The 282,065-nt window shown below is 47.3% G+C and overlaps 11 protein-coding genes, 3 non-coding genes and 1 pseudogene across 39 annotated transcripts; 8 read left to right on the top strand and 7 right to left on the bottom strand.

The window, feature by feature from the left end:
• The first annotated feature begins 47,002 nt into the window (after positions 1 to 47,002).
• LOC129039035 (exosome complex component RRP43-like) lies at positions 47,003 to 47,968 on the top strand (annotated as a pseudogene).
• Positions 47,969 to 68,433: 20,465 nt separating this feature from the next.
• Positions 68,434 to 85,992, top strand: MRPS18A (mitochondrial ribosomal protein S18A). Its single transcript, XM_054493266.2, has 6 exons — positions 68,434 to 68,594; positions 75,116 to 75,147; positions 77,594 to 77,701; positions 80,609 to 80,732; positions 80,954 to 81,023; positions 84,330 to 85,992. The coding sequence occupies exons 1-6, from the start codon at positions 68,483 to 68,485 to the stop codon at positions 84,472 to 84,474; spliced, it is 591 nt and encodes a 196-aa protein (XP_054349241.2). The 5' UTR covers positions 68,434 to 68,482; the 3' UTR covers positions 84,475 to 85,992.
• Positions 85,230 to 113,132, bottom strand: RSPH9 (radial spoke head component 9). 3 transcript variants are annotated; one of them, XM_054493260.2, is made up of 6 exons: positions 111,539 to 113,132; positions 106,300 to 106,465; positions 101,042 to 101,171; positions 100,029 to 100,175; positions 89,719 to 89,815; positions 85,230 to 85,449 (listed from the first exon to the last, which is right to left on the bottom strand). In XM_054493260.2, the coding sequence occupies exons 1-6, from the start codon at positions 111,763 to 111,765 to the stop codon at positions 85,320 to 85,322; spliced, it is 897 nt and encodes a 298-aa protein (XP_054349235.1). In that variant the 5' UTR covers positions 111,766 to 113,132; the 3' UTR covers positions 85,230 to 85,319. The 3 variants fall into 3 exon arrangements, with proteins under 3 accessions (XP_054349235.1, XP_054349237.1, XP_054349238.1); XM_054493262.2 differs by lacking the exon at positions 89,719 to 89,815 and having other exon boundaries at positions 111,539 to 113,120; XM_054493263.2 differs by lacking the exons at positions 85,230 to 85,449; positions 89,719 to 89,815 and adding an exon at positions 95,169 to 96,778 and having other exon boundaries at positions 111,539 to 113,126.
• A 2,769-nt stretch (positions 113,133 to 115,901) lies between these two features.
• On the bottom strand, positions 115,902 to 127,040 carry MAD2L1BP (MAD2L1 binding protein). Of its 2 annotated transcripts, XM_054493265.2 has the most exons (4): positions 127,006 to 127,040; positions 123,500 to 123,621; positions 120,205 to 120,470; positions 115,902 to 116,825 (listed from the first exon to the last, which is right to left on the bottom strand). In XM_054493265.2, the coding sequence occupies exons 1-4, from the start codon at positions 127,023 to 127,025 to the stop codon at positions 116,313 to 116,315; spliced, it is 921 nt and encodes a 306-aa protein (XP_054349240.1). In that variant the 5' UTR covers positions 127,026 to 127,040; the 3' UTR covers positions 115,902 to 116,312. The 2 variants fall into 2 exon arrangements, with proteins under 2 accessions (XP_054349240.1, XP_054349239.1); XM_054493264.2 differs by lacking the exons at positions 123,500 to 123,621; positions 127,006 to 127,040 and adding an exon at positions 120,919 to 121,044.
• Positions 127,041 to 127,510: 470 nt separating this feature from the next.
• GTPBP2 (GTP binding protein 2) lies at positions 127,511 to 136,372 on the top strand. 2 transcript variants are annotated; one of them, XM_054493256.2, is made up of 12 exons: positions 127,511 to 127,816; positions 129,915 to 129,941; positions 130,446 to 130,630; positions 130,992 to 131,100; positions 131,296 to 131,493; positions 131,795 to 131,969; positions 132,128 to 132,347; positions 132,792 to 132,927; positions 133,065 to 133,123; positions 134,055 to 134,226; positions 134,692 to 134,856; positions 135,070 to 136,372. In XM_054493256.2, exons 1-12 carry the CDS (start codon positions 127,631 to 127,633, stop codon positions 135,244 to 135,246), a joined length of 1,809 nt encoding a protein of 602 aa, XP_054349231.1. In that variant the 5' UTR covers positions 127,511 to 127,630; the 3' UTR covers positions 135,247 to 136,372. The 2 variants fall into 2 exon arrangements, with proteins under 2 accessions (XP_054349231.1, XP_063523116.1); XM_063667046.1 differs by lacking the exon at positions 127,511 to 127,816 and adding an exon at positions 129,567 to 129,590.
• On the bottom strand, positions 136,343 to 178,259 carry POLH (DNA polymerase eta). 4 transcript variants are annotated; one of them, XM_054493253.2, is made up of 11 exons: positions 177,916 to 178,259; positions 172,590 to 172,730; positions 171,910 to 172,044; positions 167,567 to 167,784; positions 157,284 to 157,453; positions 153,906 to 154,009; positions 150,984 to 151,103; positions 150,258 to 150,381; positions 149,677 to 149,742; positions 144,322 to 144,491; positions 136,343 to 141,380 (listed from the first exon to the last, which is right to left on the bottom strand). In XM_054493253.2, exons 2-11 carry the CDS (start codon positions 172,724 to 172,726, stop codon positions 140,486 to 140,488), a joined length of 2,139 nt encoding a protein of 712 aa, XP_054349228.2. In that variant the 5' UTR covers positions 172,727 to 172,730; positions 177,916 to 178,259; the 3' UTR covers positions 136,343 to 140,485. The 4 variants fall into 4 exon arrangements, with proteins under 4 accessions (XP_054349228.2, XP_054349229.2, XP_063523115.1 ...); XM_063667044.1 differs by lacking the exon at positions 136,343 to 141,380 and adding an exon at positions 142,925 to 143,283 and having other exon boundaries at positions 177,916 to 178,214; XM_054493254.2 differs by lacking the exon at positions 149,677 to 149,742 and having other exon boundaries at positions 177,916 to 178,233.
• A 35-nt stretch (positions 178,260 to 178,294) lies between these two features.
• XPO5 (exportin 5) lies at positions 178,295 to 233,408 on the top strand. Of its 2 annotated transcripts, XM_054493245.2 has the most exons (32): positions 178,295 to 178,609; positions 181,123 to 181,244; positions 182,145 to 182,217; positions 183,740 to 183,877; positions 184,054 to 184,236; positions 185,998 to 186,024; positions 187,368 to 187,553; positions 189,001 to 189,077; positions 192,391 to 192,490; positions 193,858 to 193,941; positions 194,563 to 194,688; positions 196,281 to 196,371; positions 199,196 to 199,324; positions 201,661 to 201,791; positions 203,697 to 203,852; positions 205,202 to 205,243; positions 205,562 to 205,651; positions 206,856 to 207,055; positions 207,608 to 207,707; positions 208,560 to 208,741; positions 221,294 to 221,394; positions 223,998 to 224,094; positions 224,750 to 224,886; positions 226,780 to 226,877; positions 227,500 to 227,546; positions 227,974 to 228,071; positions 228,970 to 229,032; positions 229,810 to 229,892; positions 230,518 to 230,625; positions 230,764 to 230,901; positions 231,097 to 231,261; positions 231,729 to 233,408. In XM_054493245.2, the coding sequence occupies exons 1-32, from the start codon at positions 178,505 to 178,507 to the stop codon at positions 231,864 to 231,866; spliced, it is 3,615 nt and encodes a 1,204-aa protein (XP_054349220.1). In that variant the 5' UTR covers positions 178,295 to 178,504; the 3' UTR covers positions 231,867 to 233,408. The 2 variants fall into 2 exon arrangements, with proteins under 2 accessions (XP_054349220.1, XP_063523110.1); XM_063667040.1 differs by lacking the exon at positions 203,697 to 203,852 and having other exon boundaries at positions 178,305 to 178,609.
• Positions 210,208 to 217,220, top strand: LOC129039472 (small ribosomal subunit protein uS5-like). Its single transcript, XM_063667042.1, has one exon. The coding sequence runs from the start codon at positions 215,639 to 215,641 to the stop codon at positions 216,446 to 216,448; it is 810 nt and encodes a 269-aa protein (XP_063523112.1). The 5' UTR covers positions 210,208 to 215,638; the 3' UTR covers positions 216,449 to 217,220.
• On the bottom strand, positions 211,038 to 211,164 carry LOC129039771 (small Cajal body-specific RNA 15). Its single transcript, XR_008503472.1, has one exon. It is a non-coding gene; the product is annotated as a small Cajal body-specific RNA 15 (non-coding RNA).
• On the top strand, positions 213,091 to 213,152 carry LOC129039748 (U7 small nuclear RNA). The gene has a single exon (XR_008503451.1). It is a non-coding gene; the product is annotated as a U7 small nuclear RNA (small nuclear RNA).
• Positions 225,153 to 238,754, bottom strand: POLR1C (RNA polymerase I and III subunit C). Of its 2 annotated transcripts, none has more exons than XM_054493249.2 (9): positions 238,562 to 238,718; positions 238,363 to 238,434; positions 236,300 to 236,407; positions 235,902 to 236,034; positions 235,552 to 235,671; positions 235,310 to 235,462; positions 234,963 to 235,112; positions 234,691 to 234,807; positions 225,153 to 226,456 (listed from the first exon to the last, which is right to left on the bottom strand). In XM_054493249.2, the coding sequence occupies exons 1-9, from the start codon at positions 238,628 to 238,630 to the stop codon at positions 226,350 to 226,352; spliced, it is 1,029 nt and encodes a 342-aa protein (XP_054349224.2). In that variant the 5' UTR covers positions 238,631 to 238,718; the 3' UTR covers positions 225,153 to 226,349. The 2 variants fall into 2 exon arrangements, with proteins under 2 accessions (XP_054349224.2, XP_054349223.2); XM_054493248.2 differs by lacking the exon at positions 225,153 to 226,456 and adding an exon at positions 234,226 to 234,557 and having other exon boundaries at positions 238,562 to 238,754.
• A 33-nt stretch (positions 238,755 to 238,787) lies between these two features.
• Positions 238,788 to 243,930, top strand: YIPF3 (Yip1 domain family member 3). Of its 2 annotated transcripts, XM_054493246.2 has the most exons (9): positions 238,788 to 239,016; positions 239,648 to 239,854; positions 240,042 to 240,148; positions 242,124 to 242,169; positions 242,306 to 242,398; positions 242,558 to 242,689; positions 242,884 to 242,997; positions 243,194 to 243,317; positions 243,442 to 243,930. In XM_054493246.2, the coding sequence occupies exons 1-9, from the start codon at positions 238,936 to 238,938 to the stop codon at positions 243,588 to 243,590; spliced, it is 1,053 nt and encodes a 350-aa protein (XP_054349221.1). In that variant the 5' UTR covers positions 238,788 to 238,935; the 3' UTR covers positions 243,591 to 243,930. The 2 variants fall into 2 exon arrangements, with proteins under 2 accessions (XP_054349221.1, XP_054349222.1); XM_054493247.2 differs by lacking the exon at positions 242,558 to 242,689 and having other exon boundaries at positions 238,878 to 239,016.
• A 1,483-nt stretch (positions 243,931 to 245,413) lies between these two features.
• Positions 245,414 to 248,817, top strand: LRRC73 (leucine rich repeat containing 73). 2 transcript variants are annotated; one of them, XM_054493250.2, is made up of 6 exons: positions 245,414 to 246,269; positions 246,867 to 247,027; positions 247,366 to 247,488; positions 247,860 to 247,960; positions 248,108 to 248,330; positions 248,478 to 248,817. In XM_054493250.2, the coding sequence occupies exons 1-6, from the start codon at positions 245,998 to 246,000 to the stop codon at positions 248,546 to 248,548; spliced, it is 951 nt and encodes a 316-aa protein (XP_054349225.1). In that variant the 5' UTR covers positions 245,414 to 245,997; the 3' UTR covers positions 248,549 to 248,817. The 2 variants fall into 2 exon arrangements, with proteins under 2 accessions (XP_054349225.1, XP_063523111.1); XM_063667041.1 differs by lacking the exon at positions 247,366 to 247,488 and having other exon boundaries at positions 245,434 to 246,269.
• A 414-nt stretch (positions 248,818 to 249,231) lies between these two features.
• Positions 249,232 to 277,797, bottom strand: TJAP1 (tight junction associated protein 1). 15 transcript variants are annotated; one of them, XM_063666221.1, is made up of 12 exons: positions 277,717 to 277,795; positions 277,117 to 277,258; positions 276,631 to 276,690; positions 265,345 to 265,474; positions 257,418 to 257,515; positions 256,319 to 256,444; positions 254,654 to 254,682; positions 253,736 to 253,897; positions 253,429 to 253,495; positions 252,275 to 252,382; positions 252,077 to 252,160; positions 249,232 to 251,030 (listed from the first exon to the last, which is right to left on the bottom strand). In XM_063666221.1, the coding sequence occupies exons 6-12, from the start codon at positions 256,415 to 256,417 to the stop codon at positions 249,933 to 249,935; spliced, it is 1,647 nt and encodes a 548-aa protein (XP_063522291.1). In that variant the 5' UTR covers positions 256,418 to 256,444; positions 257,418 to 257,515; positions 265,345 to 265,474; positions 276,631 to 276,690; positions 277,117 to 277,258; positions 277,717 to 277,795; the 3' UTR covers positions 249,232 to 249,932. The 15 variants fall into 15 exon arrangements, with proteins under 15 accessions (XP_063522291.1, XP_054347988.2, XP_054347993.2 ...); XM_054492013.2 differs by having other exon boundaries at positions 256,319 to 256,441; XM_054492018.2 differs by lacking the exon at positions 265,345 to 265,474 and having other exon boundaries at positions 277,717 to 277,797.
• Positions 277,798 to 281,059: 3,262 nt separating this feature from the next.
• Positions 281,060 to 281,166, bottom strand: LOC129039682 (U6 spliceosomal RNA). The gene has a single exon (XR_008503402.1). It is a non-coding gene; the product is annotated as a U6 spliceosomal RNA (small nuclear RNA).
• Between the last annotated feature and the right edge of the window lie 899 nt (positions 281,167 to 282,065).

Raw genomic sequence — 282,065 nt, 5'->3', positions numbered from 1 at the left:
CATGCCCTCACTGACCTTATATTCTAATTAGAGATGGACAACCAACAGATAAATATATCATAAGTTCAAATTAATTATGTAGGCCAGGCATGGTGGCTCATCCCTGTAATTCCAACATTTTGGGAGGCCAAGGCAGGTGGATCACTTGAGGCCAGGAGTTCAAGACCAGCCTGGCCAACATGGTGAAACCCCATCTCTACTAAAAATATAAAAATTAGCCAGATGTGGTGGCGCACGCCTGTAGTCCCAGCTACTGGGGAGGCTGAGGCAAGAGGATTGCTTGAACCTGGGAGATGGAGATTGCAGTGAGCCAAGATCATGCCGCTGCACTCCAGCCTGGGTGACAGAGCAAGACTCCATCTCAATAAAGAAAAAACCACTCACATACACACACACACAAATGGACTATGTAATTTGTTGTTGTTGTTGTTGTTTGTTGATTGGTTTCAGACGGAGTCTCACTCTGTCACCCAGGCTGAAGTACAGTGGCGCGATCTTGGCTTACTGTAACCTCTGCCTCCCGGGTTCAAGTGATTCTCCTGTCTCAGCCTCCAGAGGAGCTGGGACTACAGGCACACGCCACCACGCCTGGCTAATTTTTGTATTTTTAGTAGAGATGGTATTTCACCATGTTGGCCAGGCTGGTCTTGAACTCCTGACCTCAAGTGATCTGCCCGCCTGAGCCTCCCAAAGTGCTGGGATTACAGGCATGAGCCACCGTGCCCGGCACTGACTATGTAATTTACTAAATAAATTTATTTTTTAAAAATAGTGTTGATAAATGCTATGCAGACAAATAAAGCAAGGTGAGGGGATAGAGACTGAGCAGGTTTTGGGGGAAGGGGCTGTTTCTGTTTTAGATGAGGTCAACAAAGGGCTCATTCTGAGTACAGATCTGAAGGAAATGAGGGGGAACGCCCGGAAATATCTAGGGAAAGGGCATTCCAGGCTGAGACAGAAGCAAGGGCAAATTCCCTGAAACCGGAACATGCTTGTCTTTTTGAGGAAAAGTAAGAATGTCTAAATGGCAAAGGAGAGAGGTAGCTAGGGGTCAAAACATGTAAAGCCTTATAGGCCACTGTAAAAACTTCATATTTAATTCTAAGTGTGGTAGGGAGAATTCTAAGATGACCCACCAAAATCCCCTGCTCCTTGGTTTGCCCCTATACACAATCCCAGGACTGTGAATATGATGGGTTTCACCCCCGCAGTTAGGTTGTTCCATGGCATAGGTGACTCTAAAAATGAGAGATTATCCATGGCCAGGCCTGGTGGCTCATGCCTGAATCACATGAGCTCAGGAGTTCAAGACCAGCCTGGACAACATAGTGGGACCCCCTCTCTACAAAAATTTTGAAAATTAGCCAGGTGTGGTGGTGCACATCTGTGGTCCTAGCTACTCAGGAGGATGAGGTAAGAGGATCACTTGAGCCCAGGAGTTCAAAGTTGCAGCAAGCCATGATCACACCACTGCACTCCATCCTGGGCAACCGAGTGAGACCTTGTCTCAACAACAACAAAAACAAAAAGAACTCAGTTCAGCTGACATTTTGATTTCAGCCTTGTGACACCCTGAGCGAAAAGCCCACTCACACTGTCCCTGACTTCTGACCTACAGAACTGTAGGCTAATCAATAGGTGTTATTTGGAGGTGCTAAGTTTGTGGTCATTTGTTGCACAGCAATAAAAAAGCTATTATGTTCAATATGAAGGGAAGTCATAGATACATAGACCTTTTCTTATCAGTTTGACTTTAATGTCACCCTAATTAGACAGTAAGCTCCCTAAAGGCAGAAACCAACAGTCTACATGTCTCCTGCACTAGACTGCGCCAGGCACCTAGTGGACACACAGGAAATATCCCACAAATAAGTAAAAAAATTGTTGATCAAAGGCGAGCTCTTTGGAAAACTTGCCTAGCCTCTTGTACTGACCACTTTGAAGGACTGCTGATATTTGTATAAGTTCTTTCAGAAAAATTGCATTCTGTGTATGCACAGCTTGCCTTCAGTCCTGCCTTGTTTGTGGTGGGGCATGGGGTAGGATGACCTCTCTTTAAATGCAGCATGTTGCACCAGAACTCACCTTCCGTTCAAACATGGCTCCAACAGACTTCCCTTTCTGTTGCCACCATCGTTTGGGGACCCAAGTTCTGAACCTTGGGCTGATGCTCAATTCCTCCTTCCCTTACCCTCTCCATAGTCAGAGTCCTGGAGATTGATTTTCCAAAATGCCTTTCTGTAAGTCCTAGCATCTGTGTTCCCACTGCCATCAGCCTATCTGAGGCCTCTCAGCTCTCACCTGCGTGATGGCAAAGGGCTCCCAGCAAGCTTCACCATCTCTTCTCCCCTGCGCTCAATCCACCTTGGTCACCACCACCTGGCTAATCTCCCTTAGATAACACTTGGTACATATAAGCCCTTCCTCTAAAACTTTCATAGGCTCATCATTGCACACTCAGGTGAGCGGGGTGCCCCATAGTGAGCTGTGAGCGTCTTGAGAGCAAGGGCCATGTGTTTAATATTTTTGAGGCATCATTGGTGTTCAACATCCATATGAGGCTGTTGATGGCAATGGTCATGACCATGAACATGAGAAGGATGTCTTTTCTTTTAGGTCAGAGAAGACAGCTGGTCTGTTAGTCTTCCAGGCTCTAAAGACTTAACCAGCAGCAGGGGAAAACTATGAAGTGTGTCCACTCTTCTCTTTAACCCTCTGCCCCCAACTCCTCCCCATCCCTGGGAATCTTGGCCAGCAAGCCTCCCACCCCTGTTACTCCATATCAATGTCAGCTGTCAGATCTTTTGTTCATGCTGAAGAGGTTTCCTTCCCAAGGGTGTTTGCAATTTCACAAGGAGATGACCGTAAAGGAGGCAAATATTAATGGTAGGGTTTCAAGTATCAGCTGCTGGGTGGAGTAAGATGTTTGGACAGGGATATAAAGCTTTGCTCCTGCACCCAAAAACATGTCCCCGCCCATGCAGCAGGACTGATGTTAATAAAAGCATAGCATTGAACACATGGACCCTCCCTCGACAGGTGGGGACAGAACGAGTCCACGCGGTAGGCAGGATCCAGAGTAGGCTGCTGAAAAGCTCCAGCCAAATGATGAAGAAGAAATTCAAGAGAAGTTGAATGCCCTATAGATCTTAGAAAAAAAAAGAACAGTTTAGAAGCACAGGGAAAATTGCTATGCCTTTGGTCTTTTTTTTTTTTTTTTTTTTGAGACCGAGTCTCACCATGTTGCCCAGGCTGGTCTCAAACTCCTGGGCTCAAATGATTCTCCCACCTTAGCCTCTCAAAGTGCTGGGATTACAGACGTGAGCCACCACACCCTGCCAACCTTTGGTCATTTTTATGTCCCCATCCTCAATACCAACTCTGAAGAGAGTGGACCCCTTTCCACAGGACCGGCCCACCCCCAGGTGTGGACCATAGGGAGGGAGAAGCAGCTTCCAGACTCAGGAGCCCCTCCATCTTCCTTTTGTTCTGTTCTCCCTGCTAAGTGCTGGAAGGGGATCTTTTGCACCCCTTTCCTCCCCTGAACAGTGGCTCACAGCTTCCTGGGCCCAGGGAGGGGAAGCCTGTGATGGGGGTGAGGGGGGACATGGAAAAGGAGGAAGGGAGGAAGTTGTGCCCAGCTTGGCGGGGGGCTGGCCCTCTGGCATCCTGGGGGAGTCATCCTCCTTAATTGCTTGAGTTCTACAGCTGTCATTGCTAACGAGAAATTAAAAAGCACCCTGACCCCTGCCCCAACTCCTGCCCTCAAGGCTCACAAGTGCTCCCTCAGCACGTTGCTCTCAGAAGAGCACGGGCAGCGGAAGATGCCGTGGAGACGTGGGGAAGCCTGGAGCTGACCGCTCCCAGCCCCCCAAGGGAGGGGACAGGATGCCTAATTAGGGGAATGGGAGTCAGTCCCAGGCCCAGCTTTGCCACTCCTCCGGCTACCGTCAAGCTCCACGTTCCTGGACGGCCCTGATTTTATACATCCTGCCTCGTAATCCCCGCAGCTCTTCTGGGACTTGTCAGACCTCAGGCCCAGATTTTGGGGGTTGGGAAACACGGTTCCTGGAACTGTAGATTGAAGATTTACACTGAGCTGCCCTGGGCCTAGCGAGCAATGATATAAAATGCAGAGAAATGAAGAGGGGATGGGGAAAAACACACAGCAAGAAGGATCTTAGTGTAGGGAGGAACTTCCCGGCTGTCTCACACCACACCCAGAGAGGACATCTCCTCTCTAAGGATAAGGAGTCTCTGCCTCACATGGCCCACCGCAGCCTATGTGGTCTGGCTCTTGCCTGCCTCTTCAGCCTCCTCTCCCCACCCCAGAACTCAAAGCCAGACACTAACTTTGCTCTCAGAAAGGACTTCTCAGCACCCATAGATTTCAGCCATCAGCACAGCTCCTTCCTGTCACTTACCTCCCCCTCCTGCCCCAGAGACCACTGAATTTTCACAAGCAAAACACTGTGTTCTAATACATTCCCTTCCCATTCTTCACATGTGCCCTCCTCCACACACACACACACACACACATACACACACACACACACATACACAGTTCTATACAGTACAGTGCTGCATTTACACGGTGGAGTCACGTACCCAAGTAGGGGACAATATCTCCCAACAGACCCTAGTTATTTGACTTTAAATTATAATGCTGTCATGAACATCTTTGCTCACATGTCAAGTGAATAATATTCCTGAATGCATTTGCTATTTTTCTTTCAAACTTATGTGGATACTGTGGAGATCAATAATATGTGATAATTTCAAATTATTTCTAACTTCACCGCAGTTTGTTGTCTTCATGCATTTTTCTCAGATAATGAATATCTGTTATATAATCACTGTCTTTTGGAGTTCTCTGAAGGTTTTGTTTTTGTTTTTGTTTTTTAGTCTTAAAATAGGGTTTTCCAGCTCAAAATGTTTGGGAATCACTACCTGAAATCAACCAGCCATTGCCACACACACACAGTCCCCGAATCAAGTTAGTATTCTGTTCTGGTAAATCTTGAGTAAGTCCATTTTTGCATAAGTCAGAGTTGTTTCAGGTGAGAAGATAAATGAAGCAGGTGTCCGCCTGGCAGCAATGTAAACAGAGGGAAGAGCATGGAGACTGGGTAGTGAGGGTGCCCCCAGCTCTCCTTGCCTGCAAACAAGGGTTACTTCAGAGCAAAGGAGCCCAATACACACACTTACACCCCATCAACCAGTGCACCCGGCAAAGCTGGTGGAAAAGCCTGACTCAGGCCGCGTTTACCTAAGTCACCCTTACGTAAGCATGCCTATAAAGATTTTGGAAGGTACAAGGAGAAAAGTAAATAGCTGGGATTATGGGTGTGAGTTTAACGTGGGGTGCCTGATATTGCAAGACTGCTTTAAAAATAATTTAGGTATACTCAAAATTAAACTTGGGCACAATGCTTATATGTGCCCAGCCCTGTGGAGGGGTTGTCAGATAATTAAGAGATGTTATGAGACGGCCCCTGCCTTAATGAAGCTTATGATCAAGTTGCAGAGAGGAGCTCCAGATTCTGCCAAAGCAGGCCTGCCATCTACCTCCCCTTCGGCTGGGCCAGGCTTGGCCACTGTTGGCTCACTCTTAACACCCTCCACTCCCTCACAGGTCCCATTGCCCCCTAGCCAAGCCCTCTCCTCATACTGTCCCTAGCTCATCCCCACAAAGGAGCGGCCTTCTTCATGTTTGGGGCATTCCTTTGCATGTCACTGATATTCACAGCTATGGCAATGTCAAAAGGCACTCTCTCCCGGGTTCCCCTCCCCCAGCTCCCTTTCATGCCTCCCCAGTATCTCTGGGGGACTCTGGTGTTTCTGACTCCTATTTCTCCCCAGCCCTCCCCTCAAAACACAACCCAGAGGAACTGCCACCACCATCTGCATGTTCTCAGCAATCAGTCCTCCCCCAGCGCCTGTCCCTGGAGCTGGGAGGGGGCAACTGCTGAGTCAGCCTATTCCTCACATTCCCTCCCTTCTCCCCTGCCGGCCAAATGCCACGGACCCTGCCTCTGAGTGACGGACCTCAGCTGAAAGGCTGCCCCTCTCCACCCTGACCCCAGCTCAAGACCGGCCTTCCTCCCTCACACCCCAGCAGGAGGCCCAGGAAGGAGGTCACACTGCCCACTCTCCACTGGAGCCCTGGCTGGACGTAGGGCTGGGGTGCCGCACCGCCCCATCTTCCTCCCTCATTCCAAGCTCCATCTCCCTAACCAGCCTCACTCAGAGGATCTGATCAGGAAAGGACAGGGAAGGTGATGGAAAACCAGAAGCAAACCCTTCCCACACAATACACACATACACACACACACGTGTGCACACACACAGCCAACTGGGCACCACACCAGGCACAGTCACCCCTCTAGCGCAACGTTGGGTCTGCAAAGGGAAGCCTGGGGGAGTCACAAGAAAGACTTCCAACCCCAGGGACCCCCAGTCTGAAAGGAGAGCTTGCCCTATCCTCAGAGAGCTCCTAGTAGGATGAAGGAGACCCCCAAAGAACTGTGGCCAAGGGAGGAAGGAGGCTGCTCTCTGTCACTCACATAAAAAGTAAACAAAGGCTCAGAAGGTCAAGGGCAAAGCTATGAGAGAGCCTGGAAAGGGAAAGAAGCATGGGACTAGCCAGCAGGTAAAACTGTCCACACAGGAAAGGAAGACCTCCTGGAAGAGGAGAGCTTGGGGGACAGAGAAGCTTTTTGGAGGCCCAGGAATAAGCAGGGGGAAGGCAAGTCAAGGCCCAGGATGGAAACAAGGCCTTCCTGGCACAGCCGGGCCTGGGGTGAGCACTGGTTAAGGAGTAGGAGCGGCAGGCCCCATTCCTGGCTGTGATGTTGCCTCCCAGGGTAGCAGAGGCCAGGGCCCTTCCCCTCTCAGGCCACAGATCCCTCCTCAGCACAATGTGGGACTCATATTTCATTTTTCACTGGGCCCACAAATTATGCAACCTGTCCTGCCCTCCAACTTGGAAAGCCTATTTTCCTCTCTGTATCTTCTGCTCTGGAGAAGCCCTAGTGGGAAAGCCTTAGCTCCCCATCCCGCAGGAACATAGGTGTGAGTTTAATTTGGGATTCCTGATATGGCAAGACTGCTTTTAAAATAATTTAAGCGTATTCAAAATTAAACTTGGGAAGAATGCCCATCTGTGTCTAGCCCTTGCTCCTGGAGGCTGTGTGCAGAGAGGAGACTGACCAGAATCTCAATGCACACAGGTCCCCAGCCTGACCCTTGGCAGCCCACGGCAGCCCACTGAGCCCATAAATGGCCTCATCTCTTGGAGAGCCCAGCAGGATCGTTTCACAACCATGTGTGCTCGACAGAGCCTGTTCTTGGAAAGCTGAGGACGGGACAGCTCAGTTCTGGGTGTTGGAGAGTCCTCGGCCCCTGGGGTCTCCATTTGAACCATAAACAACCGTGGGCCTGCTTGGGTAGCAGGGGGAGTGAGGACAAAGTTTGCCGGCGCTCTGCAGCTGGAGGGGAGCAAAGGGCCCCCTGCAAGAGCTTACCACACAGTGTTCCCCCTTCAGGGGGACACCCCAGTGTGATGAAGGACAGGCACACCATAGGTCCCCACTGGATGAGGCTGGGATTCAACGCAAGAGGCATGTGGTGTGGTGGTGGCGGGGGGACATTATAGCCCAGCAGGCTGAGAGGGTTCTGAGGGCAGGGCCACCCCAGCACCTGTCACGGTGCCTAGCTCCCCAATAGCACACCATACAAATTTGGGAGGTAAAATGCTATGAATTAAAGGTGAGGCGTCAGTATCCTAGTGCCAGATCACCTGTCCTTTTACAACTGGTAGCTGGCTATGTGAGATGGGACAGGTAGGCGGGAAAGAAGCCCAGACCACAGGAGGGAGCAATTTGCAGGATATACACTATATTCTGAGAGCACTAAGAAACAGGGCAGGAAAGCTGAGCGGAGGACAGATGTTTTCAAAGAAAGTTTTCTGGAGAAGGAGCTTGAGACCTGTTTTGAAAGAAAGGGAAAGAGAGGAATTTTGCACAGCACAGAACCAAGAGTGTCCTGGCAGAGGGAGCAGGCTCTACACAGGCCTAGAAGTGCCTGCGAAATAAAGATCCCTTCCCCTATTGTGGGTGAAATTGGGGATGGTGAGAGAAGGGGAGGAGCTGCCACATCTTCAGGCTGATCCCTGGAAAGAAGCCTCTGATGAGGGATCAGGGCCAATCCCCCTTTGATGTGCCAGTTCGAATAGCTGAGCCTGGATGCTCCTAACAGGCAGGGGCCAGGTGGGGGCTGCTGAAGGAGGGACTTAGCACAGTGACTGTCATGGTGCAGGTGTTCAATAAATGTCTTAATGAGTGGATTGATTGGATGATTGATTGATTGATTGACTCATAGGAGTAATAAGTCAGGGGCCTCACTTTTCTGGGGAACTGGCAAAGGCAGCCTTTGGGCTCAGGCCCCTTCTGATGCCTCCAAAGGTTATAGAGACACTGCAGACTTCACACATGGAACGGCACCTCCTCCAGGCTGCCTCCTCAGCTTTCCTGGCACCTCTGACTCTAGCCACTGGTGTCCTCAGACCTTAGCCTCTAGAACAATGAAAGATTCGGGAGCCGAAGGACTTTCATATACATATAAAGTCCTTGTACATATAATAGCAACAGCAATAATAGTTAACATTTAATGACAGTTTACTTTATACCAGGTACTGTGCCGATGGCTTTACATCATCTTTTACATCATACATTTATGCCTAATCTCAGAAACCTCGGTAAACACTTCTAAGTAAACACTACAAGATGCAGAACACTATGGACACTATGTGTCCAAGACAAATGTTGATAGAAATGTTTTTAACTTTATTTTGATTCTCTGACACACATTTTCCACATTTAACATCTGAAATCAGGATGTTCCCTGGGATCAATAACAAAAAGGCACTGTGTCAGAGTTTAATTAGCAGCGGTCTTCCTTCTTAGTGGTGTGTAATTTAATTGCGCGTCTCGCTTTTGATGAAATACAGTTGATTATGTATGAGGTTTAGGCAACTGACCACCTGCCCCTTTCAGCCAACCCTGGATGACATAGAGTGTGTGTTTCTCTGATTCCAGACGTGGTTTCTGGGGACAGACGCTGTGTCTTGGGAGGCTGTCTGTTAGCCTGGGAGGCTGTCTGTTTTCCCTTCCCAGAGCTCCCAACAGCCCCCAGCCCAGCATCCCCAACTCAGGAGGCCTGGTAGATATGGGGTGATAATGGTAGGCCTGGAAAACCTTGGGCCTCCCAACAAAGCCCTTTTTATGCAGCATAGAAGGGAAAGGCTTAGAGAAGCTGCTCTCAGCTTCTCTAAGGAATGGAGGAATGGAGGAATGGAGGTAAAAGGGAAGGAATGAGATTGCTCCACACTTCACTGGGAACTTCTGGACCAGTGGAAATAATGCAGGCCAGCACTTGGCCACAGGGACGAGGAGCCAATTACAAAAGCTTAGCAAACGCTGACCCCTGCCTCCTCCTGCACTTGCTATGCTTACCTGCCAAAATGTGCTCCCCTTGGCCTTTCCCTCTGCCCTCATGCTGGCCCAGGAGGGGAGGCAGGAGCAAGTGAGGAAGTGATCTGCTCCATTGGAGAGCAGAGGAAACTGAGGCCCCGAGGGCCCCTGGCCTGGATCCTGGGCCTTCATTGCTCCATTCCAGCAGAGGTGCCCTGAGCTGGGTGCCTGGGACTACCCTCTGAGGACCCCTCAGCAGGGAATTTCCGGGGTGGCAAGGGTGAAAGGAAGGGAGAAGTGTCTCTTGCCAGGGACTCTCCCACTTGGTCAGGACATTGCCACCACCTCCTCCTCCTATCCCTCTTTTCCCAGGACTCCTCCCCTCAGAAGCCTGTCTTCACCCTCCTCCATTTCCCAGAAGCTGTGTCCTGGGGCTCCAGTGGTCCCTAGACGCCCACCGACCACTGCTTTAGGAGCCTAGGCCCAGCCTGGTTGTACAGAAGGACAGAGACTATCACTTGTCCCCTCCCAGCCAGACCTGGGAGTGGAGGCCTCTGCATCTGCAGTGGGGGCTGGAGGATTAGAGTTTTTAATGAGGACCAAGACCAGGGTCTTAAGGGGTTAGAGAAGGGAGCTTTCATCCTGGCCTGGTGGGGGAGGGGAGGCTGGGGTCCCGTGCTAGGCTTCCCAAGCCCAGTCTTTGAGCACCTCCTCCCCACTCCACTGCCTTGGGAGGCCCACTGATGGATCCTGCTGGGGTGTAGGTGGGAGGCCCCTCCTGTCCATGCCCCATCAGGACGCTGCAGCCAGGGCCTCCCTGAGCCACATGCTCAGGATCCCACTCATAGCTGGGGGTCTGGGAGACAAAGCTGTCCCTCCTTCCTGTCTTACACCATGTGCCCCTGCAGGCAGATCTCAGAGGTATCTTACCCTCTCTCCTGACCATGGGGAGTAAGGAGTAGGTCAGTACCAACCTGGGGCTCCTATGCCCCCACCTAGTGAAAATGACCCATACCAATGCTAAGAACTGTGCAGGTATTAACTCACATAATTCCTCTATGGGGAACTGAGGCCCAAAGAGGCCAGTAACTGACAGTCACACCCAGAGAGTCTGACTCTAGAGCTTGTAAATGTCTAGTTCAGTTATCTCTCCAGGTCACATCTTGGATTTGAGGCCTTAATCCTGAGGTTGGAGCTGAGTGAGTGTCTCTGGGGGTGCAGTAGTACAGGAGCTGGGGGTTGACCCAGGAGTGGGGAGTCTCCACCTGGTATGGGCACAGAGCTGGTCCCCAACCTGCCAGGACTATCCCAGTTCCCACCTGGAGGACACAGGGCTGGCAGGGAGACATGTGTCTATTTGCTTGTGTCCCTCCCAGTGTGGTGGGATCACATTGTAGGTGGAGCTGCCCTTGGGGTTGTCAGCTGAGCCTGGGCTTCACCATCCCAGCCCACTCCACAGGGATGCAAGGAGACACCAGGTGGCAGGAAGGCAGTGTCTCCACAAGCCCAGAATCTCTCTGTGAACACTAACCTAGGCACAGAGCCAAGTGATAAGGGCCATATCTTCTCACCATCCTATCTCCTGCCCCCTGGCACAATGCCTGGCTATCGAAGACACTCAGTAACTGCTAAATGAATGACTGAGAAACATAAAGATCAATGGGGCACGGATCTGGCCTCCAAGAGGTGACACTCCAACAGGAGAGTCAGTCATGTAGACACTAACTGTAACACAAGGCAGAAAGAGTGCAGTAGGAACTCAGCTGAGGGAGAGATTAATTCCAGCTGTGGGACTAGGGAAGGCTTCCCGGAGGAGGCAGCATTTGAGCCATCTAATAATAATAGTGATGATGACGGTTTATACCTATTGGATGCTATGTGTCTGGCATACTTCTCAGTGCTTTGCATATATTAACACATTCATTCTTCATATTACCACCAGATATGGATACTAGTAATATATCCATTTTACAGATGAGAAAACTGAGGCCCAAAGCCACATAGCTGTAATAAATGAGCAGAGCCATAATTTGAGCCTGATTCTGGCACAGAGGCAGTTATAGGAGAGTCCTATACAAGGGAACGGCAAAAAGTACAGTTTGGCTGGATGAGGAGGTTGCAAACTGGCACCCCGTGGACCACATCCTGTCCTCAGACATGTTCTGTCTGGCCCACCTGCACTGGCCTGCACAGCGTCCTCAGAAAAGGTGCAGCCCATCACCACAGCCAGAAGGTAAACAATGGGCTGGGGGTGGGAGGATGGGCTTTGGAGTCTTAAATTCCAGAAATGCAACAACCATTGAGAAATTGAGTAGCATACCTCCTCCCATCGCCCCACCCTCATCCCCATCCTTTTCTGCCCCAGTCCACTTCCCTTGTCCCCAGTTACCTGTCCTGTTCCTGTTCCTGAAGACATTTAAGTTTGAGAACCTGGAGTCAAGCCCAGGGCACGGAAGGGAGCAGCAGCAGATAACCACGGGAAGGTACCTTGAGGTCTGAACACAAAGGGCCTTGAACACTGACCGGGTTAAAGAATAGGGGCTTCATGTCGGCAATAGCTCTGTACCTGCAGCCCCTCTAACCACCAGCAGTGTGGCAAGAAGGGCATGCATACACACACACACACACACACCATACTCACAGACACACCACAAACACACAGACACCCCCCCCCACACACACACAGGCACACACACACACAGACACCACACACACACCACAGACCCACACACAGACACCACACACACACACACACCATACTCACAGACACACCACACACACACAGACACACCCCCCACACACACACAGGCACACACACACACAGACACCACACACACACCACAGACCCACACACAGACACCACACACACACACACACCATACTCACAGACACACCACACACACACAGACACCCCCCCACACACACACACAGGCACACACACACAGACACCACACACACACCACAGACCCACACACAGACACCACACACACACAGACACACCATACTCACAGACACACCACACACACAGACACCCCCCCCACACACACAGGCACACACACACAGAGACACACACACACCGACACCACACACACACACAGACTCACACACACACAGACACCACACACACATGCAGACACCACACACAGGCGCGCACACACACACAGACTCACACACACACAGACACCACACACACATGCAGACACCACACACAGGTGCGCACACACACACAGACTCACACACACACAGACACCACACACACACACAGACACGCACACACACACAGACACCACACACACAGACACACAGGCAACACACACACACAAATACACACAGACACACACACAGACACCACACACACACCACAGACACACACAGACACCACACACCACACACACACCACACACACATACAGACACCACACATACACATAGATGCCATACATACAGACACACACAGAGACACACAGACACCATACACACACACACATACGCAGACACCACACACACACACAGACACCACACACACAGATACACACACAAAGACACATACAGGCACCACACACACACAGATGCCACACGCACAGACACACACACAGACACCACACACACACACAGACACCACACACACAGACACACACACACAGACACCACACACACAGACACCACATGCATGCACACACACACCACACACACACAGACACCACACATACACATAGATGCCACACATACAGACACACACAGAGACACACAGACACCATACTCACACACATACAGACACCACACACAGAGACGCCACACACACACACACACACAGACACGCACAGACGCAGACACACACAGACACCACACACACACCACACACACAGACACCACACACACACCACACACAGAGACACCACACACACAGACACACCACACACACAGACACACAGAGACACCACATGCACACAGACACACACATACAGACACCACACACACAGAGACACCACATACACACACACAGGCACCAAACGCACAGAGTCACACACACAGACACCACACACACACAGACACACACAGAGACACATACAGACACCACGCACACACAGACGCCACACACACACACACCACACGCAGACACACACAGACATACACACACACAGACACACACACAGAGACACCACACACACACACAGACACCACACACACAGACACACATACACAGAGACACATGTGGACACCACACACACACACACAGACACACACAGACACCACACACAGACACACACACAGACACCACACACACACACACACACACACACAGGGGCTGAGATGGTCTAAACTGGTGTCAGCTGGATCCTGAGTCTCAGGAGAAATCTGGCACATGTCGTCACAACCCCAGCCTCCCTCTCACATCCCCGCCACTCCCAAGCCCAGCCCGCAGTGGGACCAGCTGTGGCCACATCAGCCCCCCCTCAGCAGGCTCTCTCTCTCTTTTTTTTTTCTCTCTCTCTCTCCTTTACGCGGAAGGGAGTCCCAGAGCCAGTTCCCTTGCCCGGAGATGTTCCCAGCCCCAGGAGCTCCCAACCCCTTTGCAGGCTGGCTGGCCAGAGAGAGAATTCCGGACAAGATTTAGGCCTGGAATTTCCCTCCGAATGGGCGGTGTCGATCAGGTGAGCCAGGTTACTGGGCTGGGGGCTGAGTGGAAAAATTTGATCTGTCCCAGCCCCTTCTCCCGATGACTCAGGCCCACAGTGGCAGTGAGTCTGGGGAGGGAACAAGACAGGAACCCACAAAAAAATTTTCCCTTGTCTCTCTGTCTCTGTCACTGCCCAGCTCCCCTCCCCCATTAAACACACGCCCCACCTCACCACTCACTACAGCCACTGCCTGTACCTGGGCAACAGCCATGGAGCCCACACATCCCAGGCCCCTCCTAGCTCCCCTGGAGCAGGGCTGCTGGCCCACCACCACTCGGGCCTTCCCCACGCCAGGCAGCCTGGACGGAGAAACGTGTCCCTGATGAAGGCCAGGGTGCACACTGGGGTAGGGTTGCCAAGTGTTACAAATGAAAATACAGGACACCCATGGGCCCATGCAATATTTGAGGCATACTTATACTAAACATTTATTTGTTGCTTATTCTTTCTATGCAGAAGGGAGTCCCAGAGCTGAGGACTCTGAAATTCATATTTAACTGAGAAGCCTGTATTTTATCTGGCAACCTCTTGTGAGGGGCAGGGGTGGGGGTGGGGAATACCTAAGGCACCCTCTACACCCAGGATCACCCATTGTGCAAGACCTTCCTGTGCCCCCACCGTGTCACCCTGCAAGGCCTTTGGCCTCAGGGCCTCTCTCAGCCCTTCCAAGCCCTCAGGCACCAGACTCTCTGAAACGGAGAACCCTGGCACCCCAAACCAACACCAGACAGGGAGCCAGCAAGGATGTGGTGGAGGAATTTTTGGGGAGTGATTGTGCCTCAGGATACTCCATGCCCACAGCCTCCAGCTTCAGCTGGAAGGCCACGGCGGGGAAGGGGTCCCACAGCTCCAGGGGACCTCTTAGACACCCCTGTCTTCTACTCTCTTAAGTTTCTACCCAAATCTGCCCCTCACCCACAGTCTGGTTGAAAGTATGTCTCTTTCCCTCTCTTCTTTTGTACCCCACATCCCTCCCAAAACACTCTTGCCCATGACCTTGTAATATTCCCTATCTCAAAGCCCCAGGTGAGGGGCTTTGTTGAGAAAACAGGGAAGCAGGCAAGAATTGAGTTTCATCAGCCATTTCTTCCTTCACCAGATGAGCACCTCCCATGTGCAGGCACTCTGTTAGGCCCCAGGACAGCAGCACCCAAGGCGTCACAGTGCTCACATCCTGGTGGGAGGCAGAGGACTTTCACCTAGAAGTGAGGGAGGGGCTGAGGCAGATGAGAGAAGGACAAAGGGCCATAGCTGCCTTTGGACTTGCAGATGCACCTGGCCAGCCACTGAGTCTAGGCTGCGGCTGTGGACGGCTTCTCCCCCTCCTCCTGGGGTTTAAATTGGGGCTCTGTTGGCCCTAACTGTGGGCTGGCTGGCTCTAACAGTAAGCTCCCTGAGGGCAGGGCCACAGCCTGCCTGCCCTTGTGTCAGATGTTCTCTGGAGATTGAGGTGTTTTGACTCAGGATTGATTGACAATTGTCTTTGTGGCAGCAGCTGCCTCTGGCCTTGGGGTGAGGGAAGGGTAGAAGCTAAAGGACCATCTTGTCCCAGAGACCCACCCTCTCTTTCCTGGAGATTCCCACACCCACCTGCAGTGGAGAAGGCAGGGTGAGGACCCATTGTCCAGACAGAAAGACCAAATCCCAGTGACTCACCTAGAGTCATGCAGCTCATGGGGGAAGGGTAGAACCAGGAGAAGAACCTGGCAGGTTCAGAGCACCCCTCAGGGCTCCCACAGCCTCCCTACCTCCACCCACCTGCAGCCTTGTCTGGTGATGCTGTCTGTTTCAGGCAGCTCAGGCTGTTATAACCAAATACTACAGACTGGGTGGCTTACATAACGGATATTTATTTCCAGTAGTTCTGGAGGCTGGGAAGTCCAAGATCAAGGTGCTCGTCAATTTGGTTTCTGATGAGGATTCTCTCCTCTTCCCGTCTTGCAGACAGCTGCTTTCTCACTGCTTGCACATGAAGAGAGAGACAGAGAGAGAAAGAGACAGCCAGAAAACTCTCTGGTATCTTCTTATAGGGTCACTTATCCCACCATGGGGACCCCACCCTCGTGACTTCATCTAAACCCAATTACCTCCCAAAGGCCCATCTCCAAATACCATCACGCTGGAGTTTAGGGCTCCAACATATGAATTTGAGGGAATACAATTCAGTCCATGTCACTGGGCAAGAGGGAAGACTTTGAGACTGTGACCTTAGTAAGACTCTTTTACTCTTTCATGTAGATCAGTCATAAGTAAGGCTGGGTGCAGTGGCTCACATCTGTAATCCCAGCACTTTGGGAGGCCGAGGCCAGCAGATCACCCAAGGTCAGGAGTTCAAGACCAGCCTGGTCAACATGGTGAAACCCCACCTCTACTAAAAATACAAAAATTAGCTGGGTGTGGCGGCACACACCTGTAATCCCAGCTACTCAGGAAGCTGAGGCAGGAGAGTCATCGTTTGAACCTGGGAGGCAGAGGTTGCAGTGAGCTGAGATCATGCCACTGCATTCCAGCCTGGGCAAAAGAGTGAGACTCCATCTCAAAAGAAAGAATTGAGAGAGGGAAGAGAAGGGTTTCTCTGACCTTTGGGACCCTTGAAAAGGGCCAGGGCAGGGCACACCACAGTCTGGACCCCCTGATGCCTGGGTTCTGGGTATGGCTCAGCAGGCCTTCCCTGACCTGCTTCACTGGGAATCCTGACTTCTGACTCCATGCATCCTGCCCAGGTTGTTGCCTCCATATCTTTACACATCCTTCCCACACGTTAAGTTTGCCTTGAACAATCAGGTGCTGGCAAAAGTCAAATGTCAGGCTGGATGGTCCAGTGGGCAGAGCACTGAGCTGTGAACCAAGCAGAGACAATCTGGCCACTGCCAAACCAGGCACTCCCCCACACAATAGCCTCTGGTCTCTTGGTCAACAGCGAGAATTATGTTGTTGAAACAGAGGCTCCCTGAACCTGCTAGAAGTGAGGCTTCCCTCACTCCACCCCCAACCACCCCACCAGTAAACTTGGACGCTTCAGCAGGGAGAAACTGGGAGTGGGAGAGGAGAGAGAGTCTCCAAGCAGGCCCACAATATCAGAGCTCGAAGGAAGTATAGAGACCTACCAGACAGTAGACAGAGAGGGAAACTGAGGCTGTGGGGATAAAGGAAAGAAAAGGAGGCACCCAGAGCTCTGGGTTCTGGTCCTGGCTCAGCACTGTATGGCCCTGGGCTGGTACCTTTCCCTCTGTGTGCTCTGGGCCCCCTCCCAGGCTTGCTGTCCCAGGGTTCTAATTGAAGCACCTTGCCCGAGGAGCTCAGGCCCAATCAGTCAGCCGCAGGTGGACTCCTGATTTCCCCTCCAGGCCCCTGCCTTAGCCAGGTCCTGGGGAATTATGGCAGATGGGCTGGGGCAGGGGGAGTGGTGGGGAGAGGAGGAGGGGGAAGAGGTAGATGTCATGCCAGGGAGGGGCAGCAGGGAAGGGAAACTGAGTATGTCCCTGGCTTGCCCCAGCCTGTCCCTTACATCCGGGGAAGGGTGAGAGTGACTGTCAGCTGGGGAAGGGGGGCAAGAGGGGTAAGCTGGGGAAGGGCAGGGAACCCCCGTCTGGACTTGTTGGGGCAGCCGGATGTAGCTGTTTCCGGCTGATGAAAGGGCCCTGATTGATATGATAGCAGTGACTGACTCTAACCCCCAAATCAGAGTTCTTCCCATCCTCCCCAACTTGGGCACTCCCAAAGGCCCACTTTGGAGACAGGCAAAAGCCAGAGAGAAGGGAGAAGAGTGGGGCTTCTCCTGCCACTGGGGACAACACCCCAAGGACAGGGTGGAGGGAAGCTTGTCTAATCTTTCCCACTCCAGCCCAGCAGGGACCCGGGCCAACTGGAAGTGTGGAAGGAGGGGGATTGAGCCAGGATCAGAGGACAGGGCCAGGGAAGAGGTGCAAAGGCCTTGCTCCCTCCTCTCCCCGTGTTGGACATTCAAATATATATGTACAGCCCCAAGGATGGCAGGGAGGAGAGCAGGGAGTGTCACTGAGCATTCATTTTACAACCTGTCTAGCCATTTGCCTTTTGCCAGGGCCATATAATAATATAGCAAACATTGGTTGAATGTAGCAGGCATCCTTCTAAGTAAGACGTTTAGTGCATGACCTTGCTGACTCCTCCCCACAGCCCTACGAGGTAGGTGCCATCATCTCCCCTATTTTATGGATGAGGATATAGCAGCCCAGAGTGGTTAAAGAACTTAACCTTAGGGAGAGCGGAAATGTGAACCCAGACTACACTGCCTGGAGGGGGTTATCATGGGATAGAGGGACAGAGCCAACTTGTAAACAAATAATGACCTTACGAGCAGGAAGGGTTTCAAAAAGAGATGTGTGAGGTACAATGAGTCCCTGGAGGAGGGACACAGTGGACAGGGGTTGAAGGGGAAAAGGAGAACCAGGAGAGTCTTCTAGGACAATAAACATTTAAATTGGATTTGGGAGGTTATGAGGTGTTTCCTAGTTTAGGTTGTTTTATTTTCTTTTCCACTTTTTTTATTATGGTAAAATATGTATAACATAAATAGTCACCATTTTAACTATTTTAAGTGTACAATTTAGTGGCAGTTTTTAATTTTGATGAAGTCCAATTTATCTATATTTTTCCTTTGTTGCCTGTGTTTTTGGTGTCATACTAAAGAAACCATTGCCAAATCCAAGGCCTTGAAGATTTTCCCCTGTTTTGTTTCATTTGTAGAGATGAGGCCCCACTATACTGCCCAGGCTAGTCTCAAACTCCGGGCTCAAGCAGTCCTCCCACCTCGGCCTCCCAAAATGCTGGGGTGACAGGCATGAGCCACCGCACCTGGCTCAACTGTGTTTTTTTCTAAGAGTTTTACAGTTTTAGCTCTTAAATTTAGATATTTGATCCATATCATCTGCAAACAGAGATCACTTTATTTCTTTCTTTCCAATTTGGGTGCCTTTTATTTCTTGCCTAATTGCTCTGGCTAGAACTTCCTTTACTATGTTGAATAGAAGTGACAAAAGCAGGCATTCTTATCTTGTCCTGATTGTAGGGGAAAAGCTTTCAATCTTTTGCCATTGAATATGATGTTAGCTGTGGGTTTTTCATATACAACTTTTTCATGTTAAGGAAGTTCTATTCCTAGTTTATTAAGTGTTTTTAATCAAGAAATTTTTGTATTTTCTCGAACACTTTTTCTGCATCAACTGAAACAATTGTGTATGGTTCTTTTTTCCTTCATTCTGTTAATGTGGTACATTATATTGACTGATTTTTGTATGTTAAACCATCCTTATATTATGGGGATAAATCCCACTTGGTCATGGTGTGTAATCCTTTTAATATGCTGCTAAATTTGGTTTGCCAGTTTTTTGTTGAGGATGTTTGCATCTCTGTGCTTAAGGTATATTGGCCTATAGTTTTCTTGTGGTGTCTTTGTCTGGCTTGGTATCAGGATAATGTTGGCATCACAGAATGAGTTGGAAAAGATCCCTCCTCTTCAATGTTTTGGAAGAGTTTGAGAAGGATTGGTGTCAATTTTTCTTTACATGTTGGGTAGAATTCACCAGTGAAGACATCTAGTCCTGGACTCTTATTTGTTGGGAGGTTTTTGATTGCTGATTCAATCTCTTCACTTGTTATATCTCTATTCAAGTTTTCTATTTCCTTTTAAGTTGGTTTTGATAGTTCGTGTTTCTAGGAATTTGTCCATTTCATCTAAGTCATCTAATTGGTTGGTGTGTAATTGTTCATAGTATTATAATCCTTTCTATTTCTATAAAATCAGTAGTAAGGTCTCCACTTTCATGTCTGATTTTAGTAGCTTGAGTCTTCTCTGTTTTTCTTAGTCAATCTAGCTGAAGGTTTGTCAATTTTGTTGACCTTTCCAAAGAACCAATGTTTAGTTTTGTTTATTTTTTCTATTGTTTTTCTATTATCTATTTTGTTTATCTCTATTCTAATTTTTATTATTTTCTTCCTTCTGCTAGTTTTAGGGTTAGTTTGCTTTTCTTTTTCTAGTTCCTTAAGGTGTACAGTTAAGTTCCTGATTTGAGATTTTTCTTCTTTTCAATGTAGGCATTTACAGCCATAAATTTCTCTCTGAGTACTACTTTTGATGTACTCCATTAGTTTTGGTATGTTGTGTTTTCGTTTCGTTTTTCTCAAAGTGTTTTCTCATTTTCCTTGTGATTTCTTCTTGGACCCACTAGTTGTTTAAGAGTGTGTTGTTTGAATTCTACATAGTTCTAAAATTATTGTCTTCCTTCTGTTGTTGATTTCTAGTTGTATCCCTCTGTAATTGAAAATATATTATTCCAATCTTTTTAAACTTAATAAGATTTGTCTTGTGACCTAACATATGGTCCATCCTGGAGAATGTTCCACGCATACTTGAGAAGAATGCTTATTCTGCTGTTGTTGATTGAAGTGTTCTATATATTTCTGTTAGATATAACTGACTCATGGCACTGTTCAGTTGTCTATTTATTTATTGATTTTCTGTCTGATTGTTCTATCCATTATTGAAAGTGAGGTGTTGAAGTCTCCAAGTATTATTTTAGAACTGTCTATTTCTCCCTTTAATTATGTCCATTTTTGCTTCATATATTTTGGGTTTAGGTATGTATATGTTTTTAGGTATGTATATGTTTATAATTGTTATATCTTCTTGGTGGACTTTTTTGACTGAATATCTATTTTGTGTAGCAATAATATAGCTATCCCAGCTCTTTTTTGATTACTATTTATTTGCATTGGATATCTTTTTCCATCCTTTTACTTTCAATCACTTTATGCTCTTATATCTAAAATGAGTCTCTTGTAGACAGTATATCATTTTTTATTCAGTCTGCCAATCTCTGCCTTTTAATAAGAGAATTTTACTCATTTATATTTAATGTAATTACTGATAAAGAATGGTTTACTTCTTCCATTTAGTTATTTATTTTTCTGTATGCTTGTGTGTTTTTGTTCCCCAGTTCCTCCATTACTACCTTTTATGTATTTAGTTGGTTTTTTTCTAGTGTACCATTTTGATTCACTTCTCTTTCCTTTTTTGTATATTTTTTAGTCATTGTCTTAGTTACCTTGTGACTACAATTAACATCTTAACCTTATAACAACTTAATTTTAATAATACCAACTTAGTTTCAATAGTATACAAATGTTCTGCTCCTTTTTTACAATTTTTTTATTACTTATTTATTTATTTATTTATCTGACATGAAGTCTCACTCTGTCACCCAGGTTGGAGTGCAGTGTCACAATCTCAGCTCAATGCAACCTCCACCTTCCAAGTTCAAGTGATTCTTTTGCCTCAGCCTCCCTAGTAGCTGGGATTACAGGTACTCACCACTATGCTCAAATTTTTGTATTTTTAGTAGAGATGGGGTTTCACCATGTTGGCCAGGCTGGTCTCAAACTCCTGACCTCAAGTGATCCACCCACCTTGGCCTCCCAAAGTGCTGGGAATTCAGACATAAGCCACCATACCTAGCCTACTTATTTATTTTTTTTAAAGACAAGGTCTCACTCTGTCACCCAGGCTGGAGTGGTGGCACAATCACAGCTCACTGAGGCCTCAACCTCCTAGGCTCAAGAGATTCTCCCACCTCAGCCTCCCAAGTACGTAAGACTACAGGCATGCACCACCATGCCCAGCTAATTTTAAATTTGTTGTTGTTGTTGTTGTTGTTGAATGGGGTCTCACTATGTTATCCAGGCTGGTCTCAAACTCCTGGCCTCAACTGATCCTCATGCCTCAGCCTCCAAAGTGCTGAGATTACAGGCATGAGCTACCATGCCTGGCCTCTGCTCCTTTGCCTATCCATTCTTCCCCCTTTATATTATTATTGTTACAGATTACATCTTTATTCCTTGTGTGCCCATTAACGTAGATTTATAATTATTGTTTTACGCATTTGCCTTTTAAATCAGTTAACGACCTTATAATTGGCAAAGATTTCAAAGAAAGAGGTACAAGGTACGATGAGTCCTCGGAGGTGGGGCAGTGTGGGTGGGGACTGGGAGGGAAGTAGGAAACCAGGAGAGCCTTCCAGGAGAATAAACATTTGAATTGGAATTCAGTTTTGAAGAACAAAAAATTATTACGTAAAACTACTTATTCACAGGAAAAGATACCCAAAATATTTTACTCAGGACAAAAAGTAGGTTACCATATAGGATGAATTATCTCATGTTTGCAAATATGTATGTATTTATACATATTTAAAGATATATGTGTATATGTGCATAGAAAAACATTCATGATTTTAACCATAGTATTTTAACAGTGGTTATTTCCAGTTGTTGAAACATGGGAAGAAGAAACATTTCCTTTTTTTTCTAGTTTTTTCTACAGTGTTTGAATTATTTACAATGAGCGCTCTTCACTCTTATAACTGGGAAAAACAATAATGCCATTTTTGTTCTGAAGGGTAAAATGAATACGTGGGCATTTGCTATGGAGACAAAGTTGGAAAGAACCTGCTAGGCAGAGGGAACAGCACAGTTAAGAGCAAAGAAGAATGAAAAATAATACCCTATTACAGGAATTGCCAACCATGTGGCATGGCTGGAGGGCATTGGGGGTGACTGAAAAAGAGTTGTTTCCACGGGCCACATTACCAATGCCTTTCATCTCATAAAAAGAGTTTAGAGTTGGTTCTTGGCACAAGGGCAGGAGAGTAACAAGTTTTGATTTACATATTCAGCAAATTAGTTAATAGGGGTGGAGAGAAGCCCAGAGTCTGGGAGGCCAATGATTGAAGAAGGAGAAGGTGGGGCTGGAGCTGAGTCAAGGCTTAGAAGGTAGAAAAGAAAAATGGAAATAAGAGATAAGTGGAAGCCAAATTAGATAATAATTATCCCTGAGTGGGAAGTAAGTTTGTCTGTCTTACCAGGATTTCCAGGGTTGCAGCCCAGCCTGGCATATTAATGGCAGGAGGCCAGGTCTAGAGATGATCATGATCATGATCATGATGAAGATGATGATGATTCATGATGAGGAGGAGGAAATTTCCATTAAAAGATCCCGGTAGCCCTTTATAGCTTACAAAGTCCTCTGACTTCCATGTCCCAGAACATCAAAATGTTATGTTCCTATTCTGCAAATGAAGGTCTGAGGCCTGGAGAGGTGATAGAACCATGGCAAGACCCAAGCACAAAGCCCCTTCCCCTAGGCACACAGGTGGGCAGCCGCTGCTGTCCCCAGCAAGCCTGAGTGATGACTGTGTGTTCACTGGCTAGCTATGTGATCGTGGACGGACATTGCCCATCTCTGTGCCTCAGCTTCCTCTTTTATAAAATGAGAAAAAATACTTACTTCATGTGGTTGCTGAAAGGATGATATGACTGAAAACAAGTAAAGAGCTTGGAGCAGAACCTGGCACATAGTATGCGCTCAATATATATGAGCTCTTATTGTTTGTTTGTTCATTCGTTTGTTTGCTTTGAAACAAGGTCTCACTCTGTCACCCAGGCTGGAGTGCAGTGGCATGATCATGGCTCACTGTAGCCTCAACCTCCCTAGGCTCAGCTTCCTGAGTAACTGGGACTACAGGCACGTGCCACCACATCTGGCTAATTTTTCTATCTTTTGTAGAGACAGGATTTCACCATATTGCCCAGGTTGGTCTTATCTTAAACTCCTGGGCTCAAGCAATCCACCTGCCTCAGCCTCCCAAAGTGCTGGGATTACAGGTGTAAGCCACTGTACCTGGCAGGGCTCTTATTATTTTTTACAATTATTATTAGTCTTTGTACAATACCCCACACAGATCATCTGGAAAGAATGACTGGGAAACCAGGCTTTAAGCGTTCACCAGACCCCTTCCTTACTTTCAGACCCTGACTCATGGAGAAAGGACCAAGGCTGGAATCTTTGTCCCTGGTCTGGTTCATCAGCGCTCTGAGGTCCTTTGCAGCCCTCACCCTTTCCAATCATTTCCATACTCCTTTGTGCTCATGTGTGCATTCATTTATTCATTCATTCATTCATTCAGCAAACATATCATATTCTAGTCTGAGCCCATCCTAGGGTCTGGGACTACAAAGAAAATCATGGCCCGGGCCTTTCTTCCAAGGCCTCACTCACTCATTCATTCATCAAACACTTACTAGGGGCCTCCTCTGGGCCCACACCTACACATTCTGTTTCTATCTTCTCTTGCCTTTGGACATGAAATAATTATTCAACGAGTCATTTCCCAGAGATTATTTCGTTTCCAATCTTTTTCTCATGCTTTCCGCCCTGTGTACCCACTCTGTCCACACACCAAATCACACAGAGAAACCAAAACAGAAATCCAGAAAGAATAGTCTCCCACATCTCCTGTGGCTGAAGACTTTCCACTAGTTCCCGGAGTCTGGAAGGAAGAGCAACAGGAACCGAGTCCTCTGGAATTTTTTTCCATTCATTCATTCATTTATTCACTCAACAAACAGTTTACTGAGCACTGTATCTGTGCCACGCCCTGTGCTAGGAAGGTGGGGGTAACAGAAATGAATAATCACAGAGTGCACCCTCGAGGAGTCTCCATTCAGTGAGCCAGTGGCTCATTCTTTCCACAAATATTCACTGAGCTTCTCTAAAGCACCAGTTAAGCTTTGGGAATGTGAACAAGAAAGATGAAGGCCCTGCCCTCAAGGAGCTTGCTGTCTATGAGGCGATGTCTCGTGCTGTCTATGAGACAGACAATGGGCAAGCAAACATCAGTAGACCACTGTTTTTTCCAAGCAAGGCTCCGAAGAAAATAAAACAGGGTGATAAGACAGTGACTGAGGTTAGACAACACAAGTGAATTAAATTTGAGCAGGGCACTTGACTTCTCTGGGCTTCAGTTTCCTCAAGAAGAACAATCATATCCATCTCCACCATGGGAAGGAAATGAGTTAGTATATGTGAAGCCTAGAACATAGTGAGCACTATGTAAGTGTTATCAATTATTTATTTTTCCCAGGGCAGGGGAGGGTGGAATGGAGGAGTCTCACTCTGTCACCTAGGCTGGAGTGCAGTGGCATGATCAGGGCTCACTGCAGCCTTGACTGCCTGGGCTCAAGCAATCCTCCCACCTCAGCCTTCTGAGTAGCTGGGACTACAGGTGTGCTCCACGAAACTTGGCTAATTTGTTTACTTTTTGTAGAGATGGGGGTTTCATTATGTTGCCCAGGCTGGTCTCAAACTCCTGGACTCAAGCAATCCTCCCGCCTTGGCCTCCCAAAGTGCAACATTTGTTATTTTTAAGTAGATGCATAAACAGATCATCAAAACATTAGGTGGTTAGTGCAGAATAAAGCAATTTAGATCCAGGGCATCCTGGGAGCACTGGAGAGGAGCCCCAAGGTGCCAGGTAGAGCCCAGCCAGGGAAGAGAGTCAGGACACTGGACATAGATGCCCTCCTTGCATCACCTAACCCTGCATCCCTGGAACCCACTGGCCATCCCCAAAGATGTTGCCTTTCTGAAGTGCTGGAGCAAGTGGAGAGGGGCAGAAGAAATGCATGTGCCCCACCTCCCTGCAGACGAGAGGGGAGAGAGGGTACTCAGGTGGCCACAGGCAGGCAGAATAGGGCCTGCTTTCATGGGCCACCTCCTCCCAGGACCCTGGCTCTCCAAAGTGCCTGCCACTCTGTCTGGTGATAGAAATGCTGGGGGGTTGGGAGGAGGGTGGGTACCCTAACACTCAATCCACACGGAGCAGAATGAAGGGGGCAACTCTCCTTCATGGAGTTCTTTCCTAGACCCTAGAGTTCAAGAGTTCAGAACTCCTGTTCACAGGAGCACACTATCTTTCCACCACTCTCAGCGGGGAGTATTACTGCCCCCACCTCTTAGATGAGTACACGGAGGCTGAAGAGGGACACTGATCTTTCTCAGTCACTCAGTTCAGAAGTGGCAGCAGAAAGTCAGCATCTGGGCTGGCTGCAAAGTGGCCACTCTTCTTCTCCTTCCCCGTTCTGCTTCTCCCAATATGGGGTGCCCAGGAAAGCCTATTATGTAGGGAGGGCAGGGCTGTGAGACTCAGGGGAGGTGGGGGAGTGAGAGGCAGATATTGCTGTGCAAAATGACCTGGATCTGTGGTGAGGGCTCCAGGATTGTTGGAGAGAGCAGGGTACAGAACTGGGTAGGGGGGGCGGTTACAGCAAGGAAGAGATGGAACCACAGGGAGGAAGCCCCGCCTGCCCCCCACCCTCATCACAATAGGCACCCCGGCAAACAGGATGAGGAAGGGGCAAGGCCCCAACCCCTCCTCCACAGTATCACCTGGCCAGGCAGCCCCATTCCCAGCCCTGCGCCCACAGGGACCAGGATGTGGGCAACCAGGGATAGACAAGCCCTGACGTAGACAACTCTGCGACCCCCATGCCTGGCCTCCTTAGCCACAAGCCAAATACTCTTTGTGGTTTGGGCACCGGCCAAGCGCCCACACCCCAGCTCACGGGACCACAACTTCCCTGTTGCATCAGGTTACTGAGCGCGTGCACACGCCCCAGAGCCTGTTACACAACTGTGGTGCGCGCGCACAGCACCCACACACCCTGGGTGGCTCCACAGTCCCACAGAAGAAACCGCAGCCTTGCTTGGAGTGCACAGGGCCCTCTCCAGCCTCTTGGCATTGAGAGCTGGGGATGGGGGTTAGGGGAAGGAGGGTGCCTGGTCTGGGGCCAGGATCTGTGAGCTCCACCACTGGCTCATTGTGAAACACCAGTAAGTCATGGCCCCTCTCTGAGCCTGTTTCCCCACCTAGAAAGGAAGCTCACCTTCCACCCTGATGATCTACATACCCAATTGCCCTCCGCGCCCCTCAACACCCTCCAAACCACCACCACCGTCTCCCTTCCTCTAGGAATGTCAGCAAGAGAGGGAAGCAAGAATCTGCACAGAGAGGAGACGGAGGGGTGGATGAGACGACCTCTAAAAGGGCCCTTTCCTCATGGGGCTTCTCCCCAGTAGAAGTGGGTGTGCCTTGAGGGGAGCCCCATCATCACCCTTTCTTTAGGAAGGCCAAGGACAGTGGCCAGAGCTCTTTTGAGAAGGGACTAAGGAGCAGGAGGCGGGGGATGGGTAACTTTCTTCTTTGTAGTTTTTTCCCCCACTTTTCTACAACAGACATGTGTCAGACACTACTTGCAATGGGTGGAGGAGGGAGTGTGTTGGGAGAGCAAATGCTCTTGGGGAAGGTTAATGTATCAAGCATACCCCCTTTCCCACCCTTAAGCCAGCGTTTCCCTAACTATGTTGTGGCAAAAGGGCTCAAATAAGCACAGGAAACCTGAGTTAAACACAGTCTAACAGGTTTTCTTGACTGCAGGACTTCTCTGAGCCTCTAACATGCTAATCTGGGCCACAACCCTCGGAGAGGAGGGACAAACCAAGGAAACGCATTTAATCTCAGAGCTCTTTATAGGGGAACATCTCAAGATGCACTTACTAGGTACTGCTGGAACTCAGAGTCCGGTGGCACGCCAGGCCTGCACCCTATTGGTGAAGAGCCTCCATGGAGGAGAGACAGCCTAGGCCCGGGAGGACACCAAGGGCAGATGCCCTAGGCAGCCACCTCCCACTGTGTGAGTCCAATCCCAATCCCTCTGCCCAGAACTGGTCCAAGACCTGTATCCCAGTTATGAAGGCAGGTAGTAATGTGGGAGGGCCCATGGGTGGCCCTGCCGCTTCCCTGAAGTTACTTAGATCTGCAGTGACCCCTGCTGGCTCTAGCCAAAATCACCCCTCCCCTTACTCCTCACCTTCCTCCTTGCCAATCCCTGGCCCTCCAGCCTCTTCCCCATTAGCCTTGACCCAGCCCCATCAGGACCCACCGTGACCACACCCAAACACCAGATCCCTTACTCTTTCCTTCATGCCTGGGGTTGGAATCTGGCCAGGCTTTGACTGAGCAGCATGTTAGTGAGTTCTGAGGCCTGTGCTAGAGAGGCCCTGATGGCATGAGGAAGAGGGCTCCGAGGACAGCCTGACCCCTTATCAAGGGCACAGTCACCTGCATGGAAGTTCAAGACCACTATCATAACAGCAAACATTCATTGGCTTTCTCAGGAACAGAGCTGAATCCTTTATGTCGACTATTCCATTTAATTCTCATAAGAATTCTACAGGCACTGTTCCTGCATTGACCCAGTTTTCCAATGAGAAACTGAGGCTCAGAAGTTTAAAAATTACCAAATGGCAAAGCTCAGATTCAAATCTGGATTTCTGGATTTGAGCCCACCCATTCCTTCCCCGTGCTATTTTGCTGTTCTTGCTTCTGCCCGCCTCAATCCACCTACAGTGTTCAAGTGTAGTTTTTTCTGCCCAGTACCCATGGTTTTGGGGAAGATGACTCAAGTGGCCTTGCCTCGTGTCCTCCAAGCATGGCCTTGTGAGCAGACCTAGCCAGTCATTATACCCTTCCCCCTAGTCAACGGGAACACAGATTGGGTTTTCATCCCCCGGACCCATTCTTTCTTCGGATAATAGCCTCTTGATTTCCTCTGGGCAGTCCCTACACTCTCAGTAAAAGTGGCTCGGATGGAAATGACTCCATCTCCCTATCTCCGTGGGAAGATTCGGACCACTCAAGCACAGGAAAAAAAAAAAAAAAAAGTCCTATCCATAGTGATTGGTTCAGGAAGGACATATGACCAAACCAGGCGCATCAGAGTCAATCCTGGAATTTTACTGGAGCCACTGGGAAGAAGAATGGCTTTCTGCTCTCTCCGAAGTTACTAAACGGGTACGTATATTCCAAGAGTTTCCAGGAGTACTGCCTAAGGAGAACATGCGCGAGAAGGAAGCCCACACGGAGGAGAGCAGAGACCAAGCCCTGCAGACGTTGCCCGGGCTGTGCCAAAGACAGACTCACCCCTGGACTCTTCAGTGATATAAGCCAATAAATTACTTTTTTGTTGTTGTTTTTGTCCTAAGCAAGTATGAGTTGGGTTCCTGTCCTTTGAAACAAAGATCTATCGAAGCCTCCCCCCATTATTCCTCATTGTTAACAGCTGTGTTTCCTTCTTGCCTTTTTCTCCCATGCTTACACAGACATACTGGACACTTTCTAAATAAAAATTGACGCCACTGGCTACTCCCTTCTTCAAGATATACTCTTTCGCTTATTTTTGTAAAGCCTAGCTCCCGGTTTTCGGCTCTCTTCCTGCCCCTCTGAAGTCCTGTCCATCTTATTTTCCTTCACTGGCTCCTCTTTGTTTGCGAGTAACAGAAACCACCTCTGGCACTTATAAGAAAAAATAAAAAACAAAAGAACTAACTGGAAAAATATTAAGGAGCTAGGTCAGAGAATTGACTGGGAGTCCGGAGTACCTAACTTGGAAACCAGAAGGAAGTGACTTGGCTGAACTCCAAAGGCCCCTTCCATCCTAGTGTCAGGATGCTCAAGATGCCCAGACCCAAGAGTCTGACCAGCTGAGTTTAGGTCAGATGGCCGCCCCTCGGCTGCCCCATGGAAGTGAAAGGGAGGGCCTGGTGCAATGAGTCTCCAGGGATCCTTCCAACTCTAGAGTAGGAAAGCAGATCATTTGGTTTTTCACCCCACAAGATGGAGGAGAGACAATGCCCCAAAAGGAAAACTCAAAATGAAGGTGAACATGTTCCCAGCATTCTCAAGGTTGTGCCCTAGGCTTTTTCTCTTCTCTCCACTGCTCCCTGGGCTTTCTCATCCCTCTCTTTGATGGCTGCAGCTGCCACCAATATGCCTACAATGCCCAGGATAGACCTCTACCCCAGACCTGTCTCTTGAGTCCAGACCCATATATCCATGAGCCTCTCTACACGGATGGCTCACAGCCCCTTCAACTCAGTGCGTTCAAACTTAACTCTTCCTGGTCAGCAAACCTGCTCCTTCTTTGAGGTCCCTTAGCTTAGCAAATGCAACCGCCAGACACTCCACTGATCACAGCAGAACCTGGGATCCTTGAGTCATTCTTAATATCCCTCACCCTAGCAGTCTCAACTCTAGTACTCCCATCTTCACCTGGATAGTTCCTTGTGGCATAAATGTCTAGCCATCTCCCTTTCTTCTTTAGTAATAGGCCCATGGCTGCCCAAAATAAAGACAAATTCCCTGGCATCCTTTGCAGCTAGGAGAATCATGTGACTGAGCTCTGGCCAAAAGTCTGTGAGTAGAAATGGTGTGTCACCTACAAAGATGTGTTCTTAAAGGCAGGAGCATATCCTTTTCTTCTCTCTCACCTTTTTCCTTCCTGCTGACTGGACTGTGAACACAATGGCTGGAGCTGGAAAAGCCATTCTGGACTGAGATGTGAGAATGTGAGAATGGTGGAGCCACGGATTTAGCTAGAGGGAGCCTGGAACCTGTGATGACTATGGAGATTCTCCATCACCCCTGGACCACCCAGCTCTGGACTTCACTTGTGGAAGAAAATTAAACTTCTGTCTTGTTTAAACCACTCTTATTTGGGGGGTTTTTTTGTCACTTACAGCTGAAGCTAATCCTGACACATTGCTCTCATCCCCTTAAACTTCAGCTTAAATGTCACTTCCTCCGAGAAGTCTTCCTGGATCACACAGATTCAGGCAGGTCCAATTGTGATAAACTGTCATAGCATAGCAACTTATCCTGTACTTCCCTTCACCACTTCTCAGATTTGTACTGAAAATTTTTTTTTTTTTTTTTTTTTTTTTTTCTGAGACAGAGTCTCGCTCTGTCACACAGGCTGGAGTGCAGTGGCACAATCTTGGCTCACTGCAACCTCTGCCTCCTGGGTTCAAATGATTCTCCTGCCTCAGCCTCCCTAGTAGCTGGGACTACAGGCACGCGCCACCACACCTGGCTAATTTTTTGCATTTTTAGTAGAGATGGGGTTTCACCATGTTGGCCAGCCTGGTCTCGAACTCCTGACCTCGTGAGCCACCTGCCTCGGCCTCCCACAGTGCTGCAATTACAGGTGTGAGCCACCGCACCCAGCCTGAAATCATTTTTCACATAAAAATTGGTTTATTATCTTTCTCTCCAATGGAACACAATTTCCAAGAGGGCAGGAACTGAGGCTGCCTTTTTACTGCTGAAGTCCCAGTGTCTGGAATATGGTAGTCACTCAATAAACCTTGTTGGTGAATGAATGGATGAACTTAATATTTTAGATGAGATTATCCCCCATTTCACAGGTCAAGTTACTACAGTCACTTTTCATAGACATGAACCCGACCAGACCTACCACCTCAGACTCACCAGCTTCTGTAAGTGAGCCTCACTCCCCACATGGAAATTTGTCCTCCTCTACCTTCATCTCAGCTCTGTAGCTCTGTGCTCCTCTTTTTCTTAAAATTCTGGGATCATCTACTTACCAAACTCAAGTTGGCCTTAACAGACTCTAGGGTTCCAGCTCAGCAAACAGGCTATTGTCCTGCTTGAAGTCACCTCCAACAAGGGGAAAGATAGTACCCCCATCCTCTTTCCACTCAAGCAGCCTAGGTAGTCATCACCAAAAAGGGATCTCAGGACCAGGCGCACTCCTCCCAGGGCCTGCTGGCTCCAGCTCCCACTCTTGCTGCCTGCTCTGTTGCCCCCAGACCTTCCCTGGTCTTTGGGCCCTGAAGAATCCCTCCCCTGCCCTCTGCCCTCTGCCCTCTGCCCTCTGCCTTTGATGATCTTCTAAGTGGTGAAGCATGGAGGGCAGGGAATGTGGGATGGGTTAGGGTTAATTCCCACTAGGCTGTGAGCACCTGAGGGCAGGAATCAAGCTTTTTCCATCCCTGTCTTCCTACACCTGGCACAGTGCCTGGCACATAGTAGGCTCAGAAAATGTGGCTGGATAAAAAGCAAGGCCATCTAAGGTATGGATAGGAGAGGAAGAAAGGGCTGCATGGGGTGAGGAGGACAATCAGAGATGCTTGCTGTCCACTGGGTGCTCTGAAAGGAGGGTAAAGGGGGTAAGGACCTGCCTACTCCTATCACCACTTGTGTGGGGAGGGCCCCAGTCAGGAGATGCCGGAGGAGTCCGGGGTTGGTGGGAACTGGATCCCGGCAGACCCTCTCCCCACCCCACGGCCAGGCAGGGATCTGTGGGTGGGTGAGCATGTTTGGCTGTTGTCTCTGATCTGTGCTGCTGCCGCTCCTCTTGATGGAGCACAATCAAAGAGGTGGCTGCCATGGGACCATGTGAGAGCTGTCCAGACACCTAGGGGTCCTCCAGGCCATTGGGTTCCACCCTCCAACTCCCATCTCCCCGCCATTCCCAGGGCCCAGGCTGGCCCCACAAACAGGAACAGCTCCAAGCTGGGGTAGTTCAGCTCCAGATGTCAGGCTGGGAGGGCTTTCAGGGATCCCTGGATCAGTCCAATGCTGGCACAGTGGGCAGATGGGGAAACTGGGGCTGGAGAGAGCAAGAATTTGCCCTCAGCCATAGAGCAAGGTTAGAGGCACAAGGCCCCAAGCCTCCTGGCTCCCATTTGTGTGCTGTTTGCCGTACCAGGTAGGGACCCTGGTGAAGAAGGGGTGGGCAGGTTTGGAGTGGGAACTCAAAAAAATCCACCCCACTCCACCCCAGAGTAAAGAGCATGAGCTCTGAAGCCAGAAGAGCTGGACACAAATTCTAGCTCCACCTCCCATCATTGTAACCTTCAGCAAATGTCTTTAGCTGTCTGTGCCTCCGTTTCCTTAACTGTGAAATACATATAACAGTGATTGTAATAACCTCATAGTGATATTGGGAGGACTAAATGAGTGGACACATATAAAGTGCCTGGACAGGGCTCCACATGTAGTAAATGCTCAGTAAACACTAGCTGTCACTATCTTATGGTCCTCAAAAGGTCTCCGTGTCCTGTCGAAGTCCAAAGTCTTTCCTAAGCCAGCAAAAGGCCTTCCCCCAGGAATGATTGTAGTGAGAGGTGGCTCAGCCACAGCCATTTCCCGGGATGTGGGTGGAAGCCGGGGCCCTTCCCCAGTGCTCTCACTGACTCCACCCTCCGATCTCCTGTCTCAGGGACTCAGTGGCCGCTTGGCCCCTCCAGTCGCCAGCCTGTCTGCCGGGCTCTCACGCCTGATGCAGAGATAAACACACCCCACGATAGTATTGTTTCCCATTTCCCGCAGCTCTCAAGTGAGATCTTAGAGGGTGGGATTAGCTGGGCATTTGGGCAATTTAGGGGTTTGGAAGGGTTGAGAGAGGCTGTTCCCAGAGCTGGCCAGTCCCCAGTCTCTAAAGGTAGTGGAGGTGGCCAGGTGTGCAGGGAAGGGGTGAGGGGAGCGGCTGGGGCCCGAGTCTCTGGAACATTCTGCCACCATCTCCCTACACCGCACACAGGCATATTGAGCCTAACAAGGAGGAAGAGTGGAGAAATAGGACGCCCTTCTCCACAGTCAATTCTCTCCCTACACCCAGATCAGAGCCTCTGGCCCCTGTATTCCCTCAGGTGGCTGATCCAACTAGCAAGATGTCACCAGGGAATGGGAAACCCAGAGCCCTTGGCAGAGAGAGCCTGCAGCGCCCAGAACCCAGGCCCGGGGCAAGCTGGGCAGGCCAGAGGGAGGGCAGTCTGGGGAGATGGAGTGTCCAGGCTCGTGCTTACTTCATCGTTATGGGTAGAGTCAGCCAAGGGAGAGAGGCCTTCCTCTCCTAGCCAGGGCGCGCCCCTTCTTTCCACCCCACTCCCCAGTACTCCCAGTACAGCCACTCTCATGACCTCATTGCCACGGCCAGGCCAGGCCAGGCAGGTGGCCAGGAGCCAGGGACCCGCCAAAATCCACATCCCCCAGAGACCGTCGTGAGCCAGGCAGGGGCAGGATGTGTTGCTAGAATAGCCTCCACCCACCCAAACCAACGCCCGCGAAGACAGCCTGTCCTACCAAGTGTTTACTCCAGCCAGGCAGACTCACCTCCCTCTCAACAAGGCTGAACCTAGGGCAGTCCTTCACTATGGACCCTGCCTGTCAGCCAGACACATCCCAACTCCTCCTCCTCCCCTGCTAAATCCTGCTCTGCTGTCCGGTCCTTCCCTGAGTGACTTACCTGCTTCTCACCTCTCCACCATTTTGCAGTGATGGTAGTGGGGGTGGAGGGGTAGAGGGGTTGTGATGGAGATGGTGACATGGACACAGAAGTACTGGTCGTGACAGCCATTATAGCAGTTTCAGGGTGGTGATGGTAACAGTGAAGGGGATGATGGCGAAGGTGATGGTGGTGGTGATGGAGGTGGCAATGATGGAGACAGTGATGGTGGTGGAGGGAGTGATGTGATTGTCATAGTGGGAATGAGGTGAGTAGGGATGCCTCTGTAGGGCGCAGGAGCATGAAGAGACTGTTAGCCATGTCACTGAGGCCTACAGGAACATCGTGATGAGTCGAGATTTTCCAGGGCATCCGGCACAGCAGGCCCCCAGAGCAGTGGGGGTAATGGCCTCTTCCCCAGTTTCCCAGTAGAGCATCATTATGTTCCCCTCTCGGACTCCTGGAGACCCCTCCCACTTGAAGCAAGTGTCATCTGCCCTGGAATCTACTGAGGCCACCCTTGAAAGAAGGTGGACAGAGGCCAGGCTTGGGAGACAGAGGCTCCTGGGTTGGAATCCTAACTAAATAGAGTTCACTTGGGTCTGAACCTCACTGTAAAATGGGAACCATAATCCTCTGTGGCAGGGTCATTGTGAGGATAGAGATAAATATCTTTAAAAGTGCCTGGCACAGAATAGTGGCAAGATAAATGGTCAATATTTTGTATGCTGTTTTCCAAGGCTTTCTTATGAAGCCTCCATCTACCCACTCCCCCCACCCCAACCCTCCTCCATGTGCCTCCCTGTCTTCATTTTCTAGAGCTGCCATAACAAATGACCACAAACTTGGTGGCTTAAAACAACAGAAATTTATTTTCTCACAGTTCTGGAGGCCAGAAGTCTGAAATTGAGATGCCAGCAGGGCCAAGTTCCTGTCCAGCTTCTGGTGGCTCAAAGCATTCCTTGGCTGTGGGCTCCGGTCTCTGACACCACCTTCACATGGGTCTTCACACGGCTGTCCCCACCACGTCTCTCAGTGTTTTTATTTGTTTCTTAGAAGGACGCTTTCACTGGATTTGGGGCCCACATTAATCCAGCATGATCTCATCTCAATCCTCACCTTCATTACCTCTGCAAAGATCCTATCTCCAAATAAGGTCACATGCTCAGGTTCCAGGTGGGCATAAACTTTGGGGGTCTCTATTCAATCCACTACATTCCCCCAACCTCAGAGTGAGCCAAACTTAATTCCCCAGACTCCCTATTACCTGGCACAGCCATGGCCCCTGCCCAAGCCTGCTTTCAGACCCCCACCCCTCCACCCCTGCACGTCTCAGATCCTGTGGCCCTGCGCCTGGGCTCCCCAGTGCCATTCGTGCATGCCTGTGTGCATGTGCACAGATGCCTCCTTCACTTGGCGGTGAGAAAGGGGGATTCTAGGCTTCAGCAGGAGCCTGCAGGGGCCTCTCTGCTCGGAAATGCTTCTTCCTCTCCCCCTGGCAGCTGTTTGGCTTGGCGGGGGCCCATCTGGCAGGCTCAGCAGCCAAGGAGCCCTAGGGGGCAGTGGGAGGGAATGGTGAGGGGCAGGCAGCTCCGTAGTCCTCAGGCCCAGGCCCTGGGAGCTGGGCCAATGGCGGGCCTCCCTGCTGGCTGGCTCCAGCCCTTCACTCTTGGTTCTCCTCCTCCCTGGTCTCCCATCCTCCCCATCCCGTAAAGGGGAATTCTGGAGACCCTCCACCACCCTGCACTAGCCAAGGAGAAGACGTGCAGAAGGGGAGCAGCAACTGGCAAAGCAAGAAACACACCCAGGGAAAGGGCAGTCAGTGGCTCCTGAGGATCCGCTCATGGGGGTTCTGGATACTCTTTGAGGGCACCCTAGGACAACCTGGACTTCTCCCAACCTCTGATATTCTGTCCTCTGCTCCTTCCATGTTCCTGAAATTTCCTGTCCCTGGTGTCCCCTCTAGGGCACTTGCCTTCTTCTAGGGCCCCTCTGAACCCCCAAGCTGTTGCCTGCTTTTCTGGGTCAGGCCTCTCTTCAGTAAGCAGGACAGAAAATGATGCCCTCAGCCCCTAGCAGGTCCTACAACCTCTGTCTGCTGATGGGAAAATGGTAAAAAAAAAAAAAAAAAAAAAAAAAAAACCATACACACACACATAGGGAGGGGCACAGGATAATGAGCCTGGGCTTTAGGGTTCATTTGGCCTGGGTTCAAGTTGCAACCCTGCACTTGACACCTGTGTGATCCTGGACAGGTAACTTAGCCTCTCTGAACCTTGATGTGGCCATAAAAAGTAAGACTACTCATAACTAACTTCCAGGGTTGCAAGGATAAAATTGCATAGCCTCTGAAATAAGGTAGGTATTCTCTAAATGACAACAACTTCCTACGTGCCAGGCACTGCATTAAGCACTTTGCATAGATTATCTCATTTAATACTAATAATAACTTTATGAAATAGAAACTATTTCATGGCTAAGGAAGCTGAGCAGTTTGCTTTGGGTCCCAGAACTGGTGAGAGGTTGAGCTGAGATTTGATTCTAAGCACTGTGAATCCAAACCCTGCACTCGAAACTACCATGCTCTGTTGCCTGTACTACTGGCAGTGTAGACATGGTAGACGGTATTAGTATTAATACCACAGAGAGCAGCTGGGCTGCAAGGGTTTTCCCGGGGCCCCTGCAGGTGCAGCTTGGAGGTCAACCTTACCCTGCACACAGATTTGCATGCAGCTTGAAAGTCGGGATCTGCCTGGCTGCCTTAGTAATTCTGGAGTCCTGGACACGAGGGCCAACCCATCCCAGTCACAGGAGACCACTGAAACTGAAGCTCCCAAGGCTCTCGTGCCTTGGCACATCTGGAAGCTATTAGCCTCCTTTCTACCACTTACCCCCTCAGCCCCGCCCCCCAGCCAGCTGTTCACAGTGGCTAATTCTGGGAAGTGCCCCTCAGCCAGTGGCTGCCTGCAGGGGATGGGGGAGGGGGGTTCCTCACCAACACATCCACGGGGTGGAGGGGAGGTGGGCAGGCAGCAGAGGGTTAATCTGAGTAACCACAGCTGCTGGTCTCCTCCCCCAACCCACAGATAGCTAGCCAGTGGGGTTACTGCTGGTTGAGTAATGAGGAGGGAAGAGAGAGGGAGGAGGCAGGGGTGAGTGTGGAGGGAGACCAAGGAGCAGAGACTGAGAAAATGTTTCTGCTGGCAAAGATCTTTAAAAGGTCATCTGATATTGTCCATCCCCCTGTTTCCTGGGGGTCACGGTGACCTCATGGTGTAGTGGAAAGAGGGCAGTCTTTGTAGTTGAGCAAAGCTGGGTCACAATCCTGACTCCGTCGCTGTCAGTCTGTACAACTTTGAGCAAGGTCCTTACCCTCTCCAGGCCTAAGCAGCCTCATTTGTGCAATGGGAGAACAGCACCCCTCTGGCAAGGCTGCCAAGAGAGTTCTGGGAGATACAGTCTGGTCCGTGCCCAGAAGCTTTCGCTCCCTCATCTCTAAGAGCGGCAAGAAGCTTGGAGAGAGGTCTTCCCTTGGCTCCACTACCTGCCCCACTTTCTGGGATCTCACTGTCTAGATCCTAAATCCAGCACACCCATCTTACTGTGAGGCCTGCTCTCAAAGCCATGCCCTGCCTAGAGCCTTGACTTGCCCTCTTCTCTGCCCGGCGCTGCCCTCCTCACTTTCTAAACTTGCTGAAGACCCCCACCGCCGGCACTGACAGCTCCCACTGGCTCCAATTGTCCCAAACCTCCCTCCACCCCTTAGTACCTGTGTCATTCAGGAGGTTATCTGACATCTCTGAACTCAGTTATCCTGCGGGTTAAATGTCGCTGCTGCAAAAATGCCTCCTTATATACTACTGCATGTAATCTTCATAGCAATTCTTGAAAATAAGATTTAACCACAATTTTGTATATCGAGAGGGAAGAACAGATGCTAACTTTTTTTGTTGCTTTTCAGATTTGAGACAGGATGTCGCTCTGTCACCAAGGCTGGAGTGCAGTGGTGCAATCTGCTCACTGCAACCTTCACCTCCTGGGCTCAAACAATCCTCCCATCTCAGCCTTCCAAGTAGCTGGGATTACAGGTGCATGCCACCACACTTGACTTTTTTTTTTTTTTTGAGGTGAAGTTTCATTCTTGTTGCCTAGGCTAGAGTGCAGGGGTATAATCTTGGCTCACTGCAACCTCCGCCTCCCAGGTTCAAGTGATTCTCCTGACTCAGCCTCCCGAATAGCTGGGATTGCAGGCACCCACCATCACGTCCAGCTAATTTTTGTATTTTTAGTAGAGGCGGGGTTCCACCATGTTGGCCAGGCTGGTCTTGAACTCCTGACCTCAGGTGATCCACCCATCCCAACCTCCCAAAGTGCTGGGATTATAGGCATGAGCCGTGGCACCTGGCCGATGCTAACATTTATTAAAGACTTGCTGCACACTGAGCCATGGACTGGGCCTGAGAGAAAAGCTGAGGAAATCCTGGATTTTCCCCTTAGAAGACTTTACTACTTGAAGAATTTTAACAAATGAAGAACTGGTTAGTATCTCCTACTGGTACTACTGCAAAGGGCCTGTGTCCCCAGGCAACCAGACAGCCTCCCCCTCATTATCCTGGCTGGGACACAGAGAACAGCTGCTGAGCCCTAACCCAAGGGGCTGTTCCGTCACCTGCAATTGGGTGGCCCCTACACCCCCTTTCACAAGTCATTCCCCTTCCTGTTGCCCGATAAGCTCTAGTCCCTCTGGAGCAATGAAATCACATCCCACATGCTCCTAGCCTCCATTCTTAGCTTTTCCTCAAATCCACACCCACTTAACCCATTTGATGACTGATCTGCAGGAGCCAATCCAGGTTAGTTCTTTGCCGTTTTTTAACCACTGTTCACTGAGTGCTTCTTCTGTGCTAGGCACTGTCTACTATCTCTTTTGTTTGTTTGTTTTTGTTGTTGTTTTTTGTTTTTTTGAGACAGAGTCTTGCTCTGTCACCCAGGCTGGGGCGCAATGGTGCAATCTCAGCTCACTATAGCCTCTACCTCCCAGTTTCAAGTGATCCTCCTGCCTCAGCCCCCTGAGTAGCAGGGATTACAGGCGTGTGCCACAATGCCCAGCTAATTTTTGTATTTTTAGTAGAGACGGGATTTCGCCATGTTGGTCAGGCTGGTCTCAAACTTCTGACCTCAGGTGATCTGCCTGCTTCAGCCTCCCAAAGTGCTGGGATTACAGGCATGAGCCACCTGTCCAGCCTCTACTATCTCATTGAACACTATACACACACACACACACACACACACACACACACACACACACAGACACACACACAGTAACCCCAAAATGAGTATTATTATGTCAATCTTACAAATGAGGACACCAAGCCTCAGAAGCAGGCCCACCCCAAATCCTGCCCAGTCCTAGTCCACGGGAACAGCACCCACCTGCCTTGGGAAGGGCACAGCAGCAGCCCTGCTCAAGTGGTAAGTTCACCCAGATCAAAGGATTCCAGACTTGAATAGTCAGCCATCTAGGCATCAGCCCACCAGCCCATCTCAGACTCAACATGGCCAAAACCAAACCTCTGATCTTTTCCTTCAAACATGCTTCATCCACAGCTTCCCTATCTCTGCTAATAGCAACTCTATCCTTCCAACAGCTCAGGCCAGCAATCTTGGATCCGCCTTTGACACCTCTCCCTCTCACCTTCAACCATCAAGAAATCTTGTTGGCTCAACCCTTGAAATATATTCAGGACCCACCACTCCCAGCCACCTCCACCACTTGCACCAAGCTCCCAGCCCCTCTCTCCTGGACTACTTCAGTCTTCCTGCAGGTTTTCCTCCTGCCCTGGGACCCTACAGTCTACTCTCCACTTAGTAACCAGAGTTCTATTTGACTCTTTTTAAGCCAACCACATCCCTCCTCTGCCCAACCCACCCAAGTGACTCCCTTCCCACTCACAGGAAAAGCCAGGACCTCACAATGGCCTTCAGAACCACACCATCTGACCTCAGCCCCCTTCCTCTCCACCCCCTACTCTCCTCGGTCCCTCTGCTCCAGCCACACTGGCCTCAAACACTCAAGGCACGCTCCTGCCTCATGGCCTTTGCTCCAGCTGTTTTCTTTGCCTTGAATGCTCTTCCCCCAAATATCCTCATGGCTCACTCCCTCATATCCCTTTAGCTTTTGATCCTAAATCTCTCTACCATTACCAAACTATTTATTTCTGTAACCACACTTCCCTTGACACTGTCTTCTCTCCTTATCTTACTCAACTCTTATTTTCCAAAGCCTTTATCAGCCTCTAATATACCCTATAATTTACTTATTTTTATGCGTTCCTCTTTATCTCCTCTCTCACCCACTAGAATGTCAAATCTATGTGGGCAGGCAAATCTGTGTTGTTCATTGCGGTATCCCACATACCTGGAATTATGCTTGACACATAGTAGGTGTTTAATAAACATTTTTTGAAAGAATGAGGCAACTGAGCTGGTATGTACCCTGAGGATGCATTTGGGAAAGCACAAGTGAATTCGTTCTTTCACTAAACATTTTTGGAGGGCTCTTTTCTGTGTCAGGCCCCGCACTGAGCCCAGGAGAATGATTAGGAGTAGATGTGGTCCCTTCTCCCCAGACTCGTCAGCCAAAAGAGGACACAAGCACCACCTCCAGCAAGGGATGAGGGGCCAGCCAACTTAATGCAGTCATCACTGAGCACACAGCATATGGGAGGCCCCTTGCTGAGAGATCATTTTTGCCTTGCCCTTAAAATAGGTTTCATATTTGAAAACGCCTACACAGCCATATCTCCTGGGACCCTTACCATCACCTCGCAGACATTAGTCTCCCTCCCTTCCTCCTCCTTTCCTTCTACCCTCCCTTCCTCCCTCCCTCCATTTCTTCTCTCCTTTCTTCTTTTCTTTCAGAAAACTTACTGGACACCTGCTCCATTCACAGCCCAGCAAGGTGGAGGTTATAAGGTACCAATATGGCTGGGTGAGATGGCTCATGCCTGTAATCCCAGCACTTTGGGAGGCCAAGGCAGGCAGATCACCCGAGGTCAGGAGTTCGAGACCAGCCTGGCCAACATGGTGAAACACTGTCTCTACTAAATATACAAAAATTAGCCAGGCGTGGTGGTGGGTAACTATAATCCCAGCTACTTGGGAGGCTGGGGCAGGAGAGTCATTTAGAACCTGGGAGGCGGGGGTTGCAGTGAGCCAAGATCACACCACTGCCTCCAGCCTGGGCAACAAAAGTGAAACGCTACCTAAAAAAAAAAAAAAAAAAAAAAGGACCAATGTGGTTCCAGAGTCCAAGGGGATTAAACTGCAGCCTTGATTTCAATAACAAAACCAAGCTGTTAGATAAGGAACAGAGTGAGCTTTAGGCCCAGAGAGCAGGCAGGCTGAATCAAAGATACAGGGAGCTCTTGTGGAGAAAGTACGGAGATCTGAGCCAGAACTTTTTTTTTTTTTAAGGGAATTTTCAGATATTCCAAAGTAGAAAAGAGGAAGGAAAAGGACACCAGGTGGAAGGACCGGTTTGAACAAAGGCTTGGAGAGAATGAACCCAGCATGAAGGGCACCAATCTTGTTGGAATAGGAAGGTCATTTGAAGGGTGATGGGATGCAAGGAGCACCTGCAAGTGACAAGTGTGAAGGTCAACAGCTGGACCTCGCATCTGTACTGGACACAGGGACAACAGGCAGTGTAGCAAGCACTGGCTCTGGACTCACATAGACCTGGGTTCAAATCCTGGCCAAGTCCTTTGGGCAAGTCACTTTCTCTTGGCCTTGGATTTCTCACCTCTAAAAGAGTGAAAATAATCCCCAGCTCACAGAGTGTTTGGGAGGATTAAATGAGATGATATATATGAAAAGCTCTTGCATCGTACCTCATAGACGTTCTTTTCCTAATGTTTACTGATTCTGAGAAAATGAAGGCAGTGGGTGTGAACTACTCATTCAAGTGGTTTAGTCACGGAAGGAGGGAAACATATTGCACAATGTCCAGAAAGTGCAGACCAGGGTCAAGGGAGGCTCTTTCTAAGTTGAGGAGACCTGTGGGTGTTTGAAAGCTGAGCAGACTGGATGCTGCCAAAAGATGGTCTGGTGAGGAAAATGCTCTAAAACGGATTGTGTAGCAGTTGCACAAGTCTGTGAATACACTAAAACCACTGAATTGTACACTTTCAGTGGGTGAGTTGGGAGATATGTGAATTATATCTCAATAAACCTGTTTAAAAATAAAAAAGACAGCCTGGATAAACTAAAAGTTCCTTTGGGAGTCAGGAAGGAGAGGGGGAAGAGGGGAAGGAGGGGGAGGAGGGGGAGGAGGGAGACTCAGGTGAGGGCCAGAGAATAGAGGATGATGTAGCTTTCATCCAAGACACAGAATGGTAGGCTGGTGGCCTCACTCATTGGTCCCACAAACTTGATGAGTGCCTACTACGTGCCAGGCCCTGTGCCAAAAAGACTGAGATGCCCTAAAGTTGCCCACAGCTCCCAGGCCAGCCCAATATGAGCAGAGCTATGCAGAGCTATGGGCAGTAAAGAGTGTGGGAAGTGGCCACGCACAGTGGTAATCCCAGCACTTTGGGAGGCCAAGGTGGGCAGATCACCTGAGGTCAGGAGTTCAAGACCAGCTTGGCCAACATGAAAAAACCTCATCTCTACAAAAATACAAATATTAGCAGGGTGTGGTAGTGCATGCCTATAGTCCCAGCTGCTCAGGAGGCTGAGGCAGGAGAATCACTTGAACCTGGGAGGCAGAAGTTGCAGTGAGCCGAGATCACACTACTGCACTCCAGCCTGGGCCACAGAGCAAGACTCTGTGTCAAAAAAAAAAAAAAAAAAAGCGAGCATGGTGGCTCACGCCTGTAATCCCAGCACTTTGGGAGGCCGAGGCGGGCGGATCTCCTGAGGTCAGGAGTTTGAGACCAGCCTGGCCAACATGATGAAACCCTGTCTCTACTAAAAATACAAAAATTAGCCGGGCATGGTGGCGGCCACCTGTAATCCCAGCTACTCGGGAGGCTGAGGCAGGAGAATCACTCAAACCCGGGAGGCGGAAGTTGCAGTGAGCCAAGATCACGCCATTGCACTCCAGCCTGTGGGACAAGAGAGAGACTCCGTCTCAAAAAAAAAAAAAAAAAAGTGTGGTGAGCACCCAGGCAGGAAGGGAGGAGCTGCCACCCTGCTCCATCCCTGGGTCTTTACCTGTGCAGTGGGTGTGGCCTCTGGGTCTGAGACAGACCCACGGGGTGATCAGACCTGCAGCAAGAGTAGTTGAAAGTGCCCCATCCTTGGAAGAGGTTAGAAAGAGTCCTGAAGCCATCACTACCAAGTCTCTATCATTAGACCTCAGCAGGAGACGCTGAGAGCATTAATGGAGTCCTCATTGTGTACACAGTTCTCCCCTGCGTGTGGTTTCTTTGTGTTTCTTGAGTAAATGCTCCCCCTGCTGCCCCAAAAACACTGTGGGTGGGCCCTGCTTATCTGGTAAAGTGAAGCTGCTGATGACAGGTGGGGAGAGAGGAAATAATGGGCCTGGAGACAGGGCAAGGAGCCAGTTCAGGCCACAAAAACACCACTGAGGGGACAAACCACAGTTGGAGAGAGCACTGAGAGAGTCAACATCAGGGGGCTGCAAGACACATCCCCGACCCACCTGTAATATCAGAGGGTCTGCATGTCTGCAGGCACCAGGCTGCCCCACCACTCTTCTGGAGGAATCACAGCCATTCTCTTCATCCCCAGAGCCACACCCCTGCTGACTCCTGCCCCTGCCTTGCTGCGGCCCCTCCAAGCCCATCAGGCAAACTGAGGCAGTGTGTTGGAGGGAGGACCTAAAGGGGTCCTGGGTTCTAGCCCTGGCTCTGCCACCAATGAGCTGAGTGACATCCCCCTGGGCTCAGTCTCCTCAGCAGTGTAGAGAGGTGGAATGCGTGAGGGGTAAGAGCATAGGCCCCAGACAGGCTCCTGGGGTTTCAGTCCCAGCGCTTTGCGTACCGGCTTTGTGAACCTGGCTGTATCTTCTTTGCATCTCAGTTTCTTCAAATAGTGTGAGGATTAAATGAGTTAATAGACAAAAAGCACTTGGTGGGCTTCATCCCTGGGATGCAAGGCTGGTTCAATATACGCAAATCAATAAATGTAATCCAGCATATAAGCAGAACCAAAGACAAAAACCACATGATTATCTCAATAGATGCAGAAAAGGCCTTTGACAAAATTCAGCAACCCTTCATGCTAGAAACTCTCAATAAATTAGGTATTGATGGGACGTATCTCAAAATAATAAGAGCTGTCTATGACAAACCCACAGCCAATATCATACTGAATGGGCAAAACCTGGAAGCATTCCCTTTGAAAACTGGCACAAGACATGGATGCCCTCTCTCACCACTCTTATTCAACGTAGTGTTGTTGGAAGTTCTGGCCAGGGCAATTAGGCAGGAGAAGGAAATAAAGGGTATTCAATTAGGAAAAGAGGAAGTCAAATTGTCCCTGTTTGCAGATGACGTGATTGCATATCTAGAAAACCCCATTGTCTCAGCCCAAAATCTCCTTAAGCTGATAAGCAACTTCAGCAAAGTCTCAAGATACAAAATCAATGTAAAAAAATCACAAGCATTCTTATACACCAATAACAGACAGAGAGCCAAATCATGAGTGAACTCCCATTCACAATTGCTTCAAAGAGAATAAAATACTTAGGAATCCAACTTACAAGGGACGTGAAGGACCTCTTCAAGGAGAACTACAAACCACTGCTCAAGGAAATAAAAGAGGATACAAACAAATGGAAGAACACTCCATGCTCATGGGTAGGAAGAATCAATATCGTGAAAATGGCCATACTGCCCAAGGTAATTTATAGATTCAATGCCATCCCCATCAAGCTACCAATGACTTTCTTCACAGAATTGGAAAAAACTACTTTAAAGTTCATGTGGAACCAAAAAAGAGCCCGCATCGCCAAGTCAATCCTAAGCCAAAAGAACAAAGCTGGAGGCATCACGCTACCTGACTTCAAACTAGACTACAAGGCTACAGTAACCAAAACAGCATGGTACTGTTACCAAAACAGAGATATAGATCAATGGAACAGAACAGAGCCCTCAGAAATAACGCCACGTATCTACAACTATCTGATCTTTGACAAACCTGAGAAAAACAAGCAATGGGGAAACGATTCCCTATTTAATAAATGGTGCTGGGAAAACTGGCTAGCCATATGTAGAAAGCTGAAACTGGATCCCTTCCTTACACCTTATACAAAAATTAATTCAAGATGGATTAAAGACTTAAACGTTAGACCTAAAACCATAAAAACCCTAGAAGAAAACCTATGCATTACCATTCAGGACATAGGCATGGGCAAGGACTTCATGTCTAAAACACCAAAAGCAATGGCAACAAAAGCCAAAATTAACAAATGGGATCTAATTAAACTCAAGAGCTTCTGCACAGCAAAAGAAACTACCATCAGAGTGAACAGGCAACCTACAAAATTGGAGAAAATTTTCGCAACATACTCATCTGACAAAGGGCTAATATCCAGAATCTACAATGAACTCAAACAAATTTGCAAGAAAAAAACAAACAGCCCCATCAAAAAGTGGGCAAAGGATATGAACAGACACTTCTCAAAAGAAGACATTTATGCAGCCAAAAGACACATGAAAAAATGCTCATCATCACTGGCCATCAGAGAAATGCAAATCAAAACCACAATGAGATACCATCTCACACCAGTTAGAATGGCAATCATTAAAAAGTCAGGAAACAACAGGTGCTGGAGAGGATGTGGAGAAATAGGAACACTTTTACACTGTTGGTGGGACTGTAAACTAGTTCAACCATTGTGGAAGTCAGTGTGGCGATTCCTCAGGGATCTAGAACTAGAAATACCATTTGACCCAGGCATCCCATTACTGGGTATATACCCAAAGGACTATAAATCATGCTGCTATAAAGACACATGCACAGATATGTTTATTGTGGCACTATTCACAATAGCAAAGACTTGGAACCAACCCAAATGTCCAACAATGATAGACTGGATTAAGAAAATGTGGCATATATACACCATGGAATACTATGCAGCCATAAAAAAGGATGAGTTCATGTCCTTTGTAGGGACATGGATGAAATTGGAAATCATCATTCTCAGTAAACTATCGCAAGGACAAAAAACCAAACACCACATGTTCTCACTCATAGATGGGAATTGAACAATGAGAACACATGGACACAGGAAGGGGAACATCACACTCTGGGGACTGTTGTGGGGTGGGGGGAGGGGGGAGGGATAGCTTTAGGAGAAATACCTAATGTAAATGACGAGTTAATGGGTGCAGCACACCAGCACGGCACATGTATACATATGTAACTAACCTGCACATTGTGCACATGTACCCTAGAACTTAAAGTATAATAATAATTTTAAAAAAGAAAAGAAAAGAAAGGAAAAAAAAGCACTTGGAATGCTACAGAGCATGCAAGGCTCAATAAATTCTAACTCTGTATTATTATGACTGTAAGGAGGAGCACTCGGTGGTCTCCGAGGCCCCTTCCGGCTGTGGCATTCTATGACCTTGAATTCTGCCTGTACTATCATCTTTGTCTGAATTTCTCATTAGGCACCACATGTTGCCATTATTTGAGCAACCCAGGCATCTCCAATCTGGATGACTTCTTGACCTTGGGCCTCCTTGACTTACCCTTTCCTGTAACACCCAGTAGGAAGGCTGGTGCCCCCACCCACAGACTGTGGAAGGTGCCAAGCCCTTCTCAGCACCTCTGAGGGCTAAACCTGGGGGTTCTCCCAAGCCTTTCCTTACGGAAGCCCTCTGCTTTATGGCAATCTGCCCCTAAGCCCACATCTATGCGTCAGACTTTCCTGAAGGTTCACTGTATGGTGGGAAACTGCAGCACAGAGCAGGAAGCAAATTCAACACCAAGGTGAAACAACAGGAGTCCAGGTGAATAAACCCTTGTGCATCTACATAGTGGAACACCGTGCAGCTGTAAAAAATCACAATAATGAGGGGACAGGTGGCACTGGGAAGACGGTAGCTGGGTTCAAAACCACGGAACCTCTGGTATATTACAGATTTCTGAAAGAGATCTGCCTTCCTGATGAAAGAGAACTTGGTGAATTCAGAACCACAACTGTCAACACAGGTTCAATTAGTACTGCAGTCGGTTCTCCTTTAGTGAAGCTGGGAAATACTACAGAAATGTGTAAGGTTAAAGCAGAGTTTACAGCACCATCCACAGATGCTTCCATAAAGGATCTGTGGCTCCCACTGGGGCTCTGCCACCCTTGTGTTCCATTGAGATTTCAGTCTGGACCTCCTGGAGAAGAGACCCAAGCTGCTAGCCAGATCACTGAAGATATCACTGAAAATTCACAGATAATTCAGAAAGGGAATTTAAGCATTTCTCCAGGAAGGCGTGCTTGAATTCTATGCTATGATCCATTTGCCTCTCTCATTTGCCTATTATGGAAACATTTTGGATGCCTGCACATTTGCTTTGTAAGCAGCTTTTTAAAATGTACAGTTGCCTGAAGTTGCTAGAAAGAGACTATTTTAGCAGAAGTTAAGAAGAGAAGTTATTTGAATACTAGAACTTACCCAGCTGCAACTTCCTTTGCCATGTTTGATGACACTTTGCTCATAGCTGACCTGACTGGAGAGGAGGAACATCTGGCAACTGGAATCTTAATAACAGTAATGGAAGAGGAAGCAGGCTCTGGTGTCCTCACCAAGCAGGTAAAAGTGGGCTGACTGGAGCTAGACTCCAGGACTAGATGAACCGAGCTGTTACAAGACACAAAGAAATTTAAAATGCAATGGATGGAGTAAATAGTATGAAACCCGAAGAAATGACCACCACATTTTCAAAGCAGATTTGTAAAAATTGTATTTGTTACACTGTGCACAAAACTTTTATACTATTAGCTGGGCGTGATGGTGCACACCTGTAGTCCCAGCTACTCAGGAGGCTGGGGCAGAAGGGTTGCCTGAGCCCAGGAGGCAGAGGTTGCAGTAAGCCAAGATCTGTACTCAGACACTGTCTCAAAAAAAAAAAAAGAAAATTTTATACTCAATAAATATCAAACTACATTCTTCTGAAATATAGTTCTAGTATTTCTAGATGTTTCTAGTATTTATGGTCACTTCACACATGTGTTATGTACAGTGAAACCATTTTTTTTTTCCTTTTCTTTCTGAGGCAGGGTCTCGCTCTGTCACCCAGGCTGGGGAGCAATGGCTTAGGCAAACCAACCCTAGTATGTTAAACCATTTCCCTGTTATTATTTAAAAACCATAGGATTGTGCTTCTCTATAAAGTGTGTACATTTAGCAGTGTAAAATACTGACACATTAAAAAACAAAAACAGAGGCCGGGTGCAGTGGCTCATGCCTGTAATCCCAGCACTTTGGGATGCCGAGGCAGGCAGATCACCTGCGGTCAGGAGTTTGAGACCAATCTGGCCAACATGGTGAAACCTCATCTCTACTAAAAGCACAAAAATTAGCCAGGCGTGGTGGTAGTGCACCTGTAATCCCAGCTACTCAGGAGGCTGAGGCAGCAGAATTACTTGAACCCGGGAGGCGGAAAAGGTTGCAGTGAGCTGAGATCATGCCATTGCACTCCAGCCTGGATGACAGAGCAAGAATCCATCTCAAAAAAAAACAAAAACAAAACAAAAAAAACAGAAAAAATAACGAGGAAGCTCTTGCTGCTCATGGTATGCTCACTAAGTAAATACAGTGCTAAGCAAATGCTGAGTAAATACAAAGCTAGGTGCAGAATACTGTGAATGGCATATTTACCAAAGAAAGGGGGAGGGTGTGGGAGTGGGGGAAGTGAAAACATGTTGATATACATTTGCTGCGTATACCTAGAATATCTCTGGGAAACCACATAAGAATCTGGTGAGGGGAGAAGGGGAGGGAGACTTTTCATTATATATACTTTCACACTCTTAAAATTTTAAAAGGCCGGGTGCGGTGGCTCATGCCTGTAATCCCAGCACTTTGGGAGGCCGAGGTGGGTGGATCACGAGGTCAGGAGTTCGAGACCAGCCTGACCAACATAGTGAAACCCTGCTTCTACTAAAAATACAAAAAGTAGCCGGGCGTGGTGGTGCATGCCTGTAATCCCAGCTACTCAGGAGGCTGAAGCAGGAGAATCGCTTGAACCCGGGAGGCAGAGGTTGGAGTGAGCCGAGATCATGCCACTGCACTCCAGCCTGGGCAACAGAGTGAGACTCCATCTCAAAAAAAAAAAAAAAAAAAAAAATTAAAATATGAAAATATACCACTACAAACAAAAATACTTTTTAAAAATCAAGATGAGGTTTAATTCTGCCTGGAGATTTATTTGATGGTCGTCCTCAGCCACTGGCCCTCTTCCGAGGGCCCCGTCTCCACTCCTCTCTGGCCAGTTGTCTCAGAGATAGATGCCAGCTTCCTCATATCTTATGCAAAATTATCACTGTCTTGACTTCATCTTCACATAGTCAAGCCATGCCTTTTTCGCACAAAGGGCCCATTGCTGTGATTTCCCTACAAAAGAATCATTTCCCCAAGAGGAACCATGCCATGTCCCTAGAAAGCAGAGTGACAGTATCCTCTGTATTAAACAGCCCTGAAGTATTTCTGCCAGGTCTGTTTCCATGCTTGCCTCTTCCAGCCTGGATTGTGGGTCTTGAGAGTAAAAACCTGTTTTATGCATCTCTAGGTCCCCGGCTTCACAGGTGGTTCCAAATGCACCGCATCCCTTCTTCAACACCTGGCACAGCATGGTTCACACAGAGGACCCCTAGTAAATGTTTACCAGGTTGAGTCGCTTTGGTGAGGTGTGTGGACATGGAGAGATAAGACAGAGGGTGGAAGCTGGCCCAGATCTGGAGCAGAGCCAGAGGTAATTAATAAAAACAGCTCACATTTATTGAGCATTTTACTACTTGCCAGACGCTCCTTTCAATGCCTTTCTGCATTAGCTCATATAATCTTCACAACAACCCTACCAAGCAAGTTCTATTATTATCCCCATTGTACAGATGAGGAAACTGAGGCAGAGAGCAACTAAGAAACAGTATGTTGTTCAAATACTGTCATGTTTTATGGGTCCCGTGATGTATCTGTGGCTAGGAAGTAGTTTTCTAGAACGTGGCCTTAAATTAGACTCACTTGGGGATCTTCTAAAACTCTTGATGCTCAGGCCACAAACTACACCAATTAAATCAGCATCTCTGGAGGATGAAATTGTCAATGGTAGTTTTTAAAGCTCCCCGAAAGATTACAAAGCGCAACTGAATTTGGGAACTAGGGATCTGGGCCAAATCCTTTATAATTAACGCACATGGAGATGTCACGGCGCAGAGAGAAGTGATTGCATAGGGGCACACAGGAGGGCAGTGGCTGAACCTCTGTCCTCCAGTGCCCAAGGTAGGTCTTCATCTGCACCCCCAGCCCCTTCGTCCATGTTGCCGTAGGCACTGAGCTGGCAGGCTGCTAGGCCCACATGGATCTTAGAGGTCTTGGCTCAAAGCTGGCTTGGAGGAAGATCCCCAGGACAGGCTAACAGATCCCCCTCATCCCAACGTGCCCCCATTCAAGCAGCTCCACAGGCTGGATGCCTTAGGGCAGAGCCCAACCTGGAAATTCTCCAGGCTTGGACACCACCCTGGATTTAACCAGAGCTCAGGGAGACTCAGGATGGGTGGGGCTTGGGGCAAAACACCACGGGAGTTGTGCCACAGTCACAGGCAAAAAAGCTGGGGCAGGCCCAGAGGCTAATTTCCCTGACCCCGCCCTGTGGGGGCCTGTGTACTCCCCTCCTCCTCTCCCCACCCTCTGATGACGCACTGACCCCTGCCCTCCCCCTCAGTTCCCTCACCCCTGATTGGGAGGTGACGGAAATTCATTTCTGGCGGCCCGAGGGCCGTCAGCAACTTGTTTTCATTCTAGGGTCTGGCTGGTCCAGATAGGTCCATCCGGGCCCTATGTCACACAGGGGACACACACACACACACACACACACACACACACACTCACACACCCCAAACAGAACCTCTGGAGGAAAAGCAGGGAGGCACTCCAGGGGTTCTGAGTCACGGGATTCAGGGCATTCGTAGCCAAATGCCACTCTTGGGAAAGCGGTGGAGCAGTTCACAAGGGAAGTCGAAGAGGCTGGACCGGGAACCAGTTCTCCTGTAGGCTTCCTCCCCTCTCCTCTAGCCCAGTGGTTCTCAACACTGGCTGCACATAGAACCATTTAAGGAGCTTTTGAAAAATGCTGCTGCCTGGGCTCCAGCCCTGAGAGAGTTCAATTCAACTGTTCTGTTTAACTCCGGGGAGAGGCCAGGGCATCATCTTTTAATTCCCTGGTTGATGCTGATGAGCAGCCAGGAATGAGAGCCCTCGCTGATGGAATCATCCAGGCAGGATGGATTCACTCCCAATCTCACTGGGCAGATGGTCAGGGGAAGAGTCTGCCCTTTCTGTTGGAGAGGGGAGGGAGGTGTTGCAGGCAATACACCCCAAGACCTCATCTTCGTGTCCATCATCAACACAATGCAGTAAAAGGGTGGTTAAAGAACAGGAACAGGTGCTAATTCTGGCTCTCCCCTTTCGTCACCTTGAACAAATTACTTGGCTTGTCAGAGCCTCAATTTCGTCATTCATAAAATGGAGAGAATAGTTGCCACCTAGGAGGTACTTGTGACAATGAAGTGATTACGTCTACACAGTCCTGAGCACATAATAAGCAATCAATAAAAAGTAGGCTTTAATAATAAAAAAAGAAAGCCAGTTTGTACACCTATGTTCATAGCAGCTTATTCACAACAGCTAAAAGGCAGAAGCAACCCAAGTGCACATAAGCAAAATGTGGTTCGTACATGCAATGGAATATAACCATAAAAAGGAAGGGAATGGCCAGGCGCAGTGGCTCACACCTGTAATCCCAGCATTTTGGGAGGCCAAGTTGGGTGGATCACTTGAGCTCAGGAATTTGAGACCAGCCTGGGCAACATGGTGAAACACCATCTCTACAAAAAAATACAAAAAGTAACCGGGAATGGTGGCACATGCCTGTAGTCCCAGCTATTTGGGGGGCTGAGGCAGGAGGATCACTTGAAACCGGGAGGTGGAGGCGACAGTGAGCAAGATCATGCCACTGCACTCCATCCAGCCTGGGGGACAAAGTGAGACCCTGCCTCAGAAAAAAAAAAAAAAAAAAAAAAAGAAGGGAATTCTGACACTTGCTGCAACATGGATGAACCTGAGGACATCATGCTAAGTGAAATAAACCAGTCACAAAAAGACAAATACTGTGTGATTCCACTTATATGAGGCACCTAGAGTCATCAAATCCAGAGACAAAGTGAAAGGGTGGTGCCAGAGAAAAGGGAAGAAGAGGGAATGGGGAATTCGTGTAAATTAATGCAGAGTTTCAGTTTTATAAGATGAACAGAATTCTGGAGATAGAAGGTGGGGATGGTTGCCCAACAATATGAATTTTGTTTTGTTTTGTTTGGTTGTTTTTTTGAGATGAAGCCTCACTGTGTCACCCAGACTGAAGTGCAGTGGCGCGATCTCGGCTCGCTGCAACCTCTGCCTCCCGGGTTCAAGCAATTCTCCTGCCTCAGTCTCCTGAGTAGCTGGGATTACAGGCACCCGCCACCACGCCCGGCTAATTTTTTTTTTTTTTTAAGACGGATTCTTGCTCTGTTGCCAGGCTGGAGTGCAGTGGTGCAATCTTGGCTAACTGCAACCTCCGCCTCCTGGGTTCAAGCAATTCTCCAGCCTCAGCCTCCTGAGTAGCTGGGATTACAGGCACATGCCACCACGCCCAGCTAATTTTTGTATTTTTAGTAGAGACGGAGTTTCACCATGTTGGCCAGGATGGTCTCAATCTCTTGACCTTGCGATCCTCCCGCCTCGGTCTCTCAAAGTGCTGGAATTAAAGGCATGAGCTACTGCACCCAGCCAATTTTTTGTATTTTTAGTGGAGACAGGATTTCACCATGTTGGTCAGGCTGGTCACGAACTCCTGACCTCAGGTGATCCACCCACCTTGGCCTCCCAAAGTGCTGGGATTACAGGCGTGAGCCACGGCGCCCAGCCATAGGAATGTATTTAATACTACTAGAGCTATACACTTAAAAATGGTTAAGATGGGCTGGGTGCGGTGGCTCATGCCTGTAATCCCAGCACCTTGGGAGGCCGAGGCGGGCAGATCACCTGAGGTCGGGAGTTCAAGCCCAGCCTGACTACCATAGAGAAACCCCATCTCTACTAAAAATACAAAAAATTAGCCAGGCGTGGTGGTGCATGCCTGTAATCCCGGCTACTTGGGAGGCTGAGTTAGGAGAATCGCTTGAACCCGGGAGACGGAGGTTGCAGTGAGCCAAGATTGTGCCATTGCACTCCAGCCTAGATAACAAGAGTGAAACTCCATCCCAAAAAAAAAAAAAAAAAAAAAAAAAAAAAAAAGTTAAGGTGGTAAAATTTATGCATATTTTACCACAATTTTTAAGTTGGAGAAAGAAATAAAATAAATAAAAGACAAAATTAGCAATCCAGCTGCCCTGAGTGACTCTGTACTCCTAGAAAAGAGTGGACATATGGCCCTGGCTTCAGGCCTCCCCTTCTGAGATAGATACCGGGAGACAGATGCTCAATGAATGAACTCAGGATTTATACTGATAATAAACAGGAAGTAATAGATCGGTTTAAATATTTACAGGGTGTGCAGGCTTCAGGGAAAGGACATTACCAGGGAGGGGAGCGGGGGGTCAGACAGAAGACACAAAGAGAATGTAAATGTTAGTGGAACATGGGGCTGAAGCCACCCAGACGTGTCTTTCAAGCGCACTCAGGAAGAGAGGGACAACTGCAGGAGGGGAAAACCCCTGCCCAGGCCCAGGGAGTCTGCCAGAAGCCTGGGCCACCCCATTCCTTCCTTCCAGGGGAGATCCTTGTTTACCTTGCGAGGCTGGAAGATAATGTAATCAAATTATGACTCATTATTCTAAATGACTGTCTCCAGTGGAGAAGGCAGGCAGGGAGGCCGGGAAGGGGATACAAGTTGTTTTCCAGGACTTTGTTTGCTCATTCTCCAGCTCCCTCTGTCCCCAAGCCCTTTCCTCTCTTTCGGCCTCCCCGTCCTGGCCTTTCCCTCCCTCTTTCCCCACTCTGCTCTTTCCCCACCATCTGCTCCTTGGGCATACCCAGGGTTGAGGGAGCAGAGCAGGTTCTTCTCAGTCTCGGCAGGTGACAATGAATAGGACAACAAGAATATCCTGCCCCCCAAGAAACCCCTTCCTCCCAACCAGAGAGCAAATGCAATATCTCTATTTGGGATTGAAGTCAGGTCATTTGATTGAATAGGACTCTGTCTCTGACTTGCTGGGTCACTTTGGGCAAGTCACTTGTCCTCTCTGGAGCTAGTGCGAGTAGGGGGGTTCATTCCAGAAAAAGGAACCCCCTCTGCCTGCCCTTTCCTGCCTTCCAGAACTGGTGTAAGAATGAGGGGCCATCCCACCCATCAGAGACCCTCAGATCTCAGAGACTCAGGGGCCTGAGGCAGATGAAATACACAGGTTTTCAGCAACATTCCATCACCTCAGACACACCCCTGGTATCTAAGGTGATGGAATGGCCCTGAGCCCTGGACCCCGACAGAGATCTGGGGACCAACCTAGCCTGGAAGCAGTGTGCTGGATACCTACCTAATGGTCCATGTTCCCCCATCCCCCTCCCTGCCTTCATTCAAACGTGCATGCAGTTTCTGAGAGGAAGGCAGCAGGGCACAAGTCCCTTTAAAAGGTCAGATAGGAAAAAAAAAAAGGGCAAAGAAACATTCTCTCTCTCCCTCCGTTCTGGCCAGCTGCCTCCCAATGACCCAGTAGGAGTAAGCAGAGAGGCCGGCTCCACTTCCTCCCCCGGGTTCTCACGTTCCATGACCTGGCAGCTCCTAGTGACAAATGCATCAGAAAATCTTCTCTGGATAGCTGCTCATAGAGCTAAAAAAAAAAAAAAAAAAAAAAGTCTTCTCTGGGGTCAAAAGGAAACTGTAAGCAAAGGGGAAAACATGGCATTTTTCCAAATATCGAGTTATGACAGCTCTCTCTCTCTCACACACACACACACAAACACACACATGCACACACAAGCTGTCTGTGGAGCACATACCACATGGCATGAGTACACATGTCCCAGGAAAAATCTAGTTTATATTATTTTAATATGAACACCCTCAACTTTAATAAATTCACCCTGAAACCATCAGATCCAAAGTTCACTCAGAGGTTTCCTCAAGTCATGAACAGTATTAATGAAGGAGTGTTGTGACTGCCCCCTCCTGCCTGCCCTGCAGCCTTCTCATGCCCTGCACCCCCTGCCACCCCCACCTAAGCACAGTCTTCCTGGAGGGCCACAGTGGCGCTGACAGCAATGGCAGGGGCAGGGTGAGAAAGGGAGGAGAAAGCTGCATTCCCCTGGCTCCCACCTCCCACTCTGTGCCTGCCCAGCCCCAGGGATGGAGACGCTAAGAAAGTACTTTAGCTCTCCAGTGACAGAATCCTAAAGTTGGAAGCCGGCTCACAGCCTCCTTTACCCAGCCTTTCACTCTACACTGAGGTCACTCTAGCCCAGAGCAGTCGGGATGAGCCCGAGGTGCCACTGCCCATCAGAGACAGACCCAGTGCGAGAAGCAGGTCCCCTACCCTCCTCATCAGCAGGGACTCCCCAGGCCTCTTCAGCCATCTCCTTTCTCCCTCTCCTGCCACCACTCTGTGATGCTTCTGTCCCCCCATGCCTTCCCAGGATTTCGAGGAAAACCATTCTGAGCAGTAGCATTTACCAGGGGCCTGTGCCAGCTGATTCCTAAGATGGTCTCCCTCTCACCTACATGCCTGTCCCTGGCCTGGGACCCAAGTGATCTCCTGGCCTTCTGGTGATGCCCACAGCACCCTCCAGGTGGGGCTGGGAATTCATGGGAGGACCTGGGGATTTCCTCAGGATTCAGATCAGGCCTTTTGATGGAGCTCCTACCAATCCTACTGCCAGATCAGGGCCCACCTTCAGCCCATCCCACCGGCTGACTCCCAGGATACCATTTCTTGCAAGAACAGAAACTGAAGCTCAGCGAGGTGAATGGACTGGCCCAATCTGACCCAGCTGGTCAGCAACAACTCTAGGGCCTCCAGGCCCTCCACTTCCATATGCCTGTCCAGAATAAAGGCTATTCCCAGAAGCCCTGGCAGCTCAGCATAGCCATATAAATAAGTTCTGGCAAATGGATATAAGTCATAGTGGGTACAACTTCTAGGAGGCGTCTTTAAAGGATGGCAGGTTGGTTCTCCTTTCCACTCTATGGAGGATATAGGCATGATGGCTGGAGCTAAAACAAGCATTTAGGACTATGAGGGGGCAGAGCAACAAGCTGGAAGGAGTGTGGATCTCTGACTACTTCCAGAGTCTTTTGCCATCCATTTAAGCCACTGCTATTTTGCATTTTCTGTCATGTGTAGCTGAGCTAACTCCTAACTAACACAGTGCTGAACACATTAGTTTTCCTTCCCAGCACTTTCCCTTTTCCCCTTCTTTGGAAAAACGCCCCTTCTTTTTTCTTTCCTGCACTTTCTCCATATAGGTCAATTGGAGCCTGCCATTCCTAGTGTCTCAACCTCTGTCTCCAGGCCAGAAGCCACTGGCAGCCTCATGGGGAAATAATAATGAGTGAATGAAGTGAAAATGCAGAGAGAGAAAAGGAGACGAAGAGCCTGAAGGTGCTGGCAGCTCTGGCTGCAGTTGCCCTGAAGCCCCACTGAACTCTGCCCATCCTGGGTTGGTTGTAAGAGATGGTAAATGCCCTTCTACAAGCTGGGTGACTGTTACAACCCAGAATGACCTGGCCAATGTGGAAGAGCATGTAATCAAGCAGCCAGAGATAGAAACAGACCAGCTCCGGGGTGACAAGAAGGAAAGAATGTGCAGAGAGATCAGATGGAGTCCTGACAAAGAAGGCGAGACTCAGGCCAAGTCTGAAAGAAGCAGGGGCTTTGACTGGCAGATGAGTAAGGGAGGGAAGGAAAATGAGCACGAAGGGGGTTCTCAGGGTCCGTGTGGGAGAGGAGGGGAGAAAAAGTGGGAAAAGTAGGGAATGCAACATCTCGAAAGGCCCCATATATTAAGTTCAGGAGCTAGGACTTTAGTCACTTTGATCAGCAGGTCTCAGACTTTAGTCTTCTAGGAGAGGCATTCCCTAAAAATACAAATTCAGAGCCCCACTATTAGAGGTTCTGATTCATTACCTTTGGGGAGAAGACCAAGACTGCACCAGAAGTAAGCCTTATAAAGGCCAATGGTAGGCAGTGAGAAGCCACTGAGCAGGAAAGTGACAAAGGGTGTTAAGAAAAATTAGACTGAGGCCAGGTGCGGTGGCTCATGCATGTAATCCCAGCACTTTGGGAGGCCGAGGAGGGCGGATCGCCTGAGTCAGGAGTTTGAGACCAGCCTGACCAACATGGTGAAACCCCATCTCTACTAAAAATACAAAAATTAGCCGGGCATGGTGGCACACACCTGTAATCCCAGTTCCTCAGGAGGCTGAGGCACGAGAATCGCTTGAAACTGGGAGGTGGAGTTTGCAGTAAGCCGAGATCGTGCCACTGCACTCCAGCCTGGATGACAGAGCAAGACTCAGTCTCAAAAAAAAAAAAAAAAAAAAAAAGGAAAGAAAGAGAGAAAGAAAGAAAGAAAAGAAAAGAAAAGAAAAGTTAAACCGTAGCAGTAGAGCAGATTGGAGGTGGGAAGCCTGAAGGCAATGGGAAAACCAAGGTACTATAGAAGGTGGTGGGAACTAAAACAGCAAGGAAGGGGGGAAATTATGAGGTAACTTCGAAATTTATGAAATGTGGGAAAACTGTGAAAATTGAGGGGAGGGCAGTTGATGCTGACTCTGTGAGTGACGAGGAGACCAACATCAGGAATGGCATTTATTAGGAAGGTGATGATGGCCGGCCGGGCACAGTGGCTTACGCCTGTAATCCCAGCACTTTGGGAAGCCAAGGCGGGCGGATCACGAAGTCAGGAGTTCGAGACCAGCTTGGCCAATATGGTGAAACCCCACCTCTACTAAAAATACAAAAAAATTAGCCAGGCGTGGTGGCGCATGCCTGTGGTCCCAGCTGCTCGGAAGGCTGAGGCAGAAGAATCACTTGAACCTGGGAGGTGGGGGTTGCAGTGATCTGAGATCCCGCCGCTTCACTCCAGCCTGGGCGACAGAGAGAGACTCCATCTCAAACAAAAAAAAAAAAAAAAAAGGAAGGTTGCAATGCCCTTACCTAGACACTGTGCATTTAAGCTCCTTCAGAAGAACCAGACAGAAACTTCTGTAGGCAGTTGGATACTAAAGGCTAGAGCTCAAAAGAATATTGCTGTGGCTTTGGGGCTTATTGGCTTTGAGGGGATTGCTGAGGATAAAAGCGGGTGAGACCTGAAGAACAGCAGAGCAGGGAGGAGGCTACACACTGAACTCGCGCCACTCTAGGGACCAATGATGGGCCTGTTTATGGAAGCAGAATTCTAGAACCAGATGGGACTCTTCACAGATGGAGAAACTGAAGCCCAGAGAACATGAGTATCTGATTGCATATTTCCAGTTGGTTAGGGGACAGCCTGATTTTCCGTCTGCAGTGCTTTCCTCCTGCTTCTGTATCATTTTTTACTTTTTTTGAGACAAGATCTCACTCTGTCACCCAGGCTGGGGTGCAGTGGCATGATCTCGGCTCACTGCAACCTCCACCTCCCAAGTTCAAGCAATTCTCCCGCCTCAGCCTCCCAAGCAGCTGGGACTACAGGTGTGCACCACCACACCTGGCTAATTTTTGCATTTTTAGTAGAGATGAGGTTTCACCATGTTGGCCAGGCTGGTCTAGAACTCCTGGCCTCAAGTGATCCACCTACCTCAGCCTCCCAAACTGCTGGGATTACAGGTGTGAGCCACTGCACCCAGCCCTGTATCTTTTTTTAAATTTTAATTTAAATTTTTTTAGAGATAGGGTCTCACGCCGGCTAGAGTACAGTGGCACATTCATAGCTCGCTGTAGGCTTGAACTGCTAGCCTCAATCGATCCTCCCACCTTGGCCTGCCAAAGTGCTGGGATTACAGGCATGAGCCACCTCACCCGGGCTTGCTTTTATCTATTTCTTCATAGGGGAAGAAACAGACGACACACAGGAATGTACACAGGAGACAGTGTCTCCCCAGGGCACCATTTTGTGCATGTTAGCAAAAATAGCCAATAGTTCCAAAGTGTCCTAAGAAGCTAAAATCTTTTCCTTACACACAAAAAACTGTATGTGGACACCAGGAGAAAGGAATTGGGTGCATCTCTTCGCATAACAAGGACATCGCGGCCTTTTCGGAAAGGGCATCTGGCATTCTGCAAAAATGTCTGGGTAGGGTTTGCTTACATTGGGAGAGACCTGAGCTGAGCAGGCCTCACTGGCCCCAATCACAGCCTGAAACTCTCACTTGGATTGGATCCTGGCTCGTGCCTGGGAGTGCACCCAAATGCCACAGCAGGCCTCCTCCCCTGGGGCAGGCAGTTTTGGTTGGGGCCTTCTTCCTCTGGCCTCAGTTTCCCAGAAGGCTTTGGGATCTGAAGTTCCCTAACTCTACCTCTCACCATCCACTTCTTTTTTGTGTTTTCCCTCCTTATCCATATTAGGGCAGCTGCATAGCCTAATGCTGCAGCATAGAAATGAATCAGGTTTGCTTTATAATTAATCGGTTATACAGTACATTTAAGTTTTATATGCTTTTCCTGGATGTGTGTCTTATTTCACAATGAAAAAGTTAAAATTTTAAATTAAAAAAAAGAGAGAGCAAGTAAATTCTAGGGCAACCATCGAGTTTACAAAATGTTTCTTTGTCAGACAAGAGCTTTCACCCCTGGAGTGTTGACTAGTGCACGTCATCGTTTGTTTATAAAAGGCACATAGTAGCTCCTCAATTGATACTCATTGGCAAAATGAATGATGAACAAATATGTGGATAGAATGAATAACTTGGGCAGAGTAAAAGTCCTCGTGAAAAGACAAACAGCACTGAAAAAGCAATGGAAAGTGTTGAATTAGCAGAGACTCTAGACACACCCCTATTGTTTCCAGGCCTATTGCGTCAAGCAGGACACACCTGTAGAGCAGCCACCACCAGGCAAGGGGTTCTTTGTCCAAGGACTCCCCACCCCACCCCCGCTCATACCTGTTTGGGAGGCAGGAGCTCTAACAGAAGGGAACTGCCCTTTTTAAAGGTCATAGGAAACAGAGGTGTGTCACCAGGCCAGCCCAAAGCGGCCAGGCCCAGGCCGTTCCCATTGCAGTTCTCTCCCCAGCTTAAGGTGCTGTCCCTTCCTTCATCTGAACAGAGCCCTTGAGGCGGAGGAGGGCAGCGGCTGCAGATGAAACCAGACCCTTCTTGGGAGACTCAAGCCTCAGTTCCTGGCCTAGGCAGGGCAGGCCACATGTTGTTATGGTTGAGTCGACCAGATGGGAATCAGCAGGGGGTTTGTAAGGAAACTGCATTAATTAGGAAAAAGCAAACATGACTGTCACTCCAGTCTGCCAGCCCCTTCCTCTGATTTCCCTTGCAATTCCCCCAGCCCCACGTGGTCTCCATCAGATCATCTCTCCCTTCACCTTCCCACCCCTTTCCGTTGCCTGTGCTCCTTCAAGGCTCACATCTGCGCTGCTCTTGGCTCTGACCCCTCTTCCTGGGTGAGGTGGGAGGAAGGCTGGAAGAGCACATCCATCCACAGCTGGGACCAGAACCTCCCCATCCCTGAAGCCACAGATGGGCTGACCTAACTCCTTCCTGGGCTCTGGCCTGAGCCTCACTGTCCTGTTAGCCAGCAGCACATCACTCGACCAGATCATCCCTGCTGCGAATTTAAGTTTTCCTTGGCAAAATGAACATTTCTGGGTTCATCTCCTGTGGGTTTCCCTGAACATCTTCATTGAGAAGGTTTACTTGGGATGTAAGTTTATCTCCAGAATTAAGACAGAATCCAGGACAAGGTGTGGAGGAAGAAGGGCGGTCTCCTTGGGAAATGGGGTAGAACCAAGGGGGCTGGGCTCCTCCAAAGAAGAGGTGATAGAAGAAATAAAGAGAGGTTCAGAAATAAAGAGAGGTTCCTCAGCCTCCCTTCTCTCATATATGTGTATACAGTGTCATTGCTGCTCTTCGATTTCCAGGATTGCCACTGCAGCTGGAAATAGTTCTCATGCATGAGAATGACTCTGTCAACAACCCTAGAGACTTAGGCTCAGAAAAAGACCCTTACTTTGTTTGGGTGGCAGCTAACCATCTGCAGCTCCCAGACAAGGGCCCTGACCCCCTTTTATTCCACAGCACTGTTGTACTTACAAAAAGAATCCACAGCATACTCAACTAGGGAGAAGGGAATAAAAGACTCACTGATTGAATAGAACATACTGTTTTTGGAGTAGGAAGCTAGATATTAGAAAAAATTTTGGGCCAGGTGCAGTGGCTCACGCCTGTAATCCTAGCACTTTGGGAGGCCAAGGCGGGTGGATCACCTGAGGTCAGGAGTTCAACAGCAGCCTGGCCAACATGGTGAAACCCCGTCTCTACTAAAAATACAAAAAATTAGGCAAGCCTGGTGGCGGGCATCTGTAATCCCAGCTACTCGGGAGGCTGAGGCTGAGGCAGGAGAATTGCTTGAACCCCGGAAGCAGAGGTTGCAGTAAGCTGAGATCGCACCACTGCACTCCAGCCTGGGCGACAGAGTGAGACTCTGTCTCAAAAAAAAAAAAAAAAGAAAGAAAGAAAGAAAATATTTTGAATTGAAAGCAAGCTAAAAGCAGCCAGGCACAGTGGCTCATGCCTGTAATCCCAGCATTTTGGGAGCCCAAGGCGGGCAGATCACCTGAGGTCAGGAGTTCAAGACCAGCCTGGCCAACATGGTGAAACCCCGTCTCTACTAAAAATACAAAAATTAGCCGGGCATGGTGGCAGGCACCTGTAATCCCAGCTACTCGGGAGGCTGAGGCAGGAGAATCGCTTGAACCCAGGAGGCGGAGGTTGCAGTGAGCTGAGATTGCACCATTGCACTCCAGCCTGGGGGACAAGAGTGAGACATCGTCTCAAAAAAAAAAAAAAAAAAGCAAGCTAAAGCTTAGCAATTGGAGATTGGAGATTGCACTTCCAGACAGTGAAATAGTACATAGCCATTAAAAATAGTGCCAAAGTATGCCTGTAGTCCCAGCTACTCAGGAGGCTGAGGCAGGAGGATTGTTTGAGCCCAGGGGGTTGAAGCTGCAGTGAGCCATGTTCAAGCCACTGCACTCTAGCCTGGGTGACAGAGCAAAACTCCATCTCTGAAAAAATAAACAAATAAAGATATATATATATATATATATATGTATATATATGTGTGTATATATATGTGTGTATATATATGTGTGTGTGTGTGTATATATATATGGTGCCAAATGACAGAAAAAGAGACGACTGGAACTAAATAGAGATTCCAGAAAACAGACCAGATGAAATGCAGTGGGGAAAGTGTGAAATTTTTAATTAGTCGGGCATGGTGGCGGGCACCTGTAATCCCAGCTGCTCGGGAGGCTGAGGCAGGAGAATCGTTTGAACCCAGGAGGTGGAGGTTGCAGTGAGCGGAAGTCACACCATTGCACTCCAACCTGGGCAACAAGAGCAAAACTTCGTCCCAAAAAAAAAAAAAAAAAAAAAAAGGAAAAGTGTGAAAATTTTAAATGGTGCTAGGTCAGTTAGATATTGAAACTATAGGGGAAAAATTAATCTTAATCCCAGTTTCAGACCACATAACAAAACAATTCCAGATGACTCAAAGATCTAAACGTGAAAAGTAAACAATAAAGTTTTTAGAAAAAAAGACAGAAGAACATCTTCATGACCTTGAAGAGGACAAAAATTATTATTTATTTTTTACTTTTTTTAGAGACACCTTCTTACTCCATCACCCAGGCTGAAGTGCAGTGGCGTCATCATAGCTCACTGTAACCTCAAACACTTGGGCTCAAGTGACCCTCCCCACCTTAGCCTTCCAAGTAACCTGGACTGCATGCATGTACCCAGCTAATTTTTTTTTTTAATAAGGTCTCACTCCCATTGCCCAGGCCGCTGGAGTGCAGTGGCACAATCATGGCTCACTGCAGCCTTGACTTCCCGGGCTCAGGTGATTCTCCCACCTCAGCCTCTTAAGTAGCTGAGACTACAAGCACGTACCACCGTGCCTGGCTAATTTTTTTGTGTATTTTCAGTAGAGATGGGGTTTCACCTATTGCCCAGGCTGGTCTCAAACTTCTGGGCTCAAGCAATCGTCCTGCCTCAACTTCTCAAAGTGTTGAGATTACAGGCATGAGCCACCATGCCCAGCCAGAAAAAGAATTGAAAAGGAAACAAAAAGCATCAACCATAAAAGAAAAAAACTGATAAATTGCACTATATTAAAATTTTTAAAATACTCCTCATAAAAAGAAAAAAAAAACTACAGGAGAATGAAAAGGCAACCCACAGAGAGGGAGATGACATTTGAAGTACATATATTCAAGAAAGGATAAGTATCCAGAATATATAAAGAATTACAAATCAATAAGAAAAAGACAGGCCAGGAGCTGTAGCTCATGCCTGTAATCCCAGCACTTTGGGAGGCTGATGCAGGAGGATCACTTGAGGGGAGGAGTTCAAGACCAGACTGGGCAATATAGTGAGACCCTGTCTCCACAAAAAAATTAAAAACAAGCTGGGTATCAGGCTGGGCATGGTGGCTCTTGCCTATAATCCTAGCACTTTGGGAGGCCGAGGTAGACAGATCACCAGAGGTCAGGAGTTCGAGACCAGCCAGGCCAATATGGTGAAACCCCCGTCTCTACTAAAAACATAAAAATTAGCTGGGCGTGGTGGCGGGAGCTTGTAATCCCAGCTACTCAGGAGGCTGAGGCAGGAGAATTGCTTGAACCCAAGAAGCAGAGGTTGCAGTGAACCGAGATCATGCCACTCCACTCCAGCCTGGGCAACAGAGCTAGACTCCATCTCAAAAAAAAAAAAATTAGTTGGGTATCATAGTGTATGCCTATAGTCCGAGCTCCTCAGGAGGCTGAGGCTGGAGGATCACTTGAGCCTGAGAGGTCAAGCCTGCAGAAAGCCACGAATGTGCCACTGCACTACAGCCTGGGTGACAGGGAAGTCCTGTCTTTAAATAAATAAATAAATAGAAAAAAGAAAAGCAAAACACAGGCAACCCAACATAACATGAGCCAAAATATTAAACACACATTTTACAAAAGAGATGTCTAAATGGCCTATATTGCTATATAAACTGCGTGCTTGAAATTTATTGGCTAGGTGTGGTGGCTTATGCCTGTAATCTCAACACTTTGGAAGGCCGAGGCAGGTGAATAATTTGAGGTCAGGAGATCCATACCAGCCTGTCCAACATGGTGAGACTCTGTCTGTACTAAAAACACAAAAATTAGCTGGGCATGGTGGGGTGCACCCGTAATCCCAGCTACTTGGGAGGCTGAGGCAGAAGAATCACTTGAACCCGGGGAGCGGAGGTTGCAGTGAGCCAAGATCGCACCATTGCACTCCAGCCTGGGGGACAGAGTGAGACTCCATCTCAAAAATAAATAAATAAATAAATATAAATAAATGGTCTATAAACATATGAAAAGTTACTCATCTTCATTAAGCATCAGAGAAATGTAAGATAAATACATGGTGAGATCCTACTACACGCCAACCAGAATGGCAAGATTAAAAGTACCAAAAAAAAATCAAATATTGACAAGGTGTGGAGCAATTAGAACTGTCACACACAGTTGATACCAGAGTAAACTGGTACAATCATTATGGAAAATTGTTTGACAGTATCTAGCCTGGCCTTCGGGCCAGACATGGTGACTCGTGCCTGTAATCTCAGCACTTTGGGAGGCTGAGACAGGCAGATTGCTTGAGCCCAGGAGTTCAAGACCAGCCTGGGTAACATGGGAAAACCCCACCTCTACAAAAAATACAGAAAATTAGCCAGGCATAGTGTCGTGTGCCTGTAGTCCCAGCTACTCAGGAGGCTGAGATGGGAGAATCACCCGTGCCCAAGAAGTCTGGTCTACCATGAGCCATGATCACGCCACTGCACTCCAGCCTGGGTGACAGAGCAAGACTCTGTCTCAAAAAAAAATTAAATTTAATTTAAAAAGGCTTTTGTAAAAACTGTCAAGGCAATATCTTCTACTAAAGCTGAGCATAGGCATACCCTGCAACCTAACAGTTCTACTGCTAGATAGGCCCCAAAGAAGTTTATTCTTGTGTTCACCAAGAGTCACGTAGAAGAATGTTACAGCACTATTTGTAGTAGTCCCAAGTGGAAAGTATCTAAATTCTATCAACAGAAAAAAAAAGTGATTTTTAAAAATATGGTATATTCACAGTGGTATATTATATAAAGGTCAAATGCAGGGAAAAGTAATGTATCGTGCTAAAAGTCAGGATAATGATTACCCTTGAGGGGTAGTGTCTGGAAGGGGACACAATGGGGTGTTCTAGAGTGCCAGTCATGTTCTGCTTGAACATGCCACTCTACTCCAGTACGGGTAGTGTGTTCCCTTTGCAAAAATTCATCAAGCAGTACACTGATGATTTGTGTGTTTTGTTGTTTTTTTGTTTGTTTGTTTTGTTTTGTTTTGTTTTTTGAGACAGAGTCTCACTCTGTTGCCCAGGCTGGAGTGCAATGGCACGATCTCGGCTCACTGCAACCTCCCCCTGCAGGGTTCAGGTGATTCTTCTGCCTCAGCCTCCTGAGGAACTGAGATTACAGGAGCCGACCACGCCCAGCTAATTTTTGTATTTTTAGTAGAGATGAGGTTTCACCATGTTGGCCAGGCTGGTCTCGAACTCCTGACCTTAAGTGATCCACCTGCCTTGGCCTCCCAAAGTGCTGGGATTATGGGCGTGAGCCACTGTACCCAGCCTGTGTATTTTTCTTACATAGGTAATACTTTAAAAGATGTGTTGTTGTTTTTTAAAGCTAGTCTCCTGATCCAAACCTGGTCTCACGGAATTGTAGGGACTAATCATAAATGGATTCAGAAAAATAAGATATTACAAGGCAAAGAATATCCACAGTATTATTTCATCTTGCTAAATGTAAACAATGCATATCTCTGGATTTTAGATGACATTTATTTTCTTTTTACTTTATTTATTGTTTCATTTTTCTACAATGATCACATGTTACCTGTCATAGTTTTTTTTAAAATAAAATTTGGTTATGATAAGTTAAGATAAGATAATGAGAAGAGGGTTGGCACTCGAATGCTTTAGCTCACTGTGTTCAAAGCAAGCCCTGGGTGGGGCTCTGTTGCTGCCCTTGTCTCTACTGGATTCCTGGAAGTTGGAAATGGGTGAAGAAACAGGGGATGTGGTACAAACACAAAAGGTCATCTATACATCTATAAGCTCAAGGTCATCTCTACAGAAAAAACTTGGAAGCTATAAGGAGAGTCAAAGCTTTCTTGATCCTGGCTGGGACACCTAGACCTATACCCCACTAAGACCCTCTGCTTCACTCCTAATCCATGTGTCAGTCTCTACCACCTTGATTGACTTTTAAGTTTCCCCTTCACCGGTTTACCTTTGCTAAATGAGATGTTTTAATGTACCCCAATGCTGCATTTCTCCTGTTCTCCCTGTCTATAGTGATGTTACTCACACTTTCCATACAGCAGCTGCTCTGCATCCTCCTAGCCTATTAGGGTGACGGTCCCAAATGGATGATGGGCTCCTCTCCCACTCATCAGAAAACATGCTATGTCATTTAATAAGCCTGATTTTCCCATCTATGAATCAGAGAAGGATAGGAAGAACTGAGTTGTGAATGATTTTCCTTTCCTATGGAGCTCCAGAGGAACATCCTATACGTCCCACAAATCTAAAAGAGGAAAAACTGGGCAGTTGTATTTTCTCTTTGGTACCGTAAGCTTCCTTACAACACAAGTGAGTCCAACTTATGAAAACAGTCCTCTCCATAACTGCTCTATTAACTAGCTTATGTTTATTGAGCCCTTTTGTTTTGTTTTGTTTTGTTTTTGAGACGGAGTTTCACTCTTGTCGCCCAGGCTGGAGTGCAATGGTGCAATCTTGGCTCACTGCAACCTCCGCCTCCTGGGTTCAAGCGATTCTCCTGCCTCAGCCTCCCAAGTGTTTGGGATTACAGGTGCCCACCACCACACCTACCTAATTTTTGTATTTTTAGTAGAGACAGGGTTTCACCATGTTGGTCAGGCTGGTCTTGAACTCCTGACCTCGGGTAATCCACCCACCTCAGCCTCCCAAAGTGCTGGGATTACAGACATGAGGCACCACACCCGGCCGATCACTTATGTTTTATCACATCTAATCTTCCGGGTCTAGTCCTCCCCTAGGCCCTATAAAATAGATTCTACTCATTCATTCAACAAGTATATATTGTACTCTTATTATGTGTCAGGAACTATTCTAAGTGCTGGAGATGTGCGAGTCAACAGAAAACAATGTTCCTGACTTCATGGAGCTTACAGTCTAGTGAGAAGACACATACAAAACAAACATAAAACTGAAATTGTCCTAAGCACTAAGATGGAGAGGCATCTGGTGCTGAGAATGGGCAGTCAAGCAAAACTGTGGAAATAAGGTTTGAGGTGAGCTCTAAGAAATAAGTAGAAGCTAACTAGACAGCTAAAGAGCAGACAAAGGAAATAGCTTGTACCAAGGCCCTGGGGCTAGAGAGAGGTCTAAGTATATGCAAATCAAAGATCAGTGTGGCAGTGGTCAGGGAAGAAGGCGGTATCAATTCCATCCCAGGTCTGCCTGATATCCGATACTCCAGAGCCAGAGTTCCTAACCATTTCAGCCTCTCCTGTAGAGGTCTAGCCCCAGTCACAGAAGCTGAAAGTCCACAGCTGACGTGCAGTGAAGAGAAAGCTTTAAAGACATAGGTAGGGGTGTTGCGTGCGATTTTCCTAAGGAAGACTTCCAGGAAACGAATGCAACCTTGAAGACTTGCAGGCATTGGCAGACAGGAGCTAGAAGACCTCCCCTAGATCCTTAACACGAAATGTAGGCTTGACGCAGAAGCCTCTCTTCTTATCCCAAAGCGGACAGGTGAGAGAAACGAAGTGACAGGAGGAAGCGAACTACAACCCCGCCCCGCCGTTCCTGCCCCGCCACTGCGGCGGCAGGCGCTACGTTCCGGAAGCGGAAATGGACGAGAGGTCAGGGTAGGTTTTTCAAGATGGCGGCCCTCAAGGCTCTGGTGTCCGGCTGTGGGCGGTTTTTCCGTGGGCTCCTAGCGGGCCCGGCAGCGACCAGCTGGTCTCGGCTTCCAGCTCGCGGGTTCAGGGAAGGTGAGTCATGCGTCCCAGCAACCTCCTGAAATTGAGAAGAGCGGCAGAGACTGCTTCCGCCAGCCCCGGTGCTCCCCTTCCTCCCTTTCCTTCGTGCGATTCTGAAACTTTGGAGGTACCGGCTCCCCAGGCGTGCTTAAAAGCCCCTTCCAGACCCTGGTGCCTTATCTTGATCTCCTGCCCCTTGTGAGTATCCTCACGAGGCGGAGGAGGACGGAGAGAAAAGCTTGCTTACTTAGCAGTAGCAGAAAAGAAACCTGTCCCAGGGCTCAGAAAAGTTTTCGGAAAGGGTTTGCATGTTAATTCTTCCTTCCGTGTTCTCCGAATCGCAGTCTCTTTTATTAAAGAGTCTCTGGATCACGAAGGAAGGCCATCTGGGTACCCTCCCAGAGCCTCCCTTTCCACTTTCTCTTCTCAAAATTCTGTGATCTGATGGCGGCTTTCTCTGCCCGGGCCGCTAGTCTCCCTGAGAGGGGGAGGCCAAAGTGGAAAGGCCATTGAATAGCTGAGACATAGGCAAATGTAGGATGGTAGTTCAGCTTTTCATTAATCTTAATCTGGGAAAGCGGCCTGATTCGAGCATCAACTGAGAGTTTACTGAATGCCAGGTGCTATGCTTCAAGCTGTGAAGGAATTCTGGAGACAGAAAATACAGCCCTTTTTCTGAAAAGCTTAGGTTCTAATGAGATTATGTATATACACACTCCAATAAATGCAAGTTAGCCTTTTACGTGACGAAGTACAGGAAGACTCAGTTATTGGAAACAGCAAACCCAGTTGGAAGTTTTCATAAAGAGGATGTGTCTTGAGCAGGCTCACAAAAGGATGGAATCTGGCGGAGAGTGAAACGGTCTTTTAGGACATAGCCTTCCTTTGTGTACTCCTGGAAGCAGGAAAGGATGAGTGATGTGCAAAAGAAGAGATGTGGGGTTTTTTGAGGATCTGGCATAGTATTGGGCAGCATATCCTTTAACGAAAGCTGAGAAGTATCCAGTGGAAAAGAGTGATCATTGTTGTCAGAGGGAGCAGAAAAGTCTAAAAAGAAGAGCCTAATGAAGGGGCCATTGGATTTGTCTCAGAAGAGGTCTCTTTGTAGCTTTCAAACAGCAATTTCAATAGAGTGGCAAACAAGGAATCCAGTTTGGAGAAATGAAAGAGATAGTTGATGAAGAGATGGAAATAGCAGGTATGTTTGAAGAATTTAGCCCTAAGGGAAGTGGAGCATTTGCTAGGAAAAAAAGTCTGGATATTGCCTGATTAACTTATCCATTAGTAGACCCATTAATAAAGACACTAAAGAAATCATGCAGATGATAGAGAGGACTTGGATGTTTCATTTGTTCCCATGCTGCAAAATAGGCATACCTCCATACCATTTTGGGGAGTCTACCAAGTGTCAAACACTATTGGCTACAATTTGCATATTCTTATGAAATTCAAAGTTGAGGCAGATTTTGCTATGCTTCCAGAAAAAAAGGCAAGAGGAATCGTTTTGTTTTAACAACAAATATTTGAAGTTAGACTTAAAGAATTTTTTCCATTGGAGAGTTTGTGAAATGATGGACTCTAAGTCAGGTACAGTGGTACATATCTTTAATCCCAGCACTTTGGGAGGGCAAGGTAGGAGGATCACTTGGGCCCAGAAATTGGAGTCTAACCTGGGCGACGTAGTGAGAACCCCCACCTCTTTAAAAAAAGGATGGACTGTAAGTCAAATGGGTCTCTGAAGTCCTGCATCTAAATGTTAGGTTGAATTAATGTGATTCTACATGAAGGCACTACCATATTCTATATTCTTAAGAATCACCTGTCTTCAAAGCTTGTAAATGAAAACATTTTCTTTTGCTATTCTATCCATTATTTGTAAGGCATAAAGTATTATACATATAGCTACTTTTGAGTAGTCTCAGCTGGTATATGTGACACCCAAACAATATTGTACACATAGAATTTAAAGTTGTGGGAAAGAAGCTGGTTCTCTTGCTGAAAATATTCAAGCATCCTACTTTTCAAAGTATCAGATAATAATACATAATTTTAGTCAGCTCATGAGGACTGAGCAGCAATTTTCCTGTCTATGAAGAATTTCAGTCTAAAACAGTGATTTTCAACTGGAGGGCAATTTTGTCCCCCAGGAACAATTGGCCATGTCTGCAGACATTTTTGGTTGTCACAACTGGTACTACTGGCATCTGGGGGGTAGAGGCGAGGGATGCTGCTAAACATAATGCACAGGTCAGTTCCCCACAACAAAGAAATGGCAGTCCTGCTGCTGTTGAGAAAGCCTGGTTTAAAGTTTGACCAGAGAGATACACAAAGCCAAACAAAGATTATTATGGAAAAAGCAAGACTGAAGGAGGACGAAAATAGAAATTGTGACTTACTGTGCCTGCTTCAAATACTGTGCTAGGTTTTCCACATATATTTATTCAGTCTTCTCAAAAACACCTTAAAGGTGGATATTAACTGTCCTCATTTTTATAAATGAGGAAATGCAGTTCCAAGGGGTTGAATAGCTTGCCCAGCATCACATGTCTAATAAGTGATGGAGTTGGAAGTAGAGCCAGCCCTCTTCCCTCTCCACCAGTAACATCACCTTCGTATTCCATGGCAGGGCCTCCCTTATTGTTCCCTCCTTCCCTGAAAGCTCTTAGCAGTTAACTTGCCAAAGACCATTTAGTGCCTTTATGGTTGGCACTGCCAGATTTAGCAAAGACTGTGTTGGATCTCATTCCTCCCTTATCCCTCTTAGAGCCCTTGTGAAGGAAATGTATTTAAAATAAAAAAAAAAAAACATATTATTATATAAATTAAGACATGATCTGTCAGACAGTTAGAGAAAGGTATATCGAAGTGAGTAAAGGCCAAAGGGAATTTGCTTCATCTCTTTCACAGTTAGTTAAGAAGGCCTTCTGGAAGACCTAACATTTCAGACAAGGATATGCCTGGCAGGTTGGGCAGTCCCATATAAAAGCTTTGAGAGAGGAGTGAGTTGGAGTCTTTAAAGAATTCAGGGGACATAGTCCAGAGTAACCTGCTAGTGGGAAGAAATTTTTGTGCAGCAGTAAGACGACTCATTCTGAACATAGGGCAGAGGGACATTCCCTCAGGGGTCCAAGGGAAAGAAAGCGGGAGGTGATGAGGGAACCAGAAACTTTAATGGTAGAGTTAAAGATGAACTGGAGGAAGCAGGGCTTGAGGCAGGAAGGTGTTTGCGAAAAGTTGTCAGTGGCCAGAAATGCAAGCACACATCCCAAACATGGCACTCCTCTCCCTGACCCTACGTAAGACTATTAGGGCTACTGCCCAGCCATCAGTTACTCCAGTCTTTCCTACTCTGCTTGGGCCCTGGTTTCTACAGATCCTCTCCAAGAGGGACCTTGGTCTCTGGGCACTTCAGCAGTGCCCTGCACTCCTCATCTTTTTTCACTTCCTCTTTTACTAAGCAGTTGGGTCTTTACGTGGCTGCAGTTCACTCTGTCTGTTCACGTGGCCATCAACGTTTTTTGCATTTTCCGTGTTTGTTGTTGTTGTTGTTGTTGTTGTTGTTTAAGAGACAAGGTCTTGCTGTGTTGCCCAGGCTGGCCTCTAACTCCTTAGCTCAGGTGATCCTCCTGAGTAGCTGAGACTATAGGTGTCACCCCGTCTCCTCCTTTTGCATTCACTGCAATCTCACCACAATGCCATTTGTTCCACACTATTATAATTCAGTTATCTTGGACTCCATCCTAGGCAAGTATTTACTGAAGTACTCAAAGGACCTCTTTACGAGGCATGGACTTTATTATAGTCAAGTTCCCATACAGAGTTTAGTTCTTTTCCTCCTCTAGGGCAAAGACTGTGGCTCCTATTTTACTGTAATTCTCCACAGTAGGTAGAATGAAGCTGTATAGTCCATAAGTGTCCAGCAAATGTGTTGCCTCACTGGGGACAGATTATTTCATGTGTATGAGAAGTGCTTATCTGGAAAGATTTTGACCCTTAGTTCTAGTTTAGAAAACTGCTTCATCTCTTCCCTTAGCTTACTTGATACTGCCATATCTCAGAACACAAGGGTGATTCCATCTTTTTCTAAAAAAGTTTTCTGTTAGTGCCTAAATCTCTCGGTCCAGCTTTTCTTAGCCACCCCCACTTCTCTTGAATAGGGAGGCAGCCAGGAACAAAATGGATCAGGTTTTGTTTGGTTTTGACACGTTTTTGTATGCACGCTGTAAATCAATACTAGTTTGATTCCTATCTCCTCTTTCCAGGGGTTTAAAATCTACTAAGGGCCTCAAGGACCAGGTTCCAACAGGGCCTTCTCCCACTGCACTAAGACACCACCCTGATCAATGTCAGTTCAATGTGAGTTCTCAGGTCATTCCTTCTGGTTTGACAAATTCTCTCTGTTAGATAAGCATCTGCCTATTGTTTTACCCACTGGCTTCTAGTAAGATGATTCGCTGGCTCACAGTTGCTGTGTGGAGGGGGAGCTTGTGAACAGTGGAGCTTGCCATGGGCTTTGATCTGTTTTCCAGGGGCCAGTGGGATGACTTCAGGATTTGGTACTTTGCCGGGAGTGATGTGTGTTTTGTTAGACTTGTTTACCTCATGGTTAGGACCCAAGTGCCTCCATCAAGCAGGGAACCACATGTTTATCCACTTGTGTTTCAGGGCATTGTTCTTCTGCTGACTCCAGTGGTACCAGAACGTGTCTCTCCTTTTGTTTCCTCTGGGGATTCTTAGAAACTTTCCCCACTACTTGTTGCTCAGATTAGGTTGTCTCTCAACTTGGTTTTTGCAAATTTGCAAAGTTGCAGGGTGCCTGGAACCCCTACTGGACTGGGGAAGTGCCCTCCTCCTACCTCCCTTCATTTCTCTCCATCCTCCGTTTGTAGGTTGATTCTGCAGATTGACGTATTGCAGTGACCTTCCCTCTGCAGCTGTGCTGGCTTCCAGACTGAGGACCACATTGAGTCTCACCCAAATCCCATTCTTGGGTTGGTCTGTGTTCTGTACAAGTAGATCCGTGTGTGGGGTGACGCATTTTCTTTTACATGGAAAAAGCTAGGTTGTCTTTGAATTGATTAGTAACTACAGTGTTCTCTGGAGAAAGCCTCAGGGCTTTTCTAGCCATTGTTATTCCTTTGTATGTCTGGAGTTGGACACTGAGAGGCTCTCAGGTTGGTTGTTTTGGAGCAGTGAGTCTTTATGAATGGGTTGCCCAGAAGACAAATGAGGGACAATTCCAAGCTGTCTGTATCCAATTAGGTGTTGGTCACAGAGCTCAGTGATCACAGATGCTGCCATGGCCTCTGGTTGGGTTACAATTGCCTTTTTCCTTAGATGGTCCCTTCTGTTTTTATTGGTGTTTGTTTGTTTCTTTGAGATGGGGTCTCGCTCTGTCCCTCAGGCTGGAATGCAGTGGCATGATCATGGCTCACTGCAGCCTCAACCTCCTGGGCTCAAGCAGTCCTCCCACATCACCTTCCCAAGTAGCTGGATTACAAGTGCATGCCACCATGCCTGGCTAATTTAGTGATTTTTGTAGGATTTTGCCACATTGCACAGGCTGGTCTCTTAACTCCTGAGCTCAAGTATTTCTTCCCGCCTCAGCCTCCCAAAGTGCTGGGATTACAGGCGTGAGCCACTGTACCCGGTCTGGCTTCTATCTTTCTAAACAAACTGTGTCAACACGGGAGTATCTCCAAGAACTATTTGATTATATTAGCTGAATGTGGGCTATTGGCTCATTCTGCATCTTGGTTAGGTAAGATAGGAAATGTATTCAGCCTGACAGATGTGTGCAACTGATTGTCTTGCCTTCAGATTCTCTTCTGACTGCCTCACCTAAATAGGCAAAGCACTGAGGGTGTCCCTCTCTGTTTGGAATGGCAATACTTGAAATTCTTCTTGGACCCAGTATCTTCATGCTCCTTATTCCTACCTCGTCCATCAACACTCTCCAGTATAGATAATAAAATGCAACCCTGCAGGGAGAAGAGGATTTCACTCAAGACTCTCAGGATGTGTTCTAGGAGTGAACTTGTCTTTTTGCTCATTCACTGGGGTGCCACTGGAATAGTGTTAGTTCAGTGCTATATCTTACATTGTAAACTCTTCAGAGCAGAAACCATTCTTATCTGATTCTCTTTGTGCATACTTTTGAAGGTCTTTTAGATACCACTACCCCACCCTCTTTTATTGCTAGCCACTGTAGGACAGGATCTGACCAATTCCTTTGGATAGAACCAAGATAAATCTTTGCATAGAAAGGCAAAAACAGTGCGGAACTCCTTAATCCCATACCAGAGAGGTGATGCTACCTGGGCATCCTGGGCTTGCCCCCACCCTGCCTCAAGGGCATAGAGCCTTGGCATTAGTGGGGTGAACCCTGCGTGCTTTCTGTTCCAGGTGGAGACCATGAGCGAGTACAGATGGAAGGCTGCTTTTTTCCAAATGTGTAGAATTTGAGCTGTTATTTGAAACTCTCTGTTCCTTATTAAATGGCTGACCTAATTTTTCCCCCTTTATCTCTGTAGTGGTGGAGATCCAAGAAGGGAAGACAACTATAGTAAGTATCGTTGAGTTGGCCACGTATAACCTCTTTAACACTTGGAGCTGCCTGGCCGCTCCTCTGAGGGAGGGAGGGGCCCAAACTGGACGCCCAGCTCCAGGATCAGCTCCCTAAGTGACCATAAATCCCACAGCCTACTGTTTTTCAAGCTGTGTGCTATAGTGTGGTTAATCAGGAACAGTTGCTGTGCCTGGGCTGAGGTATCTGCTATTTGATTAAAGTGGCCTTTGCTGATAAGCTCTTTGGCGGGTGTTGAATCAGTTTCCCAAAGGGGAAACTAAGGCATTGTTGCACGCCTAGAGAGCCAGAGTAAGTTGACCCAGAGCCAAGAGCCTGGACCTCAGTTCCTTTCTTTTCTGCCTAGAATGACTAAACTGTTCCTTAAATGATGTATTTAAAAAGTGACATTCTCCCGGCCCTGGCCTCACTAGCTGGCGCCCTGGCTTGTCTGTTGGTAAGAAAGTTGGAACAATACTTCATCTACCCACTCCCCCCTTTCCCTCCCTGGGCCCATCCCACCTCCCTTCCTTGGGGAGTCATGGGGCCTAGATTATCCTATAATCCTTAAAAGACAACAACGTTGTTTTCACATGGCCTTCTATGCCTCCAAGAAATCCTCAGTCACTGCACAGAGCTCCCAGAGGCCTCTGTAACTTCCATGTCAACCAGAGATTTAACCCTTTAGGTAGCCAGCCAAGCTCAATCCTCCCCAGGGCAGTCTTATTCCCAGGACAAGTCCACTGGGTCTCCCCCTAGAATGCTTCCTCTGCCTTTCCACTACTTAGCCTCAAAACAGTTCTTTTTAGGGGACCCCCCCGCAATCCCCTTAGGGTACCTTTTAGGCTCCTTGATTCAAAGCCAAAACAAGCATTCACTCTATAAACTCCATGCTGGAGGAGAGAAATACATCTGACTTTTGAGTATAAAGAGCGTTTTTCATGTGGGGCATGAGTCTGCTGTTTGTAGAATAGATGTGGAGGCATTGTAGCCTCTGAGAGCCCTCAGGGGAGGGAAGAGCCCATCCATGCCTTTAGCGGCATGGCCATGGCTGACTGGATATTATTCTCTCCCCTAGGAAATAAGATCAGACACCTACCTCACTAGATTCTGGAGGTTAAGTGAACTAATATATGTGAACCATTCTTAGCACTGAGTCACACATATAATGGGGAGTCAATAAATGTTAGCTCTCCCCACCCCCCAACCCCCAACCCACTGCAACCTACCTCCCAAGGCCTACCATGTACTTGCGAATTTTCTCTAACATCTCAGTTTCTGGCATAGTTATGATTGCCATGGCAGAAGGAGGGTAGCAGTGCCCTGCACAGCCAAGTAGTACTTCCAGCCCCTTTCCCCTGTGCCACTTCTCCCCCGGGAAACAGTGTTGCTTCCCTCCCAAAGCCTCTCAGACCCGTCCCAGCCTCACTCTCATAACCCACAGCCTCAGTCAGCCAGGCTTTCTAAACTCCCCTCTTGCAATTGGAGCTAATTCCCAGATCGTTGGTTTATTGCGCTTAGTAATTCCAAGGCTGTATCACAGGATACGGCAGTGATAGGGAGGTCATTTCACACTTGGCCTCAGCAGGGTTTAAAAGGTGGCATCCAAAATGATAAAAGCAAGGAGCATGACAGGGAAATGTATCCTCCCATCTGTATTGTGTTAGTTTTTTCTTTCTTTCTTTTGTAAAGAGAGAAGGAGTGCACACATATCTGCTTATATGGCACAGCCCAGGTTTTTTCAGCCTTGCTATTCCTGGCATTTGGGGCTGAGTAAGTCTTTGTTGTGAGGGCTGTCCTGTGCAGTGGAGGATGGTTAGAACATCCCTGCTAGATGCAGTAGCACTCCCTCCCCCAGTCGTGACAATTAAAAATGCCTCCAGACATTGCCAGATGTCCCCTGGGGAGCAAAATCACCTCTGGTTGAGACCCATTGGCATAGCCTTAGCTCTGTAAGATAAAGCTGGGAACTGCAGTTTCCCGCTAGGAGGACATGTGGGATGGGAGGGAGGCTTTCTTTGGACTCTATATCCCTGTGCCACTTAAAACTTTTTACCATGTGCATGTATTACTTTCCCCCAAAAGCCAGGGAGGGGAAAAAGTATAGTGTTCTGGTGCCTTTGTTTTTTCTTTTGAGGAAGGAAAGGTAGCATTCAATTGATACAGCAAACCCCTCTCTCCCTCTTGCCACTGGTATTAAGTTCAGATGGTTTCCATTACCCCTTTAGGCCACCAAACCACATCCCTGTAGCTATCTCAAGGCCTAGCATACAGCAACTACAGAATAAAAACCACAGTTCAGGCAGAAAAACCTCTTAGCTACTCCCACAAGAACCCCCAAGGTAAACTTTCACCAGCATTCCCATCATTTTGGGGTTTGTGCAAAGATAATGTGGCTCCATGCAGGCCCTGTCTCTCACACTGGCTCACTTTCTCTGTCTCCTAGATTGAAGGCCGTATCACAGCAACTCCCAAGGAGAGTCCAAATCCTCCTAACCCCTCTGGCCAGTGCCCCATCTGCCGTTGGAACCTGAAGCACAAGTATAACTATGACGTGAGTCTGGGTACAGAGACACTCGGTTCTGTGTGTCATGAAGTTCTCAGATTCCCTGGTTAACTGGAGCAGCATGCCCCCGCTGTAGCTACTGCTGCATTTCATGGAACCACCAGAGATGGGAGCATTTTGTCCAGTTGTTCTCAACCCTGGCTGCACATTAGAATCACCTGGGGAACTTTAAAAAATAATGATGCATGGGCTCCACCAGGTCCTCCCAAGCCACTTCATAGATGTGGTCTCATTCACCGCAGCTCTCCCTCTGAAGAAGACCGATCACCATCTTTGGTAGCCTAGGAGACTGAGGTCACGGTGTGGAATCAGCCTCGGGGGGTGGGGCCTGAGCATTTTTTCAATGCTCTCCCGTGGTTCTAATGTGCAACCAGGGTTGAGAGCCGCTGATTGGGTTTGTGGTCTGGTTGTGCCTCAGACCACTAGGGCCCTTAACTCAGCTCGCAGGGGTTGTACTCTTGTGGGATGGAATCATGATCTGGGTTTGGCTTTCCTCTTTTATGATGAGGGTGTATTTGAACAGGCTCTTGGTTCTCACTGTGATCTGGGAACACGTTACCTTGTCGTTCTGTATTGGAGCTATAAAGATACCTGATTGCTCAAGCTCTTCTAGTGCAGTCATTTCCAGGGAAAAAAGACAGTAGTGAATAATAACAACAGCTAACATTGAGTGCATACTCTGTCGGGCACCGAGTACTTACCTGTTTTAATTCACTTAGTTTTCACAATAACCCTATGAAGTATGTACTAGTTTCATCCTCATTTTACAGACGAGGAAATTTGAGACATGGAGAAGTTTGTGAACTTGCCTCAGATCCCCCAGCCAGTATCAGAGCTGGGATACAAACTCCAGGGATGAAAGCCCAGGCAGATCCTGTGCTCCTAATAACTACACTACCTCCTCCCCAGAGATGGGGAGGGTGTGGGTCTAAGGACACAGCCCTGGAGAAATCCTGACTTGTTCTTCAGAGCTCTCACAGGTGACATGAAGCACCCTATTTTTGGGTTTCAGGTGATTCAGGCTCTGGGCCAGTTTGACCTGCAGGTTGTCCCTGTGCCCCTTTGTGGAATAGGATGGCTAAAAGCAGAGATCCTGGTCAGGTGATAAGAGCAGGAGAAGCCACATGCCCGTGGGATCTGAACAGAGTGACCCAACTAATCTCGTGGGCTGGAAGCCTTGGCTTGAGGCCACCCTGAGGGGTTGGGGGGGTTCTTTCTGTCCTGGGGCCCTTCTCCTGATGGCCGCCTGGAGTAACAGAAAGCAGGCACACAGGCAAGGGGCAGTGTTCCCAGCCGCTCACCATGCGGAAGTTAGTGGGGTTGTGGGCATCCTTGGAACCTCAGCTGCTGATAGAAAAGCAAACCCCACACCCGCCCAACCACCGTAGGGCACTCTTCCTACCAGCCTTTTCCAGGAAACATACTTGGCTCTCTCCAGCAGAAGAAATCTAATCCCGTCTGATGTAAAGGCTAAAGTTGTTTTTCCTCTTACCCCTTTCCACTCAGAGCACCATTAGCCTGAGCTGCACAAAGCTGTTAGCTTGCTTGGCAGCCTATGGTGGAGGGCTGGGGCCTCCAGCCCAATTGATTAGCCCTGGATTAATCCAATCCAAGTTCTTTTCATCAGATTCTGAAAAGTACAGGGGTGGGAATTGAAGGCCTGGGTCCCTCAGGAACTGTCCAGTGATTAAAACAAATCTGCGGTTATGCAGCAAGGTGCCTGCCAGGGCAGCAAGTTGGTTTCTGGAACTTGACTGCTAAGATTGGCATGCCAGGCCCTTGCAGGGAGGGGAATCGTGAGTTTTCTTTAACCTCTTAAGCCATTCTATGACAGCGGGGTCTTGCTATGTTGCTCAGGCTGGTCTCGAACTCCTGGGCTCAAGCAGTCTGGGAATTGTAACATTTTAGACCTGGCAGGGAGGTGGTCCCTTGTCTTGATTCTGGCTCTGTTTATCTGTTCCTTTGACCTGTCCCAAGCAGCCTGGTGGGCATGTGATGGTCTGAAGGAAGCCCAAGAATCCATTCAGATCTGGTCACAGGGGGCCTAGATCATGTGAGATTAAACTTCACAACCCTGGTTCCCTCCTCCTTGGCTTTTATGCCTTCCTCGCACTTCAGAGGGAATGGCAGGAGGTGGAGGGGCTGTTTGCATATACTCTGGCTTGTGGTATATAGACTTTAAGGTCTAAAATGTTACAGGTTTTTCCTCTTGTGTGGAAACATATGGCATGTCTCCTAACCCTACCTGAGCAGACATTTTGTCCAAGAAAGATGCTTCAGGTACATAAAAGATTGGTGACACTTCTTGAAGAGTTTCTGTTCTCTAACCTAGTCTATCAGAAGATGATCTCACGAGGCTGGGTGTAGGGGTGCACACCTGCAATCCCAGAACTCTGGGAGGCAGAGGCGGGCAGATTGCTTGAGCCCGGGAGTTCAAAACCAGCCTGGGCAACATAGCGAGACCCTATCTCTATAAAAATTAGCCAGGCGTGGTGGCACACACCTGTAGTCCCAGCTACTCAGGAGGCTGAGGTGGGAGGATCACTTGAGCAAGAGATTGAGAGGCAGAGATTGCAGTGACCCAAGATTGCGCCACTGCACTCCAGCCTGGGTAACAGAGTGAGCCCTTGCCTCAAAAAAAAAAAAAAAAAAAATCTCATAGAGAAGCTGGGAGCTGTTGGGGTTGGTAATGGGGTACAGAAAATCTTACTAAGTTGGGATTAACCTTTGTTGGGTGAAGGTAGCAGACCCATGTGCAAAGCTCTGTGTGGAGGAAGTGATCTCAGCCAGGTTCCCAGGAGACATCAGCTCCCCCTGTAGACCATGAAGCCCTAGCTTCCCAGCATCAAAAGCAAGCCCAGCTGACCCTCATCCCCTATTTTCGGTTTCCACTAGGATGTTCTGCTGCTTAGCCAGTTCATCCGGCCTCATGGAGGCATGCTGCCCCGAAAGATCACAGGCCTATGCCAGGAAGAACACCGCAAGATCGAGGAGTGTGTGAAGATGGCCCACCGAGCAGGTAGAAGGCCCTGGGGACCAAGAGGGGCAGAGGGCTGCAGGCACTCTCTCCCTACCCAGCTGCCCCATGTTTCAGCCCCTCCTGGAAGAAAAGTGGATATCCAGAGTGTTAATTATACTCACCACCCAATGCCAACCTTCCCGCTCCCTTGGGCTTTCCCTCTGACCCCCTCAGAGCTGCAGAGGGAGCTGCAAACACTATCCCCTCTTCCCCCCACTCAGGTCTATTACCAAATCACAGGCCTCGGCTTCCTGAAGGAGTTGTTCCGAAGAGCAAACCGCAGCTCAACCGGTAAGCAAGCCTGGGTGTGAACAACCTGAGCGTTCTGCGTTCAGGAAAGCTAGGGTGCACCTTGGCTGTCTGTTCCATTCCCTGCCAGCTTAAGCATCCACCCCCATCAGTCCACCCCTGCTGCAGTCTTTGCTTCTTCCGTGGCCTTCTTTGCCAACCTCAGCCTCTTTCCTCCCCTGTAGGGCCCTTAGCAAAGGGGCAAGGAGGGTAGAGGCCTGCTGATTGGGCATTAGAATGTGCTAATCCCCCGTTTATGACATCACACTGGGTTGCTATGGGGATGTCAGTACTACTACAAACTTTCAGTATCCTAGCTCTCTCCAGCGCTGGGGTTATTAGAGGACAGAAGGCCTTAGAAATGGGAGGGCCTCCTGGGTTAGTGCCACCAAATACAGCTGTGCAGGTCCCACACTGGACAACTTCAGGGCAACATCCATGTAGACTAGGTCACAAATAGTGCTCCCCAGAGTTGTACAGTTAACAACCTACACAGCACCATGTGGCAGCCTAGGAGGCCCTGAGTTCATATAGAGAAGGAGAGGATGGCCTGCAGCCCTTGGAATCACTTTGTCTGCCTTCTAGTCTAAGCAGGACCCTGTAGAGTGGAAGCAGATTCTTGTCTAACATTCAAGCAGCTGTCCCATTGCAAGTTCCCTTCTTCCCTCCTCTCTGGCAGCAGCACACTCACATAGTCTTAGATCTCTAGTATCCCCTTGTTGAGAGTAGAGCCAGGTCTGTAGAATTGATTTGAGGGGGTTCTTCTTCTCCGTACCAATGGCCCTTTCCTCCTGTCCAGCTGGTGGTTCCCAGACTGGAATGAGGAACATATTAGGTTGGTGCAGAAGTAATTGCAGTTTTTGTCCTTTTTTAATAGAATTGCTCTCTGTAAGGTATCAAAGATGACTGACGCAAAGCAAACACCTCAGCCCCCGGCAGACCTCCGAGGCTGATCCCCACCAGAACTCAGGCATGGAGGGTAGGGGGCTGCAGGGGGTGTGGGATGTGGGAATGCAGGGCTTCTTCCTGGTACCCTGCCTCTCTGTCCCTGGAGGCTAAGTCAGAGCTGGACCTTTACCAGCACCATGCCAGCACCCTGGCTGTGTGCCCATCTCTACCTGCACCCCCCACATTGCTAGCTCAGCCATCTGCCAGCAGCTCTTGGGGAGCAGGACATGCTAACCTCTTCCTGTGTCTCCTAACTATGCTATGGACCATTTGGGGGTTGAGCCCACCCCCTCTGGCTTTTTAAGAGACAGCAGCAGGCCTGAGGACACAATCCATCCTGCCTCAGGCCTTTGAAGCTAGGCCAGGCGCCCTCCCATACATCCGGCATCCTTTAACGTGACACAGGATTGATGATGTGTGGGGGCTTGTCAGTTGCAAAAGGCCACCCTGAGCGGGAGGGGGAGTTCAGGCTACGAAGGAAATGGATTCCCTTGCAGGGGAGTCTCGTTTAATGCTGCCATGCATGGACCCAGGCTCTGCTGGGGCCTGGTGGAGCCATGCTTTGTCTGCTGCTGTATCACTCCTGCTGCCCCTTCAGGAGAGGTAGGAAGGGACTGGTTTAGGAAAGAGACTTGGTTCTTGCTAGAGCTGGGGTGTTCCCAAAGAGCTGGCTGGAGGCCACCCAGCCCACCCCCTGCCAGCTGGCCACTCCATGTGGCACGGGCATCAAGCCCAAGGCCAGCTAAAGCCCAGCTTCCCTCTCCAAGGCATGAGAGAAAGAACAGCTTTAGGGCAGTAGCTCTGGAGAACCTTTCCAGCTTTTCCTCTGCATCCCCAAATCTCAATGAGCACCCTTCTGGGGAGCCTGCTCCCATACCCCATCTCTTCATGTACCCCTCTGAAGCCTGGGGGAAGCCAGCAAAGGGGCCATCCCTGGTCTCCTCCCTTTACCTTACTCTTCTGTCACCCAGCACCACCAACCATAGAAAAAGCAGTCCCCTCACACCTGTAATCCCAGCACTTTGGGAGGCCGAGTCAGGCGGATCACTTGAGGTCAGGAGTTCAAGACCAGCCTGGCCAACATGGGGAAACCACGTCTCTACTAAAAATACAAAAATTAGCCACACGTTTTGGCGGGTGCCTGTAATCCAAGCTACTCCAGAGGCTGAGGCAGGAGAATTGCTTAAACCCAGGAGGCGGAAGTTGCAGTGAGCCAAGATCGCGCCACTGCACTCCAGCTTGGGCGACAGAGCAAGACTTCGTCTCAAAGAAAAAAAAGCAGTCCCTATAACTAGCCTCCTTCACAGTCATCACCCTGGCTGGTGCAGTGACAATTCCGGGAGACAGACAGAAGGCCCTCCCCTCCCTGCCCAGCACACACTTGGAGTGCAGGCCAGCACCTCCCGCAGCTTCCCCTCAACGCAGGGCTGGCAGCAGAAGACCAAGGTCCAGCGGAGCTCAGTTGAACTGCGTAAATCAGCAATCATTTTTTCACTTCTTTTATCTTAAGAGTTTTTAGCTAAGGTTATTGAGTTTTTAAATAAAAAAGCTTTTTCTTTGACGGTCTCTAGAGACAGCTGGGTTGAGCCCCAGCCTAGAATGGAGGCAGGGGAGGATTCCTGTCCTTTGTCATGGCTGAGCTTTCAGAATGAAGGATGGGCCTTTCTGGACAGGATCCAAGTTTTATTCTGGACAGAGTAAAACCCAATCCCAGCCGGCATGAGCCACTTTTCTGGGAACTATCAGTGCCCTGGCCATCCCCAAAGGAGGCCAAAGGTCCATGGGCGGCAGCCATCTTTTCCCCACCCCCCTCCTATTTACAGGAATCTTCCTAGGCTAGGGCTGCGCCCACAGGCCCTTACCCCTTGATTCCCATCACAGGTTGGGTGAGGGGCAGGGGTCTTACACCGGTTATGGTACCCTGGGGAGTTCCCTGAAGGCTGGGGTAGCTGAGTGAGCCAAATGGGGAAGAGCAATGGGTTCCTCCAGACCCTTACATCAGCTCTTCTCGCCCCATGGCTGAGGCCAGAGAGGAATGATCTGCTCTTCAGGCAGCCTCTTCTCCGCCTTTTCCTCAGCAAACACACACCAACATTGACAGTTACAAAGATCAAGGGAGCTTGTGGCCCTGGGCTGCCTGACCCTGGCCACACAGGCTTGTGGCAGCAAGAGCCAAGCCCATCTGTTTACAGGACGCTCAGCAGTTACTCCCAGGAAAATCCCTGAACTTCAGGAAAGGGAAACTGGTGAAAGGATTTACTTGCCCAACCGTGGCCTGGCCTGAGGAGGTAGTGCTCCACTCTCCCAGTTCCAGCTTGGGCCCCCAGCCCTCACAGGCACCTCTTTGTTCTCCTTCCACAGGTACCTGACGCGTTGGGCTCCTGGCTCCATCAAGCCCATCTACAAAAAAGGCCCCCGCTGGAACAGGGTGCGCATGCCCGTGGGGTCACCCCTTCTGAGGGATAATGTCTGCTACTCAGGAACACCTTGGAAGCTGTATCACTGACAGAGAGCAGTGCTTCCAGAGTTCCTCCTGCACCTGTGCTGGGGAGTAGGAGGCCCACTCACAAGCCCTCGGCCACAACTATACTCCTGTCCCACCCCACCACAATGGCCTGGTCCCTCCGACATGGATGGACAGGGGACAGTGGGACTAACTTCAGTACCCTTGGCCTGCGCAGTAGCAATGCTGGGAGCTAGAGGCAGGCAGGGCAGTTGGGTCCCTTGCCAGCTGCTGTGGGGCTTAGGCCATGCTCAGCGCTGGGGACAAGAGTTTTGCCCAATGCAGTGTCATCAACTGGGTTCGGGGCTTACCCACTGGGTGTGTGCTCACTGCTTGGGAAGTGCAGGGGTCCTGGGCACATTTCCAGCTGGGTGCTGAGCACTGAGTCACTCATCTCTTGTGATGGGGCCAATGAGTCAATTGAAAGGAATTCGTGGGCCAAACAGGTCCCATCCTCTTGATGACAGCTGTGAGCTCCTTACTGTGGGAGAGCTGCAAGGAGCCAAGGTGGGCTACCTGACACACTTGCTGCTCTCATGTGAATCCAAGAAACTGCGTTCCTCAAAGGGGCCCTGGTTGTCACCTTCTCCCACAGCCATTTCCACCCATCATTGTCTAGTATCTCTTTCATTAGCATATTCCAACCCTCTGCCACTTGGTTTAGAGATGAGTTCCCTGGCTCAGTGGGCCTTGCAGAATCCAGAACCAGACGGAGGTGGAGATAAGAAGATAGGACAGAACAGGCAGGCCAAGTTCACTGAAGCTTAAGAAAATCATGTTTAGACACTGTTTAAAAAAATCCAGGCTGGCTCCCATTCTATAGCATGAAGGGCAAGTCCATGTTCTTCTCACCAGTGCCCACGTAGATGTAGCCATAGGTCTTGGTGCGGGGAGCATGGTAGAAGGTGAGGCCCGGCCAGAGCAGGCTGCGCAGCACCACCAGGGCATTGCCCCTCTCCATCTGGATACTCCAGGACCCTGAGATGAGACAGGCAGGAGGTGAGGCCTGGTGCTGCTGGAGCCAGAGCTCTGCCCTTCGTGCTGTGGCCCCTGGCTCCTTGGGCGGCCAGGCCCAGGTGCTAAGGTTCCACTGGGGAAAGACCATTTAATTCTCCAGATGCTTTACTCCCTGATTGCCTTTTAGCCATTATTCTTTTCGTTTTAAGAGACATGGTCTCACTCTGTCGCCCAGGCTGGAATGCAGTGGCGCAATCACAACTCACTGCAGCCTTGACTCCTGGGCTCAAGCAATCCTCCCCTTGGCCTCCAGAGTAGCTGGGACCAGGGGCATGCACCACCATACCCAGCTAACTTTTTTGATTTTTTGTAGAGATGGGGCCTCACTGTGTTGCCCAGGCTGGTCTCAAACTCCTGGGCTCAGGCGATCCTCCCACTTTGGCCTCCCAAAGTGCTGGGATTACAGATGTGAGCCACCACGCCCAGCCCTTTTAGCCATCTCACTGCTCATTAAAGCCACTTTCAGAGGGAGGGCAAAGGAAATGAAAAGAGGTGAAACTCAAACCAGTCTGTTTTGTTCCTGTCAGCAAGTCTAGCTAAAGGTTGAGTGGGGGAGGAGGCTGAATCCAATCCACAGGCAGAGGGGAGTTGGGCTGGGCCAAGGGAGACACCAGCTCCTCCCACACTATACCCAGTGCAGTCACCAGTTCTAGTGTGGTTTGCCACTACTTGCCATTTTGCTCTGTCTTCCCCATTTCCTGAAGCCTCTCCTGAGTTGGATTAGATCAGACCAGGAAGGCTCAAATAGAAGTTTGGGCAGTTCAGGCCTCCTAGCTCAATGGCCCTTTCTGGCAGCTGGTAGACTGGGAGCCATCCTTGGTGGGAGGGGACTTGGGCTGCCCCTAATGAGCCTTTGCCCTAGGTTCTGCCCTGGTTTTTGCCTCCCCACACAGGAGCAGCACAGCTCAGGGCTGAGTCGTGCAGCCATGAGGACTTGGCTGGAAGGGCCTGATTCAGCTCCAGAACCGAGGGAGGGAGACACAGTGTGGGAGGAAGGAGCCTGGGAAAATCGCCTCTGGATGCAGATCTGGGGCTTCTATTCCCCTGCGCACTGAGGCCTCTCCCGGCCCAGCCACAGCCCTGCTCCAGGCCCTGCCAGAAAGGCAAATGCTTTGAAAGTTTTGGTGTTGGACCAACCAGCCATGCGCTGAGAGCTGCTCTGAGGCCTTTATCAGCTGCCAGCTTAGCCCGGCTGCTTGGCTCCTGCTGCCCCAGCTTCCCACGGGCCACCTCCAACCATGGTTCACCCTAGTCACTCCACACCCTGCAGCCTCACAACTCAGTCCCCACCCACTGGGGGCCACCCTGCATCCAAGAAACCTGATTGCCAGGAACCCCTGACCCTCATGGCAGCTCAGCCTTACTCAGGGTGCAGCCGCCTGCCCAGGTCAAAACCAAAGTTTTCTGGGCGTATATAGTTTGGCTGTCGCTGGTCCTGCTTAGGGAGAAGCCAATCGCAAAGCTCACTTTAGCACTGTGCAGTGGCCAGCACCAAGTGCCATCGCCCATGCAAAGGATGAAGTCAGCCCCCTCCAGCCCACACAGTGCCTTCTGGACAACATCAAGAAGAAAGTAGTGTCCCTGTGTTAGCGGGGCCCCAGCTGGAACACTGCCCCTGAGAAGGAGTATTTCCCCTGACTCTTAAAACTTTTCTCTGGGTGCTTGAGGTCCTCTGCCTCTCAGACCTGCCCTCAGAGTTCGAGAGTCCCTAGCCTGGTACTTTCCTGGTCATGCATCTCCAGAAAACAGATTGTTTAGGATTGATGAGGGGGTCCAACAGGACAAAGTGTTCCAACTCCACTGCTTCAGCCCTGGACAAGAAGCACAGACCCAGGGAGATCCGATTCCCTCCCTTGGTCACCCCACCAGCCTAGAGTATCGTCAGGGACCAGGCTCCATAAAGACACAGTCCCTCAGCCCCTTGAACTAAGACCAGACTGCCTCATCTGTATCTGCCTACTGAGGGAGAGCAGCTTGCAGCCTGCCTGGGCCAGGTGCTGCCCTGGAGAAAATGGAATCCTGGAGTCCTCCAACCTAGACCCTTCTCAGTTCATTGTTGCCAGCACCTTGGCATGCCTGGGCAAGGGCTTGGTCCTGCCCTGCCCTGCCCTCACACCAGCCTGCCTGCCTAGGCTTTGGCCACCTCTTGCCTCCAGTAGATAATGCAGGGGGTGGGGGACAGTGTTCTTGGACGAAGTGGCCTAGGCCTATCAGCTGGGGCTCCTACCCAGAGAGCAAGGAGAAACTGGCAGGGGAGCTAGGGAAATACAGTGCCCCCGCCTGGCAGGGGGCAATGCTGCGCAGGCGGGAGGGTGCTGGTGGAGTACGGTAGCGGCATGTGGGGCCAGCCAGAAAACAGCACTGCCTCCCTCCCTCGCATTCCTGTCACACTCCTGTCCTCTCATCGTCCCTGGCTCAGCTGGTCGCCCGGGAAACACACAGACTCAACGTGCCAGGAGTCACGTAGCATCTACCTGAAGAGCCAAGCACTTGCTGTCACCTTCACCCACTTTCTTACTGCAACTGCTGAACAGGCTGAGCCCAGCCAGCTGCTGTCACCGCCTCCAGGACTCGGGGAAAAGCCCCCTGCAGACTTGGTGCTGCAGGTTCACAGCCCCCGCTCTCTCTTCTCTCCCCAAATCCCTCCTGCCCCCTAGCAGCCACTCTTCTCCAGAAGCTGTGTTTTGAGGATGTGATGGGTACAGGTTGGTAAATCAGGAGGGGGCTTCCTGGGTTTCCTGGGCCCACAGGGTCTCACCCACCTTGCTAGTATGGAAACCTCAGGCTAGGGCGTACTTACTCTAATTACATTCTTCTGCCATCCTGGAAGAAAGGCAGCTCTGGGATTAAGATCGAGGGACAGTAGGCCAGGCTGGGAACCAGGGCTGTCCAGGGGCAACAGATGGCTCAAACCCTCTCAGATGAGCACCAACAAAATTTTTGTCACACAAAAAAATAAATGGCCATGGGTTCCCAGTGGGAGAGGCACCCCCATCCCCTACAAGGGCCACAAGAATCATATACCCCCTAGAGGCCTGAGGAGGGAGAAACCCCTGGCTGCCAGACCCCTATCAAATAGAGTAGTAGAGTCAGGCCCCGTGGCCCAGAAGGCTGAACACTTGTCAGCCAGGCTTACAAGGAGCTGGGGCAGGAAGAGCCACCTGCACACATCCCGAAGGGAAGGCTGACCCTGGGCACCATGTTGCCCCCCGCACCCATGCCCGCCTCACTCGCCCCCTTCCCGGTCCTCAACCACCACCAGCAGCAGCTTTCAAAGGCTGCTTTCCAGGTTGAAAGCCAGGCAGGCAGGCGCGTTGCTGCCCTCTGCTGCCTGAACTGAGCATTGCTGCTGAGAAATTGCTTGGGAAGGAGCCCCAGTCTGTGTGCACCTGGCAATTCTGAGACCTCTGCACCAGCCCAGAGTGGAGCAAGGAGAGGAGCAGTGCCCTCCAGCCCTCCTCCTTTACCTCCCAGGACACCCATGCTTGCAAGGCACCTTCTAGTTTACATTTCCCTTTCCCATCCCAAACCTCTGAGGCAAGGGAGGTGTCTGTCTTATTCCAAGGGCATCACAGGTGCCTGTTGTAGCTGCTCAGTGGCTATTTGCTGATATAGTGGATGTTCAGGGAGCATCGAATGGCAAGATATTACCTAGGAATCTAGGCTCCTGACCAGGCGTGGTGGCTCACGCCTGTAATCCCGGCACTTTGGGAGGCTGAGGTGGGCAGATCACCTGAGGTCAGGAGTTCGAGAGCAGCCTGGCCAACATGGTGAAACCTCATCTCTGCTAAAAATACAAAAATTAGGCGTGGTGACATGCGCCTGTAATCCCAGCTACTTGGGAGGCTGAGGCAGGAGAATTGCTTGAACCCAGGAGGCAGAGGTTGTAGTGAGCTGAGGTTGCAGCGAGACTCTGTCTCAAATATATATATATATATATATATATATATATATATATATATATATATATATATATAGCCTCCTGACCCACGGCTGCATCTATGCCACCTGGCTGCAGCCCAAGGTCAGAGAACTCTTAGTCATTACCCTGGATCCGGCAGGAGGATGGTCCTGCCACCCCAGAACCAGCTACCCACTCCCATGGAACTTTGCAGATCCCTGGACACAGCATGACAACTCATGAGGACAACAGCTCTCCCACTCCTCTCTTCAGCCGAGGTGTCTCTTGTCACTTTGGCCAAGGGACAAGATGTGGAGTCGTTGGCCTACCTCATGGACACAGAGCAGGAGTCCCAGGAACAGGGCCAACCAAAACCACACCTGCTCAGAAGCCACATGAAGTCACCCTGAACAACTGCCTCAGACCCTGAAAGGAAACAGTTATCCTAACTGGCCAGAAAACAGCTGCCAAATCCCATCCCTCCAGCCAGTCCTGGTGTCCCAGGGAACTCTTCCTTGGGATTTTGGCCCCAATTAGCAGCCCAGCCCAGCTGCTGCCTGCCTGGCAGGGGAGCCTCCAAGCAGCTCAGACTGCTCTTTTCCTAGCAGATAAGGAAGGGGACTGGGGAGGAAAATCAGAGCTGTCTGCTCTCCTGTGACCATCCACACTTCCACTCCATCGCCTTGACCCTCATCAAACCATCATGAGAAAAAAGGTGGGCCTAGGCTGGGCACGGTGGCTTATGCCTGTAATCCCAGCACTTTGGAAGGCTGAGGTGGGTGGTCCCTTGAGCTGAGTTGTTCAAGACCAGCCTGGGCAATACGGTGAAACCTCATCTCTACAAAAAATACAAAAACTAGCCAGGCATGGTGGTCCACGCCTGTAGTCCCAGCTACTCGGGAGGCTGAGGCAGGAGGATCACTTAAGCCTGGGAGGCGGAGGTTGCAGTGAGCCAAGATGGTCCCAGTGGCCACTGCACTCCAGCCAGGGCAACAGAGTGAGACCCTGTCAAATGAGAACGAAAGAGAGAGAGAGAAAAAGAAAGAAAGAAGAAAAAGAAAGCAGGGAGGAAAGAAAAAGAAAGAAGAAAGGGAAGGAAGGAAGGAAAGAAGGAGGGAAAGAGAGAGAGAAAGAAAAAGAAAGAGAAAGAAAAACAAACTGGTAGTAGTGGCTCTGGGAGGAAGGACCTGAAGAGTATGGGGAGGTTTCCCAAGGTAAGGCCGGGAGCATTCCTCCCCTGAGGCCCACATGCACAGGAAATGCCAGGAGTCCTCAGCTTCCAAGGTTCCAGCTCATAAAGCAACATGGTGGGGTGGACTGGGAAGTAAAGCCAGCAGCTGATCCTGCAGCCCTGAGGTCACCATCAGGGCAGGATGCCTAGGGCCTTGGGTCACTGCAGCTCACCCACCTGCCAGGCCCAGATGCCACACCTCCCATAGGCCTGATGAATTCACTTGCCAACTGGACACATCAGAGTGGCTCACCAGGCTGGAGTGCAATGGTGGCCAATCACAAGTAACCTCAAACTCCTGAGCTCAAGCAATTCTGCCACCTTGGCCTCCCAAAGCACTGGAATTATAGGCATGGGCCACCTTGCCCAGCCCCAACCCCAGCAGCCTTTAGGAAGACTCCAAAGCTCCACATTTTACTTCTCCTGTTGCAAGGAAAGACAGCTGCCTCCAGGGTCCCCCTTACCCGAGACAGCGGTGGGCAGATAGGGCTGACGGTGTTCCCTTAGGAAGACTTTGCTGGGCCCCACCCCATCTAGCTGGCTTTGGTCTTGGCTGCAGAAGCTCTATCACCCTCTTCACCCCTCTTGCTGCACAGTGGATGAGGCTCCGGGGCGAAGCAGCACTACTGCACCAGCCCCTCTCACCCAGCACAAAGGAGAGTCTCATCTTCTGATTCTGGAGCATCCAGCTGCAGGTAAGAAGGCTGCAGAGGGCTTCCCAGACACACCCTGAATCAGGGGACAGGGCTGCTGCCCTCAGATTAGGGGAATGAAGAGGACTTCTGCAGGCCTACCCCTCAGCCCCTGGCTCTGAGGTTCCATCACCACCGCCGTTCCAGGCTCCCTTTGTCAATGAGGGATGTACAGCCCCCTCAGGCTCCTGACAAGTCTGGGAGCAGAGATGGAGGAGATGAGGGGAGTCTGAGAAGTGTGTCTGATGGGCGAGAAATGCCCCAACCCCTATAGACCCTCTTCATATCCCCCTACTTGTCCAGGAGACCCTACTATCTGTCACTACAACACTGGCCCTGCTCAGAGTAGCTTGACTCAGATGTTCCTGTATGATGGAAGCCCAAATGGCCACTCCTTGGTGGCAGCTCCTACCCACTCAGAACCATTGCCTGGCCCCTGGGGCACTGCAGTAGCCCTGAAATGGCCTCATGATTCCTGGCTTGCCTTGCCCTGTCTCGCTCCACCTGTGTACCACTGCCTTATTGTCACAGACCTGCTCACAAGCCACCAGCAGCTTCTACTGCCTTGGCCTTCTAGGCCCTCCTAGGCCTGCCCCAACTCATCTCTAAGGACTTTCTGCCACTAAAAAAATTAATAATAAGGCCAGGTGCGGTGGCTCACGCCTGTAGTCCCAGCTCCTCAGGAGGCTGAGACATTAGAATCACCTGAATCCGGGAGGCAGAGGTTGCAGTGAGCTGAGATTGCGCAATTGCACTCCAGCCTGGGCGAGAAACTCCGTCTCAAATAAATAAACTCCATCTCAAAATCATCATCATCATCATCACAGGCTTACTTTGATATATTGCTCTTCACAAACACTGCAGTTTTTATAAATTGAAGGTTTGCATGTGTAAAGCCAGTATATCAGTGCCATTTTTCCAACAGCATGCGCTCACTTTGTATCTCTGTGTCACATTTTGGTAGTTTTCAGAATTTTTCAAACTTTTTTTTTTTTTTTTTTTTCCTGAGACAGAGTCTCACTCTGTCACCCAGGCTGGAGTGCAGTGGCGTGATCTCAGCTCACTGCCACCTCTGCCTCCAAGGTTCAAGTGATTCTCGTGTCTCAGCCTCCTGAGTATCTGGGACTACAGGTGTGCACACTATACCTGGCTAATTTTTGTATTTTTAGTATAGATGGGGTTTCACTATGTTGGCCAGACTGGTCTCGAACTCCTGGCCTCTAGTGATCTGACCGCCTTGGCCTCCCAAAGTGCTGGAATTACAGGCATGAGCCACCACACTCAGCCCTTTTTTTTTTTTTTTTTTTTATTATGTATGTTATGGTGTTCTGTGATCAGTGATCTTTGATGTTACTATCATATTGTTTTGGGGCACCACGAACTACATCCATTTACGATGGCAAACTTAATTGATAAATGTGTGTCTTCTGACTTCTCCCAGCCCTCTTCCTCTCCTCAGGCTGCCCTATTCCCTGAGACACAACAATCGTGAAATTAGGCCAATTAATAACTCTACAGAGGCTGGGCGCGTTGGTTCATTCCTGTAATCCCAGTACTCTGGGAGGCTGAGGGAGGTGGATCACCTGAGGTCAGGAGTTTGAGACCAGCCTGGCCAACATGGTGAAACTCTGTCTCTACTAAAAATATAAAAATTAGCTGGGCATGATGGCACATGCCTATAATCCCAGCTACTCAGGAGGGTGAGGCAGAAGAATCGCTTGAACCCGGGAGGCAGAGGTTATAGTGAGCTGAGATCGTGCCATTGCACTCCAGCCTGGGCAATAGAGTGAGACTCTGTCTCAAAAAAAATAAATAAATAAAATAACTCTACAATAGCCTCTAAGTGTTAAGTGAAAGGAAGAATCTCACGCCTCTCACTTTAAATCAAAAGCTAGAAATGACTAAGTTTAGTAAGGAAGACATGTCAAAAGCTGAGATAGAGCCAGGCATGGTGGCTCATCCTTGTAATCCCAGCACTTTAGGAGGCTGAGGCAGGAGGACTGTTTGAGTGTAGGAGTTCAAAACCAGCCCTAGCAACACAGCGAGACCCCATCCCTACAAAAAAAAAAAAAGCCAGGTATGGTGCACACACCTATTGTGTGTGCTGTTGCACTCCTCAAGAGGTTGAGGCAGGAGGATTGCTTGAGCCCAGGAGTGAGTTCAAAGTTACAGTGAGTTATGATCATGCCACTGCACTCCAGCCTGGGTGATGAAGCAAGACCCTGTCTCTAAAACCAAAAATAAAAAAAATTGAGATAGGCTGAAAGATAGGCCTCTTATACCAAACAGCTAAGCTGTGAATGCAAATAAAAGTCCTTGAAGGAAATTAAAAGTACAACTCCAGTGAACATACAAATGATAAGAAAGTGAAACAGCTGGCCAGGTGTGGTGGCTCACGCCTGTAATCCCAGCATTTTGGGAGGCCCAGGCGGGCGGATCACAAGGTCAGGAGATCAAGACCATCCTGGCTAACACGGTGAAACCCCGTCTCTACTAAAAAATACAAAAAATTAGCTGGGCGTGGTGGCGGGCGCCTGTAGTCCCAGCTACTCGGGAGGCTGAGGCAGGAGAATAATGTGAACCCAGGAGGTGGAGCTTGCAGTGAGCCGAGATCGGGCCACTGCACTCCAGCCTGGGCAACAGAGCGAGACTCCATCTCAAAAAAAAAAAAAAGAAAGAAAGAAAGTGAAACAGCCTTCTTGCTGATATGTAGAAAGTTTGAGTGGTCTAGATAGGAAATCAAACTGGCCACAACCTTCTCCTAAGCCAAAGCCTAATCCAGAGCAAGGCCCTAACTCTCTTCAATTCTAGGAAGGCTGAGAGGTGAGGAAGCTACAGAAGAAATGTTGGAAGCTAACAAAGGTTAGTTCATTGACTGGGCATGGTTGCTCATGCCTGTAATCCTAGCACTTTGGGAGACTGAGGCAGAAGGATGGCTTGAACCAAGGGGTTGGGGCCAGCCTGGGCACCATAGGGAGACCCTGTCTCTACAAGAAATAAGCCAGGCATGGTGGCACACACCTGTAGTCCCAACTACTCAGGAGGCTGAGGTGGGAAGATCACTTGAGCCTGGGAAGTCGAGGCTACAGTGAAGCATGATCACGCTGTTGCACTCTGGCCTGTGCAACAGAGTGAGACTGTCTCAATCAATCAATCAATCAATCAATGTTAGTTCATGAGATTTAAGGCAAGAAGCTGTCCCTATCACATAAAAGTACAAAGTGGAGTGGCAACTGCTAATGTAGAAGCTGCAGCAAGTTAACCAGAAGACCTGGCTAAGATCACTGATTAAGGTGGCTACACTAAACAATAGATTTTTAATGGAGATGAAACAGCCTCCTATTGAAAGAATATGCCATGTAGGACTTTCTCTTTTTTTTTTTTTTTTTTTTTTGAGACAGAGTCTCGCTCTGTCACCCAGGCTGGAATGCAGTGGCACAATCTTGTCTCACTGCAACCTCTGCCTCCCGGGTTCAAGCAATTCTCCTGCCTCAGCCTCCCAAATAGCTGGGATTACAGGTGCAGGCCACCATGCCCGGCTAATTTTTGTATTTTTAGTAGAGATGGGGTTTCACCATGTTGGCCAGGCTGCTCTCAAACTCCTGACCTCAGGTGATCCACCCACCTTGGCCTCCCAAAGTGTTGAGATGACAGGCATGAGCCACCGCGCCCAGCCAAATATCTAGGACTTTCATAGCTAAAGAGAAGTCAATGCCTGGCATTAAAGCTTCAAAGAACAGGCTGACTCTCTTCTTAGGGGCTTATACAGCTGGTGACTTTAAGTTGAAGCCAATGCTCATTTACCATTTTGAAAATCCTAGGGTCCTTAAGAATTATGCTAAATCTAGTCTGCCTGTGCTCTATAGATGGAACAACAAACCCTGGATGACAGCATGTCTGTTTACAGCATGGTTTACTGAATACTTTAAGCCCACTTTTGAGACCTACTGCTCAGAGAAAAGGATGGCTTTCAAATCACTACTGCTCATTGACAATGCACCTGATGGAGATGTACAACGAGATTAATGTTGTGCTCTGATGGAGATGTACAAGAGCTCTGATGGAGATGTACAACGAGATTAATGTTGTTTTCCTGCCTGCTAACACAACGTCCATCCTGCAGCCATGAATCAAGGTGTGACTTCACTTTTCAAGTCTTATTTTTAAAAGACATTTCATAAAGCTATAACTGCCATAGATAATGATTCCCCTGATGGATCTGGGCAAAGTAAATTTAAAACATTTTGGAAAACATTCATCATTTTAGATGACATTAAGAATATTCATGACTCGGCCAGGCACGGTGGTTCACACCTATAATCCCAGCACTTTGGGAGGCCAAGACGGGCGGATCACCAGGTCAGGAGATTGAGACCACCCTGGCTAACACGGTAAAACCCCGTCTCTACTAAAAGTACAAAAAATTAGCTGGGCGTGGTGATGGGCACCTGTAGTCCCAGCTACTCGGGAGGCTGAGTCAGAAGAATCGCTTGAACCTGGGAGGTGGAGGTTGCAGTGAGCTGAGATCATGCCACTGTACTCCAGCCTGTGTGACAGAGTGAGACTCTGTCTCAAAAAATAAATAAATAAATAAATAAGTATGCATGACTCATGGGAGGAGGTCAAAATGTCAACATTAACAGGAGTTTGGGAGAAGTTGATTCCAACCCTCATGGATGATATTGACAGGTTCAAGACTTCGGTGGAGGGCCAAGCACAGTTCTCACACCTGTAATCGCAACATTTTGGGAGGCTGAGGTGGGCAGATCACTTGAGGTCAGGAGTTCAAGACCAGCCTGGCCAACATGGTGAACTCATCTCTACTGAAAATATAAAAAATAGCCAGGCATCGTGGCACATGCCTGTAATCCAGCTACTTAGGAGGCTGAGGCAGGAAAATCACTTGAACCCTGGAGGTGGGGGTTGCAGTGAGCTGAGATCACACCACTGCACTCCAGCCTGGGCAAAAGAGCAAGACTCTATCTCAAAAAAAAAAAAAAAAAAAAAAAAAAAGAGGCCAGGCTGGGCACGGTGGCTCATGCCTGTAATCCAACATTTTGGGAAGCCAAGGTGGGCAGATCACCTGAGGTCATGATTTCAAGAGCAGCCTGGACAACTTGGTGAAACCCTATCTCTACTAAAAATATTTTTAAAATTAGCCAGGCATGGTGGCAGGCACCTGTAATCCCAGCTACTCAGGAGGCTGAGGCAGGAGAATGGTGTGAACCCAGGAGGCGGAGCTTGCAGTGAGCCGAGATCGCGCCACTGTACTCCAGCCTGGGTGGCAGAGCGAGACTCCATCTCAAAAAAAAAAAAAAAAAAGCCGGGCATGGTGGCGGGTGCTTGTAATCCCAGCTATTCAGTAAGCTGAGGCAGGATAATTGCTTGAACCCAGAAGGTGGAAGTTGCAGTGAGCCGAGATCACGCCATTGCACTCCAGGCTGGGTTACAAGAGCGAGACTCCATCTAAAAAAAAAAAAAAAGACTTCAGTGGAGGAAGTAACTGCAGATGTGGTGGAAGAAGAAAAAGAACTAGAATTCAGAAGTGGAGCCTGAAGATGTGACTGAATTGCTGCAACCTCATGATAAAACTTGAATGGATGAGGGGTTGCTTCTTACAGATGAGCAAAGAAAGTGGTTTCTTAAGATGGAACCCACTCCTAGTGAAGATGCTGTGAACATTGTTGAAATCAGAACAACAAAGGATTAAGAATATTACCTAAGCCAGGTTTGGTGGCTCACACCTGTAATCCCAGCACTTTGGGAGGCCGAGGCAGGCAGATCACGAGGTCAAGAAATCAAGACCATCCTGGCCAATGTGGTGAAACCCCATCTCTACTAAAAATACAAAAATTAGCTGGGCATGTCCAGGCATGGTGGCTCACGCCTGTAATCCCAGCACTTTGGAAGGTCGAGGTGGGCGGATCATAAGGTCAGGAGATCTAGACCATCCTGGCTAACACGGTGAAACCCCTTCTACTAAAAATACAAAAACAAAAATTAGCCAGGCATGGTGGCGGGTGCCTGTAGTCCCAGCTACTCAGGAGGCTGAGGTGGGAAAATGGCATGAACCCGGGAGGTGGAGCTTGCAGTGAGCCGAGGTCGCGCCACTGCACTCCAGCCCAGGTGATGGAGCAAGACTGTCTCAAAAAAAAAAAAAATTAGCTGGGCATGGTGGTGTGCACCTGTAGTCCCAGCTACTCAGGAGGCTAAGGCAGGAGAATCACTTGAACCCGGGAGGTGGGGGTTGCAGTGAGCCACTGCACTCCAGCCTGGCAACAGAGCGAGACTCAGTCTTAAAAAAAAAAAAAAGAATATTATCTAAACTTAATTGATAAAGTAGTAGCAGGGTTTGAAAGGATTAATTCCAATGCTGAAAGAAATTCTACTGTGGGTAAAAATGCTATCAAACAGCATTGCATGCTAGATAAATCTTTTGTGAAAGGAAGAGTCCGGGCCGGGCGCGGTGGTTCAAGCCTGTAATTCCAGCACTTTGGGAGGCTGAGGCGGGCGGATCACGAGGTCAGGAGATCGAGACCATCCTGGCTAACATGGTGAAACCCCGTCTCTACCAAAAATACAAAAAATTAGATGGGGGCAGTGGCGGGCGCCTGTAGTCCCAGCTACTCAGGAGGCTGAGGCATGAGAATGGCATGAACCAGGGAGGCAGAGCTTGCCGTGAGCCGAGATAGCACCACTGCAGTCCAGCCTGAGCGAAAGAGCGAGACTCCGTCTCAAAAAAAAAAAAAAAAGAAAGAAAGGAAGAGTCCATTGATGTGGCAAGGTTCGTTGTTGTCTTATTTTAGAAAATTGCCATAGCCACCCCAGCCTTCAGCAATCACCACCCTGACCAGTCAGCAACCATTGACATCAAGGCAAGACCCTCCACCAGCAAAAAGATTATGATTCGCTGAAGGGTCAGGTGATCGTTAGTATTGTTATGAAATAAAGAATTTTTAATTGTTTTTAACATTTTTAGACACAATGCTATTGCATACTTAACAAACTATAGTATAGTATAAACACAACTTTTCAAAAAATGTGTGACTCACTTTATTGCGGTGTTCACTTTATTGTGGTGGTCAGGAACCAAACTTGAAATATCTCTGAGGTATGTTCATTTTCTTTTTTTTTTTTTTTTTTGAGACGGAGTTTTGCGCTGTCACCCCAGGCTGGAGTGCAGTGGCGCAATCTCAGCTCACTGCAACCTCTGCCTCCCAGATTCAAGCAATTCTCCCTACCTCAGCCTCCCGAGTAGCTGGGTTTACAAGCGCGCGCTACCATACCCAGCTAATTTTTCTTTTTTAGTAGAGACAGGGTTTTGCCATGTTGGCCAGGCTGGTCTCGAACTCCTGATCTCCAATGATCTGCCCACCTTGGCCTCCCAAAGTGCTGGGATTACAGGCGTGAGCCACCATGCCCGGCTGGTGTGTTCATTTTCATTTGAGTCCTTACTATGTGTTAGGCACTGTTATAAGCATTTTGTGCATGAGTTAACTCATTTAATTCTTGCATCCAAATACTCACCAGGCCTGACCCTGCTTAGCTTCCAAGATCAGAAAAGACTAGGCACGTTCAGGGTGGTATAGGAGTAGTCCATTTAATTCTCATAACTCAATGAGGTAGAAAATATCAATTCTCCCCTTTTTAGAAATGAGGAAACTGAGGCACAGGGAAATGGAGGGATTTGCATGAAGTCACACAGCTAGTAAGTGGCCAATTCAGGATTCCAACCCAGCCTGTCTGATTCCACAGCCCTTGTTGTCCCCATCCCCATCCTGAGATACCCCCCAGTTGGGTCACTTGCTGCTCTTCAGAAGTGTTTCCCCCTAGAGGTGTGGGTGACTATTGTCCTGTGGTTCCTATTGTCATTTAAACTATTGTTTACTTAACAATCCAGTTCATGCCAGAACCGTGGAGTCTAACACTTTAACACTTACTGTGTCCTTGGGTTTAACTCTCTGAGCCCCTGTTTCTTCATCGGTAAAATGGGGATAAAAATAATAGGCTGGCTGTGAAGATTAAAATGAGATAAGGCATGGCAAGAGCTGAGTACGGTGCCTGACACATGATAAGCAGTGTCACATTTCATGAGTTAGTTGTTATTGTTGTCATTATCATTGCCATCATCATCATTAGATCCCTCTCATTCTCAGGAACACCCAACAAGGGAAGAGACAGAAGTGGGGCGCTGAGTCTGTGACTTGGGCGTGGCCCCGGCCCCCAGTGGCCTAGAGCCTGGAACCTGAATTGGGTCATAGCATCGGAGGACATGCTCTTCTCTACTGGAGATGCTCAAGGGAAGGAAATGGGGTCAGCACCACCAGCTATGTGCCAAGCATTATATCCAGTCCCTAAATCCCAGAATCCCAAAAGTAACAGTTGAGATGTAAGTATGGCTAGTATTTTCAGGGATATTTGGGAGAAGATTCCCAACCTGCCTCCATTCAAGATTGCTACAAAAATCAAGAGACATTGAGATACCTCCTCTCTGTGAAAGCATATGGAAAACAATCCTACCTTTTGTAATTCAAGAACATTCATCAGTGTGTACTATAAGCTGGGCCCTGGGGAAGCTCCACCCTCAAAAACCCATGGTGAACCACCAGTTCCCACTAGGCCCTTGGTTCCAGTCTCAGAGGAAAATGGCAGGTGGCATGGCCCACTGCTGTGGCCTGAGGACAGATCCCATGGCCTCGAGGTAATGGACTATTACCTTTGGGAATGTCATGCTCCAAGGAGTCCATGAAATCCAGGGAGGGGTCCAGGTCAGCCTTCTCAAGCAAGGTCTTATTCTTTAGCTCAACAGGCTCCCTGAAATGGAAGTAGGAGCTGAGCTTCTTGGCCTCAGACAAGGACAGTCCTAGAAAGAGGTGGCAGGCAGGAAAAGGATGGTTAGCCCAAAACCCTCCAGCCCCCTTTCTGTCTGCACTGGGACCACATGGTAGGGCTTACAAAAGACCCTGTCAACCACTGACAGAGAGCTGAAGGAAGGAAAGGGATTAGCATTCCCTCAGTCCAAACTCGGACCAGATCCTGCCATAAAGAGAGTCCAGCCAGGCACGATGGCTCATGCCTGTAATCCCAGCACTTTGGGAACCCGAGGCAGGCAGATCACCTGAGGTCGGGAGTTTGAGACGAGCCTGGCCAACAACCCCGTCTCTACTAAAAATACAAAAATTAGCCAGGCATGGTAGAGGGTGTCTGTAATCCCAGCTACTCGGGAGGCTGAGGCAGGAGAATTGCTTGAACCCAGGAGGCAGGGGTTGCAGTGAGCCAAGATCGTGCCACTGCACTCCAGCCTGGATGACAAGAGCAAAACTCCATCAAGAAAGAAATGAAGGGAGGGAGGGATGGAAGGAGGGAAAGGGGGGAAAGAAGGGAAAGAAGGGAAAGGAAGGAAGGAAGGATGGAAGGAAGAAAGGAAGGAAGTCCAAGGAGGAAGGACATAGGAAAAGGCAGGTAGCCCAGATCCATGTAAAGCCCTGGGACCAAGGGACTATATGCTCTCCCACTCCTCAAACTGAAGACAGTCAGGGGCCAGGAGATGGGGAGCCCATACCGACCACTGGTGCCAAGTCACTGGGCACACCCTCCCAGGTGATAAGGTCACAGCTACTCCTTCTCTGATAAAGTGTGTAAGTCCCCCTGCTGGACTCCCAGACATAGGTTCTACTGTGCTTGGGAAAAGATACTCCCAGCCCTTGAGAAGGGCCCCAGAGAACTCACCTTCAAAGGTCCGATTGACATGGGTGGGTCCAAAAGGGGTCTTGAAGAGGGCGCCTCGGGGGATGATGGCCACAGCCTTGTCAATCTGGTCAATGACAGACACCAAGCGGGTCTCTTCCTTGATCTGGACCTGAGGAGACAGGAGAGGAGCCCCCTTGCCAGGGCACTGTGCCCATCCACCCCTGGCGCAAGGTCCCTCTGCATGGCAATCTCACCTGCACCACCGCAGTGTAGTGGACACCAGAGCCACACAGATCACTCTGGGCAAGCCCTCACCTTCCTTCCTATCAAGATTTTCTTCCTTTTTATTTATTTTTTAATTTGTAATACATACAGGTGGTATGATATTCAAAACTACAGAAAAAAAAATCAGTCTTTCTCTCACCCCAGTCCCTGAGACCCTAGTTGCCCTCACTGGGGGCAACCACCATTGAAGTTTTCTCATGTACTCTTCCAGAGGCATACCATTCTATCAGCATATTTAAATGTTGCTTATTTTGCCTTTTTAAAATATAAAAGTAATCATGCTCACTGTAGAATATTTGAATAATATAGAAAGACATACCAAAGAGAATTAAAACCACTCATAATCCTACCTCCTAAAGATAATCACTGATAACATATTGGTATACTTTCTTCGTGTTTTGTTGTTGTTGTCGTTGTTGTTGTCATTTTGTTTTTGTTTTGAGACAGGGTCTCACTCTGTCATCCAGGCTGGAGGGCAGTGGCACAATCATGGCTCACTGCAGCCTCAACTTCCCAGGCTCAGATGATCCTCCCACTTCAGCCTCCTGAGTAGCTGGGAGTACAAGCACATGTCACCACACCTGGCTAATTTTTGTCTTTTTTTATTATTTTTATTTATTTATTTATTTATTTTTGAGACAGAGTCTTGCTCTGTCGCCCAGGCTAGAGTGCAGTGCAGTGATCTCAGCTCACTGCAATCTCTACCTCCTGGGTTCAAGAGATTCTCCTGCCTCAGCCTCCTGAGTAGCTGGGACTACAGGCGTGCACCACTGCACCCAGCTAATTTTTGTATTTTTAGTAGAGACAGAGTTTCACCATGTTGGCCAGGCTGGTCTTGAACTCCTGACCTCAGGTGATCCACCCACTTTGGCCTCCCAGACTGCTGGGATTACAGGCGTGCCCAGTCAATTTTTGTATTTTTGGTAGAGATGGGGTTTCTCCATGTTGCCCAGGCTGATCTCCAACTCCTGGGCCCAAGCAGTCTCCCTGCCTCAGCCTTCAAAGTGCTAGGATTATAGGGTGAGCCATGGCGCCCAGCCCTCTATGCATATATTTAAAACAAAATTAGAGTCACAGTTTATATTGTTTCATATCCTTCTCTTCAGTTTAACGTTATTTTGCAAGCATTTCCCCATATCATACCCTTTTTACACAGATGAAATTTAGTTACAATTACTATCTAGAGCAACTCTGAACAAAAGGATTTCATAGAGATTTTGTGGAAGAGCTCGACAGAGAATGCGTGTCAACAGAGGCCCCTAGAGAGTCACAGAGCCACCTATTTGCCATGGACGGCCTACCTGAATGGTTTACAAAAGAAAGGTAGAAACCAAGCTTTAATAAGTGCTGAGGCCAGGATCTTTAAATATGTCACCTCATTTAATCCACACAAGCCTGCAAAGTAAATACACTTATCTCAATTTTACAGAAAAATAATAATAAAACTGAGGCTAACGGCTGGGCGCGGTGGCTCATGCCTGTAATCCCAGCACTTTGGGAGGCCGAGGTGGGCAGATCACCTGAGGTCGGGAGTTTGAGACCAGCCTGACCAACATGGAGAAACCCTGTCTCTACTAAAAATACAAAATTAGCAGGGTGTGGTGGCACATGCCTGTAATCCCAGTTACTCAGGAGGCTGAGGCAGGAGAATCACTTGAACCCGGGAGGCGGAGGCTGCAGTGAGCCAAGATCACGCCATTGCACTCCAGCCTGGGCAACAAAAGCAAAACTCCGTCTCAAAACAAAAAAAAAACGGACTCAGGAAGATTAAGTCAATCAGGTAGGAGTGGGTGAGGATGCAGCTGAGGGTTCATAGACCTAGATTCAGACTTTCAGTATCACCCAGGTTCAAGTGCAACAGCTGTGCTTTGAATTCTGGGATTGTATTGTTTCAAAACTTAGGCTCTTTACTTGCTAACTTAGCAAGTCTATTTCCAGGAATTGACCTTCCCAGGAATTACATACAATGGAAATTATGTCTATATGGTCTTTTTTTTTTTTTTTGAGACAGAGTCTCACTCTGTCACCCAGGCTGGAGTGCAATGACACGATCTTGGCTCACTGCAACCTCCGCCTCCCGGGTTCAAGCCATTCTCCTGCCTCAGCCTCCCGAGTAGCTAGGATTACAGGCACCACTGTGCCTGGCTAATTTTTTGTATTTTTAGTAGAGACGGAGTTTCACTATGTTGGCCATGCTGGTCTCAAACTCCTGACCTCGTGATCCGCCCACCTTGGGCTCCCAAAGTTCTGGGATTACAGGCGTGAGCCACCGTGCCCAGCTATATGGTCATTTATTATGGTACTGTTTGTTAGAACTAAAACTTGGAAAGCAGCTGGATGAAATGGCTCATGCCTGTAAATCCCAGCACTTTGGGAGGCTGAGGTGGGAGGATTGCTTGAAACCAGGAGTTAAGACCAGCCTGGGCAACATAGCAAGACCCCACCTCTACAAAAAAATACAAAAATTAGCCAGGTATGGTGGTATGCACCTGTAGTCCCAGCTACTTGAGAGGCTGAGGCTGGAGGATCACTTAAGTCCAGGGGATGGAGGCTGCAGTGAGCCAAGATGGTGCCACTGCACCCCAACCTGGGTGACAGAGCGAGACTGTCTCAAAAACAAATAAAAATAAAATAAAACTTCGAAACCTACATTTTCATAAATAAGACACTGGGAAAATTATGGTACATTCCCACAATGGTGAAAAAAACAAAAACAAAAAAAAATGGAAGTTGGGCATGGTGGCTCATGCCTGTAATCCCAGCACTTTGGGAGGCCGAGGTGGGCAGGTCACCTGAGGTCGGGAGTTCAAGACCAGCCTGGCCAATATGGTGAAACCCCGTCTCTACTAAAATTATAAAAATTAGCCAGGCGTGGTGCCAGGTGCCTGTAATCCCAGCTACTTGGGAGACTGAGGCAGGAGAATCGCTTGAACCCGGGAGGCAGAGGTTGCAGTGAGCCAAGATCATACTACTGCACTCCAGCCTGGGTGTGACATCGAGACTCCATCTCAAAAAAAAAAAAAAAAATGGGAAGGCTCTTTAAGACACTGATATAGAAAGATCTCCAAAATATATCGTTAGGTGAAAAAAAGCAAGGTTCAGAATCATGTGTATAACATGCTGCCATTTTTTTTTCTTTTTTTTTTGAGACAGAGTCTCACTCTGTCGCCCAGGCTGGAGTGCAGTGGCCCGATCTCAGCTCACTGCAAGCTCTGCCTCCCAGGTTCATGCCATTCTCCTGCCTCAGCCTCCCAAGTAGCTGGGACTATAGGTGCCCGCCACCACGCCTGGCTAATTTTTTGTATTTTTAGTAGATACAGGGTTTCACCGTGTTAGCCAGGATGGTCTCAATCTCCTGACCTCGTGATCCACCCGCCTCAGCCTCCCAAAGTGCTGGGATTACAGGCATGAGCCACTGTGCCTGGCCAATGCCCAGGGGATTTTTTAAAAGGCAGATACTTGATGCTGGGGCCCAAGATCCTACATTTCTAACTCTTAGGACATGGTGAAGCTTCTGATCCAGACTCTACTTGGAGCAGAAAAATTTAGACACACACATACACATATGTACACACACATGCACATGCAAAATAGTTAACGTCAGACCGGGCGCGGTGGCTCACGCCTGTAATCCCAGTACTTTGGGAGACTGAAGCGGTTGGATCACCTGAGGTCAGGAGTTCGAGACCAGCCTGGCCAACATGGTAAAACCCCATCACTACTAAAAATACAAAAATTAGCTGGGTGTGGCGTCAAGCACCTGTAATCCCAGCTACTCGGGAGGCTGAGGCAGGAGAATTGCTTGAACCCAGGAGGCGAAGGTTGCAGTGAGCTGAGATGGCGCCACTGCACTTCAGCCTAAGCAACAAAGCAAGACTCCGTTTCAAAAAAAAAAGAAAGAGAGAGAGAGAGAGTTAATGTCCCCTAAATAGAGGACCTGTGTGACTGGTGGACAGAGATGGGAGGAAACTTTACTATATTCCTTTTTGTACCTTTGAATTTTGAACATGCGGATTTATTATTTTGTGAAATGAAAACTGATACTAAAATATAAGAGCCTGTGTACATTCCCTGACCCCAGAGTACAGCACAGAGCACCCCCTCTTCCCAGTCCCCACCCCAGAGCCCACCCACTGCCTTTATCCAGTTGCTTAGGAGGTAGCTGTGTGTGGCCTTGGGCACATCACTTAACCTCTCTAAACGGTAGGAGAATGTCCTCTTCTCTACCACCTGGAAAGTAACTCCACAAGATTACTTAGGTTGCTTAGGAGGTAGCTGTGTGGCCTTGGTCACATCACTTAACCTCTCTGAACTGGTAGGAGAATGTCCTCTTCTCTACCACCTGGAAACCAACTCCATAGGGTTTTAAGGATGAAACGAGGTGATACAGGCACAGTAGCACATTGCCTAGCACACCCAGGTACTCAATAACCAATGTGTCACAAAGGTAATAATAACATTAGTCGTCAGGGATGGTGGCTCATGCCTGCACTCCTAGCTACTTGGGAGGCTGAGGCGGAAGGATTATTTGAGCCCAGGAGTTTGAGACCAGCCTGGGTAACATAGTGAGATTCCTGTCTCAAAACAAAAAAAAAAAGAGATAATGATCGTACTTGTTGCCATAATTTCTTTTTTTTTTTTTTTTTTTGAGACAGAGTCTCACTCTGTTGCCCAGGCTGGAGTGCAGTGGCGCAATCTCAGCTCACTGCAAGCTCACCTCCCGGGTTCACGCCATTCTCCTGCCTCAGCCTCCCAAGTAGCTGGGACTACAGGTGCCCGCCACCACGCCCAGCTAATTTTTTGTATTTGTAGTACAGACAGAGTTTCACTGTGTTAGCCAGGATGGTCTCAATCTCCTGACCTCATGATCCTCCCGCCTCAGCCTCTCAAAGTGCTGAGATTACAGGCGTGAGCCACCGCGCCTGGCCTGTTGCCATAATTTCTATTGGGCTGGGTTTTGGATGAGCCCAGGCTCTCTTTTAGGCCCTCCTCCTGCTCTCCTCTTCACTCACCACTACTTCTTCTTCAAAGACCTTTTCACCTTCATTCACCTTCTGCAGCTCAGTGTGTTCATATTCGTATGATGGGTCCCCCATGAAGCGGCCCTTCACCACAGACGACTGCGCCACCATCTCCTCTGTAGCAGGGGGCAAGAGGCTCCACTCTGTGCAGTTCAGGCTGTTAACAATATTCACATCACCCCTGGATTCCAACTCCCCTGCTCACCCACTATTCCTATTATCTTCCCTTCTGTCTAGTGGGTTAGGCCCAGGAAAAGCTGTTGAAATGGCCACCTTTCCTCCTAGTGCTGTCGTGAGACTGTTAGAAGCCCCAGGTGCTGACTGGGCACGGTGACTCACGCCTGTAATCCCAGCACCTTGGGAGGCTGAGGTGAGCGGATCACTTGAGGTCAGGAGTTCGAGACCAGCCTGGCCAACATGGTGAAACCCTGTCTCTACTAAAAATACAAAAATTAGCGGGGCATGGTGGCACATGCCTGTAGTCCCAGCTACTCAGGAGGCTGAGGCAGGAGAATCACTTGAACCAGGGAGGTGGAGGTTGCAGTGAGCCAAGATTGCTCCAGCCTGGGTGACAGAGCAAGACTCTGTCTAAAAGAAGCCCCAAGTGCCAATGGTGAACCCACCCCTCATATGTGATAAGCAAATTCAATTTCATTCATTCCATGTATGTTGAAATTAAATGAGACTCTTCCTAGATATCCGGACTATGAAATTCCAGATGAGTTTCTGGTAGCTGAACTTTCCTCAATTGTGTGGACCCATGTTTTGGTGGGCCCTAAATTCGTGCTCAGCCTTCCCACTGAGTCAACAGCACAACCATTTCCTCCCATTTCTCAGGAATGCCCAGCCTATGCTCAAGGACTTCTCCTTTGAGGCCTTCGGGAGCACTCACCAGGCCCACCTGGTTCCTTCTTTCTCATTTCCTTCTGCTGGGAGAGGAGGTCCTTCCCACTCCTCTCAAATATACCCTGGGCCTAGGTCCCCAGCCTGGTCTCTGCTCATCCTCCTGCCCTTCACTCTCCACCAGTTCCCCCTCAACATAAAAACGTCTCAGCTGACCAGGTGTGGTGGCTCACACTTGTACTCCCAGTACTTTGGGAGGCTGAGGTGAGCAGATCACACGAGACCAGCCTGGCCAACATGGTGAAACCCTGTCTCTACTAAAAATACAAAAAAATTAGCCAGGCCTGGTGGCGGGCGCCTATAATCCCAGCTACTCAGGAGGCTAAGGCAGGAGAATCGTTCAAACCCAGGAGGCAGAGGTTGCAGGGAGCCGAAATCACGCCATTGCAATCCAGCCTGCGCAACAAGAGCAAAACTCCGTCTCAAAAAAAACAAAAACAAAAACAAAAACAAAACAAAACAAAACAAAAAAATGCTCAGCCTACTAAAATAGCAGCCCTCCAAATCCATGTCCTTCTAGAAAATGCTGTTCCTGTCCTTCCCTCCCTCTTTCCCAACTTTCACCAATAATCTCAGAACAACAATTGCCCTGTGGGGGCCTTTCCTCCCCTTCCTTTTCACTCTTCAGCCCACTGTGCCATGATTTCTGCCCCCACCACTTCAAGAAACTGCTTGGGAGAAGGCCATCCTTAACACCTAACGGCCAAGAAATGCATCTCCAGTTCTATTTCCTCTGACATCTCCCTTCCCCCTCCTCCAGGGCCTTAAGTATTTCCAGGGACCTATTCTCACCCCTCTTTTCTTTTTGCAGTCTTACCCACCTGCCTTCCAGACCCCCAGCTACTGCCTAGTCTGTATCCAGAATCCAACCACTTCCACAGCTCCCATCTTGGCCCAAGCCACCATCCCCTACTGTCTAGATATTGCCATAGACTCCTAACTAGTCTCCCTGCCTCCACATCTATTCCCCCTTTGGACTAGTCCCCACCCAACTGTTCACATCTAAGCCGTCATGTCACTCCTCTGCAGAACCTTCCAATGGCTTCCAATTAAGCCAAGTCTTACAATGCCCCACAAGGCCCTGCATGATTGTTTCCTACTCCTCACCTCTCTGACCTTGTGTCCTACAACACTCCCCTCACTCATTCTTCTCTAGCTACACTAGTCTCCATGGGGTTCCACAAACACACTAAGCACTAAGCACACACTTGCCTCAGGGCATTTGTACTTGCCTAGAATTCTCTTCCCTCAGATATTTACATAGCTCACTCTCTCAGTCACTTCAGGTGTCTTCTCAAATGTGACCTTATCAAAGAGGCTATCCCTGACCAAACTATTTAAAATAGTACCCCATCTTGTATTCTTTTTTTTTTGAGACGGAGTTTCGCTCTTGTTGCCCAGGCTGGAGTGCAATGGTGCAATCTCAGCTCACCGCAACCTCCACCTCCCGGGTTCAAGCGATTCTCCTGCCTCAGCCTCCCAAGTAGCTGGGATCACAGGCTTGCAACACCACACCTGGCTAATTTTGTATTTTTAGTGGAGATGGGGTTTCTCCATGTTGGTCAGGCTGGTCTCGAACTCCCGACCTCAGGTGATCTACCTGCCTCTGCCTCCCAAAGTGCTGGGATTACAGGCATGAGCCACCGTGCCCGGCCCATCCTGTATTCTCTATCCCCATTAGCTTTTAACATCATCTGACATGTAATAGATGTGTGTGTTCAACTATTGTCTATCTTTCCTTCCCTTTGTCTATCTTTCCTTCCCTGCCCCCTAAATACACACTACAATGTAAGCTCCATAAAGCCAAGGATTTCATTTACCACTGAACTCCTGGTGCCTAAATCAATGCCTAGCACATGGTAGCACATAGTAGGTGCTCAGCAGATGCTTATAGAATAAAATAAAATGAATCCCAAATCTCTATCTTCAGTTCAACTTTTTCTTCTGTATTCTACATCTGTACTTTAATATACCTTCTTAACACCTTGTAACTCAGGCACCTCACACCAAATTCACTATGTCTTCCCTAGTCCTGCCCCTGAATTCTCTCCTACTGAGTGGTGCTAGCACTTAACTTACTCAGCTGCCTAAGCTAGGAGGGGTCAGCCTTAACCTCTCCTTTATAACCATCCTTATTCAATGAGTTACATGTCCTGACAATTCTAGCATTTAAATCTTTCCAACCCATCAACTCCTCTGCATTCCCTCGGATACCTCTTCCTTTCAGGCCTCATTCATATGGACACTACAATGGACTCCTAACCACAGTGCTCACACTTTCAGGCCATTTTGCCCACTCTGGTCTGAGCAGGCTCTTCTTGCAAGCCCCTCAGTAGCTCCTCATGGCCTATGAACAAAGTTCCATATCCTTTTGCCTCTAGAACCAGTTCTATACAACATCATACTACCGTTCTCCCAAACACTCTGAGCCTTCCCCAGCCAACAAGTTTGTCTAACTGTTCACTAAATAAATAGGCCGTTGCTGGCCTATTTATTTTTAAAGTTTGTTTGTTTATTTATTTATTTATTTATTTTGAGACAGGGTCTCGCTCTGTCACCCAGGCTGGAGCGCAGCTTTGAACTCTCGGGCTCAATCCTCCCACCTCAGCCTACCAAGTAGCTGGGACTACAGGTGCGTACCACCATGCCCTGCAAATTTTCCTTTTTTTTTTTTCTTTTTTGTTTTTGAGACGGAGTCTCACTCTGTCACCCAGGCTGGAGTGCAGTGGCATGATGTTGGCTCACTGCAACCTCCGCTTCTCGGATTCAAGTGATTCTCCTGCCTCAGCCTCCCGAGTAGCTAGGACTACAGGCGCCCGCCACCACGCCGGTCTAATTTTTCGTATTTTCAGTAGCGTTTCACCACGTTAGCCAGGATGGTCTCAATCTCCTGACCTCCTGATCTGCCCGCCTCGGCCTCCCAAAGTGCTGGGATTAAAGGCGTGAGCCACCACACCCTGCCTTTTTTTTTTTTTTTTTTTTTTGGAGTGATGAGGTTTTGTTATATTGCCCAGGCTGGCCGAATGGACTGCTTTATAAGGTAGTAAGCTTCCCTTTAGTCAAAAAGAGGCTGGCCGGGCGTGGTGGCTCATGCCTGTAATCCCAGCACTTTGGGAGGCCGAGGCGGGTGAATTACTTGAGGCCAGGAGTTCGAGACTAGCCTAACCAACATAGTGAAACCCTGTCTCTACTAAAATTACAAAAATAAGAATAAATAAATAATTGCCAAGCGCGGTGGCGCATGCCTGTAATCCCAGCACTTTGGGAGGCTGAGGCGGGTGGATCACGAGGTCAGGAGATCGAGACCATCCTGGCTAACACGGTGAAACCCCGTCTCTACTACAAATACAAAAAAAAATTAACCGGGCATGGTGGCGGGCGCCTGTAGTCCCAGCCACTTGGGAGGCTGAGGCAGGAGAATGGCGTGAACCCAGGAGGCGGAGCTTGCGGTGAGCCGAGATCGCGCCACTGCACTCCAGCCTGGGCGACAGAGCGAGTCTCCGTCTAAAAAAAAATAATAATAATAATAATAATAATAAATAAATAATTAGCCAGGTGTGGTGGCGCGTGCCTGTAATCCCAGCTATTTGGGAGGCTGAGGCAGGAGAATCGCTTGAATCCGGGAGGCGGAGGTTGCAGTGAACCAAGATAGCGACACTGCACTCCAGCCTGGGTGACAGAGCAAGACTCTGTCTCAAAACAAAAATAAATAAATAAATAGCTGGATGGTCCTGTATGGTAGTGACCAGGGAATTTTCCCCAGCTCTCTCCCCATTCCGCATTCGTTCTCTACTTCCAAAAGCGCCTCCAGCTGCAGAGCAGATACCTCTACCAAAGAGCACCACCCTCTCCCTCGGGCGTCTGACCCTTCTCCAAACTGAGCCTTCTCCAAACTGAGCCAGGCCCAGCACTTGGCTGGAACCTGGCTTCTTCTCCAGGTCCGCATTTTCCAGAAACCTTCCCACTGCTTCACCTGGTTCTTGGCCCTGTCTGTCTTATAAATCCATCCGCATCTAAGTTTCTCTTGGCCTCCTCAGGCGGACAACACGCTCTCGCAAGGCCCCGCCCTCCGGGACATGCCTCGCCCCCTCAGGCTCCGCCCTAGCCTCAGATTCCGAGACATCCCCATCCCCGCCCTTTCCCTCAACCACCTCTTGACCGTCCCCAGGCCCGCCCCCAGGCTCTTCCCCATTCCACTCATCTCAGATCCTGCCCACACCTCCCTTGGCCCCATGGGCCCCGCCCCTTTCAATTGCTACGACCCGCCCACCCCGCCCTGACTCCAGGTAGCCACCCTCTGGGGAGCCCGCCCCGGGGGCCTCCTCACCTATAGAGCGTCTTGCGTGGTGCGAGCTGGTCCTCACTCAGGCCCTGCGCGATGTAGTAATCGGCGACGAGGCCAAGGATGCGGCCCCAGAAGAGAACCCGATCATAGCGGTAGTCGCGCTTAACCAGCATAAGAGACGTGAGCAGCGAGGCCCGACGGTCCGGGCTGAGGCCCTGCCCACTGCCGGACGCCAGCTCCAGAGACAGCAGGAGGCTGTCGGCGTCCATCAGGCCAGCGGCTCTGCTCAACGCCCGTCGAGTTGCTAGGAGAAGCCGCCTCCATGGAGACCTGAAGCTCCGCCCCTCCGCCTAGCTGGACGCTGGGTTCCACCCACCCCACCGCCTACCGCTCAGCCCTCCTCCCCACGGAGGCCTGGGCAAGCATTGTCCCCCTCCCTCATCCTTTCCAGAGTTTGGGACGGGATGTCTTCAGTTGTCACGGCCACAGCATGGCTTCCCCTACAGTTAGGCTACAGTGTGGGGTTGGAGGTCCCAACCCAGCCTTTTTCCATAGATATTTGGCCTTCCCTGAGCCCTTTCACATAGTCGACATTTAGAGTCTTCACTGTATATGCACCTGGGGTCTGGAAAGAAAATAATATAAAACCCCAAAACTGACACTAATTGTACTATTTCACCCCAGTCATGTCACTTCTTGACCTCAGAATGATCTGTGAAGAATTAGAGATTCCTCCTGGCTCTAATTAAGATTCTGTCAACCCCACTACCTCCACCCACACCCCACCCCAAGCCAGGTCTTACAGAATGAGGTCCATCCATTCTCTTCCATCTTCACCAGCTGTCTTCTTTATCTACCCTTTCCATAGAAGTATTCTAAGTGACAAATGAAAATCTAGGCAATGGGGGCAAGGTATAGGGTAACACCTTGGGAAAGGAGGGTGAGGAGAGAGATACAAAAAGGTGGACTTTTATAGACTACACTTTCTCATCAACTACCACCTTTCTCATCAACTACCAACTACCACCAACTGTTGTTTTTAGATCCAAATGGTAGCAAGAGATGAAAGACCAGAACCTCTCTGCAACTGGAGCTTCACTCCTTGGGCTAGATCACTTCTCCACATTCACTTCTTGAGTCCCCAGCCAAGGACAAACATAAACAGGTTCCTCAGCAAGCTTGTTGCCACAGGAGATGGGCTTTATTGTTAATGTTGCTAATTGATATTTTCATTTCTGGATTCCTTTGAAGAGCACTCAGGAAATCAGAATGACCTGGGCCCCAGCTGATAAATAAGTGTCTAAATTACCCAGATAATTACTTTTTTGATTGTCTGGGCATTGTTGGTTTTTGGGGGTTGAGACAGGGTCTTACTTTGTCACCCAGACTGGAGTGTAGTGGTGTGTGATCTCAGCTCACTGCAGCCTTGACCTCCTGGGCTCAAGTGATCTTCCCACCTCAGCCCCCCAGGTAGCTGGGACTACAGGTGCCTGCCACCACACCCAATTTTTTTTTATTTTTAGTAGAGACGGGGTTTTGCCACGTTGGCCAGGCTGATGTTGAACTCCTGAGCTCAAGTGATCCACCCACCTCAGCCTCCCAAACTGCTGGGATTACAGGTGTGAACCACCACACCCAGCCTTAGGCATTGTTTAGGAAGGCATTGTTATGAGATCAGCCTGACCAACAAGGTGAAACCTCATCTCTACTAAAAATACAAAACAGCCGGGCTTGGTGGCGCACAGCTGTAATCCCAGCTACTCGGTAATCCCAGCTACTCGGGAGGCTGGGGCAGGAGAATCACTTGAACCTGGGAGGCAGAGATTGCAGTGAGCCAAGATCATGCTACTGCACTGCAGCCTGGGCAACGGAGCGAGCCTGTCTCAAAAAATACAACTAACTAACTAAATAAATAAAATTAGTATTTGAGGGAGTTGATTTGGCTTAATGTGTTATCTCAAAACAATTTATGGCTCTCTTGTTCACAACCACCCCCACTCCCTTTAGGCAGACCTCTCAGTCTTTCCTTTCCCTGAGCGGGAGATACGGCTCAATCTCTCTTCTATAATAGCATTAAACAGAAAAACAGTAAAAATTCTGGCTGGCAGTAAGGGAGGAGACCACCCCTCATATCGTCTTATGCCCAATTTCTGCCTCCAAAGAAAGAAGTAAAAACTAAAAGGGAGAAATGAAATCCACGGGCAAACAGCCCGGCACCATGCCCTGGGCCTGGTAGTTAAAGATCGACCCCTGACCTAATAGGTTATCTATAGATTACAGACATTGTATAGAAAAGCACTGTGAAAATCCCTATCTTGTTTTGTTCCGATCTAATTACTGGTACATGCAGCCCCCAGTCACGAACCCCCTGCTTGCTCAATCAATCACGACCCTCTCACGCACCCCCTTAGAGTTGTGAGCCCTTAAAAGGGACAGGAATTGCTCACTCGGGGAGCTTGGCTCTTGAGACAGGAGTCTTGCCGACACTCCCGGCCGAATAAACTGCTTCCTTCTGTAACTCGGTGTCTGAGGGGTTTTGTCTGCGGCTTGTCCTGCTACAGCAGAATATGCTTCAAGTGGTCATAGCACAGAAAAGAGCCCAGGCATTTTGCTTTCACTGATTTCATACTTAGCACCTATTGCAGGCTCCATGGCAGACATCAGAATCTGAAGCCAGAGAGAATCTCACAGCTTCCTGATGCTAATACCTTTGGCAAGGCAAATCCTGGCTAAATATTTCAGAGTAAAACCACATAGGATGTGCAGTAGTGTAGGCGAATCCAAGTTTCACCACTTAGGCAAGCTGCTCAATCTCCCCTGGCCTCATCTATAAAATGGGGACAATAATTCATGCACTGCAAAGTTGTTAGGGTTAGATAATGTAAGTGCTTAAAACAGTAGATATACTTTAAAAATAGTATATTTTAGGTGTACATATATGTATCTTATACTATGTACATATGTGTGAGTATGTATGTACCTTTTTTTTTTTTTTTTTTGAGACAGAGTCTCACTCTGTAACCCAGGCTGGAGTGCAGTGGCACGATCTCAGCTCACTGTAACCTCTGCCTCCTGGGTTCAAGTGATTCTCCTGCCTCAGCCTCCCGAGTAGCTGGGATTACAAGCGCCCACGACCACGCCTGGCTAATTGTTTTTCTTTTTTCTTTTTTTTTTTGAGACAGGGTCTCACTCTGTTGCCCAAGCTGGAGTGCAGTGGCGTGATCTCGGCTCACTGCAACCTCTGCCTGCAGGGTTCAAGCAATTCTCCTGCCTCAGCCTCCCCAAGTAGCTGGATTACAGGCACTCGCCACTAAGCCCGGCTCATTTTTGTATATTTAGTAGATCCACCCACCTCCGCCTCCCAAAGTGCTGGGATGCCAGGCATGAGCTACCGTGCCCAGCCTTTTTTTGTGTATTTTTAGTAGAGACGGGGTTTCACCATGTTGGCCAGACTGGTCTCCCTCCTGACCTCAGGCGATCTGCCCACCTTGGCCTCCCAAAGTGCTGGGATTACAGGCATGAGTCACCCACCTGGACTATACATACCATTTATATATTATACATACACATGCATATACCTATCCTCAACATCAGCAAGGTGTGGATTCTGTCTTCAACTTGCTTCCAAAAACTGCGGTGTTTGGCCGGGCACAGTGGCTCCTCCCCTCTCACTATTCAGCACACACTTGCTCAGAGTTTACTACAAACCAAGCACCTAGCCAGACTATTTCCCAAAATCACTGCTCTCATTCAATGGCCTGCTAAGCTAAGTTCCTTACCACAATCTTCCCACATAAAGGTGACCTCTGCTTTGGGGGATACAAAAGTTAAGCATCACAAAAATCTGTATGTGATAAGAAAAGCACATTGGCTAAAAGATAGCTAATGAGGACTCTGGTCCTAACTCTGCTATCCAACTACATATGCACTTGGCCAAGTCACTTAATTTCCTAGACTAGCCTGGGGCTGAAGAAGAGAAAAAATCATTAGTAAAAAAATCCTAAGGCCAGGCACGGTGGCCCACACCCGTAATCCCAGCACTTTGGGAGGCCAAGGCAGGTGGATCACTTGAGGGCAGGAGTTCGAGACCAGCCTGGCCAACATGATGAAACTCCATCTCTACTAAAAATACAAAAATTAGCTGGGCGTGGTGGTGGGCACCTGCAATCTCAGCTACTTGAGAGGCTAAGACAGGAGAATTCCTTGAACCTGGGAGGTGGAGGTTGCAGTGACCAAGACTGTGCCACTGCACTCCAGCCTGGGCTATACAGCGAGACTCCATCTCAAAAAAGAAAAAAGAAAAAAAAAAAAATTCGAGAAGCCCTGAAGCAGAAGAGGCCAAGGAGAAAGACAAAATAGCCTAAAACCTGACAAGTTATTTTAAGTCAAAACAGTTTCAGGAAAATATAATAAGAACCTATTTATTTTATATTTAAGTTCATAAGTCATATCCACATTATGTTCCTGGTAAAAATTCTGAAAGGACACAGCAAAGAGCAGAAAGGGACACCTCCATAGAGTGTCTATGGACCCATCTTTGCTTTCCAACCCCTAATAGAAATGCCTGACCCAGCACCCTCTGGGAAAATCAACCTTTGATTCAAAGAGATGTTGTTCAGCAATGATTACAGTCACAGTCACAGCCACATGCCATCAGCCTATCAGAAAATCTGAGGAGGGAAGGCAGACAACCAGAAGAACAATTGCTTCCTCTCTCAACAGGAAGCAACTCTAGCTCCAAACTAGATGGGTGATTCAGCACCACATGGAGAAAGATAATTCAGCCATTGTGTTTTTAGGATTAAGAAGCACTCATTCACTCGCGGAAGCCTTTAAGTGTCACTGGTGTCTGGAACCAAATGTAGTCTTCCCAAGCCATGGTTCGGATGGAAGGTCTGCCACATGACAGGGTCACAGTCAGTTTGTGGCCCTGGCTGGGCACTCGATAGTTGAGCTTGGGTCGAAACCAATCTTCTCCACAGTCGCGGTGTCCCTGTGCCATGACGATGGTGCCCATGAGTGGAGGAGCCTGAAGCTCGCTAAAGGCATCAGCCATGAATATGGCTCGGAAGAGACGGCGCAAACAAGCTGCTGTGCTCAGGCTCTGGTCCACGCTGTAGGGGGCCAGCAGAGACAAGTCGAGTTCATAGAACTCCTTGGGGCTTAGGGCATTGCCCCCAAGGAGAATCAGCACTCGCGGTACTAGTGTCCGCGCAAAGAAGTCCTCTAGGTGGCTGAGGACACTCTCCAGTTCTGCCAGGGCTTGTTGGCATTTCCTGCTGCTCACCTCAGTGTTGGCCCGAGGTTTCTTCTTCAGTATCTCCTCTGCCTATGAGGACAAAGAATGGTGGGAGAGAAGAACAAGGCAGGAGGAAGCTAATGGTCTTTGGAAAGAACCCTGCTGGGATGTGTACATAGACTTACAGGACTTAATTTCTAGCTCAATGAACCGCCACAGCCAAAACACTGTGTTTTATCAGAGGGTATTATACTGAAAAGGAAAATATATTATTTGTACAAAACCATAATTCTCCCACATTTAGAACAGCAAACACAGTATTCTGAAGGTGGAGCGTATCCAGATATAAGCAACTAAAATAGAAATTTGGTGACATGACAAAGTGACAACAAATTTTCGCTGTATGGGGAGTGATAACAGGAATGAGGATTATTTGGTCTAATAAACATGACTTTGAACTTGTTCTTCCACTTAAACATAGTAAACTGAACACATGCTTATTTGCGCTTCCACCTGAAATACTACAAAATGAGAGAAAAGAAATTAAGAAACAAATGAAGGAAAGAAGAGGAAAGACTGAGAAAGAAAACTCCCAAGAGGAAATAACTGGAGACTACACAACACTAGCCAAATGCAAACACAGAAGTTTTGGAAGACAGAAGATGAAGAGTTGGCTGGGCGCAGTGGCTTACGCCTGTAATCCCAGCACTTTGAGAGGCCAAGGTGGGCGGATCACAAGGTCAGGAGATCAAGACCATCCTAGCTAACACGGTGAAACCCTGTCTCTACTAAAAATACAAAAAATTAGCCAAGCATGGTGGTGGATGCCTGTAGTCCCAGCTACTAGGGAGGCTGAGGCAGGAGAATAGCCTGAACCCGGGAGGCAGAGGTTGCCGTGAGCTGAGATCACGCCACTGCACTCCAGCCTGGGCAACAGAGTGAGACTCTGTCTCAAAAAAAAAAGAAGATGAAGAGTTAAGAGTTCAAGAGAGCTGAATACCAAGTGCTGACACAAGGTACCCCCAAGGGATGCAAACTGATCCACACAGCAGAACCCCAGAAAGGTTTAGGAAGTAGTGATATAGGCACCACAGAGGCAAGAGTGAATATAGGGGAAATGAATGAAAATCTATGTGAAGACGCTTAGATCATCTGCCAAATTTCTCCCCCATCCAGAGGGAAGACTTTCCAATCCCCACAAAGAGATCACCAGGTTCCCACCTAATCTCCTTATAGTGAAAGTGAAATCTATCAGCTCATAAGGCCCAGGCATGCACATAGAGCTTGCAATGATTTATTCTTTTTTTTTTTTTTTTTTTTTTTTTTTTTGAGACAGAGTTTCGCTCTTTTGCCCAGGCTGGAGTACAGTGGCGCAATCTCGGCTCACTGCAACCTCCGCCTCCCGGGTTCACACCATTCTCCTGCCTCAGCCTCCTGAGTAGCTGGGACTACAGGCGCCCGCCACCACGCGGCGCCTATATTTTTAGTAGAGACAGGGTTTCACCATGTTAGCCAGGATAGTCTCGATCTCCTGACCTCGTGATTCGCCTGCCTCAGCCTCCCAAAGTGCTGGGATTACAGGCGTGAGCCACCGTGCCCAGCCAATTTATTCTGAAATATTCACCAGACACAGAATAAAACCCTCCAACATGAAAGTCAAAGTCCAGAACAAAACAAATGGGGAATGGATTCTAGAAGAAACTGAGATGCTGCAAGGAACAAAGAAAAACTTAAAAATTCAATAATTAATATCCTCAGGCAAAAGAAGTTAATGGCCTGGCGCAGTGGCTCACACCTGTAATCCCAACAACACTTTGGGAGGCTGAGGCAGGTGGACAACCTGAGGCCAAGAGTTCAAGACCAGCCTGGCCAACATGGTGAAACTCCGTCTCTACTAAAAATACAAAAATTAGCCAGGTGGGCCAGGAGCGGTGGCTCACGCCTGTAATCCCAGCACTTTGGGAGGCCAAGGCGGGCGGATCACTTGAGGTCAGGAGTTTGAGAGCAGCCTAGCCAACACTGCGACACCCTGTCTCTACTAAAAATACAAAATTTAACTGGGTGTGGTGGTGCATGCCTGTAATCCCAGCTACTTGGGAGGCTGAGGCAGGAGAATCACTTGAACCCAAAGTGGAGGTTGCAGTGAGCCGAGATCGCTCCACTGCACTCCAGCCTGGGCCACAAGAGTGAGACTCCTTCTCAAAAACAGAAACAAACAGGCGGAGCGCGGTGGCTCATGCCTGTAATCCCAACAACACTTTGGGAGGCTGAGGCAGGTGGATAACCTGAGGCCAGGAGTTAGAGACCAGCCTGGCCAACATGGTGAAACCCCGTCTATACTAAAAATACAAAAATTAGCTGGACATGGTGGCCCATGCCTATAATCCCAGGTAGTCGGGAGGCTGAGACAGGAGAAGCGCTTGAACCTGGGAGGCAGAGGTTGCAGTGAGCCAAGATGGCACCACTGCACTCCAGCCTGGGTGACAGAGTGAAACTCCCTATCAAAAACAAACAAACAAACAAAAATTAGCTGGGTGTGGTGGTGCATGCCTGTAATCCCAGCTACTGGGGAGGCTGAGGCAGGAGAATCACTTGAACCTGGGAGACTGGGGTTGCAGTGAGCTGCAATAGTGCCACTGTCCTCCAGCCTGGGTGACAAGGCAAGACTCCGTCTCAAAAAAAAAAAAAACGAAGAAAAAAGAAGTCCATACAGAAATTAAACAACAGGATGCTATTAAAAAGAAACGTGCAGGCCAGGCGCGGTAGTTCACGCCTGTAACCCCAGCACTTTGGGAGAGGCCAAGGCGGGCAGATCACTAGAAGTCAGGAGTTCAAGACCAGCCTGGCCAACATGGTGAAACCCCGTCTCTACCAAAAATACAAAAATAAGCCGGGCATGGTGACACGTGCCTGTAATCCTAGCTACTGGAAAGGCTGAGGCATGAGAATCACTTGAACCTGGGACGTGGAAGCTGCAGTGAGCCAAGATCACGCCATTGCATTCCAGCCTGGGCGACAAGAGAGAGACTCTGTCTCAAAACATAAAATAAATGAATTAATTAAAATACAAAAATTAGCTGGGTGTGGTGGCAGGAGCCTGTAATGCTAGCTACTCGGGAGGCTGAGGCAGGAGAATCGCTTGAACCTGGGAGGTGGAGGTTGCAGTGAGCCGAGATCTCGCCACTGCACTCTAGCCTGGGCAACAGAGCAAGACTCTGTCTCAAAAGAAAAAAATGCAAAGAGCCAGTTCATGAAGTCCAAATGCAACACGTGTTTCAGAAAGAAAGAACAGGTGAAAAAGCCAGAAGGGTTAGGCTACCAAAGACTAGAGTGGGGAGAAAGTGACTGAAGCCCTGGAAGCTGCTTATTCTCTCAGGCTTTGAAGATTTCTTAGACCCCCTTTCTACCTGCCTCCCATCTAAGAGCCACAAAGTCTCCCCACCAACTTGCTCCCAAAGCTTGTGCCTACCTGGGGAGAAGGTTTTCGGTAAAAGTGCTTAAGCTGTTCATAGGGCAGAGGGAGTTGCTGGCGTTGGTACATGATATGCTTTAGAAGTTCACAAGTAAACTGACAGCAGCCTTCCTGGCTCACAGGCCCAGGAAACACCACCGGTACCATGCAGTCTCCTGGGCAAAAGGACTCCGAAGCGTTGAGAGGTTCCTGCGTAGAGCTTGTCTCAAGTAGTTCTATCTGGGAGGCGTGTGTTTCTTCGGACTTCTCATACCACTCCAGATCTGGTAGATGAAAAGAGGGACAAGAGAGAAAAATTAAAAACCTAAAAGCCAGTCAGTCTTCTCATTCCCTGTGGCCACCAAACCAGCCATCCTGAGAAAGCAGGCACTCCGACATACGCCCATATCCTCCGCAGCCTACGTATGGGCCATGGCAGGGAGAGATTCCTGATCCCTGTTGCCTGAGGAGATTTAATTGACTGCAAGGATTTCGGAGGGCTCCCCGCTCAGAAAGCTGCGGGACTTGATCTGGGGAAATGAGTCAAAAGTGTAGTCAAGCAGGGTCCAGTGCGACCCAGGGCGATGGAGTCACAGCCAGAGCCGTGTAGGACACCCGGAAGACAGGGAAGACGGGCTAGGGAGAGGACCAGGGGATAAATGAATGGAGGGCGCGGCGGTAGGGAAGAAACAGGTCCCCAAGGCTCCCCAAACTCTGGACCCCACGCCTTACCAGGGACTGCGGCTGAGGACAGAACCTCCGCCTCCGGCGCCGCCATCACGACCTCCCCCGCGCTACTCCTTGCGGTTAGAATAAAGGTCTCGCGGGGCATCATGGGAAGCCTGCACCTCCACTTCCGGCTCAGTTGGGTCGGAAAAAAGGCGCGGCGCCGCCGCAGTGTGGGGGAGGCTAAGTGGAGTTGGGATTTGAACCCTGCGTTCCTCCTTTAACACCCTGGCAAATGTACGCCTAACCCTTGCCCAGCAGGGAACCCAGGAGTTCTCAGCCACTGAGCGCTGCTTTCCAAAAGACACCAGCCGTCTTGTATCTATTCACTACTCACTGCGCACCTACTTCGCGCCAGGCCCTGTCCTAGGTGCTGGAGACTCAGCGGAGAACAAGCCAGGCGCGGGCCCCGTGCTCAAGGGGTTCACTGCCTGTAGATACTATACAATGTGATGAATTATATAGAAGAGTGTACACGGGGTGTGGAAGTGAAAAACAAGGGTGCCTGACCCACAGAGGGTAGGGGCTGGGAAGGAGTGGTCCCAGAAGAAATGTGTGAAGCTGTGACCTGTAGGATAAGTCAGAAAGGTAAAGAGGAGGGCCTAGTGCTCCTGGAGACCTTGAGACAAGAGCATACTCTGTACAAGGAATGAAAAGAGTTCATATTTAAAGAGTTAAGGCTGTAGTGAACAACAGGAGCCAGATCGTGGCAGGACCGTATAAGCCACGTGAGAGTTTGGACTTGATCCTGTAGGCAGATGGGGAAGCTCTGAAATGTTTAAGTAGGAGAGTGGCATGATTAAATTTACATCTTATAAATTTAATCTCTACCCTGGCTGCAGGATAGAGATTGGATTACAGAGAGGATAAGAGAGGAGGCAGGGATACCAGTTAGAGGTAGTGCAATTACCCGAGTACTTGATGAAAGCAGCCTAACCTAGCGTAGTCACAGTGGGGTGGAGGTAATTGGGTAAACTCGAGATATTTAGGAGGTCCAGTGAACATAACTTGGGGATTGATTTACTAGGAGGAGGAATAGAAATAGACTGACAAGAGGCCAGGCGCAGTGGCTCACGTCTGTAATCCTAGCACTTTGGGAGGCCAAGGCAGGTGGATCACGAGGTCAGGAGTTTGAGACCAGCCTGGCCAACATGGTGAAACCGTGTCTCTACTAAAAATACAAAATTTAGCCGGGCATGGTGGCATGCGCCTGTAATCCCAGCTACTCAGGAGGCTGAGGCAGGAGAATTGCTTGAAGCCGGGAGGCGGAGGTTGCAGTGAGCTGAGCTCGCACCACTACACTCCAGCCTAGGTGACAGAGTGAGACTCCATCTCAAAAAAAAAAAAAACAAAGAAAGAGACTGACAAGAAAACAAGCAGGTTTCTGACTTCAGCAACTGTATGGCCAGTTGTACCATCCAATGACAGAGGGAAGCAGGGTGCCAAGGCCAGGAGTTCAATACCAGCCAGGACAAGATTGGGGACCCTGTTTCTGCAAAATTAAAATTTTTTTTTTAAAGTTAGCCAGGTGGGGTGGTGCACATCTGTAGTCCTGGCTATTCAGGAGGCTGAGGCAGAGGATGCTTGAGTCCAGGAGTTCGACACTTACAGTGAGCTATGATCATGCCACTGCACTTCAGCCTGGGCAGCAGAGTGAGATCATGACTCAAAAAAAAAAAAAAAGAAAAAAAAAAGGATGGAGGAAACACTAAAATAGGAAATAGGACCAAGTTTGTTGGGATGGGAGGTGAGTAGGAGAAAAGATGAGTTCAGCTTTTCACAGATTGAATTTGACATCTCCATAGGACAATGAATAGAGACATTTAGGAATGCCATTTGGAATAAAGGTATGTATTTAAGAGCCATCAGCATGCAGGTGAATAAGATCACCCAGGGAGAGTGTAGAATGAGAATGGGCTAGGATATTGAAGACACTAATGTTTAGGGGATGACCAGAGAGACAGAAGCTATGGAGAAGACTAAAGAGTACCCACAGAAGGATAAAGAAAAATAGACAAATGGCTGGGCAAGGTGGCTCATGCCTGTACTCCCAGCAGTTTGGGAGGCTTAGGTGGGAGGATTGCTTGAGCCTGGGAGATTGAGGCTACAGTGAGCTGTGATCGCACCACTGCCCTACAGCCTGGGTGACAGAGGGAGACCCTGCCTCCAAAACCAAAATAGACAAGTGGGGCCAGGCATGGTGGCTCATGCCTGTGATCCCAGCTCTTTGGGAATTCAAGGCAAGGGGAGTGCATCAATCCAGAAGTTTGAGACCAGTCTGGGCAACATAATGAGACCTTGTCCCTACCAATAAATAAATAAATAAATAAATAAATAAAATAAGTGTCAGGTCACGGAGGCCAAGAAAAGGGTGTGTTTCAGGAAGTAGGGACCAGAGGTCAAAACATACTATAAAAGTACAACGATTAGAGGCCAGGCACAGTGGCTCATGCCTGTAATCCCAGCACTTTGGGAGGCCGAGGTGCGCGGATCACCTAAGGTCAGGAGTTTGAGACCAGCCTGACCAACATGGAGAAACCCCGTGTCTACTAAAAATACAAAATTAGCCAGATGTGCTGGTGCATGCCTATAATCTCAGCTACTTGGGAGGTTGAGGCAGGAGAATCCCTTGAACCTGGGAGGCGGAAGTTGTGGTGAGCTGAGGTCACGCCATTGTGCTCCAGCCTGGGTGACAGAGTGAGACTCCGCCTGAAAAAAAAAAAAAAAAAAGTACAATGATTAAAATACTGGGTCTGACTGGGCATGGTGGCTCACGCCTATAATTCCAGCATTTTGGGAGGCCGAGATGGGAGAATGGCTTAAGGGCAGAGGGATTGCTTGAGTCCAGAAGTTTTTTGTTGTTGTTGTTTGTTTGTTTTTAGATGGGGTTTTGCTCTTGTTGCCCAGGCTGGAGTGCAATGGCGTGATCTTGGCTCACTGCAACCTCTGCCCCCAAGGTTCAAACAATTCTCCTGCCTCAGCCTCCCAAGTAGCTGGGATTACAGGTGCCCACCACCACACCCAGCTAATTTTTTGTATTTTTAGTAGAGATGGGGTTTCACTATGTTGGCCAAGCTGGTCTTGAACTCCTGTCCTTAGGTGATCCACCCGCCTCGGCCTCCCAAAGTGCTGGGATTACAGGAGTGAGCCACCGCACCCAGCTGAGTCCAGAAGTTTAAGAGCAGTCTGGGCAACATAGTGAGATCTTGTCTCTATTAAAAAAAAAAAAAAAAAAAAGACAAGTGTCAGGTCATGGAGGCCAAGAAAAGGATGTGTTTCAGGAAGTGGGGACCAGAGGTCAAAACATACTATAAAAGTACAATGATTAAAATACTGGGTCTGGCTGGGCATAGTGGCTCACGCCTGTAATCCCAGCATTTTTGGGGAGGCCAAGATGGGAGAACTGCTTGAGTCCAGGAGTTCAAGACCGGCCTGAGCAACACGGCAAACCCCTTCTTTACAAAAAATACAAAACTTAGCCAGGCATGGTGGCATGCCCCTGTAGTCCCAGCTACCTGGGGGGCTGAAGTGGAAGAATCACTCTCTGGGGTTGGAGGTTGCAGTGAGTCAAGATTGTGCCATTGCACTCTAGCCTGGGTGACAGAAGGAGACCCTACCTCAAAAAAGAAAAAAAAGTCGATCAATCATTTTCTCTCTTCCTCCTCCTCGCCACCCTTAAAAAATAAATAGGGCCGGGTGCGGTGGCTCACACCTGTAATCCCAGCACTTTGGGAGGCTGAGGCAGGCGGATCAACTGAGGTTGGGAGTTCAAGTCCAGCCTGACCAACACGGAGAAACCCCCGTCTCTACTAAAAACACAAAATTAGCCGGGTGTGGTGGCACATGCCTGTAATCCCAGCTACTCAGAAGGCTGAGGCAGGAGAATCGCTTGAACCCGGGAGGCAGAGGTTGCCGTGAGCCGAGATCGTGCCATTGCACTCCAGCCTGGGCAACAAGAGCGAAACTCCATCAAAAAACAAACAAACAACAACAACAAAAAAAAAACTTCTGGACTCAAGCAATCCCTCTGCCCTTAAGCAATTCTCCCATCTCGGCCTCCCAAAATGCTGGGATTAAATAAATAATAAATAAATAAAATAAAATAGTAGGTCAGGTGAGGTGTGGCAGCTCATGCCTGTAATCACAGCACTTTGGGAACCCAAGGCAAGAGGACTGCTTGAGCCCAAGAGTTCAACACCAGCCTAGGAAACATAGGGGGACCCCATCTCTACAAACAATAAAAACAAAAATTAGCTGGGCGTGGTGGCTCACACCTGTAGTTCCAGCTACTCCAGAGGCTGAGGTGGGAGGATCTGCTTGAGCAGGGGAGGTTGAGGCTGCAATGAGCTGTGATCACACCACTGTACTCCAGCCTGAGTGACAGAGGGAGACCTTGTCTCAAAAAATAAATAAATAAAAATAAAAATAATCCATGTATATGAAGGGACACATGTTATCAGACAAGTGCAGCAGGCTCTGGTTATCAAGAGGGCCCAGGGCGGGTCATGGTGAGAATGTTGGGAGAATGGTCTTATCTCTTCCTTCAAATTCCCATCCTTCTTGAGATCTCTCACTGAGTTCTCTAGTCTCTGTCTCTAAGCAGCAGTTTCCCTAGTAGGCCTGTGCCCCTGGCTAGGGTTGACTTCTACGGCATAACCTTTCTTTCAGTGACACAGGACTAAGAAAAGTCACATGTGCTTTCAACCACTGAAGACCCACATAATTGGCCTACAGTCAGCTAGGCCCTTTTGCAGATTTTGGTCTCTCTGCTCTCACTGCTTTGGGAAATTATGCTATGTGGACAGCGTGATCAGTAAACCTGCCTCCCTCCTTGTGGTCCTGGGAGGAAGCCATGGACTCTACCAAGTCTGAACCCCTGAAGGGATCACCAGAGGTAAGTCATTGTTGCTGCTTCCAGTTTTCCAAGGACAACTGAGGTCTGGAGAGAAGAGTTGCTTAATTTCTTTTTCTTTCTTTCTTTTTTTTTTTTTTGAGACGAAGTCTCGTTCTGTCACCCAGGCTGGAGTGCAGTGGCATGATCTCAGTTTCTCCTGCCTCAGTCTCCCGAGCAGCTGGGACCACAGATGTGCACCACCATGCCGGGCTAATTTTTTTTTTTTTTTAGTTGGAGTCTCGCTCTGTTGCCCAGGTTGGAGTGCAATGGCGTGATCTCGGGTCACTGCAACCTCCGCCTCCCGGGTTCAAGCGATTCTCCTGCCTCAGCCTCGCGAGCAGCTGGGATTACAGGCATGCGCCACCACGCCCAGCTAATTTTTGTATTTTTTAGTAGAGACGGGGTTTCGCTATGTTGGCCAGGCTTGTCTCGAACACCTGACTTCAGGTGATCCGCACACCTTGGCCTCCCAAAGTGCTGTGATTTACAGGCGTGAGCCACCGCACCCGGCCGAGTTGTTTAATTTCTTGATCGTGTATGAGCACCTCGCAGTTCGAGAAGAGGGGAGAAGTGGACACACTGAGTGGTGTGAGTCATGAGACAGCCATGAGGCTGTGAATTGAGCCCTAGCGTCCTGACTTGCAGCTCAGCAACATAACTGCTTTTCCATCCTGCCTTTCTGTGTTCTGTGCACTGGCTTATGTCGCTGAATGTGTGTACTCTGTAGAGTGCAACAGCACTAAAGAGCAGGAGATTGCTTCACAAGAAAGTCAAAAGTCAAAAATCCCCTGTGGCCCTAGGCCAAGTTTCTATTCCCGGCCACTGCCCCGCCCTCGTGGTGGTTGGTGTAACCCGAGCCCTAGCCCCGCCCGAAGTAGGGGCTAGGCCCCTCCTACAGTCTTGGCCGTTTAAAACCAAACTCAGTTCTTCCCGATTGGTTCTGCTTCAAAACAAAGGGGAGGAGGAATACTCGCTTTGGGTATGCTTGCAGCCTTCGGGGGAGCAAGCTGGTTTACGGGTTCGGGTCTCGTGTCGGGGCCACCGCGGTGCCTCTGGCTATTAAAACCAGCCCCTGGACGGTGCCAGCCTGGTAATAAAGCAGTGACTACTATGTAAAGGTAGCATAATCATCCCAACAATAACAGCCGTAATTTGGCTAATCACCATCCGCCTCCGCCCTGGCGTTCGCCCTGACTCACCCCAGCGGCACGCGGGCCATTGGGGAAGAAACTGAGGCAGAGGCGGAGCCAGCAGGCTGGGGGGACCAGTAGCCTCAGTTCTGCAGCTCTCGAGGTCCAAAATCTGTTGTCTAGGATCCGCGCTGAAGGGCCAAATCCCGGAGCGCCCACAAAGCTCGATTCTGATGTAAGCTCTTCTACGCTGGTGTCCTCGCGTCCCCACCCCAGGCCTCGAGGCTCTAAACTCCCTCCAAGTCCTAGAAAAAGACCAGGGCGCGAGGACTGGAAGCCAGACTACTGCTCCCTTAAGCCTTTGCGCGCCAAGGCGCGCTCCTTCCCCACGCCTCCGACTACTCCCGCGGCCAGTTGCGCCGCGATGCCTCCTGGGAGTTGTAGGGCGGCGACGTGTCATTTTGAGCGAATTCCCGGGCCTGGGGACTCTATATCCCGTGGTGCCCCGCGGCTGTTTCTGACGCGACCCGGAGGCCAGGGAGGTGGGAGGCGTGGCTTGTGCAGAGCCCCACCCCACTCTGCTCCGGCCGGCCGGACACGGCAGTGGCAGTGAGGGCGGCGGCGGCGGCGGTGGCGGCGGTGGCGGTGGTCGGGGGAGGGGAGGGGCCGGGCGGAGGGCTGGCAGCAGCGGCGGATGGACTCGCGGGTATCGGAGCTGTTCGGCGGCTGCTGCCGGCCCGGAGGGGGCCCGGCCGTGGGCGGAACCCTGAAGGCTAGGGGGGCCGGCAGCAGCAGCGGCTGCGGGGGCCCAAAGGGAAAGAAGAAGAACGGAAGGAACAGAGGGGGCAAAGCCAACAACCCCCCGTACCTGCCCCCCGAGGTGAGCACCTGAGAAGTGGTGGAGCGGGAAGAAGCCACTCTTTCCGGCCCAGGACTCTAGGGAGGCGGGACCCAGAGAATTAATCCCCCCTTCCGGTGTCGAGACCCCAGGGAGGAGGGGCAGGGGAGGAGAACACCTCTTTCAGGTCCCGGGACCCCAGAGAGGAAGGGCAGAGACTGGATTCTCAGGTGACAGGACCTCAGGGAGGAAGAGTGGAGAGGGAGGACTCCTCCTTCTGATCTAGATTACCCGAGGAGAGAAGTAGAGAAAGGGGATCCCAGGAAGAACACACCAACCAATTGCGTGTGCCGCCATAGGGGAAGAGAGACTGCATCCTGGGACGAGAGGCAGACAGAGTAACCACCACTTCTTCTAAACTTGTTCCACAGGGAGAAGGGGAGTACCTGGGAAAAGAGCAATATGTTCCACACAGGCACACACAGTACTCGGGAAAAGAGCAGTATGTTCACTACACACACACACACACACACACACACACACACAGCCTAAGCCAGAGCAGTATGTTCACTACACACACACACACACACACACACACACACACACACACACAGCCTAAGCCAGTGGTTATCAAACTTTGGCATGTATCGAATCACCCGGATTGCTGGCCCCCAACTCCCGGCCAATTTTATTTTTGTATTATTTATTTATTTATTTATTTTTGAGACGGAGCCTCTGTTGCCCAGGCTGGAGTGCTGTAGGGCTATCTCAGCTCACTGCAACCTCGGCCTCCCGGGTTCTCAAGCGATTCTCCTGCTGCAGCCTCCCGAGTAGCTGGGATTACAGGTGCCCGCCACCACGCCCAGATAATTTTTGTATTTTTAGTAGAGATGGGGTTTCACCATGTTGGCCAGGCTGGTCTCAAACTCCTGACCTCAGGTGATCCACCCGCCTTGGCCTCCCAAAGTGCTGGGATTGCAGGCGTGAGCCTCCGTGCCCAGTCTAGAATTTCTGATTCTTTCTTACTAGTGAGGATGGGCCTGAGAATTTGCATTTCTTACAAGTTCCCGTGTGATACTAATGTTGCTGGTCCCAGGACCTCACTTTGGGAACCACTGGTCTGGGCCCTAGACTATCATTCTTGTACCACATTTTTTGAAGCCACCCATCCCCAGAAAAATGATTAAAAGGTTTTTGGAAGGTTTTTATTGATGGGGAAAAAAAAAATCTCCTTAACACACCATGAGGTGGAGATTATGAGTGAAGACCTGTTAGGGCCTGGGAGCCAGAGAGCCTTGAAGGGATGGAATGATGACAGGAAGGGAAGAGGAAAAAATAAAATATCCAGAGAGGGGGGTAGAAAAATGCAGACTGGCCAAACAGGCAAATCCCACATCCCTTTGTACCTGGGAGGGGAAGGCTCAGGTAACAGGGTGCTTCTGTGCTGTCCTACCCACTGGAGCTGGAAGAGACGGGTGGATTCAGGATTTCACCTCCACTGAGGTTAGGGAGCAAGAGGTAAAGGCCATAGTGAGTCTGTCCGCTTCATTACATTTTCTGAGTTTTTCTGTTCCTCTCAGCCCCAGCTTTGGAGCTCTTCTCCTCTCTCACCTAGATCTTCTTGGTCATCAGGCTTGTAGTGACCATTGCTGAGCTCACCCTTTGGCTCTGATCCAGAACCTCTTGCAGCCTCTTACTCTAGATGACATCAGCTGAAAGGGGCAGGCAGGGAGGAAATGGTGTTTCCTAGACCAGTGACAAAGAAAGGTTTTAACAGCCTGGGCACAGAGGAGACATAGACTTCTGGGAAAAGCAGGTTTGAGGCCCTGGAGGTGGGGAGGAGGGGATGATCTTGCATCTAGGAAGAACGTGCTGCCAGTGATCAAAGAATGGATTGATTCAGTGTTCTGTTCCTGGCTTAAATGGGTGACTCCTTGTGTCCTTATAGGCCTTCCCCAGGCCATGCTGGGGCTGAATGGAGGATCTTGTCTGCCACTGACCTTTGACAGGCACTTGCCTAAGCAAGTGCCAATGGGGTTTCCTGCTTTCTCAAGTTAGCTACCTGGACCCAGTGGGAATTGAGGGGAAGTAGGGATTGGGTCTGGACAGTGTATGGTAACTGCTCACTGTTTCTTTTCAGGCTGAAGATGGAAACATTGAATATAAAGTGAGTCCTAGGCTGGGGAAAAGCAGGGGCTGGGGTAGGTTGTCCTTGCCAGTGTGGGATAATTTTTTTTCTTTCTTTCTTTTTTTGAGATGAAGTTTTGCTCTTGTTGCCTAGGCTGAAGTGCAGTAGCGTGATCTCAGATTCTCCTGCCTCAGCCTCCCAAGTAGCTGGGATTACAGGCATGCGCCACCACGCCCGGCTTATTTTGTATTTTTAGTAGAGATGAGGTTTCTCCATGTTGGTCAGGCTGGTCTCAAACTCCTGACCTCTGGTGATCCACCAGCATGGGATAAGTTCTCTGAGAGCCTTCCAACTTCATAGTCTATAGCAATTTAAGGATATGGTTCAGATTAAGGGCTCTGTACCTCGTTCTGTTGGAGGGGGTCAGGTATGAGTTTAAGTGGAAAGGGAAAGTCCTGGTCCTTGCAGCAGGACAGGTGGGGACCATGTACGTTTGGGAGGAGCACCTCTGATTTCACCTTATGATACCCCACTTGCCCTAAGTTGAAGCTGGTGAATCCATCCCAGTACCGCTTTGAGCACCTGGTGACACAAATGAAGTGGCGGCTCCAGGAGGGACGTGGTGAGGCCGTCTACCAGATTGGGGTAGAGGACAATGGGCTGCTGGTGGGGCTGGCTGAGGAGGAAATGCGAGCTTCGCTCAAGACCCTGCATCGGATGGCAGAGAAGTATGCTTCCCCTTCCCCACCAGTTCTCCTTTACCTGACTTGGGGGGACCCATGCATACCCAGTTACCTAGGGCCTGAGGGGCCAAGGTGGGACTTTCCTTCTCTTGACAAAGGGCTGAAGTGGGGAGGGTTAGTGTTTTGGTCCCCTCCTCACCGGACCTAGGCTGTTTTGCTCCTTAAATTAAGATACGTGTATTTGTTTTAAAGGGAACTGTGAATGAGGAATAGATTGGAGGGTGGTAGGAAGTGCACTAAGGTATTGGGAGCTCTGTGAGAGGTGCAGGAAGTCTGTAGGTCCAGAGCAAGCCTGGAATAGGAGAAGGACAGGTGAGATATGGCAGCTGTGGCCTTGCTGTGACAGGGTTGGGGCAGACATCACTGTTCTTCGAGAGCGAGAAGTGGATTATGATAGCGACATGCCCCGGAAGATCACCGAGGTGCTAGTACGAAAGGTCCCTGACAACCAACAGGTGAGCACACACCCATCCCTGTCTCTCATGTCCACACTGTGGAAGGGCCCTGTGGTGGCAGGCTGTCTCCTGGCCTGGGATCGTGGGGGCTTCCAGTTCATCACTTGCTCCCTAGGGAGCGTCACTGCCCTTGACCCAGTCTTCAGTGAGAGGATTGAGGGATTGGAGTCCTTATCTCTGGCAATTCATCCACAGTTCCTAGACCTCCGTGTGGCTGTCCTGGGGAATGTGGACTCAGGGAAGTCAACTCTGCTTGGAGTCCTGACCCAGGGAGAGCTGGACAATGGGCGGGGCCGGGCTCGGCTCAACCTTTTCCGTCACCTGCATGAGATTCAGTCTGGCCGAACCTCCAGCATCAGCTTCGAGATCCTGGGCTTTAACAGCAAGGGAGAGGTGCATGGGATCAATGGGACCCAATGGGGCCAGACTCTGAGGATGGGACGGTAGTAGTGAAGGACATAGGATGGGGGTAGAGTGTAGAGACTTTTTGAAATAGTATAGATGAATGCCCTGAGGGAACTGTGAACAAGCTCTGTCCCTCTTAGGAAATCAATGGGGGAATCAACTAAATTAAATAAAAAATGGGGTCAGGATTAAGAGGCAGGGTCACCCAGGGAATGGTTTAGGTCCTGGCAACTCTGAAGGGGTTGGAAGGGCTGGCAGGAGGCACTAAGAGCCCTGGGCCCTGGGCCAGGTGGTGAATTACAGCGACTCACGGACAGCAGAAGAGATCTGTGAGAGCAGCTCCAAGATGATCACCTTCATCGACCTGGCAGGCCACCATAAGTACCTACACACCACCATCTTTGGCCTAACATCATACTGCCCCGACTGCGCCCTGCTCCTCGTCAGTGCCAACACTGGGATTGGTACGAGGCATTAGGGCAGGGACAGGGCTGAAGGGGGGTGCTGACTCTCCTACCCTGGGCCTCAAATCTTGGAGACAGACCAATGCTCCTCTTCTTCCCTCTCCTCCCTTCTGCATTCTCACTCTTCTCTCCTGCTGCTTGCTGTCCTTCTGAGGCAGCTGGCACCACAAGGGAACATCTAGGGCTGGCCCTGGCCCTGAAAGTGCCCTTCTTCGTCGTGGTCAGCAAGATCGACCTGTGTGCCAAGACCACAGTGGAGAGGACAGTACGCCAGCTGGAGCGGGTCCTCAAGCAGCCTGGCTGCCATAAGGTCCCCATGCTGGTCACCTCTGAGGATGATGCCGTCACTGCTGCCCAGCAGTTTGCTCAGTCACCCAAGTAAGCCCACCTTACTCTAAAGCCCTGATCCACTAGGAAGGCTGCCACAGAGCCCAGGGCCCAGGAGCATGATATCCCACTCCTCCAGGGCCAGACCAATTCTGGCTTAGTTCTGTGGGTGTTTCAGCTTGGGATTGTGGAGGGGCATCTTGCTAAAGGGCTTGACCCTCCCCCCGAGCCAACCTGGAGCATTGCTGATGCCTGGGACCATGGGGATGAAGTGCTATACCAGGCGTTTGCTGTTTCCCTTGGGCTCTGGGATGGGCTTTTTGTGTGACATTGCTCAACTGGCTCACAAGAAGGCCCAGAGTTCCTGAGCCATTTGCAGACAGGAGAGAGGGGCCCCCAGCCAAGAACAAAGCTCACCTTTCCATGTATGGGGCTCTGGCCTCTGCCTCCTGTTTGGACTGTCTTCATCTGTCCATTCCATGCCTCCCTCTACAGTGTCACCCCCATCTTCACATTGTCCAGTGTGTCTGGAGAGAGTCTGGACCTCCTCAAAGTCTTTCTGAATATTCTGCCGCCACTCACCAACAGCAAAGAGCAGGAGGAGCTCATGCAGCAGCTGACGGAGTTCCAGGTAGTTGACTGACCAAACAGCTAATAGGCTGGGGAACAGGGAGGGGCTGCTTCAGACCAAACCCAGAGTCTGTTTACAGATTTTGGACCCACCAGCCCTACTTGGCAGGCCATTGATAGCGTTTTCTTTGGCTTCAGGTAGATGAAATCTACACAGTACCAGAGGTGGGGACTGTTGTTGGAGGAACACTTTCCAGGTGAATTGTCTTGCTTGCTACCCTCCCCTCTCAACCCTCAAAGACATCCTGGCCCAAAGGAGGAGACCCTGGAATTGAACGGAACCCATTTAAAGGACATGCTTATTTGCAGATTAGGCTTTCACTATCAGAAGAGCTGGAGAACGGTGGTAGTCTGTTGGCTTTGGAAGGAAGAAACAGTATTGCTGCCTATTGGGAATCTCCAGGCCCCTGAGAGAGAAGTGTGGGTCTTGGGCTCCAGGAAGAAAATTAGAGTGTATTCAACTGACTTCATCTCACATAGAGAAATGAGAGACGTCACTTAAGACTCTTCTTTTCTTTCTTTCTTTTTTTTTTTTTTTTTTTTTGAGACAGAGTCTCACTCTGTCGCCCCAGGCTGGAGTGCAGTGGCGCAATCTTGGCTCACTGCAACCTCCGCCTCCTGGGTTCCAGCAATTCTCCTGCCTCAGCCTCGAGTAGCTGGAATTACAGGTACCTGCCACCATGCCCGGCTAATTTTTGTTAGTAGAGACGGGGTCGTCACCACGTTGGCCAGGCTGGTCTTGAACTCCTGACCTCAAGTGATCCACCCGCCTCGGCCTCCCCAAGTACTAGGATTACAGGTGTGAGCCACCGCGCCTGGCCTAAGACTCTGCAAAGCAGAGAATGAAACCCAAGGGGATAACTTGCTCCTTCAGCGATTAGGTGTTCAGTGTTTTTAAACCAGCAAGTGCCTCTCTGACCACCATCACTGCTGGCCTTTTCTGAAATTAGTCTTCTGATTCTGAACTCTGGCAGTGAGCCCCGCTACATCCAAGTCAGAATTTAGGGTTCTTCTTCCCCACTTGAGGGACTCAACCCTAGAAGGGAAGGAATACTCTGGGTGATCCTAATAGAGAAGTAGGTATGGGGACCTTGGCTGATACTGTGCCACCTGCCCTCTGGGCTGCAGTGGGATTTGCCGTGAGGGGGACCAGCTGGTGGTGGGCCCCACGGATGATGGCTGCTTCCTGGAGCTGAGAGTATGCAGCATCCAGCGCAACCGCTCTGCCTGTCGTGTGCTGCGAGCTGGTCAGGCTGCTACATTGGCGCTTGGGGACTTTGACCGTGCACTGCTTCGAAAGGTGAGGTGGGTGCATGGGTTGGGGAGGGAACGCTAAGAGAAGTGCCTAGGAGACTGGCTACTGAATGAGCACCTATCTAAGGTGCTTCAGAGAAACTCAGAGGAAACACACTCTCTGACCCAAGAAGCTTCTGGTCTAGCTACATAGACTATAAAAACAGCTTAGCGTACTCATGAGGTACAGATAACTAAATATGAATCACCATGTTACACTGTTTTTAGTAAACACTATTTTTAGTGTTCAGGACCCTAAAAATGTGAAGCGTTAGATGGGCTAGAGGACGTAGGAGGTAGATAGAGACTCATTCCCTCTGAGAGTTTTGATTATTGTCTTTTGAGGTCTTTGTGTTTAGAGTTGTGTAGAGGAAGAGGAAATTCAGGAGCTATAAAGGGTGTGGGGTGGCTGGGGAGGGAGAGTCTGATGTTAGAGCTGCTCTTCCTGGGCCTGGGGTCTGTTCCTCCCCAGGGCATGGTGATGGTGAGCCCGGAGATGAATCCTACCATCTGCTCGGTGTTTGAGGCAGAGATAGTCTTACTGTTCCATGCCACCACCTTCCGACGAGGATTCCAGGTGACAGTACATGTGGGCAACGTACGTCAGACGGCAGTGGTGGAAAAGATCCATGCCAAGGTGAGAGGGACCTGGCCTTCCATTTCTCCAGAGGTCAGAAAAGAGGGAGGCCTGCCCCAGACTGGCAGAGAACTCCTTGATCCCACAATGGGAATAAAACCCCACTTAGGGTGGGTAGCGGCCTGATAGGCCTCTGGAGGGTGGGAGAGCTACAGCTGGCAGAGAATGGGACAGAAGGCACTGGTCAGGGGAGTGACCGCTTATCTGCTGCAGGACAAACTGCGGACAGGCGAGAAGGCAGTGGTACGTTTCCGCTTCCTGAAACACCCAGAGTACCTGAAGGTGGGCGCCAAACTGCTGTTCCGGGAGGGTGTCACCAAGGGCATCGGCCATGTCACTGATGTACAAGCCATTACAGCAGGAGAAGCCCAGGCCAACATGGGCTTCTGAATCCTTCAGGCAGGGACAGTTCTATTGCTGTCCCTACAATATATAAGGTGACTTCCGGCCCTGCTGCCCCGCCATTGGCGGCTCTGTGTGTTAATAGGCTAGGGAGAGAGGGGTGCTGTTTGCCACTTGCTCCCTGCCAACTTTCTGGAGAGGTGCCAAACTTGGTGTGGCCAGGAAAGGGCCATCCTGAGGGAGAAGACAGGATTCAGGGCAGTGCTCAGAAGCTGTGTGCTCACCTGGTTGGCTCATCAAACCTGGCAACCCTGTGGCCTGTCTGCTGGAGCTGACTGGATCCACTTATCAATTCCTCGGCCCCACTACTAAGACTGGGCATGTTTTGCTGGTGTGGTCTCTGCACTTCAGGAATTGTCACAACAGGGGGTAGCCCTCAAAAGCCCTCCTTTTTCTATACCTCTTCTCAAGGCCATGTAAGTTGCCCATCTCTACCTGGCTGTGGACAAAAGGTTATCTGCTCTTGGCCATCTGGTGGTGGTGGCGGCTCAGAGTCTGAAGAAATGGCACAGGGACAGTGAATGGTAGTGTTCCCACCCTGTGCAGAGGCCTTAGGCCTCTTCCGCAGCTTTATCTCCCTTTCCTTCACTCAAGGGCCATTTCCCCAGTCCCTATCTATCTCCCCCACCCCCTCCCGGCTTATAGGCCCCACAGGTGCTATTTGTTGTGCTGGCCCAGGCGTGGGGCTACCAAGCAAAGGCTTGGCATATACCAAAGGCCAGCTGCATGCCCATCAGTCTGGTCTTTTTCCTCTGCGGTCATGTTGGCTTTTATGCTGGATCAAATGTTTTACTTTCCCAGACTGGTGGCATCTGAGTTCCCCATCCTACCACTCTCACCCCACTTTCCTGCCCCACCTAAACCCTCTTGTTTTAGTAATTTGTAGTGACTGTTCCCTTCCCTCTGTTGCAGGGAACCAGGAGGAAAGGGAAAGATGTTGCCATATTTCCTACTCTTAAGGCATGGACTCTCCTTTCCCTTTGTTAGTGTCCTGGGTTCCCATGGACTCAGGGATTTGTTGGCTGAGGTTTCTCTGCGCATATATATATTTATACATATGTATATATATTTAAATACACGTATATATTGTACAGAATAAAAATGTTTTATTGAATACACTGTGCTTATGTGTTAGCTACAGGCTCAGCTTCCTTCCAGGGCTAGATACCTCTCCAGGATTAGAGACAAGTGAAACCCCAACATTGCTGAGCCCTGAATGTGGAAAGAGCCCAGCTGGTATCTTGTTCACCGTTGTTTTTCTCTCCTTCACGTAGATTCAGAGTTCCAGTATTGTAACCAAGTATTGTGGCCTATTTTCCGTAGTTCAAGTGAGCAGAGTACTGAGGCCTTTCACGTGAAATAGGTAGCTACCCTGTATTTGAAGAGTTGGCCACTTGCTAGTGGTCAGAATAGTAAGGAGCCCACTTCTGTGCCCTGGCAGAGATACAGTGCCAGCTACTTAAAGAAGAGTAGAATTTAGAGACAAAAGGTAATCTGGTCCTATACTTTTCAAGTTTACATAGCCTAAATTACTCTTGGAACAATGAGGGCCACTTGACCAAACCTTAGTCCCTGTTCCTGTTTCCATGTTCATACTACTTGATTTTGACATTTTATGGGTAAATAAGCGCCAAAGTCAACTGTAAATAGAAACTGCATTTTGAGGAGACACTGGAAAAGAAATGTGTGACCCAAAGTCCTATGCGGCATTCTGCCTCTAGAGTATTAAAGTGATAGCTTTCCTACCACTCAGGCTCAGTTTTATAAAATATAACTGGTTTAACTTGCTACTAACAAGCCTGTAGTAGAACAACTTCCTCCTGTATTAGGGGCTAAGCTGTTTACTTCCTCTCTATAGCTGCTGATAGAGATGAAAGCTTTGTCCACAGTTTACTTATCTTTTGCCTGTATTGTAAAGGAAATTTTGGAAAATCACATTTCAGTACTTAATAAGACATCTCCAGGAACTAGTGAGCCTCTCTGCAACATTAATGGAACATTTAGGGGGATAAAAAGTATATAAGGCAGACTCCCAAGGAGTTTATACATGTTTATGATCCCAATTATGGTAATCAGATCTAAAATTCTTCACTATATACATTCATCCAATGAATATCAGCGCCTATTAGGTGCAAAGCACTATGAAGAATCCTTGCCTTTAAGAAGCTACATATCTAGTTAGGGGGAAAAGGCCATGTATACAGTGAATGTAGTCTTTTTTTTTTTTTTTTTTTAAACAGGGTCTCAGACTGTCACCCAGGCTGGCGTGCAGTGGCACAATCATGGCTTATTGCAGCCCCGAACTCCCAGATTCAGGTGATCCTCCCACCTCAGCCTCCTGAGTAGGTAGGACTACAGGCATAAGCCACCATCTTTGTATTTTTTGTAAAGACTGTTTTGCCATGTGGCTTAGGCCGGTTTTGAACTCTAGGGCTCCAGTATTCCACCCACCTCAGCCTCCCAAAGTGTTAGGATTTAGACATCAGCCACCATGACTGGCTAAATATTGTCTTTTATTAGATATTCAAGTATCATAAAAGCAGAAAATATTTTTGAAGAAAAAAATTTCCCGGTAGATCTAGTGGTTTTCAAATCTTCCCCACCTCTTCAAACTAAATATAGAACCCCCCCTCTCAATTTATAAATAAGATAAAATGTAGAAGTTGGGGCCGGCCCGGTGGCTCACGCCTGTAATCCCAGCACTTTGGGAGGCCAAGGCAGGTGGATCACTTGAGATCAAGAGTTCAAGACCAGCCTGGCCAACACGGCGAAACCCCGTCTCTACTAAAAATACAAAAATTAGCCAGGCGTGATGGTGCATGCCTGTAATCCCAGCTACTCAGGAGGCTGATGCAGGAGAATCGCTTGAACCCAGGAGGCGGAGGTTGCAGTGAGCAGAGATTGTGCCATTGCATTCCAGCCTGGGTGACAAGAGGGAAACTCCATCACAAAAAAATGAAAAAGAAGTTTGGGTATATGTATGGGAGGGATGTGTACACCATTCTCTGGGCCCACTTCACCCAGTGCCACCTACTTCAGTTCATCTTCTTCAGTTGGGTTCCCTGTGTAATTCAAGTTTCCCCATAACAGAAAAGCCAAAAGAGCTGACTTTTCACACACAAGAATGGAGAATAAGAATACAGTACTATGGGCTGGGCGTGGTGGCTCATGCCTGTAATCCCAGCACTTTGGGAGGCCGAAGCAGGTGGATCACGAGGTCGAGATCGAGACCAGCCTGGCCAACATGGTGAAACCCTGTCTCTACTAAAAATACAAAAATTATCTGGGCATGGTGGTGCGCGCTTGTAGTCCCAGCTATTCGGGAAGCTGAGGCAGGAGAACTGCTTGAACCTGAGAGGCGGAGGTTGCAGTGAGCCGAGATTGCGCCACTGCACTCCAGCCTGGCTACACAGCGAGACTCCATCTCAAAAAAAAAAAAAAAAATACATTAGTATAAACATGGACAAGTGCAAAAAGCTACATAACAAATTTTAAACCCTAAGCTAAATATTTACACTCAGTGGGAAAGATGAACAAGCCAGTAACCCTAATGGCTGAAGCACTTACCTCTTAAATTTGTACTTAAGGGCTTAAGAAAATGTCCTCTACACACCTGGTCATTAGTATCTTTCAGATCAGCACTTCTGAAACCTTAAGATACACATTGGGATTTTTTTTATTTTAGAGACAGGGTTTCACTGTTAGCCAGGATGGTCTCGATCTCCTGACCTCGTGATTCGCCCGCCTCGGCCTCCCAAAGTGCTGGGATTACAGGCGTGAGCCACCGCGCCCGGCCGAGAGAAGTTTTTCTTAAAATCCCTTTTTTTTTCGGGGGCCAGGGTTGGTGGCTAACATCTGTAATCCCAGCAACTTTGGGAGGTCGAGGTGGGCGGATCATGAGGTCAAGCAATCGAGACCATCCTGGCCAACATGGTGAAACCTCATCTCTATTAAAAATACAAAAATTAGCTGAGCGTGGTAGTGTGCGCCTGTAGTCCCAGCTACTTGGGAGGCTGAGGCAGGAGACTCGCTTGAACCTGGGAGGTGGAGGTTGTGGTGAGCTGAGACCGCACCACTGCATTCTAGCCTGACGACAGATGGAGACTCCATCTCAAAAAAAAAAAAAACCCCCCCCTTTTTTTTTTAACTATGCAAGTCTCATTACATTTAAAATCCTTTTTTAAACTTGGTCCCTTTTCTGTGCCAACTTTGTTTGTTTTTGTTCTTGTTTTTGTTTGAGATGGTCTTGCTCCATTGTCCAGGCTGGAGTGCGGTGGCGCGATCTCAGCTCACTCCAACCTCTGCCTCCCAGGTTCAAGTGATTCTCCTGCCTCAGCCTCCTGAGTAGCTGGGATTACAGGCGTGCGCTACCACGCCTGGCTAATTTTTTTGTAATTTTAGTAGAGATGGGGTTTCACCATATTGGTCAGGCTGGTCTGAAACTCCTGACCTCGTGATCCGCCCGCCTTGGCCTCCCAAAGTGCTGGCATTACAGGCATGAGCCTATTTTTTATTTTTTGAGATGAAGTCTCGCTGTTGCCCAGGCTGGAGCGCAGTAGCATGATCTCAGCTCGGTGCAACCTCCACCTCCACGGTTAAAGCAATTCTTCTGCCTCAGCCTCTAAGTAGCTCGGATCACAGGTGCCCGGAACATGCCTGGCTAATTTTTCTATTTTTAGTAGAGACAGGGTTTTGCCATGTTGGCCAGGCTGGTCTCGAACTCCTGACCTCAGGTGATCTGTCTGCCTCGGCCTCCCAAAGTATTGGGATTACAGGCGTGAGCCATTGTACCCAGCCAAGTTACATAATTTGAATACATTGTTATTAATCTGCAATAATCTGTAAGGTATTATCTCCATTTTACAGATAAGAAAGTGAAGAAAATGACTTGTTCAAGGCCCTCATTGCAATAAGCAGAGCTAAGTTTGCAACCAGGTCTCTTAGACTCCAAGGCCCACACACTTTTTACTTTATGACATTGCCTCCCTAAATGCTAAAGATTAAAAACTCAGTGGTAGGATGAATTTTTACATCTCTGTCAGCAGTGGGATTAGAATCCATGCCTGTGAAGAGATGGAACTGTAACTCAGCACCTAAATGGATTATTTTTTGTATTAAAAATTTCATAATTCCCTTTCTCAGGGAAATCTGTAAAGATAAAATATTAAAGATAAAGATCTGTAAAGATAAAAAATATTAAATCCTACAGGCAAGCCTCAGGGCAGCACTAATGTGTTAATGGCTTAAAAAATGATTCCAATGTTTGCATGCCCTCAGGCCTGGGGCGTTTATTAGTGCAGGCCAAAGAGCTCTTGGGATTTCTTTTGCCTTGATGAGATATGGCAGAAACAACCTGGGGGTTTGAAGAGTGGGGCTGCAAAAAGGATTTCTGCAACTTCAGTGCAAAATGATAGTCCATGTGTTCTGGCATATCCCATACCGGTACCAGGGAGCCACACTTCTCACAGGGCACTTGGTCCTCAGCAGCTAGAAGACTTGGAGTTGGGGTTGCTTTCTGAGTCACCTCCAGCGCAGATTTGGAAGCTGAAGAGGCATGCATGCTTTGGCTGTTGTGGGCCAAATCCATCTCTGCAGGAGTTGCTTTAGAAGATTCTTCTAGCTTCAACACCCCTTCACAAACAGGGACACACCCTGGATACTCTGTTGGTAAAGAGTTCGGTAATGCCTTACAGTTGGACCATGGGTTTTGTGGGGGGAAAGAAACTGAAGAATTATTAAGCTGTTTCTGCTTTAGAAGCAGACTTTTCTGCTTAAAGAAGGGCTCAGTTCCTGTGTGACTGGTTTGAAAAGGTAATGAGGGCTTGGATGGTGAATTGCTCATGGGAGCCTGAGTGGGAGCAGTAAGAGATGAAAGTGAAGCTTCTTTAACTTTCTGCCTTTCTGCAGCTTTTTGGAAGAATGATTCCAGAGACGTGGTTGCTTTCTTAGTGGCTGTCACCGCTGGGCCACTTCCCTGGGTCTTAGCTTCTAAGCTGGTAACTGGCACCTTTGGCAGAGAACTTGGGTCACTGCTCAAGAAGCTGGTGATGTCTGTACAAGATGAAGGGGCAGAGGCAGAAAATTTTGTAGCACAGAGGAAAAGCATTGTGAGAGGAGGAGACCTATACAGAAAGTAAAGAAATAAGATTAGCAATTTAGAAGATTAAAATAGTGACCTATTGCTAATTCCATGAATTGTATCTGTTTTATTTCACCATAGGACAGATTTAATCCATAGATGACTAGGATTCTGGTTCTGCCACAGAAATTATTCTTTACTGCAGTGGTTCTCAAATGTTAATGTGTATCAGAGATTAACAGACCTGGGATGACAGAGAATTTAATTTCCTAGATGATGCTGATGTTATGTCTTGAGAACCACTAATTTAGTAACCACTCACCTCCCGACAGCTAGAGATTATTGTTTTTTATAAGGTACCGCTGGAAAGCTGCTGTAATTCAGGGTTGGGGCAAGAAATTTTATTCAGGACAACAAAATGCTTTAGAATATTTAGACTAGAAAGACTTGAAAAAATCCTCTTAGCCATTATCCCGTTTTTAAACAGGGCACTACCTAACCCTGACTGACTTACCACTCTGGAATTTCTAGAGAATGAAATTCCACAACTGCTTTTCGTTACTAGTCCCAATTTCAGAAATATTTTAAGAAATTCTTGTGATAGCCGGGAGCGGTGGCTCACGCCTGTAATCCTAGCACTTTGGGAGGACAAGGCGGGTGGGTCATGAGGTCAGGAGTATGAGACCAGCCTGACCAACATGGTGAAACCCCATCTCTACTAAAATACAAAAATTAGCTGGGTGTGGTGGCACACGCCTGTAACCCAGCTACTTGGGAGGCTAAGGCAGAAGAGTTGCTTGAACCTGGGAGGCAGAGGTTGCAGTGAGCGGAGATCGTGCCACTGCACTCCAGCCTGGGTGACAGAGCCAGACTCCCTCTCACAAAAAAAAAAAAAAAAAAAAAAAAAAAACCAGAAATTTTTGTCATAAAGTTCCTCATTGTGTCTAATCACTCAAATTTTCCCATGAGCTGAATTTCAGAAGATAAAATATGCTTTTATGTACAGATTAGTCCTTCAATGAGGTAAAGGGTAAATGTCATTTTAAAGTTATTATTAAAGTATCGGCCGGGCGCAGTGGCTCACGCCTGTAATCCCAGCACTTTGGGAGGCCGAGGTGGGTGAAACACCTGAGGTCAGGAATTTGAGACCAGCCTGGCCAACATGGAGAAACCCTGTCTCTACTAAAAGTACAAAACTTAGCCGGGCGTGGTGGCGGGCACCTGTAATCCTAGCTGCTCAGGAGGCTGAAGCAGGAGAATCGCTTGAACCCGGGAGGCAGGGGTTGCAGTGAGCCAAGATTGCGCCACTACAGCCTGGGTGACAAGAGTGAGATTCCGTCTCAAAAAAAAAAAAAAAAAGGTATCCCAATATCCTCAGGTTTCATGCTTTGGGACAGTCTTATAATCAGATAAGTTTGATGCGTCCCTGCATCACAGAGTTTCACACGGTTGGTGAGTAGTATTTGTTATAGTTTGTCAATTTATAACTTTTCAAATAAGGTTTCATGTGTACATTAGTACCACGGTTGTTATTTGGTTTTGTAAAACTTCAACATTTGAAAATAAATATATCAGGAAGTATTAAGTAAATTATTCTCAGAACAAAGACTTTATTTATTTATTTATTTATTGTTGTTGTTTTTGTTGTTGGAGACGGAATTTCGCTCTTGTTTCCCAGGCTGGAGTGCAGTGGCGCGATCTCGGCTCACTGCAACCTTCACCTCCTAGGTTCAAGCAATTCTCCTGCCTCAGCCTCCCAAGTAGCTGGGATTACAGGCACCCGCCACCATGCCTGGCTAATTTTTGTATTTTTAGTAGAGACAGGGTTTCACCATGTTGGCTGGGCTGGTCTTGAACTCCTGACCTCAGGTGATCTGCCTGCCTCGGCCTCCGAAAGTGCTGGGATTACAGCCGTGAGCCACCGCGCCCGGCCCTATGAACAAAGACTAAGAGACTCCACCATATAGGTCTGCACATATAATTGTACTGCCAATATACTTAGATAAGTAATAAGTGATTAACTAAACTTTGATTTTATTTTGTATAATCTTCAATATACATCTGTAAGTGAGCAACCGACTTACCTTTCTCTCATAATTATATTTCTATTGTGAATTTGGAATACTTTAAAAAAATGTAAGGGCTTTATTAAATATGTAATTAAAGGATTCCAATCCTGAAAATCATTAATATCTGGACAGAAAATGAAGATGCTCCAAAAAGAGGCTTATATTTCATGACCAACAGAAGTGAAGTTTACTAATGAATATGACATTTGGTATAATAGCAGTGGAGCTTGTAACTGAGTTGGGGTGTCAGATAGAGAATATCAGTGAACACAGGTCACCTTTATAATCAAGAAAGATGCTTTTAAGATAGAACAATCAAGTAGTTTGAAGTTCCCAAATGTATCCTTAAAATTGGAGCTCTGTTCTCCAAGTGCAACTGGTCATTTCCCTGACCAAGCCAATACAGGGTAAGGGTCTAACCTTCTCCTGGGAACTGGAATGTATCAGCTATCGGCAAAAGATCTGTGCTGAGCTGTCTTGTTTCTGAGGTTGGTACTGTATTTTCTCCCAGAGTAACAGGTACTGGTAGTCTGAGTCAGAGTCTATCCCAGATGGAAGAGCTCAGATTCCTAATACTTGTAGAGCTAAGACAGAGATTCCTACGACTTGTAGAACTGAGACAGACCTCAGGTGACTCACCCACCTCGGCCTCCCAAAGTGCTGGGATTACAGGCGTGAGCCACTGCGCCCGGCCGATACTTTAATAATAACTTTAAAATGACATTTACCCTTTACCTCATTGAAGGACTAATCTGTACATAAAAGCATATTTTATCTTCTGAAATTCAGCTCATGTGAAAATTTGAGTGATTAGACACAATGAGGAACTTTATGACAAAAATTATGTCTTGTAGAGCTAAGACAGAGCTCAGAATCATCATCTATTCTGAGAAGATGAGCTAGAAAAGAACTCACCATTCTGTCTGGATTCCAGAAGTATTACAGTTCTTGATGACAGTAAATGCATCATGGCTCATCTTGTGAGCATCATAGCGGGTAAGGGCACAGCAGCGGCGCAGGCTGCTGAGGCGTTTGTCTCCTTGTACACGAATGCTCACAACCAGCTGGGTGGCTACCCTGTCATTCTGTGGGTGGGAAAGGATGGAGACCAGAAATAAAGTTATGAGAAGCATCTGAATTCTAGGTACTGAACTGCAGGAGAGGAAATTACAAAGAACCAGGGTGACAATGGTTTGGAAATAGTAGTTTAAAAGTCAAGAATAAAGGTAAACTGAGTTCTGCAAAGAGTAAAGATAAAATATGAAAAAGAGAAAGAGGCCAGGCATGGTGGCTCACGCCTGTAATCCCAGCACCTTGGGAGGCTGAGGCAGGTGGAGCACCTGAAGTCAGGAGTTCGAGACTAGCCTGGCAAACATGGCGAAATCCCATCTCTACTGAAAAATACAAAAAACTAGCCAGTCATGGTGGCAGGCACCTGTAATCCCAGCTACTCAGGAGGCTGAGACAGGAGAATTGCTTGAACCTGGGAGGCAGAGGTTGCAGTGAGCCAAGATGGTGCCACTGCACTCCAGCCTGGACGACAGAGCAAGACTCTGTCTCAAAAAAAAAAAAAAAAAGAATCTATATGCAACAGAATGCATTTTCTGAATAGAAATCTGATTACATGGTTCCACAAAAAAGTGTTAATGCTATTTCTGCGTGTACAAAGTAACTGAAGAAGACATAATTTGGATTATGGAACATCGGAGTATCCTAGGATGTTTTGACAGATGATGGGAACAGGACAGAACAAATGAGAATGGGACTCCCCTAAATGTTTTTCATGGTGTATAAGCAGGACAATTATAACAAATATCTACAATACTAGATACTATTTTGTGACTGAAGGAAGGTTTCAGGTAAGTAATTGTCTGAAAGCAAAGTGGAACTAGCCTTCAAGTTATATCTTTTTTTCTGCCCTGGGGCTCTTATGGTAAACAAACATTCGCCACCAATTCCAGAAGTTTCTACCAACACCTTTTTACAGCTTATCTAGAGAAGATACCATGTAGTGAGCCTGCCTTGAGAAAGCAAGATCATGACTCACTTTTCAGTGAAGTCTGAAGTATTTGAATACTGTAATCTCAGCAAACTGAGACATAATGGTCAAGAGGCAGAAATGTAAAAAGGTGAAAATTCTACATAAGGGACCCCTATCAAAAGATGCTAGTGAGAAGAAGTACCCCTAAGGCAAACAAGCTAAGAGCAGGAACTACTTTTTGGATAAAAAATACATTTGTACGGATTTATATAACTTGAGGGAATACAAATTGGCAATTACCAAGGAGTCCTTGTTGACTAAAATTATTCAACTATAACTGCATGCCTAGACAGTGCCTAGAGATGCAGGAGAGAACAAAATAAAGTCCAGGTCCTCATGGATCCTATGTTGTAGTAGGAACTATAGATAATAAAAAATAGACATGTAACAGAAATGACCACAGAGATGAGTGCTATGAAGAAAAGCAGAATAAGGCAGAGAGTGATGGAGGCTGCTGCTGTGATAGGGTAACTAGGGAGGACCTCCTGGAGAAGGTAAAACATGCACAGAGATTTGAATAAATCAAGGAAGCAAATATTAAGAATATATGAACAAAGAGTCTCCAGGGCAAAGAAACGGGAAGTGCTAAAGTAAGAGCTTACTTAGTGTGTTAGATAAAGGGAAGGAGGCCAATGAAGTGGAGACTAGAATAAGTGAGGGGAAGATAAGAGATGGGGTCAGAGAAGTAGCAAGAAATTAGATTATATTTGGCTTTATAGAATTACTTTAAAAAAATTCCTTAATATGCCTTAAGTGTGAAGGGAAACCACTGGAATGTTTTAAACAGTGAAGTGATAGGATCTGCTATGTCCTGAATTATTTTTGGCATAAAGTCCTTTGAAGCTTAAAGATAGATTTTCAGGGATCCCCACTGGATACAAAGTGGGAAGAAAAGGCTAGGCACAGTGGCTCATGCCTGTACTCCCAGCACTGTGGGAGGCTAAGGCAGGAGGATTACTTGAGCCCAGGAGGTTGAGGCTACAAGGCTGCAGTGAGCTAAGGTTGTGTTACTGTGTTCCAGCATGGATGACAGCCAAGACCCTGTCTCTTAGGAAAAAAAAGTGGAAAGAAAGGCCCCAGGGACTTATAGAGAGATGAGAAACCAGTGCCACCTAGTGGGCAAAAGCTGAAAAGGGCGATAACGCAACTGGATCAAATCCCTCTTTATGATGCCTACCAAAGGAACAAACATTTACCACCTATTCCAGCTAAAAAGGAGCAAACAAGCAGTTTTGGACTATCTTGACATGTACAGTTGACTTGTAGAACTCCAAGACATTTCAAAAGAAGAGGATGCATCAAACAATACCGTTAGGAAAGTGAGAAGAAAACCCGTAGAATGGGAGAAAATATTTGCAAATCACGTATCTGACAAGGGACATGTTAAAACTCAATAATAAAGAGACAACCCAATTTAAAAAAGGGAAGAGGATTTTTGTTTTTTCTTTTTATTTTTGAGATGGAGCTCTGCTCTTGTCGCCCATGCTGGAGTGCAATGGTGCAATCTCGGCTCACTGCAACGTCCACCTCCAGGTTCAAGCGATTCTCTTGCCTCAGCCTCCTGCATAGTTGGGATTACAGGTGCCCGCCACCACGCCCAGCTAATTTTTGTATTTTTAGTAGAGACAGGGTTTCACCATGTTGGCCAGGCTAGCCTCGAACTCCTGACCTCAGGTGATCCGCCCACCTCAGCCTCCAAAAATTTGAGCCACCATGCCCAGCCCAGGAAGAGGATTTCAACAAACATTTCCCCAAAGATATGCAAATGTCCAACAAGCACATGAAAAGATTATCAGAGAATGTAAGTCAAACCATAATGAGATACCATTTCACACCCACTAGAACGGCTAAAATTTAAAAAGTCAGTAACAAGGATGTGGAAAAATTGGAACCCTCTTACATTGATGGTAGGGATGTGAAATGGTGTAGCCACTGTGGAAAACAGTCTGGCGATTCCTCAAAATGCTAAACTTAGAGTTACCATATGACCCAGAAATTATACTCCAAGGTATATGCTGAAAAGAAAACAGGTGTCTACATAAAAACTTGTAGATGAATGTTCATATCAACATTATTCATAATAGCCAAAAGTGGAAATATACTCAAATGTCTATTCACTAATAAGTAGATAAGCAAAATATGGTATATATTAATACAATAGAATATTATTTGGCCATAAAAAGGTGTCAGTCCTGGCCAGGTGCAGTGGCTCACGCCTGTAATCCCAGCACTTTGGGATGCCGAGGCAGGAGGATCACAAGGTCATGACATCGAGACCACCCTGGCCAACATGGTGAAACCCTATCTCTACTAAAAATACAAAAATTAGCTGGGCATGGTGGTGCGTGCCTATAGTCCCAGCTACTCGGGAGGCTAAGACAGCAGAATCACTTGAACTCGAGAGGCGGAGGTTGCAGTGAGCCGAGACTGCACTACTGCACTCCACCCTGGTGACAGAGCGAGACTCTGTCTCAAAAAAAAAATGACTAAGTACTGATACATGCTACAATACGGCTGAACCTTGAAAACATGTTAAGTGAAAGACTTCAAGCCAGTCACAAAAGACCACATATTTTCACAAAAGACCACATTTATATGAAATGTCCAGAACAGTAAGCAGTATAGTGGTTGCCTAGGGCTGGAGGATAGCTGGGAGAGAAATGGGGAGTGACTGGTAATGGGCACAGCATTTCTTTTGGGGTGATAAAAATGCTCTAAAATGATTGTAGAATAGTTGTAGAACTCTGCAATATACTAAAACCACTGAATTATTTTAAATGGGTGAATTTTATGGTGTGTAAAGTATACGTCAATAAAGCTATTTAAAAAGGAGAGAAACTGCTGGGTGTGGTGGCTCATGCCTGTAATCCCAACACTTTGGGATGCCAAGATGGGCAGATCGCCTGAGGTCAGGAGTTCGAGATCAGCCCAGCCAACATGGTGAAACCCCATCTCTACTAAAAATAAAAAAATTAGCTGAGTGTGGTGGTGGGCACCTGTAATCCCAGTTACTCGGGAGACTGAGACAGGAGAATCGCTTGAACTTGGGAGGCAGAGGTTGCAGTGAGCCAAAGTTGTTCCACTGCACTCCAGCCTGGGCAATAGAGCGAAACTCAGTCTCAAGAAAAAAAGGAGAGAAACTAATCGTCAGATGTCTTTAACATTAGAAAGAAAAATGTACAATGCTCAGAATTTCTTTTTTAAGTCAAATATACAGAGATAGAGAATAAAACAGTGGTTACCTGGGACGGGAGAGGGGAGGAGGAAATGGGGAGATGTAAGTAAAAGGATATAAAGTAGCAGACGAGGGTGAACAAGTCTATTGAGCTAATGTACAAGTGAGGACTATAGTTAATAAAATTCTATTAGAGATTTTAAGTAGATTTTAACTACTTTTTTTTTTTACAAAAAAGTATGTGAAATGATAGATATGTTAATTTGCTACACTATAGTAACCATTTTACTATATGTTTCCCATAGCATCATGTTGTAAACATCAAATATACACAATAAAATGTGCTTAAAACTGCCACTACTGGCTGGGCGTGGTGGCTTATGTCTGTAATCCCAACACTTTGGGAGGCTGAGGTGGGCGGATCACCTGAGGTGAGGCATTCAAGACCAGCCTGGCCAATATGGTAGAACCCTGTCTCTACTGAAAATACAAAAAAAAAAATTAGCCGCATGTAGTGGTGTGTGCCTGTAATCCTAGCTACTTGGGAGGGTCAGGCAGGAGAATCACTTGAACCTGGAGGCGAAGGTTGCAGTGAGCCAAGATCATGCCACTGCACTCCAGCCTGGGCAACAAGAGGGAAAACTCTATGTCTCAAAAAAAGAAAAAAAAAAAAAAAAAAAAAAAGATTTCTTAAAATTTCCTCGGCTGGAGTTCAAGACCAGCCTGAGCAACCTAGCAAGACCCTGTCTCTACAAAAAATAAAAAAATTTAGCCAGTTGTAGTGGCATGCACCTGTAGTCCCAGCTACTCAGGAGGCTGAGTGAACAGGAGAGCTTGAGCCTAGGAGGTCGAGGTTGCAGTGAGCCATGATTGTGCCAGTGTACTCAGCCTGGGAGACAGAGTGAGACCATGTCTCAAAAAAAAGAAAAAAAAAGAAAACGGATATTTCCTATGCTAATACTTTTTTCTGTCTTTGTTCCTGCTCCATAAGGTAAAGAGCAGCTGATATGTAAATTGCAAAGCCCACCCCAGGAATAAAGAAAGAAAATCTTACATCATTTCGGTCTTTAGTCAGTCTCTCCTCTAGTTCCTGGGCTAACTGCAACAGCCACCATTGTACCTAAAAAAGTACTGAGACTTTAATCTTTCATTTAAACACTCGAAGTCTATTAAGAACTAGATGATGTTATTTGTTCTTTTTTTTTTCCTAAACAGAACTGTGCACCAAAGACTCCCCATAATCAAAGGATCACCAGATCATAGAAATGTTCCCAGTCCTTCTGTCCTGCCCTAGCTCAAGCCTTTCATTTTCTTTTCCTGCTTGTTTGCCATCAGGTAACTTTCAAGCATGTTCCAGCTCTGAGAAAAAGACAAGACCCAAACTTGAAGCATAATATCCTAGGCTTTCCAAGTCTCCATCTACTAAACAAATGAGAAATTCCATTTTATTTCGATGGAAGAAAGAGAAAAAAGTAATAATCATAAACTAGTCAATTTTCAACCCAAGGAGAGAACATCTGTTTTCTTCATACTTTATAAAGGTCTCCTCTAACCTATTAAACCTTCCACAGCTACCAAAACCTACCCACTGACCCCTTTAAAAGAGGTAATGTTCTGTCAAGAATGCCTGCTTACCTGTTCCCGAGTAGCAAGAGCAGTTTTTCCTGGGAAGTTCTTACTACAGCCAATGGTTTTGGGTAGTTGCCTGGGTTTAACTGGATCATGTTCAATCCCTCGGCACATGGCATACAGCCAAGACCTAGTAAGACCAGCAAAAAACGTTAAGGTGAAATTAAATGATTATTCTTGTTAAAACAAAACCAAATAACTATATTATATTGCCCTTTTATCTTTTTCATGAAAAAGGAAAACCTTGTCCAAAATTTAGTGTACCGGACCTCTGACAAAACCCCTGCCCTTCTCAGTGAATTCCAGTGCAATATATGGACAATGAGAACACTGGTTCTGTTTTCTAAAGCCAAGTTATCATTTGTATTTTTGGAAAAATGCCAAGCAAGCCACTGATTCATATCCCAAAGTGTGTGTGTGCTTGCTAGGGCATTAAACACAAGGATTTTAAGAGAATATAGCATCTCAGCATGCATGAATGATGTAATTAGTATATACTCAGGCATCAAAGTAACAAATCTTATCTATCAACCACCTAGGTACATGGAAAAAACTACTCTAGACTGATGGGCCATAGTGACCCAAGATTTTAAAGCAAGAAGAACCAGTGAAATTATCTCAAGAAACAAATGTTAACCTAAAGATAGGTCTAGATTTCACTAGATGCTTTTGTCTATATTTGAATGTAGCATCTCCATAAAGCTTATGATAAAAAAAATATGAATCACTTACCCATTCTTCTCCCCAAAATGACTCTGGAGCTGGGATTCAGTGAACTGGGTCAGTTCACCCATGTATTCTATCCCTAGGATCTCAATGACAGAGGCCCCTAGCTTTCCTCCAAGACTACGGCTGATAACAAAGGAGACAAAGAATTGATAGGTCACATCATAAATATCTAATTAGCAGCAAACATAAGATATTCTACTTTGTAAGTAGCTCTCCAAAAGGTTCAGGACAAATGAGAGCATATATTCCGGGAATTCAGTTACTCTGGGAGTTAGAATTTGAGAAGAAGATTAACAATAACATAACCAAAAGGTTAAAGTCCTTGATTATCAAGTAAACTGTATATAAAACTTTCAATTGTACAACACCTGCTGTCCTGTTTGGGGATTAAAATCCCAAACACAAAATAAATCCCTTCCATGGCTGAAACTTTACTTAAGAATATATAATCTGGCCGGGCACAATGGCTCACACCTATAATCTCAGCACTTTGGGAGGCCAAGGCGGGAAGATTGCTTGAGTCCAGGAGATTGAGACCAGCCTGGGCAACAAAGTAAGACCCCAACTCTACAAAAAAAATTAAGGCCGGGTGCAGTGGCTCACTCCTGTAGTCCCAGCACTTACTGGAGGCCGAAGCAAGTGGATCACCTGAGCCCAGGAGTTTGAGAACAGTCTGAACAAGATGGCGAAACCCTGTCTCTACAAAAAAATTAGTCAGGTGTGGTAGTATGCAGCTGTAGTCCCAGCTACTTGGGAGGCTGAGGTGGGAGGATCACTTGAGCCCAGGAGGCAGAGGTTACAGTGAGCCAAGATTGTGTCACTGTACTCCAGCAAATTAACTGGGCATGGTGGCATGTGCCTGTGGTCCCAGCTACTTGGGAGGCTGAGGCAGGAGGGTTGCTGGAGCCCAGGAGGTTAAGGCTGCAATGAGCTCTTAACTGTGCCACTGCACTCCAGCCTGGGAGACAGAGCAAGACTCTGTCTCCAAAAAAAAAAAAAAAAAAAAAAAAGAATACATAACCTAAATATAAACAGTCAGCTGGGCACAGTGGCTCATGCCTGTAATCCTGGCACTTTGGGAGGCCAAGGCAGGTGGATAATTGGAGGCCAGGAGTTTGAGACCAGCCTGACCAAAATAGTGAAACCTCGTCTCTCCTAAAAATACAAAAATTAGTTGGGCGTGGTGGCATGCAGCTGTGGTCCCAGCTACTCGGGAGGCTAAGGCAGGAGAATCGCTTGAACCCAGGAGGTGGAGGCTACAGTGAGCCAAGATCGTGCCACTGCACTCCAGCCTGGGCAACAGAGCGAGACTCGTCTCAAAAAAAAAAAAAAGTCAAAATTCTTTTTAGCCCAGCCTTTGAGGCTCCCTGTAATCTGTCTTTAAACCATCTTTTCAGTCTATTTCCATTATCTTCCTCAATATGGTGCAGCTAAACTACTTTAGGTCCCATTCACTGAAAATATCTCATACTTTCCCCTTTGTGCTAAAAAGTTCTCCAAATCAGTACTGCTTTGCTGTTTTTGTCTGACTCTCCAAATTGTACCAATTCTCAAAACAAAATCCCATGCCTTTTTATAAATCCATCTCCAAATACTCCCTTCTTTTGTGAAGTTTGTTCTACTGCACAATTCACTTATCAATTATGCAGTCTTATGACAGCACTGTTACTATTGCTTTTTACCTTGTCCTTTCTACAATATTATAAGTCCTTGTCAAGGCCACACAACTGGTAGGCACAACCTGTTCATTTGACTTGGCTTCTTCTCTAATGCCTACTTTGAGAGCTGAAATTCAGCAGCCCTGAACACCTTGATTTGCTATTAGAGGAAAGAAAAGAAGTAAAATTCCTATTTGTTACTTAAACAGACTTGAATAAAAAAGTCTAGAGGGAAGTTAAACATATAGCTAAAACTTGGTTTATTTATTATTTTTATTTTTTTATATATTTTTAAGATGGAGTCTCTTGCTCTTGTCACCCAGGCTGGAGTGCAAGGGCGCCATTTTGGCTCACTGCAACCTCCTCTGCCTCCTGGGTTCAGGTGATTCTCCTGCCTCAGCCTCCCGAGTAGCTAGGATTACAGGCACCCGCCACCACACTCAGCTAATTTTTGTATTTTTAGTAGAGGCAGGGTTTCACCATGTTGGCCAGGCTGGTCTCGGAACTCCTGACTTCAGGTGATCCACCCACCTTGGCCTCCCAAAGTGCTGGGATTACAGGCGTGAGCCACCGCACCCGGCCTATTTATTTATTTTTTATAGAGATGGGGTCTCACTATGTTGCTTAGACTGGTTTTGACCTCCTGGGCTCAAGCGATCCACCCACCCTGGCCTAACAAAAGTGCTGGGACTATAGGTGTGAGCCACCACACCTGGCTCATTTTTTTTAAATTCAGGATTAAGTATCTGCCACAGATAACCCAGAATTGAAGGTTCAATAAAAGTCTCAGCGTGGCTGGACGCAGTGGCTCACGCCTGTAATCCCAACACTTTGGGAGGCTGAGGAGGGCAAATCACCTGAGGTCCAGAGTTTGAGATCTGCCTGGCCAACATGGTGAAACCCTGTCTCTACTAAAATTACAAAAATTAGCCAGGCGTGGTGGTGGGCACCTGTAATTCCAGCTACTCAGGAGCCTGAGACAGGAGAATTGCTTGAACCCGGTAGGTGGAGGTTGCAGGGAGCTGACACCGTGCCATTGCACTCTAGCGTGGGCAACAAGAGTGAAACTCTGTCTCAAAAAATAAATAAATAAATAAAAATAAGAGTCTCAGCATGTGTTTCAAAATGTTCTGTGTTGTTTTCCTTCTAACTGCCTGGTACCTATTTCCCCTGGCTCCAGTCCTTAATTAGTAACACAAGAAACTATAACCAGAGACTTTCCACACATGGATAGAAGTGAAATTTAATGTGCTGCCTGAATACTTACATTTTGCGAATGGGCATTTGGCTGAAGAGCTGTGGGACTGACCCATGTGAAACCAGGGTTTGGCGGTTGGGCTTGTTTAGTCCACAGGCCAGTTTTGCCAGGACCTGGAAGCATGCAAAGTATAAAAACCTCGTTACTGTCAACCCACCAAAGTTGGTGAATATAAACATACACATAACATACACACACACACAGAGCTTAATAGCTGTAACTAATGGTTTCTACATTAAAAACAAAAATAAAACCAGAAATTCAAGACATCTCTAAAACTTGGTATCCCACAACATCCCCAGTGGGAAACATGACGCAATATCATTATCCTCACTGTTCTTCCCACATCTCTCCCATTCTCAGTTTTCCTCTAGTCATTTTTTCCTTCCCATCTATTCCTACTTCAAGAGGTTTGAAAAGTAGAAACTGCAGGAGAGCTAAATGACGAGTTAATGGGTGTAGCACACCAGCATGGCACATGTATACATATGTAACTAACCTGCACATTGTGCACATGTACCCTAAAACTTAAAGTATAATAATAATAAAATAAAATAAAAAAAAAGAAACTGCAGGAGAAAAGCAAGATGCATTTCTCAGTGTGTCTATATAAAAATGCTGAAACATACTTGTTTTACCCTATCCCATTTACATTTCTTGATTAATAGTTGGTCCATTTTGAATCCCCAATTTAACACAAATTATCATAATTTAGTATCTGTTATAGAGATTGGGCTCAAAACCATCCTCCAAATAACAAACACCTTCTTATAAATAACACTTAAAAAATGAAAAAGCTTAAATCCTTGAGAACTCTTTTTTGTTTTTCTTTTTTTTTTTTTGAGACAGTCTCGCTCTGTCACCAGGCTGGAGGGCAGTGGCGTGATCTTGGCTCACTGCAACCTCCCCCACACCGGGTTCACACGATTCTCCTGCCTCAGCCTTCCAAGTAGCTGGAACTACAGGTGTGCGCCACCACGTCCAGCTAATTTTTGTATTTTTGGTAGATATGGGGTTTCACCATGTTGGCCAGGATGGCCTCGAGATCTCTCGGCCCACCTCAGCCTCCCAAGAGAACTCTTTTTTTTTTTTTTTTTTTTGAGACAGAGTTTCACTGTTGTTGCCCAGCCTGGAGTACAATGGCACAATCTCAGCTCATTGCAACCTCCACCTCCTGGGTTCAAGTAATTCTGCCTCAGCCTCCTGAGTAGCTGGGATTACAGGCATGAGCCACCATGCCCAGCTAATTTTGTATTTTTAGTAGAGATGGAATTTCTCCATGTTGGTCAGGCTGGTCTCAAACTCCCAACCTCAGGTGATCCACCAGCCTCAGGATCCCAAAGTGCTGGGATTACAAGCATGAGCCACCGCACTCAGCCAAGAGAAATCTTTTCTAAGAGTAAAAGCACTTCAATGGTATCATTTTGCAAATTATAAAAATACAATTTTTAATTTTTTAATATAATTTAAAAATTATATTTTTATAATTAAGTTTTAAAATATAAAATTATTAAATTCATTAGAGATTCATTAAGAACTTCTACTAGGCAACATTTAGTCTGGTTTAAATTACACTGAAGTTATTGTTTCCTTTCCCTTCATCCAACCAGGAAAAAAAAAAAAAAAAACACCAAAAAAATTCAGATGGGTAGTTTGGCAACTTTCCTTGTATTGAAGGGAGGAGGAGAAGGTATCAACCAGGGATAACCAGCCACTGCCCAGTTACTGAGCTTTGGTCAGAAGGGGATGAAAATCCTGGGCTCTTGCTATACTTTATTCATAATTAATCAGAAAACCAGTTATTCTGCTCCTGGATTGTTGAGAATTGTCTGTGTACCCTAAATTAAAATAGTGGTCTAAATTAATAAAATTGTATTATTCCTTTTATTGCTCTTATAAGAAAACAGGGAATAGGCAAAAGCATAAAATAGCCAGGCAATTCCACATAACAAGATAATACAAAAATATTCAGCAAGTGGCCGGGTGCGGTGGCTCATGCCTGTAATCCCAGCACTTTGGGAGGCCGAGGTGGGTGAATCACTTGAGGTCAGGAGTTCCAGACCAGCCTGGCCAATATGGTGAAACCCTGTCTCCAGTAAAAATATAAAAATTAGCCGGGCATGGTGGTGTGCACCTGTAATCCCAGCTACTCGGGAGGCTGAGGCAGGAGAATCACCTGAACCCGGGAGGCGGAGGCTGCAGTGAGCTGAGGTCGGGCCACTGAACTCCACCTGGGGCAGGGCGAGACTCCATCTCAAAAAAAAAAAAAAAATTCAGCAAGTGAAAATAAAAGAAACACATTAATGTATGTAAGTTCAAAGACTAGCCTCCTTTTTTCTACAAACAGTTCAGTCATTAAGGAAATACTGTCATCTCTCAATATCTGCAGGGGATTGGTTCTAAGACCCCCAGTGGATACCAAAACCCCAAGTCCCATATATAAAATGCTCAAGTCCCATAATATAAAATGGTGTAGTATTTGCATATAACCTTTTTATATCCTTCTGTATACTTTAAATCATCTCTAATTTCTTATAACACCTATAACGTACAATGTAAATGCTATATAAATTGTTCTTATAGTGTATTGGTTTTTCTTTTCTTTTCTTTTTTTTGAGATGGAGTCTTTGCTCTGTCGCCCAGGCTGGAGTGCAGTGGCACAATCTTGGCTCACTGGAACCTCCACCTCCCAGGTTAAAGCAATTCTCCTGTCTCAGCCTCCCAAGTAGCTGGGACTACAGGTACATGCCACCACGTCCGGCTAATTTTTTTTTTTTTTTGTATTTTTAGTAGATATGGTGTTTTACCATATTGGTCAGGCTGGTCTCGAACTCCTGACCTCAGGTGATCCACCTGCCTCAGCTTCCCAAAGTGCTGGGACTACAGGCGTGAGCCCCCATGCCCGGCCTTCAGCTTGCTTCTTAGGAAAGTACATATTTAATGTCCATTTCCATGTTAAAGAATTACTTATGCTTTGATTTGGGCCTCAACATGAATTTTAAACAGAAATCCATTCAAAGTATATGTGTAACAACTTTTTTTTTTCTTTTTGGAGACAGTCTCACTGTCACCCAAGCTGAAGTACAGTAGTATGATTTCGGCTCACTGCAGCTTCAACCTCCTGGACTTAGCTGATCCTCCCACCTCAGCCTCCTGAGTAGCTGGGACTGTAGGTGCACACCACCACGCCTGGCTAATTTTTTGTAGAGACTGGGTTTCAACATGTTCCCCAGGCTGCTCTTCAACTCCTGGGCTCACGCGATCCACCCACATAGGCGTGCGCAACTGCACCCAGCCTATGTGTAATAATTTCAATGTCCCACTGTCCCTACTGTATTTGACTAAGGATATCAATATTTCTCTTTGAAATCTACTATTAGCCTTCACCTTATTGTGTGAAATTCCAGCTGAACACTGAAAACCAGTCTCCCTCTCTATGGCTGCTCTCATTTCCTCCACAATCACTGCTCCCACGGTGAGCTGCAGGTCTGGAGAGGTGAGGTTATCAATCTGAAGAGAATTGAGCCATTGAAATAAGCCTTGTTTTCGCATCCCCTCTGAAATGAATTAAGAAGTCACATTTAGACATTTAAAAAAATTATTTATTTAATTGTGCTATCTAATGTAGAAATGCTTAGATTACAGGTATTTAGACACATAAGTTATCACAAAAAAATGGCAGCCAGTTTAGAAAACTAATTATAAGAGAGATCAATTTCTCCTTCAGAGTGTTCCCGCAGCTTAGCTTCAGCATAGGCTGAATTTTACAGTGCTAATGTACAATAAATATTTTGTACTAATATCATCTTTCATGAGCAATGATTTTAAAACACATTTTTGGCCAGGCACGGTGGCTCACGCCTGTAATCCCAGCACTTTGGGAGACCAAGGCGGGTGGATCACCTGAGGTCAGGAGTTCAAGACCAGCCTGGCCAACATGGCAAAACCCCGTCTCTACTAAAAATACAAAATTAGCTGGGCGTGGTGGTGCAGGCCTGTAACCACAGCTACTCGGGATGCTGAGGCATGAGATTCATTTGAACCCAGGAGGCGGAGGTTGCAGTGAGCCGAGACTGTGCCACTGCACTCCAGCCTGGGCGACAAAGCAAGACTTCATCTCAAAAAAATAAATAAATAAATAAATAAATAAATAAATAAAATGTAAACACATTTATCTCCCCAGTTCTCTTGAATTTTCTTTCTCCTACTATATTTAACCACTTGAACATCTTCTCCAAGAATATTTTTTTCAATTAGAAAATATTCAGAATTAACTCAAGCTTCAATATAAGCTTTAACATTTATATGTTTTTAGAGGTGGATTCCAGCTGAGTAACTTAAAATCCACTCCGAGGCACTAGATTTATTCCCTTGATAAGCTGTTTTAAGTTAGATGTTGCTTGGGACTTACGACCTTGAAAATATCTTACTCTGAGTACATACAAATCTTTATCTCTATCCCCAAATGTGCACTCTAATCCCTTAGCTCTACCTCCCTACAGAACTTTTCCTGACTCCCTACAGACGAACTTTTCTTGAATTTTTAATTACGGTTTCCAACTAAACACAACTAAAATCAAACTTTGTCTTCCTTCTCAAATGTTCTTTCCCAACCAACTCCCTATTTCTATTAAGGGCTTAAAATCCACATTAATACTGGCTTATTTTCTCTCTCATTCCTCATTATGCAGCCATTTAGTCAACAAAGCCTACTTTAAAATATTTCACATATCCATTGCAACCCACCACCCTGTTTTATTCAGGTTTCCTTTATTCTTTTTTTTTTTTTTTTTTTTGAGATGAAGTCTCACTCTGTCACCCAGGCTGGAGTGCAGTGGCATGATCTCGCCTCACTGCAAGCTCTGCCTGCCGGGTTCACACCATTCTCCTGCCTCAGCCTCCCGAGTAGCTGGGACTACAGGCGCCCGCCACCACGCCCGGCTAATTTTTTGTATTTTTAGTAGAGATGGGGTTTCACCGTGTCAGCCAGAATGGTCTCGATCTCCTGACCTCATGATCTGCCCGCCTTGGCTTCCCAAAGTGCTGGGATTACAGGCCTGAGCCACCGCACCTGGCAAGCTCTTACTCCTTAACTCTGTTCTTCTTTCCTTTGCTTAAACACATCTATACTTTAGGGCTTATGGCAAGTTTATCTATCATGAAGTCCTCTCCTTCAACTATTCTAGCTAGCTTTCTAGTACCACATTAAAGTCCTTTCCTTTTACCTGTAACAGGAAGTAGACATAATTGTTTTATTTTTTGAGACAGAGTCATACTCTGTCATCCAGGTTGGAGTGCAGTGGCATGATCTTGGCTCACTAATATATACTAGTATACATTATTTTAAATGAAGGATGTTTTAATACTATTCATTGTTCTTAATATGTGCAAGCCTTGGTGTTTCAGGAAAATAGGTAATTAAAAAAAAAAAGAAAAATACATGCAAGCCATCGTGCGAGGAACTTTATTTTATTTATTTATTTATTTATTTTTGAGACAGAGTCTCACTCTGTTGCCCAGGCTGGAGTGCAGTGGAGCGATCTCGGCTCACCACAAGCTTTGCCTCCTGGGTCCACGCCATTCTCCTGCCTCAGCCTCCCGAGTAGCTGGGACTACAGTCGCCTACAACCACGCCCGGCTAATTTTTTTGTATTTTTTTTAGTAGGGACGGGGTTTCACCATGTTAGCAAGGATGGTCTTGATCTCCTGACCTCGCGATCCGCCTGCCTCGGCCTCCCAAAGTGCTGGGATTATAGGCATGAGCCACTGCGCCCAGCCGAAGAACTTTACTTTAAAAAACTATCTTTTGGGCCGTGTGCAGTGGTTCACATCTATAATCTCAGCACTTTGGGAGGCCAAGGCAGGCAGATCACGAGGTCAGGAGTTTGAGACCAGCCTGACCACCATGATGAAACCTCGTCTCTACTAAAAATACAAATACAAAAATTAGCCAGGCGTGGTGGTGCACACCTGTAATCCCAGCTACTCAGGAGGCTGAGACAGGAGAATCACTTGAACCTGGGAGGCAGAGGTTGCAGTGAGCTGAGCGACACTCCACCTCAAAAAAGAAAAAAAAACTAAAAAAAAACCCTGTCTTTTGGCAGGGCAATCTCTGCCTCCTGAGCTCAAGCGATCCTCCTACCCTGGCCTCCCAAGTAGCTAGGACTACAGGCAGATGCCACCAAGGATGGTCTCAAACTCCTGGACTCAAGCAACGCCCCCCATATGCCCCCCACCTCCCCAGCCTTGGCCTCACAAAGTGATGGGATTACAGGCGTGAGCCACCATGTATGGCCATAAGAAGTAGAGCATAATTGTTAAAAGAACATTCTGCAGTCAAGCAGGGTTCAAATATTGGCTTCATAACCTACTGACCATGTGACTTTGGACAAGTCACATAATTCTCTAAGCTTCAATTTCCTTGTCTACAAACTGCACTTCATATAGCTGTTATGAGGATTAAAAGATAGTTTATTATTATTATTATTTTTTTTTTTTGAGACAGAGTTGCTCTGTTGCCCAGGCAAGAGTGCAGCTCACTGCAACCTCCACCTCCCAGGTTCAAGCAATTATCCTGCCTCAGCCTCCCGAGTAGCTGGGACTACAGCTGTGCACCTCCAGGCCCAGCTAATTATTGTATTTTTAGTAGAGATGGGGTTTCACCATGTTGGCCAGGCTGGTCTTGAACTCCTGACCTCAAGGGCTCCCAAAGTGCTGGGATTACAGGCATGAGCCACTGTGCCCGGCCAAAAGGTAGTTTTTAAAAATAAAGTTCCTCAGCACAGTGGCTTGCGCATTGTTTTTCTTTAATTATCTGTTTTCCTGAAACACCAAGGCTTGCAGATATTAAGAACAATAAATACTATTAAAACATCCATCATTTAAAACAATTTATACTAGTATATATTAGCTTTGGGAAACAAAAATATGAATAATTTACTGTAATTGTATGACTTTCTGGACCTTTTTAAACAGTTAGAGCTAAATTTTCTCTGCTTTAGATTTTTTTCAACATTGCTTTCCTGGATTGGGTAATGTTGCAATCCTGTGGCAATGTAGATTTTTAAATTTAATCCTTTATCTGTATTAACTGAACAGGATCATAGAAGATAAGCGGAATTCCCTTATGTCCCTACAATGCTTTTTACCTTTTCTCTAGTTGATAAGAAAAATCTATAACATTTTAGTTTTTCTTCAATACCATGAAATGGACTGCAGGAAATAGTTCAGGTAGTTCTGGTATTAAATGCCCATGAAAGCTGAGAAAAAATTTTTCTTTCTTTTTTTCTTTTTTTGCAACGGAGTTTCACTCTGTTGCTAGGCTGGAGTGCAGTGGCGCAATCTCAGCTCACTGCAACCTCTGTCTCCAGGGTTCAAGTAATTCTCCTGCCTTACCCTCCCGAGAAGCTAGGATTATAGGCATGCGCCACCACACCCAGCTAATTTTTGTATTTTTAGTAGAGACAGGGTCTCACCATGTTGGCCAGGATGGTCTCAATCTCATGACGTCGTGATTCGCCCGCCCTGGCCTCTCAAAGTGCTGGGATTACAGGCGTGAGCCACCGTGCCCAGCCAAGAGTTTTTCTTGTTGAATTATCCTGGCACCTTTGTGGAAATGAATTGCCACCACACACACCCTGGCCTGAAAAGTGGAGATCTACTTGTATACTTTCTATTCTATACCATTGATCTATGTATTTTCTCACACCAATACCAAACTTCCCTAGTTACAAATTTATAGTTAAATCTTGAAATCAGGTAGTATGTCTTCCAACTCAGTTCTTTTTCAAACTTGTTTGGCTATTCCACATTCTTTGCATTTCCATACAAATTTTAGAATCAGTTTGTCAATTTCTGCGGGATTTTGGAAGGGATTGCAATGAATCTCTACGTCGATTTGGGGAGAATCGAGCACTAGTAAGATTTAGTCTTTTGATACATGAAGATAGTATAATCTTTCCATTGAATTTTATAATCTTTAATAATAATTATATGATCATTATAAGATAAAGCCAGACACAGTGGCACATGCCGATAGTTCCAGCTACTTGAAAGGCTCAAGTGGGAGGATCACTTGAGCCCATGAGTTCATGGGTAACATGGGCAACACAGTGAGACCCCATCTCAAAAATAATTATTATAAAACTGTTTTGTAAGGCCAGGTGCGGTGGCTCACGCCTATAATCCTGGCACTTTGGGACACTGAAGTGGGAAGATTGCTTGAGGCCAGGAACTCAAGACCAGCCTGGGCAACATAGTGAGACCATGTCTCTGTGTTTTAAAATAATAAAGAAATGAATTAAGAGAAAACAAAGGGAAAAGAAAAGGTCCTTGGCTAACAAACCAGTTACAAAATGGCAATGATGGGGAAGTTTTCACCTTGGCTATTTCTGAGAAGTACTTTAAGTAAATCTTACTACTTAAACTTTACACACAAATAACTATTTTAGAAAATACAAGGCCGGGCGCGGTGGCTCACGCCTGTAATCCCAGCACTTTGGGAGACCAAGGCGGGCAGATCACGAGGTAAGGAGATCGAGATCATGCTGGCTAACACGGTAAAACCCCACCTCTACTAAAAAAAAATACAAAAAAATTAGCCGGGTGTGGTGGAGGGTGCCTGTAGTCCCAGCTACTCGGGAGGCTGAGGCAGGAGAATGGTGTGAACCTGGGAGGTGCAGCTTGCAGTGAGCCGAGATTGCGCCACTGCACTCCAGCCTGGGCGACAGAGCGAGACTCAGTCTCCAAAAAAAAAAAAAAAAAAAAAAAAACAAAGTTGCAAATGCAGGAGGGCTGAGCATGATTGCTAGCTCTTAATCCATTAAGAGGCAAGATGGAAAAATTGATGGAAAGCTCAGTATCAACGTATTACAAATACCTGGCCTCTTTTCTTAGATTTGAAATATATTGTATCCATGAAAAATGATTTCTGGAAGGTTATATCCACTTAGATCACCTAATTTCTGTTACCAGGTTTTTGTGGCTGCACACATCAAAGATTCAGGAATATGATATGAAATATTTCCTAGACATTGCACTGTTCTGAACATTACATATAATAAGATGCTGGCACTGCATCTGGGAGCTTAATATTTAAGTTGGACACACTAATGCAATAGACACAAGACATACAGAAATAGACTTCTCTATAAACATGGGCATTTTTAATAAAAAAAAAGTACATAGGTAAGAAAAATAAGTATAGAAGAAAGAGGAACACGTCCATCTGAGTTAACATTCAACTACCAATGAAGGTATATACCATCTTCAGCCAGAGATAATAGAATGCTTCAACAATGCTCTGCAGCAAAAACCAACATAATGTGTAAGACTAGTTCTAATTCTGAGGTATGTGGATTTCAGAGGGTTTGTGAATCTCCTGAAAACTGCATGCAAAATTGTCTTATGTATAGATACAAATTTTTCGGAGGCAAGCAAGGGTCTATAGCTTTCAACAAATTTTTAAGAGTATGTAATTCTCAAAAAAACTTTAAAGAGTCACAAATTCAAGGCATTATAAAACCAATTCCAAATATTAAAAAAAAAAAAAAATCAGGCTAGGTGCACCGGCTCATGCCTGTAATCCCAGCACTTTGGGAGGCCAAGGCAGATGGATCACTTGATGCCAGGAGTTTGAGACCAGCCTGACCAACATGGCGAAACCCCGTCTCTACTAAAAATACAAAACTTAGCCAGCATGGTGGCATATGCCTATAATCCCAGCTACTCAGGAGGTTGAGGCATGAGAATCACTTGAACCCTGGAGGTGGAGGCTGCAGTGTGCCAAGATCTCACAACTGCATTCCAGCCTGGGTGACACCAAAAAATCAGTGTTGCACGTGGAAACTGAAAAAAAAGAACGTTATGTAATAAGATGTGGTACAGAAAGGTAAGACCAAAGAACCCCTTTCTTATTATGATAATTAAATTTCTGACTCTGGTCCCAGAATAATAAAATATCAAATATCAAAAGCTTATGTACCATGATTTTGCTTCCTCTATAAGTGGCACATCTTTATTGTCCATTATATTTTGTCCAAAGAACTAAAGGATCTGCAGCCTCTAGCTTCACATACTTTGCATTATCAGGATCAGAAAATAAAATAATTCCTTAAGTCACAAGCTTCCCTGGGCAGTTTTACTACTACCCTTCTGCACAACACATTAAAGGCATATCATACAATTGTTCAGCAGCAAAAGCAAAGTTTACATATTACATCTTTTTTTTTCTTTCTTTCTTTTTTGACAGAGTCTTGCTCTGTTGCCGCCCAGGCTGGAGTACAGTGGAGCGATCTCGGCTCACGCACTCTCCGCCTCCTGGGCTCAAGTGATTCTCCTGTCTCAGCCTCCCAAGTAGCTGGGGTTACAGGCACCTGCCACCGTGCCCGGCTAATTTTTGTATTTTTAGTAGAGATGGGGTTTCGCCATGTTGGCCAGACTGGTCTTGAACTCCTGACCTCAGGTGATTCACCTGCCTTGGCCTCCCAAAGTGCTGGGATTACAGGTGTGAGCCACTGCACCCAGCCAAAACATGAAACTTATGCAGAATTATTTGCTCTGGGGGGATACAACTGAATTCCACTTTCATAATATTCAATTAAAAAAATATTCAATTAAAAAAATTTTTTAAATATTCAATTAAAAAAAACCTCATTCTGGCAGAGGTTGCAGTGAGCCGAGATTGCACCACTGCACTCCAGCCTGGGTGATAGAGTGGCTCCGTCTCAAAGAAAAACAAAAACAAAAACAAAAAAAAACCCCTCATTCTTATGCAAATTCTTAGACCTGGAATCTAGGACTATCATAATCTAACATTATCACAAAAGCAAGTTTTTTTTTTTTTTTTTAAGATAGAGTCTTGCTCTGTTGCCAAGGTGGGAGTGCAGTGGTACGATCTCAGCTCACTGCAACCTCCTCCTTCCGGGTTTAAGGAATTCTCTGCTTCAGCCTCCTGACTAGCTGGGATTACAGGCACATGCCACCATGCCCAGCTAGTTTTTTTTTGTATTTTCAGTAAAGACGAAGTTTCACCATCTTGGCCAGGCTGGTCTTGAACTCCTGACCTCATGATCCACCCGCCTCGGCCTCCCAAAGTGCTTGGATTACAGGTGTGAGCCACCGCGCCCAGCCACAAAAGCAAGTTTTTATTGTCCTAATTCTATTCAAATCTAAGAAAAAAAAATTAACCTTCAAGTACATGTTATTAAAACACTTCATACAGATTATATCACAAACTTTTTTCAGATAAAGTAAATAAAAATGAATTTATTTTAAAAAAAAACCATTTATCATTTCCCAACACATCAATAACCAAGTAGAAAATGAAAAAAACATATAAAAGCCTGGGCAACATAGTAAGACCCTGTTTCTACAAAAAATTTAAAAATTAGCCAGGCATGATGGCACATACCTGTAGTTCTAGCTACTCTGGAGGCTGAGGTGGGAGGACTGTTTGAGCCCAGGAGTTCAAGGCTGTAGTGAGCCATAATTACACACCTGTGAATAGCGACTGATAGCCACTGCACTCCAGCCTGGGCAACATAGTGAGACTTCCATCTCAAAAAAAAAAAAAAAAGACACTGAACTAATAATTAGGATGGGATATACAAGGAACTCTTGCAAATCAAAAAATAAATAATTTTACCATTTTTCCATGGAAAAATGGACAAAGATTATAAATAAGTAAATCACAGAAGCAGAAACTCAGCTGGCTTACAAGTGTATGAAGAGATCTTCAATATCAATTAGTAATCAGAGAAATGTAAATTAAAGCAAAACAAACAAACATTATACTGGCAAATATTTTTAAACATTAGATGATACCAGTTGTTGTTGAGAATATGGGGGAAACAGGAACTTTTCTGTACTGCTAGGGGGAATGTAAACTGTTACAGCAGGACATTAGAAGCAACCAATGAATTCGTCACTAGGGAAAATGGTCTGTTACCATGGTGGATCCATATCATGGATTACACTGCAAGTAACAGCCATCGAAGCTATCAATTACAAATAAATACAGCCACATGGACACATCTCTAAGGTCACTATTGAAGGAAAATTAAGAAAAAGAATGAAGGCCGGGCGCGGTGGCTCATGCCTGTAATCCCAGCACTTTGGGAGTCCAATGCAGGTGGATCACAAGGTCAGGAGATCGAGACCATCTAGGCTAACACGGTGAAACCCTGTCTCTACTGAAAACACAAAAAAATTAGCCGGGCGCAGTGGCGGGCACCTGTAATCCCAGCTACTCAGGAGGCTGAGGCAGGAGAATGGCGTGAACCCGGGAGGCGGACCTTGCAGCAAGCTGAGATCGCGCCACTGCAGTCCCGCCTGGGCAAAAGAGCGAGACTCCGTCTCAAAAAAAAAAAAAAAGAGAAAAAGAGTAAGATCTATAATAGCACAAAATCATCTTGTAATTAAAAAGCACATATACAAAGCAATAATGGGTAACTTATAAAGATATAGGCCAGGTACAGTGGCTTACGCCTGTAATCCCAGCACTTTGGGAGGCCAAGGCAGGTGGATCATTTGAGGTCAGGAGTTTGAGACCTGCCTGGCCAATATAGTGAAACCCCGTCTCTACGAAAAATACAAAAATTAGCAGCGCGTGGTGGATACATGCCTGTAATCCCAGCTACTCGGGAGGCTGGGGCAGGAGAACTGCTTGAACCCTGGAGGCGGAGGTTGCAGTGAGCTGAGATTGTGCCACTGCACTCCAGCCAGGGCGACAGAGTGACGCTCCATCTCAAAATAAAGAAATAAAGGAATGAAATGAAATGAAAAGGAAAGAAAGAAAGAAAGAAAGAAAAAGGAAGGAAGGAAGGAAAGACAGACATCTAAGATATATCAGTGGGTACAAGAGGGTGGGTGGGGTACAGAGGGAGTGGGAAAATCACTATAAAGGGTAAAAGTAGCAAAATACAATGAGAAGGGCCTTGTGCAGCCCATATGTAATAATGTGTTAAGAAGTGATTAGAAATTTTGAATCACTCAACTCCCTATACCTGAGGTCCCCCTTTAAAAAGCTCACCCTTCTTATATATGAAGAAACCAAGACAGTAAGTTACAATAATATAAATTAAGCTACCAATGACAAAGTGCTCAGTCAGCCTTCTATTGATTTTTTTCTTTTTTGAGATGGAGTCTCCCTCTGTAGCCTAGGCTGGAGTGCAGTGGCGAGATCTCAGCTCACCACAACCTCCACCTCCTGGGTCCTGGTTCAAGCAATTCTCCTGCCTCAGCCTCCCAAGTAGCTGGGATTACAGGCACGCGCCACCATGCCCAGCTAATTTTTGTATTTTTAGTAGAGATGGGGTTTCACCATGCTGGCCAGGTTGGTCTTGAACTCCTGACCTCATGATCCACCCACCTCGGCCTCCCAAAGTGCTGGGATTACAAGCGTGAACCACCGCGCCAGGTCTCTGCCTTCTATTGATAACACTAACCTGCCCTAGTTATATCTAAAGAGAAATTTACTTTCATACAGATTTCACAGCTTGTCAACAGCCATATACCTGGAAAGATAAGAAAATTTGTATATCCTTCATCCTTGTGATTCATTCAGGCTGTAGTTTAAGTTTCCTTTCAATTATTCCAAGGAGAATCAGCATGACCAAGCAAAGTAGGTTCCAAAGGCAGGAAGCAGAAGCAATATGATGCTATGGAAGTACCTTTCTGAACAGTCTCTTCTGCCGTTGTAGGGCCCTGGGGCAACCCTTCAATGTAAGTGCTTGGCAACAAGTCTGCTGAGATAGGCTGACCTTGTAGCTTTTGTAGTCTCTCTTGTACAGCACTGGTCAGATCTACATAAGCCTCATCAATGCTGGCACGTTCAATCACAGCAAAACGAGACATTATCTCCATCACTTCAACACTGGCTTCCCGGTACCTAAGAAGTATAAGAATCATTCATGCAGGCAATAAACAGAGGCAACCTTGAGATTGTCTGCTCCACTCCCACCTTGCCATAATGAACAATAATACACAAAATCAAGAGACATATGGCCTAACAGAGACTAGACAATAGTAACTGAAAGGGTCAACGGGCAGGCAGATGGTCAATAATAGAAGCATGGAAAAGGAAGAACCACGGAGGCAAACATTTTTAGCACAATGCCAGAACTACCAAGGCAGAAAGCATTCAGACTATGAACACGTCTATATGACAAGGAACTCTCTAAAAAATAAAGAAATGCCTCAGATTTGTGTATTACTGTGATTACCTATTCCTTTTATTTTCATATATCCACCAAGAAATCTTCTGCTTCTAATTTTGTCTTCAAAAAAAAAAAGGGTAATTTACATGCAACACTGCACTGATCTGTGAACCAGAGTATATGGTCTTCCCCAGGATAGTATTTCTCACCATAAATTAACAAACTGGCATATGGATTTTATACTTCAGTCAACGGTGAGTTTGGTTAACATGTGAACTGGTCATCACCACATACACACACATGCCTTAACCAACCATTTATGGATATACTAATATTCAAATTATCAAGTTGAAGATAAGCACCTAGAATGTGGTGATGTGTCTGGGCAGGCAGACAACCTTCCTCAGGGTATACATACCAATCTCACCATATGTCTTCTATTCAAACTTTAATAAGCAGCTCTTCTGGATCTATACCTAGTTTTCTATGACAATATACAGATATTTTCTTTTTTTTCTTTTTTTTTTTTTCGAGATGAAGTCTTGCTCTTGTCTCCCAGGCTGGAGTGCAATAGTGGCATCTCGCCTCACTGCAACCTCCACCTCCCGGGTTCAAGCGATTTTCCTGCCTCGGCCTCCCGAGTAGCTGGGATTACAGGCGCCTGCCACCACGCCCGGTGAATTTTTTTGTATTTTTAGTAGAGACGGGGTTTCACCATGTTGGCCAGGCTGATCTCGAATTCCTGACCTCAGGTGATCCTCCCGCCTCAGCCTCCCCAAGTGCTGGGATTACAGGCGTGAGCCACCACATCCGGCCAATATACAGATATTTGCTTTGCTTTGGTTTGGACCTGCTTTGTAGTGTCCAGTTCTTTGTTCCTATTGATTATATTTACTATAAAAATGAAAACATTGGTACCTCTTCACCAAGACACCCATAAAAACTAATATAATTATCGTTCTAAAACATTCTCAAATTAGAGAATTACAGAAATACTTAACTTTTTTTTTAAATCATTATTTGAGCTAGGAAGAGGATAGGCCTCAAAGAAAATAAAGAGCAAGACCAGGCGCAGCGGTTCACACCTGTAATCCCAGCACTTTGGGAGGCAGAGGTGGGTGGATCACCTGAGGTCAAGAGTTCGAGACCAGCCTGACCAACATGGAGAAATCCCATTTCTACTAAAAATACAAAATTAGCTGGCATGGTGGCACATGACTGTAATCCCAGCTACTCGGGAGGCTGAGGCAGGAGAATCACTTGAACCCAAGAGGTGGAGGTTGTGGTGAGCCGAGATTGCACCACTGCACCCTAGCCTGGGCAACAAGAGTAAAACTCCATCCCCCACCCACAAAAAATAAAAATAAAAAAAAAGAAAAGAAAGAGCAATATACTCACACACACAGCCAGAAAAGGATACTTGTAATATTGTGAAATATATATTCAGTCTTCATCCCAGTTTCCTGACATACAACTCCAAAAATCCTTGGAATCGCCTAAGTTTTGTCTTTTTGTATGCTACTGTTGACTAATAGCTTCAGGATAGGGCAGGTCACCAAAAAGACCATGGCATAATTAGAGGGTTGGGACTTTTGGCCCCACCCCTTCAACTTCTGGGGAGGGGAGAGGAGGAGAGGTGCTGCAGGTCAAGTTGATCACCCATAGCCAATGGTTTAATCAGTCATGAGTACACAACGGAGCCTCCCTAAAAACCCAAGAGGACAGGGTCTGGAGAGATTCCAAATAGCTGTAATAGTAGAGATTCCTGGAGGGTGGCTCACCCAGGGAGGGCATGAAAGCTCCACACCCCTTCTCACACGCCTTGCTCTATATATCTCTTCATCTTCATCTTTTTTTTGACAGGATCTCACTGTTGCCCAGGCTGGATACAGTGGTTTGATCATGACTCTCTGCAACCACAATCTCCTGGGCTCAAGCAATCCTCCCACCTCAGCTTCCCGAGTAGCTGGGACTAGAGCTGCACAACACCATGTCTAGCTAATTTTTTTATGTTTTTTTGTTTGTTTGTTTGTTTGTTTAATTTTGGTAGAGACGAGGTCTTACTATGTTGCCCAGGCTGGTCTCAAAGCAATCTTCCTGTCTCAGCCTCCCAAAGTGCTAGGATTACAGGCGTGAGCCACCATGCCCAACCTATCTGTATCCTTCGTAATATCTTTTATAATAAACCAATAAACATAAGTAAGTGTTCTCCTGAGTTCTGTGAGTCACTTCAGCAAATTAATCAAATCCGAAGAGGGGGTTGCGGGAACCCCAACTTAAAGCCAGCTGTTCAGACATTCTAAAGGCCTGGACTTGTGATGGAAAGGAAGGAGGGGGTGTTCTTGTGGTATTGAGCCCTCAACATGTGGAATCTGATGCCATCTCCAGGTAGACAGTGTTGGAATTGACTGGGAGGACATGCAGCTGGTGTCTGCTGATTGGTGTGTGGGGAAATACTTCCACACCTTTGGTCACAGATGTCTTCTGTGTTGATTGTTCTTGTGGTGTGAGGAGAGGAAAACCATAGTTTGAGTTTTTCTAAAACAATACTCTATTTCAGTGCTTCCTCACAGCCTCTTGAGCAAATCACTGCAAGGTATTTTTAAGAGTATTTGGAAAACTTAATCTTCAGTCAAGTCTATCTTCTTTTCTAGCAATAATTCCAATGTGGGTCTGGCTATGCCACTCTACCTTTAGACTTCTAATTCACAGAATTAGAATTAGAATTCAGAAGTATGTCAGGTCCTGAGTCAAAGCATGATTCCTATACCACAACACATAGTATAGTGTACCTTGAGAACACAGATACTAGAATCTTAAAAAAACAGATGTGAATCCTCAGTCTTTTACTTAGCTGTCTGAACTTTTTTCTTTCTTGAGACAGGGTCTCACTCTGTCACCCAGACTGGAGTGCAGCGGTGTGATCTGGGCCCACTGCAACCTCTGCCTCCCAGGCTCAAGCAATCCTCTCACCTCAGCTTTCCGAGTAGCCGGGACTGCAAGTGTGTGCCACCATACCTGGCTAATTTTTGTATTTTCTGTTAGAGACGGGGTTTCCCCATGTTGCCCAGGCTGGTCTCCTGGACTCAAGTGATCTGCCCGCCTCAGCCTCCCTAAATGCTAGGATTACAGGCACGAGCCACTATCCCCAGCCTAACTTAAATTATTTAACTTCTCTGAATTTGATTCCTCATCTGTGAAGGGGGAGTAATATTAGTACCTACCTTATAACAATGTCAGATTAAATAGAGATATTGCCTATAGAGAGCTTAACACTGTGTCTGGCATGTGATAATATGTTCAATACATATTAGCTGTTAGGATTAAAGGCTGGGGTTTGTGCCTACCTCTGACTTAGCTATGCTGATATATATCCCCCATTCCAAGGCAAAACTTCTAATATTTGCGGAGAGATAGCTTAATCTAAAAACAAAGAAATCTCCCTTGATATTGTTCAATTATAGCAACTAATTCCTGATATTGTGCTAGAATGTCAGTTTGACTCAGCCTTTCCTGGAAAAATTCTCAGTTTCACAGTCAATTTTTCAAATGCTTTAGATTTTTGGACGAAGAACATGGGAATTGGTATTAGGTCTTAATTTAACAACCAATTTTGAACAATTAAGGAACTGAATAGGTATCAAAGGCAGCAACTCTTATATGGTATAATGGTTTTGAACTGTCCCCAAAACACAATATTAAAATCTGTTTTTCATTTCACAGAGACAAGATGGCTAACCAAAAAGAATTTTTTCAGGTGTTATTTACATGGAACAAATTCAAAACACCAGTTCCTAGCCTCATGGAGTATTATTTTTGACTCCTTTATGTTTCCTTAAATAATGTTTTTTTCTTACTTGGTGAGGTTAGCTTTCCCACGGGACTCACGAACTTGTGCCAGTAGAAGATCTGGACATAACTTCTTAGCATCATCTGCCCACATACTTCTAGTGACCCCAAATGCACGAGCTTCATAACTCACTGCAATTATTCTAAGGTTAGAAAAAAAAGGAAACAGAAAACATATTATATGATCACAAGCAAAAACAAGTAACATTTAACACAAGTAATCTATAAACATATTAGAAACTTTTTGACCACAGATGCCATCATTCAATCCAAAACGAAGCAGTTCAGAAATCTCAAAAGTAGGGCCAGGCACAGTGGCTCATGCTGGCAATTCCTGTACTTTGGGAGGCCAAGGCAGAAGGACTGCTTGAGGCCAGGTGTTCAAGACCTGCCTGGGCAATATAGTGAGCCCTGCCCCCCCAACCAATCCCCATCTCTACCCACTCCCCAAAAAATAAAATCAGCTTGGCATGGTGGGGCGCTCCTGTAGTTCTAACTACTTGGGAGACTTGAAGAGGGATGATCACTTGAGCCCAGGTCAAAGCTGCTGTGAGCTGATGGTGCCACTGCACTCTGGATGGGACAATAGAGAAAGGCCCTGTCACCACCACCACCACCACAACAAAGGACCTGCCACAGTGCCACTGTGTTACCATTGAATAGTTGTGACAATAACAATGATACATACCCGCCACCCTTCCATGATTTGTACTGTACAACTGCACAAGGTTTATTCCTCAAATGAGGATTTTGCCGCTGCTCCACTTGAACAAAAAAACAGTCCATGTCCACGAGAGCAACCACTCGATCCTGTCCAGTAGCCATTTTTCTGTAACATGACATTTTATGTACAGTTAGAAAAACACCTCATACAAAATGCCAGGGAAAACTGTAATTCCATTCTTTCACTGATGAGTTACCATGAGCATGGGAGCATGGAAACTAACAAGAACGAAACAGGCATTTAAATATACACGTTGAGTATCCCTTATCTGAAATGGCTGGGATCCAAAGTGCTTGAGATTTTGCATTTTTTTCAAATTTTGCAATATTTGCATTATAATCACCAGTTAAGCATCCGTAATCCAAAAATCCTAAACCTACAACGCTCTAATAAACATTTCCTTTGAATGCTGTGTTGGTGCAAAAAATTTTTTGGATTTTGGAAGATTTCAAATTTCAGATTAGGGATACTCTGAGTGGAAAAAACAGTTTTTAAGATTCTTCACTCAACAACAATCAACAAGGTAGACTTCTGTGACCAAATGTGAGGATTTCTCCCCACCAACAAACAAGCAATCAATTCTGCAGCAGACACCAAGTGGGTATCCTCCAATTCGAGTCTGACATTATCTACCTAGAGAAAGCGTCAGATCTCACAGGTTGATGGCTCAGTCCCACAAGACTGCCCCCTACTTCTGATGCCAATCACAAGCCACAGGTTGTTTTACCTGTGCTTCTAACTGACTGGATATAAATTGGGAATCTCATGAGCCCCTCTTTTGGTTCAGTTAATTTGCCAGAGTGGCTCACAGAACTCAGGGAATCAAATTTACTAGTTTATTATAAAGGATATACAGATGAAGAGATACACATGGCAAGGCATGCCCTCCCTGGGAACACCACTCTCCAGGAACCTCCTTTTGTTCCTATCCAGAAGCTCTTCGAACCCTCTCCTCTTGGGCCTTTTATGGAGACTTCATTGGATAGGCATGACTGACACCCGTGTAGAAATGTGACTGGACAAAAAAGATATGATCTAATACTGATAGACTGGGGAAACCCAGCAAGGCCTGTCCAGATTCTTCCTGGCCTCTCTGGGTAGCATTCCTTCCTCCAGGGTATGGGGTAGGAACTCTTCTGAAATGAAAGTCTTATGACCCATAACCAGAAAGGCAGGGGAAGATTAGAGTCCTGCTTTGGGCAGGTTAAAGGAGTGTAGGAGAAGGTCAGAGAGAGATTCTGTTTTCTGAGGCTTGCTTCAAGAGCTCCAATATTATAACGAAAGCTAGGGGAGTTATGAGCTAGGAACCATGGACAAAAACTAACATACATATATCACAATATCACAGATACTCAATCTGTACTGCTGGCATAAGAATAAATTAGTACAATTTTATGAAGGCAATAGGTATTAAAAGCTTTAAAAATATTTATCCTTAAAAGAACTGACCACAAAATATAAACATAGCCAATTGGCACATAAAAATAGGCTCACCATCATTAGTCACGGGGAAATGGAAATTAAAATGCACATCACCAGGGGAAGAGAACCAATACTGAATCTAGTTGACAGACAAATCTCAAGTATAAATTCAGAGAAAAGAGAAGGAGAAAATAATATATAACATCATAGCATTCATGAAAAATGTCAACCTTTTACCCTGAAATACTTTTAGACTTACAGAAAATTGCAAAAATGGTAGAGTTCTCCTACTCCCAGTTTCCTGATGTTAACATCTTAACACAATTATCAAAATTTAAAAATGAACATTGGTATATTATTAACTACATACTTTACTCCCCCCCCCCCCCATCTGTGGCATTTCCTCGGTTGTTCCTTGTTTTTCATGACCATGACACTTTTTTTTTTTTTTTTTTTTTGAGACAAAGTCTCGCTGTTGCTCCCCAGGCTGGAGTGCAATGGCTTTATCTCGGCTCACTGCAACCTCCGCCTCCTGGGCGCAAGCAACTCTTCTGCCTCAGCCTCCCGATTAGCTGGGATTACAGGCACCTGCCACCATGCCAGCTAATTTTTGTATTTTTAGTAGAGACAGGGTTTCACTGTGTTGGCGAGGCTGGTCTCGAACTCCTGACCTCAGGTGATCCGCCTGCCTCGGCCTCCCAAAGTGCTGGGATTACAGGTGTAAGCCACCGCGCCCGCCGACCATGACACCTTTAAAGAGTATTAGTCAGTTTTTTTTTGTCACCCAGGCTGGAATGCAGCGGAGCAATCTTGGCCCACTGCAAGCTTTGCCTCCCGGGTTCATGCCATTCTCCTGCCTCAGTCTCCCAAGTAGCTGGGACCACAGGCGTCCACCACCACGCCCGGCTAATTTTTTTTTTTGTATTTTTAGTAGAGATGGGGTTTCACCTTCTCAGCCAAGATGGTCTCGATCTCCTGACCTCGTGATCCGCACGCCTCGGCCTCCCAAAGTGCTGGGATTACAGACGTGAGCCACCTCGCCCAGCCTAGTCAGTTATTTTGAGAATGTCTCTTAATTTGGGTTTGTCTGATGTTTTCTCATGATTAAGATTATGCATTTTGGGCAAGAATATAATGGCAGTGATGAGGGGGGTGAAATACATTCTGTCAATATATCTTATTACCTATTTAACCATGATCAGTGAAATGTTTTTTGCCACATTTGTCATTATAAGGTTACTATTTTTCCTTTTGTAACTTAAAAATATCAAAGATACTTTCAGACGGCAAACATCCTGTTTTCTCTTCAACCTTTCAATCACTAAGCACCCATCAGTGGCTCGTGCCTGTAACAATTACTTTGTAACATTCTGTGATTTTTCTACTACTCATGTAAATTTCTTAAACACAAGAGAAAACTCAATCTAACAGATAAACATAGAAAAAGGTATGAATGGTAGCTTGGAAGAATAAACCTTACATGCTTGAGAGTGGATGCTGACTATTATTTAACATTTTTAGTAATCTAGAAGAAGAAATATAAAGCAGTGGCTCCCAAAATTTGCTATATATTAAAATCACCTGGGAATCTTTACGTTTCTTTTTTTGTTTTTTTGAGACGGAGTCTTGCTCTGTCGCCCAGGCTGGAGTGCAGTGGCACAATCTCGGTTCACTGCAACCTCCCTGTCCCGGGTTCACGCCATTCTCCTGCCTCAGCCTCCCGAGTAGCTGGGATTACACACGTGCGCACCACCCTGCCTGGCTTTTTTGTATTTTGAGTAAAGATGGGGTTTTGCCATGTTGGCCAGGCTGCTTTAAATACTATTGATATTTGACTTCCACAACTATATATACTAACTTAATTGGTATGGGTATGACCTGGGCATGAGTTTTTTTGTTGTTGTTGTTTTTGAGATAGAGTTTCGCTCTCGTTGCGCAGGCTGGAGTGCAATGGCACAGTCTCGGCTCACTGCAACCTCCGCCTCCCGGGTTCAAGCGATTCCCGTGCCTCAGCCTCCCAGGTAGCTGGGACTACAGGCGCACGCCACCACGCCCAGCTAATTTTTGTATTTCGAGTAGAGACAGGGTTTCACCATGTTGGCCAGGCTAGTCTCTAACTCCTGACCTTAGGCGATCCACCCACCTCAGCCTCCCAAAGTGCTGGGATTACAGGCCTGAGTCACCACGCTCGGCCTAGCATGGGGATTTTTTTTTTTTTTCTAGACAGTCTGGGTCTGTCACCCAGGCTGGAGTGTAGTGGTGAGATCTCAGCTCACTGCAACCTCCACCTCCCGGATTCAAGCGATTCCTCTGCCTCAGCCTCCCCATTAGCTGGAACTACAGGCGCGTGCCACCCCGCCCGGCTACTTTTTTGTATTTTTAGTAGAGACGGGGTTTCACCGTGTTAGCCAGGATGGTCTGGATCTCCTGACCTCGTGATCCGCCCGCCTCAGCCTCCCAAAGTGCTGGGATTACAGGCGTGTGCCACCGCGCCCGGCCGGGGATTTTTAAAAGCTCTCCAGGTAATTCCAATATGCAGCAGTTTGAGAGACAAGACCTAAATAAGACAATCGAAACACCAGCAATCCATGATTTAAATACGAGAAACACAGGTTATACAGTTGAGTGAGCACCCAACTGTATTCTAAAAAAAGTTTTTCAAAAACTAACATTCACCTTGAAAAAAAAACGTGTCTTACAACTGCAAAGCAGGAAGGTGAGTGGAAAGAAAAATAATTAAAATCAGAGCAGTCAAAGCATTAATTCCTTATAAATTCCAGTCGACCACGCCTAAAACAGGCAGAATGTGATACTTTAAACATTTACAAGTTAAAACCATAACATGCCAGAAATCCCTCTACTTTGAAGTGGCTTTTCAGTAGTATTGGAACAGATTGAGCCAACAAATAGTATTGTCACACACACAAAAAAAACACAGGCTAAGCACCATATTAGATCCAAATACCAGAAGTGGAGCAGGAATAGGAAGCAGTGATTTATGTTCAGCACACAATTTACTAAGCACACAATCACAAAAACAGACATGCAGACTTTAACAGATAATAAAGCTGTTGAGGTTTTCCGTTTATGTATTTACTCGAGAAAGCAAGAGCTTTATTTATTTATTTTTGAGACGGAGTTTCGCTCTGTCGCCCAGGCTGCAGTGCAAAGGCGCGATCTCGGCTCACTGAACCTCCGCCTCCCGGGATCAACCGATTCTCCCACCTCAGCCTCCCGAGTAGCTGGGATTACAGGCGCTCGCCGCCACGCCTGTATAAAAATACTAAAAATGCAAACATAATTTTTGTATTTTTAGTAGAGACGGGGTTTCACCATGTTGGTGAGGCTGGTCTCAAACTCCTGAACCTCAGGTGATCCACCCGCCTCGGCCTCCCAAAGTGCTGGGATTACAGGCGTGAGCCACCGCGCCCGGCCAAGAGCTTTATAAAGATGGAAAATGAAGAAGACTTTCTGCCCAAGCCATGCTTTTGGATAAGGATTACACTACTTTGAAATCTTATATATAGCACTTGGCCAATTATCAAAACTGCACAAACCTTCACTGATTGCAATTATTCCCTTTAAACATCTCGAGTTACCCCAATCCGCACAAAACAAGTTTAGTGCCCACCAGGTAATAATACATCCAGGAAAATAATTCCAAGAGAGAGGTTTAAGAACTACAGGGAAAAACATACTTTTTTCTACAAGAAAAATCTTAGAGGACAGTACCAGGGCCTTATCCCTGTTAGCATGATTTATATTTCACGTAACGTTGGTCCAGTCACTGCTACATTATAAAACCAATAGTCAAGGAAACATAGAAAGTCTGAACACAGTGACAGCGAACAGTTCTAAATTTTCTTACCAAGGTAACAAACACCTGGCAAAACTGCCAGCAGCGGTTGCCGAAAATGCTAGGTTCGGTGCCCACTGGAAGGAAAATGGAAGGGCTCTTGAATATCTTTTCGCCTTTCTGGGAGCGGTCCAGTGAGTTTCGAGCGAGATTTATTCCCTGTGACAACGGAGAAACCGAGAAGGGATCGTAAAGGATCCTGCCCGGGCAAGCGATCCCAGCAGGAATCAGCCAAGTGCGGCGCGCCCAGCAACGAAGCCGCCAGACTGAGGTCTGACAGCGCGCCCGCTGCGAAGGGCCGTTGACGCGGCTGCGCACCGCGGCCCTTCCGCCTCCCGCCCCGCCCACCTAGGCTCAACCTTCACACGGGAGCCGCCACTTCCGCGGGCGCCTGCGCAGTGGCGGGCCGGGCGCGTGCGCAGCGCCGGCTTCTTCCCAGCGAGAGCTACTGCTCACGCTCCTCCTCCAGCTTCCCACCCCCGCCTGCCCGCCGCAGTCCGGTACCAACGGGTGGTCTCGCCGAGGGAGCTGTCGTGCCTCGTGGTCCCGGGACTGCAGTGGTGTGCGCTCTCGGCGCGTGGCGTTAGGCGTGGCACTAGGCATGGCGATGGATCAAGTAAACGCGTTGTGCGAGCAGCTGGTGAAAGCGGTGACGGTCATGATGGACCCCAACTCCACCCAGCGCTACCGGCTGGAAGCTCTCAAGGTAGCTGGGGTCCTGGCGTCCTGGGCCGGTCCCGACACCCTCTCCCAGCTCCGGCGCCGCCTGTAACTGGGGTAGTCTCCCGCCCACGCGGCTCCTGGACCTCCTTTCCCAACTCCCCGGGACCTTCTCCTCGCGGCCCTCCGCGCCTCTCCCAAACCCCCGCCTTCTCTACTCGCCGCTCCTGTCCTTTGCCTGGGACACTCCGGTCCCTAGCTGCTTCTCATCTCGCCGCAGCTTCCCACAGCCCTCTCCTCCCCCGTTCCTCGCTTCTGTGCACTCTTGTCCGCGACACGACCCTCGCCCATTTTCATTCCCCAAGCCCGACATCTCCTCGCCTTCCCGAGGCGCACGTGTAGATCCCGCCCCCAACGCCAGCTTCATTCTTTATGGTCTACCCTGCACTAAACGTTTTCCTGCTGGCCCACTCACCTGACCCGAACTGACCGAGCTCCAGCCCCTCTAGTACCCTTATGCTTATATCCTTTAACATCTCTCGCTAACTTTCGTTTGTGGCTTGGACATTTCCCGGGGAAATTCTCGCACCCCTACTTCTCCCATGTTTTTGAGTGTAATATTTTTAGGCTATTTTGCGCAAAGATAACTTCTACCACTTACTTTGCATTTTAACAAGGGCACTTTGGTTTCCTGAAAGTAGTTTGCTTGAGACCCGAATGCTCTGCTCTTGGGACTGACTTATGCTGCAGTTTGGGGGTGCTAATACAATTCAAGCTTACTTGCCCATAAAACAACGTGTGTGGGCTGTGAGAAATGGCCATTTAGGAGAAAATACTTGTGCTGTACATTTTTAAAGTGATGTTAACTTCAAAAAAGAGAGTGACCACCACTTGGAGGAAATGTTACAATATGTAGATGTATGCCAAAGGGTTTGGAATCAGAAACAATTGGGTTCTATTAGTTTGGTTTTTATTATTAATATTTAAAATAGACACAAAAGTGGAGAGAATACGACAGTGATTCTGCATGTTCCTGTCACCTAAATTCAGCAATTAAAGATTTTACCGCATTTACTTTTTCCACCGCCTATCCTCTCTCCCTGCCTCGAAGGTTTTTAGAAGAAACCCTAGAAATTGTTATTTCACCCCTATGTACATCAGGGGGATGTCTCTAACAAATAATTTCTTATTCCTTTGTGTCCATTTTTTTCCAACACTAGTAGGGCTACTGTTGGCCGTAGCATGGAAAAAATCTGGAAACATCACGCTGGAAGGAATGTTTATCAGTTCTTTATTCATAATATACGTGTAATATATATACATAAAATAGAGTGAACACCCCTTGGAGGAAATGTTATATATATATAACATTTTATGTGTTTTATATTTTTATTTTTATATTAAATATATATTTTAAAAGCAACTGTGCTTGGAGATCCATATAATATTGATCTAGGTTTTGCGACTTTAAACATATAGCTTAGGTTGGAGTTTCTTTTTGACATAGGGTCTCACTCTGGTTGTCCAGGCTGGCGTGCAGTGGTGAGATCTCCGCTCACTCCAGCCTTGATTTCCCGAGCTCAAGTGATTCTCCTACCACTTCAGCCTCATGAGTAGCTGGGATTACAGGCACCTGCCACCATGCCCCGCTAATTTTAAAAAATATTTTTAATAGGCCGGGCGCAGTGGCTCACGCCTGTAATCCCAGCACTTTGGGAGGCCAAGGCAGGTGGATCACCTGAGGTCAGGAGTTCAAGACCAGCCTGGTCAACATGATGAAACCCCGTTTCTACTAAAAATACAAAAATTAGCTGGGTGTGGTGGCGTGAACTTGTAGTCTCAGCTACTTGGGCTCGGGAGGCCGGGGCAGGAGAACTGCTTGAACCTGGAAGGCAGAGGTTGCAGTGAGCTGAGATCATGCCATTGCACTCCAGTCTGGGTGACAGAGTGAGATTCCGTCTCAAAAAAAAAAAAAAAAAAAAAATTATATATATATATATACATATTTATTTATATATTTATATATATTTATGTATATATTTATTTATATATTTTTTATATATATATATATTTATTTATATATATATTTATATATATTTATATATATATTTATTTATATATATATTTATATATATATTTATTTATATATATATTTATATATATATTTATTTATATATATTTATATATTTATATATATATTTATATATATATTTATATATATATTTATATATATTTATATATATATATTTATATATATATTTATATATATATATTTATATATATTTATATATATATTTATATATATATTTATATATATATTTATATATATTTATATATATATTTATATATATATTTATATATATATATATTTAGTAGAGATGGGGTTTCGCCATGTTGCCTAGGCTAGTCTCGAACTCCTAGACTCAAGTAGTCCTCCCATCTCAGCCTCCCAGTGTGCGAGCCACCGCACCCGGCCTGGTTGGAGTTTCTTAAGATGAAATTCTTTTAGTCCCTATTCTCTCACCCCTCGAAAGGAAACACTAACTTTTTTTCTTTCAGTTTTGTGAAGAGTTTAAAGAAAAGTGTCCTATCTGTGTCCCCTGTGGCTTGAGGTTGGCTGAGAAAACACAAATTGCCATCGTCAGACATTTTGGCCTTCAGATCCTGGAACACGTTGTCAAGTAAGGAGCTCTTGGACATTACCACTGAAGTCTGAGAGAACAGATCTTTATATCTTATATAACCTATAGAGATGCTGTTTAGGTGAGTAGAGAAGAGCAATCTCCAAGAAGAAAGGAGTGATCCCGTAGATGTTATCAGAACCTCACAGGAGCTCTCATTCAAGATTTAACCTTTCTTTTCTTCAGTTTCTTCATCCATGTAAAGTGTGTGGTACATATTACCCATTCAACAAATATTACCTGCCATTTAGCCGGTACTTACTGAGCTCTGACTATATGCCAGTAGCCCTCGAAGCCTTTTTAGAGTAATGCAATGTATAGGTGGTCAGTGAATCTCTGATTAGGCACTGTGGCTTTTTTCTCTCTCTCTTTCTGAGTTTGTGTGCCTTCTCTGGGTGGTACATCCAAAGCAGGATTATATGAGAATAACTGAAAACCCCTCCTAACTTGATTGTCCTACCCTCAACACCTATCAGAAGAGGTAGCCTTTAAGACTTAGCCATAGTTTTTCCGGAATTGTTTTGTAAGCCAGCACAGAAAATGAGTGATGTCAAAATTGCATTTTCTGAAAAGCAAGTACATTGTTGCAGCTGACCTAGATGTATATTCACTTTTGGCCCATCAATAAAATCATGAGGAAAAGCTGATGTGTGGTACAAATCTTGTGCGGATTCCAGTTAATGGACCACTGCATATATAAAACCTTTTCCCAAGAATTTTTCTGTTAGTATTTTGGTTAAATGTAGATCATTTTTGCCCATTTGTTGACGGGTACAAAATCCAAAGTATAATTTCTTAATGAAATCTCCAGTGTAATCAGATGTAGAAATCCATGCTATTCTCTTGTAAAGACAAGACTTCTAAAGTGATTCTGTTGACTTTATGCATTTTGGTGGCCAGGTTTCGGTGGAACGGCATGTCTCGATTGGAGAAGGTGTATCTGAAGAACAGTGTCATGGAGCTGATTGCAAATGTAAGGAATGGGTGGTTGGGAGACATGTTTCCAAGGTAGTTTAGGCAAAGCATGACTTCTTCAATAGAGAGTTTGTGTAAAAATTCACTGGTTCTAAATAGGTCAGACAGCACAAGAAATCATAATTCAGGCCAGGCACAGTGACTCACACCTGTAATTCCAGCGCTTTGGGAAGCCGAGGTAGGAGGATCACCTGCATCTAAGAATTCGAGAGCAGCTTAGGCAATGCAGTGAGACCCCATCTCTACCAAAAATACAAAAATTGGCTGAGCGTGGTGGCGCATGCCTGTGGCCCAGCTACTCAGGAGGCTGAGGTGGGAGGACTGTCTGAGCCCAGGAGATCCAGGCTGCAGTGAGCCGTGATGGTGCCATGGCACTCCAGCCTGTGCAACAGAGCAAGACCCTATCTCAAAAACAAAACAAAACAAAAACCAGAAAGCATAATTCAGCATATGTCTCTTACTAGGTTTAATTAATCATGCTTATGTATTGACTTCTATTTTTTAAATTATAAAGACAGGGCAGAGGAGATTAAATATTTTCAACAAATCAATAAGATTCTTAGATCTAAATTAGACTGAAACACTGTCTATTTCATTTTCTTTTATTCCAAACAACTACTATGTGATACTAATGATGAAAAACGTGCAGAATTTTAAGTATGCAGAATGAATTTGTTTCAAGTATTAGAATATGACTTTTTTTTTTTTTTTGGAGACAGGGTCTCTGTTGCTCTGGCTGGATTGCGTTAGCATGATCATGCAGCCTCGAACTCCTGGGCTCAAGTGATCTTCTCGCCTTAGCCTACCAAGTAGCTGGGATTATAGGCATGTGGTACCATGCCCAGCTAATTTTGTTTTTGTTTTTAGAGAGGCAGGGTCTCACTGTGTTTCCCAGGCTATTCTGGTCTCAAACCCCTGGCCTCAAGCAATCCTCCCACCCACCTTGGCTTTCCAAAATGCTGAGATTACAGGTGTGATGACTGGATGACTGTCTCTTTAAACACAAAACAGAATATGACTTTAAACATGTTCAAAATTGTAGCCTATTTTCTTTCTTGGTTTTTTTAAATAAAAGACATGAGAGATGGGATCTTCTAATACTTCTGCGTCTTCTAGTATTAGAACTATTGGTAAAATATTCATTTGCCCCTTCGTGCCCTTCCATTTTATCAGCTACTCACTATACTCCTTATTTCTATACTTTTCCTCCCTGGCCTTCTGCAAACTGAAACAATCAATATGAGAATCTTTTCATTTTGTAAAGAATAGTGATGTCATCCTAGCTCTCTATATGACAGCCTTTTTATTAGGTGATGCAACCCTCACTTAAGCTTTAAGTGGAAGAGTGATTAGCGAGAATGCAGGACAAGTGACTTAGGCATGAAGAACAGGTTCATTTGTTCTGTTTGGTTTAAAAGTAGGCCTGCTGATAAATTTTGTACAACTCTGCAGCCCAGCTTTTTTCTGGAATTCTGGAATCCAGTCTTGCATATCTCTTAATATCTCTTGTTCTTTTTCAGGGAACATTGAACATTTTGGAAGAGGAGAACCATATTAAAGATGCTCTGTCTCGAATTGTAGTGGAAATGATCAAGCGAGAGTGGCCACAGCATTGGCCTGACATGCTAATAGAATTGGACACTCTTTCCAAACAAGGGGTATGAAACACAGCTATATCAGTTTGGTATACTTTTCCTTGGAACAAACTTCAGGGTTTGTTGTTTGATTTTGTTTGTGGTTTTTTTTTTTTTTTTGGCAACAGAAAATAGCCTTCGGATATACATAAAATGAAAAGATATTTTAGTTTTTAACTAGCTTATTTCTATTGGTGTAGGAAACACAGACAGAATTGGTGATGTTTATCCTTTTGCGACTGGCAGAGGATGTAGTGACTTTTCAGACACTTCCCCCTCAAAGAAGAAGGGACATCCAGCAAACATTAACCCAGAACATGGAAAGGATCTTCAGTTTTCTGCTTAACACACTTCAAGAAAATGTAAACAAGTATCAGCAAGTGGTAAGGGATACCGCTACCTATAAATTTCTGTTTTCCAATATGAGTGTTTTTGCTTAATCTTACAGTAATGAACTAGGGTGTCTAGGTCAGCAAAATGAAAGCCTATTTTATAAGCAAAAAAATAAAAAACTAGGAAATGACAGTAAAACTGGAGCTCATTTTCTTTCTTTTTTTTTTTTTTTTTTTTGAGATGGAGGCTCGCTCTGTCGCCCAGGCTGGAGTGCAGTGGCGTGATCTCGGCTCACTGCAACCTCTGCCTCCCAGGTTCAAGCGATTCTCCTGCCTCAGCCTCCCAAGTAGCTGGGACTACAGGTGCCCGCCACCACACCCGGCTAATTTTTTGTATTTCTAGTAGAGACGGGGTTTCACCGTGTTAGCCAGGATGGTCTCGATCTGACCTCATGATCTGCCCGCCTCCCAGAGTGCTGGGATTATAGGCGTGAGCCACGGCGCCTGGCCTTTTTTTTTTTAAAAAGAGATAGGGATCTCGGCTTACTGCAGCCTCCACCTCCTGGGATTACAGGCATGTGCCACCACACCTGGCTAATTTTTGTATTTTTAGTAGAGATGGAGTTTTGCTGTGTTAGCAAGGCTAGTCTCAAACTCCTGACCTCAGGTGGTCTACCCACCTTGCTCTCCCAAAGTGCTGAGATTATAGGTGTGAGCCACTGAGCCCAGCCCTAGGTGTTATTCTTAATTTTATTTTCAGAAGTTCCTTAGGAAAATACTAATTTTTTTTTTTTTTTTTTTTTGGAGAGGGAGTCTCACTGTGTCACCCATGCTGGAGTGCAGTGGCACAGTCTCGGCTCACTGCAACCTCCGCCTCCTGGGTTCAAGCGATTCTCCTGCCTCAGCCTCCCGGGTAGCTAAGATTACCGGTGCCTGCCACCATGCCCGTCTAATTTTTGTATTTTAGTAGAGATGGTGTTTCACCATGTTAGTCAGGCTGGTCTTGAACTCCTGACCTCAAATAATCCGCCTGCCTTGGTCTCCCAAAGTGCTGGGATTGTAGGCGTGAGCCACCGCGCCTGGCCTAATTTTATATGTTTGTAAGTTAACATTATGTGCCTTCGTATGGATTTGAAATATAAGGATAAAAATCAACCATATTTGTATATTCACTGAATAGCCACTATTTTGATGTATTTAACATCCTATATATATATATATTTTTTTTTTTTCTTTTCTTTTTTTTTTTTTTTGAGACGGAGTTTCACTTTTGTTGCCCAGGCTGGAGTGCAGTAGTGCAATCTTGGTTCACTGCAACCTCCGCCTTCCAGGTTCGAGTGATTCTTCCGCCTCAGCTTCCCAAGTAGCTGGGATTACAGGCATGCGCCAGCACACCGGCTAATTTTTGTAATTTTAGCAGAGATGGGGTTTCACCATGTTGGCCAGACTGGTCTCAAACTCCTGACCTCAGGTGATCCACCCGCCTTGGCCTCCCAGATTGCTGGGATTACAGGCGTGAGCCACCACGCCTGGCCAACATCCAGTATTTTTGAGTACATAGTTTTCATATACTTATGCTATACATACATGATCATAAATTGTATTCATTTAATTATGCTTCTGACTTTACTTGTTCTCCCTAGGGGAATATCAGTTATGCGTGCTTAGTAAAGTTGTGTTATTTTCCAAGATTAAAAATTGCATATATTTAAGAATCATTATTCAAGAGCATTGATTGGGGGGGGGGGAGTAGAAAGTTATTATGTGGCCTTTTGCTCATTAAAAACACTGGATCTTTATACTTCCTTTCAGAAGACAGATACTTCTCAGGAGTCAAAGGTAAGAGCTCTTTATAATGTTTGAAGGAGACCTTTGAACCTTTCAGGTGAGGGGATACGTGCCCCTAGTGGATGGTGACGTCAGCCTTGCTTGTGTTGTATTGTTTTGGAGACAGGTCTTACTGTTGCCCAGGCTGGAGTGCAGTTGTGTGGTCTCAGCTCACTGCAGCCATGACCTCCCCAGCTCAAGTGATCCTCTCACCTCAACTTCATGAGTAGCTGGGAATATAGGTGCACACCACTATGCCCAGCTAATACTTTCTATAGAAACAGGGTCTCAGTGTGTTGCCTAGGCTGGCATCAAACTCCTGGCTTCAAGTGATCCTCCAGCCTCGACCTCCCAAAGTGATTGTGGGCCACTGCATCTGTCGTTTGTTTTTTTTTTGTTTGTTTGTTTTTGTTTTTGTTTTTTTGAGACGGAGTCTCGCTCACTTTCCCAGGCTGGAGTGCAGTGGCGTGATCTCGGCTCACTGCAAGCTCCGCCTCCTGGGTTCACGCCATTCTCCTGCCTTAGCCTCCCAAGTAGCTGGGACTACAGGTGCCCGCCACCACGCCTGGCTAATTTTTTGTATTTTTAATAGAGACGGGGTTTCACTGTGTTAGCCAGGATAGTCTCAATCTCCTGACCTCATGATCCGCCCTCCTTGACTTCCCAAAGTGCTGGGATTACAGGTGTGAGCCACCACGCCCAGCCTGTCCTTTGTTCTGTTTTTGATCACTGAGCTATGGTGGAAGGGAAGTAAAAAAAAAACAAAACTTACTTTTTTTTTTTTTTTTGACACAGGGTCTTACCTTGTCACCCAGGCTAGAGTACAGTGAGGCAAACATGGCTCACTGCAGCTTCAACCTCCAGGGTTCAAGTGAGCCTTACCTCAGCCTCATGAGTAGCTGGGACTGTAGATGCACACCATCATGCCTGGCTAATTTTTGTATTTTTGGGGTTTTTTTTTTCCTTTTTTTTTTTTTTTGGTAGACACTAGTTTTGCCATGTTGCCCAGGCTGGTCTTTTAACTCCTGGGCTCAGTTGATCCACCCACCTTGGCCTCCCAAAGTACTGGGATTGCAGGTGTGTGCCACTGCGCCCAGCCTTGGGAAGTAAAATGGTAAGATTTGGGGTTTTGTGGAAAAGATAAAATGGCCACACATGCCAGTATGGTCTTATCGATGGATGTTGAGAATGTCATTGTTTGAGAAGTGATTGTGTTCCCTACCTGTGACTGTTACGTGAGTATATTCTTAAAAAATAATTTTTTTAGAATTAGAAAATTGGAGTTCAGTTATAACCACAGGTTCCTTACCTGTTACCGAGGACTTCATGGTCCAAAGTTATTTCTTTTCTGGTAGGCGCAAGCAAACTGTCGAGTAGGAGTTGCAGCATTGAATACTCTAGCAGGCTATATTGACTGGGTGTCTATGAGTCACATCACTGCTGAAAACTGTAAACTCCTGGAGATACTGTGTTTGCTGTTGAATGAACAGGAACTTCAGTTGGGAGCCGCTGAGTGTCTTCTCATTGCAGTCAGCAGAAAAGTAAGTTACCACTTCAAACTGACTTATCCTCAGAGTCTCTGAAGTAGGCTGTGTATGTGTTTAATTGCATGTTGTGGCAGAAAGTCATTTAAAGGTTTGGGTTTTTTTCCTTGGGGCCAACTTACTGCCTGCTTCCAACCCCCTTGAATAGGAGTTTGTCAATATTCAAGGGATCCTTTGGCAGAATGTGGAGATTTATCAGGCTGCATGGTTCTTGAAACAGCCATGATACTTGGCAATTTACAGTTAACAGATAAAAGTAGTTAAGTTTAAAGCTCGCTTAATGAATGTCAAGGAATCTTGGATGGTGGCTACACCAGGTTTATATCTGTCTTTTTTTTTTTTTTTAAATTGAGACAGTCTTGCTCTGTCACCCAGGCTGGAGTGCAGTGGCGTGATGTTGGCTTACTGCAACATCTGCCTCCCGGGTTCAAGCGATTGTCCTGCCTCAGCTTCCCGAGTAGCTGGGACTATAGGCACATGCACCATGCCTGACTGATTTTTGTATTTTTTAGTAGAGATTAGATTTCGCCATCTTAGCCAGGCTCTTCTCGAACTCCTGACCTCAAGTGATCTGCCCTCCTCAGCCTCCTAAAGTGCTGGGATTACAGGCGTGAGCCAGTGCGCCAAGCCTATGTCTGTCTTGGCTAACCAATGGAACTATGACTCTTTTCTCCATAGGAATATTATCTACAAATGTAATTTACTTTGCTGTCATATCAGGATTATTGCCCAACACATTTATGTATTTATTTATTTATTTATTTATTTATTATTTATTTATTTTTTGAGATGGAGTCTTGTTCTGTCGTCTAGGCTGGAGTGCAGTGGCACAATCTCAGCTCAGTGCAACCTCCGCCTCCCGGGTTCAAGCAATTCTCCTGCCTCAGCCTCCTGAGTAGCTGGGATTACAGACGTGTGCCACCACACCCAGCTAATTTTTATGTTTTTTAGTAGAGACGGGGTTTCACTATGTTGGCCAGGCTGGTCTCGAACTTTTGACCTCAAGTGATCTACCTGCTTTGACCTCCCAAAGTGCTAGGATTACAGGTGTAAGCCACGGCACCTGGCCTAATTTTTGTATTTTTAGTAGAGACAGGGTTTCACCATGTTGGCCAGGCTGGTCTCGAACTCCTGATCTCAGGTGTTCCGCCTGCCTCGTCCTCCCAAAGTGCTGGGATTACAGGCGTGAGCCACCTCACTCGGCCTGCCCAACACATTTAAAAATGTAAGTTTATGCTTTTTCACTAAACTGATAGTTTTGAGAAAAAATATGTGAGTTTATCCAGATTTCGTTTTAAAGAGTTGGGCTTCTTTCTAGTGTTTCACTAAACCCTGGGGTATATAAGAAATTATGAAGTCAATATATTTGATTATATACTTACAGAAGATGTCAGTACTTTGAAGTATAGTTTATATGACTGTGTTTCCCTAAAATTGGGTCTAGGGCAAGTTGGAAGACCGGAAGCCCTTGATGGTCTTATTTGGAGATGTTGCCATGCATTATATACTCTCTGCCGCACAGTGAGTATCTTTACGTTTCAGTGTGTTTTCTAATTTCTTTGTCATTTTTCTATGTTATTTGGATTTATCTGAAGTTCTTTTTTTTTTTTGAGATGGATCTCACTCTGTCACCCAGGCTGGAGTGCAGTGGTGCGATCTTGGCTTACCACAACCTCCGTCTCCTGGGATCAAGCGATTCTCCTGCCTCAGCCTCCCGAGTAGCTGGGATTACAGGCGCACCACCATGCCTGGCTAATTTTTCTATTTTTAGTAGAGACAGGGTTTTGCCATTTTGACCACGCTGGTCTCAAACTCTTGACCTCAGGTGGTCTACCTGCCTCAGCCTCCCAAAGTGCTGGTATTACAGGCGTGAGCCCCTGTGCCCACCTGAAGTTCTTATTTAAATGCTAGCTGTCAATCGACAGTGTTTTTGGATAAAAAAATGAGGCATTGGCCGGATGTGGTGGCTCACACCTGTAATCCCAGCACTTTGGGAGGCCAAGGCAGGTGGATCACTTGAGGCCAGGAGTTTGAGACCAGCCTGGCCAACATGGTGAAACCCCATCTCTACTAAAATACAAAAATTAGCCAGACCTGGTGGCGCACGCCTGTAATCCCAGCTACTCAGGAGGCTGAGGCAGGAGAGTATCTTGAACCTGGGAGGCAGAGGTTGCTGTGAGCCGAGATCACGCCACTCTACTCCAGCCTGGGCAACGAAGTGAGACTCTGTCTCAAAAAAAAAAAAAAAAAAAGAAAATGAGGCAGTCATGGCTGAATGTGCTAGCTAACATTTGTAACCTCAGCACTTGGGGAGGCCAAGGTGGGAGGATTGATTGAGTTAGGAGTTCAAGACCAACATGAGCAACATGGCAGGAGCCCATCTCTACAAAAAAATACAGAAATTAGTCGGGTGTGGTGGTGTGTGCACTTGTAGTCCCAGCTACTCAGAAGGCTGAGGTGGGAGGGTCACTAGAGCCGGGAAGTCCAGGCAACTGTGAACCATGATCATGCCACTGCACTCCAGCCTGGGCAACAGACTGAGACCTTGTCTCAAAAAAAATAGTTTTAAAAAGTTTAAAAATTTATAAAGTTAAAAAGTTACAGTAAGCTAAAGTTAATTCATTATTGAAGAAAGGAAGTTTTTTTTTTTTTTTTTTGAGACGGAGTTTCGCTCTCGTTGCCCAGGCTGGGGTGCAATGATGCGATCTCAGCTCACTGCAACCTCTGCCTCCCGGGTTCAAGCGATTCTTCTGCCTCAGCCTCCCAAGAAGCTGGGATTACAGGCATGCACCACCATGCCCAGCTAATTTTGTATTTTTAGTAGAAACAGGGTTTCTCCCTGTTGGTCAGGCTGGTCTTGAACTCCTGACCTCAGGTGATCCACCCGCCTCAGCCTCCCAAGGTACTGGGATTATAGGCATGAGCCACTGCGCCCGGTTGGAAAATTTTTAAAATAAATTTAGCGGCCCAGGTACGGTGGGTCATGCTTGTGATCACAGCACTTTAGGAGGCCAAGGCAGATGGATCACCTGAGGTCAGGAGTTCGAGACCAGCCTGGCCAACATGGTGAAACCCCATCTCTACTAAAAGTACAAAAATTAGCTGGGTGTGGTGGCGCACGTGTATATTCTTAGCTACTTGGGAGGCTGAGGCAGGAGATCGCTTGAACCTGGGAGGCGAAAGTTGCAGTGAGCCAGGATTGTGCCCCTGCACTCCAGCTTAGGCAACAGAGTGAGACTCCATCTCTAAATAAATAAATAAATTTAGTTTAGCCTAAGGGTACAGTATTTATAAAGTCTATAGTAGGGTCCAGTAATGTCCTAGACTTCCACATTCACTCACTACTCACTCTGGACTCACCCAGTACAGTTTTCTGTTCTGCAGTCATTCATGGTAAGTGCCTTCTACAGGTATACCATTTTTTATCATTTATACCATATTTTTACTGTACCTTTTCTGTATTTAGATACACAAATACTTACCATTGTGTTACAATTGGCCGCAGTATTGGCTATGGTAACATGCTATAGAGGTTTGTATCCTAGGAGCAATAGGCTATGCTATATAGCCTAGATGTGTAATAGGCTATTCCTGTTGTGTAAGTTTGTGTAAGTACACTCTATGATGTTCAAATGGTGATAAAATCACTTAACGATGCATTTCTCAGTACACATCCCCAGTTGTTAAGTGATGCATGACTGTAAGGGCTTCCACGTACTTTCTTCCAATTGCTCTAGAAAATACTAAAGCAAGGCCGGGCCCAATGGCTCATGCCTGTAATCCCCGTATTTTGGGAGGCCAAGCCGTGAAGATTGCTTGGACCCAGAAGTTCAAGACCAGTCTGGGCAACATGGCAAGACCTCATCCCTACAAAAAATCAAAATGCAAATAAATTAGCTGGGTATGGTGGCATGCACCTATAGTCCCAGCTACTTGGGAGGCTGCAGTGAGAGGATCCCTTGAAGCCCATTAGTTTGAGGCTGCAGTGAGCCATGTTTGAGCCACTGTACTCCAGCCTAGGTGTGACAGCGAGATCCTGTCTCAAAAAAGAAAGAAAATATTAAAACATTTCTTGATAACATGTTTCTTACCAGGAAGTCAGGCAGAACTATATATTATAAGTAGTTGAATCTGTTGCAACACCATCTTTTTGATACTCTTTACTTTTGGTCCCAAGGAGAAATGAAAAGGTATGAGGTACATGTGTTTTACTTAAAATCTCTTACTACCCACTCTAATACACATTTTTCATGGCTTCCTTCCCTGTAGAGACTGCAGCACTGTTTTAAGGGATCCTGTTAATTAAATGAATAATGTTTTTTGGGTAGTTAACTATTTTTAGGTCCAATTCTTAGTTCCATAGACATCACTCATACTAAGTGGTGTCCCATTTCTGTTTGTGCTGTGGATGCCATACCACAACCATGGTTCATAAAGCTGTGATTCCAACCCAGGTAGTCAAACTCCAGAGATTGCATTGGACACCATAATACCATCCTGTCCTTCAATGTTCCTAAAGCCTAGGCCTCGTTTACCCCAAGGTCCTTGCCTTTTATGTGATACTCTCCTCCTCCAGAAGACAGCTAATATGGCTGCTGTTCACACTCGTAGTTATTAATTGCTGTTCGTGTGAATAGTCCTATATCATTTCAGGTCAGGTTTTGCCACCAAATAAGTTAAAAAGATTTTAAAAAATTTTTAATTTAGCAAAGCTATTGGAATTCTACTGAATTATAGACCTAACTAAATGACTTGGAGAAATGAGACAAAGTGATGTTTTTATTACAGCCTTTTTAATTTTGTTGGTGATATAAGGAATTCTCTCATCTTACAGGACTGCTGACGGAGGAGGTTTGGTAGAAAAACACTACGTCTTTCTGAAGAGGCTCTGTCAGGTGTTGTGTGCACTGGGCAATCAGCTGTGTGCATTGCTGGTGAGCTAGTGCTTGCTTTCTGGAGAGCGTCAAGCCCATTTGGGAAGAGCATTTAGAAACTTATGTTTCAATGAGGGGTTGCAAATGTCATTGATTTTAGCCTGATGGGGCAGTGCCCTACAAGTTATTGCATGATTTTATAGATTAAATTATCTTAATAGAATAGTGTTTGAGTGATCTAAATTTCTTTTAACAATAAAATAGTTATACCAACGTCAGATATCCACATCTATTATTCCATAAAGTCAGCGTTGGTTTCTTGTGAATTCTGGTACTTACAGAACCTCAATCTGCTGAGTGCTTTATGCTTTCACATTCTGTTAGCCCACAAAACATGGACTTGAATAAAGAACCCTTTTCCCAATCTAAGGGATATATTATTGGAGCACAAAAGAAAACTTGAGTCTGATTGACCTGGAAAACCTGCCATTAGAGAAATATTTAATACTCAGTCTTATAAGTTGGAAGATAGGACATTGGAACAGACATTTGCAATTGATGTTATATCTTTTTGTGGTGGTTTAAATGGTTAGAGAGGATAGTTTCAGAGATAAGAAACTATTGAGGGGGCCAGGTGCAGTGGCTCATGCCTGTAATCCCAGCATTTTGGGAGGGTGCTGGGTGTGTCCCAGGTGGTTTAGTACTAAAGTTATAAAGATTTTTGAAACAAAGGTCTGATTAATTGTATTATAAAATTAATTTCACTCAGTTCAAAATTGTCCTTCTAATATCACTCTGAGATTCCAGTATCCTTTTTTGCAAAGAAGAGCATTCAGGGCAGATCACCTGAGGTCAGGAGTTTGAGACTAGCCTGGCCAACATGGTGAAACCCTGTCTCTACTAAAAATACAAAAATTAGCCAGGCGTGGTGGTGCATGCCTGTTATCCCAGCTACTCGGGAGGCTGAGGCAGGAGAATCGCTTGAACCCCGGAGGTAGAGGTTGCAGTGAGCCGAGATCGTGCCACTGCACTCCAGCCTGAGCACCAGAGTGAGACTCCATCTAAAAGAAAAAAAAAAAGAAACTATTGAAGGGGTTATGTAATAGGTTGGGACACAGAGATGTGAACAGGTAAGGTCTGAGAAAGTAATACAGATTTTTTTTCTTCCTGTAATTTCTGAAATGAGTGTTTTTTATTTTACTGTTTGACCACAGAATGGGTTTTAATGATGATGATTGAGTAGGCAAAGTAACTTTCCTATATTTTAGCCCTTGAAGTGAGGCCTTTCTTTAGCCAAAAGGAAATACAAAGTCCTTTTAAAATAACATTTTTTGAGGGTTTAATTTATCTGTTTTTATTATTTCCCTGCTTTTTCCTCTCCTGCTTTTCTCGATCAACACCGTTAATATGATGGTCTTCTCCTACAGGGTGCAGATTCTGATGTAGAAACACCATCAAACTTTGGAAAATACCTGGAATCTTTTCTTGCTTTCACAACCCATCCAAGTCAGGTAAACTTTATACAGGTAACTTCTCAAAATTTTAGTTAGGTGAACCAATGTCAAGCACTGTGTCCTGAAATATTATTGTAGATCATGTATAAAATGTGACTCTTCAGGCCTTGAGGAATGACTGTAGTGTCATTTCATTAAGAGAATTATTGGCTCTTCTTCCTGAGCCAGACAGTGCACTTGTCTAGGTCAGCAGCTTTTCCCTTTAGGTAATACTCTGATTGTACTCAGTCACATGTGAGGTGTGTCCCAGGTGGTTTAGTACTAAAGTTATAAAGATTTTTGAAACAAAGGTCTGATTAATTGTATTATAAAATTAATTTCACTCAGTTCAAAATTGTCCTTCTAATATCACTCTGAGATTCCAGTATCCTTTTTTGCAAAGAAGAGAAAGTAGTAAAATTCAGCTCACATTCCAGGTAATTTCCTTGATCCACAGCCTATCTTACTAACATGTGGTCCATAGTGGGTAGTCATTACTGATAAATTGCAGTAGAGACAGCTTCAAAGTATTGTACAGATTTATTTCTATGAAAAAATGTAGTTGATAACTGCTAAGTAATAATCTAGGTTATATAGAATCCAAGTCCTTAGACTGACGTTTTCTTTTTTTCTCTTTAGTTTCTACGCTCTTCAACTCAGATGACTTGGGGAGCCCTCTTCAGGCATGAAATCCTGTCCCGTGATCCTTTGCTATTAGCAATAATACCAAAATATCTTCGTGCTTCCATGACCAACTTGGTCAAGGTATATAATGGGAATCTAAACATGTGGAATGTAGGTGAATACACATAATAAGACTTTGAGGCTGGGTGTGGTGGCTCACACCTATAATCCCAGCTCTATGGAAGGCTGAGGCGGGAGGATCGCTTGAGCCCAGGAGTTGGAGACCAGCCTGTGCGACATGGCGAAACCTCGTCTCTACTAAAAATACAAAAAAATTAGCAGGGCATGGTGGTATGCACCTGTTGCCCCAGCTACTGGGGAGGCTTAAGGTGGGAGGATCACCTGAGCTTGGGAAATTGAGGCTGCATTGAGCTAAGATTGCAGCACTGCACTCCAGCCTAGGCGATGAGAGTGAGACCCTGTCTCTGGGGAAACATAAAAAAGACTTTGAGTGGCATTATTAACAACCCTTTCTTCATCACTAAGATTCCTTTACTGGACATATTTTCTTATTCCTCAGGAAGAAATCAGTCCTTACTGGTTATTATAACTGCTCTTCATATGAGAGTACTTTTATATCGTAAGTATTGGGCTAGGTGCTAGGGCAAGAGCAGTGACCATACAATGTAATAATTGCTATTCAGGGGTTAAAAGCAGAATGCTTTGGAAGTACATAGGAGGGTTGAGTCGGGAAGATTCCAAGAGGAGGCAATATCTAAGGATTGTTTCTGGAGGCCAAGTGAGAGTTACAAAGGGACATGAGGGGAGTGAGAGTAGAAGCAAAGATTGCTCACTACCTTAGTAGAGAGTTGCTCATGAATTCCCTGCTAAGAGCTCTTGCAGTTGACAGATTCTTAATCTCAATTTGTAACATCAGAGAATGGGGCACATTCAAGGGTCCCCTTATTTTCTTAAGGAATTTGCCTAGCACATAGCACACACTGTGTTCTGTTTTCTTTTTTTTTTTGGAGACGGAGTCTCGCCCTGTCACCAAGGCTGGAGTGCAGTGGCACGATCTTGGCTCACTGCAACCTCTGTCTCCTGGGTTCAAGCCATTCTCCTGCCTCAGCCTCCCAAGTAGCTGGGACTACAGGTGCCCACCACCACACTCGGCTAATTTTTTGTATTTTAGTAGAGACAGAGTTTTACTGTTTTTCCCAAGCTGGTCTCAAACTCCTGAGCTCAGGCAGTCCACCCGCCTCGGCCTCCCAAAGTGCTGGGATTACAGGCGTGAGCCACCGCGCCCGGGCACACTGTGTTCTTATTTTCTGCCATGGTCTTCAGTTCTTTTTTGAATGAAACATACAAAGTTCTATAAGTTTATTCTCAGTGTTCAGTATTTGAGGCAAGTAGCTCTCAATTCTTTCTTCCTTACTACATACTGAATTGTCATTTTTTCTTGGGACCCTAAAAGAATTCAATAATTTAATTCTCTCTGAGGAACTTGGAGGATGGTATCAACTAAAAATATTCTCTTTTCTACCACTGAGGAATACTGGAACTGGGAGCAAACTGTGGACCTGTGATAGAACTGAAGTGGATATTTACCATACAATATCTCATGCAAACCCTTAACTCTTAAATAAATTAAAAGTGCTTGAACTCCTGAAGCTTAAACACTCTTTCAGTGGGTCCACTTTCATCCCCTACCCCAATTACCTTTCTCTTTCCAGATGGGCTTTCCTTCTAAAACAGACAGCCCTAGCTGTGAATATTCTCGGTTTGATTTTGATAGCGATGAGGACTTCAATGCTTTCTTCAACTGTAAGTGATGTTGGCCTTGGATTTCTCTCAACAGTCTCAGAATGGCATCTAGTATTATGAATCATGGTGCATGGTGTTTGGGGTTTTTACGAAAGATCCCCAAATCTGGATAGCAGCCTACTTATTAAGCCCTAGTTTCCCATTACAGAAGAGTGCTGGGGCTGTATTCCCGGCATAATGTTTTGTTTTACACCACAGACCCCCACAGCACTTGGACATTGATGTTTAGGGATGGTAACCATACTTAAGACACTCTTGACTTTTTTTCATACTTAGGATTAAATACCATCTTACCTTATGGTTATTTCTTTCCCCCAAAAAGTGGAAAAATCATTTTATTCTAATATTCTAGTTCTGTTCTGTGTTTTCTGTGCCTTATTTCCTTTTTTTTTTGAGGTGGAGTTTCACTCTTGTTGCCCAGGCTGGAGTGCAATGGCGCGATCTCGGCTCACCGCAACCTCTGCCTTCTGGGTTCAAGCGATTCTCCTGCCTCAGCTTCCCAAGTAGCTGGGATTACAGGCATGCACCACCATGCTTGGCTAATTTTGCATTTTTGGTAGAGACGGGGTTTCTCCATATTGGTCAGGCTGGTCTCAAACTCCCGACCTCAGGTCATCTGCCCGCCTCAGTCTCCCAAAGTGCTGGGATTACAGGTACAAGCCACCACGCCCAGCCTCCTTTTTCTTTTTTTTTTTTTTACAGCTTTATTGAGACAAAATTAATTTACCATACAGTTCACCCACATGTAGTATATAATTTAATGGTTTTTAGTATTTTTACAGAGTTGCGCAGCCATCACCACAATCAATTTTAGATTATATTTTCATCACCCCAAAAATAAATCCTATATCCACAAGGAGTCATCCCCCAATTCCCTCATCTCTCCCAGTCCTAGGCAACCAGTAATCTACTTTCTGTCTCTGTTTTGCCTATTCTGAACGTTTCATATAAATTGAATCATACATGGTCTTTTGTGACTGCCTTCTTTCACTTGCATAATGTTTTTAAGATTCATCCAAGTTACAACATTTATCAGTACTTGATTTCTTTTTTTTTTTTTTTTTTTGAGATGGAGTCTCGCTCTGTCGCCCAGGCTGGAGTGCAGTGGCACAATCTCGGCTCACTGCAACCTCTGCCTCCCGGATTCAAGCAATTCTCCTGCCTCAGCCTCCTGAATAGCTGGGACTACGCACACGTGCCACCACACCCAGCTAATTTTTTGTGTTTTTAGTAGAGACGGGGTTTCACTGTGTTAGCCAGGATGGTCTCAATCTCCTGACCTCGTGATCCACCCGCCTCAGCTTCCCAAAGTGCTAGGATTACAGGCGTAAGCCACCACACCCAGCCTTTTTTTTTTTTTTTTGAGATGGAGTCTTGCTCTGTTGCCCAGGCTGGAGTGCAGTGACACACTCTCAGCTCACTGCAACCTCCGCCTCCCAGATTCAAGCAATTCTCCTGCCTCAGCCTCCTGAATAGCTGGGACTACGCACACGTGCCACCACACCCAGCTAATTTTTTGTGTTTTTAGTAGAGACGGGGTTTCACTGTGTTAGCCAGGATGGTCTCAATCTCCTGACCTCGTGATCCACCCGCCTCAGCTTCCCAAAGTGCTAGGATTACAGGCGTAAGCCACCACACCCAGCCTTTTTTTTTTTTTTTTGAGATGGAGTCTTGCTCTGTTGCCCAGGCTGGAGTGCAGTGACACACTCTCGGCTCACTGCAACCTCTGCCTCTGGGGTTCAAGCGATTCTCCTCCCTCACCCTCCCAAGTAACTGGGATTATAGGCATGCACCACCATGCCCAGCTAATTGTTTTATTTTTAGTGGAGACTGGGTTTCATCATGTTGGCCAGGCTGGTCTCGAACTCCCGACCTCAGCTGATTCACCTGCCTCGGCCTCCCAAAGTGCTGGATTACAGGTGTGAGCCACCACACCTGGCCTTCATTTCTTTTTATTGCCAATATTTCATTGTATGGATATACCACATTTACTCATTTATTCATCTGTTGATGGACATTTGAGTTATTTCCATTTTTTGACTATTACAAATAATGCTGCTATGAACATTTATATACAAGATTTTGTTTAGACATAAGTTTTTGTTTATCTTAGATATATAACTAGGAGTAGAATTGCTCGATAATATGGCAATTGCACATTTAATATTTTCAGGAACTGCCAGACTATTTTCCACAGCAGCTGCACCATTTTTTATTACCACCAACCTGATTTACTTTTTTTAAATTTTTTTTTTTATTTTGAGACATGGTCTCACTCTGTTGTCCAGGCAAGAGTGGTGCTGCAATCATGGCTCACTACAATCTTGACCTCCCTGGGCTCAGCTGGTCCTCCTACCTCACTCTCCCAAGTTACTGGGACTATAGGAGCATGCCACCACACCTGGCTACTTTTTGTATTTTTTGGTAGAGACTGGGTCTTACTGTATTGCCCAAACTGGTTTTGAACTCTTGGGCAGAAGCAGTCTGCCCACCTTGGCCTCCTAAAGTGCTAGGATTTCAGGCATGAGCTACTGCGCCCAATCCTGATTTCCTTTTAATTCCAACAGAAATGGGAGACTAAGTTTAGTTTGCCACTTACAGGATCTAGCTGGTAATACAGCTTCCAGAGATCACTTATTTTCAGACATTTCTGGATTCATTAATAAAGTTTTATTGAGTGATTATTACATGCAGAGCACAAGTCTGCAAAACAGTTCCTTTGAATGCTTTTCCCCTAGGGTGGTAAATTAATAAACATTAACTTAAGTACCTATTTTATACCAGTTATTGATTCTGTCCTTCCCTTGGCATTTTCTCTTGGCAGCCTCCCGAGCCCAACAAGGAGAGGTGATGAGGTTGGCATGTCGTTTGGATCCCAAAACTAGCTTCCAGATGGCTGGGGAGTGGCTAAAGTATCAACTAGCAACTTTTCTTGATGCTGGTTCTGTGAATTGTAAGTTTTTTTCATTACTGAATGTTAGTGAAATGTTAGGACAGTATCAAAACTATATATAGGAAATGAGCCTGAGCTACACACGCATCAGAACGATATACTTATACTATTCAAAAATAGCTTTGCTCATCCTGGAGAGGGAGCGTTTTCATTGGCTCACATAAAGAAAGCAGATGACACATTTTAAATTTGTTTTAAGTTAGGGTAAAACCATGTCCTTATCAGTTTTGCCATCATTTTCCGTTTGTAACAGAATCAACCAATTATTTATTGTTGATTTTATTTGCTTCACTTCAGGCACCAGCTTAACAAATTTCATGCCTAGACCTAACTTTAAAACTTTTCAACCAAAGTCTTGCATAGCACTATTCCTGAAATCAGAAAGGATCTCCTGTTAGACATAACAGGAATAATACAGGGACTTCTCATATTACTCAGCCACCCCAAAGCTTTCGGGAAATTATACTTTACATAAATTCAAAATAATCCCCCTCTACTGAATGCCTCAGCCAGTTAACTTCTCTGTACTCCATATGTTTTGTCTCTCATCGTAATGCATGCTATATGTGTGTGACTGTATTAATAAAGCAAAAAGGCTGGATGCGGTGACTCACGCCTGTAATCCCAGCACTTTGGGAGTCCAAGGCGGGCAGATCACCTGAGGTCGAGAGTTCGACACCAGCCTGACCACCTTGGAGAAACCCTGTCTCTACTAAAAACACAAAAAATTAGCCGGCGTGGTGGCGCATGCCTGTAATCCCAGCTACTTGGGAGGTTGAGGTAGGAGAATCGCTTGAACCCAGAAGGTGTAGTTTGCGGTTAGCCTTCTACATCTCGGTTGGCCGAGATGGCGCCATTGTACTCCAGCCTGAGCAACGAGAGCGAAACTCCATCTCAAAAAAAAGAAGAAAAAAAAGTGAATTAACTAGTGCATGTCACTGCTTTAGAAAAGCACCATACTATTGGCTGACATTTGAGGGATTTAACATTCAGTTTTATTTACAATTGACTCTAAATTATCTGATATTTGGTAACTTGAAAGGTTGAGGAAGCCCAAATGTGTTGCACTAAGATGAAACTAGTAAATAGGACTACGCTGTATGTAAGCAAGAAAAGCAATTGGTAAATCTTAGGACAGGCAGGGTGGCTCACGCCTGTAATCCTAGCACTTCAGGAGGCTGAGGCTGGGGATCACCTGAGGTCAGGAGTTCGAGACCAGCCTGGCCAACATGGCAAAACCCTGTCTCTACTAAAAACAAAAAATTAGCCAGGCGTGGTGGTGGGCCCCTTTAATCCTAGCTACTCAGGAGGTTGAGGCAGGAGAATCACTTGAACCCGGGAAGTGGAGGTTTCAGTGAGCCAAGATTGTGCCACTGCACTCCAGCCTGGGCGGGACTCCCATCTCAAAAAAGAAAGAAAAAAAAAAAAAAGGAAAGAAAAGCGGCTGGGCACAGTGGCTCATGCCTGTAATCCCAGCAGTTTGGGAGGCTGAGGTGGGTGGATCACAAGGTCAGGAGTTTTAAGACCAGCCTGGCCAAGATGGTGAAACCTCGTCTCTACTAAAAAAAAAAAAAAAAGTACAAAAATTACCTGGGCATGGTCGTAGGTGGCTGTAATCCCAGCTGCTTGGGAGGCTGAGGCAGAGAATTGCTTCAACCTGGGAGGCTAATGTTGCAGTGAGCCGAGATCTCGCCACTGCCCTCCAGCCTGGGTGACAGAGGAGACTCCATCTCAAACAAACAAAAAAAGAAAAGCAATTGATAAATCTTTTTGCTTGTGCCTTGCTATTTGAGTGGTGTGCTGTGGTAATAGTTGTAAACTTGAAGGATGGCACCCTTCTCTAGACATAGCCCTTAAGGTTGTCATGAGGCTATTGGATGTGAAGCAGTGTTTTGTATATTACATTGTTTCCTTATTGGGAAGATTCTTTATGGTCTCAATTTTAATTATTTAGATTCTCATGGAAAAGATTATAAAAGGGGAGGAGGGGAGAAACTAATTCATGTTTATCAAGTGCCTACTAATGGGCCAGGCAATGTTTTTGATGTTCACCTGCGTATTCTCATTCATTACTCAAAATGGTTTTACTACAAGGCTCATAGGGGTGAATTCAGACTGCTCATTGTTAGAGGAGGAGGCATGGTAGGAGCCTTCACCTACCTCACTGCTTTCAGCACACATCATCTTTTCTTTGCCCCGGCTGAGAGGGGTTAGATTACCCTGCTTCTTCAGTCATGAAATTCTCAGGTGTTCTCTAAGGCTCCATTGTCTCTCTGGGTCTTCTGTGATCTTTCAGTGCTGATAATTGTGTATGTGTGTGTGTGTGTGTTTTAAAGCTTGTTCTGCAGTTGGAACTGGAGAAGGAAGCCTCTGTTCCGTCTTCTCACCTTCATTCGTGCAGTGGGAAGCCATGACTCTTTTTTTGGAAAGTGTTATCACCCAGATGTTTCGAACACTAGGTAGAGAAGTAAGTAATTATTTCCCATGCTGACTGCATGATTATTTTGACCTTTTTCTTTTCTTGTTCTTTTTTGAGACACGATATCTCTCTGTTGCTCAGGCTGAAATGCAGTGGCACAATCATAGCTCTCTGTAACCTCCAACTCCTGGGCTCCAGGAATCCTCCTACCTCAGGCTCCTGAGGATCTAGGACTACGGTCACTTGCCACCACACCTGGCTAATTTATAATAAAAATGGAGTCTGTGTTGCCCAGGCTGATCTCAAACTCCTGGCCTCAAGTGACCCTCCTGCCTTGGCCTCCCAAGGTGCTGAGATTGCGGGCATGACCCACTACGCCTGGCCAGTTTTTATCTTTTTTAAACTGGTAGTAGAATAGGAAAATCTATGGATGTACATCTTACAGAAAAGGAAACAGATTTAGAGAGGCTAAATAGCATACTCAAGTTCAAACAGCTAATAAATGGCAAAGTGGGGACCAAAACTCAGGTCTTTCTAACTCTAAGCACTACCACATTTAGTATACATTTTAAGTACCACACTGCTTTAGAATACTGTAGGCCACCAGTATGGTGGCCACCTGTAGGTCTGAAAAGGAGGGTATGCACAGAGAGCCTCGACTGTATCAGTAAAATCATATTTCTTAAAGTAGGCAGATCAGGATTTACTAAATTATAGAGAAATAGACAAAAGATATAATCCGATAATGTATAGAGGAAAACCTAAAGTAGCTGATAAGCCGGGTGCAGTGGCTCATGCCTGTAATCCCAGCACTTTGGGAGGCCGAGGCTGGCCGATCACTTGAGTTCAGGAGTTCCAGACCAGCCTGGCCAACATGGTGAAACCTTGTCTCTACTAAAAACACAAAAATTAACTGGGCATGCTGGTGCACGTCTGTAATCTCAGCTACTTGGGAGGCTGAGGTACAGGAATCGCTTGAACCCAGGAGGCAGAGACTGCAGTGAGCCAAGATCACGCCAGTGCACTCCACCCTGTGTGACAGAGTGGGATTCTGTCTTAAAAGAAAAGGGTGGGGTGCAGTGGCTCAGGCCTGTAATCCCAGCACTTGGAGGCTAAGGTGGGTGGGTCACCTGAGGTCAGAAGTTCAAGACCAGCCTGGTCAACATGGCGAAACCCTGTCTCTACAAAAAATACAAAAATTGGTGGGTGCCTATAATCCCAGCTACTCAGGAGGCTGAGGCAGGAGAATCACTTGAACCCAGGAGGTGGAGGTTGCAGTGAGCTGAGATCGTGCCATTGCACTGGGCAACCAAGAGTGATATATAAATAAAGTAGCTGATAAATATGAAAAACATTCAGCCTCTTGATCAGTTGAAGAAATATAAAATTTAAGAGGTTTTAGGGAATAATACACTGCTGAGAAGATGGTAAGAAGGGCACACACAGTTGAGTACGGTGGTTCACACTTATAATCCCAACACTTTGGGAGGCCAAGATGGGAGGAATGTTTGAACCTAGGAGTTTGAGACCAGCCTGGACAATATAGTGAGACCTCATCTCTACTAAAAATTAAAAAAATTAGCCAGGCATGGTGGTGCGCGCCAGTAGTCCCACCTACTTGGGAGGCTGAGGCTGTAGGATCACTTGAAACCAGGAGTTTGAGACCAGCCTGGTCGACATAACACTTCTACAACATCTCTACAAAAATTTTAAAAAGTATCCAGGCGTGGTGGTGCCCACCTGTAGTCCTGGCTACTCAGGAGGCTAAGGCAGGAGGATCCCTTGAGCTCAAGAGTTTGAGGTTACAGTGAGCGATGATTTTGCCACTGCGCACTCCAACGTAGGTGACAGAATGAGACGCTGTCTCTTTAAAAGATGAAAATAAAATGTAGCCAAAATGGTTATTTCTGAGTGGAGGCAGCCACGTCAACCTGTTTTATGTCTTTGTTACAGGAAATTCCTGTTAATGATGGAATAGAGCTATTGCAGATGGTTCTGAACTTTGATACCAAGGATCCCCTCATTCTGTCCTGCGTCCTTACTAATGTCTCTGCACTCTTTCCATTTGTCACCTACAGACCAGAGTTCCTGCCCCAGGTCTTCTCTAAGGTATAAAGCCCATCTCCTTTGTAAATTTTATTTTAACATTTCTAAGTTAATTTTTATTTATTTTATTTTTTGGAGACAGGATCTTGCTACATTGCCCAGGCTGGACTCAAATTACTAGTCTCAAGGGATCCTCACACCTCACCCTTCTGAGTAGCTGAGACTACAAGCATGCACAACCGTGCCTGGCCTAGGCTAATTATTTTTAAAATTATGTGAGGCAAACCAATAAACACAGCTATTTATTCATTTATTAAATATCTACTCCGTACTTATTGTGGATCAGGTACCATGCTAGTGCCTCACTCTTTAGGAACATTCTGGGAAGAAAGGCACAAAAACAGTTAATGTTACCTATATGGCACTGCAATGAAGACTTGTATAAAAGAGAGTATTAGAGTGTGCTGTCGGGCAGGGAGGGGATTTATGAGAGGAAGGAACACTTTCCAGGTTTCCAGTTCAGTTGACTAGGTGGGTGATAGAGCCACTCCCTGAGTCAGAATACCAGATCACGAAGGAGAACAAGAGTAAAGAAGAGAAAGCAGTGAGTATTTTGGAATACTGTGTTTGAAGAATACGTAGAAGATCTTTATGGAGACATCTCACAATAAATTGGCTATTTGAGGTTGAAGATCTAGACTCTAGAAAGTAACAAGATAAAATTAAAGCATCATCATCATAGAAGTCCCACGACTAAAAGTGAAGTCTTACTGAAGTGATTATATATGTAGAGTTAGGAGATATGTGAGTCAAGCGAGGAACGTAGTGAATCACCATCATTGGAGGAGTGGAGAAAAAAATGAGAAGCCCCCACAGAAGGAAAAAGAGCCAGAGAAATGAAGAAGATGTTGTGTCATAAGACCAGTAGGACTTGGCTCATTTGTTGCAAATTCTTTGAGTTGGAGAATGTCCAGTGAGTTTCTTGACTACACCCTTGTCTGAGTTTAATTCCATAATAGTGGCCAAGGAAGCAGCCATATTTCATTGGAATGAGGAGTAAATGGGAAATAATGAAATGGAATCGAGGGGATAGATCATACAACTTTTGATAAAAAGAAGAGAGAGGCGTTTCCATAGCCAAGTGCTTGGGTGATGGCATGAATTGTTCTGGGACCCTATTGTAAAATGTTTTGATGGTAACATTGTGACTCCGATGACTCTTGTAGAGGTTATCTGAGAAAATGGACAATATGAATAACTCATGCCTGTAGTCCCAGCTACTCAGAAGCCTAAAGCAGGAAAATCAGTTGAGCCCAGGAATTCAAGTCTAGTCTGGGCAACATAGCAAGATCTCATCTCTAAAACAAATAAACAAACAAACATGAGTGACCTTTTTTCCTCCTCTCCCTTAGCTATTTTCATCTGTCACTTTTGAAACTGTTGAAGAAAGTAAGGTAAGACCATTAATTAAACCAATAGATTCTAACTTCTTGAGTACAAATGTATGAATACCTGATACTCAGTTTATATTTTTATATAAATGGGAGGGGGTAGTAAAGGCGGTAGATTATCATATATGTTGTTTTGCCTTAGAGACACTATAGGGCACACAGGAAACATGGATTCTTGGTGGCTATGTTACTCCATTATACTCTTAGGGTTGTGAAAAATCATTGTGAATTTGCCCCTGACTGAGACATTTACATGAGTCTATGCAGCACCTATATATTATATTAAAAGCAGCTCCGAGTTTGTTGAACGTCTCTTTTCAGGCCCCCAGAACCCGGGCGGTGAGGAATGTGAGGAGGCACGCTTGTTCCTCCATCATCAAGATGTGTCGTGACTACCCCCAGCTTGTGCTGGTAAGCTGCTGGACCCTGGCTGAAGTAGCCAAGTTTGGTTACATTTGTGTGTAAATCCAGCTTTCAGTGTACCTCACATAAAGAAAAAACTAGAAACTGTAGTTTTGCATCATATAAGCATCCTTGGCTGGGCATGGTGGCTCACACCTGTAATCCCAACACTTTGGGAGACTGAGGTGGGTAGATCACCTGAAGCCAGGAGTTCGGGACCAGCCTGGACAACATGGTGAAATCCCGTCTCTACTAAAAGTACAAAAAATTAGCTGGGCATGGTGGTGCATGCCTGTTATCCCAGCTACTCAGGAGGCTGAGGCAGGAGAATCACTTGAACTCAGGAGGCGGAGGTTGCAGTAAGCCAAGATTGCGCCATTGCTCCAGCCTGGGCAACGAGTGAAACTCCATCTCAAAAATAAATTAAATAAATAAATAAATAAATAAACATTCTTGAATTGGTGTTTTCTTAGTATACTTAGTAGTATAGTTAGAAATGTGATGGCAAATGTAATCTCTCTTCAAAATACAAATAGTTCTCTGCCATATAGATTACTAAGTTTACCCCTATAATTCTACAACTCTTTACTATGTGATGATCTTAATTACTATTGCCAAATGATGTGCCTGATATTGAGAAAAGGAGATGCAAATCACAACCCTTTTCGGGGCATGGGGTTATAAGAAATTTAACATTACTCCAGATTACAAATTATCTAGAAATTTCTTCTCTGAATGCACAGCAGTTATCTCCATATAGATATAGATCTAGATCTAGATCTAGATAGATACAGATATAGATCTAGATATCTATATCTAGATAGATAGATATATATAGATATGTAGATATAGATATACAGATATAGATATGTAGATATATAGATATAGATATATAAAACATATATAACATATATATAAACATATATATAAACAGATATTTAAATATATATATATATAAAACAAGCTGATCTTTTCACAGTTGTAGTATGGGAAAGTGCAGTTATCCAAATACTCAAGACAAGACTACCTTCTGCCTAAATTGCCTTGCTTATTTAGGCAAAATAAAGACATATAACAGAATTACCAAATAATAACCTTATAGGCCTGACTTTCCTGGGACTGCTTTGGTTTTCTTCTTTCTTCCTTGAGTGAGCCACCTGTCCTTGAAAATCAGACCTTACTACCTCTGGCTTTTTTTCTTTTTGATCTGTAGCCCAATTTTGACATGCTTTATAACCATGTGAAGCAGCTCCTCTCCAATGAGCTACTCCTGACACAAATGGAGAAATGTGCCCTCATGGAAGCCCTGGTTCTCATTAGCAACCAATTTAAGAACTACGAGCGTCAGAAGGTGTTCCTAGAGGAGCTGATGGCACCAGTGGCCAGCATCTGGCTTTCTCAAGACATGCACAGGTAAAGGAGATCCTTGCCCTCACTCTTACTATACTCAAGCACCCATTTTGGTTTAAGAGCTAGGCCCAGGGTGGGGTAGGGGTTAAGGATATTGAAGTGTGATGGCATTATCCATGATATCTGAAGTTCTCTAAAAGCAGTCTTTTGTAATTTAATCTCTGGTTCAATTAGATTGTGGGTGGGGAGGGCACAGACTGAGACTCCTGTGGTGTCTGCATTGCAGCACCAGCACATTTAGAGAAATGAGAACAGCTAGGAAGGGCCATACAACCACACAGACACTTATCTGTGCTCACACAGTAGAGAAATTATTTTCTTTATATTTTGAAGATTATATTCTTTTTTAATTCTTAAATTGTTACTAATAATATTTGAGAGTGGGAAGGGAAATTTAAACCTTCAAATGACAGCTGACAATTAGTATGATTATACTCCTCTCACTATAAAAACTGCTCTTAAGGGCCAAATAATGATAGCCTGTTAACTCCTGTGGAAGAAACTGTCCTTGTTTAAAATCATGATATAACTTGTTTTTCCCCCTCCAACCTTCAGAGTGCTGTCAGATGTTGATGCTTTCATTGCATATGTGGGTACAGATCAGAAGAGCTGTGACCCAGGCCTGGAGGATCCCTGTGGCTTAAACCGTGCACGAGTAAGACTTTCCTGGGAATGGGAAGTGGCATTGGCCATGGGTAGGAGTAGGGTGTTGTCTTTTGTCAAGTTTCTCATAGATTTGTTTTTTCTATACTGGTGAGAAACGTGGGAGTCTCCACTTCCCTAAGCTTCTCCTTTCTTTTCTTCTTTAGTCTTGAATTCTTGAGTTAGTTCCCACAGCAGAGCAGATGGTCTTTTCTATGAAGTCATTATTTTGGCTTTAAGGATCTCTAAATAGCTCTGAAGACTGAAGGTCTAATGAGGAAGTAGGTCAGAACTTGGTCAGCAGGGTGAGTCCTCCCTGCCATTGCTCTCTGGCATGTAAAGTCTTAAGTGATGGCTTAACTTGCAAACCTGAGATTTTTCAGTGCTTTGCTATTTAAATAAGCATTGTTCCTGGCTGCATTATGGCACAAGTCCCATTAATTAACCTGGCAAGTAGTAGGTTGATTCAGAGTACCGTGAGGGGGGATTAGGACACTAGCTGTCAAGGCCCAATAAGGGTCAACTCAAAGAAGATGAAATGATGGCATTTTAAACACTTTGTTTTGGATCATATCTAAGCCACCTTCTCCTCAGGGTCCTGTGGGTGGGTCACTGCAGCTCCTAGAAAGACAGCTTACTGCAAGGGAAGTTTCCAGAGCCTACCACTGGCCCTGAAAATGGCAGTGAGAGGATCCCTCTTGGACTTCACCTTAAAGGAAGGGATGGGGGATTGCCGGGGAGCAGAGGATTATTTCATTCTCTCTGGCTTCTGTGTCACTTTTGCCAGAACCTTGAATATATCTAACAGTACTTTGTCTTTTTTTTTTCCTTTTTATATTTATCTGTCATTCTTATTTTTCTATAGATGAGCTTTTGTGTATACAGCATTCTGGGTGTTGTGAAACGAACTTGCTGGCCCACTGACATAGAAGAGGCCAAAGCTGGGGGATTTGTGGTGGGTTATACATCCAGTGGAAATCCAATCTTCCGTAACCCCTGCACAGAGCAGATTCTGAAACTTCTTGACAATTTGCTTGCGCTTATAAGGTGAGTCAGAATAATGGCTTTTCTCTGTTGTTTTTTACTTTACCTTAAAAATTTCAAAAGTTTAGTCTGTTTATATGTCTTCATATCTTAGCGGTATTAATGAGAGATTGATTTAAGTCTTATTTCTTTCTAGAGGGTGTCTCAGTTTTAAAAAAAATAACATCAGCTCTCACTTGCATAAATCTTAATTTCCGTGTGAACCCAAGGGGATAATCCCAAAAGGGCTTTGCCCATTTTGAGCCTCCTCTTTGTTGTTCTTCCATTTCTTTATACTTCATCCCTATTTTTACTTGTAAGTTTTATTTGGTCTGAATTTTTTAGTAAAGGAATTGCTCACTGGGAGCAGGGCAGTTGCCTTCTATAATGGTGCTTCTCTGGGTGGTATTCATATGAGCTAATCTGAATTTATCAATACTGAGTCTGAGCTCAGATGAACCAAACAACTGCTGGCTGAACATGCTAAACAAAGGAATTATAAATTTTTCATCTGAGTTTGCTAGGTCCTTGGTTCTCAAAGCTGAGTCCTAAGACCAGTAGCATTAGCATCACCTGAGAGCTTATTTCAAAGGCAGAATCAAGGCCCCACCCCAGACATACTAAATCAGAATCTGCATTTTAACTAGATGCCCAGTGGTTTATATACACATTAAACATTCAGAATCACTGTTTTAGATCACATGAGTTAATATAGTCAAGTGGAAGTAGGCCAGTATAGGCTTATCAGTTACTAGATAGATATCTGATGACTCAGGGATGCTCTCTAAGTGAAAAGATAGGCTTTTTATATAATTCAGGTATTGGCCAAAGAGTGCCTTTTGTATCTCACAGGATTGTTTTTTGTTCTTGTTTTTTTTTTGAGACAGAGTCTCACTCTGTCACCCAGGCTGGGAGTGCAGTGGCACAATCTTGGCTCACTGCAACCTCCCCCTCACAGGCTTAAGCGATTCTCCTGCCTCAGCCACCCAAGTAGCTGGGACTACAGGTGTGCACCACCACTCCCGGCTAATTTTTGTATTTTTAGTAGAGACAGGGCTTCGCCATGTTAGCCAGGCTGGTCTCGAACTCCTGGCCTCAAGTGATCAGTCCACCTCGGCCTCCCAAAGTGCTGGGACTCCAGGAGTGAGCCACCACACCTGGCCTCTCACAGGATTTTTAAATTACATTGTTAGAGCTCTGTTTTAGTACTTTTTGGCCCCTTCTCCAGGGAGTAAAAGCAGTCTCAACTGGGCAAACCAAATTATTCATGTCTCAGTGAAACTCTCCTGGGAATAGACACCCAAGACCTGAAGCCTAAGAACCAAAGATTTTAAGTTAATGTTGACAAATTGGAGGGCTGGAGTGTCTGATAAAGTTGTCATTGTGGACATGTCTGTGGAAATAGACAATATTTTGGCCGGGTGCAGTGGCTCACACCTGTAATCCTAGCACTTTGGGAGGCCAAGGTGGGTCGATCACTTGAGGTCAGGAGTTTGAGACCAGCCTGGCCAACATGATGAAACCCCATCTCTACTAAAAATACAAAAATTAGCTGGGCATGGTGATACATGCCTGTAATCCCAGCTACTCGAGAGGCTGAGGGAGGAGAATTGCTTGAACCCGGGAGGCGGAGATTGCAGTGAGCTAAGATCACGCCACTGCACTCCAGCCTGGGCGACAGAGTGAGACTTCCATCTCAAAATAAATAAATAAATAAATAATAATATTTTCTTTTGATTTCAAAAGGAGGAAAGAGGTCTCTGAAAAGAAGTAGGACTTGTACTGAGAGGGTTAAACATTCAGTCAAGGAAAGGCTTATTTCCATCATGATGTTTTTATTAATAGAGATGGGGTTTTGCCATATTGCCCAGGCTGGTCTCGGACAGCTGAGCCTGCCTCAGTCTCCCAGAGTGCTAGGATTACAAGTGTGAGCCACCACACCTAGCCCCATAGTGATGTTTTTTAAAACCACAAGGTTCTTCTGCAGCTAGAGAAATGTGAAAGTGATGGAGATCATAGGGCAAGAAGCTAATCAACTAGGCCTTTTTAGGCCTGTGGCCAGAATCTATGTGGCCAACCCAGACGTGGAAACAGGGTTCATTTCTGGTTGGGTCTAGAGGCCACAAGACAACAGTATGGTTATCATTTTTTATATAATTTTCTTTTTTTAAAAAAGTATAATCTCTTTTCAGTTTCTGGTCACCTTCCTATCAGTCAGTAGAGCAAGATTCTCATGTGTTCACTATGTCTTTCTCCAGTTTTTTCCTCTGTAAATTTACTACTCCTATTTTCTATAGAAAGACAATGGAAAATGTATAATTGCTGTCGGTAGATAAGTAGGTCTTGAATTTATTTTGTAAACAAGACCTGTTCTGTCTATCTTTTCATTTAGGAGGCTAACAGCAGAGTCAGCTTGACTTTAAGGACTCTATTTTCTTAGTCTTCAGATAGTTATCATTTTGATATTTTTCTAAGAGTTCAGTGCTTTTAGAGAATTCCAAAAATCAATCAAAAGGCATTTTGAAAAATGCCTAGCATGTAATGATTGAGTTGATTGCTTGAATAGTGTGTAGCTGAAGCTATTAGAGTTTTGCTTTTTTAGTAAATTTTATTGGCTGGGCACGGTGGCTCACACCTGTAATCCCAGCACTGTGGGAGGCCAAGGCGCATGGATCACTTAAGGTCGGGAGTTCGAGACCAGCCCAATAAACATGGTGAAACCCCATCTCTACTAAAAATACAAAAATTAGCCGGGCATGGTGGCAGGCGCCTGTAATCCCAGCTACTCGGGAGGCTGAGGCAGGAGAATTGCTTGAACCCGGGAGGCAGAGGTTGCAGTGAGCCAAGATCACAGGGAAGAGTCTTCCCTGTCCCTGGGCAACAGGGAAGACTCCGTCTCAAAAAAGAAAAAAAAATTAAATAAATTTTATCTTGAAGTGTAACATTTATGTAGAAAAGGGTATAACTTGTGAGTGTGTGTAGATGAATTTTCACAAAGTGGACACATTCATGTAATCAGCACTCAGATCAAGAAGCAACTTTACCCAATACCTCCTTTCAGTAATTACCTGCTCCTCAAAGATAACTACTATTCTGATTTGTATTTATTTATTTATTTATTTACTTACTTACTTTTGAGGCAGGGTCTTATTCTGTCACCCAGGTTGGGGTGCAGTGTTGCGATCACGGCTCACTACAGCCTCGACCTCATGGCCTCAAGCAGTCCTCCCACCTCAGCCTCCTGAGTAGCTAGGACTACAGCCGTCAGCAGCCATGCCCAGCTAATTTTTAACTTTTTGGTAGAGACAGGTTCTCTCTATGTTGCCGAGGCTAGTCTTGAACTCATGGGCTCAAGAGATACTCCCATCTCAACCTCCTAAAGTGCTGGGATAACAAATGTGAGCCACCTCACCTGGCCCACTATTCTGACTTTTAACATTTTGTCCAGGTTTTTGAACTTTATGAAAATGAAATCAGAAGTATGCACCTTTTGGTGTCTGCCTTCCTTTCGCTCAATATTTTGTTTCTGAGGATCATCCATGTTACTGCATGCATGTACTTGTGTTTTTTTTTTGTTCTCCTTGCTTGTATGATATTTCATTGTGTGAATATACTGTAACTATTCAGCCTTGGTGGACTTTTGGGTGATATTTTAATATTACAAATCATGCTGCTGTTGACATTCTTATGTCAAATACGTTTTGGTGAACATATATACATAATTTCTGTTGGATACACACATAGGAGTAGAATTCCTAGCTTATAAGAAAAGTGTATTTTCTGTTTTTATAGATGCAACCTGTTTTTTAAAGTGATTATACTAATTTATATTCCCACCAGTTATATGCTGGAGTTGGGAGTTTTAAATTACTATTTTTGGCTGGGCACAGTGGCTCATGCCTGTAATCCAAGCACTTTGGGAGGCTGAAGCAGGTGAATCACTTGAGGTCATGAGTTTGAGACCAGCCTGGCCAACATGGTGAAACCCCGTCTCTACTCAAAATACCAACAACAACAACAGAAAAATTAGCTGGGCATGGTGGCAGGTGCCTGTAATCCCAGCTACTCAGGAGGCTGAGGTAGGAGAATCGCTTGAACTTGGGAGGCGGAGGTTGCAGTGAGCTGAGATCATGCTACCATACTCCAGCCTGGGCAACAGGGTAAGACTCCATCTCAAAAAAAAAAAAATTGAAAAATAAATAAATTACTATTTTTTTAGTAGAGGAAAGTTTGCTTTCCTTAAGAATGTGGCAAGGTATTCATAGCACCTCCTGCGTCAAATAATCTGATAATAGAAGGTGTTGAAGCTGTGCTTTCCAGCATGGAAGCCACTAGCCACATGAAACTATTGAGCACTTGAAGTATTACTAGTCAAGTGTTACTGTACTTTCAGAATTGGTCTGGTAGGCTTTCCAGTTTTCGCTGGAAAGCTCCTTAGAAAAAAAAAAAATTAAAAAATAAAAATGACTAGCCTGAATTGAGATGAACTGTAAGTATAAAATACACACTAGATTTCTAAAATCGGCCAGGTGCAGTGGCTCATGCCTGTAATCCTAGCACTTTGGGAGGCTAAGGCCTTAGGCAGATCACTTGAGGTCAAGAGTTCAAGACCAGTGTGGCCAACATGGTGAAACCCCATCTCTACTAAAAATACAGAAATTAGCCAGGTGTGGTGGTGTGCATGCTTGTAATCCCAGCTACTCAAAAGGTTGATGCAGGAGAATCACTTGAACCCAGGAGATGGAGGTTGCAGTGAGCTAAGATTGCGCCACTGCACTCCAGCCTGGGAGAAAGAATGAGACTCTATCTCAAAAAAGAAAAAAAGTATTGGATTACTACAGTACTTACAAAATGAAGTACTGATAATTACTACACTGTGGATAAACCTGCAAAACATTATGCTAAGTGAAAGAAGCCAGACACAAAAAGGCCATATATTGTATGATTTCATTTTTATGAAATATCTAGAGTAGTGTAAATCCATAGAGACAGAAAGTACATTGGCGATTGCCTTAGGTTGGAGAGGAGAAGAAAGTGTAGATCAACTGCTACTGCTTAATGGGCCTGGCAGTTATTTTGGGGGCAATGGAAACATTTTGGAACCAGGTAGAGGTTATTTATGCAACCCTTTGAAAGTATTAAATACCACTGAATTGTGAACTTTAAAATGGTTAGGTTTTGGTGGGGATTTTTTTGTTAGTTTTTTAAAGTTTTGTGGGTACACAGTACATACATATATTTATGGGGTACATAAGATGTTTTGACACAGGCATGCAATGCATAATAATCACATCAATTAAAATGGGGTATCCATCCCCTCAAGCATTTATCCTTTGTGTTACAAACAATCCAGTTATAGTCAACTGCAGTTAAACTTTTTAAATGTACAATCAAAATTATTATTGACTATAGTCACCCTATTGTGCTAGGAAATACTAGATCTTATTCATTCTTTCTGGGTTTTTTGTACCCATTAACCATCCCTACCTTACCCCTAACCCACCACTACCCTCCCCAGCCCCTCTGCTAACCATCCTTACACTCTCTATGTCCATGAGTTGAATTGTTTTAATTTTTAGATTCCATAAAGAGTGAGAACATGTGATGTGTCTTTCTGTGCCTGGCTTATTTCACTTAGCATAATGACCTCCAGTGCCATCCATATTGTTGCAAATGACAAGATCTCTTTTTTTTTTTTTTTTTTATGGCTGAATAGTACTCCTAAAGTGGTTAGTTTTATGTTATGTGAATTATGCCTCAATTTTTTAAAATTTTAATAAAAATAAAGCTGGTTCTTTGAAAATACCAGTGATAACATCAGTAAATTCAAAAGCTTAAGAAAAATGGGGCTGGGCATGTTGGCTCATGCCTGTAATCTCAGCACTTTGGGAGGCCACAGCAGGAACATTGTTGGGAGACCAGCCTGGGCAACATAGCAAGACCCCATCTCGATTTTTTAATTTATTTTTTTTGAAACAGAGTGTCACTCTTGTTGCCCAGGCTGGCATGCAAAGGCATGATCTCAGCTCACTTCAACCTCTACCTCCCAGGTTCAAGCGCTTCTCCTGTCTCAGCCTCCTGAGTAGCTGGGATTACAGGCGTGTGCCACCATGCCTGGCTAATTTTATTTATTTATTTTGAGATGGAGTCGCGCTCTGTCGCCCAGGCTGGAGTGCAGTGGCGCCATCTCGGCTCACTGCAAGCTCCGCCTCCCGGGTTCACACCATTCTCCTGCCTCAGCCTCCCAAGTAGCTGGGACTACAGGCGCCCGCCACCTCGCCCAGCTAATTTTTTGTAATTTTAGTAGAGATGGGGTTTCACCATGTTAGCCAGGATGGTCTCGATCTCCTGACCTCGTGATCCGCCCAGCCTGGCTAATTTTGTATCTTCAGTAGAGACAGGGTTTCACCATGTTTGCCAGCCTGGTCTTGAACTCCTGACCTCAGGTGATCCCCCCTCCTTGGCCTCTCAAAGTACTGGGGTTACAGGCGTGCGCCACCCTGCCCAGCTAATTTTGTATCGTCAGTAGAGACAGGGTTTCATCATGTTGGCCAGGCTGGTTCTCAAACTCCTGATCTCAGGTGATCCGCCCGTCTTGGCCTCCCCAAGTGTTGAGATTATAGGCGTGAGCCACTGTGCCCAGCCCTGTATTCTATTTTTAAAAATAAAATATTTAAAAATGGATAATTTCCAGGGAAATGTAACTTATTCTAACTCAACAAGATAGAAAACCTAAAGAGATATAAACTTCATATTAATTATATTGGTAGTAGTTAAATTAGACCAAAAAACTCCAGGTCTAAATGATTTTACATGGGAGTTCTCCCAGACCTTCAAGGATCAGATAATTTATCTCTTAGACAAACTATTCCCAAGAATAGAAAAATGTAGCTTCTTCTCCGAGAAAACACCAAATGGCGGATGACGCCGGTGCAGCGGCGGGGGGCCGGAGGCCCTGGTGGCCCTGGGATGGGGAACCGCGGTGGCTTCCACGGAGGTTTTGGCAGTGGCATCCGGGGCCGGGGTTGTGGCCATGGACGGGGCCGGGGCCAAGGCCGTGGAGCTCGTGGAGGCAAGGCCAAGGATAAGGAGTGGATGCCCATCACCAAGCTGGGCCACTTGGTCAAGGACATGAAGATCAAGTCCCTGGAGGAGATCTATCTCTTCTCCCTGCCCATTAAGGAATCAGAGATCATTGACTTTTTCCTGGGGGCCTCTCTCAAGGATGAGGTTTTGAAGATTATGCCAGTGCAGAAGCAGACCTGTGCTGGCCAGCACACCAGGTTCAAGGCGTTTGTTGCTATCAGGGACTACAATGGCCACGTCGGTCTGGGTGTTAAGTGCTCCAGGGAGGTGGCCACCGCCATCCGTGGGGCCATCATCCTGGCTAAGCTCTCCATTGTCCCTGTGCGCAGAGGCTACTGGGGGAACAAGATCGGCAAGCCCCACACCATCCCTTGCAAGGTGACAGGCCGCTGTGGCTCTGTGCTGGTGCGCCTCATCCCTGCAACCAGGGGCACTGGCATCGTCTCTGCACCTGTGCCCAAGAAACTGCTCATGATGGCTGGTATCAATGACTGCTACACCTCAGCCCGGGGCTGCACTGCCACCCTGGGCAACTTCGCCAAGGCCACCTTTGATGCCATTTCTAAGACCTACAGCTGCCTGACCCCCGACCTCTGGAAGGAGACTGTATTTATTTACCAAGTCTCCCTATCAGGAATTCACTGACCACCTTGTCAAGACCCACACCAGAGTCTCCGTGCAGCAGACCCAGGCTCTAGCTGTGGCTACAACATAGGGTTTTTATACAAGAAAAATAAAGTGAATTAAGCGTGAAAAAAAAAAGAAAGAAAAATGTAGTGCTCCATAACTCATTTTATGAGGCTTATTTATTTTGATACCAAAACCAAACATTAACAGTACCAAAGAGGAAAATTATAGACCTAAATCACTTGTAAACATAGAGACAAAAATCCCAAATCAAAAGCAATATGGAGCTAGTAATAAGTGTTTTTAATATAACCACATTTCTATTGTTATATCTCAAAATACTACTAGTAATTCAATATCCAGTATACAATCAGTATTCAAATATCACCAGTGTTTTCCTTTTTTCTGTTTATCCACACAAGGTTTATATATAAGATATCTCTTAGTCACTAAATTAGGCTTAGCGTGGTGCCTCACGCTTGTGATCTCAGCAGTTTGGTAGGCCGAGGCAGACGGATCCTTGAGGCTAAGAGTTTGAGACCAACCTGGCCAACATGACAAAACCCCATCTCTACTAAAAATTAAAAAAAGTAACCAGGTGTGGTGGTACGCACCTGTACTCTCAGCTACTTGGGAGGCTGAGGCACAAGAATCACTTGAACCCAGCAGGCGGAGGTTGTAGTGAGCTGAGATCACCCCATTGTACTCTAGCCTGAGTGACAGAGCAAATCTCTGTTTCCAAAAAAAAAAGATGTCTCTTAGGCTCTAAATTTATAAGTTCCTTGCCTTTTTTTTTTTTTTTTTTTTTGAGACAGTCTTGCTCTGTCGTCCATGCTGGAGTGCACTGGTGCTATCTCAGCTCACTGCACCCTGCGCCTCCCGGGATCAAGCGATTCTCCTGCCTCAGCCTCTCGAGTAGCTGGGATTACAGGTGTGCGCCACCAAGCCTGGCTATTTTGTATTTTTAGTAGATACAGGGTTTTGCCATGTTACCCAGGCTGGTCTCGAACTCCTGGGCTCAACTGATCCACCTGCCTCAGCCTCCCAAAGTGCTGGGAATACAGCCGTGAGCCACCATGCCTGGCCCTCTTTTTCTTTTCAATTTATTTGTTGAAAAAGGTAGACTTGTATTTCCAGAGTTTCCCCTGGTGAAATTTTGATGATTGCATCTCTGGAGTATTGTTTGATCTAGTCTACTTTCCGTTATTTTGTTATTTTGTTATATGTGAATATGTCTAGAGGACATATGGCACTCTGCAGCCTGAGGACCAAATGCAAGTCTCCACATGTTTGTAAGTAAACTTTTATTGGAACACACCGTGGCCATTCATTTACCTACTGTTTATGGCTGCTATTGTGCTTCAATGCAGAGTTGAGTTGTCGAGGGCAGACACCATATTGCTGGCCAAGCTTAAAACATGTACTAATGTGACCTCTGATCTAGAAAACTGACCTCATACCAGTTCAGTTTTTTAGCAGATAATCCTTTTAGATGATGGGTTCAACACAATAGTAAAGGTGCCTTTAAAAGACTCCCAGGTATGTATTACAGGTTGATTTACGACAGAAGTAATGAAAGTTAGTGAGAAAAAGATGGCTGGGAATAGTGGCTCATGCCTATAATTTCAGCACTTTAGGAGGCCAGGGCAGGAGGATCTCTTGGGGCCAGGAGTTTGAGACCAGCCTGGGCAACACAGAGAGACCCTTTCTCTACTAAAAAAAAAAAAGTGTTAATTATTCACGTGTGGTGGTGCACACTTATAGTCCCAGCTACTCGGGAGCCTGAGGTGGAAGGGCCACTTGAGCCCAGGAGTTTGAGGCTGCAGTGAACTATGATCACACCACTGCAATCCAGCCTGGGCAGTAGAGTGAGACCCTGTCTCTTTAAAAAACAAAACAAAAATCAATTATTCAATGCTGGGACAGTTGGCTTTCTATGCAGAGTTGAGTTGTCGAGGACAGACACCATATTGTCTGTTTCACCGTGTTAGAAAAAACAATTAGATTCCTACCAGCCACCACACACACAAAAAATTTTCAGGTGTTTTAAAACCCAAAAAGTAAAGCTTCTTTTTTTTTTTTTTTTGAGATAGAGTCTCACTCTGTCGTCCAGGCTGGAGTGCAGTGGCGCGACCTTGGCTCACTGCAACCTCTGCCTCCCGGGTTCAAGCGATTCTCCTGCCTCAGCCTCCTGAGTAGCTGGGATTTACAGGCATGTGCCAACATGCCTGGCTAATTTCTGTATTTTTAGTAGAGACGGTTTCACTATGTTGGCCAGGGACTGGTCTTGAACTTCTGACCTCGTGATCCACCCACCTCGGCTTCCCAAAGTGCTGGGATTACAGGCATAAGCCACCGCGTCTGGCCAAAGTAAAACTTCTGGATCATATTTACAGCATGAGGTTAGTGAATGACTTTTTTTTTTTTCTTGAGATGGAGTCTCACTCTGTTGCCCAGGCTGGAGTGCAGTGGCGCAATCTCGGCTCACCGCAATTTCCGCCTCCTGGGTTCAAGCGATTCTTATGCCTTGACCTCCCAAGTAGCTGGGATTATAGGCATGCACCACCACGCCCGGCTAATTTTTATATTTTTAGTAGAGACAGGGTTTCACTGTGTTGGCCAGGCTGGTCTCAAACTCCTGACCTCAGGTGATCCGTCTGCCTTGGCCTCCTAAAGTGCTGGGATTATAGGCATGAGCCACTGTGCCTGGCCAGGGTAGTGAATGACTTTTTTTTTGAGAGGGAGTCTCGCTCTGTCACCCAAGCTGGAGTGCAGTGGCACAATCTTGGCTCACCTGGGTTCAAGTGATTCTCCTGCCTCAACCTCCGGAGAAGCTGGGATTACAGGCATGCACCGCCATACTCGTCTAATTTTTATATTTTTAGTAGAGACAGGGTTTCACCGTGTTGGCCAGGCTGGTCTTGATCTCCTGGCCTCAGGTGATCCTCTGGCCTTGGCCTCCCAAAGTGCTGGGATTACAGGTGTGAGCCACTGCGTCCGGCCTAGAATGACTTTTTTTTTTTTTTTTTGAGTTGGAGTCTCGCTCTGTCACCCAGGCTGGAGTGCAGTGGCACGATTTCAGCTCACTGCAAGCTCCGCCTCCCGGGTTCACGCCATTCTCCCACCTCAGCCTCCCGAGTAGCTGGGACTACAGGCGCCCACCACCATGTCCAGCTAATTTTGCTTTTGTATTTTTAGTAGAGATGGGGTTTCACCGTGTTAGCCAGGATGGTCTCAATCTCCTGATCTCGTGATCCACCACGCCCGGCCTCTAGAATGACTTCTTAAGCACAAAAAGAACAAACTATGGAGGCTTAAACACGGTCTAAAAGATGTTTTCAGTTTGCATCTTCAACCTGTAGCTACCACGCCTGGTACCCACCACCACACCTGGCTAATTTTTATATTTTTAGTAGAGACTGGGTTTTACCATGTTGGCCAGGCTGGTCTCGAACTCCTGACCTCAGATGATCCACCCACCTTGGCCTCCCAAAGTGCTGGGATTACAAGCGTGAGCCACTGGGCCCAGCCATAGAATGACTTCTGTTTTTTGGGGTTTTTTTTGTTGTTGTTTTTTGAGACGGAGTCTCGCTCTGTTGCCCAGGCTAGAGTGCAGTGGTGCAATCTTGGCTCACTGCAAGCTCCACCTCCCAGTTTCACACCATTCTCCTGCCTCAGCCTCCCGAGTAGCTGGGACCACAGGCACCCACCACCACGCCCGGCTAATTTTTTGTATTTTTAGTAGACACAGGGTTTCACCATGTTAGCCAGGATAGTCTCAATCTCATGACCTTGTGATCCACCTGCCTCAGCCTCCCAAAGTGCTGGGATTACAGGCCTGAGCCACCGCGCCTGGCCTTTGGGGGGTTTTTTTGAGATGGAATCTCACTCTGTTGCCCAGGCTGGAGTGCAGCGGTATGATCTCGGCTCACCACAACCTCTGCCTCCTGGGTTCAAGCAATTCTCCTGCCTCAGCCTCCCAAGTAACTGGGATTATACCCATGCACCACCACACTCATCTAATTTTTATATTTTTAGTAGAGACGGGGTTTCACTATATTGGCCAGGCTGGTCTTGAACTCCTGACCTCAGGTAATTCGCCGGCCTCGGCCTCCCAAAGTGCTGGGATTACAGGCATGAGCCACCGAGCCCAGCCTAGAATGACTTAAGCAAGAACAAAAAGAACAAACTATGGAGGTTTAAACATGGTCTAAAAGATGTTTTCAGTTTGCATCTTAAACATGTAGCCATCAGTTTGTTCAGTGGGGTCATTTCTGTGAGTAGGTAAGAGTGCTGTGGACAGCAGGTGCATCAAGTTCACAGTCCTTGCTCCTTACTCAAAGCCCATAATTGCTCAGGTAGGTCATTTTGGTGGGGGACAGCATGTGTTGGGAATTGTGTTCCTCTATCAGGTCCAAACAGCCGTTGCAAGGTCCATGCTCTTGGAATTAAGACAAAACATTGAAAAATGGGGCAAATGACTACCTCCTCTGTGTTCCTACCTGTAAATCCACAGTGTTGCACACATTTCATTCCATATCACTGGTGGTCGAAAAACTACTGGGACCACCTCAGATTTAAAAGAATTTTGCTTTCTAGCTTTGGACTCTGATACTGTCCTGTTGTCTTGGGGTTTAGTTCTCATGTTAATTTATCTTAGGTATTGTATACTAATTATCTGTACAAGTCTGTTCCCTCCTCCAGCGAGCATTCAGATATTTATACCTTCTTTTCTTTCCCCTGCCAGGAGTTGATGGGCAGATCTGTCTGTGTGGAACTGTAGTATCACTGGATTACAAGCGAAACCCACTCTTTCCTTCTGCATCAGATGGAAAAGCTCAGTAGCATTCTTGTTTCTTTCAGGACCCACAATACATTATATGCACCAGAAATGCTAGCCAAAATGGCAGAGCCTTTCACCAAGGCTCTGGATATGCTTGACGCGGAAAAATCTGCTATATTAGGTAAGAAATGTAACCTTTTTTCTCCTAGGTTTATCTTATCCCTAATGGATGTCCCCTTTTTTTGTTGTTTTTTGAGAGTCCATAGTCTCTGTCACCCAGGCTAGAGTGCACTGGTGCAACCATAGCAGGCTCACTGCAGGCTCAAACTCTTGGACTCAAGCAGTCTTCCTGCCTCAGCCTCCTGAGTAGTTGGACTACGGGCAGATCACAACACCAGACGAACTTTAAAATTTTTTTGTAGAGACAAGAGTCTTGCTATGTTGCCCAGGCTGGTCTTGAACTCTTATCCTCAAGCAGTCCTCCCACCATGGCCTTTCAAAGCACTAGAATCCTAGTGATTACAGGCGTTCTTATGGGTTCCTTGAGCAGCTTCAGCCTATCTTGTGCTTCTTCCATCATGTCTTGCACTACCCTTGAGCATCTATTTGTTCAGAAATGAAGAATGTGGAGTTCCTATAAGCTCTATATGAACAAGTATATTTACTTCATTATCTTAGCATACAGAGAAGATGGAAGGCAATTTATTTTTTTCCCCGTTAACCCCTTCTTCAATTTAGCCAGTAGGTTGTGGTGGGTATTATAGCCATTCGATTATAAATAAATCATGGCCTTTAGCCTGAAGGATATTTGTATACTTTCCTGCGTGTGTGTGTGTGTGTGTGTGTGTGTGTTTAGATAGATATCAAAGTTTTTAACGGAATAGATTTTAAGCCATTTCCCAATTGTTACCTTTTTTGTTTTGTTTTGTTTTGTTTTTTTGAGAGAGTCTCACTCTTGTCACCCAGGCTCTGTGTGTGTGTGTGTGTGTGTGTGTGTGTGTGTGTGTGTAGATAGATATCAAAGTTTTTAAAGGAATAGATTTTAAGCCATTTCCCAATTGTTACCTTTTCTGTTTTGTTTTGTTTTGTTTTTTTGAGAGAGTCTCACTCTTGTCACCCAGGCTGTGTGTGTGTGTGTGTGTGTGTGTGTGTGTGTGTTTAGATAGATATCAAAGTTTTTAAAGGAATAGATTTTAAGCCATTTCCCAATTGTTACCTTTTTTGTTTTGTTTTTTTGAGAGTCTCACTCTTGTCACCCAGGCTGGTGTACAGTGGTGCAATCTCGGCTCACTGCAACCTCTACCTCCTGGGTTCAAGTGATTCTCCCACCTCAGCCTGCTGGGACTATAGGCATGCACCATCACACCCGGCTAATTTTTTGTATTTTTAGTAGAGACAGGGTTTCACCATGTTGGCTAGGCTGGTCTCGAACTCATGACCTCAAGTGATCTGCCTGCCTTGGCCTCCCAAAGTGCCGGGATTATAGGCATGAGCCACCACACCTGGCCTTCCAATTGTGACCTTGTTAGGATACTGCTTTAACTCATCTTCCCATTGAAAATAAGCATGAAAATAACTGTGCAGTCATAATTGTGGTATTTGCTGTGAAGGAAAGTGGCAGGGCTCTGAGTGTTTATCGGGAGACCTGACCCAGTCTCGAAGGGAAGTCAGAAGGCTGACTCCCGATGGGGACTTGAAGGATGAGTAGGAACTAGCTAGGTTAGGGGCATGAGGAAATGCTGGGCATTCTGGACAAACAGAATGGCAGGTATAAGATCTGAGGCAAGAGGGAAAGGCCTTGGTATGTCCAGAACATAGAGATGGTTGAATCATGTGGCTGGAGCACAGGGAGCAAGTCTGGGAATGTGAGATGAAGTTAGAGCTAGAGGCATCAGTTGTCTAAACCTTGTTCCCATCTCAGAAGCTTCAGGCTGGCTCACCATCACAGCCCCCATAGTTTGTCTTTGTCATCAGCTATAACCTGTGTCTGAGCCCGGCTGTGGTCAGGCAATCCAAGGGCTGTGATGTTAGCCAAAGGAACGATGTTAATTTGCCTTTCCAGAGCTCATGTCTGTCTGTTTCGGCCTAGATAGTCCTGAATCTTTTCCTTTGACACCATTCCATTTAAGGGTCATGTTGCAGACACCAATAAAAATAGAACTTCCAAGAAATGTATGGCTATTAATATAAAAAGTAGGTGTTGCTTACCACACCCCCCCATGCCATTATTCAAGTTAAGTCAGGAACTCCTGCTATAGAAATAAGTGGCCAACCAGAAATACTAGAATGGACAAACAGTTCCCGCAGATACCTTCTGACTATAAGACTCGAAATGTAAAACCTCTGATTACACTTAAAAATATAGATCTTTTAAGGCAGTTTTTAATACTAAGGTAAGTGGGTTTCATTTTGAGCTGCTACACATCTTAGTGTTTTGTGTAAGATTTTGCTTAAAAAAGGGGTTTCATAACTTAATTGTGGGGGCATCCCCAGAGCTTTATGGAAAAATACTTTTGAGTTGTCACTTTTTTTGGTACAGGTTCCATCTGGGGGAAAAAAAAAAAGCAGATAAAAGAGTACCCGGGTCTAAAGTCCTGGGTCCTTAAGTAGCTTTCACCTTCTCCTACCAAGAGTGCAGCAAATCACATAGCCAACTGCTTTGCAGTACAGCACCAGACATGCACACATCTTCACCCCTGAACAACATCTGCCTGCTGTAGAGTGTTGGCCAATTGAGACTCCTGACAGAGGAGCATCATGTTCTTAACCCGTATTTCCCTGTAGGATTACCTCAACCTCTCTTGGAACTCAATGACTCTCCTGTCTTCAAAACCGTCTTGGAAAGAATGCAGCGTTTCTTCTCTACCCTCTATGAAAACTGGTAAGGAACCAATGCTGCCTCTCCATATTTTCTTCCTCGATATGTATTGTATAGGAATGTCCATGGGTTGGACTTTTCATCTAGTGTACAGGTAAGGTGAGGCAAGAATTTGATAGGAAACTAATCATTCTAGTGTTAAATAGAAGTGAACAGCCTGCTTTCCTGCATTTGCTTTTTTTGTAATTGTCATATGAGCCTCACAGTCCCAGCCTGCTTAATGCCCAATTTGTCTGTGTTTCTAGTGTATAAAATGATGAAACCGAAGTAGAAGCTAAAAGTGGTGGGGATTGCTTAGACCCTACACTGCTTGCCGCATACTTCTCATAGGAGTGGGGTGGCTGGATACTGGTTGTGGGTTGGGGAGGTAACTGGCCCTCATGGGCTTTGGCCTCACTAACCACTACACTAATCAGCCAAGCTAATGAGATCGTCCACTGTAAGTCCACATTAAATAGTAATGAAAGCTACTGCTGATCTTGACCGCCAACATCTGTCTTTAAAAAGATGCTGTATCTATAAGTTCTCTTAAGTAAATACAACTGCTTTTCTGGCTGAAAAATCTTATAGGCTAGAAATGAAATTCATGGGACAGTCAGGGCTGGCAGTAACAGATGTTGGATTTGTCATTTTCAATGCTTTTTTCCCCCCTTTACAGTTTTCATATCCTAGGGAAGGCAGGCCCTTCCATGCAGCAAGACTTCTATACCGTGGAGGACCTTGCTACCCAGCTTCTCAGCTCAGCCTTTGTCAACTTGAACAATATTCCTGACTACCGACTCAGACCCATGCTTCATATCCTTTCAAAAGTCTCTACATAACCCAAAAGGTCAGGAAATTAGAGAGAGAAACAGGTCACAGGAACCAGAGGGAGGAGGCAGAACTGGAAGGAAGAGATGAGGTTATGTATCTAAGTGCATCATGTCATTAAAAACAGTGGCAGATTGCAGGGAAAACATGAAGGCAGTCCAGATGGCCATAAACTTTTCCTTAGGGGTAAATTTTTACCTTCCCCCTTCTCGGAAATATTAAAGATAAAACTTTTTTTTTTTTTTTGAGACAGAGTCTTGCTCACTCTGTTGCGCAGGCTGATGTGCAGTGGCGTGATCTCGGCTCACAGCTTCAGCCTCTCAGGTTCAAGCGATTCTTGTGCCTCAGCCTCCAAACTAGCTGTGATTACAGGTGTGCACCATCACACCCAGCTGATTTTTATTTCTATTTTTTGAGACAGAGTTTTGCTCTATTGCCCAGGCTGGAGTGCAGTGGCACGATCTTGTCTTACTGCAACTTCCACCTCCTGGGTTCAAGTGATTCTTGTGCCTCAGCCTCCCAAGTAGCTGGGATTACAGGCACATGCTACTACGTCCAGCTAATTTTTTTGTATTTTTAGTAGAGACAGGTTTTTGCCATGTTTGTCAGGCTGGTCTCAAACTCCTGACCTCAAGTGATCCGCCCGCCTCAACCTCCCAAAGTGCTGGGGTTACAGGTGTGAGCCACCATGCCCGAACCAATTTTTGTATTTTTAGTAGAGACAGCGTTTCGCCATGTTGGCCAGGCTGGTCTCAAACTCCTGATCTCAAGTGATCTGCCTGCCTTGGCCTCCCAAAGTGCTGGGATTACAGGCATGAGCCACCGTGCCCAGCTGTGAAAAATAAAACTTTTATCCCTTTTCTGTATTTTTAGAAGCACTTTTTTTTTTTTTGAGACAGGGTCTCAGTGTTACCCAGGCAGGAATGCAGTGGTGCTATCAAAGCTCACTGCAGGCTCAAGTGATCCTCCCACCTCAGCTTCCTGAAGAGCCTGGACTGGATCACAGATGCGCACCACCACACCCAGCTATTTTTTATTAGTATTTGTAGAGATGGGGTCTGCATTATGTTCCCCAGGGTGGTCTCAAACTCCTTGCTGAAGTAATCCTCCTGCCTCAGCCTCCAAAGTGCTAGAATTACAGGCCTGAGCCACCCACCACACCCAGCCAGAAGAAGCTCTTTAATACTTCATTCTCACATTCTCATTCAGACCCTTATTAATAGTTGAATCTCTTTTTCTTTTTTTTTTTTTTTTTTTGAGACGGAGTCGTTCTCTGTTGCCCAGGCTGGAGTGCAGTGGCATGATCTCGGCTCACTGCAAGCTTCGCCTTCCAGGTTCACACCATTCTCCTGCCTTAGCTTCTCGAGTAGCTGGGACTACAGGCGCTCGCCACCATGCCCAACTAATTTTTTTTTTGTATTTTTTAGTAGAGACAGGGTTTCACCATGTTAGCCAGGATGGTCGCGCTCTCCTGACCTCGTGATCCCCTCGCCTTGACCTCCCAAAGTGCTGGGATTACAGGTGTGAGCCATCACAGCCAGCAAATCTTTCTTACCTGAAATTATAAGGAGAATGGTGAAGGAGAGTTTGTTACAGGGATGTCCTCCTTCCTATTTTTTTATTCCTACTTTTCGGGCCAGTGACCATAATGTGCAGCCTGACGGAAATGCAGCTAAACTAAGAGTATAATGGAATTCAATATCAATGCCATTTAGGATTTTAGGAAAAGAACTTTAAGATTTTTTCACTGTTAACATAGGATATTTTTGACATCCGGCAAATCCTTTAGGGATTGATTCTGCCCAGGGGTGCAACCCACCACCTGGCAGGTGAGAGATGTGTGCCTATGCACTAAAATTTCTTAACTTGTTGCAGCACGGGTCTTTGTAAAGCCTCTGGTGCTCTTCTGTCCCCCAGAGCACTATGAAGCCCTGGTATCCCCCATCCTCGGACCTCTTTTCACCTACCTCCATATGGTAAGAGATAAGTCAGGAACAGGAAGCAAAGAGTACTGTTAAGGCCTCTGGCCATTTTTGAGCTTTGCAAGTCAGGAGCTCCTAGAAGTGTTGTCTACTAGCCCTGCCAGACTGGCTGGGCAGAGCTTCTATCCCAGCAGACTATACTTGCTGTAGGATCGAGCAGCCCCCAAAGAACTAAACTGATTTAATTGCCACAAGACAGCTTCAGTTGCAGATTCTGCTCCTAACCTCCTGTTAACTGAGGAGAGGTAAAAAGAGGAATGCTTGCTCACAGACCCTTGCCAGGAATGCTGGGTCTGTTATCTTTACTCTGGAATTAAGCAGGGGGACCAGCTGGGTGGAGAACAGGTACGTCTAGAGACCCAGGAATTCTAAAAATGTTGTTAATTCTTTCCAAGCAAAGAGGTGTTTGAGATACCACCCTCATCAGGGATGTGGGATAGGTTACAGAAACCATAGATTTTTTTTTTAACCTTGTGGTGTGGAGTCTACAGAGGTTGTCATTGATGCCTAGAATCATCCTTGGCTAATTTTAATCATGAAGTGGACTTGACTTTAGATATTATGGGTTCCAATCCTTTCCCCAATTCTAGCATTTATTTTCTTTGTGTTTTCCCAGAGGCTTTCTCAGAAATGGCAAGTTATCAACCAAAGGAGCCTGTTGTGGTAAGGGATACCTACCCACTCTTCTTGGTGGATGAGCTGGCAGCTCATCCACCATTGGGGTGGAAAAAGGAAGGGCAGGGATTCTGCTGTCCCAGGGTAGAAGAGCAGTAGGTTGTAGTCATTCTCAGCCTAGGTGATACATGGCTTGTCTGGACAGGCTGTGACCAGTAGGCAGACTCTGAGATCCAGCCTTCATAGGGGCTACTGTTAACCTTACTCACTTTGATTCTGTAATGTCTATCCAACTGGACAGAGTCACTAGTAATAATGTCCTTCAGTGGATCACTGCTGTCCATTCCCAACTTTTGCATAAAACGAAGACCCAAAGGAGAAGAAAGTGGTCACAGAGAATCTGATTAGGGTCGCTGCTTTCCTTGTCCTTCCTTTTCTGCACTCCTGTGGAACTTGGCCCCCTGGTTTTCTGCAGTGGAGAAGATGAGGCTGCAGATGAAAACCCAGAGTCTCAAGAGATGCTGGAGGAGCAACTGGTGAGGATGTTAACCCGAGAAGTCATGGACCTAATCAGTAAGTGGCATGTCGAAACTGGGGCTATATAGAGAATTTTCCTGGAAGAAGAGCTGGTGGCTCAGCCAACTCCATGAAGGCCTGACTAATGGAAAGGATTCATGTTTGCAGTGAGGCATGGTGGACTGCGAGGTCAAAAGATGGAGACCATCCTGGCCAACATGGTGAAACCCTGTCTCTACTAATAATACAAAAATTAGCTGGGCGTAGTGGCGCGTGCCTGTAGTCCCAGCTACTCAGGAGGCTGAGGCAGGAGAATCACTTGAACCCGGGAGGCGGAGGCTGCAGTGAGCCAAAATCACGCCACTGCACTCCAGCCTGGCGAAAGAGTGAAACTCCGTCTCAAAAAAAAAAAAAAAAAAAAAAGTTCATGTTTGCAGCAACACTGACAGATCAAAAGAAATAACTACATAGAAGCAAGGCAGTCCTTAGGTCAACCTAAGGATACTTTATGAATTGCAAGCTGAATATGGGGAAACAATCTAAAATAGCAGGAAGAATTTGAATTCATTAGGAATAACTTCCTAGTTTTGTCAAAATAGGGAAATGTTTTAAATTCTTGGACATGGAGGCTGTTAATTTTCATTTTTACTGTGTCATTTTGTTTGTTTGAGATTCAAAGTAGACCAGGGATATATCAAGCATCCTCTCCTAGTGACTCACTCTCAGAGAATTCTGTAATTTTCTCTCAGCTAGTTGAACTTGAAGGACCAAAACAGTTCGGTCATCAGAATGCCTCTATTTCTATTGGTGAAGCTAATTCTTGTGCCTTGGACGGTACCCCCATCTTCCTCCCTCCTCACCTGGCCAAAGACAAGTTGGGATCAGTGGGCCTGAGGTGGCTGTTGTGGTAGTATATAGCCACCCTTCACCTAGTAACCCTGCTTTCTTGCTTTAGCGGTTTGCTGTGTTTCAAAGAAGGGTGCTGACCACAGTAGTGCTCCCCCAGCAGATGGAGACGGTAAGTGAGCCTGTGAGACCTTGGAGGTCTGCTCTTAGCCTCCTAAATACTGTTCCTTCTGAACCAGGTCAGTTTCCTTGCAGTCTGGTGAGAAGGAGACACCCTACATCTAGTTAACATCTCTGGACCAGCCCTCTTGCTGTGTGCCTCCATCATACTCCCACCTCCAAGCCTTTGCACTTGCTGTTTCCTCTGTCTCAGATGATTTTCTCCCAACCATATATGTGATCTTTTCCCTTGCTTCATTCCAATGTCACCTCTTCCAAGAGATCGTCCATGACCAACCTATCAAAAATGGCAACCCCAGCTACTCTGTATTCCTCCGCTTTATTCTTCTTCATAGCAGTTGTCACTACCCAACATTATGTTTTTATTTATGTATTCCTTTCTTACCTATCTCCCATGTTAGAATGTAAACTCCCATCAGGGAAGGGACCTATTGTCCTATACCTTTTATCCCCAGTAACTAAATCAGTGCCTGGTAGAAAGGATGCTCAAATATTTGTCCAACAACAAAGTAACTTCAGTATTTGGAGCATTTTGTGTTTCTGCCTAGAAGCTCCCGTTTCCCTCATGTACAGCTTGGGTGCATCTCTAGAAGATCAGCCAATGGGCATGGGCCATTATTATGTGGAGGTGGGAGGGCTCCTAGTACTACTTAGCCACCACTTAGCCTAGAACACTCAGCTGTGCTTTGTTTTTTGAGCTTCTGTCAGAACAAGATATTCTTCTCTGTTCTGAAAGGATGGAGCTTAACATTCTACTCTCTGATAACAGATGAAGAAATGATGGCCACAGAGGTCACCCCCTCAGCTATGGCAGAGCTTACAGACCTGGGCAAATGTCTGATGAAGCATGAGGTGGGTAGAAGGAGCAGGTGATACCTTTACTCTTTGCCCAGGTGGGGAGTCACCTTTTACTTTTCTTGCTCTATGGTGCTATCAAGAGTTTTTTGTAATACTCCTTTGTTACATAAGTTCCTGGTTCCAAAGGCCCCAGAAAAAAACGAGGGAAAAGGTGCAGTGCCATGGTGTCTCCCATACCAGCATAGGCAGGAGCTCTCAGGAAAACACATAGTAGGCACACTGATGCAGATCCCTGGTGTTTAGCCTCCCCAAGCCAGGCCTGAGCTTTGTCTCCATCTTACACATACAGGTTTTCTCACATTTTGATTTTTTCTTTTTGACTGGCAATACACAGAAATAGAGGAAGTAAACTCACTTCATTTTTCCTGCTTAGCTATTTAAAACTCCAGCTCCTAAGCCAGGCATGGTGGCACACACCTGTAGTCCCAGCTATTCGAGAGGCTGAGATGGGAGAATAGCTTGAGCCCAGGAGTTCAAGACCAGCCTGGGCAACAAAACAACCCCATTGTTAGAGCGGGGAGAAAAAAAAAAAAAAACCTTCCAGCTCCTGATGTGTAAGAATAATCAGAGAAAATTGTGCTTCTTTTCCCATTGTAACTCTTCTTCTTTTCCTGTTCAGGATGTTTGTACAGCACTATTAATTACAGCCTTCAATTCCCTGGCCTGGAAAGATACTCTGTCCTGCCAGAGGACGACCTCACAGCTCTGCTGGCCTCTCCTCAAACAAGTATGGTTATTCACCCCTTTTCCCTGCCCCTCATGGAAGGTTTGGGTCATGCAGATTGACTAAATCATTCAGAAGAACTGGGGTGCTGAGGCCTTGAGAGAGGCCCCCTGTGGCCCTAAAGCACAGTTGTCTCCCCAGGTGCTGTCAGGGACACTGCTTGCAGATGCAGTTACATGGCTTTTCACCAGTGTGCTGAAAGGCTTACAGATGCACGGGCAGCACGACGGGTGCATGGCTTCCCTGGTCCATCTGGCCTTCCAGATATACGAGGCACTGGTGAGTGGGGAAAGCATGGGGGCAGGATGGCTGCAGCTTCATCACTCAGTCTGCTCCTAGTCTCTTGGGCCTTATCCTAAATCCAGGCACCTGCCAAATTGCAGGTGCAGTCTCCGAGAAATGGGTGTGGCAGGAAATGGGGAGGGTGGCAATATCCAAACCTACATCCAGTAAGTTTATCCCTGCTGATATCAGCGCCCCAGGTACCTGGAGATAAGAGCTGTAATGGAGCAAATCCCTGAAATACAGAAGGACTCACTGGACCAGTTTGACTGCAAGCTTTTAAACCCCTCCCTGCAGAAAGTGGCTGACAAGCGCCGAAAGGACCAATTCAAACGCCTCATTGCTGGTTGCATTGGGGTAGGTCACGCACCTTCATTAGTGCACCCAACCCCTTCTTAAATCATGTGTATGGGCAAACCATAAACCAGCTGTAGTTATTGACCATTATGGTGAGATAATTTTTTTTTTTTTTTTTTTTTTTGAGATGGAGTGCAGTGGTTGCCCAGGCTGGAGTGCAGTGGTGCGATCTCAGCTCACCACAACCTCCGCCTCCCAGGTTCAAACGATTCCCGTCTCAGCCTCCCAAGTAGCTGGGATTACAGGCATGTGCCACCACACCCGGCTATTTTTTTTTTATTTTTAGTAGAGACGGGGTTTCTCCATGTCGGTCAGGCTGGTCTTGAACTCCTGACCTCAGGTGATCCACCCGCCTTGGCCTCCCAAAAGTGTTGGGATTACAGGCGTGAGCCACTGCGCCGGGCCAAGAGAATCTTTAACTACTACTTAGGGCCTAGCATTAATTCTTTCTCATTTGTTTTCCACAGAAACCCTTGGGAGAGCAGTTCCGAAAAGAAGTTCACATTAAGAATCTTCCCTCACTTTTCAAAAAAACAAAGCCAATGCTGGAGACGGAGGTGCTGGACAATGATGGGGGTGGCCTGGCCACCATCTTTGAACCCTGAATCAAGCTTTTGGGCATCCTTCCTCAGCCTTTCTTGTCATCTCTTCTTTCCCTTTGTAGCTAATCTCTAGGCCCTTCTTGCACTGCCACCTCACTTTCCACCATTGTCAGCCTGGAGAGAGATCTCCAGGTCTGGAGCTGGAGAGAACAGGCCCTGTGCAGGACCAGAAGTAATTATACTAAAGTATCAAGAAAGGGAGTTAGGGCTTAAACTATTCTGTCTAGATGTCCCAGATAGTTCCCATTCTACTTGGGAGATTTGGCTTTTCCAAGAAAAGCTAGAACAGAGCAGCCCTTCTCCCACAAGCCCTCCCACCCCTGTGCAGCCACATACCTGTACAGAATGTAACTAAGGGCGCTGTGCCCAACACTGCGACTAGCAAGGCTTGCAGCAAGAGCACAGCCCTCAACTACTTGTGCCAGAGTTTCTCTTGGACCACTCCAACTCCCACTGAGCCCTTTTGCTGCTGGGCTGGCAGGAAACTTTCCCCACTCCCTAAGGGGCACGTCTGGGTTAGGTGCTAAGTGCTGAAGAGAACTTGGCCAGTTCTCTCAACTTTGCTTTGGGCAAGAATCTGGTCACCTGATGGGACCCATGGTACAGGCTACTGCTAAACTTGGCACAGTATCAAGTATAGTACCTCCAAGGACCAGGGCTGGGCAGTCTTTAGTGCTAACATCCCCTTTAGAGTTCACACATCTTGCCCTTCCATGAATGACCCCTCAGTCTGGCCTCCCCAGCCTCAAGGTCCACTCAGGCACAAGAGCCACTGTACCCTAGATAGTGTCACATGACACCATTGTCATCCAAGGATAATACAGACCAACTAGGCTACATCTGTGATAAGCAGCTAGCAAAGCCGCTGGTCTTCTCCTAGGACTAAGTCCAGGTGCCTTCCACAATCTCATGGTCTTTCAGGTCCCTGGTTACTTTTCTCAAAGGCCATTTCCAAAAGAAAAGAATACATGCCTTCGCATCACAACCTGTACTGTGAGTCCATTCTAGAGGTCATTGAAAGGCCCTGTAAACAGAGAGGACATGGATACGGGACCTGGCCCTGAGATTATTACTGGCCATAAGGCAGAGTTAATCCATACAGAAACCAGTGTGTCCATGTGCTCTGCACAAAAACAGACCTGTTGTCCATCCAGTCCACTGACAAGAGGGTTTCCACGAGAGCCGAAGTGGACTGAAGCTCCAGTTTTTAGCTGGTGCGGGCCACAGGCAGGGTCAGATTGAGAAGAAGCAAAGCTGGGGAAGCAGAAGTTGGAGTCTTGTGTTGCTCCCTCTTCCTGTGTGGTGCTCTGGGTTTCTGTGGATTGTGATGACGATCTCAAGAGTGTTTCCCTCCAAACCTGATAGCTGCCTATTCCTGTCTGGTTGGGGCTGTGGAGGGTGTAGTTGTATTTATTGCATTGTAATATTTTTAACATTCTGTGACTTCATGCTAGAAATTTTCTATTGTTTATAGAAACTTTTTGTAGAAACATTAACTCTAAAGCACATCTGCATGTCAGTAAAAATCTCAGTTTCGTACAGAAAGGGACCCATCTGCCTTTTTCAACCTAGTCTTAAAACCAGTGACATACTCCAGGGTTACTTCATGAGCACCCGGGACTAAACAGGAAGAAATGTGACTGATGAACCTGGTCTTTCAAGCTTTCTGAAATGGTGTGCCAGTTAGAAAAGGATTTCTATTCCTGACATACCCAGATTAGGCAGCCCATACCATTCTCAAAGTGTCTTTCGTGTGTGGCAGCTGGGCCTAGCCCACAGGAATTGCTACTGTTCTTTGTTGGAGCTGTCAATAGCAACATGAACTTCCCTGGTAATCCAGGAGATAGGTGAAGTGGCACATTCACTCTAGCTTGAATGTTTTTCTAGGGTTTGGCTGTGCTCCCAGAAACCACCTTAATTTGCCAATTCTCAGGAGGTGTACTTTTTGTTGTTTTTGAGACAGGGTCTCACTGTTACCCAGGCTGGAGTGCACATCTGATGTTCTTAATTGCTAAATGCCAAACCAGTTCTGAAGTGAGGCCCCGTTTTTCGCAGTGGCTCACACCTGTAATCCCAACACTTTGGGAGGCCCCAAGGCAGGCAGATCACTTGAGGTCAGGAGTTTGACACCAGCCTGACCAACATGGTGAAACCCTGTCTCTACTAAAAATACAAAAAATTAGACATAGCCAGGTGTGGTGGTGTGCGCCTGTAGTATCAGCTACTCAGGAGGCTGAGGCAAGAGAATTGCTTGAACCCAGGAGGAGGTTGCAGTGAGCTGAGACTGCACCATTGCACTCCAGCCTGGGCAACAGAGTGAGACTCTTTCTCAAAAAACAAACTCAAAAGTAATCTCAAAAAGTGTTTTTGTTTGGGTGAGTTTATTTACATCTAAGGCCTTATAAAGGCCTAAAAAGTCTCATTTTATGGCACATTTAACAAAATATATTGATTAAAGCTGGAATTGTCCCAGAAAACTCAGGATCCCTAGTCACACTGGGCTCTCTGTACAGCAGTCCTGTAGGGTGGGTCAGTCAGAACCCAAAGCTTCAGCTTGCCTCAGAAGCATCCAAGCTCAGTCCATCTGAACCGCATCTAGTTCATCCAAGAAGCGCCGGCACTTCCCCATCAGTACTTTGATGGCTTCACTCACCAGCACATCTGGTGGCAACACCCCTGTTGACTCAACAGAGACTGGGGACCAAAGAGACACTTTAGTCTAGGCAGGGCTTGCCTGTAAAACTTACTCATAAACTTCACATCTAGACTGGAAGGAAGCTGCAGCACCAAAGAGCACTGCCCACTCATCTCACCACTTCATACTCACAGATATAATGATCTCGAACCCGGGCAAGCCTCACAACCTTCTTTAGCTTCTCATTCCGGAAGATTTCTCTGCTGAAGGTATCCAGCCGGGGGTTGGCAACTCTGGCCACCTTTTTACCTAATGAGAACAAACCATGTTTTTTTATCCTTTTTTCTAATTTGCCACTTGGTAGCAAACCATGTTATACTTTTCGGAGCCCAGCGTTTTTATTTGTCACCTTCAAAGAAAATATTATTTAGGTCCTAACCTGAACAGCATCCCAAATACCATACCTTGGACTTCCTGCACCTCAATAACACCAGGTGAGAAGCACCTGCTCAACTCCTCAGCTGCCTCCCCTTCCACGGGCTCAAGCAGGGTGATGTCTGGCAAGAGCCTGTAACTGGCTGTTGCCACTGGTGAAAACTTGGCATGATCTTTGCCTGGAGAGGAAGAGGGAACATGCCTATAGGAAACCCTTCTAGGGTTAGGAAGAATACTCCTCATAAGCTACTAACAGCAAAAGCACAACCCTCTTGGCTTTCTACCTGCCGGGAATATCTCAGCCGAGTTCCCTAGTCGGCTTGCCCCACTGCAACCGAACTACCCCCCTTCCCAGGAAGGCACACAGGGTTCTCACCAATGCCCTTGACACAGTGCATGAGCAGGTCAATTTCTTGGCCAGGCCGCAGCTGAGCAATGAGGATGTCATTGTGCACTGGTCGGATAGTGCCCTCTGGAAAGAGATCAGCCTGGTTCCCCAGGGGGATCCATGTCATATGCCTGGTATACACTGGAGGAAAAACATGCCAGAAGATGTCAGTCCCTAAAACTAGCAGCTATCCACAGGTGGGGCCTCTTCCTCACCCTACCACTACTTACCTTTGTGGTTCACGTACAGTTCGTTGGGGTCAGAGGAATCTTTAGCAGCATGGGGGTTCCGAGTGCATCTGACTTGGAGACGAAACTGTAGAGTATCTATCTCGGTGCCTTCTTCATCTCCTGCACAAATGGAGGGAGCTCCTAAGAACTAATAAACGTCTGAGTGCCAGCACTATGCTGAATGCTTTACATATGTTTCCCATTTAATTATGGCAAACTTGGGAAGACAAGGCAAGTGTTCTCACAGATGAAAAACACTGATGTACAAAGATAAGTAACTTACCCAACATCACAGTCAACCAGGATTTGAACCCAGATAGTCCACTTCTCCCAAAATTTCATTTTCTCACCTTGGTTCCGATACTCAAAAAGACGGGGATCAGCATGAATGGGAATGAGCCCCAGACGGTGAGCAAGGATCTCATCCTGAACAATAGATGTATTATTGTACACCAGGACCTTCTCCACAGCCATAGTTGGCACCTGCCCAAGGAAAAATAACCACTTATCTGCAAAAATCCAATAGACCCCCTGCCTATCCCCGTAACCCCAACCTCCAGAGGTAGGGAGCTATCTCTCTTCCTAGAATGTTTAATGAGAAATTTACAAAGAATGAGAAGGTAAAATGCTCAGCAAAATTCCAAGAAAATTAAGGAGGGAAGGACAGCTTGAGACACTTAATTCTCCAAGTGAGGTGTCAGTGCAGTTCCCAAAGCAACTCCAGCCTTGTCACCATGCCTGCCAATACCTCAGCTAGCAGAATTCGTCGAAAAGCATTGGCAATGGCTGCGTCAACTCCCACCATGTCAAACTCCAGTGAGTTTTCATCCATGTGTACTACATCCACACGGAAATTCTAGAGGGACAGGAAAAACATTTAAGTGAAACCTGCTCTCTGTGTAATCTCTCTTCATACCTCCCCCTTAGATAATTCTCTCAAGTATTAGCCTCTAGTCCAAAAACCTCCCTTTGCCCAGATGTCCCTTATTAAATATTCTTTCTCGCCCAGTGTTTTAAGTTTCATGAAAAGTCTCCGTTTTTGTCATACATTCATTAAAACCCTATGCAATACGGCTTCCAACCAAACCATCCACAGAAGCTATTCTACTAAAGAACAGAAACTACCATAGTGCTTAGTCTTGTTGACACTACTCAGTCCTCTTACTAGACTTCTGTTATGCTTGGCATTGATTAAAAAACCCCCTCCTGGCCCAGCACGGTCGCTCACACCTGTAATCCCTGCACTTTGGGAGGCTAAGACGGGCAGATCACAAGGTCAGGAGTTTGAGACCAGCCTGGCCAGCATGGTGAAACCCCGTCTCTACTAAAAATACAAAAAATTAGCTGGGCATGGTGGTGCGTGACTGTAGTCCCAGCTACTTGGGAGGCTGAGGCAGGAGAACTGCTTGAACCTGGGAGGCGGAGGTTGCAGTGAGCCAAGATCGCGCCACTGCACTCCATCCTGGGAGATAAGAGCGTCTCATGAAAAGAAAAGAAAAAAATCCCCTCCTTTTTTGAACTATTCCCCTGGTTTCTGAGCTCTGAGCTCCACTCTTCCTTCTCTGATGATCAACTTCCACCCATCTCTAAATTTGCCAGTTTCTTGTCCCTCTCCCAGGTCACCTTAACTGTACTAACAGTTTTAGCAACTATCTGTTCTGACAACTCCCAAAATGTTAGCTCACTTCTGATCTCATTTCAAGCGTGCAGTCTTCTAGCCTGCTAGATTTCTCCACATGCAGAAAACAATGCATCATCATTCCCGTTTCCCAGACCCATTTCTCCTCTCAGTAAATGATACCACAATGCATCAAAGCAGTTCCCAAGCCAAAAAGTCATTTTATGCTACCCCCACAGCCTTTACCAAAGCAATCATAAATTTACCTTCTGTTCTACCTTTGCTCTATTTGTACCATCAGTCTTAGTTCATGTCTTCAACCTCAGCTTCCCTTACAACAGATCTGCCTGCTTCATAAGATCCTCCTCAAACTCATTCCCTCCCAGCCATCAAGGTTGCAAATCTGATCGTGTCTGCTTAAGAACTATTCAAGCTCCCTATCAACAGTGCCCAAGACACACTTCAACCTTGCCTACCACTCATGCCAGAACTACCTGGACATTCCCGGAGCACACTTCACACAAGCCATAATTTTTTTTCAAGCATTAACCTTTTTCATTGTTCATACTTTATTCGTTGTATCAACAGGTTAAAAAAGTAAAATTTTCCCAAGCACTGATTTACAGATCATGTTTATAAGCTGCACGCAAAGGTCAGTTGCATAAACGGTAACATTCAGTAATCTATTTAAATGCAATTTTAACCCTTATTTTAAGCTAAGTGAAACAATAATACAAAACACTAAATACACACAAAACCTGTATATCCTGAACTTCACTGACTTGAAACAAACCCTTCATAATTTAACTCCTGTTCTTTTTTACTTACCATTCAAGGCTCAATTCAGATGTCCCCTCCTCTTGAAATGTTAAGTACCTTTCGGCCCCTCTTCCTGGTCTCAGCGGAATGCTCCCCACCCCAACCCTGCCGTCTTCATGGCTATCAACCACCTTCACCATATTACACTAGATTCACTTGTTGATACATACCATTCCTCAACAAAACTGAACATCTTTGCAGAACTGGGTAGAAACTGTGTCTAATTTGGCCTGTAAACGGAGCGTCTAGCACATTGCTCAACAAACTTACAAACGGAGCGACCCCCAAGAGCAGCTTCTGAGACAGACACAGGCTGCTCAGACCACAGGGTCTGGCCTTCATAACCCTCCCCAGACAACTCCGGCCCCACTTACCTTCTCGAAGCGGTCCTGGTCCCAGGCATCATCATAACCGGAATAGTTACCGGGAAAGTCAGTGGTATGAACCTAGAGCAAAGGGACGAATTCGTCCACGAAGGGACAGTGAGCCCACGGCTATCCCCACGCCAATCCCAAGACCCATCCCTGTTCCGCTCTCATTCCTCCCGCCCGAGCTCAAGACCACAAGGCTTACATTGCGAACCCCAAACTCCCCTAGAACCACGCGACTCCGCATTTCCTCCACCGCCTGAGAAGCCGCCATCTTCAATCTCTCCACAAGACTAGAGGCTCTATCTGACGCGTGCGTCCTAGTAGCCCTGCTCCGTCTCCGTGGCAACGCACCGCCTCCTGGAATCTTAAATATCGCGAGACTTTGTCCCGCCCCCGTCCACGTCCGCAGCTTCCGGAAGTTGGTTTTGTCCAAACATCCGGGCTTCTCCTTTTTGTGTTCCGGCCGATCCCACCTCTCCTCGACCCTGGACGTCTACCTCCTTGAAGCCCACATCTTGCCCACTCCTCCGCGCGCGGGGCTAGCGCGGGCTTCAGTGACGGGAGCCCTCAAAGGACATGGCAACTACAGCGGCGCCGGCGGGCGGCGCCCGAAATGGAGCTGGCCCGGAATGGGGAGGGTTCGAAGAAAACATCCAGGTAATGGCCCCAGGGCACCAGCTGCCAGCAACCGGAGGGCCGGCGATGTCCAGAAGTGTCTTGGGGATTCTCTCTCTGGGCCTGGAAGTCCGCTCCATTTACAAAACTCTCTTCTTTGGGTCTTCGTGCACACTAAAGTCAGTGGGATTAACATTGACCTGAAACGGCCAGACTAGTACTCCAGCCTGAGGATCTCGGGTTTCTGGGCCCGCCCGAGGCATTAGGAAGAAGGTATTCTTGGAACAAGTTAGGAAGTTGGTGGGGGTCAGGCATGGAGTGGGGTTGGGTGGGATTCATTGGCATTCGCTGAAAACATACTATGTGTATAGTTTTGTTTGGGGCTTAGGAAAAAAGGAAATGGGCACTTTTTCAGCCTTTTAGTCTTTGATAGGTAACGTAGGAGAAAGACATGAATGGAAGACTAGTAGGTTTCCCAGGCTAGAAAAGATAGCCAAAGCTAGAAACCAGGCGTTCTGAGAGCATATGAGGGGGAATGGAGTGGCATGATCTGTAGTGATTCCAAGCCGTATCCTCAGCAGTGGAAGAACAAAGCCCTAAACCCTGGGATGAGCAGAGGACTTAATGGATGGAACAGAAAAGTCCTGCACTCTAGGAGCCATTGTCTTCACAGGGCGGAGGCTCAGCTGTGATTGACATGGAGAACATGGATGATACCTCAGGCTCTAGCTTCGAGGATATGGGTGAGCTGCATCAGCGCCTGCGCGAGGAAGAAGTAGACGCTGATGCAGCTGATGCAGCTGCTGCTGAAGAAGAGGATGGAGAGTTCCTGGGCATGAAGGGCTTTAAGGGACAGCTGAGCCGGCAGGTGGCAGATCAGGTAAGCAAGATTGAATCCTCTGCAGATAGAAAAGTATACCTAGGTATGTCCCGTGTTCTGGAGTTGGTGTTGGTGATGTTCGCCCCAGGTTGTCCAGTTAGAACCATGTAGAAATGAAACGGAAAATAGGCAACAGGGTCTAGAACCAACAGTACCACAATACCTATGCCCATCTTCCTTACTTCAGATGTGGCAGGCCGGGAAGAGACAAGCCTCCAGGGCCTTCAGCTTGTACGCCAACATCGACATCCTCAGACCCTACTTTGATGTGGAGCCTGCTCAGGTGCGAAGCAGGTGAGGAGCCTTCTCTTGAAGAAGCTTCCCTCCTAACACCTAGTCCTTCATGCATACTACAATCCGATTTCAAGCCCTGGGCTCTGGTGGGCTCCCCGTCTTCATGACCCCATCACCTCTCATCACTGCACCTGTCCCTAAAACAAATAATAATAGCACACCATCTTTCTCCTCTTTTCCATCTAACTGACTACTCATCTTCCCTCAAAACCTACCTCAGATGTCACTTCCTCTGTTCCGCATTCCTCAATCCCATCCTGTTTGTTCTCTCCTGGTGTTCCTAAAGAACTCTGTGCTTGCCAGCCGGGCATGGTGGCTCACGCCTGTAATCCCAGCACTTTGGGAGGCCGAGGCGGGCGTATCACAAGGTCAGGAGATCGAGACCATCCTGGCTAACACGGTGAAACCCTGTCTCTACTAAAAATGCAAAAAAATTAGCCGGGCGTGGTGGTGGGCGCCTGTAGTCTCAGCTACTCAGGAGGCTGAGGCAGGAGAATGGCATGAACCTGGGATGCGGAGGCAGAGCTTGCAGTGAACCAAGATCATGCCACTGCACTTCAGCCTGGGCAACAGAGCAAGACTCCATCTCAAAAAAGAAAAAAAAAAAAAAAAAAGAACTCTGCGCTTGCCTCTAATAGGCAGCACTTCACCACTGCTATCCTTTCTTACTCCTGGAATTTTCCTCCCAGAGACCAACAGCATCTCAAAAGCAGGCTCTGTCTTGTTTATCTTTTTATTCCCAGCACTAGAACAGTCTCAGAATCAAAATATCAGGGCATCGTTTTTGAGTGACTTTTCAAGAACTAGATTTAATCCTGGCTTGGTTTTTTTGTTCATCCTTTAATCAATGCTAATCAAATACCCAGGACCACTCAGCAAGTATTTATTAAGCATTTGCTCTATGCCAGACCCTAAACTAATTGTATCTGCTTCAGTGGTGAAGATAGATGGCAGCCTTGCTCTTGAGTGCAGTTACAGTACAGTACTCATTCTATGATGGGGCACGCGGGAGGGATATGTGAGCTAAAGCAGGTTGGTGGGTGGGACAGGACAAGTTTCCCAGAGGAAGTAAAATCTAGCTAAAATCCAAGATATGATTAGGAGCTAGCCACTTGAGAGAAGAGGGAAGTGACTAAATTTTCATACCACTTCTCATATATTTTTCAAGAAAATGCTCAACAGTGCCTGGAGGCACAGATAAGCAGGAAGAGGAGGCGTTTTTACTATTCCCTCAGTAACACCTTTCATTCTGAACTTTCCATTTAGCCAGCTAGACTTTTCCCAGGGCTTCCTCATTACAGCCCTGAATTCTGGGTACTCTCTGCTGAGGTCTGCCTGTCTTGTCCTGTCTTTGTTTTGTTTTGTTTTGAGATGGAGTCAAACTCTGTCACCCAGGCTGGAGTGCAGTGGCGTGATATCGGTTCACTGCAACCTCCGCCTCCTGAGTTCAAGCAATTCTCTTGCCTCAGCCTCCTGAGTAGCTGGGACTACAGGCGCCCGCCACCGTGCCCAGCTAATTTTTTGTATTTTTCGTAGAGACAGGGTTTCACCATATTGGCCAGGCTGGCCTCAAACTCCTGACCTTGCGATCTGCCCGCCTCGGCCTCCCAAAGTGCTGGGATTACAGGCGTGAGCCACCACGCCCAGCCTGCCTGTCTTTTCAAGGGGAGAGGGCAGACGGATACATGGTCGGGCCCTCCTTCAAGGCCCAGTAGGGCTGAGTTCTCCATATAGCTGCTGTTTCAGTCAGCTAAGTTTCAGGGGGTTGTCCTTCCTGGAAGTAATTTTAGGGGCAAGGAAATGATTTCCTCATTCCCTATCTGTCTTTACTTCCCTGTTCTACCGTGTCATCCAACATGTCTTCTAGGCCAGGCCCCATTCCCTGGAGTTAGAGATGAATAAAATTCAGGCCTTGCCCTCCAGAACCTCATGGCCTCGTGCTGCCTCTGCTTTAATCTCTCCTCTCCTCTCCCAGGCTCCTGGAGTCCATGATCCCTATCAAGATGGTCAGCTTCCCCCAGGTGAATAGAGGGTGGCATGTCTGGGGAGCCGGGGGAAGCACCAGGGCAGAGGGTGGGACCACCAGGCAAATCCTGGGAAGCCATAAACAGATGAGCTGTTGTACCGTCCAGCCTGAATGAGTTGGTATATTGACAGAAAATTGCAGGTGAACTCTATGGACCTCTCATGCTGGTCTTCACTCTGGTTGCCATCCTACTGCACGGGATGAAGACGTCTGACACTATTATCGTAAGCAGGGCAGACAACTTTGCGGGGGGTGGCTGCACTAGGTTGAAAGCTGCCTGAGGATATGATGGTGGAGTGAGACAGGAACAGCCCCTGCGGAAGGCCCTAGGTGAGGCTGAGATCAGAGGCCTCCTAGGACTAAGTAGAGCCTTCACCCCACAGCGGGAGGGCACCCTGATGGGCACAGCCATTGGCACCTGCTTCGGCTACTGGCTGGGAGTCTCATCCTTCATTTACTTCCTTGCCTACCTGTGCAACGCCCAGATCACCATGCTGCAGATGTTGGCACTGCTGGTAAGGAGCCAGGTGTGGTGGGCAAGAGTGATGTTAAAAAGAGTAGCCAGGCCTTGGTCGGCATCTGTCCTGGGGCCCCAAAGCCTGGAATGGGAGGAATAGGCCAATGGACCATGTGTTTCCCAGGGTCCACATGAGGGGCCAGAAACCAGACCAACCTGAGTGATTTTCCTCTCCACCATCCTCCTTCCCAGGGCTATGGCCTCTTTGGGCACTGCATTGTCCTGTTCATCACCTATAATATCCACCTCCACGCCCTCTTCTACCTCTTCTGGCTGTTGGTGGGTGGACTGTCCACACTGCGCATGGTAAGCTGGGCAAGAGGCTTCCCGGGGTGGGCTGTCCTCCCAGGGAGTTGGGGAAGACAGCCTGGAGCGTCCATCTCACAAAGAGCCCTAAATGGGAGGGAAGGGCCCAAAGGTGGTTCTGCCCTGGGTGGGGGTGTCTTGTCCCCACTGCTCACTTTGGAGCCAGTCCCTTTGAGCTGTATTCTCATGGCCCTAGGTAGCAGTGTTGGTGTCTCGGACCGTGGGCCCCACACAGCGGCTGCTCCTCTGTGGCACCCTGGCTGCCCTACACATGCTCTTCCTGCTCTATCTGCATTTTGCCTACCACAAAGTGGTAGAGGGTAAGTGGCAGGAAGGTCTGGGTGGGGGAGAATGGGAAAGCAGCTGCCTAGAGCAAGAAGCTGGATATGATGGCCGGTGGGCTGGGCCCATCTGACCCTCGCTCACCTTCCATCTTCCTTCCAGGGATCCTGGACACACTGGAGGGCCCCAACATCCCGCCCATCCAGAGGGTCCCCAGAGACATCCCTGCCGTGCTCCCTGCTGCTCGGCTTCCCACCACCGTCCTCAATGCCACAGCCAAAGCTGTTGCGGTGACCCTGCAGTCACACTGACCCCACCTGAAATTCTTGGCCAGTCCTCTTTCCCACAGCTGCAGAGAGGAGGAAGATTATTAAAGGACAGTCCTGATGACATGTTTCTTAGATGGGGTCTGCAGCTGCCACTGAGCTGTAGCTGCGTAAGTACCTCCTTGATGCCTGTCGGCACTTCTGAAGGGCACAAGGCCAAGAACTCCTGGCCAGGACTGCAAGCCTCTGCAGCCAGTGCAGAAAATGGGTCAGCTCCTTTGAGAACCCCTCACCACCTACCCCTTCCTTCTTCTTTATGTTTCCCACATTGTCTTGCTAAGTATAGACTTGGTAATTAAAATGTTGATTGAAGTCTGGAACTGCAGCAACTGATCCAGTGGTCCTCCCTGTCATCCCACTTCTATATACTTTCCTGCTCACTCAACAATGGTAATGTCATATGTTCCCTTCTTCATATCCTCACGCAGGCAGGATAAAGGTGGGACAGGCCAGACTACATAGAAGGCAGTGATTGAATATGGAACCTACCCCTGAGGGCAGGAGACACCTGACCCATAAAGCGGCAGGGAGGCCTCAAGCACAAAAGCCATAAGCCTGATGGAACACTGCAGCCAGCTTGAGTCTGGGCTCAGCTGCACTCTTGGGAAGCCAAGGAAGCAGTGACAATTGGACAAAACATCCCGACTTAAACCCCGTGTCAAAACAAGGATCTTCTGCACCTGGGCATTGTGTTGATAATTTTCCTGTGGAGCTCATAATTGAAGCCAAATTTGGCGTTGCCGTGGTGGTACTGGGGCCAGCTCCTTTTAGTTTTTCTGTCTTTCTTCTTAAAACCAACCACCACTCCTAACATAGCACCATCCACCCCCACCACCACCACCTCTTTAATCTGCTCCACTTAGTAAGTTAATTCAGGTGGCTAAGAGAGGGAATAGGGCCTTTGACCTCCCTTCACTATATTGAATATTATATTTTATGTAAAATAATCTTACACTAGTAAATCTGGGTCAGCAGCATCTATTCCTCCTAACACAGGGACTAACAGAGTTGCCCTTCATTTGTCCTGCGTTACACAAGTGAGTCCCCCACCACCCTGACCAGTGGACAAAGTTGCGACAGCACCGCCTGCACCGTGCAGTGTGGCTCAGCCACCTTCACGTCCTCACCAGTGATCCAGGGCCCTGGCCCTGGCACCTCCTTTGTATTGGCTGCCCCAGTCTCGCGGCACGGACACACCCTCAGATGTCAACAGTGCCCTGCGTACCTGAGAAGGCGTGGCACCAGGACCTTGCATCTATCCGAGGCTCCCCTGCCCTAGGGATCCTCTGGGGTACCCTTCTTCCCAGCAGCTCAGGCTGGCTCTGCCCAGCCGTGGTCCCTGGGGCCTCCCTGGTGAGGCCGCCATCTTGGCGAGGAGCAAGCGGGTAGTCCCCATGGGCCGGGATCCCCACGCACGCTGCGCCTCGAGTCACGGGGGCGGGGGCGAGGCGCGGCGCGGATGAAAGGGCCCTGGGGCCTTCCAAATAGGAGGGAATAGTGCTCTGGATTCCGGCAAGGGTCTGGACCTTAGGAACGGGGAAGGATGGGAGAATGGGCAGAAGCAGCAGTAACCGTGCCCAACGCTATCTCCACGTGGCGTGCCTCCATTCCGCTCCCCGTCAGCCCTACCCACTCAGCCCTGCTGCCTTCCTTCTGCCAGCTGGCTGACCCCACTCCCAAGGGAAGAGCGGCCTATCGCTCCCAGCTCCTTGCCCCGAACCACCCCGTGTGCGCGAACCTGGTGGGCCGGCGTGGCTTTGGCCGGGCAGGGGGCGGGGCGAGCGGTGGTGACGCGGCCGTTGCCATGGGAACTCGCCGCCCGCTCGCTCTCTGGAGCTGGAGCCGGAGCTGCCGCCAGCCGCCTGCCTCAGGCTCTCTCTGCCAGCCGTGCGGTCAGGCTCGCAGGGTGGTCGGGGGGAGCCGGGCGGCAGAGAAGGAGGGAGCGGGTACGGCCTCCTAGCCGGGACCGGTAAGCCGAAGCCCTTGAGCCGCTCGCTGCCGCTGCCGCCGCGACCGCGAGGGACAAGGACAAGCGCCGAGCGGCGCCTGCCCAACCCCCGGAACGCGCACCCGGCCCAACGCCCAGACACGGACCGTGCGGGCCGCCCCCGCCCCAGCGCCGCCCCACCTCAGCCCGGCCCGCGCCCTGGACGCCTCCGCATCTCGGGCCGGCTCCGGCTCCGGCTCCGGCTCAGTCCCGGTAGCTCTTCTCCGACCCCGCCGCAGCCTCCGCCGCAGCCGCAACCTCCGCCACAGCCGCCGCCTCCGCCCCCGGCCCCACTCCGCCCGCGACCCCTGCCGGGGCCCCGACCCCGGCCCTATCCCCGGCCCCGCCTGCGGCCCCACCAACCTCCGCTCCGGCCCAGTACCCGGAGGCCCAGCCGTGGGCACGATGCTGCCCAGCTCCATCCAGATTTCGGGGGAGCCGCTGTCCGGCGCCGAGGTGCGGGACATCTGCCGCGGCCTTCGCGACAACGCCGTGCGCCTGCTCTCACTGCGCGGCTGCCGCCTCTGCGACCGCGACTTCGGCCGCATCTGCCGGGCCCTGGCCGGGGCCACGTCCCTGGCGCAGCTCAACCTTAACCTGGGCGTCGTGTCCAGCCCCAGCCGCATCAAGCAGCTGGCTGAGGCTCTGCGGACCAACCGCTCCATCCAGTCCCTCTTGTGAGTGCGCCCCCTCGCAAGGGGGTCCTGGGCACTGCACCTTTCCATACACTCCCCTGGCACCTCCTGTTCCTCCACACTCCTTCCAGTACCATCCTACCTTCACACGCCTTATGCACATACACCGTGCTTCGGCCCATGCCTTCACAGCACCCTCCAAGCACACGCTTGGGCTTTGCACGCGCGACCCTACCCGTGTTGGGATACCCACCACTTCCCGACATGAGGTGGGGGCCGTACCTCCCCACCTAATCATCTGCATTTACTTCACTGGGGCAGCTCCTCGGTTCCCAAGAGGGAATATCCCCGTGGGGACGAGAGTCCTGCCCACTGCAGAGTTCCAGTCCACCACCCACCTACCCCTTCTCTGCCCCTCCCTGTGCAATGTCCTGGATCCCTGCCCCAGAAAACAAACCGAATTCTCCCTCTACCTGTATTCCCTGAGAATCTAGAACTTTCCTTCTCCTTTTCCAGGCCTCTCAAGTGCTGTAGTTAAGTGCCCTCCCCATACCTAGGGCTGACAGAAGTGAAAGTGCCCCTTTCTCATGTAGATAGGGCCGAGAACTGCGGTAACCCTGCTCTCTCACTCTCCTCCAGCCTGCATGGGAGCCCCCTGACAGATGCGGGGCTGGCCTTGCTGAACCCAGCCCTGGCTCTCCACCCTGCCCTTGTGGCTCTGGACCTGGGGGACTGCATGCTGGGTGATGAAGCCATCAACCTCATCTGTGGCCTCCTGCCCCCAGACGGGGCCAAATCTGGTGAGCAGGACCCTGTTGAGGGCTTGGGCTAGTGTGGCAGTGATGAAAATCGAAATGCAGAGGGAAGGGGGTGTGGCCCAGAGCTCTGATAGTGTGGGTGAGAACATCTTTCTACTCCTCTCAGGAAGGGGCAGGACGGGGGGCAGCATGGAGACTCAGGAATCCAGGCTGGGGCAGGCAGAGGAAGCATGGGCCTCCTTAATGGCTCTTGACCTCTATGGTGGGGGTAAGGTTGTGCCCAGCCACTAGGGACACCCTGGAGACACAGGGACGGTGGGGAAGGGCTCGAGGAGGGCTTAACCCTCCCTATTCTGGTTTCTTGCTATGATGCTGCCCAGGCTTGAAGGAGCTAACGCTGAGTGCCAACCCTGGCATCACCCCTAAGGGCTGGAGCCGCCTCGCCATTGCTGTGGCCCACAGCTCCCAGGTCCGCGTCCTCAATCTGGATTACAACCCCCTGGGTGAGGCTCAAGAATACCCCCTTGGGCTCTCACTGCCTCATGCCCTGTCCAAGAGCCTGGGACCATCAGTTGACATGGTAACCCGTACACTGGGAGAGGGAAGAGAAAGGAGAGCCCCCAGGGGTCAAGGAGATAGCTTTGTGGAGGACCAGGTGACCAACAAATAGATCAAAACATCAGTCACCACCCGTGGGCCTAACTTGCTTCATGCCTTCACTCACCAATCACAATGATCCCTTGCTGACCACCACCAATTGTCCATGTTTCCTTGGCCAGGGGTTAGTATCTAAAGTTGTTAAGGCAACGGGGAAGCTATCTGTAAGGATTAGCAGGCATGTGTATGAATGTGTGCACGTGTGTTGTCTCCCCAGGTGACCATGTGGCAGGAATGCTGGCTGTAGCTGTGGCCTCTAGTCGTACCCTAGAGGTCCTAGACTTGGAGGGCACAGGGCTCACCAACCAGTCAGCTCAGGTGGGAAGTCGTCATGTTTGGGCACAGCCAGGGGATGGGGTGGAGGTTAGCTTATGTGTCTGATGACATACCTAAGGGGTGGCAGGTTGGGGTCTGAGGACCTGCCTTAACTGTGTTCATCCTTTTCCATATTCTTCCCCACTTCAGACCCTGCTGGACATGGTAGAAAATTACCCCACAGCTTTGCGGAGCCTGGTGTTGGCTGAGAACAGCATTAGCCCAGAGCTGCAGCAACAGATCTGTGACCTCCTTTCTGAGGGAGAGGAGGAGGAGGAAGTGGCAGGAGGGGCTGGCGACACCCAGGAATGGGAGAGAGGGCGGGAGCCTGCTGCCCACCAGAGGGGCAGCAGCTCCTGGATGTGCCCCAGCGGTAAGAACCCAGAGGGTTGATCAGAGCCGGGTCTGGAAGAGGCTCGGGACAAGGGAGAGTGGGTGTGCAGAACCTAGGCTCTCACCTATCTGTGGTCCCCATTGGAGGAAGGAATGGTGGTCTGAACACTCCTCTGCCCTTCCACAGATCCCAGCTCTCAGATGGTGCTAATGACGTCAGGACTAGGGGACAGTCTGTTGGCTGAGACCGAGATGTGACTCTCCACTGGGCCTCTGCACACCATTTCACTTGTCTATGTCCCGAGCACCTTGCCCCAGATATCAGGGTCAGGCCCTGGGACTTGGGAGGGAACTGGGGTCAGGGGCTGCATGGGGGCTCTGGCAGCTCCTGGCAGTGTGGTGGGAAGGAAGCTCTGGAAGCTGTGACTGAGCAACAGCCTTGGGGGGCACTTGAACCCACGGCAATGCCTTTGAACTTGGCAGCTCTGGCTGCAAGCCGCTGGCTCGGAAAAGATTTTATGAACTCCACAACCTGTCGTGTGGCTGTAGTCACTGGGGGCCGGCAGTAGGGGAGGAATTGGAACTACCAGTAAGCACCACTAGGGGGCAGTAGCGTCGCACAGCCCAAGCTCTAAGCTGTGTGAACTGGTCCAGAATCTCAAAATAGGCCTGGCCAGGCCTAGAACCCGGGCTTCTGGGACAACACCTTACACTAGCCCCATAAAGATCTGGTCCCTGCCTCTGAGGGAGGACTCAGGGACCCTGCTAAGGTTACATAAGGTGCTCCCTCTCCCGCTCCCTGATGCTCTGTGCCTAGGGAAACCCTAGGCAGAGTGGAGTGACGGGGAGTCACTAGCTGACTAGGATGAGACTAGGACTGGGAATACTTACAAATGGGGAGAAGAGTGGGAGAGGGGAGGTCATTAAGACAAGTTAGGCCATACCAGTAAAATAGTTTTATTTGATTTTAAAATAGTCATCAATGTGAAAATTTCCCAAAGCTTAGAGTAACAGTCTAGAGCCAAGGTTGGGAGTGGGGGCCAGGCCTCACCCAGAGCCCAGCTTGAGGCCCCTGAGCCCCACCCTCCTTTCCAGAGGGAGGGAGGAGACAGCTGAGGGGGCCCTGAGTCAGTCCTCTCCCTCGTCCCCAAGGCCAGCTGTGCTGGGCCCCTGGAGGGCAACAGCTCATGCGGAGGACTCGGGGGGGAAGCAAACAGGTAGGAAACAGAAATGAGGTTAACAATTACACCATCACCCCCCCAAAAAAACAAAATAACAAAACTTGTGACTATGAAAGGAGGATGGAAGATGAATACTGATAAACTCCTCAGCTCCCCAGAACAGCCCAGTCTGGGCTGGGTTGGGCTGATTGGAGGAAAGGTCTTGAGACCCAACTGCATGTTACCTCTGAAGAATAAATATTCTAAGAAAAGGGGAAAACCATGAGGCAAGCTGCCACAGTCAGTCAACGCAGCTGACAGGCCTGGCATGGCCCACCACCTGACCCCACCCACACAGGGAACAGCTGTGCAGGTCTGGATAGAGGAGAGGTCAAGGGCTTGGACTGGGGACCCTGAGCTGCCAAGGTGTGGGGCCTCCTTGCAGTCCCGGTGCAGCAATGGCAGGAAGGCCATCAGGGGCCCTAGTTGAGCAGGTTGCCCTGCTCCTGGGCCTGGGTCAGGCTGTCCTTGCGGTGCAGGTGGTGAACCCCCATCCTCTTGGGGCTGCGCTGGGGGCGACTGGAGCTGGGGAGTGGCCAGGCCCTGCCCTCAGTGTGGGAAGTGCCTGGCCCCTCCTGTGTGCCACTGTTAATGGGCAGCAGGCTCTGGCGCTCTTCCTCAGGACCGATGGGCAGGTTCAGCTCTTCTTCTTCCTCCCTGGGAAAGCCAGAGTCAGGTTCTGTGGGTAGCAAAAGCTCACTCTCTTCGGGTCGGGGAGAAGGTGCCTGGACCACCTCATCTCTGTCAGCGGGGCTATGGGCAAAATGGCGCTGCAGCTCAGGGAGAGTGTCATGTCCAAAGGCTGTGCGCTGGGCCACAGCGGCAGGTGGCGGAGTACGGTCCACAAATGCCCGCTGCCAGCTGACCAGCAGGTCCTCTTCCGAGCTGGCAGAGCTAGCTGGGGCACTGAGTGTTAGGGGCGCTGGGCTGGGCTGGTGGTGGGGTGAGGCCTGGGCTGAGGCAGGGGTGCTGGGCACTGGGCTGGGGCGGGCCCGCTCACTCCCCTCCTCTACCAAGCTCAGGGAAATGGCCTGGCGGGTAGCATAAGTGCAGTTGGGCAGGGGGCTGTTGTGGGGGATCCGAACCTTATCCTCAGAGAACTCTATTACCCTGCGGCCAGGATACAGTGGGTGTGGTGGAGACGGGGTTGGGTAGGGGCTCAGCTTCTCAAAGGCTGGCAGGGGCAGCTCTTCCTCCGGGGAGCCCCTGGCAGTACTCAGAGAGTGGCACTCCCCATTGGGTTGCGGGGTGGGGCTGCCAGGCACCGGGGGACTGGCTGGATCACCTGGGACACCCTCACTCATGTCCACATGCACAAAGACATCCTCAGCCAAGGGGCGCCCGGCACTGCCTGACTGGGCTGAATTAAGCAGTAGAGACTCCGGCTTCTCTAACACTCGGGCAATGACTGAGGTAGGTACCACAGCCCCTGGGGCTAGGCTGGGAGCAGGACCTGGGCTGGCGGCCTCTTGACCACTGTGCAGATGTTTCTGAACCATGTCCTGTAGCTCACAGGGCAGCTGAGGTAAAAGAGCAGGAAATAGAGACATCAATGATCGCAGCCAAAGACAACTTGACTCATGGCGAAAGTAATGGCTCCCACGTTGAAGTACCTCTGTGTACTCAGCACTCCGCTATCTCCTATTCTTACAGCATGCCAGTGTGTATACCCTCACTTCACAGACACATAGGCCTGGAGAGGGGAAGACAACTTGAAGCTTTGGTTAACTTGGCCGGGATTTAAACCCAGATCTGCTGCTGCAGCCGGCATGTTCTCAAACTTCTATCTCCCGGCTTCTGCCCAAACCATACTTAAGTTTGGAGAATCTGTGTAGACCAGCAGCCTTAGAAATACCTCTACTTCTGGGCCGGGCACAGTGGCTCACACCTGTAATCCCAGCACTTTGGGAGGCCGAGGCGGGGGGATCACAAGGTCAGGAGATCGAGACCATCCTGGCTAACACGATGAAACCCCATCTCTACTAAAAAGACAAAAAAATTAGCCAGGCATGGTGGTGGGTGCCTTTAATTCCAGCTACTTAGGAGGCTGAAGCAGGAGAATTACTTGAAGCCGGGAGGTGGAGGTTGCAGTGAGCTGAGATTGTGCCACTGCACTCCAGCCTGGGTGACAGAGCAAGACTCCGTCTCAAAAAAAAAAAAAGAAATACCTGTACTTCTTCTACTTCTGCAGGCCACATCAACCTTGGGCCTGAAGCTGTGGGGTCTAGAGTTTACCCCTTGGGGTAACATGACCAGATGGGCCTAATCTTCTCTTAGTACTCTTTGGGCAGATAGCTCTGACTACCCTCTCCTCCCTGCCTGGGATCTTCTCTGTCTCTGTTACAGAAACCAACAGGGCTGGCCCCCCAGAACTAGTCTTGGGCCCTAGACAGTACACGGGACACCAACCAGTGGCAGAGTTGACTGGCTTAAGAGGTGACATGGAGGCAAGAGGAGGGCAAACTGGGAAGAGGAGGACAGAGAGAGGTGCAGAAACTGGAGTTAGAGAAGTCCTACAGTGGCCGGAATGGTCTATGTGGGCAGGGAGGGGGTGAGTTCTACTCACATCGGCAAACTTGTGGTTTCGGAAGTGGGACTTGTTGCACTTGAGGAGCTGTACAGCCAGGTTGCAGTCCAGCCGATACCGCTCCTACAGACACAGACCTGCTTCAGAGCCCAGGCCAGCCCTCTCCAAGGAAGCAGGGCCGAGCCAGAACAAAGCTAGCCCCAGGTGAGGAAGGCCCAAGTAGTGAAGCGCACATACATTGAGCTCTTCCAGCTTGTTGATGGTGTTCTTGGCATCCAGCAGCTTGTTGGTCAGCTCCACAATCTCCCAGTCCAGCGTCTTCCTATCCATCTCAGCCTTCTTGATCTGAGGCATAGACTTGAGGTTAACCCAGCCCACACCCTAGCCAGCCCTTCCTCTCCCTCCACCTCCTCCCATCCTGGAGACACAAGAGGCCACAGGTGCTAGGGCAGCCAAGGCGGACAGAGCAGAGACAAATGACGGACAGACAGAAGGAGACTGGGCATCTCTCCCGCTCTCTGGACTGGCTGTGGGGTGAGGGCTTTCTTAGCATGACCTCCTGCCACCTGGGCCCAGGACACAGGCAGTATAAGAGCTGTCCATCCCCTGAGGTTCCAGGGGCTCTGAGCACCAGGCAAGGCAGCTGGTACCTCAAAGGCAGTAACTGCAAACCAGGGGGCTGAAGCCTCTTATGTGTGCAGCTGTTTCCAACATCAGGCTAGGAGAGGGAAGAGGAAGCAGGGCTCAGTGGCAGCCAGGGCGCCTTGTTGAGCAGGGAGCAAGCTGCAGGCTCAAAAGTAGCCTGATCTCCAGTTCAGGGACTGGATCTGCAGCCTCCCCTCCCCGCCCACAGCCTGGGCTTGCTGCCACTGCAGCCAAGAAGCTTTGGGTGTTCAGTGGAGACATCAATCAGTACCTCTACCAGAGCCAAGGGCAGAGCAGGCTAGGCTCCCCAGCTCTCTCCTGGGAGGGAGGAATTGACAGTTAAACGGGCCTCATACAGGGAAGAGAAAGGAGCGGGTGTACTCAAGGGGCACAGGGTAATAGCCAGGGCCCACAATCCCAGATCTCAGCTGAGGAGAAGGCCAGGGCAAGGGAGAAGACACACAAACTCAGACGCAACTGCAAAAATCCAGCTGTGGCTAAGAGAGGCCTGAGAGGAGAGTGCAGCAGCAACGGTGGCAGCATGAGGGGGAGACGAGGAAAGAAGAGAAACAGTGTGAGCATTAAGACAGTCTTGACTTGCAGAGCACACTGCAGTACCCCCACCACTGCCCCATCCCACCATCTCCCCCAAGCCCCAGGGCAGAGTGGCATTCCCCTGGCAAATCCTGGCCCCCTGCTATGCTATGAGCACAGTGCCCACCAAGCTGCCCTCCCAGACAGATTACCAGTGTGTGCAGCTTGTCCTCCAACTCCTGGTTGGTCCGCTGGGAAGCTGTGTAGCTGTTCTGCAGCCTGAAAAGGGATAATACAAGGCATATCCCTGGGTCAAGATCCTGTTCTTCAGGCTCTGTTCAGCCTCCCCGATAGGGGATCTTGAACATGCCATTCTCCCTCAAGAACTTCAGTTGTCTAATAGGAATTAGAGGATCTCTAAGGCATCTTCCAGCTAACCTCCTATGAAAGGAGAGATTGTGTGTGTGTGTGTGTGTGTCTGTGTGTGTGTGTGGGGGGGGGGGGGCCTCACTCCCACACCTGCGAAACTTATCCTTAAATTTGTCCAGCTCCTCGCGGCTCTGGCCCAGCTCCAGCTCCAGGCAGTCCTGCCCGATTTCCAGCTCACGTTCCAGGGCCTCAGTGCGTCTGGTGGCGGAGGCCAGGCGCCGGCGAAGCTCTTCATTCTCCTGCTGCAAGAGCCTGGCAGGGTGTTGTGGGATTAAGGGCAGAGGGGTATGAGAGATAGAAGGGCATGCCCTGGAGCTCCAGAGTGGGCTCAGGAAGGAAGGGATGACATGAGGACAGGCAACCAGGGCAGGGAAACTCCTGGAGTCTTAGTCTGAGTCTAAGGCAGCATATTTCATAGGCCTGCTGGCCCTGGGAACACAGCATGGGTTGGGGGGTCAGGGGAGGAAGAGGGGATGGTAGGGGACAGTCCAGCCTCCCTTCACTATTGGAGAATGGAAATAAAGAATTGGGGGTAGGGATATGGCTCCCAGCATGTCTCTGGTTACAGCCCATGTCAGCCGGCCACCAAGCCCCCAGCTCCAGTTTCCCCACTGCACAATCAGGCTTCTCCATTATTCATCTCTTGGAAATCCAGCCCAGCACTGCCCTCCTCTCCAGAGGCCTCATGTGGCTAAGAAAGGGCTGTAAGGGTGGCAGCTGGTACAGGAGCCAGGAGCTGGGGAAGGGCTCCTTAGCAAGAAGAGCAGGGCCCTCAGAGCCAGTCACCTCCTGATTCTACGCTCTCTTGAAGCCCATGGAACAATAAAATCCCATTTTTCAGAAAAAATATCCACAACATCAAAACTCCTCCCAGAGTCCCTAAAACAATCCATCCCAACCTTTACTTTTGCCTAATCCAAGGGAAAGTCCAACTGTACCAACAGTCTAGCCTGGAGCTAAGAGGGACAGAGTTGAGGCAGGGCAGTATCTCAGGTAGCAGATACTCACTTCATCCTTTCTGCGTCAGTCAGGGGTTCCTAGGCAAAAAAGAGAGGCTTGAGGCTCAGCTCTGGACCACTGGACCCCTGGTTGGCTCACCCTCCAAATAGCCATAAGAAGGCTCAGGTGTGAAGCCCAAAGACTCTCATAGCAGAAGAGGGCTATAGGGCTCTCTACAGATGGAAGCAATTCAGTAATGCTGGGACAAGCCTCGATTACCCTCTCCCATGCCAACCAGAAGATTCAAGAACCTCTTCCAACCTTCACCCTTAATCCAATCCTGAAGCCATTTTCAAATAAGTCCTGGCACCCAAGCTACCTCTCCCCAGGGGCAGAGACAGCCTCTCAGCTGTTCACTCAGCTCCTGGTGGGTCCTGTCTCCACACAGGTATGGCAGAGACCTTCCAGAAAAGTCAGGCTGAACTATACACAAGAGTTCTGAGCTCTGACAAAGCCCTCAGCCTTGGGATGAAGACAAAGGCAGAATCAGGCCCTTGCAGAGGCTCAGGAAGAACAAGTGCATGGGAGAAGAGGACTAATCCTGACTAAGGGGGGGAAGTGCCTTGTCTGTCTTTTAACCTCCTGCCCCATCTTCCCCAAACCCCTATGGCGGTCATGGCTCAAGAGTCAAGTTCAGCCAACCACAAAGCAGAGCAGGCCCCTGCTATCGCGAGAGGGAAACATCAAGGGGCCTATTCTACGTGGAACTGACTGCTTCAGAAGTGCAGCCTCTGGCAGAAAATGGAGGTAGGTGGCTTCCTTTGTCCATTGACTCTGACAACTGGATTTGACCCTATTCTACTGCATACTGATTATACAGCCTTCACCTCACCGAGCCTTAGTTCCCTCATTTATAAAACTGAGGTAATGCTCGCTGGGTAGCACCTAGCATAATAGCTGCCATCTTAATTTAATGTTCCCTGAACTGAAATGAGCAAGTCATGGCTTTTCTACTCTGACCAAAGCAGGCTACAGTATGCCTGATGCTCAGCATATGCTGCGTCTCAGTTTCTTTACATGTGCTCCACGCACCGTGCCCAGGTGGAGATATGGCTGCAAGGGCAGTAAACCACTGTGGCCCTTGTTTCTGCCTGTGAATGAAGTTAATGGGGGAGGAGAGCCAATGTTTTGCAGCTGACTATAGGCCCCGAAGAGCAGAGTCCGGACCTAACAGTTCCTGGCAGGGAGTACGTATTCAACAAATGTTAGCCAAACAAAGCAAAGCTGGAGGAAGGGCCAGACTTCCTGGGGACAATGAAGAGCAACTGTGCTGGTGGGAAGTGGCTGTAGCACTGCCTCCTGATATGCCCCAAAGGGGCCACAGGTTGAATGGCTCTACTCCACTACGGAGGACCAGAGTCCCAACCACCAGCAGATTAGGACCCCTCAGTCTACTGGGCTGCCTCTTGCAGGGAGAATATCATATGGGATCATTTCTGCTAAGCTACAGAGACTCAGGGGTTCCCTGACATGTGGACATATACTCACAGACAGTCCCCCTTGAGCCTACATTGCCCCCACCTGCACTGCTGCGGCTAGGAGACCTCAGGCCTGCAACAGCAAGGCCCACTCTCACCCCAACTCAGGACCAGCTCAAGCAGGAGAAGTCAGCCAGACACCCAGCCTCAGGGGCCTTGCCTCTGCCGGTCAGGCTGGGGTACCAGTCTTGCTGACCTCCTGCTCAAGCCGGGATCCAGGAATTTCCAAACGCAGCTCCCGATGCTCTGGTGGTGCCTTACGGTAGGGTTTCTTAGCAGGGGCGGCACTGGTCATTCTGGGAGGTGACGGCTCCTCCGCCTGCTGAGAAGCAAGAAGAAGGCAGGCTCAGAGATGTGGCCAGAAGGACTCTGGACTGAGAAAAAAACAGCCACATAGGCTGACAGGCCTGGGCCATTACTGGAGTCACTAGAAGGGCAGGACTTAGGTGTGTCAGTCCCCATAGGTCAAAGGAGTGCTGGAGGGTGGGGCATGGGTCCAACGGGGAACAAATGGGTGGGAAAAGGCAGGGCCTAGGGCCTGAACATCTAGGTTCTAAGAGTGGGGCAGGGAGCTTCAAAGCAGCCCACCACCCTCCTTACCACTCTCCTCTGTGGGCTTTGAAGGCCTCAGAAGGTAAAACTGCTCTCTATGCATTAGTTTTCTCAACTCTAAATTAGCAATAAAAGAGCATCAATTTCTTTTTTTCTTTTCTTTTTTGAGACAGGGTCTTGCTCTGTTGCCCAGGCTGGAGTGCAGTGGCGCAATCTTGGCTCACTGCAGCCTCGACCTCCTGGGCTCAAGTAATCCTCCTGCCTCAGCCTTCTGTGTAGCTCGGACCACAAGCATGTGCCACTGCACCTGGCTATTTTTTGTACACAGCATCTCACTTTGTTGCCCAGGCTCAAACTCTCAAGCTCAAGCAATCCTTCTGTCTTGGCCTTCCAAAGTGCTGGGATTATAGGTATGAGCTACTGATTCCAGTTAAGAATAGCACCAACTTCATAGGGTTGTTGGGAAGATGATGTAAAGCACTTAGGAAACGTTGAATAAATGTTAGTTTAAAAAAAAAAAAACATAACCAAAAATGTGAGTTTGGGGATAAAATCCAGGATCCCCAGTGGGAGTCTCAAGGCCCAAGAGGGCTCTCTGGCCTCAGCCACTGATGACCAAACCCCTGTGGCCTCCACCACTCTTTTCACCAGCCCCCACCAAGAGAGAACACTTGGCTGCCCCCTCACCTGCCCCTCCCCAGAAGACAGCCAGGCTGAGGGCACAGGCCTCATCAGGGACATACCGTCTGTTTGTCGGCAGCTCTCTCTGTTCCGCTGTCCGGGAGTTAGCCCTCGGCTCTCCGCATCCCACGGCCCCTCCACTTCCTTTAGCCAACAGCTCCTGAAACCAGAGAAGGGAAGAAAGTGGAAACCAGGTGTCAGCCGCCTGTCTGTCAGTGCTACAGGCCTGCTGCCCAGTCTGGGACCTGGAAGGCCCCCCAGGGAGAACCATGGCAGGAAGGCCATGAAACAGGGGGCCTGAGGGGAAAGCAGCTGGAGGCAGATGACTGGAAGCACTGGGTTCCTGCCTTTCTCCATGACAGTACTGTCACAGGCCCAGATGAGATACGTGTGTCTGTGTGTGTGTTCATGGTCTCAGCACATTGCCCAATTCTGGAATAGGTCCGGTTCCGTCCTATCCCTACTCCACATCTGTCCTCATCTCCCAAGCCTCTCAGAGTTTGGAAACAACTAAGAGATTTGGGGAACATGGGTTACAAATGAGAACACCAGGAAAAAGCCGCACAGAGATCCAAGAAGATAGAGAAAATGATGGAAAGAGAGCGCCTAGCATTTCCAGAAGGAGGCCCAAGGCTATTTGGTGTATAATGATGGTCACCGGCCTTTGCAATGAGGAGGCACAGGGCTAGGAGAAGAAATCTGAAAAGGGAGCAACACAGACCAGTAGTTCTCAACCAGGCAATTCTGTCTACCCTCCTTCTCCAGAGACGTCTGGCGCCCACTCTCCTTCCCCAGGGACGTCTGGCAAGTGTCTGGAGACATTTTTGGTTGTTGAAACCTGGAGGGAAGGAGTGCCACTGGCGCCTAGTGGGTAGAAGCTGGGGATGCTTTGGTCATCCCACAACCATAGGACAACTCCCACCACAAATAACTCCCAACAGAAAATATCCAGAGTGCCAAGGCTGAGGAACGCTCGCGAAGAAAACCCCCGTCGGGGGAGTTGGAGACACCTGGGCTCCAGGCTCAGCACTGACACCGTGGGGCCCTGTGTAATGCCCTTCCTCACTGGATAACTCAGTTCCTTATCTACACAGAGGTGGCTGGACTGAGTGACCTGTGAGAGCCCCTCCAGCCTCCTGAGGTTCAGAGATGGGCCCACACCCCTTCCTGGCCCCCACCTGTAATTAGCTGGGTTGCAGCACGGGGGCAGCAGCCACCAGTGATCAGGCAGTAACCTCAGGTGGCCTTCTGGGCAGAAAAAACAATCTCCTCCCGCCCCCATCAACCTAAACAGAGCTGGAGGCTGAGGGAAGCCTTGCGGGCTAAAGCATGTGTTCCCACTGTCGGGACATGCCCTGGCCATGACTCCTGTCACATTCCAACAGGGCCCAGGGCAGGAAGAATGGTGAGAGGGTAGGGAGGGTGGGGAAGCAGGAGTGGTCTCCCTCCTCTGTCTGGACAGCCTGGGCCCTGGTTGGGGTTCGGCGGGGAGCTGGGGTGCGGCAGCACAGACACGGCCGCCAGCCTCCTCCCCCTGACAGGAGGCAGAACGTGTCCCCACAGGGCACATGCAACATGCTGTGTCGGCTGACTCCCTGCACAGGAATCCAGGTGGGCGGGCCTGAAAGGACCACACATTCCCGGGGTGTGGGGAGCAAACAAGTTACCCCAACAGGTTCCTTGGGGCTGCCCCTCCAGAGGGGCCCGGGGTGGGTGCTCCTATGGCCTGAGGGAGAGGCCTAGAAAGTCCCAAACCCACCTGGGTATGTGGGTTCTGATACTCAGAGGGTAAATGTGTGGGGTGCATGAGTCGGAAAACAGGGTAGGGCCAGAGATGGAAGAGAGAGATGCGAGCAGTCAAGAGCTTCTACAAAGTAAAGGAGCAGCTCAGAGAGTTGGTCTCTGCCTTTCCCTTTCTCTACAGAGGGTCCAGGTCCCGGCTCCCTTCCCCCATGTGCTCCCCAGTCATCTGAGGAAGTCCTTTCTCTCTGCAGGCCCCTTTGTGTGCCCCTCCTCTATTCCTCTGTACTCCCTTGTCCCTATTCCTGGCAAGGCCCGTGCTGTCCTCTTGGTACCAAGACACCTGCATGAACGGCAGGCAGGCAGGGAGGCCACGAACACCCTTGGGTGTCCAGCAATCCTGTAGGGAGGGCTGCTTCACTCCACGCCCTGCAGCCCTGGCTCTAGTTGCCACACATCCTCTAGCTCCTCCTGCCTCACCCTGACCTCAAGACCTACTCCCTGGCCCTACAGCATGTATTTATCCCCAGAGCTTCCATGGCCAGAGGGGATCTGGCTTGCTAGGCAAGGAGTACCCCGAGAAGGTGGCTGGCAGTGCGACGGACAGTAAATGCAGACACAGACTCTCTGGGGATGGGGGTGGTGGTGATGGGAGGTTATTCTCTCTGCCAGAGCCTATTCTTTCCATGCACGTCAGAGTTACAGGTATGGAAAACCACTCCCAACTAAGGAAGCAGAAGGCAATGCCCACTGGGAAGACAATCCACCAGGGGGCCCATGGTGTTCCTCAACACCAGGCTGCGAGGGAGATGTGTACCAACCACTTCCTGCCCTGTGTCCATAAACACAGGGTGTGCCCAACACCCAGGCCCTACTGAGTGCCCCAGATCCAGCCCATGAGGGGCCCACAGTTCCAGCAATGAACAGGAATACAATGGGCCTGGCAGCCCACAGTCCTTGACTGGAGGCAAGGAAGGTGTGCAGGGAAAGTCCGGACAGACCCGAGGAGGACAGTGATGCATGGTGCAGTAGACAACAAAGAGAGAAGCATCGGGACACTTGGCCTGCAAGCTGAGAGAAGGTAAAGGGGTGAGGCAGATGGCATCACAGTGGTCCCTCCAGGAACACTCAGCTACCAGGTGCAGCCTCCCCTGGCCACATCTCCTTCACCCAAAGGTTTCCCAAGCTGCCTTGGAGTGTTTCAGCCCAAGGAGGACTCCCAATCCCATGTGGGGAAGAAAAGGTCCCAAAGGAGAGCAGCTGGACAACTCAGAATGGGCCATGGCCCATGATGAGTGAGCGGCAGCCAAGGACAGCCTCTGGGGCCTCCTGGCCTCTGGATGCTAAGCTGGCTTCAGGGCGCCTCCCAGAAAACGGTCTTCTGGAGGAAGACCAGGAAATCAACAGGGCTGGCCAGACACGGTGGCTCACGCCTGTAATCCCAGCACTTTGGGAGGCCAAGGCAGGCGGATCACTTGAAGTCAGGAGTTCGAGAGCTGCCTGGCCAACATGGTGAAACCCTGTCTCTACAAAAATTGAACCCAGGAGGTGGAGATTGCAGTGAGCCCAGATCGCGCCACTACACCCCAGCCTGGGAGACAGAGACTCCGTCTCAAAAAAAAAAAAAAAAGGAAATCAACAAGGAAGAATCCCACTCCCACCCCCACCCCAAACTAAACCTAAGCCTTAAGGAACTGAGGGCAGATGACTCAGAATGTTGGACTACCAGATAACATGCTGGGTCTGTTCTATAAGAACAGCTACGCCCTGGGAGAAAGGTTGAGGCCTAGGTTAAAACCTCTCGCTGACCTAGCGTGGCCTGGGGCTCCTCAGGCTGGACCTGCAGGCAGTGTTGAGGGAGACACCCAGAGTAGCAGCAACCCTTCCCCATCCCATGAAGGTGAAATGAGAAGGAAAAGGGACTCTCCTCAACCCTCCCTGCCCCTGCCGCATCCTACCCCATCCAACCCCAGCTTCTGCCATGCTCTGCATAGCATTCATTCTTCGCTTACTCAAAAATCAGTTCAAAGGAAAGACTCTACTTCATATCTGCTGGGGTGGAGAGAGGGGTGATAGCTTCCTAATTGCCATGTTGCAATTTGCCAGTCGGTGCAGGCCGCCTGTTGCCGCCTGCCCTGTATTAAATACCTTCTCCCTGATTACAGCCCATGGGGCACGATTAGCTACCTTCAGAGAACAAAGTCTACTTTCATTAGAAATGGGACTCGGCACGCACAGCAGAGCTGCACTGTGAACCCTCTGAACAGCTGAGCAGAGTGTAGACAGAGATAGGTGTAAGGCATGATCTGTACCAGAAGCTGGCTGAGCAGTGTCCTTTAATAAAAGGACAAAAAATTTGCCAAGCATCACTCTTTAACCAGGAGGTGGGACTTATACCTGCTCCCTTTTGTGGGTACGCATATTTGATCAGGGGCTTCCACCGTGGTGGAAGATTGCTGTTGCTAGAGACAGAGTGGTATGAGAGAGAAATTTCTTCAGAATCCTGCTGCTCCCCAATATACTATCTTACTGTTCCCAGCAAGCACCCATAGGAGCAACAGCAAAAAGTTTCCAGCCCAAGAGCCAAAGATGCCGTCCCACTTCCCTTCTGCCATCCTTTCCGGGGTTCTGCCTAAAGCTCAGGCAAAGTCAGAGATGCAGAAGAGAAAAGGAGGTTCAGGCATCCATCCTTCTCCCAGCTGAGGCTGAGGCCATCCCTTCAATACCAGCCCAGGAGAGGGAGACAGGAATCCAGAGTGGATATGGTTCTTCGGCTTTTCCAACTTCAGCCTTCCCCACCAAACATCTCCAGCTCCCCACGTTCTGCACTACTATCTCACTCCACAACTCTCCTGATCCTGGAGCAGCTAGCTTGCCCTTGAGAGCAACTACCTCCCTACTCTCCACATCACCAGTACCTACTTTAGATAATTGTGGCCTCATCCGTTTATCTGGCTTCAGATAATTTCTGAACCTACTACGAAGCCTTTCTGCTCTCAGCTGTCAATGAATCAAGCAAGTGAGAGACCTTAAGGAGTCAATGAACACAACCTTCTGAATCAGGAAGGGCCCACACATTACCATGAAAATCATCCAAGCTCTTCTTCATAATTCAACCAAGCAAAGTCAAACGGAAGTTAGTAATCGCTACTGCTTTTAAAATGAAAGGAATACCCAGCCCTGTTTCAGAATACACCAGCTGTGTTGTATGCCACCTTAATTCCCTTGGAACCCAGCAGGGTATAAATAAATAATAATAAATACAAGCCCTTCCTAAAGCCCCTCATCAACCACTAAAACACAAATGTCTGATCACACAGGGACTGGGGCCTCCCACTCAGGAACCGTCCTGATCTGTAAGTGCTGGATGTGGAGTCTCTGAACTCTGCAAGCCTGTGGGAAGCTGTGCCCCAGTGGGGGTCAGCTACACTCCCGCCACACAAGTCTGGCAGCTTCTCAAGCCTCTGAAATCCAGTCTCTGCCCCCAACTGATGTCTAAGGAACACAAATGGTCACCCTGCAAGGGTAAGCCCTCGAACCAGGTGACCTGGCCTCGGTCCTGGGGATTGCTCATGAAGATCCCCACCCCCTGCACCATTAATACAGCCCCTCTCCCATTGACTCCCCATGAATAGCAGTCCCCCAGAGCAGTGGGCTGATCCCACCAAAGCTGGGTTCGGCCTCTCCCACATCGTCTCCGGCATACCCCTCCTGCTTGCCACCAGCCCCCAGTTTCCGGCATGCAGCTGTTCCTGAGATACATGAGTAAAGCCTTCAGCAATCCCGGGCGCGTGGCAGGCAGGCAGCCAACAGCTCATAGGGTGGGGACTGGGCAGAGGTTCTGCTCTGGGCTGAAGACAAGGCTAGAAGATGTCAGTCTGTGCCCAGACCAGCCCTGCTGCCCCTCCAACAGCTATGCCCGCCACCCCTCTGGGCAAGTACAACCTCACCCTCTTGGGACAAGTTGCCTGCAGCCCTGACCTGGCCCCCTGCCTACTCTAAACCAAACAGATTGACAGGGTTTTGAAAGCCAAAAAGAGTGGGAATTATTCTGCCCCAAAGCAATCCTGAGGACTCAGAACAGTGCTGGTGACCTGTGAGAGCCCACCTGGCTCCCACCTGAGCAAACACTTCCAAGTCTATCCACCCGGCCTCACATCCAGATAAACACTTCACAGGAACAAGGGGCTAAAGAGCCAGGCAAAACAACCCCTCCCTGCAAAAAAAGAGGGCAAGAAATCCCCAAGCTCATAGCCTGCATTTGACATTAGACCCCATGCCCTCTCCGAAGAAAGGCCAAAGTGAAGGACTGGCCCTCAACCAGGCCTCAACTCCAGGCCCTTTTGCTTTCCAGGTCAGAGCCAAGTCAAGAAAGCCTCCAGCTTGTTAACTCCCCATCTGGGGTCCCTAAACATCTCTGCATTACTGCTAGTCCTCATGAATAATATATAGTACTATAAATGTTTATTTGTACATAGTACACTCACATATAATACATTATAAGCTCAATCCACATGCATATAAACAGGTATTGTTTATTCCTTAATCCACTATCATACATTCACTATTATTAATTATACAATAAAATTCATTTCCACACAGATATTGATCAGTACTATAAATCCTTAATATTGCATAGTACATATATTCATTTATCGGACATAGTGCATTTTCATCAAGATATTTCTCATCAGGCTAGGCACAGTGGCTCATACCTGTAATCCCAACACTTTGGGAGGCCAAGGCGGGCAGATCACCTGAGGTCGGGAGTTCGAGACCAGCCTGACCAACATGGAGAAACCTCCTCTCTACTAAAAATACAAAATGAGCCGGGCGTGGTGGTGCATGCCTGTAATCCCAGCTACTCGGGAGGCTGAGGTAAGAGAATCGCTTAAACCTGGGAGGCCGAGGTTGCAGTGAGCCGAGATCGTGCCATTGCACTCCAGCCTGGGCAACAAGAGCGAAACTCTGTCTCAAAAAAAACAAAGAAAAAGATATTTCTCATCAACATGGATATCCCCTACCAACTTTGGTCTCTTAATCTATCAGCCTCCGAGAAATCATCATGCCGCTCAGGAGTGCTACCCTCCTCGCTCCGGGCCCATAACACACCCTCTCCCATTTACAAACTCCCACCCAATGCTGGTAGGCTGCTGTCTTCTCTCGCCCAGCCCAAGGGGAACAGAATCCACTTAGGCGGCCTTCTGGTCTCAAGCTCCCCCTGTCCAGCCTCCCCAGCACCGCACTGCATCCAGAAGCCGGAGCCACAGTCTATCTAGAGTGACCTGTGTGGAACACCAGGAAACAACAGGCAATCAACTTTCTCATCATCTCCAGACCCGCCTCTCCTTCCCAAGCCTGGAGGGAGAAGGGACTGCGTGGGAGCTTCTCCACGCCAGGCTGCACTCACCCATCTCCCAGTCTGAGGCCAGGACCTTTTCTGAGCCCAGTGTGGAATCTGAAGCCAGGTCCTGCCCCCACTCTACTGAGGCGCCCTTCCCAGCTTTTCATGGCTAAAGTCCACCTGAAACTCCAGACGTGAAAAGAGATGGGGGGGACAGACTCCACCTCCCAGAGCAACGGTCACCAATGGGAGTGACATCTCACATGGGTCCCTGGTTTGGGGCCCCAGCATTCAGTTTAAGTAGCTTCACTCTTCTGCCCAGGGAATTCCCCAGAACCAGGCCAAGGTTTTCCTCTACCTCCCCAATCCTAAAGAGAACCTTGCAGCTGATCCTAACTTTTTATCCTAGGGTGAGAGTAACAGGGACACTATCCAACCTTCCCTTCTTGATAAAGGGAGGAAATGATCTGGTCTAGGAGAAAAGTCCGTTCCCACTCTAGTTCATGTCTCTGAGGCATGAGAAGCAGCAGCAGCAGCATGGTAATTGAGGGATCTTCTCAAACTCTGTGCTAAAAGCACAGATTCAACAGAAACTCGAACCAATTCTGTTTGAAGGGAGAAGTGAAGAGCATGCTGATGACTCAGGGGAGGGTGACGGTGAGGGGTGGTCAGTGGAGCCCAGCAGCAGGCTGGTGATGGGAAGGTGGCCGTGAAGGGGGCACATCCCCACCCACAGCAAAGGGAAACTGGGAAAATAGAGGGACCCAGTAGTAAGAACAAGAGAGCAGAGGAGATGGCGTGATATAAGCTAAGGAGGGAGGCAGCCAGGCTGCGGGGAGGAATGGAGGACAGAGGCCCTGCTGGTGGCACCCCAGGGCAGGTTAGCTGGCCGAAGTCAGACTCACAGGGTTAGTGTCTTCTCCCCAACCAGCCAGCTCTCCTGGTTAGTGCGGTTAGCGACAGACTCATGGCAGACGCCCTCCAGGCACTCCATATAAACAGATAGCTTGGTTTGTGAGCAGCCCAACTCCGGAGCTGCAGAGAGAAAGCAGAGGAATGGCAAGCTGCAGGATGCCCAAGGGGACACACTGCACACTGCACTCTCCTGACGGGAAGCACCGCAGACTTACCAACAGACCCTCAGGGGCTTTCTCCCATCCGGAAACCATGCCAGATGGAAGCCAAGCACTCCCCCTGCCAACCAGGGAGGCCAGCTTGCTGACCTCAGGCAAAAAGCCTCTCTGGTTGGTCAACAGAAAGAGAGGACGGCTGTTGGAGAAGGGGCTCAGCTCCTCTATCTCGCCTGTTCCCCAAACACTGCTGCCAGGCTGCACCAGGACTCTGAAAGCTAGGCTGTAAGAACAAAGCCACCCACAGCTGCAGCTGCAACCCATCCCGCACTGGTGCCAGCAGAGTCCATCCCACCACCTCCCACAGGCTCTGAGGGGCTGGGAGAGAAGCAGCCCAAGGATTAGAGGCTATGACAAGGGCTGTGTCGGAAAGCACAGTACAATGGGGCAGTGTGTGCCTGGCCTACAGCTGGGCCAGTCAACAGCACGGGCTGCACACTGCCACCTGGCCAGGGTGGCACTTCCCAGGGAGCCAGCCCCAGAGGAGCAACAGGGACTATTCCCCCCTCTCAGAACAGGCAACACGAGCAACAGAGCAAGAAGCTCTCCCATCAACAGCAGAAACAACTCTTCCATGAAGCCTCCAGACCACCCTGGGGGAAGTGACACCTCTAGCTCACAGACTGCAAGGCAAATGAGGCAAAAGCAGTGGCATTCCAGAGACCCCATAAGATGTGTCCCCTGGGGCGGGAGGACAGGACTACAATATATATATCCACACCCACTGATGCTTAGCAGAGGGTAAGATGCTGGCAGGGAAAAGACAAGAGAGGGGTCCTCTCTCCTGTTCTAGGAAGCCCTGCAGGCTCTCTGATGACTCAGGGCAAAAAAGGAAGAGTCACCACCCTGGCCACAGAGGTGGGCCTGGCCTTTTCCCAAGCCTAGGATCAAGATTCATGCAGACAGGAAACACTTCCAATAATTGCCTACACACTGGGCTCCCCATGTTGCTCTGACTACAGCCCACGAGCTCAAATAGGCCAAGTCCTGACTATGAAGATGAGACAACTGTCTAGAAAAAAGACAACAACTCTTCTGACAGGCCCTGACCCCTGCCCTAGACTGAGCACAGCCACTGACAGGTGACCTTCAGAATCCTCACCCCCAGGAAAACAAAAACACCAACTGGGTCTGGTGTGCTTTTAAAACAGCAGCAAGTGACATGGCTAATTCAAGGTTTCAGAAATCAGGGACTCTCACTGCACTAAAATAGGATTTGAGAAATCAGATAATTTTTCTCTTTTCCAAGGCAAAAATGAAATGAATGAAGGGGAGAGACACAAGTGAGATGGGAGTGCCAATGCCCACATCGCGGTTATATCCATCCTGATTCCCACTCAAGGACACTCCTGCCAATTTCATCTCAGAATAAAAAAATGTCCCTCAGAGACAGCCAGGGTGAGACCCTCTAGTAAAACTTCTCCATCCCTCCCAGGGAGCCAGCCCCAGAGGAACTCACTCAACTGGGAAGGAGGCTGTAAGCAGGCTCCTCAGCGGCTCTGACAGGGACTATTCCACTCCTTGGTCCTTGTTAAGTGAACAGAGAAAGCTGAAGAAGATTATGTATTAGTATTGAGTTTTGGTGAGGAATGTCTAGATGTATAAAAAAACTATTAGAGGCCAGGTGCAGTGGCTCATGCCTGTAATCCCAGCACTTTGGGAAGCCGAGGCAGGCGGATCACCTGAGGTCAGGAGTTCAAGACTGGCCTGGCCAACATGGTGAAACCCCCATCTCTACTAAAAATACAAAAAATTAGCTGGGCGTGTTGGCGGGCGCCTTTAATCCCAGCTACTTGGGAGGCTGAGGCAAGAGAATCGCTTGAACCTGGGAGGTGGAGGATGCAGTGAGCTGAGATCGCACCATTGTGCTCCAGCCTGGGCAACAAGAGCGAAACTCCATCTCAAAAAAAAAAAAAAAAAAAAAAACTATTAGAAGGGTACAAGATAAATGGCGAACAGTGGTTCCCTATCTTTGGGGAAACAAGTTAGGCAGGAACAATGGGAGAAGAAAGGGAGGATCTTCTTACTTTTTATTTTGTATACTTTTCTGTATGGTTAGTATTTTATACAAGGGACATGTTTATGGTGAAACCAACAGTTCCTAGGCAAATAGACAAAAACCCTGCATCTACACTGTGCTTTACCATTCCAGAAGCTCTTTCCCTTCCATGATATTTCCTTTGATGCTTATGGTCCAGTGAGGCACAAAGAATAGGGAGCTCTCCCATTGTGAAGGTCAGAAAGGACAAGTGATTTGCCCAAGATGACAAGCAGAAGTGGGACAGAACCCAGTTCCCCTGTCTCCAATACCAGTGCAAAGCCTAGAAAGCTCTTTTCCAGGAAGCCACAGGAAAACCAGGACAAGTCTGCCCTAATATCAAGACCCTCAAAGACTTCTGAGATTCAATTCCCTACTTGGGCTACCCGTGAAGGTATAAAGAGGCCAGCCACCACTTGGTACCCAAAATGATAAGCAGAGTTTTATCCTATTGGTTAGCTGAGTAGAAGTCCAGGGTTTTGGTGTCTAGGATGGCTTCTCCGTAGGCGGATCCTCCTCTCAAGGGATGAGTGTTGAGTTCCCCACCACAGCACAGAAGCTTCTCACAAAGAGGGGCCATGTCCTTTATAAATTCTAAATGTCACCTAGCACACAATTGGCACAAGATAGTAACTAACAAAGAAGATGTCCCACCCTTCTACTCAGGACCAGTCAAGGAGACTTAGTCCCCTTGAAGCCTAAGATATCCAACACAATCCAGTCTGGCTGGCTCGCTCAACCCCCTCTCTGCTTAACATAAAATGCAGTTTATTACTTCCCACAAGTTGCCATCTACAAAGATATGCCACAATGCAATGCACATTCTCACACCCAGGGACAAGGGAGAGAACCCAGGGAAAACTCCTTCAGTCCATTTTTAGCTATTGGTTTCATCCTTTTGATTTATCTGGGCATTAACAAGGTTGTATTAAGCTCTGGCTGTGAGCACTGAGCACGCCTAGATGGGACTAGAGATAGGACCAGAAAAGCAAGCAGGTTACAGTGGGCAATAGAAAGGGCAGCATAAAGAATTACAAAGGAGCAGCCAGCAGCCAAAGACCTTTCTAGGGATGCTAATTAGGCAAAAAAAAAGCTACTGGAGCTGGGCGTGATGGCTAACACCTGTAATCCCAGCACTTTGGGAGGCTGAGGCTGGTGGATCACCTGAGGTCAGGAGTTTGAGACCAGCCTGACCAACAAGGTGAAACCCCATCTCTACTAAAAATACAAAAATTAGCCGGGCATGGTGGCAGGCACCTGTAGTCCCAGCTACTCGGGAGGCTGGGACGGGAGAATTGCTTAAACCCAGGAGGCAGAGGTTGCAGTGAGCCGGGATCGTGCCGCTGCACTCCCAACTGGGCGACAGAGCAAGACTCCATCTCAAAAAAAAAAAAAAAAAGCTACTGGAAAGCTACTGGTATGTACTCACCTCCTCCTTTAACCCCCTTTCTGATTGCTTAGGGATGTGTTATTAGAACATAAACCGGCTGGCCGAGCATGGTGGTTCACGCCTGTAATCCCTGCACTTTGGGAGGCCGAGGTGGGCGGATCACCTAAGGTCAGGAGTTCCAGACTAGCCTGGCCAAAATGGCGAAACCCCATCTCTACTAAAAATACAAAAGTTAGCTGGGCGTGGTGGCACATGCCTGTAGTCCCAGCTACTCGGGAGGCTGAGCATTGCTTGAACCCAGGAGGCGGAGGTTGCAGTGAGCCAAGATCGCGCCACTGCACTCCACCCTGGGCGACAGAGCAAGACTCTGTCTCAAAAAAAGAAAAAAAAAAACATAAAAAGGCTAAAAGGGAGACAGCTGAAGCCAAGCACCTGGACGATGATTTAACCACATGAATGCAATCCTGGAAAATAATTAGTAATGCTATTGTTAACACTATCACTTTTTGTTTATGCAGGACCTTCCTTTCTAAGGGTGCAAAAGGTTTTGCCAGATAGATTCCATCTTCTTTAATCCAACCAAGGAAGGACTGGGTTGGGTCACACAGTAACCAACATTGCTCAGCACTTACTCTATAGTGCCTAAATGCTTGGCCTTCAGTAAAAAAGCTTGCCCCTAAGAAGATTCAGAGACAGAAATCTTACTCCTAGTGGGGGAGAGACAGGTTAACAGTCACTTCCAGTACAGTGTGGTTGAGTGCTTTGAGAGCACAGAGGAGAGGCACCTAGCTGGGACAAGGGTTTAAGGACCAGACAAGGCTGCCATCCAGAGAACTCAGATATATCGTCCTCATCTGATTGTAAACTCACACTGGAGTATCCCTGGCATTACACACTTAATTCTGGAAAGAAATTCATTTGGTGTTTGTTAGGAATTGGGGCTCTAAGGACTACCCCCATCAACTACACTAGAAACAAAAAAGCAAAGAATGGATCATGATGCAGCTATCAGCCCCATTTGTGGGAAGCATCCAAGTTAAGCCTGTTCTGTGGCACAGGAAGACCATTAAAGCCCTAAGAAAAGTGGGGCCAAGAAGTCTGGCTTCCTCAATGCCTGGATGTGTTCCATCAGTTTCACCCATTTTTCAGTCCATAAAATATGGGGAAACATGGATATTGAAACTCTCCATCCAGTCATCCACTGTGAACAGCCTTCTGTCTATCCCCAGCCTTAATTACATTACGAATCCACCACCACCAACCTCACCAGAACTGGAGAAGGCCAGCATATCATGATCACCAAAGGAGTCATCACAAAACAAGAGATGGGGAGGCCGGGCGTGGTGGTTCACGCCTGTAATCCCGGCACTTTGGGAGGCCCAGGTGGGTGGATCACCTGAGGCTAGGAATTCAAGACCAGCCTGGACAACATGGTAAAACCCCACCTCCACTAAAAACACAAAAAAATTAGCCAGGCACAGTGGCAGGCACCTGTAATCCCAGCTACTCAGGAGGCCGAGGCAGGAGAACTGCTTGAACCCAGGAGGTGGAGGTTGCAGTGAGCTGAGATCGTGCCACTGCACTCCAGCCTGGATGACAGAGCAAGACTCCGTCTCGGGAAAAACAAACAAACAAACAAACAAGAGATGGGGAGAAACACCAACAATCTCTGCACAGGCTGCTCATTGACGATGCTCCTAATCTCATCTTTTTTACTGCTTCATCACAAGAAAGGAGATTCAGTTTTACTCCCACCTCAAAATGCTCCTGGCTACCAGGCAGAAATCAAAAGGCTTATTTTAGATTTAATAGAACAAAGCCTTTTCCTATTTGCAGAGCTCCAAAATGGGAAATTTATTCATTCAACAAATATTTACCAAGTTCCTTTATTTATTTACATATTTTTTTGAGATGAAGTCTCGCTCTTGTGCCCCAGGCAGGAGTGCAGTGGCACGATCTCAGCTCACTGTAACCTCCACCTCCCAGGTTCAAGTGATTCTCCTGCCTCAGCCTCCTGAGTAGCTGGGATTACAGGCGCCTGCCACCATGCCCGGCTAATTTTTGTATTTTTAATAGAGACAGAGCTTCACCATGGTGGCCAGGCTGGTCTCGAACTCCTGACCTCAGGTGATCCACCCGCCTCAGCCTCCCAAAGTGCTGGGATTGACAGACGTGAGCCACCACGCCCAGCCCCAAGTGTCTTTTATATGCCAGGCACCATGCTATAAGCTATGAACTCATTACTCCTGCAAAAAAGATGTCACCCATATTTTATTTATTTTTTTGTTTTTAATTTTTTTAGAGATTGGGTCTGGCTCTGTCACCCATTCTGGAGTGCGGTGGTGCAATCATAGCTCTCTGCACCCTCAAACTCTGGGTTCACTTGATCCTCCCACCTCAGCCTCCTCCTGAGGGTTAGGACCACAGGCACAAGCCACCATACCCAGCTAAGTTTTGTATGTTTTTTGTAGAGACAAAGTCTCATTATGTTGCCCAGTCAGTCTGGCTTCAAACTCTTGGCCTCAAGTGATCCTCCTGCCTCAGCCTTCCAAAGTGCTGGGGTATTAGGAGTCAGCTACTACACCCAGCCAACCTCATTTTAGAGACCAAGATGAGACCAAGAATCCTACTGGTTAAGGAACTTCCCCAAAGTTGCACAGGTGGTGAGTGGCAGAATTAGGATTTAAACCAGGTCTGCCTAGCTCCACAATCAGATTCTTTCACACTATTCATTACCATTCCCACCAACTCCTCTCTACCACATGCTCTGCAAAGTCCCTTGTCTACAGGAGATCAGCCCAGTGAAAGAAACAGACAAGTAAACAGAGCCCTCACCAAACAACATGGTAAGTGCCAAAACAGAGGTTCAAAGAAAGTGCTGCAGGGGACCAAGAGGAGGAAAGAAAACCAGGGGAGGCTTCTCACTGGAGGTGACAAAGGAGCTGGGTCTTAGGGGATGGGCAGTTTCAGAGGCAGAGGTGAGCATTATGGACTGAGTGAAGTACACGGGCAAAGAAGATGAAACTAAATGGATGCCCATGACAGGTTTGGGAGCAGTGAGAAATTTGGGAGCAATGAAGCACAGGACAGATGAGGTGGAGTAGCAGCAACTCAGGCTAATGGTCTGGGTCTGGATCCCAGTATAAGGAGCCTTTTGGCATGCCAAGCCAGACAGTGTGAGCTTTAAGTAAGGAAGAACCCATGGCATTTCTAAGGGAAGACTTTTTTTTTTTTTTTTGAGATTGAGTCTTGCTCTGTTGCCCAGGCTGGAGTGCAATGGCGTGATCTTGGTTCACTGCAACCTCCACCTCCTGGGTTCAAGTGATTCTCCTGCCTCAACCTCCTGAATAGCTGGGATTGCAAGTGCGCACCACCACGCCCAGCTAATTTTTGTATTTTTAGTAGAGACGGGGTTTCACCATGTTCATCAGGCTGGTCTCGAACTCCTGACCCCGTGATCCGCCTACCTCAGCCTCCCAAAGTGCTGGGATTGCAGGCGTGAGCCACCACGCCCAGCCAGGAAGACTATTTTATAGGCAAATAATTTTGACAGCACCATGGAAGATAGACTGGCATGAGAAGAGACTGCTCACCACATTTTATTCATTCTACATGCACCACAGCATCATAAGCACCTATTATGGCCCAGCACTGTCCTAAATGCTACAAACACAGTAGTGAATAAGACATAGTCTCTGTTCTCAGGGCACTTAGTCTTAGGAGAATCAGACAAGTAAACAGGCAATTATGACACAGCATAAGTATCGGACAGAAGCACAGAAGAAGGGCACTCAAGGGGGCAGGGGTGAAATCCTAAAGGAAGTGACACTTAAACTGAGACCTGAAGGACAAAAGTGTAGGCAAAGGAGTAGCACCAGTGTATGCAAAGATCTAGAGGCTAGAATGAGGTCAGTTCGGAGAGCTATTTAAGAGCCTGAATCCAGGTGAGAAATGAAGGTTCCTTCACCCAGAGGTCCTTGGCATTCAAAATATGGTAGTGAGAAGGAAGTGAAGGGATTGGCTTCATAAATATCTGAATAAGGGGCACCCTGAGAATTGATTTACACAACAAAGAAAACAATAAAGGGGAAGAATCACCTAAAAATCCATCATCCTTCACCTTGCAACTCCATAGTTTACTAAAATGTGACCCGAATCCAGAAAATTTGAGGACTTCTACCAAAGTACAAAGGTATACTCTTTAGAGATAACACGTTTCAGCACGCTGACTGCCACGCAATGCAAGATAAAGTACACTATCCTAAGATATATGGCTCCTGAGTTCATGGAGTGGGGAGCAATATGTCTGACAGATACTGTCTGCTTCTCAAAATCACATGTGCCAAACAAATAGGAAAGGTCATCAGAGGGCCAAAGCAGAGTTCCCAGGGAAAGCCCAAAGTCCTGAGCCCTCAATTCCCCTGAAATCTAATTAGATGGCAGACACGTGCCTACTTCAATGGTAGGGTAGAGAGTCATTTGTTGAAGAAAAAGAAGGGCCCTGAGGGTGTGTTAAATAGACAGGACATGACTCAGAAGGAGGAGGAGAGTGAGTCTTAAATACAGGGCAAAGGAAAGCTAGTCAATCAAACCTTGGGCACACCTCTGCCTCAAGGCTACACTGGGCCTCCTGCCTGGCTAAAGGGAGAGACTGAGCACCGCTGCCAGGGCCTTCTTCAAACAACATAGGCGTCAGCAGCACATTTGTTTTCCATTTTCCCATTCAGCTGAGGGGAGGGAGCTATTTAAAATGCCATTTCTTTTTTTTTTTTTTTCTATGTAGTTTGCTACTTCCTATTTTTATTATTTATTGTTTCAAATTTTATTAATTTTATTCAGGAAAGACACTAACTGTTAAGTTTTTTTGGGGGGGGATGATATCTTGCTATTTTTTAAAAATTATATCCAGACTATGAATTTAATATTTACTATGGCTAATCAACTGCTCATGTCAGTAATCAAAGTCAGAAATGAGCCTTATAAGTACATCTACAGTAATAAACACACACACCCCTTTAAGGTGTGCTCGGTGTAGATTCTAATGTCAGTCTGCCCATTCAACCCAGGCCCAAGGTTGCATCACATCACCAAGTTGAATCATGAAGACAGCCCAGATTTGACTGACATGGCACAGCAGACTCCCTCACCACAGCCCATGCATCAGTTACTATTTCTGAGAGGAAGGAGAGGGTTTGTGATGAAAAACTCAGCCCCTAAACATTTTTTTAAATAATCAAAAAAATTTCTACTACAATATGGATATACATTTAACCATCTTGACAGACAAACATGAACCAGGATATAGTCAAACAAACGAGAGATACAAATTGCCACTACGCATATTTAAGTTAACTTGATACCAACCTAAAGAAAAAAAAAGCTCAATTGCTGAAACTAGATTGCCTAGGGTCAAATCCCAGCTCTGTCACTTACTAGCTGGGTGATCTTAAGCAAATTACTTAACCACTCTGCCTCCATTTTCTCATCTGTAAGACAGGGATAATAAGTTATCTACTTCATATGATTATGAAAATTAAATTAATTGGCCGGGCACGGTGGCTCACACCTGTAATCCCAGCACTTTGGGAGGCAGAAGTAGGCAGATCGCCTGAGGTCAGGAGTTCGACACCAGCATGACCAATGCGGTGAAACCCCCGTTTCTACTAAAAATACAAAAATTAGCCAGGCATGGTTGTGGGCACCTGTAATCCCAGCTACCTGGGAGGCTGAGGCAGGAGAATCACTTCAACCTGGGAGGCGGCGGTTGCAGTGAGGAGAGCACCATTGCACTCCGGCCTGGGCGACAAGAACGAGACTTCGTCTCAAAAAAAAGTCAAAAATTAAATTAGTTAATACATGAAAAGCCCTTACAACAGTCCTAGGCACAGAATGTGCTCAATAAGCACCATTATTGTTATTATCATCATCATTACTCAACTGCAAAGATAATTGTATAGCCTCACAGCTTCAAACAGGAAATCACTGGCATTTTAACATTGCCTTAAATAGCCTAATGAGGATATTCTCACGACAAAAAAATCTGTATTATCCAAAAGCTCTGCTTCATCTCTTTAACATCAGGCTAGCAGCCCAAACCAATGCAGATGCTATCTATATAAAGAGACAGCAGGTTCAACCATGAAACAGAAATTAGTGCTGAGATCTGACTAGTATAACTAAAACTTACTGTCAGGCACTGAGTAAGCATATTAATGTATTAACTAATTTACCTTCACAACAACCCTATGCGATAGATATTCTTACTACCCACATTTGATCGATAAGAAAACTGAGGCATACAAAGCTATGCAATTAATAAAGGTCACAGAGCTACAAATGGCAAAGTCAAACAAACTTTTTCGGAGACGCTTTTTTTTTTTTGAGATGGAGTCTCACTCTGTCACCTGGCTGGAGTGCAGTGGTGCAATCTCAGCTCACTGCAACCTCCACCACCCGGGTTCAAGCGATTCTCCTGCCCTCAGCCTCCTGAGTAGCTGGGACTACAGGCACGTGCCACCACGCCCAGCCAATTTTTGTATTTTTAGTAGAGATGGGGTTTCACCTTGTTGGCCAGGATGGTCTCGATCTCTTGACCTTGTGATCCACCTGCCTCGGCCTCCCAAAATGCTAGAATTACAGGAGTGAGCCACTGCACCCGGCCAGTGCTTTTTTTGTTGTTTCTTGGAGACTGCATCTCCTACGTTGCCCAGGCTGGAGTACAATGGGTATTCACAGGTGCCATCATAGTGCACTGCAGCCTCAAACTCCTGGCCTCAAGTGCTCCTCCCATTTCAGTATCCCAAGTAGCTGGGACTACAGGTATGTGCCACTAGGCCGGGCTCAGAGTCAGTGCTATTAACTGTTATGTGTGTTCACCACACTACCCTTGGGTAATTACAATTACAATTTGAAAGGGGGCACAAATTGTCCTCAGAAAAAGGAGGTTCTCAACCTTCAGAAACAGAGTCACAGCTACATATCATCAGTTCTTCAGATACCTAAAGGTACTGAAGCTGACCCAGTAACAGTGACTGGGGTTGTTCTGTTTGGAGTAAGCCTTTAATTGGGGGGACAGGTAGAGAGCAGACAGTTAATGAAGAGTTCTAGATCAAACCATCCTAGTCCACCATGAAGCGATGCTGATCCTGAAGCAGGCTTCAATAAGAAGGCTACTCCCAACTCGGGCTAGGGCAAAACACTCACCAAAGGAAGTGAAGGCCACGTTCACTGTGTTCTCTGGCTCCAGTCCCTTTCCTTTCTCTCCAACACCAAATCCACTACCTCTCAGGCCATGCTTAGTTTGGTTAGTGAGACTGATATTTTTCAAAAGTGGTTTGATGAGAAGATTACAAAGGAGAGAAAAAAACTACCAGAAAAGAAAAGAGCAAGTTCCATGATCCTTTCTTTCCATCACCACACTTGTCCAACTGTAAAGTAGCTCTCAAATATTAGGGGTCTCAAGGGTAGGGAGTGCGGTGCTAAACATTCCCAGAGCTTTAACATCAGTCCACTTGATCTCTTACCAGAAACTGATCTACATTTTTTCTCCCTAATCCCAACCTGCCTTTCCCTCACCTCTGATACCCCGACCAAAATCCACATCCCCAGAGGAACACTAATGAGCCCTTCTTACCAAAAGAGCAAAAGTAGACACGCAGCGAGAATGAATTCAGGAGTCGGTGACAGCAGGTACCTAAATGGTCAATGAACACGATCAGAATTTGTTTTCTCGTGACTCCCCACTATCTGTCACCCACAAATCTCCACTTCCAGGCAGGACGCCGAAGTGAAGATGTGATGGGGATATTGAAGCAGAAACAATGAGCATGTAGGAAACTGCTTGTGACAGGGATGTGTTAAAATCCTTCAGCCTGGTCTCTAGGCCTCTGTCCAGGTTTACTTGCATAGGTGAAGGCACACAAGGCTTAATTCTATACCAACTCTCAAAAGTCAGCCTGCAATCTACGCCAAACACTAACTTAAGGACCTCAGACAAAGGACAAACTCTATAAAAGTGAGCCCTTCTCAGACCAAATGTTTCTTGGCATCACTCTAAGCCTATGCATCCTCCTCCCAGGGAGCATTCCAGCCAGAAACCTGTCACTGGAAGCCACCTTACCCGCTCTGGGGTTGGATTGGGGCAAGTCGCTATCTCTTCTTTCCAAGTAGGCACTGTAATTTCTTCCAGTCCCTGGGGCACCTGAATCTTCAGCTGAAATTGGGGCAGATGCTGCTACAGCTGTGGAAAGGCTGATCTAAGCCTAGAAGAGGATCATTTGACTGGCTTTAGTTCCCTCCTTAGCAGATCTGCCCGGCATCCTCCAGATCTCTCTTCCTCACTCTCCCACTCTACTAGAAAGATCCCTTTCCCCTCTGGCCGGCCAGATACAGTCGGGCCTCTATCTCACGCTCCAGGCTTCTTTATTCGCCGCTAACAAATTTTCCTCCAACTTGTGACCCTGCTTCTCCAGGGCCTACACAACACCTACTTCTGGCTGCCCCGCCCCCAAATCCCCCTCCCCTAGGGCTGCCACTGGACCCTAGGGCCCCGGTCCGCCCCAGCTCCTTTTTTTCCTCTCCGCCTCAGACCTTACTCCATTCCATCTCCTCTTTTCAACCCTGGAGCCAGGACCCCCTTCGCCCCTACTACAGGCTAGGGCCCCCGCAATCCCCTGCAACTCTGGCTTCCCCGCCCGACTACTCCAACCCCACAACAAACTTTCCGCCGCTGCCAGCTGCGTTCAGGCCGCCATCTTGCCGCGGGGCAAGCCGGGTAGTGGCCAGGGCCGCGGGAATCCCCACGCACTTGGCGTGTCGCGTCATCTGAGGCGGGGCCATGGGGGCGGGGCCTCGGGTTGGGGAAGTGGGACACTAGGTAGGTGATGGCGAAAAATGGGGCTTTCCTGAAAGCAGGGATTGGAGGACTGACCACAGAAGGAAGGAGGTGTCGAGCAGGGCAATAGCGGGAAGCGGGGAAAGACTCCAGTACTGAAAGACAAAAAAAAAGAATAGGGGAACACATCTCAAAGATACAGTGGGAGAGAGAATCGTGCTACTGGTTCCCCGTCATCCAAAGAATAAAACCAGCTTTTCAGTTTGGCATTCAAAGATCCGCATGATCCAGCCTCTTCCACCTTCATCAGCCTCATTTTTTGCCTCTCCCGGGGACTTCAGGTTCCCAAATTGTCCTTTGTTTTCAGGACATCGGGCCTCAAGATGTCTAATCTCTCTCCTCCTCCCTTGCATCATCAAGTCCTCCTATTCCTTCAAACCGTCAGCTAAAATGTCACCTCCTCCAGAAAGACTTCCCTTTAGTGCTCCTTTTGCTGGGCATCACTAGCAACTCTTACATAGCTTTATTGTAGCTGTCCCGTGCAGTGTAATTATTTATTTACATGTTATATCACTTTTGCCCTGCTGCTTCTTCAGGGCAAAAACTATGTTTGATTGCATCTTCATACTCCCTAGCAGGTGCTTGGCACACAATAATTGCCTAATGAATAAATGGCATGTTTTCCTCCGATGCATTAAGCATATTTCTGCCTCAAGGTCTCTAAATTTGCTATTCCCCATACCTGGAATGTTCTTCCTCCAAATATTGACTCTCATTTGTGTCTTTGCTCAAGTGTCATCACTTTAGAGAAGGCTTCCTTGGCCACTCAATCTAAATCAGCATCCCTATTCTCCTTTACCCTGCTTTAATGTTTTCATTCATAGTACTTATCATTATCTGACATTATATTAAATATTTATTGTTTATTGATCGTCTCCCCACTACAAACCAAACTCCAGAGGTCTGGGATGTTTTCTTGCTCATCACAGCATCCCCAGTGTCTAAAACAATGCCTGGCATAGTAGGTATTCAATAGATTTTTTTTATTCTGTCTGTTTAGTTAATTAATTAATTTTTGATACAGGGTCTCACTCTGTTGCCCAGGCTGGAGTGTAGTGGTGCGATCTCGGCTCACTGCAACCTCCACCTCCTGGGTTCAAGTGATTCTTCCACCTCAGTTTCCTGTGTAGCTGGGATTACAGGCGCATGCCACCACACCCAGCTAATTTTTTGTATTTTTAGTAGAGACAGGAGTTCCACCATTCCACCATGTTGGCCAGGCTGGTCTCGAACTCCTGACCTCAAGTGATCCACCTGCCTCGGCCTCCCAAAGTGCTGAGATTACAGGTGTGAGCCACTGCACCGGCCAGTAAATATTTATTGAATGAATAAATGGTATAGAGGTGAGTGATTGACAGATTTTGGAATATACTGGTGGAGAAGAGGGGTTGAAAATACTATAAAATAAGAAAATGCACAGACGGAAGTTACATGACCCCAAGGCCCCACTTAGCCCTATCAGGAATAGTAGCAAAGACAAGCCCCAGACTCAGCAAAGGAGAGAGTGAGATGAGAATCAGGTGGAATTCTGGAGCTGGGTCCTCAGGGAGCACAGCCATCCTAGGAAAGCCCCAGGGCACCGAGCAGGCCAGGCAGAGGAAATGAGGAAGGCTGGGGGCCAGGAGTCTCCTCAGACCTAAAGACATCATCCACCCCGAGCCCACGCCTCTCTTGGCCAGATGGTTCCGGAGAAGCATCTGTCCCTCCATAAATTATCCAGGGCCCCCTCCAGCCTATCCTCTCTGGTGACAGCCGGAACAATTGTCCAGGAATTCCATCTGCTCCCCTGTCCCTCTCCCCTCCACAGCTCATCAACATTTCAGAGCAGCAAGGTATCCCATTTCCCTGGGCCTAGGGATGGAGCTGGGTCTGCCCCTTGGTGAAGCTGATCTCAAGTACCCACCCCCCCATCAACTCACACACACAAAAACCTCAGCAGAGGCTCCTAGATCCCCAGAGGGAGAGGTCGGCCATTTTTATTTCCCATCCCATCCATGCCTTTCTATCCTATACATCTTTTTAAAAATTAATTTAATAAAATTACACTAAATAAACCAGCCTGGCCAACATAGTGAAACCCTCTCTCTACTAAAAATACAAAAATTAGTTGGGCATGGTGGCATGCACCTGTAGTCCCAGCTACTCAGGAGGCTGAGGCAAGAGAATTGCTCGAACCCGGAAGGCAGAGGTTGTGGTGAGCCAAGATCGTGCCACTGCGCTCCAGCCTGGGTGACAGAGCAAGACTCCATCTGGAAAAAAAAAAAAAAAAAAAAAAAAATGACTTTTGCTGTTTACCAAAAGGTATCTGGCTGAAGGAAGAAATTTAGGAAGCTGGTTTGCTTTTCTAAATAGATATAATTCCTAGATATCGTTTCAACCTTCCCAGAAATTGTTTTGGGGTTCACAAGGGGAGAAAGGCTGTTGTACTTTCAAATATAGATTTGAAAAGCAATTCAAGTTTATATTTTGAAACAAAGGAAGTATCAGTAAACATAAACATACTTTTGAAAAGAATGGGAATCACAGTCCTCTAGAGTTTATTATTATTATTATTATTTTATTATTTTTTTTTAAGATGGAGTTTCACTCTTGTTGCCCAGGCTGGAGTGCAATGGCATGATCTCGACTCATTGCAACCTCCACCTCCTGGGTTCAAGCGATTCTTCTGCCTCAGCCTCCCAAATAGCTGAGATTACAGGTGCCCACCACCATGCCCAGATAATTTTTGTATTTTAGTAGAGATGGGTTTTCACCATGTTGGTCAGGCTGGTCTGAAACTCCTGACCTCAGGTGATCCACCTGCCTCGGCCTCCCAAACTGCTGGGATTACAGGCATGAGCCACCGTGCCCAGCCTATTATTATTATTATTATTATTTTTTGAAACAGAGTCTTGCTCTGTCGTCCAGGCTAGAGTGCAGTGGTGCGATCTCAGCTCATTGCAACCTCCGCCTCCCGGGTTCAAGCAATTCTCTGCCTCAGCCTCCCGAGTAGCTGAGATTACAGGTGCCTACCACCACGCCCAGCTAATTTTTGTATTTTTAGTAGAAACGGGGTTTCACCATCTTGGCCAGGCTGGTCTTGAACTCCTGACCTTGTGATCCACCTGCCTCGGCCTCCCAAAGTGCTGGGATTACAGGCGTGAGCCACTGCGCCCGGCCTATTATTATTTTTAATATGGAAGGCTTTATGAATTCACGTATCATCCTTGCACAGGGGCCATGCTAATCTTCCCTGAATCATTCCAGTTTTAGTATATGTGCTGCAGAAGCAAGCACAAGTTTTTAACTTTTAACATATGAGAGATAAAGTTATTTTGATTGTAGCAAGGCTGGTTTGCTTCATCATTCCGCCCTCTGTGGATGGACAAACCCACTTGTGTACCTAAATATTTATTAGGCCACGATAACATAGTTGTTCACTATCTCTGCGAGAGAACCATGAGGAAAGTGGTAAAAATTAGGGGTCCTTCTAGCTTTCAGGGTCTTAAGAAATAGCTGCAAGTTGCAGAAGAGTCAGGCTCACTTCATTTTGATGACAATTTTCATATGTTTGGCGTCTATAGGGCTGCAGGTATGCAGGGCCCATCTGCACAAACATGGTCAAGCATTTCTCAAGGCATAATCCACCTAGGTCCAAGGCAGTCCTTTCTGATGATTTAATTTATATGGACTAGTCACCCTGCTGGGACAGATGTGCTTGGTATGGAGTCCGGGGTTGGCATGACACCCTCTACATAGGCAAAAGGGGTCTTGGAATAGAAGCAGTGGACAAAGATAGCAATTTGAGCTTCAGGTATTGAAGGAAATTGCTGGGAAAGAGGAGTCGAAACCATACTGGACTCAGCCCCACAGTCGTGTGACCTGTTCATTATGACAGCTAGAAGGGCCTTAGGCCATATGCAGCCTTTTTGGTTGCCAGCAACATTATCTGCTAACAATGTGAAGCCATGAGGCTATGTTCCTATTTGTGACTCTGACTTTGTGATGCTGAACCATGTATACATGGTTGTTATAACAATGATTTCAAAACTTCAAGAGGTGATAACTTAATCTACTTCCCTAGATTTAAGTTATACACATTTCCTAATTCTTCAGTCTATTAATAGAAGTCCACAGCTGCCAACTTGGTGGATAAGCTTTTATTAGATGTAATGACTTTTTCCTAACTTGGGATG

Source organism: Pongo pygmaeus, chromosome 5, assembly GCF_028885625.2.
Source record: "Pongo pygmaeus isolate AG05252 chromosome 5, NHGRI_mPonPyg2-v2.0_pri, whole genome shotgun sequence".
NCBI lineage: Eukaryota > Metazoa > Chordata > Mammalia > Primates > Hominidae > Pongo > Pongo pygmaeus.
Note: the sequence above shows the minus strand (reverse complement) of the source record. Positions and strands in the feature narration are given on the sequence as shown.

Bases quoted from the DNA above. Each gene is read 5' to 3' on its own strand.
- MRPS18A (XM_054493266.2), top strand. From the start codon at position 68,483: ATGGCGGCCCTCAAGGCTCTGGTGTCCGGCTGTGGGCGGTTTTTCCGT. The intron at 80,733-80,953 runs GTAGAAGGCCCT...CCCCCCACTCAG, and splicing joins GAAGATGGCCCACCGAGCAG to GTCTATTACCAAATCACAGG. The intron at 81,024-84,329 runs GTAAGCAAGCCT...CTCCTTCCACAG, and splicing joins AGCAAACCGCAGCTCAACCG to GTACCTGACGCGTTGGGCTC.
- RSPH9 (XM_054493260.2), bottom strand. From the start codon at position 111,765: ATGGACGCCGACAGCCTCCTGCTGTCTCTGGAGCTGGCGTCCGGCAGT. The intron at 100,176-101,041 runs GTGAGTTCTCTG...ACCTCTTTCTAG, and splicing joins TGTCAATCGGACCTTTGAAG to GACTGTCCTTGTCTGAGGCC. The intron at 85,450-89,718 runs GTAGGCCAACGA...GTCTCATCTCAG, and splicing joins TCCTGCTCTGTGTCCATGAG to GGTCCTGGAGTATCCAGATG.
- MAD2L1BP (XM_054493265.2), bottom strand. From the start codon at position 127,025: ATGGCCCGCGTGCCGCTGGG. The intron at 120,471-123,499 runs GCATGCACCAGC...TTCATCTACCAG, and splicing joins CCAAGTAGCTGAGATTATAG to ATCTGGAGTGGTATGAGAAG. The intron at 116,826-120,204 runs GTAGGCACAAGC...TTGTCCTCATAG, and splicing joins ACCGAAAACCTTCTCCCCAG to GCAGAGGAGATACTGAAGAA.
- GTPBP2 (XM_054493256.2), top strand. From the start codon at position 127,631: ATGGACTCGCGGGTATCGGAGCTGTTCGGCGGCTGCTGCCGGCCCGGA. The intron at 130,631-130,991 runs GTATGCTTCCCC...TTGCTGTGACAG, and splicing joins CTGCATCGGATGGCAGAGAA to GGTTGGGGCAGACATCACTG. The intron at 131,101-131,295 runs GTGAGCACACAC...ATTCATCCACAG, and splicing joins AGGTCCCTGACAACCAACAG to TTCCTAGACCTCCGTGTGGC.
- POLH (XM_054493253.2), bottom strand. From the start codon at position 172,726: ATGGCTACTGGACAGGATCGAGTGGTTGCTCTCGTGGACATGGACTGT. The intron at 167,785-171,909 runs GTAAGAAAAAAA...TATACTTCTTAG, and splicing joins GGGAAAGCTAACCTCACCAA to GTACCGGGAAGCCAGTGTTG. The intron at 157,454-167,566 runs GTACTTCCATAG...AATTCATTTCAG, and splicing joins AGAAGAGACTGTTCAGAAAG to AGGGGATGCGAAAACAAGGC.
- XPO5 (XM_054493245.2), top strand. From the start codon at position 178,505: ATGGCGATGGATCAAGTAAACGCGTTGTGCGAGCAGCTGGTGAAAGCG. The intron at 181,245-182,144 runs GTAAGGAGCTCT...TTTGGTGGCCAG, and splicing joins ATCCTGGAACACGTTGTCAA to GTTTCGGTGGAACGGCATGT. The intron at 192,491-193,857 runs GTGAGCTAGTGC...CTTCTCCTACAG, and splicing joins ATCAGCTGTGTGCATTGCTG to GGTGCAGATTCTGATGTAGA.
- LOC129039472 (XM_063667042.1), top strand. From the start codon at position 215,639: ATGACGCCGGTGCAGCGGCGGGGGGCCGGAGGCCCTGGTGGCCCTGGG.
- POLR1C (XM_054493248.2), bottom strand. From the start codon at position 238,630: ATGGCGGCTTCTCAGGCGGTGGAGGAAATGCGGAGTCGCGTGGTTCTA. The intron at 235,463-235,551 runs GTAAGTAGTGGT...TTTTTCCTCCAG, and splicing joins ACTGTACGTGAACCACAAAG to TGTATACCAGGCATATGACA. The intron at 234,558-234,690 runs GTGAGTATGAAG...TTTGGTCCCCAG, and splicing joins GGTTCGAGATCATTATATCT to TCTCTGTTGAGTCAACAGGG.
- YIPF3 (XM_054493246.2), top strand. From the start codon at position 238,936: ATGGCAACTACAGCGGCGCCGGCGGGCGGCGCCCGAAATGGAGCTGGC. The intron at 239,017-239,647 runs GTAATGGCCCCA...TTGTCTTCACAG, and splicing joins GGTTCGAAGAAAACATCCAG to GGCGGAGGCTCAGCTGTGAT. The intron at 242,170-242,305 runs GTGAATAGAGGG...GTATATTGACAG, and splicing joins AGATGGTCAGCTTCCCCCAG to AAAATTGCAGGTGAACTCTA.
- LRRC73 (XM_054493250.2), top strand. From the start codon at position 245,998: ATGCTGCCCAGCTCCATCCAGATTTCGGGGGAGCCGCTGTCCGGCGCC. The intron at 247,028-247,365 runs GTGAGCAGGACC...GATGCTGCCCAG, and splicing joins CCCAGACGGGGCCAAATCTG to GCTTGAAGGAGCTAACGCTG. The intron at 247,961-248,107 runs GTGGGAAGTCGT...TCCCCACTTCAG, and splicing joins TCACCAACCAGTCAGCTCAG to ACCCTGCTGGACATGGTAGA.
- TJAP1 (XM_063666227.1), bottom strand. From the start codon at position 256,417: ATGACCAGTGCCGCCCCTGCTAAGAAACCCTACCGTAAGGCACCACCA. The intron at 253,898-254,653 runs GTGAGTATCTGC...ACACCCTGCCAG, and splicing joins ACTGACGCAGAAAGGATGAA to GCTCTTGCAGCAGGAGAATG. The intron at 252,383-253,160 runs GTTGCGTCTGAG...TCTATGCCTCAG, and splicing joins GCCACAGCTGGATTTTTGCA to ATCAAGAAGGCTGAGATGGA.